This window comes from Zootermopsis nevadensis, unplaced genomic scaffold (genome assembly GCF_977971745.1).
Source record: "Zootermopsis nevadensis isolate Lab colony 2312 unplaced genomic scaffold, Znev_1.0 Znev_ptg000033l, whole genome shotgun sequence".
NCBI lineage: Eukaryota > Metazoa > Arthropoda > Insecta > Blattodea > Termopsidae > Zootermopsis > Zootermopsis nevadensis.
In genome coordinates, this window is record NW_028259165.1 from 229,145 (window position 1) to 486,021 (window position 256,877).

The window sequence follows — 256,877 nt, forward strand, 5'->3', positions numbered from 1 at the left end:
TAATAGAGTTAAGTCTGTCCAAGAAAATATGTGGCACCATTTATCATTACAGTGCCGCTTGTAACTTTGATGTTGTATTTGCTGGTGCTGAGATTTCGAATGTCACCATATTTGTGGAAAGGAGAAAGGCTTTAAAGCACAGTGAAAGTAAAATATGTGGCAACAGAAGTTGAATGGGGCTCATCTGATGTGTGTGTGGGAAGTAGTTGCAGAGTTTTTAGTGACAGTAGTGGCTGCTGTTAAATGGCCTGTAACACCTTGTTGCTATCCACCTGACACAAAATAGGATGTTGGGGACCAATATTTCTCCAAGACACAGCATATTAATTGGCCCACAAAATGCAGCTCGTAGTTAGATCCACATAACTGTGTGTTCATAAGAGGGAACAGTACAACAATGCAATAATACAGACTGGTGTAAAACAAAGTGCTCAAATGCCACAATAAAAATAGTACAGATTTGAAGCTCCATTGTCAATAGGCATAGGAAACAGAATGAGGATAGACATTCGTAGCCTTTGGAGAAAGATTCCTCGTCACTAATGTGCGATGTACAGGAATATCAGTATGTTCGTCTTGCAGCGTCAAGTAATACGTGTTTAGCAATGGTGTGCTCCCCAGACTGCAAGTAGGTGTTCGATCAACTGTGTAATAAGAGTGTTGTTTCTGTCTTTTTTGGGGTGGGGCGAACTTGATATGTTGAATGTGATAGCATTTTTTTTCTGGTGATAGCTGCGGAGAAGCAGCTTGATTGATCCATGGGACTTTACTGAGGTTGAAGGCTGCGTCACCTGACCTGACTACTGGTTGCCAGGAAAAGAGTGGAGTATGTGCAGAAACACTTTGCTGGCTCTCTGATATGACAACAGGAAATCGGCTGTTATCATGAAGGACCTCATGTCTGCGAGAGATTGATCTCTGTCTCAACTTGACATGCGTTGTGTAAGTATACGAGAAATATGTTTATCAGATGATTTACACAATCGAATTCTTTGGCAAGATGACTAAATATTCCACCAACATGCACTTTATTATTTAGTGCATTTAAGATTTTATGTGTAAAATTGAACCGCTTTATCAGTTGAGAGATTTTTTCTATCACCAAATTGTTCACCTGCAAGGACGTTGTTTGAGATTAAGTTTATACATGTCTTTTTAAAATATTTTAGAGAATGCCGTTTGTAATGTAATTTGTCTATAAGTAGACATTCATTATTTTCAAACATGTTTTTCTCTGTTCTGATGGGGAAACTTGCTTGAAAATATTTTAAGAAGATATTTGGGATTGTGCTGAATTTTGAATCTGACTCCCAGTTTTCGTTATTTACGTGTGTCGTAAATTCTTTAATAGTGTCTGTATTTATAAGACCGAATCGTTTCCTGTAATTATGATAATTAGATATCGGTTCTATTTTTTTTTATATATATATATATATAATTACAAGTTGAGCGTAATGCTCAGAGAGCACATTTTTTTTCTGGTTCAGTAGAAATATGATCTTTCCTGGAACTGTCTATAAAGGCATTATCAGTAGCAGTACTGGAGTAATTTTGAGATTAAAGGATGTTAGCAGGGAGTTGAGACATTGTTTGTGGTAGCTTTCGGCAAGACAAGTAACTTTAAAGTCACCAGAAGTGAAAAATTATTTTTATACTTTATTCTCATAACTTTGTAGTGAAAGTTTTTATTCCAGGTATGATATATCTATATATATTCATACAGGTTGTGACCAGTAGCTAAATTGTGAGTTTGTTAAGGATTTGAGATGATTTATTGTATATGTATACTTGCCACTCTGGTCAGATTTCTGAGTTATTCTTATAAACTTTCTGTGAAGCAAAGCAGCATCTTTCAAACACTTGCCCTCAATTTAGCAAGTGCCAGGATGAGGGAGTAACATTCATATGGCTACAAGAAAGAGTTTGGCTATTTATCTAACCTTATAAGCTTCAAGCATTATTCCCTTCCAGTATTTGAACTGAACTGCTGTTATGTTACTCCAGTTATGTAGAACATAATAAAATTACGTTGTATTCTGCTTGGAATTTTATTTGTGTTTGTGTCACACAGGCAGAGGTTATTAAACATGCAGTTTATGTACAAAAATTTGTGAAAGAGTATTGAAGGGGAAATCATTCCCTAGGGCGGCATGCACACGTCAGGAGCTCTTGTATGAGCCTGTGAGAGAGGGAGCTTGTTGTTTGAGTGTCAATACCCATATTTGAATTGGTAAGTTGTGTATCCGTTTGTTTGTAGTGATCATGACAAAATTTGCCTTGTGAAAGTGGAAGGAGTGTGTCCATTGGCTGAGGTAGAAATGTTAACTGTGTGAAGAAGTAAAACTTTTTGTTCTTAGAGGAGTGTGATGCATGTACGGAGGAATCTTGATTTGTATAATGTGAATGTATTTTGTCTTTCTAGGGGTAGCGGATTACAAGAAATAGAATGTTCCTCCAGATTCTACTGGGCGGCGTGCTGTGTGTCACCTGACCTGCGTACTGCTTGCCAGAGAAGCATTGGAGTATGTGCGGCAACAGTTGGCAGACTGAGTTGATTTCAGAACAGGAAACTTACTGCCATGACTGGCGTATGTAGTTCATGTGCAGCGAGTTGGTAGCGAGGATGTTTCCATGTGGGAGTTTCGGTTTCTAGTTTGTTCTGTGATGTCTCTGGTCTGTTCTTTCCGCGCATCACGTAGTTCATTTGGGTCGGCACTATAATTCTTTGTGGCCACGTTCTTAGAGATGTGAAAGAAGACTGGCATTGGGAATATTTGTCTCGGTTGGTAGTGAGGTCGTGCTTCGGTTTAGTTAATGTTTGAATGCTAAAATGATTTTGAGTTCATAATGGCAAATATTTAGTCTCTTCAAATGCCTTAATGCAAGAATCATTGCTGTAAGTTTCTGTGTGGGAACAGTGTGCCTCTTGGGTTGTAAGTGGGTTACGGAATTATCTGGTGTTCTCATTTGTCGGTAGGTGTACAATCAACTGCAGAATAAGAGTGCTGATTCTGTATGCATTTCTGTCTTTTGTGGGGGGGTGGGGTGGAACTAGTTGTGTTGAATCTCTTATAAAATTCCAAAGTCCAATTCCAAAGACCAAAGCCCAAAGGCGGTAGGCCGTAGGCCGAAACCTAAAGACGTAGGCCCGAGGCCGGAGGCCGGAAGCCTGTCGCTGGAAGCTGGAGGCCCGAAGCCGGAAGCCGGTAGGCCGTAGGCTGAAAGTGGAGTGCAGAATGCCTAAAGCCCAAAGCCGACAGGCAATAGCCAAAAGCCGAGAGCCGAAATCCCAGAACCCAAAGCCCGAAGTCCAAAACCGAAAGTCGTAAGTGGCATAGGTTGGTTAGTTTAGTGTGCGTCCAATGTAGGCGACCGGCTGACGTGATTAGGTGCTTTAGCCGAGGCTGCTTCAAGCAGCTGGGAGTCGTATGTTGGTCAAGGCTGCATGTGAAGTAGGTTAAGGGTATCTAGATGTGTTGAATCTCTTATCAAATTCCAAAGTCCAATTCCAAAGACCAAAGGCGGTAGGCCGTAGGCCGAAACCTAAAGACGTAGGCCCGAGGCCGGAGGCCGGAAGCCTGTCGCTGGAAGCTGGAGGCCCGAAGCCGGAAGCCGGTAGGCCGTAGGCTGAAAGTGGAGTGCAGAATGCCTAAAGCCCAAAGCCGACAGGCAATAGCCAAAAGCCGAGAGCCGAAATCCCAGAACCCAAAGCCCGAAGTCCAAAACCGAAAGTCGTAAGTGGCATAGGTTGGTTAGTTTAGTGTGCGTCCAATGTAGGCGACCGGCTGACGTGAATAGGTTCTCTAGCCCAGTCGGCATCAAGTAGCTGGGAGTCGTATGTTGGTTAAGGCTGCATGTGAAGTAGGTTAAGGGTATCTGTAATTTTTTTGAGGCAAGCGAGCTACATCGTAGAGTGTTTAATTTTCTGATAGTTGGCTGCGTTCTAAGCAGCATACACGCTTAAGTGCATAGATTGGTTGGAGTAGGCTACGTCCGTCGCTGGTTACGTGCTCAGTTCGAGACTTACGTTTGGCTATCCTTCGTCTGCAGCGGTCTGCTCTGTTATGGAGGCTTCTTGCTCGCGGTCTTAGGTAAGTCGGGTTAGGCTGCTTCAGTGGCTGGCTACCTGACGAGTGGCATAGGTTGGTTGTTTTATGCTGCGTCCTGAAAAGCAACGCCCGGCGACTGACAAGTCACGCTTCCTTGAATCGTAGGCCACATATCTCTGCTGACAAGCCACACATACTTCGTCACAGGCCACCAAACTTCACCGACCTCTTGGCAGATGATCCAGAAGTGGTTTGCCATTGCCTTCTTCTGTGTATGTGCGGCTGATTTCGTACCACTACAGGAAATTTGCTGTGATCATGAAGGGCTTTGTGTAAGTACATGAGCTGTATGATGTATTAGATGAGCTTGTCATGTAATAGAGTTAAGTCTGTCCAAGAAAATATGTGGCACCATTTATCATTACAGTGCCGCTTGTAACTTTGATGTTGTATTTGCTGGTGCTGAGATTTCGAATGTCACCATATTTGTGGAAAGGAGAAAGGCTTTAAAGCACAGTGAAAGTAAAATATGTGGCAACAGAAGTTGAATGGGGCTCATCTGATGTGTGTGTGGGAAGTAGTTGCAGAGTTTTTAGTGACAGTAGTGGCTGCTGTTAAATGGCCTGTAACACCTTGTTGCTATCCACCTGACACAAAATAGGATGTTGGGGACCAATATTTCTCCAAGACACAGCATATTAATTGGCCCACAAAATGCAGCTCGTAGTTAGATCCACATAACTGTGTGTTCATAAGAGGGAACAGTACAACAATGCAATAATACAGACTGGTGTAAAACAAAGTGCTCAAATGCCACAATAAAAATAGTACAGATTTGAAGCTCCATTGTCAATAGGCATAGGAAACAGAATGAGGATAGACATTCGTAGCCTTTGGAGAAAGATTCCTCGTCACTAATGTGCGATGTACAGGAATATCAGTATGTTCGTCTTGCAGCGTCAAGTAATACGTGTTTAGCAATGGTGTGCTCCCCAGACTGCAAGTAGGTGTTCGATCAACTGTGTAATAAGAGTGTTGTTTCTGTCTTTTTTGGGGTGGGGCGAACTTGATATGTTGAATGTGATAGCATTTTTTTTCTGGTGATAGCTGCGGAGAAGCAGCTTGATTGATCCATGGGACTTTACTGAGGTTGAAGGCTGCGTCACCTGACCTGACTACTGGTTGCCAGGAAAAGAGTGGAGTATGTGCAGAAACACTTTGCTGGCTCTCTGATATGACAACAGGAAATCGGCTGTTATCATGAAGGACCTCATGTCTGCGAGAGATTGATCTCTGTCTCAACTTGACATGCGTTGTGTAAGTATACGAGAAATATGTTTATCAGATGATTTACACAATCGAATTCTTTGGCAAGATGACTAAATATTCCACCAACATGCACTTTATTATTTAGTGCATTTAAGATTTTATGTGTAAAATTGAACCGCTTTATCAGTTGAGAGATTTTTTCTATCACCAAATTGTTCACCTGCAAGGACGTTGTTTGAGATTAAGTTTATACATGTCTTTTTAAAATATTTTAGAGAATGCCGTTTGTAATGTAATTTGTCTATAAGTAGACATTCATTATTTTCAAACATGTTTTTCTCTGTTCTGATGGGGAAACTTGCTTGAAAATATTTTAAGAAGATATTTGGGATTGTGCTGAATTTTGAATCTGACTCCCAGTTTTCGTTATTTACGTGTGTCGTAAATTCTTTAATAGTGTCTGTATTTATAAGACCGAATCGTTTCCTGTAATTATGATAATTAGATATCGGTTCTATTTTTTTTATATATATATATATATATAATTACAAGTTGAGCGTAATGCTCAGAGAGCACATTTTTTTTCTGGTTCAGTAGAAATATGATCTTTCCTGGAACTGTCTATAAAGGCATTATCAGTAGCAGTACTGGAGTAATTTTGAGATTAAAGGATGTTAGCAGGGAGTTGAGACATTGTTTGTGGTAGCTTTCGGCAAGACAAGTAACTTTAAAGTCACCAGAAGTGAAAAATTATTTTTATAGTTTATTCTCATAACTTTGTAGTGAAAGTTTTTATTCCAGGTATGATATATCTATATATATTCATACAGGTTGTGACCAGTAGCTAAATTGTGAGTTTGTTAAGGATTTGAGATGATTTATTGTATATGTATACTTGCCACTCTGGTCAGATTTCTGAGTTATTCTTATAAACTTTCTGTGAAGCAAAGCAGCATCTTTCAAACACTTGCCCTCAATTTAGCAAGTGCCAGGATGAGGGAGTAACATTCATATGGCTACAAGAAAGAGTTTGGCTATTTATCTAACCTTATAAGCTTCAAGCATTATTCCCTTCCAGTATTTGAACTGAACTGCTGTTATGTTACTCCAGTTATGTAGAACATAATAAAATTACGTTGTATTCTGCTTGGAATTTTATTTGTGTTTGTGTCACACAGGCAGAGGTTATTAAACATGCAGTTTATGTACAAAAATTTGTGAAAGAGTATTGAAGGGGAAATCATTCCCTAGGGCGGCATGCACACGTCAGGAGCTCTTGTATGAGCCTGTGAGAGAGGGAGCTTGTTGTTTGAGTGTCAATACCCATATTTGAATTGGTAAGTTGTGTATCCGTTTGTTTGTAGTGATCATGACAAAATTTGCCTTGTGAAAGTGGAAGGAGTGTGTCCATTGGCTGAGGTAGAAATGTTAACTGTGTGAAGAAGTAAAACTTTTTGTTCTTAGAGGAGTGTGATGCATGTACGGAGGAATCTTGATTTGTATAATGTGAATGTATTTTGTCTTTCTAGGGGTAGCGGATTACAAGAAATAGAATGTTCCTCCAGATTCTACTGGGCGGCGTGCTGTGTGTCACCTGACCTGCGTACTGCTTGCCAGAGAAGCATTGGAGTATGTGCGGCAACAGTTGGCAGACTGAGTTGATTTCAGAACAGGAAACTTACTGCCATGACTGGCGTATGTAGTTCATGTGCAGCGAGTTGGTAGCGAGGATGTTTCCATGTGGGAGTTTCGGTTTCTAGTTTGTTCTGTGATGTCTCTGGTCTGTTCTTTCCGCGCATCACGTAGTTCATTTGGGTCGGCACTATAATTCTTTGTGGCCACGTTCTTAGAGATGTGAAAGAAGACTGGCATTGGGAATATTTGTCTCGGTTGGTAGTGAGGTCGTGCTTCGGTTTAGTTAATGTTTGAATGCTAAAATGATTTTGAGTTCATAATGGCAAATATTTAGTCTCTTCAAATGCCTTAATGCAAGAATCATTGCTGTAAGTTTCTGTGTGGGAACAGTGTGCCTCTTGGGTTGTAAGTGGGTTACGGAATTATCTGGTGTTCTCATTTGTCGGTAGGTGTACAATCAACTGCAGAATAAGAGTGCTGATTCTGTATGCATTTCTGTCTTTTGTGGGGGGGTGGGGTGGAACTAGTTGTGTTGAATCTCTTATAAAATTCCAAAGTCCAATTCCAAAGACCAAAGCCCAAAGGCGGTAGGCCGTAGGCCGAAACCTAAAGACGTAGGCCCGAGGCCGGAGGCCGGAAGCCTGTCGCTGGAAGCTGGAGGCCCGAAGCCGGAAGCCGGTAGGCCGTAGGCTGAAAGTGGAGTGCAGAATGCCTAAAGCCCAAAGCCGACAGGCAATAGCCAAAAGCCGAGAGCCGAAATCCCAGAACCCAAAGCCCGAAGTCCAAAACCGAAAGTCGTAAGTGGCATAGGTTGGTTAGTTTAGTGTGCGTCCAATGTAGGCGACCGGCTGACGTGATTAGGTGCTTTAGCCGAGGCTGCTTCAAGCAGCTGGGAGTCGTATGTTGGTCAAGGCTGCATGTGAAGTAGGTTAAGGGTATCTAGATGTGTTGAATCTCTTATCAAATTCCAAAGTCCAATTCCAAAGACCAAAGCCCAAAGGCGGTAGGCCGTAGGCCGAAACCTAAAGACGTAGGCCCGAGGCCGGAGGCCGGAAGCCTGTCGCTGGAAGCTGGAGGCCCGAAGCCGGAAGCCGGTAGGCCGTAGGCTGAAAGTGGAGTGCAGAATGCCTAAAGCCCAAAGCCGACAGGCAATAGCCAAAAGCCGAGAGCCGAAATCCCAGAACCCAAAGCCCGAAGTCCAAAACCGAAAGTCGTAAGTGGCATAGGTTGGTTAGTTTAGTGTGCGTCCAATGTAGGCGACCGGCTGACGTGAATAGGTTCTCTAGCCCAGTCGGCATCAAGTAGCTGGGAGTCGTATGTTGGTTAAGGCTGCATGTGAAGTAGGTTAAGGGTATCTGTAATTTTTTTGAGGCAAGCGAGCTACATCGTAGCGTGTTTAATTTTCTGATAGTTGGCTGCGTTCTAAGCAGCATACACGCTTAAGTGCATAGATTGGTTGGAGTAGGCTACGTCCGTCGCTGGTTACGTGCTCAGTTCGAGACTTACGTTTGGCTATCCTTCGTCTGCAGCGGTCTGCTCTGTTATGGAGGCTTCTTGCTCGCGGTCTTAGGTAAGTCGGGTTAGGCTGCTTCAGTGGCTGGCTACCTGACGAGTGGCATAGGTTGGTTGTTTTATGCTGCGTCCTGAAAAGCAACGCCCGGCGACTGACAAGTCACGCTTCCTTGAATCGTAGGCCACATATCTCTGCTGACAAGCCACACATACTTCGTCACAGGCCACCAAACTTCACCGACCTCTTGGCAGATGATCCAGAAGTGGTTTGCCATTGCCTTCTTCTGTGTATGTGCGGCTGATTTCGTACCACTACAGGAAATTTGCTGTGATCATGAAGGGCTTTGTGTAAGTACATGAGCTGTATGATGTATTAGATGAGCTTGTCATGTAATAGAGTTAAGTCTGTCCAAGAAAATATGTGGCACCATTTATCATTACAGTGCCGCTTGTAACTTTGATGTTGTATTTGCTGGTGCTGAGATTTCGAATGTCACCATATTTGTGGAAAGGAGAAAGGCTTTAAAGCACAGTGAAAGTAAAATATGTGGCAACAGAAGTTGAATGGGGCTCATCTGATGTGTGTGTGGGAAGTAGTTGCAGAGTTTTTAGTGACAGTAGTGGCTGCTGTTAAATGGCCTGTAACACCTTGTTGCTATCCACCTGACACAAAATAGGATGTTGGGGACCAATATTTCTCCAAGACACAGCATATTAATTGGCCCACAAAATGCAGCTCGTAGTTAGATCCACATAACTGTGTGTTCATAAGAGGGAACAGTACAACAATGCAATAATACAGACTGGTGTAAAACAAAGTGCTCAAATGCCACAATAAAAATAGTACAGATTTGAAGCTCCATTGTCAATAGGCATAGGAAACAGAATGAGGATAGACATTCGTAGCCTTTGGAGAAAGATTCCTCGTCACTAATGTGCGATGTACAGGAATATCAGTATGTTCGTCTTGCAGCGTCAAGTAATACGTGTTTAGCAATGGTGTGCTCCCCAGACTGCAAGTAGGTGTTCGATCAACTGTGTAATAAGAGTGTTGTTTCTGTCTTTTTTGGGGTGGGGCGAACTTGATATGTTGAATGTGATAGCATTTTTTTTCTGGTGATAGCTGCGGAGAAGCAGCTTGATTGATCCATGGGACTTTACTGAGGTTGAAGGCTGCGTCACCTGACCTGACTACTGGTTGCCAGGAAAAGAGTGGAGTATGTGCAGAAACACTTTGCTGGCTCTCTGATATGACAACAGGAAATCGGCTGTTATCATGAAGGACCTCATGTCTGCGAGAGATTGATCTCTGTCTCAACTTGACATGCGTTGTGTAAGTATACGAGAAATATGTTTATCAGATGATTTACACAATCGAATTCTTTGGCAAGATGACTAAATATTCCACCAACATGCACTTTATTATTTAGTGCATTTAAGATTTTATGTGTAAAATTGAACCGCTTTATCAGTTGAGAGATTTTTTCTATCACCAAATTGTTCACCTGCAAGGACGTTGTTTGAGATTAAGTTTATACATGTCTTTTTAAAATATTTTAGAGAATGCCGTTTGTAATGTAATTTGTCTATAAGTAGACATTCATTATTTTCAAACATGTTTTTCTCTGTTCTGATGGGGAAACTTGCTTGAAAATATTTTAAGAAGATATTTGGGATTGTGCTGAATTTTGAATCTGACTCCCAGTTTTCGTTATTTACGTGTGTCGTAAATTCTTTAATAGTGTCTGTATTTATAAGACCGAATCGTTTCCTGTAATTATGATAATTAGATATCGGTTCTATTTTTTTTATATATATATATATATATAATTACAAGTTGAGCGTAATGCTCAGAGAGCACATTTTTTTTCTGGTTCAGTAGAAATATGATCTTTCCTGGAACTGTCTATAAAGGCATTATCAGTAGCAGTACTGGAGTAATTTTGAGATTAAAGGATGTTAGCAGGGAGTTGAGACATTGTTTGTGGTAGCTTTCGGCAAGACAAGTAACTTTAAAGTCACCAGAAGTGAAAAATTATTTTTATAGTTTATTCTCATAACTTTGTAGTGAAAGTTTTTATTCCAGGTATGATATATCTATATATATTCATACAGGTTGTGACCAGTAGCTAAATTGTGAGTTTGTTAAGGATTTGAGATGATTTATTGTATATGTATACTTGCCACTCTGGTCAGATTTCTGAGTTATTCTTATAAACTTTCTGTGAAGCAAAGCAGCATCTTTCAAACACTTGCCCTCAATTTAGCAAGTGCCAGGATGAGGGAGTAACATTCATATGGCTACAAGAAAGAGTTTGGCTATTTATCTAACCTTATAAGCTTCAAGCATTATTCCCTTCCAGTATTTGAACTGAACTGCTGTTATGTTACTCCAGTTATGTAGAACATAATAAAATTACGTTGTATTCTGCTTGGAATTTTATTTGTGTTTGTGTCACACAGGCAGAGGTTATTAAACATGCAGTTTATGTACAAAAATTTGTGAAAGAGTATTGAAGGGGAAATCATTCCCTAGGGCGGCATGCACACGTCAGGAGCTCTTGTATGAGCCTGTGAGAGAGGGAGCTTGTTGTTTGAGTGTCAATACCCATATTTGAATTGGTAAGTTGTGTATCCGTTTGTTTGTAGTGATCATGACAAAATTTGCCTTGTGAAAGTGGAAGGAGTGTGTCCATTGGCTGAGGTAGAAATGTTAACTGTGTGAAGAAGTAAAACTTTTTGTTCTTAGAGGAGTGTGATGCATGTACGGAGGAATCTTGATTTGTATAATGTGAATGTATTTTGTCTTTCTAGGGGTAGCGGATTACAAGAAATAGAATGTTCCTCCAGATTCTACTGGGCGGCGTGCTGTGTGTCACCTGACCTGCGTACTGCTTGCCAGAGAAGCATTGGAGTATGTGCGGCAACAGTTGGCAGACTGAGTTGATTTCAGAACAGGAAACTTACTGCCATGACTGGCGTATGTAGTTCATGTGCAGCGAGTTGGTAGCGAGGATGTTTCCATGTGGGAGTTTCGGTTTCTAGTTTGTTCTGTGATGTCTCTGGTCTGTTCTTTCCGCGCATCACGTAGTTCATTTGGGTCGGCACTATAATTCTTTGTGGCCACGTTCTTAGAGATGTGAAAGAAGACTGGCATTGGGAATATTTGTCTCGGTTGGTAGTGAGGTCGTGCTTCGGTTTAGTTAATGTTTGAATGCTAAAATGATTTTGAGTTCATAATGGCAAATATTTAGTCTCTTCAAATGCCTTAATGCAAGAATCATTGCTGTAAGTTTCTGTGTGGGAACAGTGTGCCTCTTGGGTTGTAAGTGGGTTACGGAATTATCTGGTGTTCTCATTTGTCGGTAGGTGTACAATCAACTGCAGAATAAGAGTGCTGATTCTGTATGCATTTCTGTCTTTTGTGGGGGGGTGGGGTGGAACTAGTTGTGTTGAATCTCTTATAAAATTCCAAAGTCCAATTCCAAAGACCAAAGCCCAAAGGCGGTAGGCCGTAGGCCGAAACCTAAAGACGTAGGCCCGAGGCCGGAGGCCGGAAGCCTGTCGCTGGAAGCTGGAGGCCCGAAGCCGGAAGCCGGTAGGCCGTAGGCTGAAAGTGGAGTGCAGAATGCCTAAAGCCCAAAGCCGACAGGCAATAGCCAAAAGCCGAGAGCCGAAATCCCAGAACCCAAAGCCCGAAGTCCAAAACCGAAAGTCGTAAGTGGCATAGGTTGGTTAGTTTAGTGTGCGTCCAATGTAGGCGACCGGCTGACGTGATTAGGTGCTTTAGCCGAGGCTGCTTCAAGCAGCTGGGAGTCGTATGTTGGTCAAGGCTGCATGTGAAGTAGGTTAAGGGTATCTAGATGTGTTGAATCTCTTATCAAATTCCAAAGTCCAATTCCAAAGACCAAAGGCGGTAGGCCGTAGGCCGAAACCTAAAGACGTAGGCCCGAGGCCGGAGGCCGGAAGCCTGTCGCTGGAAGCTGGAGGCCCGAAGCCGGAAGCCGGTAGGCCGTAGGCTGAAAGTGGAGTGCAGAATGCCTAAAGCCCAAAGCCGACAGGCAATAGCCAAAAGCCGAGAGCCGAAATCCCAGAACCCAAAGCCCGAAGTCCAAAACCGAAAGTCGTAAGTGGCATAGGTTGGTTAGTTTAGTGTGCGTCCAATGTAGGCGACCGGCTGACGTGAATAGGTTCTCTAGCCCAGTCGGCATCAAGTAGCTGGGAGTCGTATGTTGGTTAAGGCTGCATGTGAAGTAGGTTAAGGGTATCTGTAATTTTTTTGAGGCAAGCGAGCTACATCGTAGCGTGTTTAATTTTCTGATAGTTGGCTGCGTTCTAAGCAGCATACACGCTTAAGTGCATAGATTGGTTGGAGTAGGCTACGTCCGTCGCTGGTTACGTGCTCAGTTCGAGACTTACGTTTGGCTATCCTTCGTCTGCAGCGGTCTGCTCTGTTATGGAGGCTTCTTGCTCGCGGTCTTAGGTAAGTCGGGTTAGGCTGCTTCAGTGGCTGGCTACCTGACGAGTGGCATAGGTTGGTTGTTTTATGCTGCGTCCTGAAAAGCAACGCCCGGCGACTGACAAGTCACGCTTCCTTGAATCGTAGGCCACATATCTCTGCTGACAAGCCACACATACTTCATCACAGGATACTAAAATTCACCGGCCTCGCTACAAGCATATGTTGGTTAGGCAAGGTTTCGTTAAAGGAGACCAACTAAAGAGGGTCTTGAGTTATTTTCCGTAAACTGCTTTAGCAGAAGGCTGCAAGCTTTTGCGTATAGATTGCTGAGGGATTGCTGCGTCCGAAAGAGGTACTAGGTGTTAAGCATTATTTGTTCGGGCTAGGCTGCGTCCGCTGTTCTCTACATTCGTTCTGCTCTCCCGCATCAGCATATGTATGTCTCGTTCAAAGGAGCCCTCCAGAGAAGTGTTACGGGTTAGTTCGTGTATGGTGCATTTGTTGCAAACCGTTTCTTCGAGGATTTCAGTGTTTTGCGATATGTGTTGCATAGGTTGAAAGTTCTAGGCTGTGCTTTACGTACAAGAAATAGAGTGATCCTTGAGATTCTACTGAGCCGCATGCAGTGTGTCAACAAGACCTGTGTACTGTTTGCCTGAGAAGCAGTGGTGTATGTGCAGCTCATTTCATACTGCAACAGGAAATTGGCTGTGAACATGAAGGGCCCTCCTGTCTGCTACAGATGTATCTGTCTCAACTTGATGTGCATTGTACCGCTTGTAACTTTGTTGTTGTATTTCCTGGTGCTGAGATTTCAAATGTCACCATATTTGTGGAAAGGAGAAAGGCAATAATGCTCAGCAAAACTAAAATATGTATTTTGCTGAATGATATTGAGAATTTTGATTATCATAATTCCTCATAATTAGAGCATTTATTATGTTTATTATGGGTGAACATTGTATTTGCTGGTTTTATTTACCTGTGAGTGTTGAAAAACTGGATGGAACTGGTACAGGACTTGTGCTGCTTTAGTATATATATTTTGTGACCCTTGGACTGTGTGCATTTGAAGTTGGTGCTTGTGTTCATGCTATCTACTGTTATTGTGATGTAATGTGTACTGTAATCATGTTTCTTCCCCTTCATTTCCCTGTGATGTTACTGAATAAAATGGAAGCATTGTCACTGCCCATACCCTCTCCCCTAAGCTTACAGGTTATATGGCAGCCTTTGGATTCAGTAATATGATGGCAATGTTTGCCTCTGATTACTCAGGTAATGTACAATAAGTGTTAATTGGTTTTTTTTTGGGGGGGGGGGGGTTTGTTGCCTAGATGGCTAAGTACTGGAGGAATAGTAAGCTAGTTGATGTAGTAAGAAGGGTGTAGGTACGGAGGTTATTTACAGTTTAATTGTTGAGTTGTATTGAGATTTGTCAGCCATGTAGCATTTGGGTATAGATTCGTAAATACAATAGTTTGAGAAGTGGATCCATTAATATGCTGTTTGTTTTGTCAGTGGAAGGTATACGGGGTCACGAATCTGTTAAGGGAAGTTGCATTCCACTAACTAGGTTAGAGGGAAAGTGCGTATATACGTTTTTTTGTGTGTGCATTGAGGGGTTGTAAGAGAGTGGGAAGTAAAGATAAGTTATACAGAGAAAGTGTTATGAAGGTAGTTACGCAGGCATCCTTGTAAGGAGATAGGTACTTATGCAGGTGAGTGAACTGGAGACACTCACGACCACCTTCAGGAAAGACGGATACAGCAACCGTCAGATCCAGAAAGCTGTCAATCCGCCTGCGAGGCTGTCACCGCCCGCTGGAAAACCAGCCTCAGTTGCCTTCCTGCTCTACGTCGGGACGACCTTCAACTGCATAAGCAGGTTGCTGGCCAAGCACATCAAGTCTGTTGGTCTTCCGCCAAAGAAAATTCCCAGTTTTCTCCGGCCGGTAAAGGACGACCTAGGACTGAAGACGACTGGCGTATACAGCGTTCCCTGCGAGTGCGGTAAAGACTACATCGGCCAGACAGGCCGTTCTGTTGAGGCCAGGATCAAGGATCACGAACGCCACATTCGGCTCGGGCGGCCCGAGAAATCTGCGGTTGCTGAACACCATATACAGCTCGAGGACACTTCTATCCTCTCCTCAAAAACCAGCTACATGGATCGGATAATAAGGGAAGCCATCGAAATCGAACTACATCCCGATAAATTTAACAGGGAAGATGGACTTCACCTGGAAGCATCTTATTCACACACTTCGAGGACTCCGAGAGCGAGCAAGAATGCGCCGCCAGAACCAACCAGACCACTGAAATGCCCCCTTTTCAGGGCCGTGATCCATCCAACCAAACCCAACCTTGCTATCTCCACTTTCTTTCCCACTCTCACCCCCAGACCACTATCTTAGCCCTTTCCAGGGCGCAGATCCATCCAACCAAACTCAACCTTTCTCTCTCTACTTTCTCCCACGTGCTACCATTGGTCCACTCCCATTGCCTCGGGGCAGGCTACACCTTTCACTTTCCGGCCTATAAACCTAGCACCTCACACCCCATTGGCATGGATAGGTTAGAGTATTGGACGGCTGATTATTTGGGATAGTTGTCCACGGAGAGTTCATCAACACTCGGCGAGGCATGGAAGGAGGTGAGCTGGCCTTTCTGAAGGCCCACCTCCCTGAGCTGTTCCAGCAGGTCCGGAAGCAGCTCCTGGACGCCATCGCCGCGGAAAAGAAGAGAGCGGGCAGCAGCAACAGCCGTGGTCGGAGGGCCTACTCGAGCCAACGAGTTGCACTTGTCCAACTCGAGCGGTTCGTTGGAGCCCGGGCCACTGTCCGGAGCCGGCGAAAGTTCATCGGCCCGATGGCCAGGCGGTAGCAACAACCACCTCCACGAGCGAACAAGCCACCTCGCGTGGCCGGCAGCTATGCCGAGGTCAGCGCGGCGTACACCGGGGTAGTGGCTGGGCGACTGCTGGGTTGGATTCCTCGGCACCGCTCCCCACTAAAGCCGCGGCCTCGCAAGAAGTTAAAGGAGTGAGGGACGTGAAGTCGTCCCGCGGACCTCACCCCGCCAAGCGGGACAGTGAAGCTCTCAGCCGGGACCCGCTTCCTCGATGGAGGAGAGGCACTTGGGTGCAGGTCTCCCCGGGCCGCTCACTGGCGTGTCATCTGACGCCGCTTCTTCGCACGCTCAAGTGGATTCGCGCGGAGTCGGCCTGCGGGATCGTGGCGCAGATGAAGGGAGATCTCGTGATTCTTGTGCGTGAGACCGCCGACGGGTTCCGGGCCAAATATAAAAATTTTCGATAAATCTAAAAACGTGAGAAATCGTCCATAAAGAGCACAAAACTAAGAATTTTTGAAAATTTTCAACTTTTAATTTTTTTCGAATTTTACAAAAAATTTTGGTTTTGTGCGTATTTCATAAGGTTTGCAGCGTTTTTTTAATTTTTGGAAAAATTTGAAATTTTTTTCTTCTAAATTTGACACGGCCCATCCCTATCAGGACTAGACTCCGTCGGACTGTCTGGTTCACACAGTCTCAGCCGTACTCAGTTTTGTGAGGCAACCGGTATCTCCTGTACACGGATTGTGATTCAGCAGGTCTGTGCTTGAATCCGTCTCTGGTTAGCAAGGTCTCTGCGTCACTCGTCCTGTGCCTCACCGGTTTCTGCTTGATGCGGTGTTGCATCAGCCTGTACGTGCTTGACTCGGGCTCTGCCTCACCCGATCTCTGCTTCCCATTTTCTGTGACTCACCACGTCTTCGCCTCTCTCTGTCTCACACCTCTCTGCTTGTTTCGGGCTGTGCCTCACCCGGTCTCTGCTGAACCAGGTCTGTGCACAGACGGCCTGGCATATGTCGGGTGATACAGAGAACGTATCTTGCAGAGAGCGTGTCCGTTAGACACCGCGTCCGACAGAGAAAGGGATCGGCAGTGACGGGGTCGTCGAAGACCGGTCCTGGCCTGGATATTGTGGGAAAACGTTTGACGAAAAATATGAAAATTTTCGAAAAATCTGAAAACGTAGGACATCGTCCAAAAAGCGCACAACTCCAAAATTTTTTGAAAAATTCTGAATTCCAAATTTTTAGTTTTCTATGCGTTTCATGCCGTTTTTAATTTCTTTAAAATTTCGAAGATTTTTGAAAATTTTCAAAGGGAGAAATTTCAATTTTTTTGAAAAATCAAAAAAGTCGGAAATCGTCCAAAAAGCGCACAAAACTAAGAATATTTGAAAATTTTCAACTTTTAATTTTTTTTTCGAATTATCCGAAAATTTTGGTTTCTGTGCGTTTCATGCCATTTGCAGAAATTTTTAATTTTTTGAGAAATTTCAATTTTTTCGAAAAATCAAATAACGTGGGAAATCGTCCAAAAAGCGCAGTGAACCGAAATTAACCTGTCCCTCGGAGGTCGCCCAGGCCATCAAGGGACTCAAGGTTGGCAAGGCTCCGGGCCCCAACGGTATACCGAACAGGGTCCTGAGACATCTCCCACGTTTGGGCGGGGTTCTTCATAGCCGCAGCCTTGACGACGCGGCCACCACGGACTACGTGGTTCCACCCAGGGCCCAAGTTCTCCTGTTCGAGGGAAGGCTTAGCTGGCGCCGATGTGGGCGCGTGGAGATGCCGTCCTTTCGGCCGCGTTCCTCTTTCGCACGCTGTGCAGCGGCCGCCTTGGCTTCCTTCCACGTACTGCAACCTCTACAGTTCGCAGTGTGTTTGCCCCCGCAGCACTTAAGCTGCTGCTTCTGGGTGGCACACGACCCGGATGGGTGAGCGTCCCCGCACCTGGGTGCATAACCGCAGTTCCGCTGCGTGTGCCCGAAGCGTGGGCACCGCTTACACTGCATGGACCCCTTCGGTGCGACATACGTTTCCACCTTGACCCGCCACGTCGGTCCCCGTGCTACCGACACAATGAAGTGTGGCGTAAGGGGACGGTCACCGTCCTGGTCCATGGCCCGGCGCCTCGTTCGCAGTTGCAGGACTCCCTGCAGAGCAATGTGCATGGCGGCCAGCTCCTCGCGTCCTTCACCCCAGAGACGTACACCGGGGTTTTGTTACGGCGCTCCCCCGGAGCCGTTTTGTCCACTTGAGCGTGCGAAGAAGCGGCGTCAGATGACACGCCAGTGAGCGGCCCGGGGAGACCTGCACCCAAGTGCCTCTCCTCCATCGAGGAAGCGGGTCCCGGCTGGGAGCCTGGTCCCTTGGCTGAGAGCTTCACTGTCCCGCTTGGCGGGGTGAGGTCCGCGGGACGACTTCACGTCCCTCACTCCTTTAACTTCTTGCGAGGCCGCGGCTTTAGTGGGGAGCGGTGCCGAGGAATCCAACCCAGCAGTCGCCCGGCCACTACCCCGGTGTACGCCGCGCTGACCTCGGCATAGCTGCCGGCCACGCGAGGTGGCTTGTTCGCTCGTGGAGGTGGTTGTTGCTACCGCCTGGCCATCGGGCCGATGAACTTTCGCCGGCTCCGGACAGTGGCCCGGGCTCCAACGAACCGCTCGAGTTGGACAAGTGCAACTCGTTGGCTCGAGTAGGCCCTCCGACCACGGCTGTTGCTGCTGCCCGCTCTCTTCTTTTCCGCGGCGATGGCGTCCAGGAGCTGCTTCCGGACCTGCTGGAACAGCTCAGGGAGGTGGGCCTTCAGAAAGGCCAGCTCACCTCCTTCCATGCCTCGCCGAGTGTTGATGAACTCTCCGTGGACAACTATCCCAAATAATCAGCCGTCCAATACTCTAACCTATCCATGCCAATGGGGTGTGAGGTGCTAGGTTTATAGGCCGGAAAGTGAAAGGTGTAGCCTGCCCCGAGGCAATGGGAGTGGACCAATGGTAGCACGTGGGAGAAAGTAGAGAGAGAAAGGTTGAGTTTGGTTGGATGGATCTGCGCCCTGGAAAGGGCTAAGATAGTGGTCTGGGGGTGAGAGTGGGAAAGAAAGTGGAGATAGCAAGGTTGGGTTTGGTTGGATGGATCACGGCCCTGAAAAGGGGGCATTTCAGTGGTCTGGTTGGTTCTGGCGGCGCATTCTTGCTCGCTCTCGGAGTCCTCGAAGTGTGTGAATAAGATGCTTCCAGGTGAAGTCCATCTTCCCTGTTAAATTTATCGGGATGTAGTTCGATTTCGATGGCTTCCCTTATTATCCGATCCATGTAGCTGGTTTTTGAGGAGAGGATAGAAGTGTCCTCGAGCTGTATATGGTGTTCAGCAACCGCAGATTTCTCGGGCCGCCCGAGCCGAATGTGGCTTTCGTGATCCTTGATCCTGGCCTCAACAGAACGGCCTGTCTGGCCGATGTAGTCTTTACCGCACTCGCAGGGAACGCTGTATACGCCAGCCGTCTTCAGTCCTAGGTCGTCCTTTACCGGCCGGAGAAAACTGGGAATTTTCTTTGGCGGAAGACCAACAGACTTGATGTGCTTGGCCAGCAACCTGCTTATGCAGTTGAAGGTCGTCCCGACGTAGAGCAGGAAGGCAACTGAGGCTGGTTTTCCAGCGGGCGGTGACAGCCTCGCAGGCGGATTGACAGCTTTCTGGATCTGACGGTTGCTGTATCCGTCTTTCCTGAAGGTGGTCGTGAGTGTCTCCAGTTCACTCACCTGCATAAGTACCTATCTCCTTACAAGGATGCCTGCGTAACTACCTTCATAACACTTTCTCTGTATAACTTATCTTTACTTCCCACTCTCTTACAACCCCTCAATGCACACACAAAAAAACGTATATACGCACTTTCCCTCTAACCTAGTTAGTGGAATGCAACTTCCCTTAACAGATTCGTGACCCCGTATACCTTCCACTGACAAAACAAACAGCATATTAATGGATCCACTTCTCAAACTATTGTATTTACGAATCTATACAAAAAATGCTACATGGCTGACAAATCTCAATACAACTCAACAATTAAACTGTAAATAACCTCCGTACCTACACCCTTCTTACTACATCAACTAGCTTACTATTCCTCCAGTACTTAGCCATCTAGGCAACAAACCCCCCCCCCAAAAAAAACCAATTAACACTTATTGTACATTACCTGAGTAATCAGAGGCAAACATTGCCATCATATTACTGAATCCAAAGGCTGCCATATAACCTGTAAGCTTAGGGGAGAGGGTATGGGCAGTGACAATGCTTCCATTTTATTCAGTAACAGCACAGGGAAATGAAGGGGAAGAAACATGATTACAGTACACATTACATCACAATAACAGTAGATAGCATGAACACAAGCACCAACTTCAAATGCACACAGTCCAAGGGTCACAAAATATATATACTAAAGCAGCACAAGTCCTGTACCAGTTCCATCCAGTTTTTCAACACTCACAGGTAAATAAAACCAGCAAATACAATGTTCACCCATAATAAACATAATAAATGCTCTAATTATGAGGAATTATGATAATCAAAATTCTCAATATCATTCAGCAAAATACATATTTTAGTTTTGCTGAGCATTATTGCCTTTCTCCTTTCCACAAATATGGTGACATTTGAAATCTCAGCACCAGGAAATACAACAACAAAGTTACAAGCGGTACAATGCACATCAAGTTGAGACAGATACATCTGTAGCAGACAGGAGGGCCCTTCATGTTCACAGCCAATTTCCTGTTGCAGTATGAAATGAGCTGCACATACACCACTGCTTCTCTGGCAAACAGTACACAGGTCTTGTTGACACACTGCATGCGGCTCAGTAGAATCTCAAGGATCACTCTATTTCTTGTACGTAAAGCACAGCCTAGAAATTTCAACCTATGCAACACATATCGCAAAACACTGAAATCCTCGAAGAAACGGTTTGCAACAAATGCACCATACACGAACTAACCCGTAACACGTCTCTGGAGGGCTCCTTTGAACGAGACATACATATGCTGATGCGGGAGAGCAGAACGAATGTAGAGAACAGCGGACGCAGCCTAGCCCGAACAAATAATGCTTAACACCTAGTACCTCTTTCGGACGCAGCAATCCCTCAGCAATCTATACGCAAAAGCTTGCAGCCTCCTGCTAAAGCAGTTTACGGAAAATAACTCAAGACCCTCTTTAGTTGGTCTCCTTTAACGAAACCTTGCCTAACCAACATATGCTTGTAGCGAGGCCGGTGAATTTTAGTATCCTGTGATGAAGTATGTGTGGCTTGTCAGCAGAGATATGTGGCCTACGATTCAAGGAAGCGTGACTTGTCAGTCGCCGGGCGTTGCTATTGAGGACGCAGCATAAAACAACCAACCTATGCCACTCGTCACGTAGCCAGCCACTGAAGCAGCCTAACCCGACTTACCTAAGACCGCGAGCAAGAAGCCTCAATAACAGAACAGACCGCTGCAGACGAAGGATAGCCAAACGTAAGACTCGAACTGAGCACGTAACCAGCGACGGACGTAGCCTACTCCAACCAATCTATGCACTTAAGCGTGTATGCTGCTTAGAACGCAGCCAACTGTCAGAAAATTAAACACGCTAGGATGTAGCTCGCTTGCCTCCCAAAAATTACAGATACCCTTAACCTACTTCACATGCAGCCTTAACCAACATACGACTCCCAGCTACTTGATGCCTACTGGGCTAGAGAACCTATTCACGTCAGCCGGTCGCCTACATTGGACGCACACTAAACTAACCAACCTATGCCACTTACGACTTTCGGTTTTGGACTTCGGGCTTTGGGTTCTGGGATTTCGGCTCTCGGCTTTTGGCTATTGCCTGTCGGCTTTGGGCTTTAGGCATTCTGCACTCCACTTTCAGCCTACGGCCTACCGGCTTCCGGCTTCGGGCCTCCAGCTTCCAGCGACAGGCTTCCGGCCTCCGGCCTCGGGCCTACGTCTTTAGGTTTCGGCCTACGGCCTACCGCCTTTGGTCTTTGGAATTGGACTTTGGAATTTGATAAGAGATTCAACACATCTAGATACCCTTAACCTACTTCACATGCAGCCTTGACCAACATACGACTCCCAGCTGCTTGAAGCAGCCTCGGCTAAAGCACCTAATCACGTCAGCCGGTCGCCTACATTGGACGCACACTAAACTAACCAACCTATGCCACTTACGACTTTCGGTTTTGGACTTCGGGCTTTGGGTTCTGGGATTTCGGCTCTCGGCTTTTGGCTATTGCCTGTCGGCTTTGGGCTTTAGGCATTCTGCACTCCACTTTCAGCCTACGGCCTACCGGCTTCCGGCTTCGGGCCTCCAGCTTCCAGCGACAGGCTTCCGGCCTCCGGCCTCGGGCCTACGTCTTTAGGTTTCGGCCTACGGCCTACCGCATTTTGGCTTTGGTCTTTGGAATTGGACTTTGGAATTTTATAAGAGATTCAACACAACTAGTTCCACCCCACCCCCCCACAAAAGACAGAAATGCATACAGAATCAGCACTCTTATTCTGCAGTTGATTGTACACCTACCGACAAATGAGAACACCAGATAATTCCGTAACCCACTTACAACCCAAGAGGCACACTGTTCCCACACAGAAACTTACAGCAATGATTCTTGCATTAAGGCATTTGAAGAGACTAAATATTTGCCATTATGAACTCAAAATCATTTTAGCATTCAAACATTAACCAAACCGAAGCACGACATCACTACCAACCGAGACAAATATTCCCAATGCCAGTCTTCTTTCACATCTCTAAGAACGTGGCCACAAAGAATTATAGTGCCGACGCAAATGAACTACGTGATGCGCGGAAAGAACAGACCAGAGACATCACAGAACAAACTAGAAACCGAAACTCCCACATGGAAACATCCTCGCTACCAACTCGCTGCACATGAACTACATACGCCAGTCATGGCAGTAAGTTTCCTGTTCTGAAATCAACTCAGTCTGCCAACTGTTGCCGCACATACTCCAATGCTTCTCTGGCAAGCAGTACGCAGGTCAGGTGACACACAGCACGCCGCCCAGTAGAATCTGGAGGAACATTCTATTTCTTGTAATCTGCTACCCCTAGAAAGACAAAATACATTCACATTATACAAATCAAGATTCCTCCGTACATGCATCACACTCCTCTAAGAACAAAAAGTTTTACTTCTTCACACAGTTAACAATTCTACCTCAGCCAATGGACACACTCCTTCCACTTTCACAAGGCAAATTTTGTCATGATCACTACAAACAAACGGATACACAACTTACCAATTCAAATATGGGTATTGACACTCAAACAACAAGCTCCCTCTCTCACAGGCTCATACAAGAGCTCCTGACGTGTGCATGCCGCCCTAGGGAATGATTTCCCCTTCAATACTCTTTCACAAATTTTTGTACATAAACTGCATGTTTAATAACCTCTGCCTGTGTGACACAAACACAAATAAAATTCCAAGCAGAATACAACGTAATTTTATTATGTTCTACATAACTGGAGTAACATAACAGCAGTTCAGTTCAAATACTGGAAGGGAATAATGCTTGAAGCTTATAAGGTTAGATAAATAGCCAAACTCTTTCTTGTAGCCATATGAATGTTACTCCCTCATCCTGGCACTTGCTAAATTGAGGGCAAGTGTTTGAAAGATGCTGCTTTGCTTCACAGAAAGTTTATAAGAATAACTCAGAAATCTGACCAGAGTGGCAAGTATACATATACAATAAATCATCTCAAATCCTTAACAAACTCACAATTTAGCTACTGGTCACAACCTGTATGAATATATATAGATATATCATACCTGGAATAAAAACTTTCACTACAAAGTTATGAGAATAAAGTATAAAAATAATTTTTACTTTTCTTCTTCAAAAAATTCATTCTATCTATCAGAAAGGAGGTAGGAAGCATCAAATCTCAAACATGACCACTTCTATTCATGTGATCAGACGTGACTTCTTTCCCTGCTACTTACATAACTACTGCTAAGCCCAGCGCATGAACATAGGACTGAAATCTGACTGTCACATGTATTCAACCAGAATATTATTAATTTTTTTCCGAATTTTCGGAAAATTTTTGGTTTTGTGCGCATTTCAGAAGGTTTGCAGCGTTTTTTGATTTTTCGAAAAATTTGAAAATTTTTCCTTCTAAATTTGACCTGTCCCATCCCTATCAGGACTAGACACCCAAGTCTTGAGAAGTCACTTGTCCCAAGTCTTGAGAAGTCCTTGTCCCAAGTCTTGAGAAGTCCTTGTCCCAAGTCTTGAGAAGTTCTTGTCCCAAGTCTTGAGAAGTCACTTGTCCCAAGTCTTGAGAAGTCACTCGTCCCAAGTCTTGAGAAGTCACTCGTCCCAAGTCTTGAGAAGTCACTCGTCCCAAGTCTTGAGAAGTTCTTGTCCCAAGTTTTGAGAAGTCACTTGACCCAAGTCTTGAGAAGTCACTTGTCCCAAGTCTTGAGAAGTCCAAGTCCCAAGTCTTAAGAAGTCCTTGTCCCAAGTCTTGAGAAGTCACTCGTCCCAAGTCTTGAGAAGTCACTTGTCCCAAGTCTTGAGAAGTCACTCGTTCCAAGTCTTGAGAAGTTCTTGTCCCAAATCTTGAGAAGTTACTTGTCCTAAGTCTTGAGAAGTCACTCGTCCCAAGTCTTGAGAAGTTCTTGTCCCAAGTCTTGAGAAGTCACTCGTCCCAAGTCTTGAGAAGTCACTTGTCCCAAGTCTTGAGAAGTTCTTGTCCCAAGTCTTGAGAAGTTCTTGTCCCAAGTCTTGAGAAGTCACTTGTCCCAAGTCTTGAGAAGTCACTCGTTTTAAGTCTTGAGAAGTTCTTTTCCGAAGTCTTCAGAAGTAACTTGTCCCAAGTCTTGAGAAGTTCTTGTCCCAAGTCTTGTAAGCTTGTTTAGGGCTGTGCCTCACCCGTCTTAGCAGAATTCAATTTTTTTCGAAAATTCTTAGTTTTCTTCGCGTTTCACGCCATTTGCAGTCGTTTTTAATTTTTTTTAAATTTCGAAAAATTTTGAAAATTCTCAAAGGGGTACCCCTCTGAGAAATTTCAATTTTTTCGAAAAATTTCGAATAATCGAAAAACGTGGCAAATCGTCCAAAAAGCGCACAAAACTAAGAATTTTTAAAAAATTTCAACTTTTAATTTTTTTCCGAATTTTCGGAAAATTTTTGGTTTTGTGCGCATTTCAGAAGGTTTGTAGCGTTTTTTGATTTTTCGAAAAATTTGAAAATTTTTCCTTCTAAATTTGACCTGTCCCATCCCTATCAGGATTAGACTCCCAAGTCTTGAGAAGTCACTTGTCCCAAGTCTTCAGAAGTCACTCGTCCCAAGTTTTGAGAAGTTCTTGTCCCAAGTCTTGAGAAGTCACTTGTCCCAAGTCTTGTGAAGTCACTCGTCCCAAGTCTTGAGAAGTCACTCGTCCCAAGTCTTGTAAAGTTCTTGTCCCAAGTCTTGAGAAGTCACTTGTCCCAAGTCTTGAGAAGTTCTTGTCCCAAGTCTTGAGAAGTCACTCGTCCCAAGTCTTGAGAAGTTCTTGTCCCAAGTCTTGAGAAGTTCTTGTCCCAAGTCTTGAGAAGTCACTTGTCCCAAGTCATGAGAAGGTCTTGTCCCAAGTCTTGAGAAGTCACTCGTCCCAAGTTTTGAGAAGTTCTTGTCCCAAGTCTTGAGAAGTTCTTTTCCCAAGTCTTGTGAAGTTCTTGTCCCAAGTCTTGACAAGTCACTCGTCCCAAGTCTTGAGAAGTTATTGTCCCAAGTCTTGCCTGCTTGTTTAGGGCTGTGCCTCACCTGTCTTAGCTGAATTCAAATTTTTTCGAAAATTCTTAGTTTTCTTCGCGTTTCACGCCATTTACAGTCGTTTTTAAATTTCGAAAATTTTTGAAAATTCTCAAATTTGAGAAATTTCAATTTTTTCGAAAAATTTCGAAAAATCGAAAAACGTGGCAAATCGTCCAAAAAGCGCACAAAACTAAGAATTTTTGAAAACTTTCAACTTTTAATTTTTTTCCGAATTTTCCGAAAATTTTTGGTTTTGTGCGCATTTCAGAAGGTTTGCAGCGTTTTTTGATTTTTCGAAAAATTTCAAAAAATTTTCCTTCTAAATTTGACCTGTCCCATCCCTATCAAGACTAGACTCCCAAGTCTTGAGAAGTCACTCGTCCCAAGTCTTGAGAAGTTCTTGTCCCAAGTCTTGAGAAGTCACTTGTCCCAAGTCTTGAGAAGTCACTCGTTCCAAGTCTTAAGAAGTCACTTGTCCCAAGTCTTGAGAAGTTCTTGTCCCAAGTCTTGAGAAGGCACTTGTCCCAAGTCTTGAGAAGTTCTTGTCCCAAGTCTTGAGAAGTCACTTGTCCTAAGTCTTGAGAAGTCACTCGTCCCAAGTCTTGAGAAGTTCTTGTCCCAAGTCTTGAGAAGTCACTCGTCCCAAGTCTTGAGAAGTCACTCGTCCCAAGTCTTGAGAAGTTATTGTCCCAAGTCTTGTCTGCTTGTTTAGGGCTTTGCCTCACCTGTCTTAGCTGAAATCAATTTTTTTCGAAAATTCTTAGCTTTCTTCTCGTTTCACGCCATTTGCAGTCGTTTTTAATTTTTTTTAAATTTCGAAAATTTTTGAAAATTCTCAAAAAATTTTCAACTTTTAATTTTTTTCCGAATTTTCCGAAAATTTTTGTTTTTGTGCGCATTTCAGAAGGTTTGCAGCGTTTTTTGATTTTTCGAAAAATTTGAAAATTTTTCCTTCTAAATTTGACCTGTCCCATCCCTATCAGGACTAGACTCCCAAGTCTTGAGAAGTCCCAAGTCTTCAGTAGTCCTTGTCCCAAGTGTTGAGAAGTTCTTGTCCCAAGTCTTGAGAAGTCACTTGTCCCAAGTCTTGAGAAGTCACTCGTCCCAAGTCTTGAGAAGTTATTGTCCCAAGACTTGTCTGCTTGTTTAGGTCTGTGCCTCACCTGTCTTAGCTGAATTCAATTTTTTCGAAAATTCTTAGTTTTCTTCGCGTTTCACGCCATTTGCAGTCGTTTTTAATTTTTTTTAAATTTCGAAAAATTTTGAAAATTCTCAAATTTGAGAAATTTCAATTTTTTCGAAAAATTTCGAAAAATCGAAAAACGTGGCAAATCGTCCAAAAAGCGCACAAAACTAAGAATTTTTGAAAATTTTCAACTTTTAATTTTTTTTTGAATTTTCCGAAAATTTTTGGTTTTGTGTGCATTTCAGAAGGTTTGCAGCGTTTTTTGATTTTTTGAAGAATTTCAAAAAATTTTCCTTCTAAATTTGACCTGTCCCATCCCTATCAGGACTAGACACCCAAGTCTTGAGAAGTCACTTGTCCCAAGTCTTGAGAAGTCCTTCTCCCAAGTCTTGAGAAGTTCTTGTCCCAAGTCTTGAGAAGTCACTTGTCCCGAGTCTTGAGAAGTCCTTGTCCCAAGTCTTGAGAAGTCACTTGTCCCAAGTCTTGAGAAGTCACTCGTCCCAAGTCTTGAGAAGTCACTCGTCCCAAGTCTTGAGAAGTTATTGTCCCAAGACTTGTCTGCTTGTTTAGGGCTGTGCCTCACCTGTCTTAGCTGAATTCAATTTTTTCGAAAATTCTAGGTTTTCTTCGCGTTTCACGCCATTTGCAGTCGTTTTTAATTTTTTTTAAATTTCGAAAAATTTTGAAAATTCTCAAATTTGAGAAATTTCAATTTTTTCGAAAAATTTCGAAAAACGTGGCAAATCGTCCAAAAAGCGCACAAAACTAAGAATTTTTGAAAATTTTCAACTTTTAATTTTTTTCCGAATTTTCCGAAAATTTTTGGTTTTGTGTGCATTTCAGAAGGTTTGCAGCGTTTTTTGATTTTTTGCAGAATTTCAAAAAATTTTCCTTCTAAATTTGACCTGTCCCATCCCTATCAGGACTAGACTCCCAAGTCTTGAGAAGTCACTCGTCCCAAGTCTTGAGAAGTTCTTGTCCCAAGTCTTGAGAAGTCACTTATCCCAAGTCTTGAGAAGTCACTCGTTCCAAGTCTTGAGAAGTCACTCGTCCCAAGTCTTGAGAAGTTCTTGTCCCAAGTCTTGAGAAGGCACTTGTCCCAAGTCTTGAGAAGTTCTTGTCCCAAGTCTTGAGAAGTCACTTGTCCTAAGTCTTGAGAAGTCACTCGTCCCAAGTCTTGAGAAGTTCTTGTCCCAAGTCTTGAGAAGTCACTCGTCCCAAGTCTTGAGAATTCACTCGTCCCAAGTCTTGAGAAGTTATTGTCCCAAGTCTTGTCTGCTTGTTTAGGGCTTTGCCTCACCTGTCTTAGCTGAAATCAATTTTTTTCGAAAATTCTTAGCTTTCTTCTCGTTTCACGCCATTTGCAGTCGTTTTTAATTTTTTTTAAATTTCGAAAATTTTTGAAAATTCTCAAAAAATTTTCAACTTTTAATTTTTTTCCGAATTTTCCGAAAATTTTTGTTTTTGTGCGCATTTCAGAAGGTTTGCAGCGTTTTTTGATTTTTCGAAAAATTTGAAAATTTTTCCTTCTAAATTTGACCTGTCCCATCCCTATCAGGACTAGACTCCCAAGTCTTGAAAAGTCCCAAGTCTTCAGAAGTCCTTGTCCCAAGTGTTGAGAAGTTCTTGTCCCAAGTCTTGAGAAGTCACTTGTCCCAAGTCTTGAGAAGTCACTCGTCCCAAGTCTTGAGAAGTTATTGTCCCAAGACTTGTCTGCTTGTTTAGGTCTGTGCCTCACCTGTCTTAGCTGAATTCAATTTTTTCGAAAATTCTTAGTTTTCTTCGCGTTTCACGCCATTTGCAGTCGTTTTTAATTTTTTTAAATTTCGAAAAATTTTGAAAATTCTCAAATTTGAGAAATTTCAATTTTTTCGAAAAATTTCGAAAAATCGAAAAACGTGGCAAATCGTCCAAAAAGCGCACAAAACTAAGAATTTTTGAAAATTTTCAACTTTTAATTTTTTTCCGAATTTTCCGAAAATTTTTGGTTTTGTGCGCATTTCAGAAGGTTTGCAGCGTTTTTTGATTTTTCGAAAAATTTGAAAATTTTTCCTTCTAAATTTGACCTGTCCCATCCCTATCAGGACTAGACTGCCAAGTCTTGAGAAGTCCCAAGTCTTCAGAAGTCCTTGTCCCAAGTGTTGAGAAGTTCTTGTCCCAAGTCTTGAGAAGTCACTTGTCCCAAGTCTTGAGAAGTCACTCGTCCCAAGTCTTGAGAAGTTATTTTCCCAAGACTTGTCTGCTTGTTTAAGGCTGTGCCTCACCTGTCTTAGCTGAATTCAATTTTTTTCGAAAATTCTTAGTTTTCTTCGCGTTTCACGCCATTTGCAGTCGTTTTTAATTTTTTTTAAATTTCGAAAATTTTTGAAAATTCTCAAAGGGGTACCCCTTTGAGAAATTTCAATTTTTTCGAAAAATTTCGAAAAATCGAAAAACGTGGCAAATCGTCCAAAAAGCGCACAAAACTAAGAATTTTTGAAAATTTTCAACTTTTAATTTTTTTCCGAATTTTCCGAAAATTTTTGGTTTTGTGCGCATTTCAGAAGGTTTGCAGCGTTTTTTGATTTTTCGAAAAATTTGAAAATTTTTCCTTCTAAATTTGACCTGTCCCATCCCTATCAGGACTAGACTCCCAAGTCTTGAGAAGTCCCAAGTCTTCAGAAGTCCTTGTCCCAAGTGTTGAGAAGTTCTTGTCCCAAGTCTTGAGAAGTCACTTGTCCCAAGTCTTGAGAAGTCACTCGTCCCAAGTCTTGAGAAGTCCTTGTCCCAAGTCTTGAGAAGTTCTTGTCCCAAGTCTTGAGAAGTCACTTGTCCCGAGTCTTGAGAAGTCCTTGTCCCAAGTCTTGAGAAGTCACTTGTCCCAAGTCTTGAGAAGTCACTCGTCCCAAGTCTTGAGAAGTCACTCGTCCCAAGTCTTGAGAAGTTATTGTCCCAAGACTTGTCTGCTTGTTTAGGGCTGTGCCTCACCTGTCTTAGCTGAATTCAATTTTTTCGAAAATTCTTAGTTTTCTTCGCGTTTCACGCCATTTGCAGTCGTTTTTAATTTTTTTTAAATTTCGAAAAATTTTGAAAATTCTCAAATTTGAGAAATTTCAATTTTTTCGAAAAATTTCGAAAAACGTGGCAAATCGTCCAAAAAGCGCACAAAACTAAGAATTTTTGAAAATTTTCAACTTTGAATTTTTTTCCGAATTTTCCGAAAATTTTTGGTTTTGTGTGCATTTCAGAAGGTTTGCAGCGTTTTTTGATTTTTTGCAGAATTTCAAAAAATTTTCCTTCTAAATTTCACCTGTCCCATCCCTATCAGGACTAGACTCCCAAGTCTTGAGAAGTCACTCGTCCCAAGTCTTGAGAAGTTCTTGTCCCAAGTCTTGAGAAGTCACTTATCCCAAGTCTTGAGAAGTCACTCGTTCCAAGTCTTGAGAAGTCACTCGTCCCAAGTCTTGAGAAGTTCTTGTCCCAAGTCTTGAGAAGGCACTTGTCCCAAGTCTTGAGAAGTTCTTGTCCCAAGTCTTGAGAAGTCACTTGTCCTAAGTCTTGAGAAGTCACTCGTCCCAAGTCTTGAGAAGTTCTTGTCCCAAGTCTTGAGAAGTCACTCGTCCCAAGTCTTGAGAAGTCACTCGTCCCAAGTCTTGAGAAGTTATTGTCCCAAGTCTTGTCTGCTTGTTTAGGGCTTTGCCTCACCTGTCTTAGCTGAAATCAATTTTTTTCGAAAATTCTTAGCTTTCTTCTCGTTTCACGCCATTTGCAGTCGTTTTTAATTTTTTTTAAATTTCGAAAATTTTTGAAAATTCTCAAAAAATTTTCAACTTTTAATTTTTTTCCGAATTTTCCGAAAATTTTTGTTTTTGTGCGCATTTCAGAAGGTTTGCAGCGTTTTTTGATTTTTCGAAAAATTTGAAAATTTTTCCTTCTAAATTTGACCTGTCCCATCCCTATCAGGACTAGACTGCCAAGTCTTGAGAAGTCACTCGTCCCAAGTCTTGAGAAGTTCTTGTCCCAAGTCTTGAGAAGTCACTTATCCCAAGTCTTGAGAAGTCACTCGTTCCAAGTCTTGAGAAGTCACTCGTCCCAAGTCTTGAGAAGTTCTTGTCCCAAGTCTTGAGAAGGCACTTGTCCCAAGTCTTGAGAAGTTCTTGTCCCAAGTCTTGAGAAGTCACTTGTCCTAAGTCTTGAGAAGTCACTCGTCCCAAGTCTTGAGAAGTTCTTGTCCCAAGTCTTGAGAAGTCACTCGTCCCAAGTCTTGAGAAGTCACTCGTCCCAAGTCTTGAGAAGTTATTGTCCCAAGTCTTGTCTGCTTGTTTAGGTCTGTGCCTCACCTGTCTTAGCTGAATTCAATTTTTTCGAAAATTCTTAGTTTTCTTCGCGTTTCACGCCATTTGCAGTCGTTTTTAATTTTTTTTAAATTTCGAAAAATTTTGAAAATTCTCAAATTTGAGAAATTTCAATTTTTTCGAAAAATTTCGAAAAATCGAAAAACGTGGCAAATCGTCCAAAAAGCGCACAAAACTAAGAATTTTTGAAAATTTTCAACTTTTAATTTTTTTCCGAATTTTCCGAAAATTTTTGGTTTTGTGCGCATTTCAGAAGGTTTGCAGCGTTTTTTGATTTTTCGAAAAATTTGAAAATTTTTCCTTCTAAATTTGACCTGTCCCATCCCTATCAGGACTAGACTGCCAAGTCTTGAGAAGTCCCAAGTCTTCAGAAGTCCTTGTCCCAAGTGTTGAGAAGTTCTTGTCCCAAGTCTTGAGAAGTCACTTGTCCCAAGTCTTGAGAAGTCACTCGTCCCAAGTCTTGAGAAGTTATTTTCCCAAGACTTGTCTGCTTGTTTAAGGCTGTGCCTCACCTGTCTTAGCTGAATTCAATTTTTTTCGAAAATTCTTAGTTTTCTTCGCGTTTCACGCCATTTGCAGTCGTTTTTAATTTTTTTTAAATTTCGAAAATTTTTGAAAATTCTCAAAGGGGTACCCCTTTGAGAAATTTCAATTTTTTCGAAAAATTTCGAAAAATCGAAAAACGTGGCAAATCGTCCAAAAAGCGCACAAAACTAAGAATTTTTGAAAATTTTCAACTTTTAATTTTTTTCCGAATTTTCCGAAAATTTTTGGTTTTGTGCGCATTTCAGAAGGTTTGCAGCGTTTTTTGATTTTTCGAAAAATTTGAAAATTTTTCCTTCTAAATTTGACCTGTCCCATCCCTATCAGGACTAGACTCCCAAGTCTTGAGAAGTCCCAAGTCTTCAGAAGTCCTTGTCCCAAGTGTTGAGAAGTTCTTGTCCCAAGTCTTGAGAAGTCACTTGTCCCAAGTCTTGAGAAGTCACTCGTCCCAAGTCTTGAGAAGTTATTTTCCCAAGACTTGTCTGCTTGTTTAAGGCTGTGCCTCACCTGTCTTAGCTGAATTCAATTTTTTTCGAAAATTCTTAGTTTTCTTCGCGTTTCACGCCATTTGCAGTCGTTTTTAATTTTTTTTAAATTTCGAAAATTTTTGAAAATTCTCAAAGGGGTACCCCTTTGAGAAATTTCAATTTTTTCGAAAAATTTCGAAAAATCGAAAAACGTGGCAAATCGTCCAAAAAGCGCACAAAACTAAGAATTTTTGAAAATTTTCAACTTTTAATTTTTTTCCGAATTTTCCGAAAATTTTTGGTTTTGTGCGCATTTCAGAAGGTTTGCAGCGTTTTTTGATTTTTCGAAAAATTTGAAAATTTTTCCTTCTAAATTTGACCTGTCCCATCCCTATCAGGACTAGACTCCCAAGTCTTGAGAAGTCCCAAGTCTTCAGAAGTCCTTGTCCCAAGTGTTGAGAAGTTCTTGTCCCAAGTCTTGAGAAGTCACTTGTCCCAAGTCTTGAGAAGTCACTCGTCCCAAGTCTTGAGAAGTTATTGTCCCAAGACTTGTCTGCTTGTTTAGGGCTGTGCCTCACCTGTCTTAGCTGAATTCAATTTTTTCGAAAATTCTTAGTTTTCTTCGCGTTTCACGCCATTTGCAGTCGTTTTTAATTTTTTTTAAATTTCGAAAAATTTTGAAAATTCTCAAATTTGAGAAATTTCAATTTTTTCGAAAAATTTCGAAAAATCGAAAAACGTGGCAAATCGTCCAAAAAGCGCACAAAACTAAGAATTTTGAAAATTTTCAACTTTTAATTTTTTTCCGAATTTTCCGAAAATTTTTGGTTTTGTGTGCATTTCAGAAGGTTTGCAGCGTTTTTTGATTTTTTGAAGAATTTCAAAAAATTTTCCTTCTAAATTTGACCTGTCCCATCCCTATCAGGACTAGACACCCAAGTCTTGAGAAGTCACTTGTCCCAAGTCTTGAGAAGTCCTTGTCCCAAGTCTTGAGAAGTTCTTGTCCCAAGTCTTGAGAAGTCACTTGTCCCGAGTCTTGAGAAGTCCTTGTCCCAAGTCTTGAGAAGTCACTTGTCCCAAGTCTTGAGAAGTCACTCGTCCCAAGTCTTGAGAAGTCACTCGTCCCAAGTCTTGAGAAGTTATTGTCCCAAGACTTGTCTGCTTGTTTAGGGCTGTGCCTCACCTGTCTTAGCTGAATTCAATTTTTTCGAAAATTCTTAGTTTTCTTCGCGTTTCACGCCATTTGCAGTCGTTTTTAATTTTTTTTAAATTTCGAAAAATTTTGAAAATTCTCAAATTTGAGAAATTTCAATTTTTTCGAAAAATTTCGAAAAACGTGGCAAATCGTCCAAAAAGCGCACAAAACTAAGAATTTTTGAAAATTTTCAACTTTTAATTTTTTTCCGAATTTTCCGAAAATTTTTGGTTTTGTGTGCATTTCAGAAGGTTTGCAGCGTTTTTTGATTTTTTGCAGAATTTCAAAAAATTTTCCTTCTAAATTTGACCTGTCCCATCCCTATCAGGACTAGACTCCCAAGTCTTGAGAAGTCACTCGTCCCAAGTCTTGAGAAGTTCTTGTCCCAAGTCTTGAGAAGTCACTTATCCCAAGTCTTGAGAAGTCACTCGTTCCAAGTCTTGAGAAGTCACTCGTCCCAAGTCTTGAGAAGTTCTTGTCCCAAGTCTTGAGAAGGCACTTGTCCCAAGTCTTGAGAAGTTCTTGTCCCAAGTCTTGAGAAGTCACTTGTCCTAAGTCTTGAGAAGTCACTCGTCCCAAGTCTTGAGAAGTCACTCGTGCCAAGTCTTGAGAAGTCACTTGTCCCAAGTCTTGAGAAGTCCTACTCAGAATATATTTATTTTGTTTTCAGTTAATTTTCTTTGCTTTGATTGAAATTAATGTTTGTTTTTTGATTTTGTTCAGGTGATGATACTTTTTTCCAGTAGAGATTATGAAGATGAAATAAGTGAATGAATTATATTTTGTAAACTGATGTACAAACAGAATTTTTTTGCATAATAAAGACTTCTTTATTTTGAATAATGTTATCATTTAGGATTCCTGAATTCCTTCCATACACTCTAGGTAGAACTTAGAATTTTTTCGAACTTTGCCAAAAACTTAGTTTTTGGTACAAGTTCGGAAAATTCTAAGAAAAACTTGAGAAGTTCTTGTCGCAAGTCTTGAGAAGTCACTTGTCCCAAGTCTTGAGAATTTCTTGTCCCAAGTCTTGAGAAGTCACTTGTCCCAAGTCTTGAGAAGTCACTAGTCCCAAGTCTTGAGAAGTCACTCGTCCCAAGTCTTGAGAAGTCACTCGTCCCAAGTCTTGAGAAGTCACTCGTCCCAAGTCTTGAGAAGTCACTCATCCCAAGTCTTGAGAAGTTATTGTCCCAAGTCTTGTCTGCTTGTTTAGGGCTGTGCCTCACCTGTCTTAGCTGAATTCAATTTTTTTTCGAAAATTCTTAGTTTTCTTCGCGTTTCACGCCATTTGCAGTCGTTTTTAATTTTTTTAAAATTTCGAAAAATTTTGAAAATTCTCGAATTCTTTGAGAAATTTCAATTTTTTCGAAAAATTGCGAAAAATCGAAAAACGTGGCAAATCGTCCAAAAAGCGCACAAAACTAAGAATTTTTGAAAATTTTCAACTTTTAATTTTTTTCCGAATTTTCCGAAAATTTTTGGTTTTGTGCGCATTTCAGAAGGTTTGCAGCGTTTTTTGATTTTTCGAAAAATTTGAAAATTTTTCCTTCTAAATTTGACCTGTCCCATCCCTATCAGGACTAGACTCCCAAGTCTTGAGAAGTCCCAAGTCTTCAGAAGTCCTTGTCCCAAGTGTTGAGAAGTTCTTGTCCCAAGTCTTGAGAAGTCACTTGTCCCAAGTCTTGAGAAGTCACTCGTCCCAAGTCTTGAGAAGTTATTGTCCCAAGACTTGTCTGCTTGTTTAGGGCTGTGCCTCACCTGTCTTAGCTGAATTCAATTTTTTCGAAAATTCTTAGTTTTCTTCGCGTTTCACGCCATTTGCAGTCGTTTTTAATTTTTTTTAAATTTCGAAAAATTTTGAAAATTCTCAAATTTGAGAAATTTCAATTTTTTCGAAAAATTTCGAAAAATCGAAAAACGTGGCAAATCGTCCAAAAAGCGCACAAAACTAAGAATTTTTGAAAATTTTCAACTTTTAATTTTTTTCCGAATTTTCCGAAAATTTTTGGTTTTGTGTGCATTTCAGAAGGTTTGCAGCGTTTTTTGATTTTTTGAAGAATTTCAAAAAATTTTCCTTCTAAATTTGACCTGTCCCATCCCTATCAGGACTAGACACCCAAGTCTTGAGAAGTCACTTGTCCCAAGTCTTGAGAAGTCCTTGTCCCAAGTCTTGAGAAGTTCTTGTCCCAAGTCTTGAGAAGTCACTTGTCCCGAGTCTTGAGAAGTCCTTGTCCCAAGTCTTGAGAAGTCACTTGTCCCAAGTCTTGAGAAGTCACTCGTCCCAAGTCTTGAGAAGTCACTCGTCCCAAGTCTTGAGAAGTTATTGTCCCAAGACTTGTCTGCTTGTTTAGGGCTGTGCCTCACCTGTCTTAGCTGAATTCAATTTTTTCGAAAATTCTTAGTTTTCTTCGCGTTTCACGCCATTTGCAGTCGTTTTTAATTTTTTTTAAATTTCGAAAAATTTTGAAAATTCTCAAATTTGAGAAATTTCAATTTTTTCGAAAAATTTCGAAAAACGTGGCAAATCGTCCAAAAAGCGCACAAAACTAAGAATTTTTGAAAATTTTCAACTTTTAATTTTTTTCCGAATTTTCCGAAAATTTTTGGTTTTGTGTGCATTTCAGAAGGTTTGCAGCGTTTTTTGATTTTTTGCAGAATTTCAAAAAATTTTCCTTCTAAATTTGACCTGTCCCATCCCTATCAGGACTAGACTCCCAAGTCTTGAGAAGTCACTCGTCCCAAGTCTTGAGAAGTTCTTGTCCCAAGTCTTGAGAAGTCACTTATCCCAAGTCTTGAGAAGTCACTCGTTCCAAGTCTTGAGAAGTCACTCGTCCCAAGTCTTGAGAAGTTCTTGTCCCAAGTCTTGAGAAGGCACTTGTCCCAAGTCTTGAGAAGTTCTTGTCCCAAGTCTTGAGAAGTCACTTGTCCTAAGTCTTGAGAAGTCACTCGTCCCAAGTCTTGAGAAGTCACTCGTGCCAAGTCTTGAGAAGTCACTTGTCCCAAGTCTTGAGAAGTCCTACTCAGAATATATTTATTTTGTTTTCAGTTAATTTTCTTTGCTTTGATTGAAATTAATGTTTGTTTTTTGATTTTGTTCAGGTGATGATACTTTTTTCCAGTAGAGATTATGAAGATGAAATAAGTGAATGAATTATATTTTGTAAACTGATGTACAAACAGAATTTTTTTGCATAATAAAGACTTCTTTATTTTGAATAATGTTATCATTTAGGATTCCTGAATTCCTTCCATACACTCTAGGTACAACTTAGAATTTTTTCGAACTTTGCCAAAAACTTAGTTTTTGGTACAAGTTCGGAAAATTCTAAGAAGAACTTGAGAAGTTCTTGTCGCAAGTCTTGAGAAGTCACTTGTCCCAAGTCTTGAGAATTTCTTGTCCCAAGTCTTGAGAAGTCACTTGTCCCAAGTCTTGAGAAGTCACTAGTCCCAAGTCTTGAGAAGTCACTCGTCCCAAGTCTTGAGAAGTCACTCGTCCCAAGTCTTGAGAAGTCACTCGTCCCAAGTCTTGAGAAGTCACTCATCCCAAGTCTTGAGAAGTTATTGTCCCAAGTCTTGTCTGCTTGTTTAGGGCTGTGCCTCACCTGTCTTAGCTGAATTCAATTTTTTTTCGAAAATTCTTAGTTTTCTTCGCGTTTCACGCCATTTGCAGTCGTTTTTAATTTTTTTAAAATTTCGAAAAATTTTGAAAATTCTCGAATTCTTTGAGAAATTTCAATTTTTTCGAAAAATTGCGAAAAATCGAAAAACGTGGCAAATCGTCCAAAAAGCGCACAAAACTAAGAATTTTTGAAAATTTTCAACTTTTAATTTTTTTCCGAATTTTCCGAAAATTTTTGGTTTTGTGCGCATTTCAGAAGGTTTGCAGCGTTTTTTGATTTTTCGAAAAATTTGAAAATTTTTCCTTCTAAATTTGACCTGTCCCATCCCTATCAGGACTAGACTGCCAAGTCTTGAGAAGTCCCAAGTCTTCAGAAGTCCTTGTCCCAAGTGTTGAGAAGTTCTTGTCCCAAGTCTTGAGAAGTCACTTGTCCCAAGTCTTGAGAAGTCACTCGTCCCAAGTCTTGAGAAGTTATTTTCCCAAGACTTGTCTGCTTGTTTAAGGCTGTGCCTCACCTGTCTTAGCTGAATTCAATTTTTTTCGAAAATTCTTAGTTTTCTTCGCGTTTCACGCCATTTGCAGTCGTTTTTAATTTTTTTTAAATTTCGAAAATTTTTGAAAATTCTCAAAGGGGTACCCCTTTGAGAAATTTCAATTTTTTCGAAAAATTTCGAAAAATCGAAAAACGTGGCAAATCGTCCAAAAAGCGCACAAAACTAAGAATTTTTGAAAATTTTCAACTTTTAATTTTTTTCCGAATTTTCCGAAAATTTTTGGTTTTGTGCGCATTTCAGAAGGTTTGCAGCGTTTTTTGATTTTTCGAAAAATTTGAAAATTTTTCCTTCTAAATTTGACCTGTCCCATCCCTATCAGGACTAGACTCCCAAGTCTTGAGAAGTCCCAAGTCTTCAGAAGTCCTTGTCCCAAGTGTTGAGAAGTTCTTGTCCCAAGTCTTGAGAAGTCACTTGTCCCAAGTCTTGAGAAGTCACTCGTCCCAAGTCTTGAGAAGTTATTGTCCCAAGACTTGTCTGCTTGTTTAGGGCTGTGCCTCACCTGTCTTAGCTGAATTCAATTTTTTCGAAAATTCTTAGTTTTCTTCGCGTTTCACGCCATTTGCAGTCGTTTTTAATTTTTTTTAAATTTCGAAAAATTTTGAAAATTCTCAAATTTGAGAAATTTCAATTTTTTCGAAAAATTTCGAAAAATCGAAAAACGTGGCAAATCGTCCAAAAAGCGCACAAAACTAAGAATTTTTGAAAATTTTCAACTTTTAATTTTTTTCCGAATTTTCCGAAAATTTTTGGTTTTGTGTGCATTTCAGAAGGTTTGCAGCGTTTTTTGATTTTTTGAAGAATTTCAAAAAATTTTCCTTCTAAATTTGACCTGTCCCATCCCTATCAGGACTAGACACCCAAGTCTTGAGAAGTCACTTGTCCCAAGTCTTGAGAAGTCCTTGTCCCAAGTCTTGAGAAGTTCTTGTCCCAAGTCTTGAGAAGTCACTTGTCCCGAGTCTTGAGAAGTCCTTGTCCCAAGTCTTGAGAAGTCACTTGTCCCAAGTCTTGAGAAGTCACTCGTCCCAAGTCTTGAGAAGTCACTCGTCCCAAGTCTTGAGAAGTTATTGTCCCAAGACTTGTCTGCTTGTTTAGGGCTGTGCCTCACCTGTCTTAGCTGAATTCAATTTTTTCGAAAATTCTTAGTTTTCTTCGCGTTTCACGCCATTTGCAGTCGTTTTTAATTTTTTTTAAATTTCGAAAAATTTTGAAAATTCTCAAATTTGAGAAATTTCAATTTTTTCGAAAAATTTCGAAAAACGTGGCAAATCGTCCAAAAAGCGCACAAAACTAAGAATTTTTGAAAATTTTCAACTTTTAATTTTTTTCCGAATTTTCCGAAAATTTTTGGTTTTGTGTGCATTTCAGAAGGTTTGCAGCGTTTTTTGATTTTTTGCAGAATTTCAAAAAATTTTCCTTCTAAATTTGACCTGTCCCATCCCTATCAGGACTAGACTCCCAAGTCTTGAGAAGTCACTCGTCCCAAGTCTTGAGAAGTTCTTGTCCCAAGTCTTGAGAAGTCACTTATCCCAAGTCTTGAGAAGTCACTCGTTCCAAGTCTTGAGAAGTCACTCGTCCCAAGTCTTGAGAAGTTCTTGTCCCAAGTCTTGAGAAGGCACTTGTCCCAAGTCTTGAGAAGTTCTTGTCCCAAGTCTTGAGAAGTCACTTGTCCTAAGTCTTGAGAAGTCACTCGTCCCAAGTCTTGAGAAGTCACTCGTGCCAAGTCTTGAGAAGTCACTTGTCCCAAGTCTTGAGAAGTCCTACTCAGAATATATTTATTTTGTTTTCAGTTAATTTTCTTTGCTTTGATTGAAATTAATGTTTGTTTTTTGATTTTGTTCAGGTGATGATACTTTTTTCCAGTAGAGATTATGAAGATGAAATAAGTGAATGAATTATATTTTGTAAACTGATGTACAAACAGAATTTTTTTGCATAATAAAGACTTCTTTATTTTGAATAATGTTATCATTTAGGATTCCTGAATTCCTTCCATACACTCTAGGTAGAACTTAGAATTTTTTCGAACTTTGCCAAAAACTTAGTTTTTGGTACAAGTTCGGAAAATTCTAAGAAAAACTTGAGAAGTTCTTGTCGCAAGTCTTGAGAAGTCACTTGTCCCAAGTCTTGAGAATTTCTTGTCCCAAGTCTTGAGAAGTCACTTGTCCCAAGTCTTGAGAAGTCACTAGTCCCAAGTCTTGAGAAGTCACTCGTCCCAAGTCTTGAGAAGTCACTCGTCCCAAGTCTTGAGAAGTCACTTGTCCCAAGTCTTGAGAAGTTCTTGTCCCAAGTCTTGAGAAGTCCTTGTCCCAAGTCTTGAGAAGTTATTGTCCCAAGTCTTGTCTGCTTGTTTAGGGCTGTGCCTCACCTGTCTTAGCTGAATTCATTTTTTTTTCGAAAATCCTTAGTTTTCTTCGCGTTTCACGCCATTTGCAGTCGTTTTTAATTTTTTTAAAATTTCGAAAAATTTTGAAAATTCTCAAATTTGAGAAATTTCAATATTTTCGAAAAATTTCGAAAAACCGAAAAACGTGGCAAATCGTCCAAAAAGCGCACAAAACTAAGAATTTTTGAAAATTTTCAACTTTTAATTTTGTTCCCAATTTTCCGAAAATTTTTGGTTTTGTGCGCATTTCAGAAGGTTTGCAGCGTTTTTTGATTTTTCGAAAAATTTGAAAATTTTTCCTTCTAAATTTGACCTGTCCCATCCTTATCAGGACTAGAGTCCCAAGTCTTGAGAAGTCACTTGTCCCAAGTCTTGAGAAGTCCTTGTCCCAAGTCTTGAGAAGTTCTTGTCCCAAGTCTTGAGAAGTCACTTGTCCCAAGTCTTGAGAAGTCACTCGTCCCAAGTCTTGAGAAGTCACTCGTCCCAAGTCTTGAGAAGTTCTTGTCCCAAGTCTTGAGAAGTCACTTGTCCCAAGTCTTGAGAATTTCTTGTCCCAAGTCTTGAGAAGTCACTTGTCCCAAGTCTTGAGAAGGTCTTGTCCCAAGTCTTGAGATGTCAGTCGTCCCAAGTCTTGAGAAGTCCTTGTCTCAAGTCTTGAGAAGTTCTTGTCCCAATTCTTGAGAAGTCACTTGTCCCAAGTCTTGAGAAGTCACTCGTCCCAAGTCTTGAGAAGTCACTCGTCCCAAGTCTTGAGAAGTTCTTGTCCCAAGTCTTGAGAAGTCACTTGTCCCAAGTCTTGAGAATTTCTTGTCCCAAGTCTTGAGAAGTCACTTGTCCCAAGTCTTGAGAAGGTCTTGTCCCAAGTCTTGAGATGTCAGTCGTCCCAAGTCTTGAGAAGTCCTTGTCTCAAGTCTTGAGAAGTTCTTGTCCTAATTCTTGAGAAGTCACTTGTCCCAAGTCTTGAGAAGTTCTTGTCCCAAGTCTTGAGAAGCTGACGACAAATCAGCTTGCCATTCCATTATCATCGGACTAGCCCGCAAGGCGCAGGTGTTTGGGAGGTTGCCTACAAGTCAGATTTGACTTCTATGAGAACTTGTTATCAGCACGAAGGGAATAACGAGTCACAAACCAAATGTAAATCCAAATTTGAATAGAAATGCTACGTTTACGGAAATATTCTTCGCCAACAACCACTAGGGTCATGAAGTTTGACGTGGATGCTGGAATAAATGTGTGAACTTCTATAAAACATCATTCTGAACTTCGATGTCAAGATTTTGTATTTTAATTGAGCTGCGGGGCAATAACCCCTGGTATAGGGTGCCACAAAAGACAAGACAAACAGTATGAGCACAAGTGAAATTTATGAATTTAAGATGTGCTGGGAATGTGGGGAAGAACAGAAAGTGAAGAATGCATATAGAATTTTGGTTGGGAAAATATTTAAACGGTGGGGAAACATATCCTAATCACATATAATTAATTACGTTTCAATTTGGAAAATCTCTCGAGTTATAAAAATACAACATGAATATACAATCTGTATAATTACCTCTTTCTGCAGTAATATACAGAAGACTGACGGACAGACAGACAGACAGACATACATAGCGAGACCAACAGAAACACTTCTTCTACTTCGCAAATTAATTTCCATGATTTTTAGTAAATTAAAATAAAATGCGAATGAACCACAAAAGAAGTTTGTCTGCGTTATCAGGGCATCGAGAATTACGAAATGAGAATCTGCTTCCAACCTCAAAGAGAACACGACGCGCCACCGTAGGAAACTGTTGGTTAATGAACTGTTTCACCAGATCATGACCGATGTTTCGGATGTTATTACTGCCTCCATCATCAGGGCAATCGCCTCTGAAATATCAGTCAATATCTATCAGACTATATAGTTATCTTCATAAAACTTAAATTGATTATTTATCTCAAGTGCCTAATTCTTATCGTCCATAAAACAGTGCAGCAGCCACTATTCCGTAATGGACCCGATATTGGATCTCACTCAGATGACGTAACATCATTTGTAAACGAGCGAACAAGATGATTGGTTGTTCTGTTGAACATCCTACATTGCTGTAATTGGGAAGCAAATAATTTCGACATCCATGGCATTATTTAAATGCTATGGGGCATATTTCAGGGTAAATGAAGAACCAAACCCATGGGTAAAAGTCGATCCAGTGGGGTAAGTGAGGGCGTGACGGCTGATAAGATTTTTCAAGGTCATTCTAATATTTCGAAACAGAACTCGCGTATCACAAAATAATGTTTCTCATAACAGATTACGAGCATAATTAAATAAAATATTGGGCTATTTTGTATCGTGTCACTAAAAACAGGTAAAAACTGCTTCTAGAACATGAAAACTAAAACGAGTTCTATAGTTATATAAATAAAAGGATACAAAAATTATTAAATCAAAACAATGTTAACTCAGAATCACATTATCAAACCAATTTTGTCACAGAGGTAAAACCTCATTTGTCCAAACCATAAACCAACATGAAGATGGCCGTCTTTTTGGCTGCTACGCCGTGTATTGTGGCAGACACTGGCCGACGTTTCAGATGCGACTGCCTTGAAACAGCTCCGAAATTTCGGTAAACCATCAGAACCTGAAATATCAACAAATAACAACAACAAGAAATTTTGTAGTTAGCTAAACTATGTATGTCCTTCGCCCCGAGTTCTTCTTAAAATAATCTGTACTGAAATCATTAAATTACTCCATCGTTCAATATACTAAAACTAGACACCACGTTTCAGTAGCTGGATCTGCTCACATCTTCAGGTAAAAATACATATTTTCTTGGGTCGGGCAGAGGAGCCTAATTTCACTCCCTGGTCCAGGAATTGTAATGACATAATATTCGTTAATCGACCTTAGTACTTCTTAAAACGTAAGCGATTAAAAAATATATCAATTTCAGCTGCTAGTGTTCCATGACATGAGAAGAACCAAAATACTGTGAATCAATCCCAGAAAAAAAATTGTCTGTGGACATCTCTTTGAAGTGTCGATCGATATAGAAGTATTACATATCCCTGAAAGTTAAAGTTATGGTCGGTAAAATCCCGTCCTATTTGGAGTCTTTGAACAATTCCCCTTTCATCAGTGCAAGAAATTCCCTGTCTCATAGAAATCGAATGCTCAAAAATATCACGACAAAAGTTCACACCAGATCAAACCTAATATCATTGAAGTCTCCTTAACCTTATAATCAAAAATATAATTTAAGAATTCAGTCCGTACCGCGAAGAAAACACAACACTTGACCATTCCAAAGGCCAACTGGTTAACGATGTTCAAAGAAATAATTGCTGTTAACGGAGAGATTCATACAAAAACCCATAAATACAAGATCCAACTTTGCTGATTGTTAAAACAAATTACTTACCAGTCTTCAAGGTCAACATTCATGTCAAACATCACAACAAACACAATCTTGGCATCTAATTTTCCCAACAAACTTCTGTATTCCTTAAAAGTAAAAAGTTAGTTTAATAAACAAACTTAAAAATATAAATTATACCAGGGCAAATTACATTTTTCATGTAATTCCATTACGCAAACCTTCATTACAATGTATGAAGATCCTAATTACGTAATTTAATCTTCACAAGAATTTGTCAATTTAACATATAAATAAATATTTTACTCTGGTAATATTTACTATATATTTCCCGATCAGAATCCCTCTTGAGTAGCTAAGAGTCGCTCAGCTGGTGAAACCCCCCCCCCCGTCTTTTACATAAACCCGAACGTCCATTACCATGTTCTCAGGAAACCACCACTGGATACTACACTGAGCTAATTTAAATCTTCTGAAATTTTTAACGACATAATCATAGTACTACGTGGGTGAATCATAATTTGCATGAAAATGTAATAATGCCAAGTTATTTGTGAACTGCAGCCCCCTTACGTAAAACGTTCTCCTTAAAATTCAACTGCCAATAAAAAAAAGAATAAGATCGAATACATTTCAGTCTATGTTCCCTTAACTTACAAAGATTACAGCACGTCCAGGATGAAATTTTAAAGAGAGCTTTATTGTACACTAAATAACCAGCGCAGTCGATTAAACTTAGTTAAATATACAATCAATCAACGACAGTCGTTCCAAACAGGTAGCAATGATAGTACCTTTTTAAAAAAACAGGGTACGACAACTTGGAAATAAATCATTCATAAATAACCTTATCCATAATGCAGTTGATAAAGCGTCGCTAAAAAACGAAAATCAATAAACGAGTCAAGAATATTTAACTAAAATCACGCTCACAGCCACACGCCACTGGAGCGGCCGAACGCCACTGCACTATTAAGGTTCTAGGTTAGCTGGTAAAACAGCTTCCTTCGAAAATTTGATTTATGATATCTCTTATCAAGACGATGCCTTGTGATCAATATGTGAAGCAAAATTGTGGAAAACAGTTAGTAGGCGAGGATTAGTCTAATGAAACAGCTGCTACTACTATCGACTGTGAAAAAATGCTAATTACTAATTACACAACTCATCCTTAAAACTTCATGTCACGTTCATAAAAAGCAAATGCTAGATTCATTCACAAATAATTTACAATTTAAAGAATAAAACAAAGTCTAACTAACCAACAATTCTGCTTCCTTCAAAGGACTTGGGTTCAATTCTCGACAAAATCTGGCATCCTTTTCTCGTCATCACAGCTTTCAGAACAGCCCTGAAACCGCATGGAGCCATACCCACCATACGTCTTCATATCGCGATATATACTGACAAAACAGCTTTTGTTTTTCATCTGTTGCATATGAAGTTGTCCGGGGAGACCGTATGTCACTTCGTCGAGATTATTTTCCAATTCAGAGGAGAAACAGCTTTAATATTCAGCCCCAAACCTATTTTTCACAAATTTCATACACGTGCTCCTGAAACCTATGAATATTCGATTGCACAAAACGTTATCCTTACAATTCTACATACATAATCAAATAACAATCACACATAACTTACAAGAATTCCAGATAAAGTTCTAGCTATCTTCAATGCTTTCTTGTAAACGTGACTATTTCTATGTTCCTGCAATCCACACTGAACAATATCTGTATGTTGGTACTCTTGTAAATCTAAGCCACATGAATGTATAAACTTGTAGAACCGATGCGAGATGTTCATCCTCGAAAGATAACATCTTTTTATCTATTAAACTTGTTACCAGTTTTTCCCAGCTACCAAATATGACACTACGTCTCATTCAGTTCTTTGATTGGTAACTTAAAATACAAATGAAAAGGGAAACTGACATGCTTTAATTATCCAAGTTCCTCCAATAGTAATACAAGAGCCGAGAGGGTTTACGATGATCCGAGCTGTGCAATAAACAATCATACTGTCGTCTATACAGGGATTTTAATGCTGTTATTATAATCATCACTTTCCAATTTACATTTATTAAAACATCAAATTAAATACAATCGCAGTGCCAACTGTAAATGATGATAGGCTGAGACATCAGGATGAGGTGTGTTGCTTTCCTATTTCCATTAAGGAGTGTGACAACTTAATATATTTCACTAAAATAATTAACACTTAAAGTAATCATGATATGCTTCCATGATAAGAGAAATAATTCAATAAAAATAGCCAAGTGGCTGAGGTAGAGAAATGGTGCTTCGCAGCGGCAAAGATAAGCATGACAGAATGGCTTCAGGTGGCAATAAGAAAACTATACAGACTTTTAGACTTAAATCATTGAAGATTTTGTATCTACAAATGATCCAGTCATCAGGTATTTGGATAAGGAACAGACATCTAAAATCAAGTACACAACTGAAATAATAATAATAATATCAACTGCTTACATGGATATGAAATACATTTTAGTGCAAAACAAATTATGTCCCTTCAATTTATATTTCACAGAATTTATTACAAACTTTTCTTAACTTACTGCAAGCAGGCAACAATTTTTTTAATAGTGGCCAGGCTCATCACTGTGTAATATCAGTCGGACTACATTTTTCAGTCCCAAACTTTAGGGACAAACATAACCTTAGATACCCACAAATGCTCAGGTAGAATAGAAGAAATTTAATGAACAAATTAAAATTATTGTTCTCTGGCCAGAATACATCTGTAATTAATTAGTTTTATGGAAATATTATCTAAAATTATACTGCTTCAACTGATTTAATTACTGATTGCTGAATGAGTTATGAAAATAATTATCAATAGTAAAAAGAAAAATTGGAGAAAAAGCATGAAAGTCCATGTTTAAATAAGCAACTTCTATTTTTGTATTATTATCATTCTTATGTCCCACTACACACCATGTAGGCACTTGGTGTTAACCTCGACACTAGATAGGGGCAGGCGGCCCTCAGGAAAGGACAGGAGGAGGAAAAACCCTTTGTCCATGTTGGGGATCAAACCCCGGCTGTCAAGTCTATAATCACTCACTATACTGACTCAGATCCCCTTTCTATCAATGAAGATTATTAATTATAAACAAGTCTGTAGCGTATCGTCCCAGCGAATTATGTTGATTCTGTGTGTGAAAGTGATGGGTAGGAATAAACAATGTCACAGGTAAAGGAACTAAAAAAAAATTTAGGTACCATAATTTCTTCCTAGCGAGTCTCATTTCACATATGGTGGAAGAACAGACACTGAGGGGAGCGGGTACAGTTACTCAGGTATTTTTCACTCTATACATGTGGCAACATTTTCATGCTATCATGAAGAGTAACAAATTTCCTATGCTCATAACCTGTACGCCTGAAAGTTTCACACAATTAACCAAAGGGGACTGATGATGCCATTTGTGTAGGCATTGGAAAATGTGCCTGGAATTATAGGGTAGCATGCAGAATTTAAATCGAGTAACCAATGTGTAAATAAAAAAGTAAAACCACATTATATATACAGTACAGTTATATTTTTTCCTTAAAATCCATCTGCTAGGTGTGGAGCTGAATCCTACCTTCAATGTGTCTATTCCTCATATTCACGGCTATTCAGTTCAAACAGCAATTCAAATTCAGAGATTTAAGAATACACATGTAAAAGTGCCAGTGTAATTACAAACCTTCTTTTTCTTCATCTGACAGCTCACTTTTTAGGTAGTATAAAAGTAAGTCATGGATCCCATACACATAACTATCCAACAACTCATTCCACTTGGACACTGCAAGCGATTTCTTAATAAAATCACTCGTCATATCTTCTACTTCATATGTATTTCGTGACCAAAGAGTTCCCAGCACCTGCAATAATTAAATTTATAAAATGAACAAATCCACGTTTACGGATCACTAATTTGTGTCTGCAAGTGTATACTGTATTCAAATCAACCAAAATTCAAATTGATTTAATTATTATAATGCAATTTAAATTGTAGTTAATAAATAAACTACAATACTGTAACAAGAGGCAGCAGCAATTATTCATATATATATTTTAACTCTTAATGACAAGAAATGCAGTAGAACATAGTAAGAAAATCTTATGATCTGTCACACCTGATATACTTAAATATAAAACAGCTTTAAATCAAGTTCAAAATTCAGTCCTGCAAGCAAAGTCTGAAAATTACATGTTAATGACAATAAACAAAATGTATATAAATTAAAGAATAATGACTTAACCTCAATTTTGATATTCACATCCTCAACAAGGAGAGCAAAGTCCTGATAGTAGCATTTCATTTCATCTGGCAAGTTCTCTATACAAAGTCCAATTGCACCTGCTATGCCATTCTCTTGAGAAATACTACTTTTATTTAAATTTCTGGAACACGAAAATTTTAAATTGTCCCATACATGGGCACCTCTAGTGACAGGATACATATTCAAATGTCTGCCAAATACTACATATCTGTTCCTTCATTTCAGTAAATGCTGATGACAACTGTGAAATTGTAGACACATTTCTTGGAATACCCCCCAAAAGAAGTAAACAGGGTAAGCCTGAGAGACTTCAGAGACCAAGGACTAGTCCTGCTTGCCTAACCCACCCTTCTGGAGTAACAAAGGAACTGACCCAATGGCACATGGCAGAAGGGTAGAGATCTGACTTGTTGAAACCTCATTCCCTGCAGAATGTCCTGAAGAAGCTGTTGCCACAACCAGTTCTCCAAGATAAGAAGCACATATTCATCGCCCTGATGACGGAGGCAGTATGACCTCCGAAACGTTGGTTAACATCGACCAGACTACACAGTGCAACAACCCAGAAGACAGAAATCTTCATATTCATCGCCCTGATGACGGAGGCAGTATGACCTCCGAAACGTTGGTTAACATCGACCAGACTACACAGCGCAACAGCCCAGAAGACAGAAATCTTCATCGCCCTGATGATGGAGGAAGTAAGCCAGTATGACCTCTGAAACGTTGGTTAACATCGACCAGACTACACAGCGCAACAACCCAGAAGACAGAAATCTTCATACTCATCGCTCTGATGACGGAGGCAGTATGACCTCTGAAACGTTGGTTAACATCGACCAGACTACACAGCGCAACAGCCCAGAAGACAGAAATCTTCATCGCCCTGATGTTGGAGGCAGTATGACCTCTGAAACTTTGGTAAATATCGACCAGACTACACAGCGCAACAACCCAGAAGACAGAAATCTTCATCGCCCTGATGATGGAGGCAGTATGACCTCTGAAACTTTGGTAAATATCGACCAGACTACACAGCGCAACAACCCAGAAGACGGATATCCTCAACAGTAATACAATTTGCTTCAACAAAGAACAGATAACCTTCCTTAATTTGCTTTGAGTACAACTCCTTAATCCTTAGTAGAGTTATTTAGATGGTGAATCCTTTCAAATTTCATTCTGTATCATCTTCAAACAACTACCAGAAATAACACATCATATTTTCTTGTGGGGTAACGTTCCGTAACTTCGATATAATTGTCAATGGTGAAAGAAATGAAATATATTGTAACAAATGTATACTTTCACTGGTCTTATTAAAAGAAAAATGGTTTTCAGAGCATGTCATACAGTATTTATAAGGAACATATTCAATCCATAGCATAAAAACATTAAACAGTTGAAGGAAAATGATAATAATCTTGAAGAATTTAATTCTGTAAAAGAAGTTAATTTGAAGTAAGTTCATGGATTGAAAGGAATGTCAGAATGCTGTTAGCGAATGAATCCTTGAATGATATTTAAGAATCCAGTCCGTACCGCGAAGAAAACACAACTCTTCACCATTACAGAGATCAACTGGTTGACGCTGTTTAAGGAATTGTTCGCTGATTACAGCGAGAACCACACAAAACCCATAAACACAAAGTCTTACTGAATGTTGGGGCAGGTGGTACGAATACTTACCATTCCATTTAAAGGATATAAAAGTAAAGTTCGGAGGTCATACTGCCTCCATCATCAGGACGAGTTTTGAGTTTCTTTCATTTGCGAGTAAGAAGGTTCCTATATTCTGGGATGTTGAGCTGTGTAGCCAGGTAGATCTTTACTAACATTTCGGAAGTCATACTGCCTCCATCTTCAGGGCGATATTTCAAGTTTTCACAGCGGTGACAATGAAGATTCCTGTCTTCTGGGATGTAGCGCTGTGTAGTCTGGTCGGAGGTCGGAGGTCACACTGCCTCCATCTTCAGGGCGATATTTGAAGTTTTCTCAGCGCTGAGTATGAAGATTCCTGTCTTCTGATATGTTTCGCTGTGTAGTCTGGTAGATGTTTACTTAACGTTTCGGAGGTCACACTGCCTCCATCTTCAGGGCGATATTTGAAGTTTTCTCAGCGCTGAGTATGAAGATTTCTGTCTTCTGGAATGTAGCGCTGTGTAGTCTGGTAGTGTTTACTAACGTTTCGGAGGTCACACTGCCTCCATCTTCAGGGCGATATTTGAAGTTTTCTCAGCGCTGAGTATGAAGATTTCTGTCTTCTGGAATGTAGCGCTGTGTAGTCTGGTAGATGTTTACTAACGTTTCGGAGGTCACACTGCCTCCATCTTCAGGGCGATATTTGAAGTTTTCACAGCGCTGACAATGAAGATTCCTGTCTTCTGAGATGTAGCGCTGTGTAGTCTGGTAGTTGTTTCACAACGTTTCGGAGGTCACACTGCCTCCATCTTCAGGGCGATATTTGAAGCTTTCTAAGCGCTGAGTATGAAGATTTCTGTCTTCTGGAATGTAGCGCTGTGTAGTCTGGTAGTTGTTTAACAACGTTTCGGAGGTCACACTGCCTCCATCTTCAGGGCGATATTTGAAGTTTTCTCAGCGCTGAGAATGAAGATTCCTGTTTTCTGGGATGTTACGATGTGTAGTCTGGTAGATGTTTACTAACGTTTCGAAGGTCGTACTGCCTCCATCATCAGGACGAGTTTTGAGTTTCTTTCATTTGCGAGTAAGAAGGTTCCTATATTCTCGGATGTTGAGCTGTGTAGTCAGGTAGGTCTTTACTAACGTTTCGGAGGTCATACTGCCTCCATCTTCAGGGCGATATTTGAAGTTTTCTCTGCGTTGAGTTTGAAGATTTCTGTCTTCTGGGATGTTGAGCTGTGTAGTCAGGTAGGTCTTTACTAACGTTTCGGAGGTCACACTGCCTCCATCTTCAGGGCGATATTTGAAGTTTTCTCAGCGCTGAGTATGAAGATTTCTGTCTTCTGGAATGTAGCGCTGTGTAGTCTGGTAGTGTTTACTAACGTTTCGGCGGTCACACTGCCTCCATCCTCAGGGCGATATTTGAAGTTTTCTCAGCGCTGAGTATGAAGATTTCTGTCTTCTGGAATGTAGCGCTGTGTAGTCTGGTAGATGTTTACTAACGTTTCGGAGGTCACACTGCCTCCATCTTCAGGGCGATATTTGAAGTTTTCACAGCTATGAGTAAGAAGATTTCTGTCTTCTGGAATGTTTCGCTGTGTAGTCTGGTAGATGTTTACTAACGTTTCGGAGGTCACACTGCCTCCATCTTCAGGGCGATATTTGAAGTTTTCACAGCGGTGAGTATGAAGATTTCTGTCTTCTGGAATGTTTCGCTATGTAGTCGGTTAGATGTTTACTAACGTTTCGGAGGTCACACTGCCTCCATGTTCAGGTCGATATTTGAAGTTTTCACAGCGGTGAGTATGAAGATTCCTGTCTTCTGGAATGTAGAGCTGTGTAGTCTGGTAGTTGTTTAACAACGTTTCAGAGGTCACACTGCCTCCATCTTCAGGGCGATATTTGAAGTTTTCACAGCGGTGAGTATGAAGATTTCTGTCTTCTGGAATGTAGCGCTGTGTAGTCTGGTAGATGTTTACTAACGTTTCGGAGGTCACACTGCCTCCATCTTCAGGGCGATATTTGAAGTTTTCTCAGCGCTGAGTATGAAGATTTCTGTCTTCTGGAATGTAGCGCTGTGTAGTCTGGTAGATGTTTACTAACGTTTCGGAGGTCACACTGCCTCCATCTTCAGGGCGATATTTCAAGTTTTCACAGCGGTGACAATGAAGATTTCTGTCTTCTGGAATGTAGCGCTGTGTAGTCTGGTAGATGTTTACTAACGTTTCGGAGGTCACACTGCCTCCATCTTCAGGGCGATATTTCAAGTTTTCTCAGCGCTGAGTATGAAGATTTCTGTCTTCTGGGTTGTTGCGCTGTGTAGTCTGGTAGATGTTTACTAACGTTTCGGAGGTCACACTGCCTCCATCTTCAGGGCGATATTTGAAGTTTTCACAGCTATGAGTATGAAGATTTCTGTCTTCTGGAATGTAGCGCTGTGTAGTCTGGTAGATGTATACTAACGTTTCGGAGGTCACACTGCCTCCATCTTCAGGGCGATATTTCAAGTTTTCTCAGCGCTGAGTATGAAGATTTCTGTCTTCTGGGTTGTTGCGCTGTGTAGTCTGGTAGATGTTTACTAACGTTTCGGAGGTCACACTGCCTCCATCTTCAGGGCGATATTTGAAGTTTTCACAGCTATGAGTATGAAGATTTCTGTCTTCTGGAATGTAGCGCTGTGTAGTCTGGTAGATGTATACTAACGTTTCGGAGGCCACACTGCCTCCATCTTCAGGGCGATATTTGAAGTTTTCACAGGGATGAGTATGAAGATTCCTGTCTTCTGATATGTTTCGCTGTGTAGTCTGGTAGATGTTTACTAACGTTTCGGAGGTCACGCTGCCTCCATGTTCAGGGCGATATTTGAAGTTTTCTCAGCGCTGAGTATGAAGATTTCTGTCTTCTGGAATGTAGCGCTGTGTAGACTGGTGAATGTTAACCAACGTTTCTCAGGTCATAGCCCTGACGACGGAGGCAGTATGACCTCTGACACGTTGGTTAACATCGACCAGTCTACACAGCGCAACAACCCAGGAGCAGTAATGTTCATGATATGGATATTCAAATCTGCTCTTAAGGTGATACAGTACGATGTATATCGAGACAGTCCACGAAGACAAAGGCTGGGAGATTCTTGCCTACAGCTCTTCATGTTATGCGAACAGGTGCTCTGTTTGTCCTTGGAGCCTTACAATTACAGAGGTTCCTTCAGTCTTTCCGCCTTTGTATGTTCACCTGAACCAGCTGATACCGAATCATTTTCTCTAACCTTTCGTTTGCCTTCCTTTTCTGCAATATTAACAGAAACTCCTTCCTTGCTTGCCTCATCGAATTTCTCCACTAGCTCTGGAACCTCATCATTCTCTTCGATACTCGCTCTCACACCAGCAGCACTATTTGTCACATTAGACGCAAGACGTTTTAGCTGTGTTAAACCTTCTGGTTCTAGCTGGCTCAAAATTCCTGACAACATTTTGGTAATTTGTTTGTTCTCCCCATGACCAGTAATGGTAAAAGTGTTTGCTGCTAATGATGCTTGGGATTTTGGGTTATTAAAATGTATGACAGTGCCATCATCTTAAAGTCGTGAGTTCGATCCTCCGCTGCGGTAAGTCTGGTGTTTTACTTTGTTTTGAGCTCACAGTGGACGCCTCAGCTCGTTTATATTTTTTTGTATTTGTGTTTATTGTGATAATATATCTTCATTTTGGGTTTGTGTTCTATGTGGCTATTTTTTATTTTTACCGATCCACGCGGATCATATTTTACGATCTGTTTAATGGCCCATAGAAAATGATAGCAGAGCATGGTTCAGTTTAAGGCTTCGACCGGGATGTTCTTTTGTTAAATCTTACGTGGTACCGCCTGATTCGACTTCTAATGGTTAAGTGAAGTGTTTTCTTCGCGGTACGGTCTGGATTCGTAAATATTATGAAGACGAGCTTCGGCTTCAAAGGGTTAACCAGCTGATTTTCGTAATGGTGAGGTGTAGTGTTTTCTTCGCGGTACGGACTGAATTACTTTGTGGACGAGCCTCGTATATCACGCGGAAAGTTCAACAATCCTGTCGGCATTGACACGAAAGCTTTGCCTTTAATCACCGCGAGATTCGGGTAATTAGAGAATCTTTCAGCAGCTCAGATAATACAGCGTCGGATTATCAATAATTAACCGGAAAGAATGTGTAATGAAGCGGTCATAGCCTGATTAACGTACTATCTAGACATTTGCGTAAAGAAACTGAGAAAAACGAAAACCTGACAAGAGGGACCACCTTCTGGCCGATTTTTGAATCTGAGAACACCCCCCCACCCCACACACGCGAAGGGAAAATAAGTGCTAAGCACTCGGCCACGACATTCGGTAAAATTAGACAGTAATTTCTCTCTATGTCACCAACATTTGCATCAGAAAATCAGAAATCAAAATAAACGAAGATTTCAGTAAGTACATAAGCGGGAAGTGGGTTTAATGTACGGTATGCGAAATACATAAATGTATTAAGTCTATAGTTGCAACAGTAAACAAAGTCCCTACAACGTATTTAGAATAAAACATCGGCATGATCTCGTTACCTGCTTCCAATTTCACCCATAAATTTGATTTCTTGGACCGCTCTTCTGGAGTACAGCAGAATAAACAGGCATCAATAAAGACTTGACATCGGAATTACGAAGCAGTAAGGCAAACACATTCCAGGCTTCTTGGTTAGTTAGTTAGTATAGGTACAATTAAGCTTATAAACACGAGAAGAAAGCAGAATTAGGGGCAGATTTAAAACGTGTGAAAGTGTAAAAATGATTGTAAAAGGGGTGGACTACCCTCGATCTGCTTTTCAACTCCTGTGTTCCGATGCTTCAGTGTTTACTAAGGCAGGCTTTGCTTTGTGGGCTTCGTTAACAGTCATTTGTTTTCATTACATTTGTCCCCAAGTGTAACTGGTACAGAGTCACACAGAACACGTGCTAAACCTCGGATTCTGCAGTTAATCATAAAAGTCACTTAGCTTTAAGGACACGATACTTCAGGAAATTAAGTTAGTACAGTGATCAGACTCTGGCTGGACGACCAGGGTTTGAGATTTTTGCATTTCCCTTTGGTGCAATTTCAAGTTTCATTTCAATATGAACGACCAAAGAAAATTATAATTTGCAATTTCCCCCCAGAGGTTCAACTAAATTCAAGTCAGTCTACTTGTTTAATACTGATTATCTTAACTGGGGAGTCGAGAATGCAGATTGCGTAACACCCGTTACAAATTATAACATTTAACAAAACGAGACTGACCTGAACTTCAGCACGCGAAACAAACTCCGTTCAAATAAATTCCAAACATTGACCCCAGGTAATTAATGTTCTGTGTACAGCCTCAAGATAATCGCGATCTGTCGTGTGTACAGTTGCATTAAAATCAGCAGTTGATTGAAATCTGTTCTGTACGTAATTTGGTGCGTTCCATGTAAACGCACCTCAGGTCTGATTTCTCCCTATTGTGTTCACAGTTGTGGTCAGCGCCAGATCAAATTACGCAGCATCTGAACCTTCTGCTGCTTTATATGAATCGCCTGGAAATATTAAGGTCTGAAGGCCGCGAGGTGGCCACCAGCCTTAATGACGTCAGCCTGCATGGAGGAACACCGGAAAATGTCCCTGTTACTCAGTTTTACATTAGCGTTCTTCGGTTTACACACAGCAATTGCATGAGCAGAATTGTCATCAAAGCAGAAATAACAATTAACTACGACTTTCTATGCACCGCTTGGATGACCCATGATTCCAAATTTTAGGTCTTGAAGGATTTTCGTTCTTTCATTACTGAACATACGGTGGCATGTTTGAATTAGAAATATTCCGACATTTTTAACAAGACGTTCTTTTAAACCTTAGTTTGCATCCAAATACATAATTAAAAAAGTACATTCTTTGTCGTACCAGGACTAACTCAAGCAAGTAGCAGGCGTTATAATCGGGAACAATTAACTTGAAATCTTATCTGTTCACAATGGGACTGGTAGCCAGTCCTTAGTACGACGGACATCATACCAGGGAAGGAAGAGCCTCGAGGAAAACACCGAATAGAACTCGCCATCTGAAAATACACTTATTAAAGCTTTGGCATTTCCTTTGGCCGTTGTCGAGATTCGAGAGAGAGAGAGAGAGAGAGAGAGAGAGAGAGAGAGAGAGAGAGATTATTGTGCGAGCTTCTTCAAGATTTGCAATCGTATTCTGGTTGGAGGAATTAATATTCCGTTTCTATTTTTTTATCATTCTGAGACCAGTTTCTTTTAATACATTATCAATGGCTGTTAACGCGGCTAACAATTTGAAAAGCGAAGAACAAAATGTCTTATTTTCGCGGTTAAGTTTCACTCCACACGCCGGAATGCAGGAGAAACGACTGTTAGCCAGCTCAAACCAACCCATCAGAGGCGCTGTTAGCCAGCTCGGTCAGGCTTACGCTGGTCGTTTGCGAGCGCACGCGAAATTAGAAGAGACGTAAAAGGCTTGAGGAGGCGAGGGACTGAATGACATTCCGAACGGTCGCGTTAGCCAGACGTCGAATGTTAACACATTACATTACCTTGCACGCTCGCGTTTGGCGCAGAGGATGGATCACGTCTCTTGCGTAACTTCTGTCTCACGCGTGTGCCGTGTTGTCATCGTGCGTCATAAAAGACGAAATTGTGGGGGACTTACTAAAATTTTATTTTATTACAGAGACTTCGTTTCCAAGGAAAAAATGACTGAACTCGGCAGACCATACACAAAAATGGAGAAACGTTCAAGGAACAGGTTAGGCAATTTCTTGGTTCTCGATACGAAACTGATCCTTGGTTGTGTGACAGTAAGGTCTGGTCTTCGGTCCTATTTTCCGAGAGATATTCTGACAGCAAACGGCGTTAGTGACGTCACACCTTTCTTTGAACAGAGAAGGCCGAGTTGTAAATCAATCACGCAAATTCTGAACAGTCTGAAGAGGGCCGTCTTGTTGTTTGGAAGAAGTTTACAGGAGTATCAGAGGCTCCGTTGCACGACCATAATAATGGAGGCAGCAGGAACATCTTGTACGTTGCCAATCTATCACATTACACAGTGCAACAACGCAAAGACTGCGATTTTAATATCTGCCTGAAATACCTCTACATAGAGGATATCGTAAACGCTCAGAATAGGAGGACATTTTGAGTTTTCCTTCATCGCAGAACTCAGTACGATAAGAAACTTCGTGTTCAGTTAGAAACTTCAACAGTGTCTATTGGCTCTTCTCATGACGCCCAGAACGACGCCATTGATTTCATCTCAACTGTGACGACAAAAAGAAATCAAATAAGAGCGTAGAGAACAGTTATTATGTCTATAATTGAAGATGAGGTTGTCGAAGTAGCTGGAAAATGCCAAGTATCATCTTTTTTTGTTACGTGACTCCTGACAGAATTGTGCAGGGACGATTTATCAGATTTTCAGACGTCGGCGATGACTGCTCTGCTAATTCCTTGTCCAGGAACGTATTTAACGTAATAAATTAACTTCAGCGTGGTGAACAATTAGTATTCATTGTCGACTGTTTATGTTAAGGTGTTAGCTTGGCTAACACCTCGAAGAAAGAAAAATAGATGTCTTCTGTCTCATTTTCGTGGTTCAGTGGTACTTTATCCACTGAGACGCTGCGGATTACTTAAGATACTGCGTTAGCCACGTGCTCGCCACGTCCGTCAGCCCCAAATAAGCGGGTAGGAACGCACAGCTCGTGATGCGTAACAGTCCTTTCTTTTCACCTGGTCGGTTCTTCTCTGTCCCAGTGGATGGCGTGCCGATGAACGACTGAAGACAGAAGGAAGAAGGAAGACCTCGCTCCTCAGTTTCTAAAAGTGTTATCCGGGCTAACACGGTTTCCACTTATCTGTCCTCATCAGCGTTAGATAACGATTTGATTTTTTTAGTTCCTGTATCTCAAAAGTTGTTTCAAGACTATACAAAGAATAGAGAATCGCGGACAGACGATAAGGGGTGTTCCTCCAGCATGCTACAAAATTCCGCACAGTATCTAGGACTTCGCGTGTTATTTTGAACAAGATAATCGTTTCTATTTTTCAAAAATTGGAGGGAGTCGTAGATCAGCCAAATATCTCTCAAACTCCAAGAAGGACTCTACGCCATGAACTTGGTTAAGTGCCCAAACGCACCTTCCAGTTTTTTGCATAATTTTGGACGATCGTGCTACCACGAGCGCGGGTGAGACCATCTGTGCCCCTGAGCTTGGGGCTGCGGAGTTTAATGCCATACAGATGTGTGTTGCGGGTTGCTGCTAGTCGATCGAGGCGCGGCGGAGCAGCCGTTACGACTCCACCGCATTCAAATGCAAACTGCTGCCGCCATTTGCATGGCACGTTTAATAGTTACACGAGTTCTTCTTTCCCCGACTACGCAGCAGTAATTTCCGGTGTTCGCTCTCCTGAAACTCGACCGAATGAGCAGGGGAAGTTCAGTAATACATAAACTTACCCTGAAGGAATTTATGTGCGTACAGGCAGACGGACGAAAATGATTTGTCCCCATTACGGCATTCGCGCAAGGAACACATTAACACTCGAAACATTTTTTGAAATTATTATTCGCTCACTCGTCCCTGAGAGCAAAAACGTGAAAGCTGTTTGATTCCGAGTAACGACGTTTGATTTCAATGTGACCACTTATTTTCCTTTTTCAGAGAACGAAAGATTTTCTTTTTCATGTTCTTCCCAGCATTGGCAATACATATACAAGTTTCTGAGTAACTGTTTCCCAACAAATTACTTGCAATCACATGCCGAGGGATGTACAGCGTGGGCCGAAAGTACTGCCACATTACCTGCCATACATTTGTAGAACAAACGTAAATCGAGAATGCCTGAGAACAGGGATCACTTTGACCTCCCCAAGGAACTACAAGAAACCCGGAAAATACTCGAGTGATGAGGGGCTTCATAATCTGTAAGACACAAATGAGAGAAAATAATTCCAATAGATTTTGAAGAAGAAAAGTGGGGGTACGGACTCATGTGATTCGGAATTTTAACACGGAAAACCTTTCCTTGTTCCATAAAGCAGGCTCCACACGTACAGGTATGTCTGCACGTGTGTAGCCGGCTTAATAATAGGAAAATTTGTTCACTAGCTTAACTACGACTAGATTCTTAAAAAAGCTCTGCTCGGCGCCGTTAAACAACCGAAACATTCATTCACCTAACACTCAGCATTTAATTACAGCAAAATGTTTCTATTCGTACATAATCGTTCTAAAAATCTGTAATCAATATCTTATACCATAGATCTCCAGCATTTTATATATATTATGTTCATTGTTTTCTGTAGGTTAGTTGGTTTATTAAGCAGAGCTCTATCGACTGACACAGTTCGAATTCACAGAACATAAGACGGCAATGACTGGTAATGACGGTTTTGCAATCATTTATGGGGAAGCTTTCGAAGCACTCCCATTGGTCCCATTCCGTCGTTTGCAAGACACAACTGAGAAGAAGCACGATTATCGAGAGACAAGCGAACCTGCAGACAGGCCGTGAGAAGACGTAGGAGCTGCAATTACGTCACTAGAGCCCTAATTATGGACAATGCTAATGCCAAATCCCGTCTCTGGATAGGATGCAGGCCCTAACACGAGGCAAGAGAAACCCTCAGTCAGTATGGCACGTCCCTGACCGAGATTAGAACCCAGTATCTGGTGAATACAAATATCACAGAAATCAGAAACCATTGGCTTTGTTGTAAGAGTTCAGACAAGCGACGAGGACGACGCTTGGCTCCTCAGAAGCTACACCCTGAAAGCGCTGCACAAATGAGATTATAAACTGCCTTTGTCGGGACGCTTACAAGGAACGTAATGGCACGTTGCTATGGCGACGCTCACGTTCTGATTGCTTCTTTTGTCTGTTGTCGGAACATAAGTTCAATTGTGGCTGAATCTGGTCCCTTCGTCCGTGCTGCTCCGAATAGCGGAGGAGAGGCGCGTGCCCCCACCTTCTCTTGTTTGTTAACTCGCCTTTAACCAGAGATTTTCTAACTGAATCCCCCCCCCCCCGATCGAAATGTCATCATTCTCATCTTCTTACAACGCAGAATAATGTCTGTTCGTTGCATTCGCCCAGTCGCCTGGAGAGGGGTGGGGGGATCGAGTCTAGAATTGGTTCTCTCTCTAAACGTCATTAACAAAACACAATCCCTGAGCGCCTCTTACAATTGATTCTTTGTTCACAGTAGGCTGGCCGACGTTTTAACCGAAACCGTCGGTTTCGCGACGTTTATACTACGCCCGTCATTTTGAAAAATTCTTAATAACTTCCATTTAAAACTTACCGCAGAAAAAATTATCTTAACATTATCATAGTCTCCTCTTCGGTCCCTTAAATACCTCTTCTTGAAGTCTCCTCACCAAATTTGTTTTGCAGTCTTTGTTTCCCACCCGATCTACGTGTCAAGCCCAGCTTAACCTCTCATTGAAATCATGCGAACTTTATAGACTGAAGAGATTGTCCTTCTGCATTATTAATATACATAATTAAATATCCAGAACATTTCAGATATCTTAGGTCTGAGTATATTCACTGTAACAAACGTAGAAACAATCAAACAGTTTATAAAAACTAAATTTAATATAAGAATAAGATTTCTCAGTTCCTTAATTTTCTTTGTGCCAGACACAACAGTAACTAGGCCAAAGGGGCGCTTTCTAATTTAGGCTTACTATTAAAAAAAATAGATATTTGTTTGTTTCTTTCGCGGGTTGAACATCCTTCATCAAAGCTTCAGTTGCTGACCAGACGTTGGAAGTAAGAACAATTCAACGGATGCGAAGTCTGAACGACATTAAATAACCTTAAGTCAGTCCAAACTGCACACACACACACACACATTTACAAAACATGAACAAATAATAAATGTCCATTATCCCCTGATAAAGATAAAACAAAGAATAATGGTACAATAATTCTTGGTTTCAGTCTTCGTACATCGACCTCTAACGCTGTATATCGTAATTGAATGAACTTTGCTTTGTGCAGCAACCAGCCGTGGACAACATTTCCGCTGTCAAGCGACGTGGTTTATTTTAAAAACGAGAGGCACTTTTGATAAATGAACCAAGAGATAAATTTTGTTTTAGAAATGCCGCGTGCTGAGGGAGGCTTGCTTCAAGCATTGTTTGTGTACGCGAATTACAGAGGGCGTTATTGTGTTGTTTGTGCTCTTGTGCACACACCAAAACACGGGCGCCGAACCTTTCAGGTACGGAAATTAGATTAAAAAAAGCTTCATCGCGTAATAAATAACATCCCCTGGTGACTTGCGACGTGTGCGGGACCACTTATGGCATTCTGACTCTCAATTGTCACTCCACTCCTTCTTATCAACTGCTACAGCTATTTGGGCCACACGTTGTATATAATTATTCATGCCCATAACAACTATTTCATTTTATACAAGTAAATTTTAAACCTTCTTCCATTTTAATCACACGATTTGGAATTTTGCCCTTCCTTCAAATTCTCTCTGGTTGTTAACCCTCTCGAGTGGCAATCCAGTACTTTTTTATTTCATGCAATTTCGTATCCCACATCAAACAATTCTATGTCTAAGTTCATGTCGTCCGAAATGTATCCTGCTATGAATTTATAAATTATGTGTTACATCCTAGTTAATTATCTTTGCTGAAAGTACGCGCACATTCCTACAGTAAATGATGAAAAAATAAAACCAATACTTTTCCCATTGAAGTTTAGTATTTAAATTAATATTTTATTACCTAAACAGATCCGTATGAAGTAATAACGCCACGTGCCTCTGTGTTTTTTCTGTGGATTACATTTTTTCTGAAATATGCGGATTCTCCGCAAAGAAGTCCTTCATCACTGTTCAGAATGGAAGTGCCTCTCCCCCACAATGTTAATTCGGTCTTCCTCAGTTGCACGCAGAACGAATTTTCGCAGAGGCAATGCGTTATAACCATTAAATTCGGTGTGGAGGAAATGCCCCTTTCAAAATTACATCGGTAAGATTCAATTACGAGTGGATTAAAATGTTTAAAACCGGCCAAACCGGTGTTGTTGAAACAGACGCACGTGAACACGAACAAACCGAAGGGAAACTTTAAGAATTGGCTACAAGACTGGGAATTAATGTGATCGTCCTTGGCGCAAACCCGCAGTGAAGCAACCATCTTCACACGACATAAGCAGACCACAAGAAGGTTCATTATCGCTCACATCTACGGCTTTCGGAGTTGAGTCGCGTCGAACGCCGAAAATTATCTTTGGAACTGGCAAGATGGCTTACCGAACCCAAAGGTTCATCACCGAATTAACCAAAGACCTCCACCGGACCCTGTCCTGGGCCAACAAAATCCTTATTGTGCTGACTGGTTGACGGAAGCAGAACTTTCCCCTTGAACTAGAGCCGCGAAAAACTTAAGGAAAAGTTTCCTTATAACCTTCACAAGCGCCCGGCAACCTTCGCTGCCTTTATCCAGATGATCCACTCCGGAACCTCTTATCCCGTTTAAGATAAGTTGTGATAGGCCTGTATCCACCATTCTTTTTCCACTGTCGACGCATCTCCGCAGTTATCTGTGCACAAAACGTCACCTGGTTTAAGAGTCCTGGTGCCACAAGGGTTTCATTTCATCACAGAATTAACCAGTTCAGAGCCACAGAAATTTGCAACGAATTACATGGTCCAAGTATAAATACGGTCCAATGAGCTCATTATGTGGTCAATCACATGGGCTGTAGTAATTACGCATGCGATCTGCTCAAATAATGCTACAAGCTGATCTGCTTCTATTACATGGATTTTGCATCCATCCTGACAGGGAAGAGGATTTTAAATTTGGCAGTAATGGATGTACCTTTATCGGCTTAGGTTAGGTTCTGCGACAAACGAGGGTTAATTTGGCGATCGGTGAAATTCAATTCCATTTTTGAGCTCTGGATTTTGTGTCTCGTTCTAGGGGCTAATTTGTTTAGTGACTGACGTGCGAAATTCAATTGCGCCACCCGACGGACGGAGTCTCTAAACTGTGACTCGTAATTGCGACGCGAATAGCAGAAATGAACTACACACAGCCACAGAAAATCCTAAGGTAATTTCACTACCCACAAATTAGTTCCAGCTTTATTACCGAATGTTGGCGCTCGTGTTAGAGAAAAGGGCGGACACGTAGGGCCTTAGTGTTCCTCGCAACCCTCAAGATGTTTCTATTACTAAATATAAAGAGATATTTTCTTTGTGACTTGTAGAAATAGGTTAGAAGAAAAGCTTGCTACATTTTGCTCGGAAATCTACGAGCGACGTGTCTATTTGCAAGACCCAGTCGCCCATGCGAAGCTGATGACAGAATAAAACCCACGTAAATTGGAATTGGTGGCATGGATTGAATTGAACTGACTTTAGGGGCCAGTTTCTGAGTTTAACGTACGTGGTAATGAACCTTCATGCTCTATACAAGGCGGTGGATTACTTCACTGCTGAACATTGTTCCAGTTGTTACAATGGCGTCGTCTCTCTAACTTCAACCGGAGCAAACAAATGAAGTAAGGATCTCGCTCCGTAAAGGTCACTGCCATTGTCCCGGCGTGAAGCAAACATTCGCTGATATTTCTCGTGCTTCTACTCAGTACCTCGAGGCACTTCTTAAAGAGGTCGTTGATCTCCCGTTCGATATTGCATGAAGTATACTGAAGGATTCTCTGAAGTTTTTGGCACAGAGGTTGATCCAGAGCGTACATTGTCCGTTCTTCGAGCTCTAGTATTTGATATCGTCTTCATGGCGTTTCGAGACTTGGTCACAGGCCTCTTCCAGCTCTCAGATGATTTGTTGTCATTACAGATCAATTTCAAAATACAAAATGTCAAAAAATGTCAGTCTTTGGTTAACAGATTAACAAAAGACTACAGCTGATCCAAGGCTGGAGACGTTGTGTACTGTGTCGCATGTGTGTATCAGATAATGTGCAGTACACGACATAAATATTATGCTATCATAATGTAATAAAGTATATAAGGCAGGAGAAACGACAAGAAATTGTACTAAAAATTAAACAAAAAAACTGCTGCAACCCACAGCTTCTTAGTGATCTTGCGACTAACGAATGCAGCAACTACTACGCTACGCAAGGTATCAGATGCCGGGAGACGTCCTCAGGGAAGACACAGGAATCCTAGAAGCTGTTATCTGTGACGTACACTGCGTATTGCATTGCTCTCTTTTCTGTGCTGGGTACGAATAACCAACATTTTTCATATTGAGACAATAATCTAGAAACTGACTTCAGTAAGCTAGCAATGGCTGGGGGTTCGTCGTGCTGACCACACGTCACCCTGTTTCTGGTTGGATGATCGTCCACCTCTGCTTAGGCATGTGAACGTGAGGCTTTGGCTCTCTGGAGCTGTTACGCCACGGATTTAATTTTTATTTTGACTTCAGTAAGATATTTTAACATTCAAGCTACTTCGCGGCATTGTTTCCTATCCGCATTTTGTTGTATTTTGCATTACTCTGTATAAAATTCCATAAATTATCCTAGATGACAATATAACCTGACGCCATTTTGCAATTTGCACAAGAGCTGATTGTCCTGCTATGCTAAGTTTACAGTTTAAATCATTTGAATTCTATCGTAATTAATGTCGCTTGTGTACATTTGTACGAATGTAACTAATAAGAGAAATAACAAGGTCGGAAATGTAAGCAGTGAGTAAAAATTATGGCATATTTGCTCCGTGATTGCCTCCAGATTTTCATTTCGTGTGTCCTAACTTCTGATACACCCTCATAAACGGAGAGGCAAGGATTTCCAATATCAAACTGGAATAAATCATTCAAATCTTTCTGAAGTTAAAAAGAAAAACTTCAGACGACCGAAAATCGTGTCTGCTATCGTTGTCTACAAGTAATACACGAGATGGACCCTTCCAAATCAAAAGTAATTTAATACTTTTAATACTCCCTGCATGAATTACAACTGATAAACATAATTCTAAGAATACGAACAGGTTAGAACAAAGTACATGAAATGTTTATTTAAATGTAAGAATAAAAAGTTTAGAGCCTGACCAACTTAAAAAGCAGAGCCTGTCTGTAACACATTTTACACATTACATTCATAAAGAATTATACGCCTAACAACCAATAAAGTCCACCAAATCGGCCTACATTTTGCTGTCGTAATACGTACACACGCCTAATAAGTGTCCCTTTGCTTTAAACTGTAGGACTCACATTAGACAACTCGCGAGTACGATATTATTAAATGGTCTGCGTTGAAATCGTCCAGGTACCTTTATTAAAGAAAATTCTAATATTCTGAAATTTTATGGCGGCGATCGGCGTCGTGAAAAGCAAGAAAGCACCTCGAAAACGTCGGTAAATTTCCTCACGAAACAACTTTTCGTAAGAGAGTCGTCTCAAGAAAATAAGAATCTTCCAAATATTGAAAAGGATCCACACACCACGATAATCGCTGACCTCACACATTCACAACTAAATATTATCTCGTCCATTCACAGGATGGAAAAAGGAAAACAAGACTTCGCGTCGTCCATTGTCTACTACGCACTGTTCTCGTGCTTCTACGCAACGCAGCACAACAGATCTTTGTGCTAGCCCCCAAATGTGATTACTCGAGACAGCGTAGTTCACAGCTTTCCTAAGTTCCTTTCCCAAAATCAGGACGAATCGAGTTTTCGAAAGAGCGGTCGTACACCCCCGTAGGCTCACAGCTTCAAGATGTCAGTCCTCTGATGACGAACGTTGAAAACAAATACGTTTTATTGTTGAACATCTGTTGCCCCCAGCAAGAAGATTATTCAAGAATATCACTGTCAAAATAATGTCAATGCAGGCACGAAAGTTTTATGGCGAAACTACGTCAATGCCTATTTTCACACACTGGCGACAATCAAACTAAATAATGATATTAAATTATGACGTCATGCCCCATGTACTACGATTTAGTGGAAAAAAATCACAATTCAGCTTAAAACCAAGGCACGAAATCAGGCGTTGTCAACCACAGTAGGAGCACTCTTCTAGGCCAATCAGGTTGACCAAATTTTGTCCAGACGACTGAGGCGATACGATCTCCGAATCGTTGGTCACGGCGTCAAAACTCACAAGACAACGAGCGAAACATGTATCCCAAGTCTCATACATTCTACTGACAATGAAGCCTCCTTCGGAATCTTAAAATGCAGAGCGCTGGCAAATGTCTTGCGGAATTAAACCCTATTAACGCTCTTAAATCTAATATCACTGCAGCTCGTTGATTTCTGTTTGGCAGCCTCAGAACTGGAGGCCAACGTGATGACTATTTATTTGCATTTAACTGCTTGTTCGACTGCTCTAATCTTCAGGAGAGGAACTCATATTCATTTGCTGCTGAAGGAAGGTTTCGGAGTAGCAAAGCCAAAAAGGTCAAGTTCCACGGCGCTAAAATCACTGCGACGCTTTGACTTTCCGTAATAAATGCAAGCACTTTGTTTAAAACCGGAGCGAAAGTACTTCTAGAGAAACACATATAAAAAAGAAAGTTATAGTCACAACTTGGAACGCATTTCAGTTCACTGTGATCTTGACTACTTTTGTTTACATACACTAATGAGCTGAAGCGATCCTTTCTCGTCTAACCGAACAATTTCTCTTCCGGAGGAAACCGTAGTCTACCGCACTGAAGCCTAAAAACACTTCAAGACCTGGGAGGAACAGTGGGCTAATTTACACTTTATTAAAACTGAAAAGAACGAAGACAGGACTTAGAAATAGTTGCTCAAACTCCGGTTTTTAAGATCCTGAAAGGCGCAAATTTAAACCCAAAGAATCGCATGTTCTTGGAAACGGGCAGCGCCTTCTCAGTTCGATGGAGCATAAAAGCAAATAGAGACGAGACTAGGGCCATCTGCTTCTACAGATCGTTCGAGGCTTGTCTTAACGTACCGAACACCAGTTTTGTAAATCACGTGACGTACCTCGATTTTATTGTTTTTCAAAATGCGTCTAGAAATGATTGAAGCCAAGGCCTTCAGAACATCTTTCGAGAGTAAGCGACGTTTAACTGATCTTAAGGAAACACTCAGTAGGTGTTTTATGACTTACGGCTTTTCGCCCTAGAAATCTGTAGCAGACATAGCAGGACCTGGAAACAGCGTAGCAACTTCGCATCATCGGAAATTTGCGAGGCGCTCACTGTTCTGCGATTCGCAAGTAGCCTTAGAAATTTCGTACGTTTATTAATTCATTACAAAATTATGAAAGCGGCGAACGCAAGCGACAGAATATCTTGAAAAATCCATATTTTCGCAGGAGCGAAAAAGCCTAGTTCGTAGCATGCGATGTGTTAATTAAGCAAATACTAGAATAACGCTGAGAATGCTTTCGATGTGTCATCAAAACTAGGCAATTTGGAACGTCCCGACGTCTGAGAAGAGCATTTCACGTGTCCAGCGCCACAACGCAATTCCCCAAAACTGCGTCCGCACGCACCAAAACGAATTAACGAGCTCTCCATTCAGATATTTTATGAAAACATTTCTGGTCGCCCGACATGTAATAGGCATCCTCGTTTCAATTACGGAGACCAAAGGGCCACAACATTTTCATAGCAATGTGTCGTCGAGTTCGGAAACAAAAGCTTCCAACAATATCGGCTAAATCGCGTTACCACTAATAGGCAGAGACTCCGAATTTTACGTCCAGCCCCGAAATGTTCTCTTTTATAAGGTAGTATATTTGCGTCATATTCTGAATTAGGTTAATATTTTAATATTTTCCGTCAAATCACAATTTTAATAAGATAATAAAATATGAAATATTTAAAATATCATTTCACGTTCCGCATCGAATGATCGATTTACAAATTGGAACGTCTCTTACGACATGTTTCGGTTATATTTAACCGTCCTCAGGTATAAATTAGATTGGTAAATCTAAAACTCGAATTACAATCATTTACAATGTTATGCAGTTTATTTGTTCGTCAATTTTCACACACTCATATCACTGTCCACACACCGAAACAACATGTTTCGGTCCAATGTGACCATCGTCAGGATCGTATTATTCTCCTCCAGATGCCAAGAAATATTACTAAAATATTTATTAACACGTTTTTAATTAGTTAAATTATTCTAAACAGTAAATGCAAAAAAGTTTTTAATGAATGTTTTACAGTCTGGTGAGTGTCGGTGTGGTTTTGATATGTAAACAGAACGTTTTACATTACAAAATGGATACGCGTATATGCGGTATTGCATTACCCGAGGCGTATGTCGTGTGGTGTTTCGTCGCAGAATGACGCGGGTTGCTGTGTCTTTGTACGTTTTATCAGGCGTCACGGAGGTCAGTGTTCTGCTGTCTGTGAAGATGTGTTCTGAGTTTTCTGTGCATAAATTTTTAAAAAAATATGGTTATTGTGGCCGATATTAAATCCAAATCGCAAACAACAGGGAAGTCGTCCACACACACCTAAAACATCCCATAACTTCATATTTTGTTGGTAAATTATATACTTGATTATTTTTCAAACTTTGTACCCTTTTTTTGTAGTAGTCGAAGTAATTTTGTTGCTGTATGATTTTCAGAATACTTTGCATACCTTTGACCGTGTTTCTGTCGTATTTCAAAACCACGTAGTGAATTATGTGCACTGCATATTGTTAGGATACATTTTATACACATGTTCACATCAAATGAGCACATTCCAGTGTTCTTGTAAACTGGCGTGTTATTTGGTTAATTAATTAGTTGGATCAAATTTTTTATATCGTATGTATAAGGAATTTGTTTATATAATGCGAAAGGAGACCCGACAATCATGAATGTATTCCGGGTTGCAGCGCAAAAGTGTACCGACGTTTCACTGGCATTTGCCACGATGATCGTCCTGGTAACGGAGGCAGCAAGGACCTCCGAAACGTCGATAAAATCCTACCACACTACGCGGCGCTACAACTCAGAAGACATCAGTCTTGATACTCGCCGCTCTGCAATATGTAGAAACGTTTGACCGTGTAGTCTGGTAGACGACTAACGACATGCAAACTGCCTCCATCATCAGGGCGGTTACCAGTATTAATCACATTTATAATTGGAGAAATTGACACCTGTTTCAGAGGCACACACTAAGAAGGAGAAGGCCTCCACACATTCTTAATCTCGTAATTGACGCTCTCTGATCCGGCTGTCACTTCATTGACTGAACTGTCCGGCCTATGAATGTGAGTGTTGGAACATTCCGTCCTGAGTACGCGCACAGCCACTCCGCCTAAGATGAACTTCGCTGCTTGACTCGACAAGTGAATAATTAACAAACTTGGGGAACAACATGACGACGTAAGCTTCCTGTAACAAGTTATATCAGAAATACAAGAAGCTTAATCGGATTCATAATGAGATTTCAAACATTTTGAGAATATATGTTGCAGGTTTCCCTGTTTTAAACGCTCGGAGCTTAATGAAGAACCAGACAACCCCATCTGTCTGGCAACGCCCACATTAATAATGAATAAAGTGGATAAACACCGTGTTCAGAGTCAGTGGACTGCATTAATATCTGATTACCTTCATCTCATTTGCTATCTAACTCCCCAAACTCGTGTTATTTTTCCCTGTATTTTAGTCACAATGTTGCCATAGCAACACGCCTCTCGAAATTTATTGGCGTGTATTCCAATGTATGCTGCAACTCACACCAAATACCAGACCGCACATCAGATGTGCTATCACGTGTTATCTGCAAAATGCACCCAAAATAAACGCATATGTTTTGGTCGTGTCTGTCCGTCTGACCGCATGTTTCAACCCGAGAACGTTTCGACACATTTTTTATGAAATTTGATTTAAGGCCAAACCAAACTCGTTTTAAACATGTTGCAGTAGGTACTAACAGCATTGAGGTGCGTACAACACTAACGCTGATTAAAATAAATTAAGGTTTTCTAGGTCACTTGTTTTGTTAAATGCGAACCATGGCGGCCGTATGAAGTCTGTATAATTTTAGGCTTGATTACCAATAAACCGTTGTACCTAATAATTTCAAATCTGGTATTAAATATTGCTTATAAGGAAAGAAAACACGGCGATAATGCGAATCTTCGAAATTGCGACAAATCTGTACTTAAGCAACAGAAATAACCAATTCCTAATAAGGATATAGAAGACAGCGACAGTTGTAACAACTTGTAAAACGCTTAGAATTTCAGATAATACATTTTATCTTTTTGTACTAGTCCAGAATTCTAGCCCGTGGACTAAACTGCATCTCGTATTACCTAAGTATGACGTTCGTAAAACAAGATTTGCAAAGCTCGAAACAAAGTTGTGTAGATATATATCTTATAAATTACGTACACCAAGTAATTCGCGATATAAATACAAAATAAAGAACTTTAAACTATTCTACCCTCTCTCTAATAAATTTGCGATAAGAACAGCTACGAGCATTAAGAACGCAATGGCGCAATGGACGTATGTAGGAACTGCGTGTACTCCCCAAAGGAGTGCACCCTTCCAACTTTCTTATGTATCTTAAAAACATCTATCCCGAAATGTCGCTGATAAGAAGACAAATGCTTATCCGCCTTGAGCCCTTCTAGCGTACAGCTTACAGAATATGATAATCACGAAGACAGACGACATTTTTGTCGTGAATCGACCCCTAGATCGCGTAATACCAATCACTCAGCGGCAGTATTCGGCCGTATTTCTCATCCACAGCGAACGACGTGAGTCTGACAAGGTAGCTGACGTCAAAGTGACAGACTTCAACAACTACGAGGACTCACAGCCACGAAGAGAGCCAAGGGCAACCAACCAATGGACAGATTTTTACGAAATACTGCACGACCTCAAAATCGTAATTTTTAATATCCTACGAGTGGCGATAACAAAAGGGACGAATGAGGAAACTCACGAGGTGTGTATTGAGATGCTGCAATCTGGTCGCCATATTTCAAATTTATTTGTTTCCATGGTCACTATTAGCAAACAGAGTTACGTGTTCTTTAAACGTTTACCGCGGCTACTGTTGACGTAATTGCGAATCAGCCGAAGGGTTAGTGCATTTTAAGATTTCTTTTGAGGCAGGTTAGGTTAGGTTAAAACATATTATTTTTGATTAGGTTATGTTAGAATTTACAGTGGTTGAATTATGTAATTTTTAATTAAGGATTTTTAAAAAAATTAAATTGGAAACTTAGAAAGAATTAAACAATTTTTAAATTTCGAATCTTTAAAGGAGATGAGACTGCTACTCGGGATATCTAGCAGGAAAGGAGAGGATAACACAGAAATTAACTTTAAGTGAATATCCTATGACGATGTGGACTGGACTCAAGGTCTTAGGGTAGTGTCCAGTGACGCAATTTTCTGACGTGGCGATCAGAAGCGAGGCGACCATCTTCACCAACTGAGCCAGCTTATGCAGAAACGTGGTTACTTAGATTTTAGCTTCATGCAATGTACGAATTATATTTGCGTGATGCGAACAGGCCTTCTCCCGACAACGTTTAGCGTAGACACCAATAAGAAATATAAACAAAATAAGTTGATTCCTTTCGGAGATGAAACATGCAAATGCACGGAGGCAACCTCCGCATATTTTGTTCGTATTACAGTAGAGCCTCGTCCATTGAGTGTTTGTCCACCGCGGATTTGCTTATACACACAAGGACAAGCGAGAGGTATCAATCGACGAATTCGGAAAATTTAAATATATGCAAATATATATAAAGCTCGACATGTTTGTACTCTTACGTATCTCACAGGGCCCTTCCCTTGGAACAGTGAGTCGCCACACTTAAATATCCCTATTTGAGGCACGGGTTTCGTCCACCGCCGCGGATCTACCCGTCGCAAATTCTAGTGTACGAGGGTTTACCGTACGCAGCGAAATGCGTGTGATACGACAAGTACTTAATTCCATCACTAAAGCTGTTGGAACGTACAGTTGCATTGCAGCAATTCAAAGAATCTTCGCTCTGATTTCGTATTTATCATTTCATCCTGACAATTACGATAAACTGCATTTCAGATTTTTCTTTTTTTTTTGAAATTCGATATATGGGGATGTTTCGCGGTTTGGAATAAGTGTCATAAAAAGAAAAGTAAGGCAGAGGATCCTCTCAACTTCACGCAATAAAATGGGGCAGTGGCAGAAGAGACGACGAGGATTTGCTACGTGTGGGTTTGCAACCGCGAAACCTTCGTCTGTTTCTCGAATTATTCAAGACTGAGGTCTCCCGGGCATTATCACGCTTACGTGTCCGTGGGCCTTGCGCTCATAACTCAGCAAGTCGAAGGAAGTTAAACTGACATCACGCCCTTGTTTCTCTCGTAAGTACACAAGCAGCCAGAAGCACTCAGCATTCATTTGACCGCGGTGCAAACCAACGACACGTGCTGGAGGCTCGCGGACGGGATGTTTCGAGTTCGATTTCCGTTCCGAAGGCCAGCCACGGCAACAGAAAATTCCCGTGGTTTTCTCAGTCCCTTCAGGATAATGCAAACAGAGTACTTTCAAGTACCCCGCGACTAATTCCACATCCTTTCGATATTCGGGACACACACGACGTCGACATTTTCCTGCTGCGTCTTCATGGAGTTACTCACAAAATCCTTCTACTTCCGGCGTGGCTCTCCACGATCTAATGAATGACACTGTTGGCCATCGTTCACACTATGACGCCGTATACGGCAGGGGTAGCGGCGCTGTCTGCCGAACACCACGAAACATTTATTGTTTATGGTTCCGTTTGAACCAGAAACAACAACATTGGCGACATTACAATTAAACTCCGTAACTAAATATGCTGTAATAACAGAGCAAAAACACGCTTATCAGGCTAGAAAAATCGTTAAAACAAATTAAACTGACTTATGAGCCAAATGCCCTCAGAAGATATCACGTGCGATATTTGAGAACTGAATTTACCTTCTGGAGACGTCGCTAGAAAATCCTGTTTCCCTCAGATCGCTACGACGTTGAGGAAGTGAGAACATTCTGTCCCTTCCCTGGGGAGTGCGCAAAGAACGCCACATCTCGGTTTGAGAGGGGGAATCACCAAGGTGTAGCCCAAAGAACAGCAGTGTTCCCGTGCAGAACGCTTTGGGAGAAACTGGTACAGGCCCTTCATAAAGCAATTTCTTCCCGTCGCTGCATCGGAGTCTCTCAGCAGCGTCGAATCGCCTGTGCTCTTCAGTTCGCAGCAGGAACTCATTTAAAAAGCAACTGTCACCTGTACTAAATGCCCAATTAAAAAAGTAATTCAGCGATAAGCTAAAGACAAAGCACAACTACCTTAAAAGAAGGCGTTCAATGAGATTCAGAAGAGATTAAGTAAATGAAGAACTATATCGACTTATATAACATCACGACAAACTTTGCAACGAGGTTGCCCCTCGTGTGGTTGGACATCGAAATCGAAGAACCTACGAAAGGCGGAGAACGTAGCCCGAATGCTGTAGACAAATTTATGATTGCAGAATTTTGTGGGAAAGCATTTTTAAAAGCTGGCTACGTCGAGATGACTCTTTGAAAAACGCAGCTCGGAACGACGTTTCGTGGCAAGCTCTGGTACAACAGATTTACCGACTTCGTCAGAAGAAGAAATATTTCGATGGAAATTACAGACGGAACTCAGTTCTCCACGGGACTGTGCCACGTGTAGCCTCTGTGCTGTTCAGTTGCTCCCAATGCCTTGATCCTCCAACGCGAAGATAAAAGTCCAATGTTCTATTTTAATATCTAGAGAACAAAAACCGTCTCCTTTAATTAAAAATACACAGAATTCAGGGTTACTATCTATAACGTTAATCTTATTATTATTATTTATATTTTATTTAGTGTTCTGTCTGACGACAGGTCCATATGAACAGGATACTTCCATTCTTTTCTCGGACTGGGACCTGTTCATATACGTTCTTGGCAGATGATCCAGAAGTGGTTTGCCATTGCCTTCTTCTGTGTGTGAATGGAGTAATTGTTGGGATGCCACGGAGGAAAACTCCGTGTTGCCTAGACCACGGCCTTGCCCAACACAAGTTATAAATTCGGGCACCGCCGGGAATCGAACCCGAGACCCCCAGGATTACAAGACCAGCGTTCTAACCGCTAGACCTCATAAAAATTTCTCGCCTCCCTTTAATTAAAAATGTAATCACAAAGATATTCTTTGGTCCCTGAAAAGTGGTAAATCCGTCAACTGTGGATTCTGTACCTCAGACAGCGTCCAGAAATCGTGTTGTCTGCCACCACGTACGAAGTCCTCCTTCACGAGCAAAGGGTGCCCCGTGTGTTCGCTGGTTCCCGATTTGTCGCAGCAGTAGTTTTCACACTTAATGCTACTTAGCATACATTCTTCGACCTGTTTTGTCAGGAACTCACGGGGTTAAAACTAAATTTTGATCGACTTCACAAACGTAAACATCGATCTAGGAATAATCTGATTCAAGCGACGCAAGTGAATGAACTATCGACAAGAGTATACAATCGGAACATGACATGGTCTGCATTGTGACCAAAGTACATATTACGCTGTGCAGAGATGTTGAATTGCACAGCGCAAAATGCGTGGTCTTACTTACAGTTGTAAAGTCACCTTGGAAACGTCCAGTTACATACGACACCTCCCGCCTCCCCCCTGCCAATGTTAAATCGCGAATCGAGCAGCTAGCCCGAGCAAGCGTATCCACAGACTGGCGAAGTTATTGGGGGTCAACGCAAGCCGATTGCGACTTAAGACATTTCCTATAAATTCGTTTTAACCTAACCCGAAGCCACACAACGCAGTAAATGACTATTATTAAACCAGTAAAGAAATTAAATTCCGCCAAACTTATTCCTTCTTCTTCATTACGTGCGTAAACGTACGGCACCGCTCAGATTTCTATCTAATGTGTACGAGGCTTACCAAAAATATCTTCTCCATTGACTGCTTTCATAACTTTTCCCCGATAATCTGTCTACAAGTTCTGCCCACTTCTGTCACTGTCGTGTATACGCACCATCTTTTTTCGTCCGTGAGCATCATTTTACATTTTTCCAAAAATAAATTGTTCCTTGCTTCTTCGGAATCTCTCCACCAGAACGTAAGCCTCACTCTACAAAGTTGAGTAACACCTCTGTACTTTTCAAGTGCTTTGTAAAACTGAAATTGTGCCTTCTTCCTTGCTGTACGCTTTGCTTTCTCCAACATTTCTAAGAAATAACCGATTAGCAGTGCATTCTACTGTGTATAATTCGTCGAACCAATAAATTACGAAGACAATAAGATACACCTAATTATTTATTCTACCCAAAACCCCATAATATTTTAAACGGGCGATGTTTAATAATTAAACGAAATTTATTAATATAATCACGGAATATTCAGACAATAAAAAGTAGACCTAATATTGAGTGACTCTGATTTTGGTTATTCTTCGATAATTTGACAAATACATTTAAATACAGACGACACGTGTATTAATTTTTACGTTGTTTAACGACGCTTAAAAGTGCCGGTATTATACCGTCGTTGCCGTGGACGCTCTGAGCAAAACCACAAAAAATATCAGCAACTTTCTTTCCCAGAAAATATTCAGGAAGTGTAGGAATCAGAGTTCAATCAAATCATTTCATATTTTCTATTTAATTTTAGAAATCAGCCAAATTCTAATAAGCAGACATAAGACAATTTCCAGCCATAGAAAATAATATCAGAACACAGTTACATCCTAAGAAATGCAAATATTTGTAACCCAGAGACAATAAATTTGTTCCCAGACGTTAATAAAACGATTATCTTGCGCTGCGTGCGTGTCTGGATACGAACCGCGTGCTCTATTGCGAGATGCAGGTTGCTTTTTTACACTTTGTCTGTCTAGTGTACTAAACCGTTGCTTAAGATTATTTCACTGTTTCACTACGACACATCACGTGATGAAACCTATAAAACCAGAAAATATCTGACAGGGTGCGTATGAAGGGGGAATCATTCGCCGACTATAAATCGACGTCTTCCAGGAGGAACTAAGAACATCCAGAGACAACATCGGGCAAGACAGCTGGACTACAGGTGGCATTCGAAGCAGGCAGGCGAACGCCTTACCGCTGAGCGAACCTGCTATGAGATTTGGATTTTACGCCCAGCTACGTGACGTACGGAAACATTCTGAACGCTAAGAAGTGAACGCAAAGTCTGGAAACATTTGGATCTACGAACAGAAATGAGAAAACACTAATTTCATCGAAGACCATCGCCTCGCATGGCGAAACTGGAGGAACCGGAAGTTGCATTAACTGTTGCCGCGTTTCATTCCGTTGCATAATATTCAACAGTTTCCATTCCGATGACCTGTCATTCATGACATCAGAGATTCGCAAATTATAACATATGGAAAAAGTTCCACAAATGATTTGTATGTATGATTACGATCTGCCTCTTTGCAAATTATCGCACATGTCAAGCTCAAATGGTTCACAATCGACCGTCATCAGACACAGACAGACATACAGAGCTACACTTGTTAATTCTCACCTAAGGGCGCGCGACATAGTAGCAGCATTGCCACGTCATGTTCTTGCCACTGCTCCGTAGTTAAGTCAGCATAAAACATTTTTAAGTACTGAAAAGAATAACACAGGAACACGATGATTTTATCAAGACGCCTCGCTGTTCCGGTCTCACAATTACAAGAATCACTGTACTCAATTTTTGTTCTGAGCTGCAGTGGCCTCCTTCGGAATAGTTCGCTCCTGCGGCTATAGATGATTTACGACGTTGTTTCCGACTGTCGAAGCTTTTCCGGAAGTAATTCTGCTGTAAGAACTCCAAACCGGTCGTCGTAATCTTCCGAATCTCTTCCGCGGGTTTAAAATATTAGCCCTTCATATAATTCTTCGTGATAGGGAAGAGGGAGAGGTCGCACGGAGTGAGATGTGGTGTTTCAGGACCTCGATTGATTTTTCGCCAAAAACTCCTTGACGGAAATCACTGTGTGCGCGACGCGTGTTATCATGGTGGTGAATCCGCCTGTCAGGGAACATTTATAGTCTCACGCACTGAACTCGCCGTCTCAGATGCTCCAAAATTTGGAAACGAAACTTCTGGTTGGCAATCTGGTCAGGTGGAACAAAGTCCAAAAAAAAAAAAATTATGACTTTTGATTTTGACAACTGCGCCTTCGTGGGGGGTGAACCTACAGATTCACATTTCCGCTTATTCTCAGGGTCATATAAAAACAGAATTTCCATCCCCAGTTTCATGTTGATTCTTTGTTCAAAATACTTACGATATCTCCCACTTTTCATGACACTACTGAGACTGAAGACTAATTTTCTAATACGCAGAGTTCGGACGTTTACCTGTAGCGCCCGCCATCGACCACAGAGTGACTCATGCAACTCACTTTAGTCTGTTTTGCGCGCATCGAGTCACTTCGGCATAAAATCCGGTTACACACATTCGTACGACGGGCAGAATGTTTATCGCAACACAACTCAGAAACACGCAAACCTTCTGGTCCGACTGGGATTCGCACCCAATACGCAAGTCTTCCAAGTCTCTTATGCCACACGCGTCTTCGATAAAGCGGCCACTGAGATCGACATATCTCGTTTCTTTCGATGTACTGTTGATTTATTTATAGAAGCAGCTTCCAGTTGCTAGGGGAGACTCTATTTAGCATAAAACAGTGGAGCAGTGTTCTACAAACATTCTACATAGGCGGTGGGTGGGCCCCAATTTGTCAAAGACACATGACGGCACACCGCAAAACTTCACTTGAAAAAAGGGGGGTTATGAAACTCTACATGACCATAAATATATATCTACATATAAATCCCTGCTCTTTAAAACGCAGGCTTACGAAAACAACACATATCACAAGCGGAATAAAACTATTGATGATGAACCAGCGATTACGAATTCTTGTAACGTGTATATATATATATATATATATATATATATATATATATATATAAAACGAAAGATAAGATATTGTCTTTATCTGTAACGTGCGAATATATAATTTATTAGAAAAATTCGCGACACGCCAGTTGAGGAGCACTGGGAAAGAAGGAATTAGTGAAAATGTATTTTTGTTTGTGGAAAGAGGCGATCACCGCCAAAGTTCACGACGCACAGTAAAGATGCGCCTATTTATACCACCTAATTCCAAACCCATAATTCAGTAAGCCCATCACAAAGTCTATTGGTTAGGTTTCCAGAATAAGATGCTTAATTTTCCTCACGATTATTAATACAGGCAGGCTATTTACATTTCTAACATCACCTGGTGATCAACCAAGGCAGCCCTTTGCCCTGCCAGTGAACAGGCGCCAGCGCATTTGATTTGCAAGACACTTTGCTCATCCCAACATTTCCGACGTCAACAGCATCCATTCATTATCCATCTCAACAAAATTTATGTTTTGTGGTATAAGAAGAAAAGAGCGGCAGATGTTCCCAAGGCGTTGCAAGATGATTGAGACAGCATCTAAGGGCCAACGGAGCTGGCCACAGACAACATGATTCTGCATTCCGATGATGACTGTCTTCTGGGTTGCAGCGCCGTGTAGTATGGTAGAAGTTTACCAACGTTTCAGAGGTACTTCCTACCTCCATCATCAGGGCGATTAACCTCTAAAACGTAGGTAAACGTTAACCAGGCTACACGGCGCTGCAACCCACAAGACAACCATCACAGGTCTCACCGGCCTAAAATCTAAGATCTTACCTGTACTCCGAATAAAAAGGAGAAAAAATTGAATATTGTAATAGAATTTACATTTTATGGTTTGCTGAAGACCTTGACACAAATGCTGAAGAGAAACGGGTCTAGTTATTCATTTATAATAATATTATTAAATTTGGCAGAATTCAAAAGGCTAATCTTAAACAGCGCCTTTATTCCATGTGTGATTGGACAGACAACATAAAGACGATAAAACGGAAATTGCCTCATTTTTAAGCCGCTGTTATAGAATGAGATGAATTTATATAACCCGAAAGCGAAGACCAACCAAATGTACACAGAAATAAGAATGTTAATTAGCCGAAGACGGATTGAACGCGACATGAAAGCCGTTCATCTTCCTTAATGAAATCAAAGGAATCCTTGAATGAGTTCGTGGAATTTACGAACATCAGCAGAAGCAGAAGCAGAATAAGAAGAAGTGTGACGTAATTTGGCTACAAGAGACGGCTCATTACTTCTTCAAAGACGAGAGACACGTCGAACTCTCATTCAGACCACCAGTTAACCGTAGTTCGTCGTAACTTCTGTGAAACAGGCAGCAACATGGCGGTCTAAAGCGTTTGTTCACGAAGAGCGGGTTTGAAAACGAAGATTAAGTTTTGTATGACTGACAGCTTAAGTAGACATTCTGCTGTTTGACTTCTAATTATGCCGTGTAATCAAATTACCTTTATGTTCTAACCTAACCTTCACTCAAATTACCTCGTATGTTTCAGGGGAAAGGTTAACCGAGAACAGATTTTTTTTCCAGAAATAATACAACTTACACTGTTAATCCGTCAAAATGATGTTTATCTTTGTTATTACACTGCATAACAAAAATAGAATGACATCAATCACTTTCAACTACACGCGAGGAATCGGACGTAAATTTGAGAGCAGTTGTCTTGAACAGCTACAAGTCTATTAACTCACACGTTACGGATAACGTTGATTATAAGACTGCCTGAATATAATTTTGGGATTAGCCAGTGATCACAGCCTGATATAATCTCATATGCGCGACGTTTCGGGAATTTCAACTTCTCACAACTTTAAGTAATTAAATGCTTGCCTACATTTGAGCATTTTCATTAACTCTTATTCTGATATGAGTGGCACCGGTTGAACACAAAAGCGTGTCTTCTTAAATATTATGATAATATTAAAAACGAACTGGCTACGATAAGAAGTCCGTCGGGAGGCCTATAATGACGTGACAGGGATAGGACAAACACCTGAAACGTTTTGTAGGCATAAATGGGCATTGTGCAACATAACTTCTGTAGACGACTGTCTTCTGGGTAGTAAGTACCTCCGAAACGTCGGTAAACTTCTACAAGACAACACGGCGATACAACCCTGAAGACAGCCATCTTCGGACTCAGCGACGTGAAAGCGTCTGATTTGGTATTGAGTCACTGCCATCAAATATTAGAGAATGATTTTTTTAATTCTGAAATTCTTAACTGTGGAGCAAGGAATCGAGACACGTGAGATCCTTGTTGATTGCGTGTTTAATTTTTGACTTGCAACAATATCATTCAACGGTTCAGATATTTGTTACAGAGTTCAAAGAGTCGATATTCCACAGTTTCGTTTGTTATATTGCAGATGCTTATACGTGAATTGTTGAATAATTGTAGGCTATAAGTACAATTAGCAGTGAGTACAAAGACTTAATTAACTTTGTGTCATCATGTATGGATACAGAACTGTAACATTACAACAAAATATCCATTAGGATTGGAAAATGAATTAACAAATCCTAGCCTCTATTAAGTTAATTGTGTAATCAGAGAAAGAAGACATTGTTGAGGGGGGTGGAATAATTGTTTGAAATTACAGTTAATAATTAATTAATTTACGTATTAAGGATTATTGGAATTTCATAAAGTATTACGCGATGAGACACAGAGAATGAAAATGTTGCTTAATAGCAAATCGAGTGTTAAATCCGCATTAGAAAGCTGGTGTGAACCATTTTACTAGCCAAAATACTGAATCCAGTAATAACTCAAAATTGAATCCGGAATGAATTTAAGAACGGACTGAATTCGGCGAAAGTGTCAATTAATAACATTCAGCCTCTCTTTCTGTCGAAAAACTTCAGCGATAAGATATGCAAATTTATAATGTTGCCTGTCGTTCTGCAAGGTTCCCTCCACAATGAACCCATTTTCACAATTTCATAAATATCTGGACTTTCATCTGCATTCGTCCTTATTTTGCGACAGGAACACTTTCTCCATACACAGACAGGAGACGCAAATTTAATAAAGGCCCGTGTTATCAAAACAACAACCGAATAGTTCGTTCCGCCGGTCTGCGGTCTGCCGACCTCTGGGGGGCAGTGCATGTATGTCTCTGAGGTCTGAGGCCTCCACGGTCTTCCGGTTCGTGACTCAGTCTCTTCAACCGTGAACACATTCGTATTGTACGCGAAGGAACATACGAAACTCGTAGGAGGCACTGCGTACAGAAGAACTCTAGCTGGCATTAGACAAAAATTGTTTTCGCTGTTTTGAACGCCACGAACTGAAAGAAATGTGCAAAATTCACGCTGTCCGCTCATTACAATTTTGTAGCTCACAGATTTTTGTTGTCCTTTTGCGGTGCATAATGACGTTCAGATCTTTACGGGAATTTATATTTCTTTGGGATTGCAGGTGTTTGAGAATCGGGTGTTGAGGAGGATATTTGGGCCTAAGAGGGAAGACGATGGGGCGTGGAGAAAACTGCACAATGACGAGCTTAAAAATCTGTACTGCTCCCCCAGTATTGTGAGGGTGATTAAGTCGAGAAGAGTGAAATGTGACATGTAGCGCGCATGGATGGGACAAGGTGTGCACCGGGTATTGGTTGGGAAGCCTGAGGGGAAGAGACCTCTGGGGAGACCTAGACGTAGATGGGAGGATAATCTCAGGCGGGATCTATGGGAGATAGGAGTTGAAGGCGACTGGATTTTGTTGGCCCAGGACAGGGTCCGGTGGAGGGCTTTGGTTAATTCGGTGATGAACCTTCGGGTTCGGTAAGCCATCTAGTTGGTTAGTTAGTTAGTTGGAAAATGTCATCGTTAATCATTATCTCCCGCAAAGCTTATAGTTTTAGACGGAGGTTATGCTGAGGTCAGAAAAGGGCCTAATCTTCGAATGAGGTTCCAATCCGAATCCTAGAACACGGGGAAAGAACAAATCCCAAAAACGCCAATAGCAGGCCTAGAATGTCATCGCCAGAATCTTGGAGAACTGAAATGAACCTTTCAATTTCCTGAAGTTTTATTATGAAACCTACGAGACGGGCTCGTCACAAATGCGATGATCCAATGACTAGCTCAGTTGTACCAAATCTTCGTATTGAATTCTCCGGGTTTACGTACCGGCTGAGGGACTGGAGCCTTCGACTGTTTTTCTCAAGTTTCGCCAGGTAAGATCCATAGGCCACAAAATCCCTTATCTACGTATTTATCCTATTTGTATTCATCATTTAAAATAATCCGTGGTGTGACTGGTTTTACTTAAGCGGCTGAAAGTGAACTCAAATATGCTAATAATTAATTTACGATGGAACAATATTTGGCCTGCTCTATAATTGCGCCGAAGACATACAAAGCATCTCTGACGAATCCATACTCATACTTTAATTTCTAAGCAATTTTGAGTCTTCTCACAGGGAATTCCCTCATCAGATGAAAACTGCCTAGTGGTCCAGGTGTGTGTGGAATTATTTACTTTGTTTGCTGGCTGTTAGCTACACAAAGGAAACATATTGGTGTAATGCATAAAGCGATCTACTTGATCATATAACGATGTGGTTAGTAATAAATATTATGCGAAATGTCAAACCCTCCACAATCTGAATTTAACGACAGGCTTTAGGAAGATGGCTTATTGTTTGTTTCTTGCCGTTCGCTAAGTTTCATCTTCTAAGTCTTCCTGCCATTTAACATCGTTTAGAAGTTTATTTAAGAATAATCGGTACAATATGCACACATTCATTAGAATTAAGTTATAATTTCTTAATTAAGTACGCTTGATTTAGGACGAAGAATGGGCACTTTGAGTGCGTTAATTATGTTTGCACGACGGTGAGCGGATGAACAGGCCCAGAATAATTCGTGGTATTTTCTTGTATTGTTTATTTTCTTCCGTGCTACAAAGCCACAGCGCCGTGAAAAGGACTTCCTGGTTTCAGAGATAGAAAAAGACCTCGTAAAACGGCTATCCTGGTATATTAGGAGCCCACCGTAATCCACTCCTCCAACAAAGAGAGGAAATTGGAAACATATGAGGAGCGGTAAGTCATCGCCCACAAAAGGCTAATGACAAGCCCCGTCCATCGATACGAATTAGAACCAGAGAGAATCATAATGGAGTATCCATCGATTTAGCTTACTGTTAAGCCCGGAAGCGCGGAACAAGGCATAAACTAATTTACAGGACTCAGCAGAACCGGCTGAGCTACGGTCGTCGTAACTGTACGGCGGGCCTTCGACACGAGGAGGATTAGGGGCTCGGACACGGGTAAGTGGTCAACGAAAGAAGTAATTAATAAGCCCGCCCGCAAAGACGTGGAGGGGGGGGTTGGAGGTATGGTTCCATGTATTCTTAACCTCGTCACAGGTACTACATGCGTTTATTCGGCATTGTCTCAAGAAACATTTATGGATTAAGGTTTAAATGCGTCATGTTTGTGTTTTATAAACAAAATATATAATTTAATTCAGGTCTATACACAAACTTTATTTACAGATGTTAAAATTTAAAATTTGCGCTATTCATCGTTACAACGATGTTACAATACTGCGCCTTCATTTACTACATGTTTCGATGCGAAGCATCATCTTCAGACAGTCAACCTGCTCAGACGTAGATACACCGTACATCACGATTCATGGTATGTTATTGTGTTCTTACTTTTACAAATATAGAACAATATTCCAAACTTATTTACATATAAATAAATAACTCATATGTTTATTAATTTTATTCACAGAATAATGAAAAACAAACATAAGATACATAAAATAAGAAGATCAACAGAGCACATACTATAATAATGTACAAAACGGATGAATAAATTGAAAGACTTGCATTGTAATATAAAGTAGTTTTAAAGGAAAAAACCTGAAGATGATGCTTCGCATCGAAACATGTAGTAAATGAAGGCGCAGTATTGTAACATCGTTGTAACGATGAATAGCGCAAATTTTAAATTTTAACATCTGTAAATAAAGTTTGTGTATAGACCTGAATTAAATTATATATTTTATTTATGGATTAATCAGTTTTCGAAGGAGAATCGAAGGGGAAAACCAAAATTCCTAACCACTGTCCTGTGTTGCCTGAAGAATTAATGCCATTAGACTGGGAGGAAGGGACGAAATGGGTTGACGAAAGAGCCCACGCCTCGCTATTCTATCGCGACTCAGAGCGAACGCCCACGAAACTGCAGTAAATTTTGGTGGAGGTTCTCAACGTTCCTTGTCAGACATCTCTTCGCAGCTTTTACAAATTTTTTCGTACGTAGCCTTATCAAAGTGTTATGGACGTCTGCGCTTTCGAGAATGAACGAACTTTACAAGCTGTAATACTCCTGCACTAGATGTGGATTTCAACCACAGCGCCTTAAAACTCTCTTCTCGAAGGCGAAGCAACACGTGGAATTTGACAAGACGTGACGTTTCCATTATCAAAATAAGAACTTCGACGGTACAAAAGTCGTTTTAATTCATCTGACACTCGATAAATGGAAGACCATTCTTCGGACGTCATGTTTAACAAAATTTAATTGATTAACTGAGCTCTGACAAAGAGAAGTCTTAAGTCTTCATCTGAAGCTGCTGTTGACTTCATGCGACTCACACGAGAGAAAATTATGCAAATAACTGCACAATTAAATGAAAACAGTAGATGTTAATCCTTCATTGTGAATATTCACGAAATTTGAGTTTTAATAAAATAGGTCGTCGACACGTATCGATTCTGGCTAAAATCGGACAACAATAATCAGCACTTCACATGCTTTGCTTGAGGGCACATATCACTGAATGGGCTAAACACGAGCTGCCTTCATTACCATGGTTACTATCGTTATCACAACTAAAAGTCAAAGGTCGAATCCTCTCGAATGCTCCAGAACTGTTACGCTGTGCGAAGGCAACATTCCTAACTTGTTTAATGACGGTGTTACATGTTCAATTCCATCAATATTAAGTCTTATACGAAGTATAGTATTGCAGATATTTGCGGTATAGTTTATTGGCAAAATAATTATTTATAAATGGGGCATATTCCAGTCGAACGGCATAAGATTGCAATCGAAGGTGGGGAATGAACCGACGACCTTCTGAATGACTGGCCAATACGCAATTGTACAGTGGTCAGGAAACTAAACTCCGTAAAATCTGAATTCGTTAATTTTTCCAAGAAATAGTTTCTGCTGAAGAAACAGAACACGATTAAACGCGGAAGCCTCCACTCAGGTGTCGCTCTTCTACACTAATTCCATGCGGCAGAGACGTTCTTAAGAAGCAGCTAACCAAACATTTCCCTTATTTTATGAAACCCGCAGTTTCATTACCGTGTTCACAAAAGAGCGCCACCGGTCCCTATTTTCAGCCACATAAATTTAACCCAGAACCACAAACCCTATTTCCTCAAACACATCTTCAAATTATTATCCCTTCTACACCCAGGTCTTCAGGGTTATCTCTTTCTTCCAAGTTCTCCAATCAAAATTTTATAAGCACTGTCAGCCTCGCCCATCTTCTCCTTCTTGGTTCGATTATCCTAATAATAATTAGCGAAGAGCAAAATGTATGAAGTTCTTAAATTACGGAATCGTCCTTTTACTATACAACTTACAATTTAAAATATTCCCCAAAGCCCCAAGCCCCCCCCCCAAAAAAAACCCCGCAATATCCGCTCCTCCCCGCTGACCAATTACGTGTTTCCTTTTTTAGGGGGGGCTAGGGTTCTACTCAATTAATACCTTCAATCGAGCAAAATAATATAAATCTCATTAAATTCATATTACAAACTAAACACGAAAACTTCACACAATCGAACAACGACCATTAGGGAAACATTTTCCACAAAAATATGAAGTAAATCCTTATTCATAAAAAACACGCCTGATTCATATCTGTCCAACAATTCCAACAACGTGTGAACTGAAGGGGAGATACCTGACGACGGGCAAAGCAGCCCCGAAACATGTAATGTTACATTAAGGACACAAGGAAAGAACACTTGCGTTTTGTGTAAAGGCAATGACAAACACTTGAATCCACGGTTTACGTGTGACGTCTTCAATTGACTGCTTCCTCTTTGTCAAGTTGGCCGTCGCGTACGAAATCTGAAATTCCGGACCAGAACGTGCCTGAGGAGGACACAGAGTCCCTTTCCAGTACTAATCAGTCCGAACTTCCACTACGCCGGAGAGATGAAAAATCTTGATTCAGCATTGAACATCTGCGGTGATCCTGAAGTTTAATGAGTTTGAGTTAAGAGCACGAACGCAAAAGAACGAAGATTCGTCATAAACGAGAGTAGACAGCAAATGTTAAACAAGCAAGTGACTGCCTAATTAAACTAAATACATGGAGCAAAGATCTTCGTGAAGAGAAACCGACAGTCGCCCAACTAGCGAAGAAATCCTCCTCAGCCTCTCATGGAACGGAATGTTCATTACAGTGTCGACATGAATCTGGCGCCGTTCCCTACATTAAACCAAGATACATCCCTCATCCCATTTTAATATTATCTTCCCATTTACACGTAGGCCTGAATAGTCGTCGTCGTCGGGCACCTCAGTCAGTATACTGAGTCACTACGGACTGGCCGACCGAGGTTCGATCCCCGACGGGACAGAGGATTTTTCTTCTAGCCTCTGCGTCCAGACTGGCTGTAGGGACCTCTAAGCCTCCTGCACAATGGGTACCGGAGGTCATTTCTGTCTGGTTTTCCGCGTTGTGTTCGCTGTTATAAGCCGTTTAGAAAAGCAAACAACGATAGGCACTGGTAACCTGATTACTCTTCCGCGCCTGAGCAAACATTCAGACGAAGGGGTGGGGCTTCAGCAAGGAAGGCAGAGGTAACTGAGATGTCCAGAACGACGAGCAGGGCACGCATATAATCTCATCCTCACCCCCACCCCGGAGTTCCCATTAATCTCGAGACCTTGCTCCCTCGCCTTGCCAGCGCGAAATTCCCTGCACCTGTCTCAGACCGGCCGGTAATAAAGGGAGCTGCCACGCTGTCACGTTCTCGTGACCCCCAGGAAGAGCTGCAGCCACGCACGACACCGCAACCGAGAAGTTAACTGCATACCACAAATCCGAAAGAAACATAAGATGAAATTTCGTCAACCAAGCATAAGGACGAAAGTGGACGAGCGTCAGTGAAAGTCGGAATTAACCCAGAAGCATCTGATTTACTTTGAGTTGAGTAGCCTCCGTGCTTCAAACTTCCTTGATAAATGGAACCCCCAGTTTTATGGAACGAAAGCCACGATCTTGTTGGCAAAAGCACGTCATTAAACCTTATTATGAGCTACGTGAATCCGCTCCTCACCATCGTACGACATTTCTCCAGGATCCATTTCAACATTTTCGCCTATTCCCTCCAATCTAGGTCACGGTCTCTCAACTGGTACGTCCCCCTTCACGATCTCCGAATTGCATTAATGTGCTTCGAATAGCAGATGCAACACGTTCTGTAAGCACGCAATTTCATCTCTTTATCTTATTAAGCCGCGAAATTCTCAGATAACGGATTGTATTTCTGTAGTAGGTACAGAATACGCCAATCGACAAATCTTGCAACTGATTCCACTGTTCTGTACTCAGAGCCTGTGTACCAGTTTCATAGTCGACCTCAGCTAGTGTTGGGGTCTTACGAGAACGGCAATGAAGGCGATAAACTTCATTATTATATGCAATTGATTGTAGTATCACAAGAAAGATTCTGCAAATGTGATTAGTTAGTTAATTACAATTAAATGAGTTCACTCAGAAACAAAGAAGCATCTGTACCTTAGGGACGAAACACTTGCAAGAAGAATTCATGAAGAGCAGAGCACTCCCGGGTTATTGATTTCAAACTGCTCTATGCTAGTGGTTACTGGGGTAGAACTTCTGAAATGATTGGCGCCAATTTGACCTCTGGCCAGAATAAAAGTAAATAAAATAAACATAGGAAATGACAGATACAAGATGGAACTACCGTAGTACGGTGTCTGACCCAGAGGGACGTGGCAAATGTCTATTGATTGTCCACGCTCAGGCCAGTTCAGTGCCCTCGGGAACACCACACGCTTGTCACTTCAACTTCTTCGAGGAAAACTTATTACTCCAGATTTTTTCCATCTCTCTACACTTATGTTTATTTTGATCTCGTGCTGGAAACGAAAACTTATCAAAACGAATGAAATTTATTTTAAGTAATCTCCTGCTTGAGGCTGAAACAACCAAGAACTTGGTTAACAGGTGTAACAAATGAAGTCTGATATAAGCCGGACCACGTCCTTTTATCATCTGAAAATTAGATTGTCTGACGTAAAACAGGATTACTTCAAAGGAAATGTCTCCTTTCCCCACCCCCCCCCCCGAGTTCCAGACATGCCTAACTGAATGGAACGGAGCACATCTTGAAAAATTGATATTTTCACGGCTCACCAAATACTTCCTTGCAGTTTATGGGATCAGGTTCATTGCCTTGCTCAACAGCAGTCCTTATCCCGTGCCATATAAACATATTGCACACCCTCGTATCACATTCCTTTAAGATGCATTCAACATTATCCTCCTAACTATGACCGGATTTCCTCAAAGGTTTCTGCATGCATAACTCACGTCTCTTATGCGTGCTACGTGTCCCGTCAATCTCACTCTTATTTAGGTTAGGTTAGTCGTTCCTGAAATTCGTATAGACGCAGTTCGCATTTCTCTCAAATGTTGTGTTCAAAAATGAAGAGAGGTCTTGAACAGAAATGTTTGATTTACGACGTATTTGTACGGTGTTCTTCGTGGAGAGAATTGCCGTGTACAGGGACGATATAACAAAAATACGTTCTACGGGATCAGGGCAGCAGAACGCACAACTCACATTGGTACAATTTTCTTAAGGGCCAACCTTACAGAACCACAGTTACATACACAGGCTTTTGCCTCCAGATTGCGAAGTGAGATTACGATATTCTAGGTGGTTTCAGAAATCCAAATTCAAAAGACTCTTCGACCTTAAATTACTTAACGTGTGTATGGACACGCTGAAAAAAATAAGTGTAATGCAGAATTCGCTCCCTTTCGAACAACTTCAAGCAAATATCAAACACGAAATTTCGTATTTCACCACAGCAACTTTTAAGCGCGTATAGAAATATATTCTCACTACGTGAGGCATGTTTAGAGGCAAAGGATCGTCACTTCGAGACTCTTATATTAAATTAGGGAAGTTAAACCATTAGACAGCAGAATAGCGGGCTGCTGTGTGAGAATGCTTTTGTGTCAACTGTGGGATTCAGCATAACCATCAAATGTTTCCGCGTTTCGATGTGGTATCTCGCTACTGTGTTCTTTGTCCAAACAGGAAATTAGCGGCTACATCCGGAGCCAGTTGAAGCTCGGCTTTCAGTAAGTAACTCACGTTCACTGTCAATACAAACGCAGGGCCAGAAACAATACACTTCGCCGCCTTCAAGGGCTTTAAGGACCAAAGGATTCGACCTAAATGTTTACACTCCCATTAAATGCAAGCCCCCGAGCACAAAGTTACAATTTAAATTTCAAACGTCCTACGTTAAAGACGGGCGGTTTCCGTGCTGTCCTCAAGCTCTGATACATGTTTCAATATTTCAAGCGTACTTCAGGCTCCTGAGTTTCTTGAAGCTGTTCACAGGAAAACCACTTCATGAAGTTATGATGCCTATATTTGTCACACTGCTTCAGTAGCAATGGCAAGGCTATAAAGATTGAAATCAGTAATTATAAAATGTAATTACTCACTTATAAATGTAATTTAATTGAATAAAAATTTACTTGGATATTATCCATCGTCTAGTAATAAAACGTAAAACGACGTTTCGGAGATGGGGATTAGCTCTATCTAGTGGGCCCAACTGAGTAGGAACCTGAAGACGGAAATAGAACCCCATCTCCGAAACGTCGTTTTACGTTTTTTACGTTTTATTACTAGACGATGGATAATATCCAAGTAAATTTTTATTCAATTGACTCTTCACCATCGTCAAGAAGTTTTAGATTTGATATATAAATGTAATTTACTCGTATCTTAGGAAACAGGCTATTCAGACTTCATTAAACGTGCTCGCCAAGATACTGAAATCCCCCAACACAGACATTTTTATTACTAAGAGCAATTTACTTTTTATTTATTTAACAGGTTTTACGATGTCATGGAAATCTTTCTGCGTTAACTTCGAACAGACCGAACAGAATGTACAAACACAATTTTTCTGTCCTCCTATTGTCTTCCTAGTCACCTTCTTCCAACTCATTCTCCCGCATCATTCTTGATACTTCTTGCATAATAATGCACAGAATTTAGAGGTCCTATTTTCGTAAAGCCCCCCCCCCCACACAAAACTTTACTCGCGATTTTCTGTATAGCCCTAAAGCGAAGGGGGAGAAACGATTTATGATGGAAGACATTTTGAAAAATAAGTTGAAACTTCATAACTACGAACTGGACATGAAGCGTTGTTAACGCTAAATACAGTACTTACGTAAGATCGCTTTAACAATTTAACAGTAGAAATCGTAAGTAATCTCTGGCAATCGATCTTTGTTTGTAGTGAAATGCTGCTTACTGGCAGGAATTGTGTTTAAATACCCCAGAACAATTAGAACAGAGGATCGGAGAAATAAAGTACCTACGGAGGAGGAAGGAGACTCCGAGGACCTTCCTGTGTCCTGTTTTCTGTACACTGCACCAATTCTTACAGAAATTTTGGCACATTTATATCATCGCTAAATGGTTTTGCAATTCTAATTTCATTTCTTAATTCCTCCCAAACTTTTCCCTCGCAGCTTCAGATCATCCATGAGGAGCAAATGGCTCGTGTTCCTTCCGGTCCCACGAAATCGGCATTCACATTTGGACCACTTTAACTCATGAATTAAGCGAATAAGCGCTGTGCGACAGACAGTCGCCCTGAAATATTGCTCTATTTATCTTTATGCGCCCTGATTGCATCAATTCCTCGTTTGCTTTCGACTGTATTTTTTCTGAATTTCTCCATAAACAACTTGCAGAATTTAACAATTTTACTGTTCACTCCTGTCAATTCCATTGACTTTGCTATCCAGCTGTGAGGAACACTACAAAGTGTCTTTTGATATTCAATCCATGCAATGTTTAGATAATTTCTTCTCTTATTGCAGTCTTCCAATTTTGATTTTGATATCAACAGTTGATTCTTCAAACCTTTATTTCCTAAATGGAACCCTTCTGCCTCACCTGGTAATAAAGTACCTTCTTTCATTGTCAAAATACTTCTGGGTTCAGTCTGAAAGAACCTTGTCGAAGACAGACATTTTCGGATTCACCGCCGTAAAAACCAAAATTCTACAAAAAAAACCCCTTAGCATTATTATTATTATTTAGCGTTCTGTCTGACGACAGGTCCATATGAACAGGATCCTTCCATCCTTTTCTCGGACTGGGACCTGTTCATATACGTTCTTGGCAGATGATCCAGAAGTGGTTTGCCATTGCCTTCTTCTGTGTGTGAATGGAGTAATTGTTGGGATGCCACGGAGGAAAACTCCGTGTTGCCTAGACCACGGCCTTGCCCAACAGAAGTTATAAATTCGGGCACCGCCGGGAATCGAACCCGAGACCCCAGGACTACAAGGCCAGCGATCTAACCGCTAGACCACCGTGGCGGTGTTCCCCTTAGCATTATTGAACTATTATTGGGGTTATTTAATAATACTGCATTTTGGCGCGACCTGACATCTAAATAGCGCAAATTCTCTACTCCGGGCAGTGCGTAGTCCACCCATATGTTACACATATTTTAATTAAATTCAGTTACATAATTTACACACTCGGGACTCCATTTCTACAGAGAGTCTGCACACAGTCGCGTGTGAAATTGCTGCACTGGGGCGGACTGCCCTTTTCATTCAATCAGAAATTCAACCATACGTGAGTATAGTCTATTAGCTTTGCTCACACTCTTATATTACACCAAGTTCTGATACGTCTGATGTTTTGAATGAAAGGATCTTAAAATAAAATATAGAATTTGAAATATATTTTTAAATACAGTCATATATGCAAATCTGTGTCCCATTTCGTATATAAATATTTCTGCCTTGATTGAAGGCAAGAATAATAATAATACTTTGAGTAACTAAATTTTCTTCCGTCGTCCTAACGCAGTCTATGACTCGGATATCCGCAACAAAATACGACTGTGAAGGGAGAACATACGTAATGTTATCTTATATTAAATTTATAAAATCGGTCTCAGTGGGAGTCTTTGAGGTTATATTTGGAAAATTTAAAATAGCTAGTATTTGTACTAGTGAAAATTATACATTGGAAATTTATAATTAAGCTTCAATAATTGTTCTGTGTATTAAGCATCTGAAAAATTTTGGCGTCGTGATTTATTCCTAGAACTTATTTCCCTCAAAATCTATTCAGAGCATTTCAGTTTTGCCTTGTCTGTATTTATTTTGACCCAGGGCTCAGTTTAATTTAGAAGGTGGCTGAAATCGACTCACAATCGTGTTGAGTGACTTAATTTGGGATAAGGGATGTCGAATCTTCTGGTTACGGGATTACAAATGAAGATGTAAGCCTGTAACATTTTAATCATCTGCTGTTATTCTTGCGTTGGTTGCAGATAAAACACAATGGCCTATTTACAGAAGGCAGCTCAGACAGTAGATCGATTTAGAGTAAACGTTTGAGCTGAATGTCAGAATTACCTCATTTCTGTCTTCTGCCGAGGAACTACATTTTGCATCAAGAACAAAGGACAATTGAGATCTGATGGAGCGCAATGCGACTAAGCAGACTGGCATCAAGATAAAGCAGGCCACGTTCAATCAGCGCGACCCATGAACTCCTGTTATTTGGTGAAGTGATGTGATTCGATTACTGGAAGGAAATCTTTCAGATCCTATTGATATATCCACTACTTCGGAAGGAAACTGGAGTCAATGCTCAAGTTCCTCCTTTATCTTCGATGTCTTCCACTGCTCTGCATGAAGTTCCAGCGAGAACCCATCAGGCAAGATATTTGGAAAGAGCGCACGAATCGAGCAGAGGACGAGGCTTGGTGAGAGGGTTCATTCAGTAGCGACAACAAGAAAAATCATTTTGAATATTCAGCTAAGAGCGGTTTGTCCTTCACTTTGTGATCCGAATCTTCCGGTAAAGATTTCTGAATTCAAAGAGAACGAAGCCCTCCTTATCTTACGAGTGACAAGGCTCTATTTTATCCATTTTCTTCTGCTCTTGTCAATACGCATTGAAGTCTGCACACTGCTCGCTGGCTGATGGCGTCCCTGAACACCTTCCATGGTTTCCCATCCACATTAAAATATAAAGCACTATTAACTGGTGTTTTGTGTGGGTATGAAACTGATTCGCTCGCCTTGAACATAAACTCTGTTTGACGGCGTATGAGAGGAGATTGCTGACGACAATTTCTGGACCGAAGTAAGAGGAAGACGGAAGAATGTTTCACAATCTATACCTTTTACCTAATACTTATACTGAAACAGAACGAGTGCAAGGTTGGCGTAGTACACTTCTGGCATGGGAGACATAAGAAATGCGTGTAAAATATGAGTTGAAAACCTAAAAGTAAGACATAACTTGGGAGATCTAAGCCATGATGGAAGGATATTAAAAAAAAGGATCTTGAAGAACAGGGCGTTTTTTGATACAGACGTTTATCTCAAGAAACGAGACCTTTTAAACAATATATTTAAATTCTGAATTTTGTACAAAGCGGGAAAGTTATTAACCAGATGAAAGACTACCAGTTTATGAAGAAGGGCTCCCATCTTATTCTTTTTGGTTTGATAACTCAGTGTTAATAAGGTTAGGTTCCAGAGCTCTGAATTCCACACTTTCATTTGTTTTGTTGCTTACCAGTTCCTTCCCGCCTTAGATCCAAATATTTTCGAGATCAGGCTATTTCGAAACATCTTAAATCCGTGCTTTCATCAGCTTTACCTGCACGAAACAAACTCCGTGGGGCTGAGTCCTTCTCGAAATCCGAATGGTCGCTCAGCTAGCCAGGAACTACGAACGTTTATTTATTACCGTGTTCACAAGAGCCAGCCACCGGCTCCTGTTTTGAGTCAAGATGAATCTAGCCGACATCCTCACACCATATTTACTGAGACCGATCTTAATATTTCAAATTTTTGCCTTTCGGTTCTGGATTTGGATACATTTCGGCAACCATCAATAGAGCACGGCGACCGGCTCGATGCAACGTACACAGACAGCGCCGATCTGTCGCTTCAGCGTTATTAAAATGAACAAAAATAAAAAATCTTCCTCCACGTAGTCGGAAATTATGACTCGATTAAACGCATCATGTTTCGAGAGGCCTCTGCAATATTCTGGCAGTGCCCGTAGGCCGGATGAACTGACGCAGAAACTGTTTCTACGCTAAAACCTAAGCGCACGCCTATCTTCACTCGCGGTCTCAAAAGCCTTATTTAACGTGCATTCCGTCATCGGAATTACAAACACTTTGAAATCCCTCCATAATGACATCAAAGAACCACTTACATTACAACAGACGTAAGAGCAGGAGAGGCGAGGTACAGGTAGCGATCTTCAGCACTAAATTCAGGTAATGTGGCCTTATTTGGACGTCACCAGATGGCCAATGGCCACAGTTTAACTTCATGTCTTAACCGATATGTTGTGAAATACATGCAATGAGACTCTCTGTGCAATTTAAATTACACTGTTAAATGGTCTACGAAATAAAGTTAAAGGGGCCCGGGAGGGGGGGATACCAATGGCAGCTTCAGAGCCCTTGCGAACCACAAGCCTGAGTGCGCAGAAGTTACCACTAAGTTTCAAATGTCGTGGGTGCAGGGAACATAAGTTCTTGTAACACGTGTAAAATAAATATGGCGTCAGTCTGTCCGCCCCCAACTCACCCTGGGGCAGTTACTTTGGCCCTACAATGCGCATGACAGACTTCAAAATATACCCACGCCTCTTTGAGTGACAATCTGTTAAGGTCAATTGTACCGACACATTTGCTTAATAACCTCAAACACGTCTTATTTTAAGATAGATCCGCAGTGAAACATGTTTAAGAGATATATAATGCCAAAACGAAACATTTTTTTTAAGATTCGTTATTTTGAAATTATCGAAGATATTTTATTTTTGTAAATAGAACTCTACAGAATTTGTGTGCGAGGATTAAAATGAAATTCGAGAAGAGCTCAATTTTCCTATCACTTTCATTCCGATAAACCTCTAGTAAGACGTCTCCTTTTAAAGCACTATTTTGTGAACTAGAAATTGGGAAGCACTTTCAAAAGTGCTGTTAAAATAATGTCTTGTACTTTTGTTGCCAAGTCTTGACAAAGAAGTTTTAATAAACACCTCCCACACCCAAAAAGATTTAGAGACCCTAATCAACTGATGAGCATAAAATCTAATTTAATCCCTGTTTCTTGAGCCATATTGGAGATAAAACACGCGAACCGACACGTCCTGTTCATTGCCTTGAGCAGTTCTTGTGAATAACACGTGTCTGCTGATGCAAATGATTTTGAAATATAAAAACCACAAATTCTCACGTGCTTTCCAATTATAACAGAAGGAAGGCACACAGACATAAAACCCATTATGAACGTACAGTAGCGCGTAATAAAAGTTACCAAATCAACAATTCGCCTCATCAAATATTCAACATTCACAATGTCTGGTTCAGATACACAAACCTCTCAGTCAACAAAACCACATCGTTGACACCTCAAAATTGTGAATGTGTCACCTCTAATAATGGTCTGGAAGGACCGAAACTCGTTTGGCTAAGTGAATACACGCCTAAAAGAGCAGGTAAAAGTTGCTGATTTGATAATTTGTTGCTGTTATCACTGACAGTTCGCGCCTCGAAATCCTGCGGCAAAAACTGGAAACATTCTTTTAAAGTGTCCACTTTGCAATTCAAAGCTTCTTGTCTCTGAAATGTAAGGATTAATTAGCGCACGCAAACAGAAATCAACACGTGTACATGAATCGCGTAAAAACTGGAGGGATTTACTAATTTTGCGACGCTGTATCATGTGCAGAGATGTGGTGTTCAGTCAGACATATGAAGATGTAGAAACAGCGGCCTCTTCAGGAGGATTCGTGCCAGAACGGACTGACGAAAGGCGAGAAGTACAGCCGGCCATTGCTCGGATATTCCCATTCGATGTCTTGGTTTGAACAGTAAATGAATTTGTTTTCTTTTACCCGCGAACTAGTGACGTACTCGAAACGCACAGTTTCGTCCCGGCTACTGTAGAGTCCACGTTAAGCGCTTGAATTGGTTCCCATCTGGTACGAAGCCCCACAGCGCACAGATGCGCGTATTTAACGTGTTTCAACTTAACCGCAGTTATTAACACGAGCAGAAATATTACGTTCGGTTTGAAAACCATATTTGGTGAGTAAACAATAATACACGATTTGATAACACATCTGCCATATTTCATAGCTCTTTGTGGGGGGTAGGGGGTAGGAAGGGTAATTATTAAACACGAATTGCATGGGGTAGGCTGAAACACCACAACGCACCCCAATTATGTCGGATTAGCCACGTCACGTGTTTTAAACTCGCATACAGCGTATTGTAGCAAGCGATAGGAGCGTTTAAACATGTTTCCCCAGTTAATCCGTCGTTTGCTTATAAGATACAACTCCCTGAATTATTTGATTGTACAGCCCTCGTTAAAATAGTTTACTTGAAAACGAACCTACGGCAGACAAGAGTTAGCTGATACACGGGCGGTCTTTTTGAAGTACAAGACAAACAGCCAGGAAATACATACAAGCCCACGATGTGGATCATCAGCTTTACTGCAAATTCCATTTCTCCCCTCTCCCGTAGTCAGAGATGAGGCAGCGGGGGCTAAATCTGCCTCGCCGTCTTCCAGCACGCGAACAGTAAAATGGATTCTTCTTAATTGGTTCCTTGTCACCGTGGTTGAGGATGGCAGTGGTTTTCTTCAGTGCGACCGGAATCAAGCCACAAAAGAGGAGAGGCAAGGACTACATTAGAAATAATTACTTATCGGATGTGATAATTGTATAACCGGACTGGTTCCGCATAAACCCCCATGGATGTTGTGTCCTTTTTAAAGAGAAAACACTCACTCAGATAGTAAACAAGTCTTCCGCAGATTTTGTAGCCAGAACTTTCATTATCGTGCTCACAACCTCCCACGCTGCACCCTTGAGATTCATTTTAATATTATCCTCCCACCTGTGACTAGGTTTTGAAAGCCGTTTCCCACCTTCAGATTTTCCGATCAAAATCTTTTAAGGATTTGCCTGCTCCTTTCTGTATGCCCAGCCCACCGTGTTTCTTCCTGATATCAATATCCTAATAGTATGAATACAGGCCTACTATTTGTCACGCGTCTGGTTTCTGCTTGCAGAAACAAAAGCCCGCGTTCATCCCGCATTGAAACTGCTCTGTAATGCGACTGAAAGACATCCAGATTCACTCGTGAGCTCCCCCGCAAACTGTTTGAGAGAAAATCAGGTTAACGACGCATTTACAGAAACAAACGCATCGTAATCCAGCAAAGTGCTTCAGTCTAAAGCGGGGATCATCAACCTGCGGTCCGCGGGCAGGATTCGGTCCACAGCACCTCTCCACGTGGCCTCTCCAAAGTACAATACAAGGCACAATGTAATGTACTGCGTTTTACAGAGGGCGCAGGTCACGTCAGAATGTCTTCAGGAAAGAATCCGATCAGCGTTCCTATGCACTGTGGACAAGTTAACGTGTTACTCACTTGTTGGTGTATGTCGCTGTGAGCTCGACAAATCAAATTTTGATTTTCGAAACATTTGGACAACCTTTGTACAGCTATCAAATAATTTCCACAGATTATCTTTCCTTATGAATACTTAAACATTTTATCACTCAGTCCAATACAGGTCTCAGGTTATTCATAGAACTGACATTCAAATAACTACTAATCCGTTCCGACATTCAACTCCTTGACAATTGTGGACGTGAGGTTATTTTAAACCTGTCAGAAAAATTGACACTTCCCAAAATCAGTACAGAACTTTCTAAACAGGAAAAGTAATTTTTAACTCTGCTGGAATCAGGTGTTATATAAAAATATGGCCGTGTCATGGCCTGCGGCATGTCTGTACAGGTCAGAGTATGGCACATCACTCAGTGTAACGTCAGAGAAATTACATGCTTTCCACGTACGAGGTGCGTCCTCAAAGTAAGTTTCCCACTCGTCCCACAGCTAGCAAACCTTATATTGCGCGAAGCGACTGTGCGTACGTGATAGAGCAATGACGTAGCATGGCGCATGCACTAACGGCACTTCCCGCGTTCTCACATTAGCATCGTTGCAGCTGTTGAAGATGGAGGTTCTTATTCCAGCTCCCGCCGACTGTGAAGTGCCGTCAGTGATAACGCTAGGCCGCACACGGCTCGACGGACAGCAAGTCTCCTGCAGGAGTTCAGCTGGGAGGTGTTTAATCATTCACCCTAAAGCCCGGACCTCGCTCCCAGTGATTTCCATCTTTTCCTACACCTCAAGAAATTCCTGTCCGGTCAGCGTCAGCGTTTTGAGAATGACAGAGAGGCGGAGATGGTTGTCACACAGTGGTTCCAATCCCAGGCGGCAGACTTCTACGACACAGGTATTCAAAAGTTGGTCCCACGGTATGACAAATGTCTCAATTCCGGTGGCGAATATGTTGAAAAATAGCTGGACACTTGCTGTATCTGTTGCAATAAATATTTCCATGAAATTGTGTCTTGTTTCTGTAAACAGCCCCAGGGAAACTTACTTTGAGGACGCGCCTCGTATTAAAACAAAACAAACCGACGTCCCGTCTAAGAATCACGGATGTGCATTTACTTGATATGACGCGAATTGGAATTTGAAAAGCGAACCCAGATTGTAATATTAGGTTTTGTTTCGGTTACGTTGAGATAATTGTATGATCCGTCTGTAGTAGCAAATATTTCAATATGGCCCACTTCCCGTTCAGGCTGGACCAGCCGAAAACATAAAGGGCCGCCATTGTCGCAAATGACGTGTCATGTTGCGATTTCACTGGCATGATGGAATAATGTAATCAAATTCCGTTTTTGGGAAAACTCCATCATATTTAGCCCCAGTTATATTAAAATAATTTAACCCGAAATTTGATAGTCCTTGCCAAAATCTGTCCCAACCAATATCAAGCGGCATGACCCAAACGTAACAAACTGGCGAAAGATGCAGATTCACGCAGAATGAAATTCGCAGGAGGAAGTGGACCGTCAGAACAACGAAGCTTCACCAACGCAAACGCGTGTCTTAAACACCACGCATTACAGCAGAATGAAGAAGCTTTATGCGTCTTCTGGGTTGTAGCCAAGTGCAGTCTGGTAGCCGAGACAGGCGAGTTCATTAGTAGCGGAGGGGGGGTCTCAGCTGCGGTGACTCACCGATCTGTACACGGCTAGAGCTACAAACCAACTGAAGCTGACACCCCTCTAGCGCGTGATTCGGACGAGTCCATCTCATACGACGCATGCGCATAGCTTCTAAACAGGCAGAACCAACTTCGTTGCTAATCTTGCTCGCTTGTTTTTATGAACGACAAACCTCAACTCTGCTACTGTTGTCTTCCATAACACTTGGTGTCATATAAGTCTTTTTGGCAAGAAAAGTATCAAACTCCAGATGGCCCTAATGCACTTTGTTTACGTCAAATTTAAAGACGACTGGTGTCCATAGTAATAAAAGTTTTTTGTTAGTCGTGATGAATAATTGGTTGTCAGCTTACTGGCTTGTACTAATACGCTATTGTAGAAACGGAAATTTTCGCTACGTGTTGTGGTTCAGAACAGCAGTTGTCAGGAAAATGTTGGGAAGGGACGAAGCCTAACTTCCGCACCTTTTATAGCCCCAAACGTCGTTGTGCAGGCTTCAAACCCAGTCTGCTGAAAAGTCACTTGTAACTGTAATATAGAAACAAACATAATTCTGTGTCATGAGTTGGACGCTACAAATATCTTCCTGGTAACCATTTCAACACTCGCCTATTTTTCGCATTGTTGGGTTTGTGTTGCAATAATCGCGTTACCTTGAAGAACATATCAGTTATTCGTTTTTATTCCTTAAATAGAATGGTTCATTTTAAAGGAAAATCATATGTTGGCCGAGATTGTTTGAAGATAATATTTTAATGTAAGAGACGGATTGAGAAGTAAGGACCTTCATAATCTTTACTCTTCACTTCATATTATTATAATGGTTATGTACCTGGAGATTTAGGCGAAGGTAGAAGGATAATATTAAAATGTAATCTCAAATAAACTTGGTGTGATCGCGTTGATTGTTTGAAATACCCAGATACTGTCCAGTGGTGGGTCTTTTTGAAGTCGGTTAGGTTAGGTTAGGTTCACGAAAAATTAAGATATTTCGATAAACGTTCCTAAAAGATCCTACGCCGTTGGAGTTTCTCAGTTTTGTTACTGATAACGTCTGATAAATCCAGTCATTTACCCTGTCTACGAATATTGTGTGACGTGTTCATTGTCTGATAGTTCATGAAATGAAAGCCACGTTTCATCTTCAAAACTTAATTTATTCATGCTCTATTTTCTTTGTAAACGAGAAAATATGTGATATATTCAATTTTTAGTGTTTAGACTAAAAAATTATTTCTACTCTGATTTTGCAGATGATGTAACGTTTTCGTTGAATATGTAAACATAACCTAAATTTATTTACAGTTAGTTACGTATTTACGAAACATGAGTTGAAAACGTGCTAATGACGGGGGCAAAGCCCCTCCCCCTTCCCTGACCACCTGTTCCCTGAATAACACTGAACTCAGGCACATTAAACAGTTGAAGGAAAATGTTAATAATCTTGAAGAATTTAATTCTGTAAAAGAAGCTAATTTGAAGTACATTGATGAACTGATAATGTCAGAATGCTGTTAGCGAATGAATCCTTGAATGATATTTAAGAATCCAGTCCGTACCGCGAAGAAAACACTTCACTTCACCATTACAAAGATCAACTGGCTAACGCTGTTTAAGAAATTGATCGCTGATTACGGCGAGAACCACACAAAACCCATAAAGACAAGTGTTACTGATTGTTGGAGTAGGTGGTACGTATAGTTACCATTCCATTTAAAGGGTATAAAAGTAAAGTTTGGTGGTATTACTGCATCCATCTTCAGGCCGATATTTAAAGATTTCACAGCGGTGAGTATGAAGATTTCTGTCTTCTTTTGATGTTGAGCTGTGTAGTCAGGTAGATGTTTACTAACGTTTCGGAGGTCATACTGACTCCATCTTCAGGGCGATATTTGAGATTTTCACAGCGTTGAGTTTGAAGATTTCTGTCTTTTGGGATGTTGAGCTGTGTAGTCTGGTAGGTATTTACTAATGTTTCGGTGGTCATACTTTCTTCCATCTTCAGGGCGATATTTGAGATCTTCACAGCGGTGAGTTTGAAGATTTCTGTCTTTTGGGATGTTCAGCTGTGTAGTCTGGTAGGTATTTACTAATGCTTCGGAGGTCATACTGCCTCCATCTTCAGGGCGATATTTGAGATTTTCACAGCGTTGAGTTTGAAGATTTCTGTCTTTTGGGATGTTGAGCTGTGTAGCCAGATAGATTTTTACTAACGTTTCGGTGGTATTACTGCCTCAATCTTCAGGGCGAGATTTGGAGTTTTCTCAGCGGTGAGTATGAAGATTCCTGCCTTCTGATATGATGCGCTGTGTAGTCTGGTAGATGTTTTTCTAACGTTTCGGAGGTATTACTGCCTCCATCTTCAGGGCGATATTTGAAGTTTTCACAGCGGTTAGTATGAAGATTTCCGTCTTCTGGGATGTTGAGCTGTGTAGTCTGGTAGGTATTTACTAATGTTTCGGTGGTCATACTTTCTTCCATCTTCAGGGCGATATCTGAGATCTTCACAACGGTGTGTATGAAGATTTATATTTTCTCGGTTCTTGCGCTGTGTAGTCTGGTAAATGTTTTCTAACGTTTCGGAGGTCTTACTGCCTGTCATACAGAGTCAGTTCCGTGCAGAGCTCGAGTCAGCCAAAGACCGCATTCCACAACCAGACTCATGCATAGGAACGAACTACATCTCCTGCAATATAGGCATCCCTTCCTTACCACCCCTAAACAATGTACGTGACTGTAGTGATCAATGGCGCCCGACGACTAAACCGCCTATATATATCACACCAGTCTTCCCTCCGCCACATACAAACAGACGTGACGGAATTTGTTATTTTTCGAAACCAGAAACAATTGTCAAGATCCGAGTTTCTTTCGACACTGCGCGTAGAAAATAAGTTTAAATATTGCAGAGCCGAGTGAGAATTCCATATGTCAGTAATGTTGAATTGTTCCTTGTCCCTTGAAGCGAGATCTCGTCTGAATCGTATTTAAGAATTCGGTCCGTACCGCGAAGAAAACACTTCACTTCACCATTACGAAGATCAACTGGTTAACGCTGTTTAAGGAAATAATCGCTGTTCGTAATGAGATTTGTACAAAACCAGACAAGGCTGTCGGTGTGCTTAAAAACCGCGCTGAACGAGTGTGGTCCACACTTTCTAGCTCAGATGGATGTGGGTGGTTAACTTGCCGCTGCCGGGAGCTTCATACTCGAGTAAAAGAATCTCTTGTAAACTTAACAACTGGAATGCAGAATGACAAATGCATGGATGATGTAGCTAAGAGAGAAATCTCTGTCCATTACGCATGTGCAGTTGGGTCACTGAATGAACTGTCCTTGTACACTGCGAGGTGTAAGCAGTAGCGACCGCGATGTACAGCCATGCACAAAACTACCGCATCCAACCGCTTGTCTGCAGGTTAGCCTAGCTTCAGGGACTAGCTAAAGGATCGGCATAAAAGATAGGTGAAAAGGAAAAGATTGACAGTGGAACCACGGTTCCGGAGAATCTGACGTAAATACGTCTTTGTATTTGAGTTATATTTAGGCAATGAATACAATGAAAGGAAGTTTATATATTGGCTTTATTCTAAATACTCCCTTTATAAATGCTTTTCAATTGAGTATCTCTGCATAGTATGACGGAACTGCGCAGACGCAGAAGTAGCGTGCAGTGCGATGCGCCTTTGTTCGTTTAAATAAATGTTTGTAGAACCTAAACCATTCGAGATATGTAAAATCTGAAAACAGATTTGGAAAGCTCATGACGTAATACGTATTTCGTACGCAATATGTCCAGATCCATCTCTTACGGTTTTCGAGAGGCGAGCGCTTAACGCGGCAGATACATCGAAAATTGTACGCGTTGGTTCATTAAATTTACAATAAATGTATAAACAATTATAATTACAACAAAATACGTTACAGATTCTTAAAGGTCTTCATTTACTGATCATTTTACATATAAGTTACATTACCCTTACTCTCAGCATTCAGGAGGAATGAACGTTTAAATGTGTCTCGGCGCTGGATCATACAAACGCTGATTTGCCGAATCACCCTTCCGTATGGACGTATTTACGTCATTAAAGTACACGCTCCTTCTCAACATGGCAACGCTGGAGACTGAAGGCCAAGCAGAGTAGCGAAGCGATTCCCCCCCCCCCCTGCCGGTCAGCTGACTTAGTGATTCATGTGCGCAGAGCAGTTTACCTTGACACGTGTTGCAACAAATCTGGGCTTTGCCGGCCGTGAGATAAAATCTGGTTGAAAAATAAGAAACACGTACACGGCCCAACAAAGCAGAGGACCACCATCTGTAATTTTAACACTTTACGAAAATTATTGTATAATATACCTCGTGCGCCTGACTGCTGCGATCGTGGGATCGAGTCCCACTCAAGGCCGATCACTCATGCAAGGAGATCACAAAGAGATCAGTCATAAAATTAACGAAGAAGGAAGAAAGAAAGGCCTAAAGAGAGAGAGAGAGCGGAACAAAGAAGCAACGAGGAATCCTAGGAGGGAGCGTAGCTTCGTCAATGTAGAAAGGCGAGAGAGAAAGAGAGAGCCACACTTGGCCCAGCCGATCAAGGCCACAGAATTGTACTCCTACACGGAACTATCAGCGTCACAACGCACTGCAGGTCAGGGCTGAAGAAACCCAATCATACACGATGGGAGATTGGCTTCGATTCCCGGCACCATTGCTACTTGGAAAAATGTCTTCGCAAAGACCGATTGTGGACAGTGACACTGAGAACCAGATGCGTCGTCAGAATTTGCAATCAGACGAAAAAAAAACACTTTCAAAATTCACAGCCGTAGTTCGGCGAGTTGCCACAGAATCGCTGTGACCCAGACAGTAATATACGAAGCAACGCAAAATCTCTTATCAACCCCGATCGTTATCATGGAGACGACTTGCGTTTTCTCTGAGATTATGAACTGAATTTGTACACAGACGAACTTCGGTCTTCAAGAAACGTATCGCCTCCATCTTCAGTGTAGAGTTTTCTACAACAGCGTAATTCATATTGGTAAGTCCCGAAAACAAGTCACGCTTAGGCCTATCTGCTCGTACCGAGAATGAGACTTCGCGTCCCTGACGAAAGCTGCGTCGTTAGCCTGAACCTCCGACCGATTTACCCCGTTCGAGACAGCAAGACGTAAACTCAAACAACGGACGCGAGAGCTTTGCAAGGAGCCACGTACCTTATCAAACGCACGGACGCAAATACTTTCCTATTGATGGAGTATTTCAATAATTCAGAACACGCTCCGTCCATTTTGTTGAGGAGAGAAGAAGGCACGACGTTTTAAAACGCGCCAAAGCTCGGCATCGACGTTCGACTTTTATATTTTTGACATAAATACGTCTATATTTTCGGGTCAGTTCATTCGGCAAAAAGTGAAACGAAAACAAAACGAAAAAGTGAAACGAAAACGTGTAACTGCATTGTTATGTTACCTTGGAAACGTCAATTGTTTATCAACAAATTGACAATAATGGTCTTAATCAAACTTTACTGAATTGTAAAGCATGTATAAAGGTAAATATTTAGAATAAAGCCAATATATAAACTTCCTTTCCGTATAGACGTATTTACGTCAAGTTCTCCGGAACCGTGGTTCCACTGACAACTTTCTCCTCGCAACTAAAGCAGATGGCGTGAGAGAGAGTTTAAAGCAGAGAATTCAACGTAGAGGCGGGACAGAGACCGGTCTACGGTCCACTGCCTGCAGCGAGCGATACCACGTTCTGTCCCGCTGATATTAACGTGCGAACTCTGGGGATTGCCACAATAAATTTTGACCTGGGACGCTCAATCAGATGTTCCAGGGGCGCTGTCATCACTTTGCGTGCGTGGAGAGGGCTGATAAGGGACCTGTTTCGGGATGTTGTGAACACGGTAATGAACATTGAAATGCCGTAAAATATGAGTATTTTGTGGAGTCATTGTCAAATTCCACTAAGTACTTTACTCAGAATCACACTAGATCTTTTTTTTCTTTAGGGGTTAAATACCAAGTTTCACACTCCTATAAAGTAATTTGCTTTTGCATTTTGAATGAGAGAAATTCAGATGGAAGATTCCGAACTGCGGGTGTTCTCCGAATTTAAATGCCTTTAAGGAATAATTTTATTAACACTGTCCTTCGTCAGATGCTTTTGATTTCGAAATATCTGTCGTCTCTTTGTGTGACGGGTACTTAAATGGGATTTTAAATAGTGTTAAGTTGGCTTAATCGTATTGATGGAGTGGCCTAAGACATGAATGTGGTTGCACGCGGTCCGAATCACTGAAGCGAGAATCGAACTCAGGACAGGGACCCCAAGTCTAGCCCGAGATCCCAGGAACGTCACCGACCTTGCAAAAGCGATCGTGGAACAGGTTTTCGTTGTGGCAAGCGATAGATGGGCGAGCATCGAACTCAGGACAGTCTCAAGTAGTCGCAGATGGAAATACAAATTATAATTCGAATCTTTAGGATGCTTAAAGTTTAGATTAAATATTATAGTAAAAGGTAGACGTAATAAAATCATGTGGATGTGCGTTCGGAGTATTGGTGACACGCAGTCTGCGTCGGGGACAAGACTACCTGTCAGGGGCGTGGCTTTCCTTCCTCTCTCGTGATTGGCCGGCTTCAGTTTGTAGTTGCTAGCCGCCATGATGGGTCGTCCTTGTGAAGCTCTAGTCTTTCAGATTGTGTGGTGGTGCTCGTGTGTTTAAACTGTGAACAAGTGTGCGTAATTATGCAGTGATACATCATAACAGAATACATAAATCGAGAGTTTTACCTTCTTTTAATTCTTGAAGATCACCCAGCTCGCTTTGTAGCAGACCTGCAGCTATATCAGCAGTTAAGGCTGGTTATTACATACAAGTGTTTCTTACTGTCTGACTGTACAGCATTAATTTCGTTCTCTCGTTATATGATTTATTTGTTCTGGTTACGATTCCTTTCATAGTTCGTGCTTCTCGATTAAACGTGTAAAAGAGGTCCATAGATCTGCGTGTTTGAATTAGCTGTAGATGAATCATAAGACGGATTTCGCGGCCCTCCTTTTGTTGTTCAGTCTTTGGATCCTTACCAGAGTAAAGAAAGCCGTGATTTTAAGTGGAAATTTTATGAAAAGGCTCGCCTGAAACACGGCTGCCCACGAAACCTGAAGAATTATCGAAGTGCTTCAATTAAAAAACCCATTAAACTACTGGGTGATGTGTTTGAAAATTATCATTTCGTGTTACCTCGTACGAAGCGTGTGTATGCCTCCTCGCCCTGATGATGGAAGGAGTAAGCTCATGTGAAAAGTCTGTCATCTTCAGTGCATGTGGTTCTTGTGGTGGATGAGGTGGCACTGGGGCATGTTTATTCTTTGATCATTTCGGTGTTCCTCCGTCTGTATAATTCCGCTGCCGCCTCATTCCATCGCAAGTACCAAGAATATGTCTCTTTCGAGTTGGTGCCGCGTAGCTGTTAAATATCGCCGCTCGACTGTACTTTTGTAACTATTACACACGATCAAGTTCACTGGCGTAGGTTCGTAGAACGTAAATTATCGCATAAATAAATTCGTCTGCGCTACAAATGGCTTGCTTATGCCCCCCCCCCCCCCGATGCAGAGTTTTTCCTTTATCATGCTGAGCAGATACCCTGACGAAGTATTGTGGAATGGATGCTAATAATTTTCTTCTCACTTCGTATTATTCTGTGTTTCTTTCAGAGATGTCCTTATCGTCAACAGTGCGGCCGATAACGCGTCTCTTAAGTGATATCTGGATACCAGGCAACAGCAGTGAGTGTTTATTTAACAGTAGTTGAACCTATAACGAATAGTTACGTCATTGATCACAAAGCATTTTCGTTTGTATAGGACAGCGACAATCCTGATAGGTTTTCGTGGTTTTCCACAGTCCTTCGAGGAGCGTTCCGTAATTTTTCCTTGAATTAGACCACGACCGTTTTCTCTCAAATTCCTTCCAGCTTATTAATCGTAATATAATTCGATGTTGTGCATCTCGAGCTACGATTAGCGTCGTTAAATAAACCACAAGTAATAATAATCCGCGGTATGATTTACGGAAAGTAATGTTGTCAGTTCATGCATTGCACATAAAATTAAATTTTACAACCACGAAATTTCTATTGAATTACAACTTCGATCTTTCAGCTTTTCTGCACTGGGATGACAAAGATATGGATATTTAGCTGGCAACGATGAGTCTAAGGCTTATTGTAGCTCTGTGCTAGTCTCTTGTTTTAGAAGATTGTACCATAAAATCAAAGTTAGCGAATGTTTACTCCATAAATGCGATTGTGTGTGTTGTACATCGTGGCGTCACAGAAACCCGTATAATTACAAGTACGGAGGAGTTGTGTGTGACTTTCGACTTTCGATCGGCATCTTCCAGAGGCACAAATTCTAACAATCGTCGCCCGAAGGCTACGTGCATATTTCAGTCTACTGATAATTCGTATTCTGTAAGCAAATGCGCAGACGTCAAATCGAGGTGACTAGACACAAAGATGAATGCGTGGACAATCTATTTAGGTGTTCTGTACTTTGCAGGTAATGTGGAAATGCGACTAGAACGTGTTTGTCGGAGGGTTTTTTTTAATTATTAGCTGGTTTTTCTGAGTGCTTCCAAGCAAATACCAGGAATGTGCAGTGGTGTACAACGATTTGCTTAGAACGACATTTTACATTAGTCTATCAGTTCTTCTAAATAATATTTAAATATACAGTTAGTACCTAAATAAAAACGTCTTTATAGCAACAATCCATTTGTTAATGTTGTTTATTTTGAGCACATAAATTCATTGTGTGGGGGAAATGTAGATTTTTTTACCGTTAAAGTATATGGTGCATATAATTACCACTGAGACTTAAGGGTTATTAAAAACGGTCGCATACTCTTGAATAAAATAAGGTAATTTATTTCAAGTAACTCTCCGGAGAAAGAGCGCTGGCATATGTGATTTTGAGACGACTATTAGGCGTAGCTGGATAAGATCGTCATAAGAATTTTTGCCAACAAAGAAAGCCTGGAATGAAAATCGGAAAAATCGTTTCGAAATGTAAGCAGACCAACTTTGGCAGGACCGAAGGGACTTAGGCCACGATCTTGCGATTCATGGAAAATAATGTTAACAAATTGACCCTAGTGAGTTTTCAGCGAACCCACTGAAACACGAAGTAGATTTGTAGATATTTAAGAATCCAGTTAATACTTCAAAGAAAATACCAAACATCACAACTAGTTCAAGCCTCCCCAACTACCAAAATAAATTCACAGAAATAACAGCTACTTTAATGTTCTTGACGAATACATACGTACAAATACAAAGCGAGAGAGAAAATCGCCCAGGAGTGAACAGAATGTCTCCCATTTAATTATCCGTCAGGCTGCCTGTTAAAGGACATGATGCAGCTACTAACCAGTGAAATGTAAATGGCTACTGATATAACTGTTATTGTCAGTTACCAGTTCCTGTTATTTAAATAACAGCAGCAAACTGGTTACTGGTAATTCAGCTTGCCGACCTCAGCTACTGTTCAGTGAAACGTGATCGGTACCTCCACTAACAGCTACATGGCAGATACCAGTTCCACTAATTCAGAGAGTTGCTACAAATAACCAGTTATTGGAAAGTGCAGCTACTAACCAGTGAAATGTAAATGGCTACTGATATAACTGTTATTGTCAGTTACCAGTTCCTGTTATTTAAATAACAGCAGCAAACTGGTTACTGGTAATTCAGCTTGCCGACCTCAGCTACTGTTCAGTGAAACGTGATCACGATCTCCACTAACAGCGACATGGCAGTTATCAGTTCCACTAATTCAAACAGTTGCTGCAAATAACAGTTATTGGAAAGTGCAGCTACTAACCAGTGAAATGTAAATGGCTACTGATATAACTGTTATTGTCAGTTACCAGTTCCTGTTATTTAAATAACAGCAGGAAACTGGTTACTGGTAATTCAGCTGCCGACCTCAGCTACTGTTCATTGAAAAGTGATCGGTATCTCCACTAACAGCGACATTGCAGATACCAGTTCCACTAATTCAAACAGTTGCTGCAAATAACAGTTATTGGAAAGTGCAGCTACTAACCAGTGAAATGTAAATGGCTACTGATATAACTGTTAATGTCAGTTACCAGTTCCTGTTATTTAAATAACAGCAGGAAACTGGTTACTGGTAATTCAGCTGCCGACCTCAGCTACTGTTCAGTGAAAAGTGATCGGGACCTCCACTAACAGCGACATGGCAGTTATCAGTTCCACTAATTCAAACAGTTGCTGCAAATAACAGTTATTGGAAAGTGCAGCTACTAACCAGTGAAATGTAAATGGCTACTGATATAACTGTTAATGTCAGTTACCAGTTCCTGTTATTTAAATAACAGCAGGAAACTGGTTACTTGTAATTCAGCTGCCGACCTCAGCTACTGTTCAGTGAAACGTGATCGGGATCTCCACTAACAGCGACATGGCAGTTATCAGTTCCACTAATTCAAACAGTTGCTGCAAATAACAGTTATTGGAAAGTGCAGCTACTAACCAGTGAAATGTAAATGGCTACTGATATAACTGTTATTGTCAGTTACCAGTTCCTGTTATTTAAATAACAGCAGGAAACTGGTTACTGGTAATTCAGCTTGCCGACCTCAGCTACTGTTCAGTGAAAAGTGATCGGGACCTCCACTAACAGCGACATGGCAGATATCAGTTCCACTAATTCAAACAGTTGCTGCAAATAACCAGTTATTGGAAAGTGCAGCTACTAACCAGTGAAATGTAAATGGCTACTGATATAACTGTTATTGTCAGTTACCAGTTCCTGTTATTTAAATAACTGCAGCAAACTGGTTACTGGTAATTCAGCTGCCGACCTCAGCTACTGTTCAGTGAAAAGTGATCGGTATCTCCACTAACAGCGACATGGCAGATACCAGTTCCACTAATTCAAACAGTTGCTGCAAATAACAGTTATTGGAAAGTGCAGCTACTAACCAGTGAAATGTAAATGGCTACTGATATAACTGTTATTGTCAGTTACCAGTTCCTGTTATTTAAATAACTGCAGCAAACTGGTTACTGGTAATTCAGCTGCCGACCTCAGCTACTGTTCAGTGAAACGTTATCAGGATCTCCATTAACAGCGACATGGAAGTTATCAGTTCCACTAATTCAAACAGTTGCTGCAAATAACAGTTATTGGAAAGTGCAGCTACTAACCAGTGAAATGTAAATGGCTGCTGATATAACTGTTATTGTCAGTTACCAGTTCCTATTATTTAAATAACAGCAGGAAACTCGTTACTGGTAATTCAGCTGCCGACCTCAGCTACTGTTCAGTGAAACGTGATCGGGATCTCCACTAACAGCGACATGGCAGTTATCAGTTCCACTAATTCAAACAGTTGCTGCAAATAACAGTTATTGGAAAGTGCAGCTACTAACCAGTGAAATGTAAATGGCTACTGATATAACTGTTATTGTCAGTTACCAGTTCCTGTTATTTAAATAACAGCAGCAAACTGGTTACTGGTAATTCAGCTTGCCGACCTCAGCTACTCTTCAGTGAAACGTGATCAGGATCTCCACTAACAGCGACATGGCAGTTATCAGTTCCAATAATTCAAACAGTTGCTGCAATAACGAGTTATTGGAAAGTGCGGCTACTAACCAGTGAAATGTAAATGGCTACTGATATAACTGTTATTGTCAGTTACCAGTTCCTGCTATTTAAATAACAGCAGGAAACTGGTTACTGGTAATTCAGCTGCCGACCTCAGCTACTGTTCAGTGAAACGTGATCGGGATCTCCACTAACAGCGACATGGCAGTTATCAGTTCCACTAATTCAAACAGTTGCTGCAAATAACAGTTATTGGAAAGTGCAGCTACTAACCAGTGAAATGTAAATGGCTACTGATATAACTGTTATTGTCAGTTACCAGTTCCTGTTATTTAAATAACAGCAGCAAACTGGTTACTGGTAATTCAGCTTGCCGACCTCAGCTACTCTTCAGTGAAACGTGATCAGGATCTCCACTAACAGCGACATGGCAGTTATCAGTTCCACTAATTCAAACAGTTGCTGCAAATAACCAGTTATTGGAAAGTGCGGCTACTAACCAGTGAAATGTAAATGGCTACTGATATAACTGTTATTGTTAGTTACCAGTTCCTGGTATTTAAATAACAGCAGGAAACTGGTTACTGGTAATTCAGCTGCCGACCTCAGCTACTGTTCAGTGAAACGTGATCGGGATCTCCACTAACAGCGACATGGCAGTTATCAGTTCCACTAATTCAAACAGTTGCTGCAAATAACAGTTATTGGAAAGTGCAGCTACTAACCAGTGAAATGTAAATGGCTGCTGATATAACTGTTATTGTCAGTTACCAGTTCCTATTATTTAAATAACAGCAGGAAACTCGTTACTGGTAATTCAGCTGCCGACCTCAGCTACTGTTCAGTGAAAAGTGATCGGGATATCCACTAACAGCGACATGGCAGTTATCAGTTCCACTAATTCAAACAGTTGCTGCAAATAACAGTTATTGGAAAGTGCAGCTACTAACCAGTGAAATGTAAATGGCTACTGATATAACTGTTATTGTCAGTTACCAGTTCCTGTTATTTAAATAACAGCAGGAAACTGGTTACTGGTAATTCAGCTGCCGACCTCAGCTACTGTTCAGTGAAACGTGATCGGGATCTCCACTAACAGCGACATGGCAGTTATCAGTTCCACTAATTCAAACAGTTGCTGCAAATAACAGTTATTGGAAAGTGCAGCTACTAACCAGTGAAATGTAAATGGCTACTGATATAACTGTTATTGTCAGTTACCAGTTCCTGTTATTTAAATAACAGCAGGAAACTGGTTACTGGTAATTCAGCTGCCGACCTCAGCTACTGTTCAGTGAAACGTGATCGGGATCTCCACTAACAGCGACATGGCAGTTATCAGTTCCACTAATTCAAACAGTTGCTGCAAATAACAGTTATTGGAAAGTGCAGCTACTAACCAGTGAAATGTAAATGGCTACTGATATAACTGTTATTGTCAGTTACCAGTTCCTGTTATTTAAATAACAGCAGGAAACTGGTTACTGGTAATTCAGCTGCCGACCTCAGCTACTGTTCAGTGAAACGTGATCACGATCTCCACTAACAGCGACATGGCAGTTATCAGTTCCACTAATTCAAACAGTTGCTGCAAATAACAGTTATTGGAAAGTGCAGCTACTAACCAGTGAAATGTAAATGGCTGCTGATATAACTGTTATTGTCAGTTACCAGTTCCTGTTATTTAAATAACAGCAGGAAACTGGTTACTGGTAATTCAGCTGCCGACCTTAGCTACTGTTCAGTGAAAAGTGATCGGGATCTCCACAAACAACGACATGGCAGTTATCAGTTCCACTAATTCAAACAGTTGCTGCAAATAACCAGTTATTGGAAAGTGCGGCTACTAACCAGTGAAATGTAAATGGCTACTGATATAACTGTTATTGTCAGTTACCAGTTCCTGTTATTTAAATATCAGCAGGAAACTGGTTACTGGTAATTCAGCTGCCGACCTCAGCTACTGTTCAGTGAAACGTGATCACGATCTCCACTAACAGCGACATGGCAGTTATCAGTTCCACTAATTCAAACAGTTGCTGCAAATAACAGTTATTGGAAAGTGCAGCTACTAACCAGTGAAATGTAAATGGCTACTGATATAACTGTTATTGTCAGTTACCAGTTCCTGTTATTTAAATAACAGCAGGAAACTGGTTACTGGTAATTCAGCTGCCGACCTCAGCTACTGTTCAGTGAAACGTGATCGGGATCTCCACTAACAGCGACATGGCAGTTATCAGTTCCACTAATTCAAACAGTTGCTGCAAATAACAGTTATTGGAAAGTGCAGCTACTAACCAGTGAAATGTAAATGGCTACTGATATAACTGTTATTGTCAGTTACCAGTTCCTGTTATTTAAATAACAGCAGCAAACTGGTTACTGGTAATTCAGCTTGCCGACCTCAGCTACTCTTCAGTGAAACGTGATCAGGATCTCCACTAACAGCGACATGGCAGTTATCAGTTCCACTAATTCAAACAGTTGCTGCAATAACGAGTTATTGGAAAGTGCGGCTACTAACCAGTGAAATGTAAATGGCTACTGATATAACTGTTATTGTCAGTTACCAGTTCCTGCTATTTAAATAACAGCAGGAAACTGGTTACTGGTAATTCAGCTGCCGACCTCAGCTACTGTTCAGTGAAACGTGATCGGGATCTCCACTAACAGCGACATGGCAGTTATCAGTTCCACTAATTCAAACAGTTGCTGCAAATAACAGTTATTGGAAAGTGCAGCTACTAACCAGTGAAATGTAAATGGCTACTGATATAACTGTTATTGTCAGTTACCAGTTCCTGTTATTTAAATAACAGCAGCAAACTGGTTACTGGTAATTCAGCTTGCCGACCTCAGCTACTCTTCAGTGAAACGTGATCAGGATCTCCACTAACAGCGACATGGCAGTTATCAGTTCCACTAATTCAAACAGTTGCTGCAAATAACCAGTTATTGGAAAGTGCGGCTACTAACCAGTGAAATGTAAATGGCTACTGATATAACTGTTATTGTTAGTTACCAGTTCCTGGTATTTAAATAACAGCAGGAAACTGGTTACTGGTAATTCAGCTGCCGACCTCAGCTACTGTTCAGTGAAACGTGATCGGGATCTCCACTAACAGCGACATGGCAGTTATCAGTTCCACTAATTCAAACAGTTGCTGCAAATAACAGTTATTGGAAAGTGCAGCTACTAACCAGTGAAATGTAAATGGCTGCTGATATAACTGTTATTGTCAGTTACCAGTTCCTATTATTTAAATAACAGCAGGAAACTCGTTACTGGTAATTCAGCTGCCGACCTCAGCTACTCTTCAGTGAAACGTGATCGGGATCTCCACTAACAGCGACATGGCAGTTATCAGTTCCACTAATTCAAACAGTTGCTGCAAATAACAGTTATTGGAAAGTGCAGCTACTAACCAGTGAAATGTAAATGGCTACTGATATAACTGTTATTGTCAGTTACCAGTTCCTGTTATTTAAATAACAGCAGCAAACTGGTTACTGGTAATTCAGCTTGCCGACCTCAGCTACTCTTCAGTGAAACGTGATCAGGATCTCCACTAACAGCGACATGGCAGTTATCAGTTCCAATAATTCAAACAGTTGCTGCAATAACGAGTTATTGGAAAGTGCGGCTACTAACCAGTGAAATGTAAATGGCTACTGATATAACTGTTATTGTCAGTTACCAGTTCCTGCTATTTAAATAACAGCAGGAAACTGGTTACTGGTAATTCAGCTGCCGACCTCAGCTACTGTTCAGTGAAACGTGATCGGGATCTCCACTAACAGCGACATGGCAGTTATCAGTTCCACTAATTCAAACAGTTGCTGCAAATAACAGTTATTGGAAAGTGCAGCTACTAACCAGTGAAATGTAAATGGCTACTGATATAACTGTTATTGTCAGTTACCAGTTCCTGTTATTTAAATAACAGCAGCAAACTGGTTACTGGTAATTCAGCTTGCCGACCTCAGCTACTCTTCAGTGAAACGTGATCAGGATCTCCACTAACAGCGACATGGCAGTTATCAGTTCCACTAATTCAAACAGTTGCTGCAAATAACCAGTTATTGGAAAGTGCGGCTACTAACCAGTGAAATGTAAATGGCTACTGATATAACTGTTATTGTTAGTTACCAGTTCCTGGTATTTAAATAACAGCAGGAAACTGGTTACTGGTAATTCAGCTGCCGACCTCAGCTACTGTTCAGTGAAACGTGATCGGGATCTCCACTAACAGCGACATGGCAGTTATCAGTTCCACTAATTCAAACAGTTGCTGCAAATAACAGTTATTGGAAAGTGCAGCTACTAACCAGTGAAATGTAAATGGCTGCTGATATAACTGTTATTGTCAGTTACCAGTTCCTATTATTTAAATAACAGCAGGAAACTCGTTACTGGTAATTCAGCTGCCGACCTCAGCTACTGTTCAGTGAAAAGTGATCGGGATATCCACTAACAGCGACATGGCAGTTATCAGTTCCACTAATTCAAACAGTTGCTGCAAATAACAGTTATTGGAAAGTGCAGCTACTAACCAGTGAAATGTAAATGGCTACTGATATAACTGTTATTGTCAGTTACCAGTTCCTGTTATTTAAATAACAGCAGGAAACTGGTTACTGGTAATTCAGCTGCCGACCTCAGCTACTGTTCAGTGAAACGTGATCGGGATCTCCACTAACAGCGACATGGCAGTTATCAGTTCCACTAATTCAAACAGTTGCTGCAAATAACAGTTATTGGAAAGTGCAGCTACTAACCAGTGAAATGTAAATGGCTACTGATATAACTGTTATTGTCAGTTACCAGTTCCTGTTATTTAAATAACAGCAGGAAACTGGTTACTGGTAATTCAGCTGCCGACCTCAGCTACTGTTCAGTGAAACGTGATCGGGATCTCCACTAACAGCGACATGGCAGTTATCAGTTCCACTAATTCAAACAGTTGCTGCAAATAACAGTTATTGGAAAGTGCAGCTACTAACCAGTGAAATGTAAATGGCTACTGATATAACTGTTATTGTCAGTTACCAGTTCCTGTTATTTAAATAACAGCAGGAAACTGGTTACTGGTAATTCAGCTTGCCGACCTCAGCTACTGTTCAGTGAAAAGTGATCGGGACCTCCACTAACAGCGACATGGCAGTTATCAGTTCCACTAATTCAAACAGTTGCTGCAAATAACCAGTTATTGGAAAGTGCAGCTACTAACCAGTGAAATGTAAATGGCTACTGATATAACTGTTATTGTCAGTTACCAGTTCCTGTTATTTAAATAACAGCAGCAAAGTGGTTACTGGTAATTCAGCTGCCGACCTCAGCTACTGTTCAGTGTACGTGATCGGGATCTCCACTAACAGCGACATGGCAGTTATCAGTTCCACTAATTCAAACAGTTGCTGCAAATAACAGTTAATGGAAAGTGCAGCTACTAACCAGTGAAATGTAAATGGCTACTGATATAACTGTTATTGTCAGTTACCAGTTCCTGTTATTTAAATAACAGCAGCAAACTGGTTACTGGTAATTCAGCTTGCCGACCTAGCTACTGTTCAGTGAAACGTGATCAGGATCTCCACTAACAGCGACATGGCAGTTATCAGTTCCACTAATTCAAACAGTTGCTTCAAATAACCAGTTATTGGAAAGAGCAGCTACTAACCAGTGAAATGTAAATGGCTACTGATATAACTGTTATTGTCAGTTACCAGTTCCTGTTATTTAAATAACAGCAGCAAACTGGTTACTGGTAATTCAGCTTGCCGACCTCAGCTACTGTTCAGTGAAACGTGATCAGGATCTCCACTAACAGCGACATGGCAGTTATCAGTTCCACTAATTCAAACAGTTGCTTCAAATAACCAGTTATTGGAAAGTGCAGCTACTAACCAGTGAAATGTAAATGGCTACTGATATAACTGTTATTGTCAGTTACCAGTTCCTGTTATTTAAATAACAGCAGGAAACTGGTTACTGGTAATTCAGCTGCCGACCTCAGCTACTGTTCAGTGAAACGTGATCGGGATCTCCACTAACAGCGACATGGCAGTTATCAGTTCCACTAATTCAAACAGTTGCTGCAAATAACAGTTATTGGAAAGTGCAGCTACTAACCAGTGAAATGTAAATGGCTGCTGATATAACTGTTATTGTCAGTTACCAGTTCCTATTATTTAAATAACAGCAGGAAACTCGTTACTGGTAATTCAGCTGCCGACCTCAGCTACTGTTCAGTGAAAAGTGATCGGGATATCCACTAACAGCGACATGGCAGTTATCAGTTCCACTAATTCAAACAGTTGCTGCAAATAACAGTTATTGGAAAGTGCAGCTACTAACCAGTGAAATGTAAATGGCTACTGATATAACTGTTATTGTCAGTTACCAGTTCCTGTTATTTAAATAACAGCAGGAAACTGGTTACTGGTAATTCAGCTGCCGACCTCAGCTACTGTTCAGTGAAACGTGATCGGGATCTCCACTAACAGCGACATGGCAGTTATCAGTTCCACTAATTCAAACAGTTGCTGCAAATAACAGTTATTGGAAAGTGCAGCTACTAACCAGTGAAATGTAAATGGCTACTGATATAACTGTTATTGTCAGTTACCAGTTCCTGTTATTTAAATAACAGCAGGAAACTGGTTACTGGTAATTCAGCTGCCGACCTCAGCTACTGTTCAGTGAAACGTGATCGGGATCTCCACTAACAGCGACATGGCAGTTATCAGTTCCACTAATTCAAACAGTTGCTGCAAATAACAGTTATTGGAAAGTGCAGCTACTAACCAGTGAAATGTAAATGGCTACTGATATAACTGTTATTGTCAGTTACCAGTTCCTGTTATTTAAATAACAGCAGGAAACTGGTTACTGGTAATTCAGCTTGCCGACCTCAGCTACTGTTCAGTGAAAAGTGATCGGGACCTCCACTAACAGCGATATGGCAGTTATCAGTTCCACTAATTCAAACAGTTGCTGCAAATAACCAGTTATTGGAAAGTGCAGCTACTAACCAGTGAAATGTAAATGGCTACTGATATAACTGTTATTGTCAGTTACCAGTTCCTGTTATTTAAATAACAGCAGCAAAGTGGTTACTGGTAATTCAGCTGCCGACCTCAGCTACTGTTCAGTGAAAAGTGATCGGGATCTCCACTAACAGCGACATGGCAGTTATCAGTTCCACTAATTCAAACAGTTGCTGCTAATAACAGTTATTGGAAAGTGCAGCTACTAACCAGTGAAATGTAAATGGCTACTGATATCACTGTTATTGTCAGTTACCAGTTCCTGTTATTTAAATAACTGCAGCAAACTGGTTACTGGTAATTCAGCTGCCGACCTCAGCTACTGTTCATTGAAAAGTGATCGGTATCTCCACTAACAGCGACATTGCAGATACCAGTTCCACTAATTCAAACAGTTGCTGCAAATAACAGTTATTGGAAAGTGCAGCTACTAACCAGTGAAATGTAAATGGCTACTGATATAACTGTTAATGTCAGTTACCAGTTCCTGTTATTTAAATAACAGCAGGAAACTGGTTACTTGTAATTCAGCTGCCGACCTCAGCTACTGTTCAGTGTACGTGATCGGGATCTCCACTAACAGCGACATGGCAGTTATCAGTTCCACTAATTCAAACAGTTGCTGCAAATAACAGTTAATGGAAAGTGCAGCTACTAACCAGTGAAATGTAAATGGCTACTGATATAACTGTTATTGTCAGTTACCAGTTCCTGTTATTTAAATAACAGCAGCAAACTGGTTACTGGTAATTCAGCTTGCCGACCTAGCTACTGTTCAGTGAAACGTGATCAGGATCTCCACTAACAGCGACATGGCAGTTATCAGTTCCACTAATTCAAACAGTTGCTTCAAATAACCAGTTATTGGAAAGAGCAGCTACTAACCAGTGAAATGTAAATGGCTACTGATATAACTGTTATTGTCAGTTACCAGTTCCTGTTATTTAAATAACAGCAGCAAACTGGTTACTGGTAATTCAGCTTGCCGACCTCAGCTACTGTTCAGTGAAACGTGATCAGGATCTCCACTAACAGCGACATGGCAGTTATCAGTTCCACTAATTCAAACAGTTGCTTCAAATAACCAGTTATTGGAAAGTGCAGCTACTAACCAGTGAAATGTAAATGGCTACTGATATAACTGTTATTGTCAGTTACCAGTTCCTGTTATTTAAATAACAGCAGGAAACTGGTTACTGGTAATTCAGCTGCCGACCTCAGCTACTGTTCATTGAAAAGTGATCGGTATCTCCACTAACAGCGACATTGCAGATACCAGTTCCACTAATTCAAACAGTTGCTGCAAATAACAGTTATTGGAAAGTGCAGCTACTAACCAGTGAAATGTAAATGGCTACTGATATAACTGTTAATGTCAGTTACCAGTTCCTGTTATTTAAATAACAGCAGGAAACTGGTTACTGGTAATTCAGCTGCCGACCTCAGCTACTGTTCAGTGAAAAGTGATCGGGATCTCCACTAACAGCGACATGGCAGTTATCAGTTCCACTAATTCAAACAGTTGCTGCAAATAACAGTTATTGGAAAGTGCAGCTACTAACCAGTGAAATGTAAATGGCTACTGATATAACTGTTAATGTCAGTTACCAGTTCCTGTTATTTAAATAACAGCAGGAAACTGGTTACTTGTAATTCAGCTGCCGACCTCAGCTACTGTTCAGTGAAACGTGATCGGGATCTCCACTAACAGCGACATGGCATTTATCAGTTCCACTAATTCAAACAGTTGCTGCAAATAACAGTTATTGGAAAGTGCAGCTACTAACCAGTGAAATGTAAATGGCTACTGATATAACTGTTATTGTCAGTTACCAGTTCCTGTTATTTAAATAACAGCAGCAAACTGGTTACTGGTAATTCAGCTTGCCGACCTCAGCTACTGTTCAGTGAAACGTGATCAGGATCTCCACTAACAGCGACATGGCAGTTATCAGTTCCACTAATTCAAACAGTTGCTTCAAATAACCAGTTATTGGAAAGTGCAGCTACTAACCAGTGAAATGTAAATGGCTACTGATATAACTGTTATTGTCAGTTACCAGTTCCTGTTATTTAAATAACAGCAGCAAACTGGTTACTGGTAATTCAGCTTGCCGACCTCAGCTACTGTTCAGTGAAACGTGATCAGGATCTCCACTAACAGCGACATGGCAGTTATCAGTTCCACTAATTCAAACAGTTGCTTCAAATAACCAGTTATTGGAAAGTGCAGCTACTAACCAGTGAAATGTAAATGGCTACTGATATAACTGTTATTGTCAGTTACCAGTTCCTGTTATTTAAATAACAGCAGGAAACTGGTTACTGGTAATTCAGCTGCCGACCTCAGCTACTGTTCAGTGAAACGTGATCGGGATCTCCACTAACAGCGACATGGCAGTTATCAGTTCCACTAATTCAAACAGTTGCTGCAAATAACAGTTATTGGAAAGTGCAGCTACTAACCAGTGAAATGTAAATGGCTACTGATATAACTGTTATTGTCAGTTACCAGTTCCTGTTATTTAAATAACAGCAGGAAACTGGTTACTGGTAATTCAGCTGCCGACCTCAGCTACTGTTCAGTGAAACGTGATCGGGATCTCCACTAACAGCGACATGGCAGTTATCAGTTCCACTAATTCAAACAGTTGCTGCAAATAACAGTTATTGGAAAGTGCAGCTACTAACCAGTGAAATGTAAATGGCTACTGATATAACTGTTATTGTCAGTTACCAGTTCCTGTTATTTAAATAACAGCAGCAAACTGGTTACTGGTAATTCAGCTTGCCGACCTCAGCTACTCTTCAGTGAAACGTGATCAGGATCTCCACTAACAGCGACATGGCAGTTATCAGTTCCACTAATTCAAACAGTTGCTGCAAATAACCAGTTATTGGAAAGTGCGGCTACTAACCAGTGAAATGTAAATGGCTACTGATATAACTGTTATTGTTAGTTACCAGTTCCTGGTATTTAAATAACAGCAGGAAACTGGTTACTGGTAATTCAGCTGCCGACCTCAGCTACTGTTCAGTGAAACGTGATCGGGATCTCCACTAACAGCGACATGGCAGTTATCAGTTCCACTAATTCAAACAGTTGCTGCAAATAACAGTTATTGGAAAGTGCAGCTACTAACCAGTGAAATGTAAATGGCTGCTGATATAACTGTTATTGTCAGTTACCAGTTCCTATTATTTAAATAACAGCAGGAAACTCGTTACTGGTAATTCAGCTGCCGACCTCAGCTACTGTTCAGTGAAAAGTGATCGGGATATCCACTAACAGCGACATGGCAGTTATCAGTTCCACTAATTCAAACAGTTGCTGCAAATAACAGTTATTGGAAAGTGCAGCTACTAACCAGTGAAATGTAAATGGCTACTGATATAACTGTTATTGTCAGTTACCAGTTCCTGTTATTTAAATAACAGCAGGAAACTGGTTACTGGTAATTCAGCTGCCGACCTCAGCTACTGTTCAGTGAAACGTGATCGGGATCTCCACTAACAGCGACATGGCAGTTATCAGTTCCACTAATTCAAACAGTTGCTGCAAATAACAGTTATTGGAAAGTGCAGCTACTAACCAGTGAAATGTAAATGGCTACTGATATAACTGTTATTGTCAGTTACCAGTTCCTGTTATTTAAATAACAGCAGGAAACTGGTTACTGGTAATTCAGCTGCCGACCTCAGCTACTGTTCAGTGAAACGTGATCGGGATCTCCACTAACAGCGACATGGCAGTTATCAGTTCCACTAATTCAAACAGTTGCTGCAAATAACAGTTATTGGAAAGTGCAGCTACTAACCAGTGAAATGTAAATGGCTACTGATATAACTGTTATTGTCAGTTACCAGTTCCTGTTATTTAAATAACAGCAGGAAACTGGTTACTGGTAATTCAGCTTGCCGACCTCAGCTACTGTTCAGTGAAAAGTGATCGGGACCTCCACTAACAGCGACATGGCAGTTATCAGTTCCACTAATTCAAACAGTTGCTGCAAATAACCAGTTATTGGAAAGTGCAGCTACTAACCAGTGAAATGTAAATGGCTACTGATATAACTGTTATTGTCAGTTACCAGTTCCTGTTATTTAAATAACAGCAGCAAAGTGGTTACTGGTAATTCAGCTGCCGACCTCAGCTACTGTTCAGTGTACGTGATCGGGATCTCCACTAACAGCGACATGGCAGTTATCAGTTCCACTAATTCAAACAGTTGCTGCAAATAACAGTTAATGGAAAGTGCAGCTACTAACCAGTGAAATGTAAATGGCTACTGATATAACTGTTATTGTCAGTTACCAGTTCCTGTTATTTAAATAACAGCAGCAAACTGGTTACTGGTAATTCAGCTTGCCGACCTAGCTACTGTTCAGTGAAACGTGATCAGGATCTCCACTAACAGCGACATGGCAGTTATCAGTTCCACTAATTCAAACAGTTGCTTCAAATAACCAGTTATTGGAAAGAGCAGCTACTAACCAGTGAAATGTAAATGGCTACTGATATAACTGTTATTGTCAGTTACCAGTTCCTGTTATTTAAATAACAGCAGCAAACTGGTTACTGGTAATTCAGCTTGCCGACCTCAGCTACTGTTCAGTGAAACGTGATCAGGATCTCCACTAACAGCGACATGGCAGTTATCAGTTCCACTAATTCAAACAGTTGCTTCAAATAACCAGTTATTGGAAAGTGCAGCTACTAACCAGTGAAATGTAAATGGCTACTGATATAACTGTTATTGTCAGTTACCAGTTCCTGTTATTTAAATAACAGCAGGAAACTGGTTACTGGTAATTCAGCTGCCGACCTCAGCTACTGTTCAGTGAAACGTGATCGGGATCTCCACTAACAGCGACATGGCAGTTATCAGTTCCACTAATTCAAACAGTTGCTGCAAATAACAGTTATTGGAAAGTGCAGCTACTAACCAGTGAAATGTAAATGGCTGCTGATATAACTGTTATTGTCAGTTACCAGTTCCTATTATTTAAATAACAGCAGGAAACTCGTTACTGGTAATTCAGCTGCCGACCTCAGCTACTGTTCAGTGAAAAGTGATCGGGATATCCACTAACAGCGACATGGCAGTTATCAGTTCCACTAATTCAAACAGTTGCTGCAAATAACAGTTATTGGAAAGTGCAGCTACTAACCAGTGAAATGTAAATGGCTACTGATATAACTGTTATTGTCAGTTACCAGTTCCTGTTATTTAAATAACAGCAGGAAACTGGTTACTGGTAATTCAGCTGCCGACCTCAGCTACTGTTCAGTGAAACGTGATCGGGATCTCCACTAACAGCGACATGGCAGTTATCAGTTCCACTAATTCAAACAGTTGCTGCAAATAACAGTTATTGGAAAGTGCAGCTACTAACCAGTGAAATGTAAATGGCTACTGATATAACTGTTATTGTCAGTTACCAGTTCCTGTTATTTAAATAACAGCAGGAAACTGGTTACTGGTAATTCAGCTGCCGACCTCAGCTACTGTTCAGTGAAACGTGATCGGGATCTCCACTAACAGCGACATGGCAGTTATCAGTTCCACTAATTCAAACAGTTGCTGCAAATAACAGTTATTGGAAAGTGCAGCTACTAACCAGTGAAATGTAAATGGCTACTGATATAACTGTTATTGTCAGTTACCAGTTCCTGTTATTTAAATAACAGCAGGAAACTGGTTACTGGTAATTCAGCTTGCCGACCTCAGCTACTGTTCAGTGAAAAGTGATCGGGACCTCCACTAACAGCGATATGGCAGTTATCAGTTCCACTAATTCAAACAGTTGCTGCAAATAACCAGTTATTGGAAAGTGCAGCTACTAACCAGTGAAATGTAAATGGCTACTGATATAACTGTTATTGTCAGTTACCAGTTCCTGTTATTTAAATAACAGCAGCAAAGTGGTTACTGGTAATTCAGCTGCCGACCTCAGCTACTGTTCAGTGAAAAGTGATCGGGATCTCCACTAACAGCGACATGGCAGTTATCAGTTCCACTAATTCAAACAGTTGCTGCTAATAACAGTTATTGGAAAGTGCAGCTACTAACCAGTGAAATGTAAATGGCTACTGATATCACTGTTATTGTCAGTTACCAGTTCCTGTTATTTAAATAACTGCAGCAAACTGGTTACTGGTAATTCAGCTGCCGACCTCAGCTACTGTTCATTGAAAAGTGATCGGTATCTCCACTAACAGCGACATTGCAGATACCAGTTCCACTAATTCAAACAGTTGCTGCAAATAACAGTTATTGGAAAGTGCAGCTACTAACCAGTGAAATGTAAATGGCTACTGATATAACTGTTAATGTCAGTTACCAGTTCCTGTTATTTAAATAACAGCAGGAAACTGGTTACTTGTAATTCAGCTGCCGACCTCAGCTACTGTTCAGTGTACGTGATCGGGATCTCCACTAACAGCGACATGGCAGTTATCAGTTCCACTAATTCAAACAGTTGCTGCAAATAACAGTTAATGGAAAGTGCAGCTACTAACCAGTGAAATGTAAATGGCTACTGATATAACTGTTATTGTCAGTTACCAGTTCCTGTTATTTAAATAACAGCAGCAAACTGGTTACTGGTAATTCAGCTTGCCGACCTAGCTACTGTTCAGTGAAACGTGATCAGGATCTCCACTAACAGCGACATGGCAGTTATCAGTTCCACTAATTCAAACAGTTGCTTCAAATAACCAGTTATTGGAAAGAGCAGCTACTAACCAGTGAAATGTAAATGGCTACTGATATAACTGTTATTGTCAGTTACCAGTTCCTGTTATTTAAATAACAGCAGCAAACTGGTTACTGGTAATTCAGCTTGCCGACCTCAGCTACTGTTCAGTGAAACGTGATCAGGATCTCCACTAACAGCGACATGGCAGTTATCAGTTCCACTAATTCAAACAGTTGCTTCAAATAACCAGTTATTGGAAAGTGCAGCTACTAACCAGTGAAATGTAAATGGCTACTGATATAACTGTTATTGTCAGTTACCAGTTCCTGTTATTTAAATAACAGCAGGAAACTGGTTACTGGTAATTCAGCTGCCGACCTCAGCTACTGTTCATTGAAAAGTGATCGGTATCTCCACTAACAGCGACATTGCAGATACCAGTTCCACTAATTCAAACAGTTGCTGCAAATAACAGTTATTGGAAAGTGCAGCTACTAACCAGTGAAATGTAAATGGCTACTGATATAACTGTTAATGTCAGTTACCAGTTCCTGTTATTTAAATAACAGCAGGAAACTGGTTACTGGTAATTCAGCTGCCGACCTCAGCTACTGTTCAGTGAAAAGTGATCGGGATCTCCACTAACAGCGACATGGCAGTTATCAGTTCCACTAATTCAAACAGTTGCTGCAAATAACAGTTATTGGAAAGTGCAGCTACTAACCAGTGAAATGTAAATGGCTACTGATATAACTGTTAATGTCAGTTACCAGTTCCTGTTATTTAAATAACAGCAGGAAACTGGTTACTTGTAATTCAGCTGCCGACCTCAGCTACTGTTCAGTGAAACGTGATCGGGATCTCCACTAACAGCGACATGGCAGTTATCAGTTCCACTAATTCAAACAGTTGCTGCAAATAACAGTTATTGGAAAGTGCAGCTACTAACCAGTGAAATGTAAATGGCTACTGATATAACTGTTATTGTCAGTTACCAGTTCCTGTTATTTAAATAACAGCAGCAAACTGGTTACTGGTAATTCAGCTTGCCGACCTCAGCTACTGTTCAGTGAAACGTGATCAGGATCTCCACTAACAGCGACATGGCAGTTATCAGTTCCACTAATTCAAACAGTTGCTTCAAATAACCAGTTATTGGAAAGTGCAGCTACTAACCAGTGAAATGTAAATGGCTACTGATATAACTGTTATTGTCAGTTACCAGTTCCTGTTATTTAAATAACAGCAGCAAACTGGTTACTGGTAATTCAGCTTGCCGACCTCAGCTACTGTTCAGTGAAACGTGATCAGGATCTCCACTAACAGCGACATGGCAGTTATCAGTTCCACTAATTCAAACAGTTGCTTCAAATAACCAGTTATTGGAAAGTGCAGCTACTAACCAGTGAAATGTAAATGGCTACTGATATAACTGTTATTGTCAGTTACCAGTTCCTGTTATTTAAATAACAGCAGGAAACTGGTTACTGGTAATTCAGCTGCCGACCTCAGCTACTGTTCAGTGAAACGTGATCGGGATCTCCACTAACAGCGACATGGCAGTTATCAGTTCCACTAATTCAAACAGTTGCTGCAAATAACAGTTATTGGAAAGTGCAGCTACTAACCAGTGAAATGTAAATGGCTACTGATATAACTGTTATTGTCAGTTACCAGTTCCTGTTATTTAAATAACAGCAGGAAACTGGTTACTGGTAATTCAGCTGCCGACCTCAGCTACTGTTCAGTGAAACGTGATCGGGATCTCCACTAACAGCGACATGGCAGTTATCAGTTCCACTAATTCAAACAGTTGCTGCAAATAACAGTTATTGGAAAGTGCAGCTACTAACCAGTGAAATGTAAATGGCTACTGATATAACTGTTATTGTCAGTTACCAGTTCCTGTTATTTAAATAACAGCAGGAAACTGGTTACTGGTAATTCAGCTTGCCGACCTCAGCTACTGTTCAGTGAAAAGTGATCGGGACCTCCACTAACAGCGACATGGCAGATATCAGTTCCACTAATTCAAACAGTTGCTGCAAATAACCAGTTATTGGAAAGTGCAGCTACTAACCAGTGAAATGTAAATGGCTACTGATATAACTGTTATTGTCAGTTACCAGTTCCTGTTATTTAAATAACTGCAGCAAACTGGTTACTGGTAATTCAGCTGCCGACCTCAGCTACTGTTCAGTGAAAAGTGATCGGTATCTCCACTAACAGCGACATGGCAGATACCAGTTCCACTAATTCAAACAGTTGCTGCAAATAACAGTTATTGGAAAGTGCAGCTACTAACCAGTGAAATGTAAATGGCTACTGATATAACTGTTATTGTCAGTTACCAGTTCCTGTTATTTAAATAACTGCAGCAAACTGGTTACTGGTAATTCAGCTGCCGACCTCAGCTACTGTTCAGTGAAACGTTATCAGGATCTCCATTAACAGCGACATGGAAGTTATCAGTTCCACTAATTCAAACAGTTGCTGCAAATATCCAGTTATTGGAAAGTGCAGGTACTAACCAGTTAAATGTAAATGGCTACTGATATAACTGTTATTGTCAGTTACCAGTTCCAGTGATTTAAAGTAAACAAGAAAAAACATAATCAAAATGAACACAGTAGAGCGAGAGGCAATGTACAGAAAGTTCAAATGAAAGCTTATGCATATGCAAGTATTATGAAATGGATTACTGACGAGAGAAAGGAACTACATCTGAAATGGCAGATATAATACCTCAATCAACTCGTTACTATTTAAAGTAGACACAACGTAGAATGGGACTTTCACACTGGAAAACGTGACGTACTTCCTTAAATCTTAGCAGCCCAGGAATTATATTCCAGATATCAGTGTGTCTAAAACTATCCGACAAAGATTATTCATGCCCATAGAATGATATAAATTTTCATACAGAGATAATGGTCTTATAGAATACTTAGGGCCACAATTATGAAACTTCATTCGAACCATCTTAATTTTTTTTTTAAAATTCCAGACTGCGCATACAATTTTAGAAATACTAATCTCTGAACTTGTGTTGGACTTCTAGGCAGGAACACTGTGTTTACTTTGAAGACAGATACACAGATACCAGCAGTCTGGAGAAAAACAATGCCACGCAACTTAAGATGGCTGTCGTCTCGGTTGCAGTGCAATGCGTTGTCTGGTACAAGTTTACAGACGTTTCAGAGGAACTTGCTGCCTCAGACATCAAGGCGATGATCAAGGCAACATGTATCTCCGAAACGCTGGTAAATTTCAACCTGACTTCACAGCGCTACGACCCGGAAGACGGCCATCTTGTTACTCGCTGCCATACAATTATTTTATTAATATAATTTGTAGTCTTCAGATACTGCTTTAATTAGTTACGAGTTATCGGAATAGAAAAAATCACCACTTACCGCATCTAATATCTGAACTTTACTCTTCTGACGAGACGATTTCATTCTTAATCGTGTAACGCTCGCAGTAAGTCCCTCTGGAATATGACATTAGTAGTTCTTATTTCTATGCCCCATTTATTTTAACATTTCTCTAGTTAATTTCATTTGTAAAAAAAATATTAAACATCCTTCAATTAACTTCAATGTGTTAATAAAACGTAGCAATGAGAAAATATAAAAATTTCAAATTTTTCATAATAATACAAATTTTGACTGGAGTAGAATTTGATCACGATCTCTCTTTGTATCTGCCGACATATTTCGATCTGTGATTCAGATAATTTCTATTAATTATGTTGCCTTCATATATAAATCTGTATATGTATAAAATATAATATACCTTGCACACAAACATTCGATCGATTCGGCTCACATTCGACGAAACACGTCCCGATCACTTTGAGACACCGTAACATACTCCCGCTTTACCATATCAGGCTTCTAAATCACAAGTGAACGAGTATTTCTGCACAAATTGTTATCACGGGCCAAAAAGTTATATAAAATTATAAATTATATTCATCACGATATGGAGGACGAAAATTCAGTAGAAGTTTACTTGTAGGATATAAATATAACTTCTTAAAATTGTTATACGAGGTGCGATCGGAAAGTTTAAAGACTGTGTCAATAGAGGGCGAACCGGATGTAGTACGAGCTTCTGCCGCTAGGGGGTGCGGCCTACAATCATAGTGAATCAGTGTGCCAGCCGGCATCATCGAATTAGCATTTGTTTCTTAGTTACGGGCGTTTTGGTAGTGCATTACACCGACCCTCCTGCGATTTCGGAATGGCATGTGCATCAAATTTTGCCAAAGACTCGCCAAAACGGCTACGGAAACCTATGAAATGCTAAAGCAAGCATTTGGGGAGTCCGCAATGGGTCGTGCACAAACTTTTGTGTGGCATTCACGTTTTAAAAATGGCCGAACCTCTGTCGATGATGACGAGCGTTCTGGACGACCATCTTCGAGCACAACGCCCGAAAATGTTATGAAGATCGACGTCGTACCATCAACGACTTGTGCGACATTGTTGGGATAGGCTATGGGACCTGTCAGCTGATTCTAAAGGAAGAACTCCACATGCGACGCATCCTGTCTGAGGACCAGAAGCAGAATCGACTTCTCGTTTGTCAGGAGCTCAAAGATCTTGCAAGAACCGACCCCAACTTCCTTTCTAAGCTCCGTGTGACTTCTTCCTCTTCCCAAAGATGAAAAATCAGCTAAAGGGAAGGAGATTTGAGACGATAGAAGAGATTCAGGCAGTATCGCAGATGGTGCTTGACAGGCTGACAAAGAAAGATTTCCAGGGATGCTTCCAGACTTGGCAGCGGCGCTGGGATCGTTGTGTTCACTCCCAGGGGAACTACTTCGAGGGTGATGGATGAATTTAATACCTGAGATAAGTGTACGGGTTTTTATACGCGCAGTCTTGAAACCTTTCGATCGCACCTCGTATCTCTTAAAGATAGAAGATTAATTAATGAATATAGCTGATTAAATTAATAATTACAATTTAAAATTAAACATTAGATCTGCGTATTTTATTCAGGTCGGCATTTTATCGAATTACTTTAGTGATATTTTAAAAATGTGCCTACCTGAACACAAGAAATATGTTACGTCTAGATAATATTCCCTATATTTACTAATATTATAAACATATAAGAAATTGTATATATAATAATACCATAATCATGACTCACTTTTGACATTGCAAGCTTGGAGTAAAGATAATGTTGCCATGACATTTCATCTGCTGGACCAATCTTATCAGGGAAAGCGAGCTGTATCTTGGCAAAATTCCATTATGTCAGTCTCCGGCAGTTTCTGAAATACAGTCGCAAGTAGTTTATTTTATCACAAGAATTAAAATGTCCCCTGCACATGTCAAGAATTTGAGAAATACAAATTAAAAATGAAAACAAAAACTGACGAGAAAATGCATAGCCACTAGAGTTTCTGGCATGCTGTCACAGGCTTACGTAAAAGCATATTCACATTAATCGCATTGCTGTCAATCTTCATTCTAATTACAATCATCCCCCCTTCCCCCCAAAACCCCAATTTACAGCTCCGCAATGAGCTGATAAGCAGTTAATGCGCTACGCAAACCACGTGACCAGAAATCGAGAAAAGAATCCCTGAAACGAGACAAAATTTTCCTCTACATGGCTTTTCATAACCTAAAGATTCATTACTGTATTCACAAAAGCCCACGACTGTATGATGTCCTCCGACAGGTAAATATGATTTAATTCCAAAAAATTCTATTTCTGTAAGATGATAATCGACTTAAAAAAAAAATATTTTAATATTTTCCGTCAAATCACAATTTTTAATAAGATAATAAAATATAAAATATTTAAAATATCATTTCACGTTCCGCATCGAATGATCGACTTACAAATTGGAACGTCTCTTACGACATTTATAATTTATACCTGAGGACGGTTAAATATAACCGAAACATCCTCAAAATTATAATTTGGGTAGTAATTTTGAAAACAAAGTCACAGTGCATTCCTGTTGGATATTTCTGATTCTTAGTTTATTTCTCAGCTGTACAGGTTATGGGATAATGAGTACCAATAATGAGTTTAGGAGGAGGAGGATATGGAAGAAAGCGAATGTGGCCGATTTTAAGGCAACTGTCACAGGATTCAACTGGAAGGACTACAGAACTTCAAGAAAATATAAATACGTAAGAACAGTCTGACCTCAGGCAATTAAACCCAGAATCTTCAAACACAAATATAGAATAAAAGTACCAAATACTTAATAGTATTTGATTTATGATTTACGGAGTAAGATATTAAATATATAACATTTAATACTGCGACAGTTAGTAAATAAAATAAAATAAATAAAAGAGACAACTACAGTTCTGAGTTTGAAAAAAGTTAACGAAATACTAAGATTTCCATGTATCTGTGTCAAATTCAGAAAAAATAATATCAAGTTATGGTAGGCGACATACAGAAAATTACATTCTTTTAAGTCCAAGAAGAACAAATTTTTAATAAAAATAAGGAAATGAGATGATAATGTTGCGTCATATTGTGTTGAAATATATACTTGTTCAATTTTATCAGTCTAAACACAATAAAATATTATTACAATTAACATTTAAATATTTAAAATATATTAAAATGACGCTCTCCATCGAAATGCTCGATTTAGATGGAGAGCACCATTTTAATATATTTTAAATATTTAAATGTTAATTGTAATAATATTTTATTGTGTTTAGACTGATAAAATTGAACAAGTAAAAATAAGGAACTCAAGTTTATCAATGTTTCAAGCCATTAAATTCCAGCCACCACTTTACTGTCCACATCTTTCTCTGACATACTGGTATCTCAAATAATTATATCTTCGTAAACCGCCTGTGAATACGATGGCTCTTGGTGGTCGGGAGTTTAAATTCATGAAGCCTCGTGGACCAAATTCAAATTTATTCTGGCATCACAGAAAAGATTTCTGCTGCACTGAGGATAACAATATCCAGGCAGATAAGACGTAAAATATTACCAAGCTTATTATCCCAGATTGAGAAGAAACATAGGAGTAATATTCCTATTAATCAGATATTAACAAACCTTAAATGGAACCTAACGAGGTGAATATATATTTAGAGACAGAATCATTTCACAGTAGAGTAAGAGTGTGATGATGAATTGTAAGTATATTGTTTACCATATGCGTGCAAGCTGTCAGAGCTGAGTAAATGAGATATAAAAATTAATTTTTTTTTTGCAATATTACAAAATTACATTTTATTTCACCTCAGTTATCTGAATACTGCCTGAAGCTGCAATTTCAATATTAGTACCGTTGATAGTCCCCCCGTAAGTTGTGCATTTCCTTCCCTGTCATCCTGTACCTTCGCTTCTTTTCTTTATGTCAACCCGTTCCCAACCTTCATTATTTTCCCATCTTCTGTTGTTTTCTTAGGTCATATAGGGGCCAGTCTCTGCCCAGTGGTCGTACGCTTCATGCTGCTTTCATTTATTTCAGAGAAAATTGGGGTTTTATTCCTGGATTAGAAACTGCGGCTGACAACCGGCACAGGTCACAGGGACTTCACGTTCATTCATTCTTTGTTACTTGCCTGTATTTGTCTATAAGCATGTGTACTCTTGTTCAATAACATAGTTTGTAAATAAACAATTTTGTTATAAAGGGTTCTGGACCTGTGTACGTATCAATGTGATAATGTGTGTAGAGATTCATACTTCCACGTGTTAATATTTATTTCTGGCTATGTCATGAAAATGATGTAATTTAGAGATAAGGTACAATTACAATACATACTCTCACTGGCAATCAACACCAATCAAATAAATGTTCCCTGAAAGTGTTCTCATAGATTTAAAATTTTTAGGGTAAAATAATGTGAAAGAAACCAAAAATTCCAAAGTCATTACCACGTTAACTCGGTGGAAAGAGCATGCGTGACATTTTTCTTTTTTGCACAATTCCTGAAAATTGTTAATGCATGTGAAATGGTAATATCAGAGAAGCTCAACGCTCGTGTGCTACTTCATAAGGTATCACGCATTAAGACTGGCAAGTGTCATTGAAGTCCGTGTACATCCATTTCTTGACTTGACGTGGAATGACCAACACTGACCTCAGTTGGGAGAACGCTCAAATGTTACTGTTCAACTGTTAACAGGCCTCATCCTGTATTCCAGGAGCGTTGCAATCATTTCTAAACAAATCTCATAATTAATTGAAATAATCACGTTTTAATAACTAAAGGAGACACAAAATGAGACATTTAATTCCACGTAGGTAACTTAATGTGGGACATTTAAACTTAGTATATCAGGCAAGTTAAAGGTTAAACAGAGATTGACGAAAAAGTGAATTTCTTGTGACGTTCAACAATCTACAAACGGCAGAGGATGCGCTTTTGAAATCTGGGTAATACGGTTTCATAAATCAGGCTATCCAACCTCACAATGGCTTGTCAGTTCTTACCACAAGTTGTCAGCTCCTCTTTTTCCTTCTTTGCCCAGATGTCATGAGCATTTTCCGCCAGCCTCTCAGCCATGTTCTGCATTTCTCTGCTTAGTGTCAGATTAGTCATATCCACTGGGTGTGGGTGGTAGTTAAATGGTGTAGCTTTATCAACCTCAAAGAAACAAAGTTGTATGTTCAGTGGAAGATTATTAATTATTATTATTATTATTAAAGCTCTGAATGGACCTTGTATTGCCCATGGCAAATCATCATTGCTGCGCTATCTGTTGGGTTTTTGTTATACTGTTTGCCCCATTCGACACTGAAGCATTGCACTTTCCATTTCTTCCATCGCTTTGTTCATAGAAATGACTTTACACGAGGTATTTTCTTTGCTTTCTCGACACTCCTGCTGTTTAAACCAGGAAGCAACTTGGCCTTTCGCCCCGCCTCAATTTGGAAATGACGGAAGTGTTATAGGAACCCGTTAACAGAAACATTGGAATTTGTGGTAGTGGGAGCGAATTCGACAGCGCTGAAGATGAGAAGAGTGTTGTGGTTGAAAAACCATCAGACAGCGAAGCAGATATTGTGAGGGACGCAAAAGACAAGTTAGTGAGCAATTTTCTATTGAAACAACTGCAGGGCGATTGGAAGAGGGAAAAACTTGACACTTTGTATGTCACGAATCTGTTACTGACAGGCCATTTAAATACTGTCACAGTGTTAGCTTAGTGGATATATAAATATTAGCATGAAGGGTTAAAACAAGTGCTGAATTCTGTGGGCACTGGAAGAGGTGAAATAAGAGCGCATACTGTATCATAAATGAATTAATACTTACTGGGCTCGTTTTGGAAGATATTCTTGTGGAATTTCTATTGTTTGACGGTACTTCAACATCTGAGTGTTCCACAGTCCAACCAATAGCAAGCAGGGCTTTCAAGGACTCTCTCACTGGCTCCTTATAACGCTCTTTCTCCTGAATATAAGACGACAGCTTTATTTTAGAAAATATTTTCCACGTCATACACAGATTCATGTGTGTTCAGAAGTTTCCATGACATCAAATGTACAAGTAGTTTAGAATTAATACAATGATTTATACTCGTCACCTCGCATTATAAAAGTGAATTCTGGGCAGCTGGCGGGGCAAAGAATGGATGCGGAACATTTGTACGGACATCTCTTCGAAAATGGCCTTTAGGAGAACTGATAAGTTGACGGAATGGAAGGTAACGGAACCGACCGATTGGGCTGAGCTCCCAGTGTAGGAGTTCTTTGTTGTTAGAAGCTGAAATATAATCTTGCATGTCATAGCGAAGCGTCCATTACAGTTTTACTTACATAGTCATTCAGCATGCTGTATGGTTCCAAGCGAGGGTGAGCTTTATAAGCATCAGACCACTGTTCTCCATTATACCCAACCATTATCCAATTTCTTACTGCCCCATGAATCATGATAATGTTCTGAGAACTGTTGGACAATATTGTTGAGATCGTTGTTCAAAACCACACTGAAACAAAGTTATAACATGAGAGAATTCAATCTATGCCATCAAATTGTGAGAATGCATATAAAATAATCATATTCTCAGTTTTCTGTAATGTATTATAAGAGAGAATCAAACTGATTATAAGAAAAAGTCATATAAACTAATAACATATAAGGTATTGCATGTGCGTCATATTGTGATTTATTTAAATAGTATTAAAAATATATTAAAATTGGCCATCAATCACAATATAAGATAATTAAAAGATTAAAATATCATTTTTACGTTCCGTATCGAGTACTCGATTTACATGTGGAACATTTACGACATGTTTCGGCTATATATAGCCATCATCAGAGTCGGTAACCAGCCACGATCCGATACAGTATAACTCCAATCTCTCCTAATACTGCTACGATATTACTTCTTGGTCCAGTATACACAACATTGGCATCACTACGAAATACAATCATATTAGTGACATGTGACACAACAACGGATGAAGATACAATATGAAGGACGTGAACATCATAAGAAAAATGAAAACTAAAAATCAGTAAAAATCAGTAATTCAGTTAAAAAGTTTATAACATAACACCTGATGATGGCTATATATAGCCGAAACATGTCGTAAATGTTCCACATGTAAATCGAGTACTCGATACGGAACGTAAAATGATATTTTAATCTTTTAATTATCTTATATTGTGATTGACGGCCAATTTTAATATATTTTTAATACTATTTAAACTAATAACAGTATCTAAATCTGTGGTTCCTGCCCAAGCCATCTGATCATGAACACACTGTGATGAAACCACTGATTATAATCACAATCAATTATTCTTGTTTTCTGCACCAGAAAATACTAAAACAGAACCACTGGAAATATTTGTCCTTCTGTTCATTTTCCCTTCTTGTCATCCAGTCTACCTCTGCGTCGCACATGGCTATTAACGGGTGAAACATGGCACTGTGCCACTACTAGTTACACTGCAGCTTGTATGGCTGTCGTCTGTACTGGCTAAGAACCACTGATTCAAGACATTACACTAAATGTTCATGATCTTATTTGGCACTAACTTAACAAATATTACTCTGCTCATGCCACCGCAAGATAACTTTTCATCAACTCGAAATGTTTCTCAGAATTAGACGGTGTTACTCGCACGGTCTACTTACTTCTCCCTACTCTGCAAATGGCCTTACTACAAATTTCGAGAAAGCAGAAGGGGGTACAGAAGCCTAGACCTAAGCAAACGCATTTCTCTGCCAGCTGGCAGAATGTCACTCAAGATGTGTTGTGGACAGAGAGAGAAGGAGACCTTGCGGCACTCGTATTACGTGGAAAATTCTCGTCACAATATTTTGCAACATCACAGCCGATTACCTTAAGATCAGTTTTAATATTGTTGTCTCATATGTTACTTGGTCTCTGAGATTTTCTGACCATAGTTTTGTTTATATTTATTTTTTGGCCAAGTATGCAACTTTAATAAAAAAAAGTTATTTTTTTATACATTGACCACTTGAGGAAACAAAGATGTTGGAAACATAACTTACTTTGTTCCACTTCCACACCTTCTATGGAGCCTTAAGGTTCATTACCATGTTCATACCAGTCAACAGTCTGCCACTGAACCCTCTCCTTAGCCAGATGGATCCAGTCCATGTCCTGAAACCCTGTTTCTTTAAGATTCATTTTCAAAAAAATCTTCCTACCTTTCCCTAGGTCTCCTAAGTGGTCTATGAATTTTAGATTTTCAACAAAAATGTTGTAAGCATATGGTATTGACATAATGCAAGCTACATGCCTTACCAATCACATTCTTTTTTTATTTACTCTCTCTATAGTAATGTTTTATAAGATTTTTCACTTATTTATGGCATTCGTTAGCTCGTCTTCCGAAATCCCCAAGATACAGAACTATTTGTCACATTGCCCTTGCATGTGTTGAAAGAATGTAATGGGTCGTAGAAATGTATAAAATTAAGGTTAAAAAATTATGTCTAATAATTTACAATGGTGTCCAAACATGTAACTTTTGCAGTTGTTACTGTGGAACAGAAACTTGCAAAAACAATAGATACCTGCTGGTATTTACAGGCTGTGGGTTGTACGGACCATCAGGATCTGTCCCTGTCTTTGAGCTGTACCATTCATCATCATAATTTTTGGAAAGAGAATAGTCTGGTGGTAAGGCACAACCAATGGCAGTCAAGCATGGAAGCGCTTTTCCAAACAGCTCTGGATCATAATCCTAAGATAAACAAACACTTTGTCTATTTTCTATTGATACAGCTGAGTAACATCTTCACAGCATGTAAGTACTGTCAAACAAATACTAATAAATACTAGTGGATGCAGTCTAGACTACAAGCTCCCTTTTAATGTCAGATGAGCTGAACCCATCACAGTTGGCCTTCTGAATTAGCTCCCAACCAGTAGCTATTCTATTCCTCAAAATTTGCTCGAATATGGGAAGAAGAAAACTGTGTTTTGTTGAGAGAAATGCAGTGTTATGCTACTTCCCACTAGCATAACTGGAACACATACGAGGCGCGTCCACAAAGTAAGTTTCCCTGGGGCCGTTTACAGAAACAAAACACAATTTCATGGAAATATTTATTGCAACAGATACAGCAAGTGTCCAGCTATTTTTCAACATATTCGCCACTGGAATTGAGACATTTGTCATACCGTGGGACCAACTTTTGAATACCTGTGTCGTAGAAGTCTGCCGCCTGGGATTGGAACCACTGTGTGACAACCATCTCCGCCTCTCTGTCATTCTCAAAACGCTGACGCTGACCGGACAGGAATTTCTTGAGGTGTAGGAAAAGATGGAAATCACTGGGAGCGAGGTCCGGGCTGTAGGGTGGATGATTAAACACCTCCCACCTGAACTCCTGCAGGAGACTTGCTGTCCGTCGAGCCGTGTGCGGCCTAGCGTTATCACTGACCGCACTTCACAGTCGGCGGGAGCTGGAATAAGAACCTCCATCTTCAACAGCTGCAACGATGCTACTGTGAGAACGCGGGAAGTGCCGTTAGTGCATGCGCCATGCTACGTCATTGCTCTATCACGTACGCACAGTCGCTTCGCGCAATATAAGGTTTGCTAGCTGTGGGACGAGTGGGAAACTTACGTTGTGGACGCGCCTCGTATATCAGATTATGGGTCTACTACCCTCAAAATATACTGATCACCTCATTCCCTCACCACCAAGCGGATTACAGACACTAGATATGGTAAACTACAAACATATCACATAGGTCAGTTCCTGTATTCAAAATTTCCAATAGCATTCTCACTCCCACCCCTCAAATTCACCCACTGCCTCATCTCCTCACGTAAACTTTACATGCAGCAAACTACAAATGCATAATATAGGTCAGACTCTACATTAAAGAATTATAATGTTCTGGTTTAACCCACCTCAAACTCACCAACCAATGGTAAACTACAAACACATGAGTGGATTATTATTTGTTCTGGCATCTTTTAATATTCTTTGTGGCTTACATTCACATACCACTGACAAGATTTTGAATGCCTGATACAACTTCTCAGTGTATAGGGTTGATAACTACAAAACAAAAAACAGCCATAAAACATGAAGGAATAACGCACAAGACTGTGAATAAAATAACTTTTATAAAGTGGCTCCAAGTAAAGGCCTCTGTAGGGTGACACACACATCCTACTGGAATCCACTGAACAGTATGATGGACAGATGATAAATTTTGAAACTATAAATTACCATTTTGGACAGAGAATCAAAGATGTTGCTGAACAGCATCATGGTCAACCTCTTCTCTTCATCACTGGATGCGCCGTACATCCCTTGCCCTGAAGTAGAACCGTAATACTTGGCACATCGGTCATAATGCAGCATCAGCAACTGGAAAACACAAGTTAGTTGAAAATGATAAGAAATAACTAAGAGTCTAAATTTTGTTTAATACTGTGATAAATATAATTTATAAAATTTTGAAGAAAATTGTTTAAATATGTTGCAGAAATTACTTATTACTTTGATATCCAAATCCATTTCCACTGTATATTCATTATAAATTATTTTATTATAACAACGAAAGACAACAAAGATTAGTTTTGGTGGTTGTATTAAAATAATGTATATTCTATTTTATTTTATTTCATTATACTTGACTTTACTTCAGTTTACATAAAAAAATATTTCTCTTCAAAAATAAATTTTTCGTGAATTTACACTCTGGAATTTTTATGTAGTAGTAATATAAATGGTCAAGAATCTGCATATAACTAACAAGTTCTTCCCCAAAATATGATGATGAAGAAAAAACATTTCACACTATGTATACATACTCTGAGGGCTACAGTGGTGTACTCTGACAGCTTGGAAACGTCAATGGTAAGCTTCCTCAGTAACTTTAGTAACATGCTTGGTTGCATTTGGCTGTAACAGAAATTATATCATAAGAAATAGGTGTTTTAAACACGAAATGGAGTGTTCACTGTCTGATAAAGAAAACAGTGTTTAAAAATTTCAGCATACTTCCAGCAACAAATGTTAATCCACGACTGACATTTCTACAGCAGTATAAAATTCAGGTTCCATACCTATCGACCTTTGAACCTGGTAACCCAAGAGCATACTTGCAGCTAGAATCCTCTTTATCAGTGACACTGAGAATGTATTTGCTGTTGGCCAGCATCAAGACAAATTGTCATCGCCGCACCATCTTTGTAACATTGTGCTTCCCATTTCAAAAAATCTGTTCATTCATATGTATGACTGCACGAGTTATTTGCCTTGCTATCAACATCAACACTGTATCAGCCACTAAGCAAAATCCAAAATCACAAGTTTGTTCATTTCATATTTTGTACAATAACATTAAAATTAAAATCTTCCTAAAACTTTGGAAATGGTACACCAAATATCTTTGAAATGAACGTTTAATACCGCTAAAATACTAAAGGAATACTGTGTTAGACATTGGTCATGCCTGAGGTACACTCAATACACGTGATTTTTTCAGTAGTTGGGCTCTACTCCCACCTTCAGCTGATTATGCAGACAGATCTTCAATAACTTTTTTAATTCTTAGTGACAGTGGTTGGGAATGAACCCAGGACTATTTAAATACTATGCCAGTGCTAACTACTAGAACACCTCTAAAACATATTTGCCTGTGAACAGGTTGCCCTTATACAAAATTAAATTCTCTCCAGCATTGACAGCGTCTTTCTCTGTATGCTCTTGCTGTGTTACAAGTAGGTTGCATAAGAGAGGCTCAACCAACAAAGCGAGGCAACAGAAACATGCCGTGCATCATTCTTACAAATTCTTCACCCAATTTTAATTAAATCTGACTGTCATAAGCGTACTTAATTATGATACTTACCTGGTAAGAGCCACAAGGAAGTCTGACACGGCTTCTCTCTGGCCCTTGGTAAGCATTCTGTTTTTGGACAGTCTGTACACTGTATGCAGAGTGGCATCCAGCAAATTGGCATAATCATCAGCTTCATTGTAGAACGAGGAGTGTTTGATGAGGAGTGGCAAGATGGAATTACCAATGTAACGATTCATTGCCAGTGCCATGTCAGATTCATAGCCATCATTCTGAAATCAAGCAGGACTTAATGAATATGGTTTAACAGCTGAAAATCTTTGAAATCAGTTAAGGTGTATAATGTAACAGCAACTCAGCCATAATTACAAATATTCTTTTCATTACAGAATTATCATAATACACTTCATAAGAAATGCTACTGTTTCCGCACCCATAATTCCAATTATATGTTTCTGTTCTTCAAGGACAAGGATCAGTGTTGATGTTAGACGATATGAGAATTGGCGCTTTTTAGTACAGAGAACAGGAATATATATGACAAACTTATTAATTACAAATAATGGTTTTAAGATTTTAGTATTGAAAGAGCTATGGGAACAAAATTTTCCATAATCATTTCTAAAATTATAATACTTACAACTTCATTAACAAATAAAAATGCTATCATTTGCGATTTCAAAAATAAAATGTATTAATTAACTGTACGGCAAACAGCTTACTCTGTCCAACATAGTCGCCGCACGGAGATCAGGAAGGAACGCATCTTCCAGGAGTTTGTAGAACAGTTCTTGGGTCTCAATACCATAAACTCTCTCGAGGAAGAGTACTATGCTTTGTTTATTGCCAGGAATGAGACCAGATGGCATATCACTCTTAGGCCGTTCCTCTCCTGCTGCAGGATTTGTAAGGGTGAACCTCAGACTCAGCACCCCCTGTAGGTCTTCCAGAGGCACCAGCGACCGCAGAATGGCTCTTGCTCGAAGAGACTCATTTTTGCCCTGGGAATTAACAAGCAAAGACCTGATTAAGCGACATACACACTTTTTTATCACACCAAAACATCTACTGTCTATATTAAATTCTAAGTCGTGTCTGCTAGGCATAATTTTCACTGTCATCTTATCACTGCAAGCAGTGGAATTTCACTCATTGATCCTGATACTCCAGAAATAAGATTTCTTCAACCTGACAGACAGGAAGGGATAAGGAAGGCTAACATGACCAAGACTGAAGAGATGCGTCATAAATGAAGAAAACAGCGTATGTCCTATTGTATTTTGATTTTCATTATTAATCAAAAACAGCAATATCTCTGAAACAAAACAAAACTTTCAACATCCTGTAATCACTCAGCAATTACTATCAGTTTCTGAGCAAAATTATATATAAGATATAAAAAATTGTCTTATAGCTTTATTTTGTTTGTTTCAAAGGTTTCACATTTTAACTCTAAGACCGAAGTAATTGGTGTTTCTATTTCTTTGCATCCGTCACTTCTCATACCGCAAAATGCGCATGACACGTGGTACCAACTGCGACAATGTAAATAAGTCACGGCATGTTTTTTACAGAGATGTCACTGTATTTGTTACACTCATGCAAAGCTTTCTAGTGTGTTCTAATACAAAATGCAGTTTCATGTTACATGTGAAGAAAAATTAGCATTTTGGTGCGTGTGAGTGCTCACTACATATATATATATATATATCTCACAAATAATTTTTACGTGTTGTATGTGTATGTTAAATGGACTAGACAAAAAATGTAACAGTTATGCCTATTTGCAGTCCCAGGCATGGAATACTGCTTTGTCAGAAAATATAACTTTCATCAGACAGACATTTTAATCTCCTGTCCTCATAGGTATCAACCTAAAACATTCAAAACAAGAGTGTCTGGTCTTACAGTTTATAACGTGTGATTAAAAAAATTTCCAGATTGGCTGTAAGGTGACACTACTAGTCTGTAAAAATTTCTCCTTAATGAAGGCATAATACAATCTGTTGAATCGTTTTCCATTTTTAAAAATATAAGATGCATAATTTAAAAATAATGTGTTACGTGCTATCAGCCACCTGGTAAGTCACAGGTTTAACATTACTCTGTTAAGAGAAAAATTGTGTAGCTGAAAGCACAGGAGTTTCACGGATGCTTACAACAAAGGCAGAAACACTGGATTTTCTGTAACAGGACACCATGAAATGAGCATTTAATGTATTTTATAAAAAGAGCATAAATTTTGTTAAATAACCTGTGCAATAACAGAAACATCTGGAGCACAGCGCCCCAGCAAATCCACCAAAGTACAGTAGAAGTTCAGAATGGCAGATCCAGTGTCAATGTAGTCTTCATCTTCATCGCTCTCAGGCAGTGGATGTTCAAACTGTAATATGGACATCGTTCCTTCTGCTTCATCCATCAGCTTCCTCCTATCAGCAATGCGCTCTGACATCTGGAATGACAGAAACTCGCCGATTACCAAAAGAACCACAATACCAACAAAATATAAAACAAATCTGATACTTCTCTTTCATAAACATTCTCAATGTAAACATATTGATTCACTCAAGGGGAGTGATATTTCAAGCATGTACACACACACAAAACAGTCGTCATTATATTTAATAGGCCCTATTAACTCCTGGATATTCATGTTTAAAAACTGTGTAAATTCTGGTTTGTAACATCCAAAATGTGATAATTGTATAATTTCATAATTAGCATCTTGGAATACTGGTCTTACAACAAACAGCCCTGCACAGAACATTTGTGCTCTCTATGATACAAATTTTCAATGAACTACAGATTTTCAAGTAAGCGTTCTGCTCCCTCTTTCTTTTCTTTTCTTCACTTTGAAACCTGATCATTACTCTCTGCTGTAATCTATTAAATCATATCATCCCATTTATGATGTTCATAAGCCTTCAACATCAAAAGATTGATAGCTATAGCAGGTTCTGGGAACATAATGAGAGGGAGACTAGAACTACTGTGAAAATTTCTACATTTTTGGACAATAACAGCTAGAACACCCACCAACAAACACCAAAGTTACTCAAAATTTTTCCTGTCACTTCCTACCCCCACAATAAATTTCAGACTGTAGCTTCAGTTCTTACACAGGTTGGGTTGAGGGTAATGCCCTTTGTTAACAACAATTTCTGTTGAAAAGAATTATTATAAATTGTGCCCCTAAAAAAATATATCCCAAGTATGCCGCAAGCACCAAGACGTAGAGAACCCCTGCAGTAGATCATGTCCGTGGCTGCATGTAACACTATAACAGTATATAAAGTAATTTGAATCAAATGTCAAGTATCATCAGAATACAACAGATTTAAGCAGTTACTAGTTAATGCATTAACACTGACTGCTGTATATGTGCTTGATATGATGAACTTATGAGCAAACCTTATTTGCTTCCATGACAGCTCTCAGCAAGCCTTCTCCTTCTCCTCTTAGTGCCGGACCTAAGCACTCTGGGCGACGTATAAGAAGACGGATCACAAGGTTAGCATTTTCTTCTACACTCTCACCTACAAATAAAATACATTATTCATATAATTTTGACCTTTGTATTGTGGGTTTGTGAATGATTGAATATTACAGTAAGTTATTTTATGTACAGCTAGCAGGATTCCACATTGTAATAGCTGGATGCAGGAAAACTTATTCTTAACAACATATTTTGAACGTCTGTTCATATTAATTTGGTCATATGTAATAAAGAAGTTTTATGAAATGAAACTGTAGAAACTAACTAACCAGATGGCTTACCGAACCCGAAGGTTCATCACCGAATTAACCAAAGCCCTTCACCGGACCCTGTCCTGGGCCAACAAAATCCAGTCTCCTTCAACTCCTATCTCCCATAGATCCCGCTTGAGATTATCCTCCCATCTACGTCTAGGTTTCCCCAGGGGTCTCTTCCCCTCAGGCTTCCCAAACAGTGGACCCAACCAACCAGATGGCTTACCGAACCCGAAGGTTCATCACCGAATTAACCAAAGCCCTCCACCGGACCCTGTCCTGGGCCAACAAAATCCAGTCTCCTTCAACTCCTATCTCCCATAGATCCCGCCTGAGATTATCCTCCCATCTACGTCTAGGTCTCCCCAGCGGTTTCTTCCCCTCAGACTTCCCAAATAGTGGACCCAACCAACCAGATGGCTTACCGAACCCGAAGGTTCATCACCGAATTAACCAAAGCCCTCCACCGGACCCTGTCCTGGGCCCACAAAATCCAGTCTCCTTCAACTCCTATCTCCCACAGATCCCGCCTGAGATTATCCTCCCATCTACGTCTAGGTCTCCCCAGAGGTCTCTTCCCCTCAGGCTTCCACACCTCTTGTCCCATCCATGCTCGCTACATGTCCCGCCCATCTCACTCTTCTCGACTTAATCACCCTCACAAAACTGGGGGAGCAGTACAGATTTTTAAACTGTAGAAAACATCCATAAATTATAATAAATTCTTCTAGGGTCTAAGAAGAATTCATTAAACAAACTCACCGTGAAAGCTTCAGATCATACGTTGGTATAATTAATCAAAATTAAATAGAATCATGCTCTTTTAATATTTGCAATAAATGCGTTCACAGTATGCAATTAAATAAATCTGTACGTAAAGAGAAGCCAAAAACCGAATTCGCATACAAATGGAAGAGAAGATAATGTTAACTAAGGTCATTAGAGTTGACTTTTTTTATCTATGAATAGGGCTCTTCATATGTTTCTCATACAGAAAAGATATAAGAATTTTAATTACCACTGACCCAGACACAGAATCTCAAGAAATCTAGATATCTCTCTCCTTCCACTGGATCCCATCCCAAGTCTGGATATTCTTTCTCAACAAGCTCAGAGTTTGATTGCAAACCACAACGGGAAAGATAGATGGCAATTTTCTCCAAGTAATGTTCTCTGAAAAACAAGTATATGCTTCACATAGAATCATATGAATGGCAAATTTTCAAATAATTATATTCAAATAACTGTCGCAGTATGCTGTCTATAGAATCCAAACAATCTAAGTCATCCACTAAGCAATACATTAATCTGTATCTGCACGATCTGTATCATGAAAGCGAACTTAAGATTAAGGCAGAAGGCTAATCAAGAGTACTGACCTAAGTGCAAGAGCCAATTTAGTATTTTCCATGAGTGAGGAATAAGCCACATCCAGAGGCGTACTGCCACGCAGAGATGGTCGCGAGAGAAGAATGTTACTATTCTCCAGAAGAAATGCAAAATGGTCAAACATAGCCTTCTGGTTCTGACGAGAAGTCCTGCAGAAGTGGCACAGGAATCGGCAACAAGCTACGACCATCTCGTGAGAGGTGTCCTGATTTGAACAATACAAAAATGCGAAGATAGAAATAAAATAAAACTTACATTAAATTAAAGTAGTGTCCTTAACTAATTTGTACAGAGAAAAAAGACCAGTAAATATTTTACAATTCCATTACTAAGTGAGATTTGAGGTTCTCATGGCAGCAAGCATGATGATGGCTGTCTTATCGGTTGTTGCACCATGTAGTCTGGCATAAGTTCATTGACGTTTGAGAGGTGGTGCCGCCTCGATCATCAGGGCAATGATTACTCAGCAACCCAGAAGATGACCACCGTCAATTCCATTAGTGTTATAATTCATTTTTGTATGACATTTTGATAATTAAATGGGGAAAACATGCAATTGTCTTAACAACTGTTACATGTAATAAGTAGATATGAACAAATAAGTCAATTATGAAAGTAAATGCAGTATTTTCAACATGACATGGAACAGTGTAATGAACAACATCATACCCATGCAGTTCTAGTAGGCAGACACTAGTATTTCATAAGAAACGTTTAGATGTGTTTACATGTCATCATACAAACTTCAAACATTTAGATGAAATAAAACATCAAATCAAAACATTCTGTTGGCCGCCATATTGTTATATTATTTTATTTTTATTTGTAGTGTTCTGTGTGACGACAGGTCCATACGAACAGGATCCTTCCATCCTTTTCTCGGACTGGGACCTGTTCATATACGTTCTTCGCAGATGATCCAGAAGTGGTTTGCCATTGCCTTCTTCTGTGTGTGAATGGAGTAATTGTTGGGATGCCACGGAGGAAAACTCCGTGTTGCCTAGACCACGGCCTTGCCCAACACAAGTTATAAATTCGAACCCGAGACCCCAGGATTACAAGGCCAGCGTTCTAACCGCTAGACCACCTCATCTTATTATTATTTAGTGTTCTGTGTGACGACAGGTCCATATGAACAGGATCCTTTTCTCGGACTGGGACCTGTTCATATACGTTCTTGGCAGATGATCCAGAAGTGGTTTGCCATTGCCTTCTTCTGTGTGTGAATGGAGTAATTGTTGGGATGCCACGGAGGAAAACTCCGTGTTGCCTAGACCACGGCCTTGCCCAACACAAGTTATAAATTCGGGCCCATAAGTTTTCATGGTAGCACTCTTTGTTCTGTTCAGTGCAGATTCCAGTGGTATACAACAGCAGTGGTCACACTGAATAATAGGATATGTAGACAGACGTGAGAAGCTTGATAACAGGGTTAAAAGAAGGATGAAATACGTTCCCTCTGCATGCTAAACAAATACTGAGAAGTGGTACTGAATTTCAACCTTCTCCTTTTGAGGCAATTCTCCTTCTTGTTCCGTGACTTGAGTTTGTGTCTGGGTGTCTGACTGGGCCTGAGCTCGTCTGCCAAGAGTATTCATCATCACTGCCATCACATTTTCATGGACACGCAGGATTCTAATCAGGTCAGGATGCTGGAAGAATATATAGTTGTTCACCAGTTTCCTAAAAAATAATATATATTAAGTGCATTTAGAACAATGTACAGCAGTTAACATAATAATGGATTCAGTATTATGAATGTTCAAATAGTAGCCTGGAAAGAACATACGACCCCCAGTGGCATCTTTTATAACTGATAATAAACTTTTCATTATAATTTTTACACTCCACCTCAAGTGCGTCATTGCTGCACGCATTCAAATAACGGCATTATGTCATCATTGCACTAACGTAACCCAGTGTCACTGTTGTGCAAAAATGTGTTCTGACAATGATCTCTACTCCCAGTGTGGGACAACATAAAAGTAAAAACACAATTTACTATCTAACATAACTCCAAAATCTTTTATACAGTCAAAATGGAAAATTGAAACATCATTTACATAGTAATTAAAATTATACTTTTAGTCTCAAGTGTGAAAGATATAATTTTAGTTTTCTAAATATTAATTCCATACAGTTTACACTACATTACTTTTGTACAAAATCAATCATATCTCTTTTTAACCCTTGAAATTATTTGGAAACTGCCAGGTCCACTAGTTGTGTATAATTACGTGAGAAAAAATAAACAACAATAAGAATAATCACCATAATTACTGGTGAAACCAACTTACCATAGTCGTTCTCTCATCAGGCCCTCCTCCTCTTGCGACATCTGCACAGGCAACAGAGATCTTATCTGACTCAAACCAACCCACATTTGAGCGACATCATCCTTTGTCTTACTGTTAATTATGTATGTCTTCTGTAATGATCTAATGAGCTCACCAATGCTGTCATACTGTCGCACCAACAAGCTGAAATATTAAACAATGCTTAACATATATAATTTTTTACATCTGTAAAAAATTATATATGTTGAGAAGCCTCTAGAGGAGGCTAGGGCTCGATTTTGGGCTGTTACGCCATAGTAGTAGTAGTAGTAGTAATTCATAGCTTAGACTTTTTCCAAAAAATGTCTATGTGTACATGAAAGTACAATGTTACGTATCTTGCAAATAATAAGAACTTTAGTGAGAATGAGTGTTATGTAACACCACATATGACAGTTACCATAACTGATTCTGGGGGGGGGGGGATCAGAAACCTTTAGTCATTGTCGTCAACATTAATCTCTACTGTCTGTATGTCTCAGCTTATGTACAATTCAGATGCCATTATGCCAATGTCATTGCTATACTGCAATACCGTGAATAGGTTAAAATCATTTTTTGAAGTTTGCTTGGACATCCACTCAGTTTATGAATTATGAATTGACACTAAGTGTTATCAACCATGGACTATTAAGACAGCGTCAGTAAGTAGAATATTCACCTAGAGTATTATAAGTCTCATTATTTCGCGTGACAATAACTTGATTCACGGAACCAAAGGACTGGTCTAAGGAATAAAAATATTTATAGAATTTTTTGACTTCAATTTAAACACTTTCCAATGGAACACATTTGCAGAACCAAGAGCATAAATTGCCTAGTTATACTTGTAGGTTAAAATTTTTTCACAGAACTTCAAGTTACTAAGCATAATTGCATTATAAGCCAACAATTCTTGGAATAAAGAAAGACAATAAAACAGAGGAAACAAATGAAATGAAAATGAAATATTCATGAACAAGAGGGACGCGCGGAAGAGGGTTTGTGTCACCGAGGCAACCGGCAACAGGAAAAGTGTCTGAAGAAACAATCACTGTCAACTTACCTGAACATTTCTCGTACAAGCTTAGATGTTTCAATCTGAGACTCTTCAGCCCACCTTACAATTGTACTAATTAATATTTTTCTGAAAACCTCTGTAACAGTTACATAAGATGGTTAAACAAGATATAATAAAACTAGTAAAAAGCCCATTTAAATTCAATGGGGAATCTTTCATATCCAAATCCCTCACTCTCTCTTCTTCTCCTTTATCCTTTTGTATCTTCTTCAAACCTTTCTCCCATCTCTCTTTCTTACTTTCTTTAATCCATTTCATACCTTCTTTCCTTCTTTTACTTGTATTCATTTCCAATCCCTTTCACATATCAGTATTCTTGAACCTTCCCATCCTTCGTAATAACCATATTTGATATGGAAAAATTTAATCTCAAGATGCTACATAATGTGGAAATTATCAAATTTAATCAAAATTCACTTATTCCGTTCTTGAGTTGTTTCATGAATATGGGCAAATGGACTGAAATGATTTTAGAAGGTGTTCCTCAAAGTTGCAAACACACCTAAACACGATAATAAATAATGATAAATACCAAAACAATCACAGCTCATGATAAGCAGTAAAACTGTCCCTAACACATTGCTGGGATTATGTAATAAGACTTAGGACTAACAGCTTACCTTCTGGTGATTTCTTTAAAGGTTCTTCTACTTCTATTCTTCTACTTCTATTTCCAGTTCTTTCACAGCGTTGATAAAATTAAATAAACGCTTGAATGGGTGAGACTTCGCCACATCTGCTGCGGGTTCCTGAAGAAAACATGAAAATTCTTAACTGTTGACCACTCTTGACAGCTTATCACAGCAATATGGACTTCCCTTACAGCAAAACAATACACCATCTTCACCTCACCTCAGTTTCTTCAGGCTCCTGCAGAGCACTTAGTGAAACGTAGGACATAAGCCTGTCGTGGAACTTAGCCAGACGCTCGGCCTTGCTCTTCTCCACAGGGGCAATTCTCCCTCTCTTCTCCCTCCAAGTTCTTAAAGCCAAGAATTGCATTCATCTGCAAAATATCAATATAAAACAATTATTCTGCAATTTTTCCACAAATTTAGAATTCTGTCAAATGAAGAATCTTTTTAACAATGATTTTTGTACAAGTTATGTTCTCCAGTTTTATGATTAACCTTCAAAGGTTGAAAGGGATATGTGTGAGTGGATGAATGGCACTATATTGTAATCATATATTTTATTTATTAATATGAGCTCAGATGTTGAAACATGTCCTATACGCTGTTTAGCGTCACGTATAAATGTTTTACGTAGCAATTATAATTCACAGACTTCAGCTATGTATATTCAACTGAAGTTCATACCTTTCCATCAGTAATGGATGTAAAATTAAAACAAGGCATGAATTAAAACAAACCTTCAGAATAATGTCAGAGTCCTGAAAAAAAAAGTATACTGCAAGACGAGATTTGTTTAACTTCCGAACAGCATCCATAGTGACCAACAGTTCTAGCTTGTTTTATACAATTCATGCTGAATTGTTAGAGAGAAAGAAATCCAGCAAAAACTGAAAGTACAAAAGCACTTACTTGCTCTCGAGGTGGGCATCTGAATTCTCTGGTCTTCTTAGCTGCAACAGCTGATGGCATGTCAGACTGCTTGATTTCAACGTTTCTTCTCAGTTGATCCTATAATAAAAAACATTATAGGAAACAATAACATGAAACTAGCACATTACTCATAAGATTTGCTATGACCAATCTTATGTAAGAACCACAGTAACATCCCTTCTTAGAGTGAGCTATATGATGAAATAGACAGTTAGGTTTCTTATTATAATTCTAATATTTGATTCTCTTAAAGAATTTCTTGAAGGCTCACTCACTTACGTCAAACAAGTTGCATCTTATTCTGTTTAACTACGAAACTTCAATATCATTCTAAAGCTTAACGACAACAGGATAATATTAAAAACTATACAATGAACAAACTAGTAATGAAGAAATAATTATTTCAGTATTTTTCTTCCCACTGAAAAATATATTTAACGTTCTGTGACATTTTCACGAAAGGCCCCCTTAAAAACTACACGGTTTCAGTAATCTTGATAACTTGTAAGCAGTTACTTAATCAGTCGGAAAGATAAATTACTTCAGTTTAGTTAGTGTGTAATGTAAGTCAGTGTTTCTATGATAATTTTAAAACTTAATTTCAATATAAACTTGAAACATTCTTTCACTCTAAATTCCAAGTACTAATAACAATATTTTGTGTACAAAGTTTAGACAATTATTTAGAAAATGTAGTAGTTTGTAATTTATACCCTAGGTTCATAAAAGACTTGACAAATCTTGCAAATTTCTTGCTTTAAATAGAAATTTGAACCTGCAAACTATGGCATGTAATTAGAATAAATTATAGTTTTCTGGCTATTACTGTCTAGAAGTAGAACTTACAGTCTGAAGATCACTAATAAAATCGTGACTGAAGGCGATGGTGGATTCCACTCTGTGCCGAAGCTGAATATCACAAAGGTGATGAAGCAAGTAACACATCTGAAGTTTAGCTCCTTCAGCCATCTTCATTTGTAACAAGCCCTTCTTATGCTCATCCTTACCATCTGCAAGGCACAGTTTATATATGAGCATATTTTTTACTGAAATTTGGGACAGGCAGGTAAATACAGACAATTAAATTTTGTCAAAATTCTTACAAGCAATCCATCCAGATAAATTCTGGCCTAGTGTACCGCTGAAGTAGGTTTTCTTTTATTTATTTAATACCATATTAAACAGTCGTGACACAGTAATTCTGTTTACTGTTATGCTTCGCAGTGACTTACTTATCATGTAGACAATTTTTACCAATAAATTGTCAAGGTGCAGTCATATGGTCAGCAGCAGGACAACAAACTCTGAATGTAAGAAGAAGTAATAAATTTAATTTCACTCCCTCCAATGTGATAAGAGTTCATTTCAGATATCAAATCATCATGGAAAATGTGGGCAATTTTGTATCGTGAATTGACAGGAAAAGATTAAAAGTTATTCATACAGCTAACTCAGTCTAGAAATAACTTCACAGACCCTGTGTCGAGGCAAGAACAGTCGGGTCGTACGACACGACTACAAAACTGAGGGTTCGGGCCTAAAGAAACCTGAAATAACTGAAAATAAATGTAAAGTAGTTACGTATATAAAGACAGATTTTTACAAAAACTTTACGTTCAGGTAAATGGGTTCATTCTCAAGAACAGAGCTTTCATTTGACATTCTAAGCTTAAAAATGCAATAAATACACTGTATTTTGTAACAAGGACCACTTTATATACATGTGCGTAGACCACGGGAATTTAGATGTCGTACCTAAAACATTAATGGTTTAGTTGTATGCTAGTGGCCAGCTTGAATGCACATAAGCCATAATGCAAGGCCAAGAAAGGTTAATATTTAAATGCTCTCTCTTCCCAGCTTTTATCTCAAATTATTATACACGTACAAAAATTACCTTTCTGAAATGATTCATCCCAAGTCCCTGGATCAATCATGATCAGCGACTTAACAACATCTTCAACCAGGAACGAACGGTCCACCAATTTCAGCGAGGGCCTGAAAAAACATCGAACATTTTCATCAGTACACGCACAGCTCTTTATAAAGAATAAATCAAACCAAACCATTCCACAAATGCCCAAGTTTATACAATTTATACGCAGTAGTCTCTTGTAACTGGACCCACAAAAACTATCTTTAATCGCCCTGATGACGGAGGCAGTATGACCTCCGAAACGTTGGTTAACATCGACCAGACTATGTAGTGCAACAACCCAGAAGATGGCAATCTTCATACTCATCGCCCTGATGACGGAGGCAGTCTGACCTCCGAAACGTTGGTTAACATCGACCAGACTACACGGCGCAACAACCCAGAAGACGGAAATCTTTATCTTTAATTGAATTTATTGAATACGTAAATATTCGACTTAGAAGCAATCTGACTGGCCATATGATACAAACATATCATTTATTAAATTTTTTATCATTAATATAAAAATGGGACCCTGTGGAACCAAGGGATCACTGTACTTGTATTCAAACATGCAGTTTAAGAAATATTTAATCCAATTTGTTGCTTTAATCCAAACAGGATTGAACTGTAACTGCAAGAATAAGAACCAATCACATCACAGACTTCAATAAATTTGAATCAGGAAGGTAGCCTACAGGTTCCCAATATCAAAAAAAATGTAATCCTGATTCAGCATTATAAAGTTTTTACGTGCACGTGTGTGTACATATTTTCTCCTTTTTCACAGAGTACAACAAGTTTAACAACATTTTATTAGCAAAACAGAATTCTAATAATATTTTCTATTCTTCTTACAATAATTTAAAAATGTACGTCTGTCATATTCATCTGTGGTCTTACTGATTCTGTTTTTAGGCAGCGCAGACTATGGTCCATTGCAGGATCTTCATATAATTCCTTTAACTCTGGACCCAACGGAACGATATATTCAACCTCCCTGAAAGACAAAATCATTACTTCAGATGATTACCTAAAACTCAAAATTTAATTAACATATACTACAGTAACTTATGAATATACAATCAAATTAGGTCAAACACATGAACACAAAATTTTTAAGACTCGTCGTCTTTTAGTGAATCCTGGTTATTAACCATTCCCTGTACACCATTATATCGATTTAAGTCTGCATCACTTGTGGACCGATGCATTTTACCTACAACGGAGACTGTAGACGAGATAAACGTTGAATAGATATTGATTAATTTTCAAATGTATTTTTTACTTTTTATAAAAATCATAAAAAGGAAAGCTTCTACTGAAAACACAGTACTTTCAAAAGATTTGACACACACAAAAACAAACAGCAGTAGCGTTGAATACGCTTACACAGATATGTACTTAATGTTTTGTATTATAATACTGAATTGTAAGTAACAGATGTTAGTATCCTTCGCATTCTAAAATCTGAGTGATTGGTGAGGAAAACCCTACTATAATCTTGTTGGATTAATTTACTATATTCATAATAATAAAGTTCTGTTGTAGTGAAATGCAATGAATAAATTAATAACATCACATTTTAATACACAAAGGTCAATGAGTTTTGTTCAAATGAGTGGCACATCATGTATTTGTAACAATATCCGCAAATGGAAAAATAATTGTTCATCTTGCGTAGGGAATGACCAATATTTTCATTATACTGATATTTTGTTACAGTGGAGTTCATTATACTGAAAATTTAATGTAGTAATAAACACTTCCCTTGGCATGCTGCATCCCATTCTGTACCGATAAACCACATAAACAGAACCTATCAAAATCATGTAAATATACATTTTGTCTGTTGTGACTAAATTACATAATACGACAATTTATACAAGATATATAAAAAGTACTCAAACCAATTATTTTTTACTTGACAAGATGTTTCACGATTGACAGATGCCACAAGATACTTTTCATTAACTTTCCTTACAGTCACAAATCAGAGTAAATACATCAAGTTTAAGGTTTACATGCGTCATGTTTGTGTTTTTTGATTAAAATATATAATAAAATTCAGGTCAATACACAAAACTTGATTTAGATGTTAAAATTTAAAATTTAAATGTTAAAATTTAAAATTTAAATTTGCGCCATTCATCACTATAAGGATGTTGAATGAAAGCGCTCTAATGTAACATCCTTAGTGATGAATGGCGCAAATTTAAATTTTAAATTTTAACATCTAAATCAAGTTTTGTGTATTGACCTGAATTTTATTATATATTTTACATCAATTTATATTTCTGATCAGTATTTTTGTCCTACGACCAAGCTGTCCTAGTCCATGTCCCATCCATGAGACTACTTACAACGAGTATCCGCACTAAATAAAAACTCACACGAGAACTACAACTGCTAAATAAGCTTCAGCCTGGAATTGTCATGGACTGTCCATGTTATTCATACACATTATTTTGTGTATATGTACTGCATATATGTGCACATGCATTACATATACCATCCACTTTATTTGCGATGAAACAGTGGGTAAGGAAATTCTACATTTTCAGAGACACCTTCATTTGAATATACTTCAGAACAGTAGACTGCAGGCTGCATGGATACTTGCTTCAAGAATATACAAGTAATTATAAGACAATTTTTACCTCTTCTCAGAAAAAATGCAATTAACAAGTTGTACCGAGAGCAGAACCATTGAACGTTGTAATTGGAAACCAACCGCTGGAGAATGTGGAGCATTTCAAGTACTTGGGAAGCATAGTCACGACGGACGCCCTATGCACCAAGGAAGTAAAAGCAAGGATAGCCATGGCCAAGGCAGCTTTCGTCAAGAAGAGGATACTTCTCACTAGCAAGTTGGGCTTGGAGATGAAGAAGAAACTAGTGAAGTGTTACGTATGGAGCAGAGACTTGGACACTCAGGAAGAAGGAACAGAAATACCTGGAGAGTTTCGAAATGTGGTGTTGGAGAAGAATAGAGAAGATCAGGTGGACGGATCGAGTGACCAACGAAGAAGTATTGAGGAGAGTCAACGAGCAAAGAAACATTCTGCAGGCGATTACACGAAGGAAAGCTAACTGGCTGGGACATATTATGAGAAGGAATGGGTTACTGAGTGATATCATCGAAGGCCAGGTTGAAGGAAAGCGAGGACTGGGAAGAAGATTGATACAGCTAACCGACGACCTTAAACAAGGAAAGAAGATGACGTTCCAGGAGTTAAAACGAGAAGCTGAGAATAGGGAAAACTGGAGAGCTCTTTTTGGGCAGAGCAATGGACCTGTCGTAAGACAGAACACTTAATAATAATAATAACTCAGATTCTCCCTAAACCAGTCTGGATTTAGTGGTCAATAGCTGCATAATTCATGCATGAGAACCAGTTAAAGAGGTGGTGATATAGGCAAATAAATTTTTAATTTTAAGTGTGTGCTATAAACAAGTGTCGCTAAATCCAAGTAAATACTAACAAAGCAGACACTTTGGTTTTTCTTTTAAATAAAAATTCTAAAAAATGGAAGTCAAGTGTAAAGTTTTGTAAAACAGATACATTTTTATGTTTTATATTTAGGAGGGTCTCATATTATAACACAATAGTATAATAGCTCAAATTTTAACATCAAACCAGTGCCTTCATATCACTACTTCTTAAATGGGATTGTGATCCAGAAATTAATATTTTGCAGATGCTCTACGTAATGGTGTTATTCAGCTGCGTACTTTCTACAGTTAACTACCTTCAAAACAGATAGAAATTAATGTGTCTAGAATAGCTAATTAATTCAACTCTACAAAAATGAGCAGATCACATAATCTCTAGTATAGCACTATATGCTTTTTTTACTCCTTTACTGACGAGGGCAGTATCTTCAGTCAACCATGTACTTTCACACAAAAGCGTGTGCATTTGACAAATTGTGGGTTGCTGAGTGCAGTGGTGACAGCCTTTTCCCTGCCAGGGCACAGTCACGCCTTCTACAGACCATGCGATGGAAGTAATATATGTGTATCATGAGAAGGTGCCAAAGCTGATTCAAAAATAGGGAACTTTAACTATGCAAGTAAATCGAGGACTGCCCACACGTCCACCAGTTTAATGCATCCATATGCCATTGACATGGCTACATCTATAGCAGAAAAACTGCACCAGAAAGTATATATTTACTTCCAAGAACATGAAAGTTTAGAAGAGATCATCCAGAGAAAAACACTGATCATATGACCCATGAATCCAGCTTAAAAATATTTTTATCAAAGCCAGCGCAAGCTATTAAATGACAAAAAGTCATTTGCAACAATTTTATGAACGCATCTGCGGAGAAAATATTGATGAAAGAGCCTTGATTACACTTGTTTCCTGGACTGGTCACAGAGATCCAAAGACAGTGAAACTCGCTCTGCCAAGTAAATATTTTGCTGTGTTAATCATTGCTGACAGAACAACAAAATATGTTCATCTTCTTCCTTCATAATAATAATAATAATCCGTGGAGTAACAGCTCCAGAGAGCCAAAGCCGACTAACTTGACTGCTGGTCTCACGTCCACATGCCTAAGCAGAGGTGAACGATCATCCGACCAGATATAGGGTGACGTGTGGTCAGCACGACGAACCCCCAGCCATTGCTAGCTTTCCTGACTGGAGTACGCTACTCATTGTAGCTCCCCAATTTCCTCAGGATGCTGGGTTGGCACCGGTCCCATACGCTGGCCGAAAGCTCACGAGAAAATTTCTTCTCCCCCGAGACTCGAACCAGCACGCGTTCTGTATCACCAGTCCGAAGCATGATGCCTCGGACTGCGCGGCTACGACGCGGGACATCATCTTCCTTCAGCAGTATAAAAATTACATAAGGCAGGCTGGATATCATGTAAGAGTCTGCTTGTATGTTTCTCTGCATGGAAGAAACCTGGTTATGCTATCCACAAAACATGCGACGCATTTGTAAATACAAAGTAAAATTCAACTTTGGGTTGGAGCCATGTCTCACTGTTGCTTTTATTAAATGCTCTTAAAGGATTTGCTTTAACTGTTTTCAGCATTTTATTCCCAATCTACACTTGCACTTTGGTGCTGACCATGGCAGTAACTTGTAATACCATGTTATTCTCATGTGTAGCATGACCTTCGCAACTGTGTTGACAACTTTCAATAAATATTTCTGACACTTCAATTGATCTCAATCCAACACCTCTATCCAGTTGACCGTACATCCATTGGTGGGCTGCACCAGGAGCAAGTGTGACCTGCACTACTGCATTCATCAGCCCACAATTTACAAACTGCGTCCACCTTCATGAGCAAATGCATGGTCAACCAAAGATAGCATTCCTGTGAGTGCAAATTATAAGTTTTCAGATATTAAAACCCTAATAAACTCAAATAATTTGTACTCAAATGAACTGAATTACTACTTGACGACGGCACACGTGGCAAATTATTTTATTTTCCTGACTTACTTATCGTACGATCAATTAAGTCGAGGAATACTCCGACCACATCTCCCACTTGCCATTGTTTGCCAAATGACTCAGCTGCCCCACAACAAATCTTTTCTTCCTTTAAATCAAAGAGAATATCAAATCACGTCTAAACTAACATCTTCTAATTATCATACTGAAATTTGCCTTTATGTGCAGTAAAGGAAGCCATTCTTATAAGTTGCTATTATATTCACTAATGGCCACAGATAATTTTATAGTGACCTGAACAATTAACACAGCATTACTCTTACGCCGCAATGCTCCGACATTCAGAATGCACAGTAGTGTAATCAGGACCAGCCTTAAGAAAACCTGCATCCTCAGTTAACAAACTTTGTACTCCCACTGCACCCCCCCCCCCAAACCCCATGACCATTTGTAATTTGTGTGTAAAATGATCAATCGTTGAAGGCATTGCATGATACTGATGATGATGTTTCATGTCATTTTTCTAAGATTTTGGGGCCTTTTAAGTTTTTTATATGATCTGGCACTTAAGGGATGACAGAACTGATAATAGTGAACAAGAATTGGAAATATATGAATCGTACTAAAGAACCAACCTGGCATTCAATTACAATATGTCAATATTCTGTTTGATATACTCATTTTAGAAAGTTAAACAATGAGAAAACTGTCAGAAATATCAATTTTAAAATGTTTTCATTTCATTCAATTTCGCTTTTATGTAAATGAAAAAAGTTGTTACATGTTCTGGGTTAAACTTATAATCCTTTTTCGCATACCTTCTCAGTAAGAAAGGAATTTCATAATAAAAATAAATACTTTTGCCTGTACGAAATATTTGCTGAATGTTACAGCCAAGTGGATAACAATCCTGATTTGTATTTTGGAGGTTCCAGGTTTAAATCTCAGCCCGGTGACCAAACAATCACGAGCGAGGTCCTTCCAGGAATTGCGAGGATAGTAACTTAAATTAGACCAGGATCACTTCCATATCATTTCCAATTCATTATTCATTAATCATCCAATCACTCAATGCTACGTAGTCAGAGCCAATGACAGCATGTTTAAATAAATCATTTGCAGAATATCAGCAATCATCTGCCATGTTTCAAAATCAATCTTTTGTATGTTTCTAGACTTAAATGTTAAATAACTGTGCTTAAATGTTTGCTATTTTATTTATAATTGTTCTTAATCATTCAACTACTTAATATTTAACTGCGGTGATATTAAAATAAAATATCCCTTTAGAAAGGCCACAACAAACAGATTTGATTACAACAAATTCACAAGGACATGGAGGGATAAACGTCTTAAAATATGCATCCATATAGGCAAACAAATTCTATAACAAATGGCGGAAGAAAAACTGTGACACATATGCAGGTAATCCTTGAGGTGCATAGTTGATTACATGTACTGGGGCTACTCAAAACTGCTATGGGTGGTGGGCTGCACGAGCTTTCTCTTACAGGGACTTCACGACTGTTTACATTGTTTCACAATAAGATAACTGTTGTGGTGTTAAACACATCACTCAAACAGTGGATGTATAAACATAAATTAGGTCATGCGCTCGTGTGCCTGAACTGAATGCCACTGACCTACACTTTAAAACTGAATAACCACAAAATAAAATCATTAAGAAAGATGTTTAAGAATGAGGTTCATAATTTTGTGACATTACTTGTGAAACTCTACAGTTTCTCAGAAATCATAATTTTTTGTCTGCAATCTAAGATTTACTTCTAAATAAATCAAAGATAGACAACTGTAAAAATAAAGAAATAATGTCAAAATAAATGAACTACACACAAGTTGAAAGGCTCATTTACTTAGGTTCAAGGTGGCAGCAATGCATTTTATTATTTATTTAGTGTTCTGTCTGACGACAGGTCCATATGAACAGGATCCTTCCATCCTTTTCTCGGACTGGGACCTGTTCATATACGTTCTTGGCAGATGATCCAGAAGTGGTTTGCCATTGCCTTCTTCTGTGTGTATGGAGTATGGAGTAATTGTTGGGATGCCACGGAGAAACCGGGGAAGCCCCCGGAGGAAAACTCCGTGTTGCCTAGACCACGGCCTTGCCCAACACAAATTATAAATTCGGGCACCGTCGGGAATCGAACCCGGGACCCCAGGATTACAAGGCCAGCGTTCTATCCGCTAGACCACCGTGGCGAACAGCAATGCATACTAAAATAGAAATTATAATATAAACTAAAACATGAAACAAGGCATATTCAAAACTCAGGCACCGTTTAGCTCAATTACGCAGATACTTACGTTTGTTATTATAATAACAAAAAATTCACATTGCAAGCATACATATTTATATCCATACGGATCACCTCTAATATACCTTGAATTATCCATGAAAGTCACATTCTATTAGAAATGCAGTTACCTAGTTAATAATGTTAAATGATTCATATGGGCTGCGTGCAACCCACACACCACATCGGGTCCCTAACACAAGACATTTATTTACTTACTGATAGTTCTATCGAACAAGTCTAGGAAACAGCCCACTACATCTCCTACTTGATATTGCCTGCCAAATGGATCACTAGCACCAAAGTGTATCTTGATGGCCTACATAATCACCAAGTGACGCCAAGAAACAAAAAAAACAAAAAAAAACATAGACACTGCATGTGAAAAATTGTCACCACAGTTTAAGTGATGTCAAATTAAAGTTTCACTGTCATTCAATACTTTCATCATACATCGTAACATTGGAATATAATATTGATTTTTCAGCGCAGATTTATAAATCTGAATATGAATAACTGATCCTCCGTGCTTGAACACTTGAAAATTTTTGTATATAGTCATTTTGTTGCCCAGTGAATGAAACATTTTGGTACTTTATAGAAAACGTGAATTGAAAAGTATAATAGTGAAGATGATTGTCTACTAAGATATTGCATCACCAGGTAATGCAATGGATGGTGATGATAACAGTTTGCAGTCAGTACCTTTGAAACATCAGTCAAGTTCTACACGTTATAACATCCCAGAAGACAGTCATCTTCATAAAATCCACTGCCATGCAAACTTAATCTGATCACATTTAACAGTTGTAATGAATGCATAACTCTTTATCCTCATGGTACTTAAGTACAGGCATACAACTTCAGCCTTTTTATCAATATAAGTGCACTGGTACTTAATACTTAAATCCTGCTTCAAGGCTTAAATTAGGTTTAATAAACACTAAACTCCCAAATATCCATGTGTTGATTACTTGTTCATGACTTCATACAAGAATTTCTTTTTGCATAAATATGGACACATGTAAATTAGGCTTTCGACATCTTTCTGCGTCACACTATTCAATTCAGGGTGGAGGTTGGTTTTAGGAGGGTCTACAGAAGATATGAACGAACAATCTTGCTTATGGTTACTTATAGTTGGTATCAGCGGCGGGAAGAGGAGGTTTGTTCCAATGGCCACAACTGATTGACTGTTTCTCATCAAATATCATTGACAGTTCCGTCAAAATGAGAGTTAACACTTGTGAATCCTACGTATAATGGCTGAAGTAAATTGTACTGACAGTAAAACAAAGCTTGAGTTACCTGACAAATTTTAGACTAGAAAATCAGCGATAAAATTAGCCATAGATTTTGGGATAGCGATACAAACCATACGTGACATAACGAACAATAAAATTAACTTAATGGAATTTGTAAGGAACTTTGATAGTGGTGTTTCTATCATATCAGTAGGTGAATGTTGCATTCCTTCAGTGGTTAAACCAGTAATGAGCAGAAGGAACATCAGATTTTGGCCACATCAGCGCATAGAACACCAAGTTTTTTTTTTATGAAGCTTCGGGATTGGACGAGTTCAATGCATCCACCAGTTGGCTGACCAGATACAAGCAACAATACTTTGTTCATAAAACTGCAGTACAGGGAGAGAGATATAGTGTCAATGATGCCACATCTCAGGTATGGTCTTCTGTGAATTGGTTTGATCACAGAGGAAACTTCTTTCAGGTCTAGAAGAAGATAATATTCAAGGCTTTCCTAATAATGACATTAGCAAGTCTGAAATTCTTGACATGGTGTGTGCTATAAGGAGTTTTGAAAATGTTTACAATACAACAAAGAACGGCTATGAAGTCAAGCATGTGAACTGACCTTCAAGCACATGTCAGAAATGGGCATCTGTCAACACTGCCATGAAACAAAAGGGAGAAGATGAGAAGGAAAATAAGAGTGAAGAGGGAGAAAGTAATGAATGTGACAGTCGTAACATGGTGCTACAGTGCGTGGACACTTTGCTAGACTACGTGGGTCAGAGAGCGTTCACATACGGTGATACTACAGCTGCCAGGAAAATCCAAACTGCTGGCTGTGAGGAGGAGTCTAACCGTTCACAGTAACAGGCAGCCATTACAAACCATTTCTCAAAATTAATATCACTTGTGTAATATATATATATATATATATATATATATATATATATATATATGAAAGTAAATAGTGAAGCTTAGTGAACGCAACAAACAAAATATTTTGCATTACCTGTCTTTCTCAATTATTTGTGTTTCTCCCTTTTATTAGCCTGGATAAGTGGGAGCTTATTGTACATACAACCAGACTTTATTAAGCATTCTATCCATGAAACAGATTATCTCCAATTTAAAGGCATCTTTTTAAGAAGCCTATCACAGACAATATTTAGAATGCTGAAGATAATTTTACCAATTAAATGTTAAGTAATTGATACCACCATATTTTTATATGAATAAAAGAATGAGTATCCTAAAAATTGATTTACATAGACATATGATAAGGACACTAATAATTCCAACTGTTTATCCAAAAGAATAGTCAAACTAATTAGAACAACAGTATTATGCCAGAATTTAGTGCGCAAAGTGCACCTTTGTGTTGCCGCTACGAGTATTTTATTTTTGCAAGACATCTGTCTGCTGGATAATTATGTGCAATGCATCATAAACTGAGCACATATAAGCTACATGGCAGAGTGATAGCAGAAAGTTGGACAATGCTTTTGACATTGTACACTTAACAGGTACAACTGTTATATTACTGATATTTTTTAGATCAGTGACTTTTATGCAATATTGTATGTGACACGTTATTTTTCTATTACACTGAATGCAGCTTCACTAAAATGAGTCCAGATTTATAGATCAGATGTCACTGATTACTGTGGTATCAGTAACAGATCTAGCAACACAATGATTATTGATAGTGTAGTTCTTCTGGGTTGTCACATTATGTCGGATCTTAGATAAATACCAATGTTTCAAAGCTGTGAGAATCTTGGGGTCTCAAAATAATTATTAATGTAACTTGAGAAAAATTGGACAACGAGGTACTTACATTATAGCCATCAAATGCCCAAGTGTATTCATCACTGCCAAGCTGACATCCAGGGCTGCAATCAGCATGTGCCCAACCAACGCGCATTGGGCCTGCAGTCATAATCTCAAATTCAAAGTACCTGCCGGATTAACGACCACACAAAAGTAATGGATTATGTGTAAAATACAACTACAGGAACACAGTGGAACTGAGAATGAATTTCCATATTGGGAAAGCTAAAATGTTGAACAGCACTGAAGAGTTGGTATTTAATTCTGATTCTGAAAAACAATGTCTCTGATATAGAATGCAAGCAACCTCAGAACAAAGTGATGATACTGTTGTGACACAAAGCATGACACAACACAAAAGGGGAAACAGGGGTAGAGTAATTCAGATTATGACGAGCCATTTGAGGCCACCACCCTACACAAAATTTGGCCATGAATAATTTATAATTTATAGTAGAACATCCCAAAAAAGCAAGAACTATTTGGAATAAAACTATAACAGCTGTGCAGCAGATATTAGATTTTGTAATAATTTATAAAATCGGGATAAACACATATGATAACAGAGCACAGTGTGCCCACTGATAGAACTAGCATACGTATAATTTGTATTGGATATTTTATTGCCAAATCATATAAAAATGTACTGAATACACCAATGTGAATGAAACATACTGTGAATTTTACAGGACAAAACTACATGTAAAAATTGTGTAGAAAGGGTAATAATATTTAGTACCAATTCTTATAAATCAAAAAAAATTTCTATAGGGAACAAGAAATGCCATTTAAAAAGTTACCACTTTTTTTTCATTCCATCAACAGCAGCAGTTTTTTGCGACTAAACAATATTATCAAAAAAGAAAACTTCTGTGTGTTGATAACCATTTTAGAATCATCTACTTTTACTGTCATCATGAATATATTGTATAAAATTGACATGAGTCAAAATTGTCTATACATGTTATTTTGATATCCTCAAAAATATAACATGTTATATTTTGATTCACTCATGCTTTTCAGTTGCTATACAGTAACTTACCATTTTCCTGTACTGACTGCATAATTCTTCTGTACTCTGTATGTTCTGAATGCCATATGCTTACTTTTTGCTGCTTCAGCAAGTAAGGCTGATACAGAATGATGCTGTTACATTTTCTGTTCTCCTAACTCGCAAATTAAACTTTTCTAAACCTCCTTCCTCTGCCTATATTTCTAATTCGAAACATCACACACTCCATGGTGCAGGATAATCTTTGAACATTTGACTGTTACAAAGCATAATTAGAACATTTTAATGTCAAGGCTTTAAGGCGTTAAATTCAGTGCCACTTAGCCGTTGTTCCAAAGCTATATGAAAAAAAATCTTGCATAATTAAGAACAGAGAATAAACCAAATATAAAGTCTGTTGAACAGTGCACATGTTGGAAATCAACACAGAATTAAAATTTTTGTTTCCAACACACCTCTGAACGACCAATTCCTTAAAACATACCTTCAAGTTGCTCTCCAGTTGGAGGATCAAGGTTGTATCCGTAGGCCAGCAATGTTCGAACAGTCTCACTTGCTGTGTCCCTGATAATACAAAATAGCGAAGTTATGTACACCCACAACATTCAGGAAATTTTCTGAGCTTCATAGCTTACCTTCTAACACGTTCACTGGTGGGAATATAAATATCAGTTCAATCTTTTGCCGCCATATCGAAACTTCTACCAACCAAATTAAGACACACTGTAACCTCATATTATGACAACATAGACAGAAATTTAGAAAGTATTATGCAAGGCAAATGTTTCCAAAGGACGAACAGAGAGAATGAAAAAAACCCAATAATAAATGTAAAAACCGTGGTCAAGAATGCCAATAGATTTGAAAGTTTCCAAACATCCTTTTGCTAAAAAATTATTGTTTCAATGCTTTCCTAAAACAATGTAATTTTAAGATAAAATCTGAAAATCTTTAGGTGGTTTAGGTTACAGCCATGTGACATGCACAATTTGAAATTTCTCAAATTAGATGGCATGTCTATGCACACCAACAAAAATGCATTTTTATAACTCAAGGAGCAAAGTAAAATATCACGGTACTGAGAGAAAATTATTATTTGTAGTCTTTCACAGATTATGGTAATTCACAGACATCAACTATAGTCGAATGCTGCGGCATTAAGGTTAAGTGGCTAAGATTACAATCAAAATTCAATGATTCACTGTAATGGTGGTTCATTTCTGGCCTCTTCATATGAGATGTAAGGCTTAGTATTAGAATACAATGGGCTACAGCCATACTACATACACAGAAAACACAAATGCCACAGCTACAATTTAATACATACCGATTTGCTTTCTTGATAGCATCATCCACTTTACTGTAAGGAACCAAATGTGGACTCCTCTTCATATCAGAATCCTGAAAGGTATTACATTTTTTTTAAAAAAAATTTATGGTCACATACGCAAAAAACTAGCTGCCATTTACACTGTATCAGTCATGTAATGTAGGCAGAATGATTATACTTTATGTATTGGTATAATTTTCACATTTATATATTTTAATGAACAAAGCAGATAAGACTTGAGGTTCTCACAGCGGTGAGTATGAAGATATCCGTCTTCTGGGTTGTTGCGCTGTGTAGTCTGGTCGATGTTAACCAACGTTTCAGAGGTCATACTGCCTCCGTCATCAGAGTATGAAGATTTCTGTCTTCTGGGTTATTGCGCTGTGTAGTCTGGTCGATGTTAACCAACGTTTCAGAGGTCATACTGCCTCCGTCATCAGAGTATGAAGATTTCTGTCTTCTGGGTTATTGCGCTGTGTAGTCTGGTCGATGTTAACCAACGTTTCAGAGGTCATACTGCTTCCGTCATCAGGGCGATGAAGATTTCTGTCTTCTGGGTTATTGCGCTGTGTAGTCTGGTCGATTTTAACCAACGTTTCAGATGTTGGTTAACATCGACCAGACTACACAGCGCAATAACCCAGAAGACGGATATCTTCAAAGCAGATAAACTTTGTTTTATTTAAACTGTACAAAGAAAATACTTTGGATCACACTGTATGCTAAATATTGATCTACACTGAAATTACAAGTCAATTTTAAAGGGTACTGACGATGGTGTTTTACAATCGAGAACAATGAATTCTCGGACTATGTCCATCATGTTTTTTTTTTTTTAAAAAAAAAAACTCACTACATTTCAGAAGCTGAATCTTCTGTCCTCAGGTTAAAAAGTGGGGAGGGACACTTACTCAGTTGGATCCAATAGAAACAGTTGTTGAGGTTAGCTCTTTCAGTGAGACCCAACTGAGTAGGTGTTCTTTTTAAAAACACAGGTGATGGACATAGTCCAAGAATTTAGTGACCCCGACTGAAATTACACTTATAAAAATTCAATACCTTCAAACTAAAATTACTCTTTATGTCTCAGTCCAGTCAGTCTTATAAATACGAAGGAGCAATTTAAGGTAACATTAAAAAGATACTTAATTACACACTCCTTTTACTCTGTCGATGAATTTCTAATGTTTACAAATAAGTGATAAATTTTATTCTGTGTGTGATGGGTAGATCTATTTGTAACTTATCATTTCTTTAGGTGAATACTTTGTTGTGTATTATGTGACATTTATATAATAGTATGAATTGTACTTTATAATATGTATTGTATTATTATTATGACCTTTTCCACATCCTATTGTCATCTGACTATCTTATGGATCCATGGAATGTAATAAAATATGTACGTACGTCAGTGCAGCATCTTACATAAGTGTGTCGCTCTGAATTCAAAATTAGATTTAATGAGAGAATCATGTTTTCAGAAAACACAACAAAATAAAAATTCATAAACCCACTGCAATAAGTAGGCAAACTTAACCTCTGAAGTCCGAATGGGACATGTGGCCCAGTAGGAATATCCAAATGGGAAAATGGGACACTGCTGCCCCATTTCATCATGACATTATTAAATGCTTTATATACATATAAAATAAGATACTCTTTTGTCTGAAATGCTTTTATGAGCTTCTAAGACTGTCAGAGATTTATTTGTAATTGAATAATCAACTTTGAGGCATGGGTTTCTTTCAGTGACATCGCAAAAAATACAAATATTTAAAACACCTAAATGTGGGGGGGGGGGATTTAAATAGCTGTATTTTAAAGGTTAAGATGCATAATTACCTCATTCAAGCCATACGTCCACCCCTGCAGAATTCGTTCCTTTGCCCACAGATTACGGGTATTTTCTGCCAGTTGATCCACCAATTCCTCCATCTTAGGAGTGAGAGCTATAGCACTAAGATCCAATGGAGCTGGCTTGTAGCCATTTGACTGTAGAAATGGTTCATTTGGAAGACGAACAGACTTGATGCGAGATGGAGGCTTATCCATCGTTAAGTAGTAGCCCAAAGCCATTACAGTTCTAAAATAATAATAGTGTTTACACATTCATATGTATTTGTTGCAAATACACTTCAACTTTCATTAAGTACATTGCCATAAATTATCATATTTATGTTCACAGAAACCCTTCTCAAAAATTAAATGTGTGAGAATCAGAAAAAGGAGTTATATGTTTGTGGATGAAGATTGCCGTCCATCATCGGGGCAATCACCCTGATCTGCCACATGTCGGGGTGATCACCCTGATGATGGAGGTGGCAAGGACTTCTGAAACGTCGGTAATCTTCTACCAGACTACACAATGCTACAACCCAGAAGACAGGCATCTTCAAGGTTCTATCTATGGATAAGAAACATGCAACATTTTGACCTGGCCATTCCCTCTTCTTGTTCGCCACTCCTAAAGTTCTGGAACCTCCTCCACCTCTCCATCGATCAAACAACTCTGACTGCCCAAAAAGTACTTTTCTCTCTGGCCTAATCCTGCACTTAACTAACTAACTAACTAGATGGCTTACCGAACCCGAAGGTTCATCACCGAATTAACCAAAGCCCTCCACCGGACCCTGTCCTGGGCCAACAAAATCCAGTTTCCTTCAACTCCTATCTCCCATAGATCCCGCCTGAGATTATCCTCCCATCTACGTCTAGGTCTCCCCAGCGGTCTCTTCCCTTCAGGTTTCCCAACCAGTACCCGGTGCACACCTCTTGTCCCATCCATGCGCGCTACATGTCCCGCCCATCTCACTCTTCTCGACTTAATCACCCTCACAATACTGGGGGAGCAGTACAGATTTTTAAGCTCGTCATTGTGCAGTTTTCTCCACGCCCCATCGTCTTCCCTCTTAGGCCCAAATATCCTCCTCAACACCCGATTCTCAAACACCTGCAATCTGTGTTCCTCCCTCTGAGTGAGAGACCATGTTTCGCACCCATACAAAACAACAGGCAAGATTATTGTTTTGTATACTTTAATTTTCAGGTTCTTAGAAATCAGACGGGAAGACAAAATATTTTGGACTGAGAAGTAGCAAGCATTTCCGGAATTTAGTCTCCTCCTAACTTCCTCACAAGTATCATTTTGATTTGTTATTGTTGTTCCCAAATATTTGAACTTTGTAACCCTTTCAAAGGATTTATTAGCCACCCTAAGATAATTTTGCCCGCCTGTCTTCTGATGACGAGATACTAACATGTACTTAGTTTTTTCTGAATTTACTTCCAGCCCCACTTGTCTACCAGCCTCTAGTAAAACTTCTGCGTTCCTCTTTATTGTATTTATATCGTCCCCCAATAAATTAACATCATCAGCATATGCCAATAGCTGATGTGTCCCATTCAATTGCAAACCCTCCTGCCTACCTTGGACCTTCCTGATGGCGTATTCTAGCGCAAAGTTAAAGAGCAAGGGAGACAAAGCATCTCCTTGTTTTAGACCGTTCTTGATGAGGAATGTCTCAGATACATATTTACCTACTCGAATTTTGCTACAGGTTTCATTTAAGCACATTTTTATTAGACCCACTAGCTTCTTTGGTATACCAAATTCAATAAGAATATTATATAGCACTTCTCTCTTCACAGAGTCATAGGCTTTTTTGAAATCTATAAATAACTGATGTACGGTCCCACCGAACTCCCATTTTTTCTCTAGTATCTGACGGATGCAAAAGATCTGATCAATCGTTGATCTGTTTCGTCTGAACCCACACTGATGATCCCCAATAATTTCATTCGCATATGGGGTTAATCTTGCCAAAAGAATGTTGGATAGAATTTTGTATGAGGTTGATAGCAGCGATATTCCTCGGTAATTACCACACTCAGTCTTGTCCCCCTTCTTATGAATAGGAATAATTATGGATTCCTTCCACTGTTGTGGCATCTCTTCCTTATCCCAAATTAACTGAATAAGCTTATGGATCCTCATATGCAACCCTTTGCCACCTGCTTTAATTAATTCGGCCGGAATCTTGTCAATTCCTGGAGATTTATAACTTTTCAACTTCCCAATGGCTAGTTCCACTTCATCTAAGCTAGGTTCTGGCACCAACAGTTCAGCTGTATGCATTTTAATCTGTCTAATATCACCAGTATCATGAACATTTAAGAGCTCGCTAAAGAAATTTTTCCACCTATTCACAATTTTTATTGGATCTGCAAGCAAATTGCCACTATCATCCTTTACCAAATTGGTCTGGGGTTGATATCCTTTCTTAAAGTTATTAATGCCTCTGTACAGGTCTCTGATGTTTTTTTCCTTATTATTTGTCTCAAGTTCAGCAATTTTGCCCTTCAGGTATTCCCTTTTCTTAGTCCTAAAGGTTCTACTAGCCTCACACCTCAATATAACACAATGACTTCCTTATATTTTAACCCTAAAGATGGAGGCAGCAGCATGTTCTCCTGGTATATGACCACAAAACTCAATAATCTCATGAATGTTTTGTTACGCACATATTCCAGTATCCCTTATTAGGTTGCTGAATGTATTCATTATGAGAGCAAATCATAATAAACAGGATTGACTTATTTTACAAACTTGCTTAGTTTTAAATTACAGGCCTGAATGGAAAATTTAACTCCTAAATTTTAAACTAGCTAAATTGTACTGTATAATGTAAAATCAATATAAGTTTTTGATAACTTACTTCAGTGTCTGTACAGCAAGTTGGGAGTCATAACGTTTCTCAGCTGGTGGCAACCTCTCAAACTGAATGAGACACGGATGGATCTTTCTCACGCCATCTCGTCTTTCGCCATATTGCCAGCCAGCTTCAATGTTGTTCGTAGCCCACATTTCATGAATGTTTTCTGCTAGACGGTCTCTTATACTCTCCACGTAAGTTGGAAGTGTTACCTAAAACAGAAAGGAAATTGTTTTACAAAAAGACAACCAGAAAAAGATGCATAAAATTGTATCTAATAAAATTTAATCGCTATAACAAATCGTCATGCAAATTACCATCACATGTAGCTGTATAAACACTTCAAGCTTTCTGCACAGTACAAAGAGCTTTATTTTATTTGACGGATGAATAGGGGAAGTAGTTTCTTGTGTATACTGCAACACAGAGTTCACTTACAATCTGTTCTAGCCTGCGTCCACACCTTAGCTATATAATGTAATGTTTTAGAATACTAAATTTATCTACAGAATAAAAATTCCCAGCACAGTGTGTGTCGTCTTATATGACAGAAAAGCAGGACATAACGGATGATGCTATGTCCCGCAGAAGAATCTACTCTTATGGGTATTTAAATATTCTTCTAAAATGCAGCCTATTGTAACGTTTTTAAATGTTCCTGTAATATTTCTCTGTACAAAGAAAATAAAGCTTCCTTCACAGCATTTGAAAAACCAGACAAAATATATCCTTTTCTTCTTATCAGAAGGTAAAACACATGCCGGCGCAGTGGCCACGCGGTCTGAGGCATGGACCTCGTGCGCCTGGCCGCTGCAACCATGAGTTCAAGTCCCACTCAAGGCATCGATGTTTGTCTGCGTCTTAAAAATATAATTATGAGAATGGCCAATAGAATATTTTACTACTTTTAACTGCAATCTTACATTATTAATAATTATTACATACAAGACATGTGAAGTAACAGATTGAGAAATGTACTAACAACAACCTCTTCTAATACACAAATAATTAAGCACTGTTGATAGCTCATGTACCAAAATGTGTATATTGTAAATCATATATGTTAAAGTACTAATAGTTCAAAATAAAATACACCTGAAATCAGAAAATGTACCACAGAAATATTTGAATATCTAGTAATTAACTAGCAGTTCACTTACAGCTGTAGTGTCAACGGGTGTTGGTACAAAGGCAGTATCATCTTCCACAGGCCAAGGTCCAGAAAGAACAACCTTATTAAGGTTTCCAAAGTAAAAGCATGGATCAATTGACAACACTTGCTGGGGCAGTAAACTTTCAACCAGTGGCGAGAATTCCTCAGGAGGAAAGTACTTCGAGCGGCCGTGGTCACCACCGAGAAGAAATCGGCAGCTAAAAATTGAGAAAAAATGGTGCAACTACCAAGATCTGTTCTTGAAGACAAATATCTTTAACAATGGGTAATAAAGATACGCTGTTCTGCATTATTGTTACATAAAAGGTATGAATCCATCTTACAAATGGAAGGAAAATGATATAATTCCTATATTTATTGTGTGGTATGCCCTAAAAACACAACAATACTTACAATACAGTATGTACATTTTCCTATTTTCTGGCGTATGGGACTTGGGGCTTGTGTTAATCTTTGTTCTTCACATAATGGATTACTTTTATTTCAAGAATAAACCCAATTTAAAAGATGAATTTACAGTTCTGATAGAGTCTATCACATTAATAGTAATAAATGTGCGTATCTCTTTCTGTAAAACACAAATTTAAAATTTAGTATGTAACAGAAACACAGATTAAAATTCCATTGAAGTTAAATTAGACATTAAAAATATGGAAAGGTAAATTGCATGGAAAATTCACAGTAACATAAAAACTACAATGATTAATATGTAAATAATTTCTATAAACATATTTATAAATACTGAATACTGTACAGCACAGACATGGTATTAAATAGACAAGTCACAAATGAAAGATCATTAAGACTAATGTGAAGATATGGGCAAATACTTTTCTCTGTATAAAGAGCAGAAAGATTTCCTATTACAGAAATGAGAATACAGTAAAATCCCAAATATCCACGTGCAGATTATCTACGCATTACTCTGCACTTTTTCCGTAAACGAAGACACACGTCAACTAGGCTCTCAACCTTCTCCTGGACTGCACTACAAAAACATTGCACTTCTAAAAGAACTGGGGTAGCTTAGTCAGTGTAGTGACTGACTACGAGCTGAATGAACAGGGTTCAATTTCCAGCAGGGGAAAAAGATATTTTCTCTTAGTCTCCATTTCCAGACAAGACTCTGGTACCTGCAGCCCTTTCCCTAGGGGTAAAGTCACCAGAGCGCGAAGCTGACCGCTCCCCTCCATCTAGTGCTGAAGGCAAGAAAAGAGTGGAGTTAAGTAAGTACCAAGGAGACTGTGAATGTTTGAAATACACCAGTGACAGAGTAATGTCCAACACTTTGAGATTAAATATACCTAAGTTTGGATAGAGCAGCTAATTACTGGAAAGAACATGCCATCATCCAAGTTAAAATTCCCGAATGACCCTTTCACAACGCGTCCATTGAATGTGAATGTTATGACTGGAACTGTCAAATCCAGTGCACAGCCAATCACATCATCACCTTTCCTGATGTAAGGTTCTGTTGCTTCTGGTATCACAACAGTATTTCGGCCACCTGTACAGAACAAATATTTGTTAGAATTGTTGGTATACAATTATGAATATTTTATAGTGACAATAATAAATGGTCTTTGTCTGTAAGAGAGTAAAGGTGCGTATGCAATCCCAGAGAACGTTAATTGCACATTCTGGCCATATGCCAGACAGCTGTTAACATAGGTTTGAAATATGATGTAAAAATTAACTGTCAACCAGTACTGTACATTTCAGGTTTATAGAAGGATATAGTTCAGTTGCAAGAATTTGAAATTTGATTACAGAAAGGAAATTGAAATCTTTGGGGGGGGGGGGGGGCACATGCACGCACGCATGCGCACACACACACAACATTCATTTTGAGTGTTTCTAAATTTCAAAATAACATGTTTCTGCTGTCAGAATTTACTATCATATTAGGAGTTTCATGACTAACAAAATATGCACATTCTTTTATGTGAGATGGTTAATACAGCATCCTAGTCTATCATGAGTTCAAGTTCATAATGTTATGGCAAGTTCTCCATATATTGGAGCACGAGAAGCTGATTATTTACCATCAATCTTCCGCGTATATTTCAGATTAGAGTCCTGAAGAGCTGCTTCTATGCAGCTATGTAGGCCATAGTGCTGTCCTACATAACATACCTATACATTTTATTTTGTTTTCAGTCAATTGATCAAAAAATGGTGTCAGTATTAATGTAACGTAACAGTCAGAATAACTGCTTCATTAAAATAAAATGCAAGTTCTAGGTCATGAAGACGATTCCTGAAACAACCTGCAGTATCAAATTTTTGCTTCGTAGTCTGGAAGCAGAATGTGTGTAGTTGTTGTTCTGTGGGGTCCAAAGTTTAACAGATCTGTTGCCACACGGAGCGTACTTCTTGACATTTCACATTTAAAAGCCAAGAGATAAGACATTTCTGGGCTTGCTCATAATTCAGCACAATATTATCAAGAGTTTCTTTGGTTGTTACATGTCTTTTTGAGGTTTTTGTTTTGTCCAACACTGATCCTATTACATGAAACTTTGCCATTATCATGCAAATTATAGGTGTGGAAGGCACTGTACCTCCAAAGAAATTTCTATGAAACCTTCTTTAACATTCTGGCTCATGCTTTAAAAAAGGTACTCTATATGAATACAGTTTGTTCAACATTGTATTTCATCACACTACATTCTTATCATATGCACAGACGAATCCATATTTCAAAAAACGGTAGTACATCGTTCTCAATTTGTGGTAATTTTTCTGGGAAGAAACAGATAGCCTATCAAAGCTCTTGGTCTCATGATAAACTGAAGTCCCTGAATGAGTCTACCTCCTCTCAGGATTCTCTGAACAAAGAAAATGTTTCAATGCTGTTTTCAATTTCCCTTTAACTACATGCGAGAAATCCTTTCGAGAACTTACATTTTGGCCTTTTCATATTAATTTTTATCAAAACCAAGCCATTAATCCATCTCACCTACATGCACATTACTTTACGTATGTGGACCTCATGTAACATGATGTATGAAATCTGGAATATGATTTATGTGTTCTTACCCATCCAAAGGCTTCCTCCATCAAATCCATAGGAATACAAGTCATCACCAGTACCATTGCCACCCCATTTCTCACCGCCACCTGGGTAGGGTATATACCTGTATATAAAAAAAATCCACAGTCGTAATTAAATATTTAAAGAACCAAAATGCATCTGAGACCTTCAAATTGTTGTAGATACAATGGAATTTAGTTTCAATTATTTATTAACATGTACAAAACGCATAACCGCTGTCACATAATAAGTTCAAATACAAAGCAAGTGTAGTGAAAATAAGTAAGTAATAACTTTATATTTATATTTCTACGTATCATTTGAACTTATAATATATTATCAGCAAAAATAATGAGCCTCATTACAGGAAATGTGACTTCTAACAGACCTGGTACTGCTCCAAGTGTTCTGAACAGAGTTATGATAATGAACAATAAATGTAATGTAATGTGGTCCGCAACCCAAATGTCAAGTCCGAAACTGCAAGAAACTCTTATCACCCAGGGAGCAGCTTGCTAGAGATGAAGGCGATGCTGCGCGCGTCTACGTATCTACGATGGTTTTTCATCAATACCATATGCGGACATATTCTCTACTGTCTGTAGCAACCATCCACCACGAACACCCCCACGTTGGAATCTGGGAACTACTGCCTCACAATAACATCGGACCAATTCATCAGTCTGCCTTCATATGGAGTTTCTGAACATTTTCTTTTTTCTTTTTCCATAACATCATTATTCTCCAGATCTAGTCCCTGCAAGTTACTGTTTTCAAGAATGAAACCCTCTTGAAGACATGTAAGTTCTATCAAGCACAGGAGGTGGCACATCAGGTCACAGGAATTCTTCCAGCAGTGACACAGTCACTCACTATTTTGAATGTGTGACCATGATAACTAGGAAGCTCACATGGGAAACAGTATATGAATGTTCTGACCATCTCCCACACACATATAAATACGCAGAAGGAAACGTACATTAAGGCACAAACATCACACAGATGAACGTCAATTCATGGACTAATACACGATATCTATATTTTCAATGTGTATTAAGAATGCACAGAACACGTACAGTAATATTCACTCTTACCCGGCAGAGTTTGCACAGCCAATCCTAAGACGTGGCATCATATGGGTTGTCTGTTCAACATGGTCCACTGTTACTTCAAAATACCACTTCTGGTACATTGAAGATCCTTTCACTCTTCCCACAAAGATGTTTGGTCTCCTCACACTGGAGGTACAAAAGGTTTCAATTATGTATCATAACCTTAACATAAAATTATCAATTATTAAACATTTTATAAGGAATTACATTTTATGTGGAATCATAAGTCTAACTTTTTGATCCATGGGATGTTGTTATTTTTTTATTTAGTGTTCTGTCTGACGACAGGTCCATATGAACAGGATCCTTCAATCCTTTTCTCGGACTGGGACCTGTTCATATACGTTCTTGGCAGATGATCCAGAAGTGGTTTGCCATTGCCTTCTTCTGTGTGTGATTGTTGGGATGCCACGGAGGAAAACTCCGTGTTGCCTAGACCACGGCCTTGCCCAACACAAGTTATAAATTCGAACCCGAGACCCCAGGATTACAAGGCCAGCTTTCTAACCGCTAGACCACCGTGGCGGAGTTGTGAATGCAGTAAGAAATATTTTTGAGTATCCATGTATTTTAATTATTCATGCATCTTATCTTCATTAGCCTGGATAATCAGAAGTTTACCACAGCAAATTAATGCTTGTACATTTTTAAATTTCCTTTCAAATTTTTATAAATAATTATTGATCGAATAAAGATGACATTAATTCAGACATTTACGTACAATATAAGTTCAGACTATCCTATAAAAATTAAATATGAAATACGGCCCTTTGGTCTCATTTTAATTAAGTTCTTTATTATTAGTGTGCTGCTTCAACATCCAAAAGGCCTATTACAGATACAGCACAATAATAAATACAAGAAGGTAACAACATATAGATTATACGATTAAATATAATTTTAAAGCTATCTCAAAGCTACAATTAACTTTTATCATACACGAATACAGAATTTAAATGTTGCATTATCAGATTACTGGCTTGATGATTCAGCAATGATCGTACTACTGCAATGCACGGCCAAATGAATTGTGCGTAAGCCATGATGCAAGGACAATAAAGGTTAAGACTCTCCCTCACTCATTCATTTTCCTTGTTGCAGTACATCAGAAGACACATACGTGATGAAGTCGGTGAAGAGAGAACCGCACTTCCGAATCACACGGGCCATTCTAGACTCTTCTTCTTGACTACGGCTGAAGTCTAAACCATCATCCATCTTTCCTTCCTCATGGAGTACAGCTTGCTTTTCCTCAACTTTACCAACTCCTTTCTTTTTTTGTCTCGTATGACTGAAAGAAAGAAAGTGCAGTATTGGAATAAATATTTTATAAAAATTAATTTATCTTAGTGTGAATGCTAGGCTGTGACAGAATCTGCTATAAATATTTTACAGCTTATTTTATTAAACTTCATATTAGTGCAATGATTCTATGGTGTCCTTAACAAGATTTTTTCTTTGAAGAAACATTTTAAATTTTGCTTCTGAACAGTTTCAGTAAGATAGTATTTGGTTTCTCCATAACTGCATGTTACAATGCCACATTATTATTCATTGTGCAATGACTGTCAGGTAAAACTACAACTCTCTTTGTCAACACTTATTTAATATAATATAATAATTTCAAATTCTTATGTTACAAATCTGGTAACTTGAAAAGTAAACACCTTATGACCCAATTTAGTTGACGGACGATACGTATACAGACCTTGTACAAGAGCCACAGCCCTGAATCTGAGTGCTGCACAATGACAGTACTGTCACCATATTTGATGATGGGAGCTCCGATCACTTCTAGATCCTTTTCTTCCAGGACCACTTTTAGGTCATCCTTCTCTTGTCGCAAGCAGAAAGTGGACGTGGCAAGTGTAGCATCATCTCTGCGTGCAAAAATGTTACATGCATTTTTCCAAAACAGAGATGAATATACTCTCATCCTAACTTTCAAAGCAAAAGCTATTTAACACCAGTTGCCCAGCTGTTCTGTTCAAGAGCGTATGATATTACAATACGTGTAAACTCATTAAAATCATTTGTTTTCTAATTGAGAGAAATTGGAGAAAAAACTGTAAGTCATAAACCTATAATACGAGTAGTAAGGATATTTTATACTTGAGTTGTAGTAAATCTTTGCAAGACTGTATACTCTTGGGGTCCTTCTAGTTAAATGTTATAAGGTTTATAATTACTGATGGGTCAGGCGTTGTATATAATGCATGTAGGCCTCAATCTCATGTAATGCAGAAATGAAACTGCTTCAGATTCTGAGGAACAAAAACTAAAACATCATTACCACCTCTGCCCAAGTTCTGTTTATATGAGCATATGCACAGAACGACTGTAAAGTCATGCAACCCATTCCTGACACACATTCTATTCTAAAAAAAAATAAATTAAGCTGAAATCAGAAAACAAAGAAAAATATATTTTATATTATATGTTGCTAATGTCCATTGTGTTCGGTGATGCACGCACTCAGGCTTTCGCTCAAATTTAATGAACTACAGTGTAGAGTTCCTGTTACAGAAAAAACAGTTCACCAAAAACAAGAAATTGTCAATTTCTTCGGCACAGGAGAATCTGGAAATCTAATCATAAACTCATGCTGGCCATGTTAAGTAAGAACGAAATGGTCGAACACTTTCTGCACTTCTGAAGAAATTATCCTTGCACTTCAACTGCTGTAAGGCATTAAAAATATATTAAAATTAGCCATCAATCACAAATATAATATTATTAAAAGATTAAAATATCATTTTAAGTTCCCTATCGAGTACTCGATTTACATGTGGAACTTACACGACATGTTTCGGCCATATATAGCCATCATCAGGTGTTATGTATTTAAACTTATCACTGAATTACTGATTTTTTTACTGATTTTAATGATTTTTAGTCTTTATTTTCTTATGATGTTCTTGTCCTTTATATTGTTTCTTCATTCGTTGTAGTATCACAGGTCACTAATATGTTTGTAGTTTTTCGTATTTCGGTAACCAGCCATGATCCAATACAGTACAGTACATCTCCGATCTCTCATAATACTGATACGATATTACTTCTTGGTCCATATACAAAACATTGACATCACTACGAAATACGAAATACAAACATATTAGTGACCTGTGATACTACAACGAATGAAGAAACAATATAAAGGACAAGAACATCATAAGAAAAATCATTAAAAATCAGTAATTCAGTGAAAAGTTTATATACATAACACATGATGATGGCTATATATAGCCGAAACATGTCGTGTAAGTTCCACATGTAAATCGAGTACTCGATAGGGAACTTAAAATGATATTTTAATCTTTTAATAATATTATATTTGTGATTGACGGCTAATTTTAATATATTTTTAATACTATATAAATCACAATGACGCATCTACAATATCTTATGCTGTAAGGCAACTGACGGACTAGTGCGAGGAGGTTAAAACATGACGTGCCATGTGTGGGCCTTGTACACCCACAGCAGTATTGTGTTTTTATTAATCCAGTTAAATTGTATTGAACTGCAACCATCAGCAAATATTTTAATATGGGTTATGTGACTTCTCAGTTGCCAGCCATCTCTACTGGCAGTAGAATCCAATGGTTCAACACTGCTAATGCAAATGTCAACCACTGGATACAACCCTGAGCCAGTTCCAACTTCACAACCTATTTCTGTAAAATCCATACTTCTCTTATTCTATGGTTATGCTATTTATCTTCCATAGTTAACATACTTTCTTACTAGGTAGAGCTCATTGTTCTCATTAACTCCCAAGTATCGAACAGTAGTGAGGTGGCGGATCCTCATCGGATGATACCAGTTGATGAAGCCGCCTGCCCATTTGGTTCTTGCCAATTCCAGTCGCCACAGCGATCTAGCTTGACTCATTACACTGCCGCCCCCATGAACAACAATGCTGAAAAAAATTAACAATTAATTGCATACAACAGATCGCCATGGCTGTGCGTTCTATGATATGTGTGGTTTTGGACCATTCAGACTGGAATCACAGGTTTCAATTCAGGTTGAAGCATGTTTCTAAGTACATAACACACAAAAAAAAACAATTTCTGTGTTCATTTCCACGTGCGTCTGCCAACGGAGTGACTATCACGTGGCCACTCTTTGTCTTCATACCCCAGGTTTCTGTTACAGACTTGTACTGGCTACACAGAATTACCATACCAGCTGTTTAAAAATTTAAATTGACCATCACAAACCTAACACTTTGGACATGAAGGGTAAATCCCGTTTTCCTAAATAATCAATTTCTAACACAATTATTTATTATTAAGTGTTCTGTCTTACGACAGGTCCATTGCTCTGCTCAAAAAGAGCTCTCCAGTTGTCCCTATTCTCGGCTTCTCGTTTTAATTCCTGGAACGTCATCTTCTTTCCTTGTTTCAGATCGTCGGTTAGCTGTATCAGTCTTCTTCCCAGTCCTCGCTTTCCTTCAACCTGGCCTTCGATGATATCACTCAGTAATCCATTCCTTCTCATAATATGTCCCAGCCAGTTAGCTTTCCTTCGTGTAATCGCCTGCAGAATGTTTCTTTGCTCGTTGACTCTCCTCAATACTTCTTCGTTGGTCACTCGATCCGTCCACCTGATCTTCTCTATTCTTCTCCAACACCACATTTCAAAACTCTCCAGGTATTTCTGTTCCTTCTTCCTGAGTGTCCAAGTCTCTGCTCCATACGTAACACTTCACTAGTTTCTTCTTCATCTCCGAGCCCAACTTGCTAGTGAGAAGTATCCTCTTCTTGACGAAAGCTGCCTTGGCCATGGCTATCCTTCCTTTTACTTCCTTGGTGCATACGGCGTCCGTCGTGACTATGCTTCCCAAGTACTTGAAATGTTCCACATTCTCAATCTGTTGGTTTCCAATTACAACGTTCAATGGTTCTGCTCTCGGTGCTATCCTCATTACCTTTGATTTTTCAATGTTGATTTCCATTCCATACTCTCTACCTGTTGCTGCATGTACAGGTTTTCGATTAGTCTTCTATCTCTCCAATCAATTCCAATTCTCTGTAGGATCCTCATTAATTTCTTCCATTTTACTCGATCGAAAGCCTTCTTCCAGTCGATGAAGCAGGCACATACTTCTTCCTTCCTTCTTCCTTGACATCGAGCTAACACAATTAGAATGAAAAAATTTAATTATAAAAATTAAAAATATTCCAGTGAGATCTGATAATTTCAAGATGAGTATGAAGATGGTTGTTTCTTGGATATAGCACCATGTAATATGGTATATATCAACCAACATTTCAGAGGAGCTTATTGCCTGCATCATCACTCTGATGACGGAGATGGTAAGCTCCTCCGAAACAAACGTCTATATCTGCAAGACTACACGACGCCACATCCCAGCAGATAGCCATCTTCTTTAAAAACAATCCCTTTCTAAACATATAAAGGACCATACCTCATAACTGTATTTCATCCCTTCCAATAACACAAATCTTACTTTTGTCCAGGTTGGATCAGTCCAAGTAGATGGAATGGTGAGGCATTCATCGCCCCCATGGAAGAAACTTAACACATCACCACCAAAGACATAACCTCAAATATGAATGTGCATTGTCTCAGTTACGCATCTTGCTTCAGATAGCACTAAACCATTCAGTTTCCGTTAACAAATACAACCTATAATAATATCATCTAAATGTATATGCTGAGCAGTCAGTTTTGTGTAACTACATGCATGCATCCCCCCCCCCCACACACACACATACATATATAACAGTTGTCATGTCCACAATATAATACAACTATATTTTAATGGTGGTTCATAATATCATAAAGCAGAATCTCTTCAAGTTAAGAATCAGACTTCAAAGTTATTTTTGGCATTGATCTACTGAGGTAACAACTTCTATATTGTCATTGAAATCACATTTACCAACTTAAATGAAGCGATCAATTTGAAGTATAAAATTTAAAACTGCCAGTAAAATGAAGCATTTGTTGCAACTATAGATTTGAAAGTGACAATGTGTTTTTTTTTGGGTTGTGACATCAAGAAGACTCATAGGAAGACACCAAATTTCAAAGACAGTATGTTTCTCCAAATCCACAGAGCACCACAACTTGGAAGAACAACACCATCATCTTCTATCTATACTTTATAGTATGCCTGATTATAATTACTCTCTAGTGAGCTGAAGTGCTGTATACATACCTACATACTTCATCCTGCTGATACCAGTTCCATACGGTTGCACAGACCAGTGAGACACGTGAAAAGATGCGTTCACCACAGACAGGTCATTTTCTTTAGCTGTTCGCTTTAAAATGGCAAGAATGAGACAATTACAGGTTTTATTCCAACATTACGGCCAGGTTTTAAACCAGGTGTGGGAATATCCAACTTACCATCTTACTTCCCTCTAAAAGCATCTTTCAAACAAATGTTTTGCTCCTTCTACCAACTTCTTCCACTTCCCAACCAGTATCTCAACTTGTAATTGTAGCTCTGCTGCAAAGTTTCGGTCAGCATTGTTCAGCAGTTTCTGTGTTGTTATCATTTGGCTGCAGTGTTTCAATATCATCTTGGAGAGCCTGTATAAAATTTATACAGACTCCACTGTATTTTCTGTTTTTGTCTTACTATTCTGTTATAAAATTCACAGCTACAATAATTAATTTATAAGGGTGTAGGATAGAAATCACCAACATTCTTCTCTCTGTAATTCAGCCTCTTCCTTCAGAAACAGAAACTTGTTCAACTGATCGTAAATTTGATTATTCTTATGAGAGTTGAAGACTCATCACTGTGATCACAAAATCCTGTTATATATTCTGAGTCACTTCAAAACAGAAGTCATTTAAAGAAATAAATATCAATATAATTACTCCTTTATGCCACCACATGTTCTTGTACTTGTGTCAAAAGTTTTGAAGTGCATGTATATTGCATGAAATGACATGTTCGAAATAGTTCTTACTTTAAGTCCTCCACACAAGGGAAAGATAACACACATAAATTCAACAAATGCTCAAATAACGTCACATTAACTTGCACGACCTCGCAATATATGACAGAAGAAATGCAGTGGACAGAAACGATACAGAATAGTTACGCCATTTTCTCGTACGCAGGGATGGCAACATCTGAAAAGCAGCGGACACATCCCGCCATCGCGGGAGAATGAGGGATATTCGATTATCATTCTTTGCGCACTGTAACAGACTCTGCTGCCATCTACCGACCACGGATCTGAAGTAGATCTACGTCGAAGCACACTCCGTTGACCTGCTGTGTGAAATGCTGCCTGCAATACCTCACGTACTGTAATATATGTATGCCAGTAGTTTCTTAATAGGTTTCCCAAACTGTCTCCTTCCTTTACATTTCTGGATCAGAACTTTGTATTTCTCATATGCCGCATATATGTTCCATGATCGCCTATCACATCCTTCTTAATTCAACTGCACTAAAAGTTTTAATTAAAAAATAAATTAAGAAGCTTCTTATTATGTAATTGTTCCCAGTATTCTGTTACCGGATCTCTTCTAAAATCTCAAACATATTCCAAGACCTGTACTCTCAAACTCTCTTCTCTTTTATGAGAGACTAAGTTTCACACCCCAAAAAACAACAGGCAGAAAGACTCTTGCATACATACATACATCTTTATTACATTCCATGGATCCATAACTTAGTCAGATGACAATAGGATGTGGAATAAGTCGTAATAATAATACAATACATGTTATACAAATACAAGTCATATAAATGTCACAAAAATACAAACAAAGGATAAATTACGACTTACTTTTAGACATTAGGGATTCATCGACAGAGTAAAAGGATTGTGTAATTAAGTATCTTTTCAATGCTGATTTAAATTGTGCCTTTTTATTTACAAGACTTGTGAGATTTGATGATAGACTGTTGAAAATTGGTCTATGAAGCAGATTTTTATTCCTTGTGTTGACGTGGTGTATAGTTTGAAAGAGTTCTTGGTTATTTACAATAAAATTCATTAACAAGAATATGTATTCACATGGAAGAGCTAAGATCTCTAATCTCTTAAATAGACTTCTACATGAATTCCTAGGTCTTACACCAGCCAATAACCTAACAATTTTCTTTTGTAAAGTGAATATCTTTTTGATGTTTGATGAATTTCCCCCCAAAATTATTCCATATTTCATTAAATAGTTAAAATAGGCAAAATATTCAGATCTGAGTGTGTCAGAGTTGCTGACATGCAACAGAGATCTAACTTAGGTATCAGTTTATCAATATGATTAGTCCAATTTAGGTGATTATCAATTTGCAAACCCAAGAATTTTGTGTTTATTGACTCTTGTATATACTTCCCACTATAACCAATACTTAAAGCAAATTGTGGAGAGTTATTTGTTATAAATTTTATTAGATTTAGGGCCAGTTTGTTAGCAGTAAACCATCTACTCATTATGAGACAGAACTGTTTGATGTTGAACAGAAATCATCAAAATTTTTATTTGAAATTATGACGCTTGTGACATCAGCAAATAGTTTAATAGTATGTACTCTTTGCACAGAGAAAATAAAGTTAATTTACAAAAGGGAGGTGTGTATGTCTGTCCTAGCCACTTATTTGTATATTTGAAGTCTATAAAAAGTGGATGTATTTTGACAAACTATTATATTTGAAGTTTCATTAGATCCATCTACTAATTCTAATTTTCATTACCAGCTGACAATAATAACAACCATTTCATATAAACACCAATATACATTATGAAACATAATTGACAAGAATCTCACTAATTATTCCTCTGAACAAAAAACATTCTGGAAAAGACTTGTAAGAAATAATTGGATACACATTTTTATGTAAATTTAATTTTCTGGTAAATTATCAAATACATAAAAACATAAGACGCGTAACTTGAAAATGTCTATAGAAGTTGCTTACACTATCACGTGTTCTTTGTCATGTATCTTTTTTGATTCATAAAATAAATATGTCATGTGGAGATTATGTTATCTGTCAATATGTCCATTCAAATGCTTTATGTCAAAAACTGCTTGGAAGATTCTGATGGCTGAATTCCAATGTTTGGAGTTTCCAGCAAAAGTTGTCTTCAGAATGTAATTCTGGTTATCAATCATTTTAATATTATTTCTACTTTACACAAAACAAAAATTAAATTTTCCTAGTAGCTTATCATATAAGAAGTTTATGCACGATGTAATACGTACTTTCCACTAAGTTCTACACCTCTTATTAGAACTATTTTATATAGTATACATTTTATTAAAAAAGCACAGGTAATAATTGATGTCACTAGTAGAATAAGTGTATTATATCTAGTGCACAGGAAACTCAACTACCATACTTTAGGTCCAGTTAAAGTTTAGTTTTAAATTTTTGATTTCAATAGCTGAAAATTACCAACACAGTTCAGTTGACTATGAATCCATTAATGAAACATTATCACTGCTCAGTCAGAGACTTGAGGTGAGTAATGAAAGGGCAATGGCTGCAAATGAGGCACATAAATTAATGGATGTCAAGCATGGATGAAGTACAAACTGTCTCACCTAAGTCTATAAGGATGGCATGCTGATGGGAGGTGAGTTGTCGTAGCAGGTTCTCGTACGGGACGTGATAGTTAGGGAACTTGCTTGTATCTATTGGAGCAACTTTCAGACAGTACTGCTCTGCCAGGAAGTGCCAAACATCCCCACGCTTGCTGCGTGGAACTCCTGCAAAAACATCCAACAATCTTGTGAAATTAAACACTTTAGTAAGAAAGCCCCTAACAAATTTATTATGCAGAGGTGATACAAAGAGTGATTATGAATTATCTTTGCACTTCTAGACATTTTATTCTAAGAAAATCTATGCTCAATAATAACATTTTCAGGATGTAGACCTTAAGTATGAACTGTATGTTGTGGTTTCATGAAATCCCATCAATGAAGGCAATGCAGAGATGGTTTTGAAGAGAGTCTGGGCTAACCTCACCTGCCAAACCATCCACTTATGCTTCATACAAGCCTGTTTCTAAACAAACTGTGAACAGAATGTGAAATGCATTCATATATTGCCCATGATAACACATTTCATTTTCATTGCAGTGTGACAATTTCTGAACAGCTGTTTGCCCCTAGGTCCCTGCAATTTCTTTTTGTGTCGGAAGGGGGGTTGTTTGACAGACTGTCTACCCCTGCACCAATAATTCAAAACCAAAATGACATCAAAATTCACATCTGAGATGATGATGTATGTGCAAATGTGCAATCTTTGGAATGAGAATGACAATCATTTTGACACATGTAGAATCACCAGCTGGGCTCACATTGAAATTAGGTAACTGACTTCAAAACGAGTTTTTATTCATGCCCTACAAATTTCATTATCGTGCATAGCTTACCTTTTTAAAAACATTTTTTAAAAGTGAAAAGAATATTTATAATCATCTTGTATTGTGAAATAAGGTGATTACGAATGGTATGTTACATGAACGAATTGGTCATGGCTTATTTTAAAACACCAATGTGATGTCTCCTTCAACAGTACAAGGAAAAAAACATTAAAAAATAACAGGCTGGTATTGAAACCAGTAACTCCTCAAATACAAAGCAGCAGTATTAAGAAATACAACACAATATAATGTTAAGTCTACAGATGCTTAAGTATAAAATGATGAAATTTGGCTTTATTAGTGTACTTTACCAAATGCCACATATTTGTCAGTGAAGTTCCCTCTCTGTTCATAGTTATGTAAGGGGTAGGATAACAATCCTTCCCAACCCTCTTCAAATGAGTATAACCCCAGATTTAACTTTATTATTTCTGAGATTAAATTATTTTAATCCTGTCACTGAACTATTTCTCCATTATCTGCTATTATCTCATGTCTTCACCTTGCCTGATGGCTTGGAGCAGCATTTTGGAGTCACACTGAGTTGAGACGTGACTCTCCTTGCTCACCAAGAGATCCCACACCTCCATTACTTCTTGCACACATGAACCTATCTCATCATATTCCAACTTGATGCGCTTCACTGTCGCTTCCTCCTGTCGGGCTGCCAAAACAATGGGTTACTTTACAGTGTCTGATGATGTAACCAATCCTGTGGTTGTTAATTATTATTCATAATTCAATAAAATACAAAATTAGTAAACTACAGCACAGCTCTGATTATCTGGGGCCCAATTTATCCATGGTCTCAGACTGCGTAATTACATTTTCCTTATCTTCACTTTACTTCATGGGAAATGAAAATGACTTTGATTACGATGACCTTTTTACAAATTTGTGAGTATATAAAAAAAAGGCCAACAGAAATATCAAAACAAAATCTATGGACTTGCTTACAAAATGACTTCAAAAAAGAATGTTTAGTATGTTTTGCAATAGGAATATGTATGTTAATATGTACAAATTTGTGAAAGTTCCTATTTTGCTTACACGGATGATGATGATAATGCTAATTAAATATAATCTGCATTAACTGTGTTTTAGATTATCTGGGCCCTTGCCTCCCACAACTACCATGAACAATCAGCGCTCTACTCTAATTTCAATATCAACATAATAATTGCACATTTATTCCAACTTAAAAATATACTGTGCAAAGGAGAAATGTTATTTCCTGGCCTCGTACTGGAACATTACAGGATAAAATGGTGGAATTTTTGTTAGCAGTATTAAACCTCTAGGTTCTGCTACCTGAGAGTGAACGCATTAAATACGGACTTCATTGGATTCCGGACGTAGTGGGAGCACTTCCTAATCACTAGGTCCTATTATCAGAGTTTAAATTTGTTGTTAGAGGTGGATTGGATTGAGGACAGATTCTAAAATCATATTTTAGTGTTACCTTTCGATTCTAATACCAGAGAGTTTGGTGTTCAGAAGAAGAAATTAGATTAATCAATAGCTGTTTCTTTGTGTATGCTGGTATACCTTCATATTCACAAGGTGATTAGATCATTGCAAATAAGGTTATAAACTCTGATAAACAAAAACTATGTATTACTTTCCACTTTTCACAACTTTTACACTTAAACTACTAACATTACTTATCTTTCTTTATAAAAGCACGAGTGTGTGGAAGATACGAAAAAAATTATGGAAACAAATGCCTGCAAACCAAAATTTCAGAATAACAAAAATAATGTTCATCTCCTGCAAAAGAATTGAAAAATATTTTATAATAATGAATAATGATATAATAAAATATCAGTGTAATGCAGCCAAACCCCATTGCTCTTTGAAAATGTGTTAAAATGTCCAAGTAGCAGCAACGACAAATGGCATTACAGGATTAGAAACACTGCTGTTTATTTTAAATAGCATGTAAAATATTCACCAGATGTCACAAGCATACAAATCTCTGTACATACCATAATCTGGACATCAATACAAGATTAAAATAGTCTGATGACAATTTTTACACATTGCAAAACAGATTTCCACATCTAATTTTGAAACACAAACCAATAGGAAGAAGAAATAAAGGACGCCCTTTAAAGAATTCCTGGACGATTGAGGCCAGAATGGGTCATTAGGCCCAAACTCCTTGATAGTTAGATGATGATGATGATGATGAAATTTTTTTTTTTAATTTCCCTTGTAGCAAATGCACAATATGGTGCAAAATGATGATGCAAGTGATGATATTGTGCCAATTCTGGATTGTGCATGTGACAATATTTCAGAAGTAGAATCTGGTTATACTCAAAATGAAATTGGTGATAATCATGAATTTGATCACAAAAGTGACTCATCAGACAGAGAAAAAAAGTGATGAGCAAGCAGAATCAGTTGTCGCAGCAAGATGTGATATGAAACAGCAAATGGAAATATCTGATTCATCTCCCCAAATGGCATGATGTTCAAAACATCACCAAAATACTTTGTGTATACGCATGTGTGCAAAGAATGCATAATAACCTTTATCACAGGGGATTTAAACTCCCATCATGTGGGGCTGTAAGCTGGATTTTAACTTTAGCGTGAAATAGTTTACCACTATGCTACTGCAACACATGATCAGCTAGACCAAGCATAAAACTTGGTGCACAGATGATAAAAGATAATATACATAATCATGTAAATGCTAGATCACTCTTGTTTATGTTTGGATTGCAGAATGAATGATTGAGAATATAATTACAAACACACAATGTGCCACTTCCTCCATCCATCCAATGGCTCTAGAGCCCATATTGGGCCTTGGCCTCCTAGTGCCAATTATTTGGCAAAATGCATTGATGTCTGTAGAAACAATTAATCCGAAGTTATTAATATGTTTATATTGCCTTACACCATCATTAAATTTAATTATTATAAATATAATTTGTCAGTTCATAAAAAATTTGTTTTAACCAAGATTTTAAAAAAAATAAATAAAGCATCACAATAAATTTTTCAAGTAATGTTGATGATAATACAGCGTGTTTCAAAAGTAGCTTTACAACTTGAGGGTGAGATATTGGTGAACTGATAGGAGAAACATATAATTTCAGAACATAGAAATGTAGTCAAACACTTCAAGTTTTATGTCCATCAGATTTTTATGGTTCAATGTGACTTCCATTTGTTATGTAGTCAATTTCTTGCCACACGCGGTGTAGCATCTCTGGTGTCACTTCAGCAACTGCGGTGGTAATTCGAGTTCGGAGTTCGGCCACATCTGCAGGTAAGGGTGGCACGTACACTCGATCTTTAACAAATCCCCACAAAAAAAAATCTAAAGGTGTTAGATCCGGGGAACGAGGTGGCCATGCTATTGGTGCGGCCTGACCAATCCACTGACCTGGGAAACGGTTGTTGAGGTACTCGCGCACTTCTCCGAGGTAATGAGGGGGTGCACCATCTTGCTGGAAGTGAATGCGTCCTTCCTGGTCATCTTCATCAAGTTGAGGAATGAGGAACTATTGGAGCATGTCCAGATACACAATGCCGGTAATAGTCTTCTCCATGAAAAAGAAGGGGCTGTACACTTTATCTTTGCTGAGGGCCCAAAACATTAACTTTTGGACTGTCATGAACATGTTCCAGGAAGGTACGTGGATTTTCACTACCCCAAATCCTGCAGTTGTGGGCGTTGACCTTACCAGTGACATGGAACGTGCTTTCGTCACTGAAAATTACCGAGTCCAGAAATCCTTCGTCGTCTTCAAACCCGCCGCAACATTTCCGTACTACAGTTTACGTGCGTGAAACTCGATGTGTTTGGCTAAATTTGTGCATTTAAAAATATTGCGCACGTCCTTTAAATAAATTTATATTCTCCTGCGAAGTTGTAAAGCTACTTTTGAAACACGGTGTATACTGCATGAAGCTCAATTACAAACAGGCAGAAGAACAAATTTGTGAATATTGACAGCTGACCACATTTCCTGTTTCCTTTGTGACTGTTTATTATACAGTTCTGTTCTAAAACAAGCATTATAATATTTCTGACAGATACCTCGCAGCCTCGCATTCTCCTTCTCCATCCGTATAAGAGCAGCAGTTGCTGGTTGATAGCTTTTTTCCACAGAGCACGCAGTTCTTCTCTGTCTCGCTTCAGTGGGTGCTGCTTTATACTGATTAACCCCAGGCCCCTCTCTGCTTGAACACAACAAACGGATGAGAGAATCACAACAGATAATCACAGAGCCTCTTAGTCTAATACATTTCCTGGGCGTGATGCTGACAAGAGAGAGAGGAGCTATATGGCGTGCAGTGGGATGGCTTTACTTTACTGTATTATATTTATATTTATTCCATATAACCACTGCATCTTTAGTGAAGGAAATGTCTAATTTCAGGAGACTGAATCATTCTGAGCCTCATACAGTACTCCACTACTAGCAACAACTACTCAAGAAATAAGAGGACAAAATCACTTGTTGAAACTGATAACAAATCTGTCTGGTCCTGACAAAATCCAGCAGTTAATCTTCATTAAAAGTTATGAAGCAAATTATACTTTAAGCCATAAAAATTTGTCAGTGCTGGTTCCAAACGAAAGTAAACTAAAGTTTACCAGACAGGTTCTTGTTAGGCGTCAGCATCCGATTGAAGATGGCTTGGCACCATGATCCAGATTGCCTTGCCACATCCTGATTCAGCTCCTGTGTTGGTGATGTCTTTGAGGTGTGACCAACTTTCAGGAATCTGTTCACAAAATCAATGTTTTGTTTCAATGCTTGGTGTAAAAGTAATCTGGAGAAATTACAGTTTTCAGTTGAATACACTGTGAAAATTCTCTCCTATCTCCCATGTTTCAGCTTGTTAAATACTGCAAAATTTTTGAAGGTATAACAGAATTTAAAACCCTAAACATGTGTCTGTCTCTAAAATGTTAAACTACTGCCCTACATTTATGTGGGCGATTGCTCTACGAAATAACAGTTATGCAATTCCTGAATCAACAAATCAAACGCACTGACAAGCTTATTTTCAGACAGTGTACACCCACAATGTTATTACCTAGATATTTCACATTCTTTTAGATTCATTTATTATTTAATTTTTCAATACTATTAACAAAAATATTTCAACAGACGTGATCTATTTTGTTTTCGTATGATATTCTGGGGGTATAGCTGGACCACCTTGCTTCCAGGTGATGTAAATACGGAGGCCTGGTCTTCCGGGTTGGGGGGGTTGGGCATGGGGCTAACACCCCCACCCTGGTTTGTAGCGTCCATGATGAAGATGATACTCCACATTTTGCTGTATTTATAAGATCTTCAGGTGACCTACAGTTATGTATTTTACTTAAGTAATGGTACAGAGTTAGTAAACATACAACTGTAACTTCTTCATCTGTTATTACTTCTCATTATGTACACATTAATTACAAAATATGTTACAATTTCCTTCTTTAAAAGTGTCATAAAAATATAGAATATACGAATTCTTAAAACTTTATACTAGCCAGACTGTTTTTCATGGCTTTATACTCATAATTTTTATTCACATATTATAGTTTAGTTCTGTTTTCATCATTAAGTACTCTTCCATCCCCAACCTGAAACTCTTTATTACAGTTTTTGCTTAAGATAGTTTGGTCCTGAAGAACATTTGAGGTTAAATTTATGTCTCTCGAAGCATCTGATATACTGATGTTTGAGTGAACTCCAGCATTGAATGATTGGGGTTAGTGCACGTTTGTTTCTATGTCGATTTAGTTGACAGTTTCTGGATTCTTAGAATATAAAAATCACGTAAGTTACTACTATCAATGTGCTGTCTGTTCAGTATGCTTGAGATTTTCCCACAGTTAATTCTGCAAAAATTTTGGAATATTTCAAACAGTCCTCTGAAAGAAGCTGTTCTTCTCTTATTTTACCACAGAATGCCAAAACTAGATAAAAATATCTAAATATGCTTAAAAAAACATGAAGTTTCTGGTGATAGATAATCAAAGGAACAAATTTTAATTTCCAGCTTTGCTTAAAATATCCACTAACTTATGAAACTGTTGTATTTTTTACTGAGAAAGAATCTAACCCCTTTCAGAATTTGCAAATGTTTTATCATAACGCAAACCTATAGACCACGCAACAGTTAATTTCTCTTTCCAGACATGTGTTACAACCCCTTGCAATCTTATTCTCATACATACATACATACATACACTTCAATCAGATCACCCCTCACCCCGTCAAAATGTAACTCTGTTTTAGTCAGTTCCTGCAGCATTCTCGTCCTCACAGGACAAGAGCAATGTATTCTCATAATATGCAAATTGTCTCATAAATCAGAGGAAGACATTATACTACACCAGGGGTCGTCAACCTGGTCCGTACCGCCCACTAGTGGGCGATTCAAGCTTTCATGGTGGGCGGTGTGGGTTTTTGTCCGTTGTTACAAATTTGGTTCTTCCTTCATATAACGAATACACTGCTAACAACTTCGCGAGTTTGACTTTTTAAAATATGCTTTTGCAATTTACTTTTGAATTCCATCTCTAAAATTTTGAATATAGATAATAATTCACCGGGCACTTCTCGAAGTAAACTCGTGGATGAAGGAGCAACAAATGAGCTCCGTATCAAAGGCATGAGTTTAGTGCGCATAACGGCCATCATTCAGTCTTCGAGCTGTACCTCTTTCATGGTGGTGGGCAGTATGTGCGGCACCGGTGGGCGGTAAGGAAATTTTACCATCAACAAAGATACAAAAGTGGGCTGTAGGTATAAAAAGGTTGACGACCCCTGTACTACACAAATCATGTCCATCACTGCATTTGTAATTGTCATATCACACAAATATCCATTTCAGTCACACACTTTGTAGATCTGTATCCCAAATTGTTTACTGATCCTTTCATATTTATTATCTGAAAATGAGACTTTAATATTTAGCATGAGAATCACCGACATAATTACTCTCATTTTCCAAACTGTGTTACAGTTTTCATCTTGTGTATTATAAGGTTAATATTTGTCACTGAAATGGAGAGATCTCAGAATACAAAAATCTGTCTTGTATATGAGGGTTCAGAAAGATGTTATAGTACGGACTGTATCTTTGCTGATGCTCCATCTGTACAAATATTACATATAAATAACTGTATTTCCTGCATAGTGACATCAGTAAACATTTAAGATTAGGGAGGAAGTGGCGATGAAACAATCCTTCAAAGAAAAGGTTTTATCCAATTTTCACAGAAGAGGCTCTTGCAAACAGGTCATGAGAGTACAATCATTACATTTGTAACAAAGTAAATGTCCATCTCTAATTCTAGAAGAATACTAACATGACGGTATACACATTAATGATAACGTGGAAGAAATTTTATTAACAAAATGTAGATTTATGTAGTTTAAATTCATCAGGCATTAGGTTTGACTGTTTATAAGCTAAGAGTTCCATATAAACATAACACTTGAGAACAGACTTAAAAAAGAAATTCTATCAACCAACTGACAACACCACAAAAGGAACTCACATATTCATCATGGGACTGGTCTTCTGCTGTCCATTGGGAGGAGTGACGGAATTCAACTGTTGCTGGGAGTTGCTGGCAGAAAGGCTGCCATTTGACTGCTTTTTTTGTAGTTCCCGTTTCATTGTCTCGCCTTCTGCAGCGCCCACTGTAGAAGAACGTGGTCGCAGACCACTGGTACCACTGTCTGTTATGTTGTTCTCAGGTACTTCCAGTGTTGGAGCTGGTGATGAACGGGTAGTTGGGCTAGCGTGCCCTGAAGAGGATGGGGGATCCTGGGAAAACAATATGTTTTCTGTATATGAGTAAAATGCACTATCCTTCAGACAAGATATCTGAACCTTGGGAAGATTATGTAAGAGTGTTCTAAAGAAATGCATAATAAAGAGCTTCAGAACTTAGTACTGTTTGGGTGATTAAATCAAGGAGGATAAAATGGGTCAGACACGTAATGTGCACAAAGGATATGAGAAATTCACATTAGAATTGTGCTCAGAAAACATGAAGGGCATGTAATGGATTCAATGACTCAGGTTAGGCTCCAGTGGTTGGATTTATGAACGTAACAGAGATCCTTTGCACTACGTAAAAGCAGGAAATGTACTGGATAGCTGATTATAAACTTTTGAAAATCCTTGCAGGGTGGAGTTTGTTCATGATCTTATCTTGGGAATGTTGTTTCACATATATATGTACATAGAAATGGAAGTAGCTTCTTCACAGCTACACTTGGAATTTGTGGACAATCTTCCTTCAAACTGACACAAAAGTTACCAAGAGGAATGTTTATTAATGTATCTTTCAAAACCACGGCCTGCTGAAGTGTCATATTTCTTATATCTGTTTCTAATAACAAACCTTTCTCTGTGACAGAGAACGTACAAAGGTTTCATAACCACTGAAAACGTTCACTGCAACTTGTAGGTCTCATACACGTTCAATTGTATCTGAAAGAAAATCATCACTTATCCAGCTCTCAAGTTCATTGGAAAAGTCATCCAATGGTTGAAAACAGCCAGAAACATTTTTTTTCAACCAGTACACGTCCTCCAAAATTCTATTTTATTTATATATAAATTTGTTCACATGCCAAGATAACTGTGATAGTCACACCTTAAAATTTTGTTCACGTATCTTCGTAAGAACGTCCGCTAGGTACGCTACCCTCTGGAGTCACACAGCATCACACAGACTGTTTGTTGTTGGTCATCCAAATAATGTTACACATATACTGACACTCAGATTTCATGTCACTATGAATGACAGTCATCACCACTCTTCTGCCAGTCCTAACTTTATAAAAACTGGTAAAATGTATTGGGAGATGTGAAGTTCATCTCTAATTTGCACCGTTTTCAATAAAGTACTGCTGCACACATCCTAAATATGCATGCTGAGGGCATTAAAAATGCACACAACAATGACTGATAACCTTGTTTCCCTAAATTGTTACAGTGTGACTTAAAAGTGTAATGACGCAGTGTATCAAGTTAACTATATTGCCATAACAGCAAAGGTATTTGACAACTGAGTCAGTCCACCATTTGACAAAATTCTCTCTTAGAACCCTTGAGATTACTCGATATATTGCCAGTGTTCTGTAAAGTACAGTCTGAGTAACACTAGACTAACCCATTAAAGGCTGCAATACAGAATTACAATTCAGTGATTTGCTAATTCCGTGGTGCAGGAGTTGACAGTTATTCAGCCAATCCCACGTGCGCAGAACTTGTAGGTTCATCAAAAAAAACCACCACTGGACACAATCCATAATTAGTTCAGTACAATTTATATGCTCACATGCTAGTTTCTTAAGATCCATTTCGAAAATACTATTCATGTCTGATTCTACCATGAAGTGTTTGAAACGAAGTCATCTGTTTTACTGTTTAAATCATGATGACCATATTATTATCCTTCATTAATCATACTACTACATTAAATGTACATCTTATGGAGTTCAATGTAATTCTCTTAAATTCTGCATTCATTTCTCTTAGTCACAAATATTCTCTTCAATTCTTTGCTGCTGAACACCCTTAAAGATTTTTTATTCTTTCAAAATGAAAAACCACTTTTCCTGTTCACATAATTATTTTATTTTATTTATTTAGTGTTCTGTGTGACGACAGGTCCATATGAACAGGATCATTCCCTCCTTTTCTCGGACTGGGACCTGTTCATATACGTTCTTGGCAGATGATCCACAAGTGGTTTGCCATTGCCTTCTTCTGTGTGTGAATGGAGTAATTGTTGGGATGCCACGGAGGAAAACTCCGTGTTGCCTAGACCACGGCCTTGCCCAACACAAGTTATAAATTCGAACCCGAGACCCCAGGATTACAAGGCCAGCGTTCTAACCGCTAGACCACCGTGGCTGTTCACATAATAACAACAACAAATAAAGTCAATATACAATGTACACCAACTACTCAATTTATAGAAGAGAAATATTCATTGGAAGTCCCTTTAAAGTGAACACAAAAATAAACTTATTAGTATTAACTTACATTCAAAGAAAGTTATATATATCTCTCTCTGTCTCACGTGCGCACTCACACACGAGAGTCAAGGAAGATAAGTATACAGTTCACAAATGTTTATAATAACGAACAGCAATTAATTATAAATTAATGGAGATACAAATAATAAGATAATGTGAGATAAGACTCTCAATAACACAGAACAAAGCACAAAGGAGGAACTTGGCTACATGCAAGGTGGGAGTAATGGTGATCAGGGGTGGAAATTATGTTGTATGTTACTTCTTGTCATGTGCTTCTGTGTAATAAAAAATCATTACACAAACTGAAAAAGTGATACTGATTTTTAATTGCGTAAAAATAGAATTTCATTCATTAACATTTGTAAAATGGGACGTCAGTTTGTTCTCAACACAGAGTGCAGCTCTCATTTCTAACTGTAGTTTTTTATTGCAACAGCATCTCACCTTGGATGCCTTGGGTTATGTCAGGGCAGTCCGTGTGGAATTTGTGGTGCACAAAGTGGCACTGAGACAAGTTTCCGTCTAAGTCCTTCACTTTAATCAAGTTCCATATTCACTCATGTATCATCTGGGGGATGGAGAATGGGCCCATTAGCAGCCACAGTTCCACAGAGACAAAGTCTCACCCCATCATAAGAAGAGACTACGATAGTGGCAGCATGACGAAACATGAGCAAAATTATTTTGAAGTACTTGAAAGAAGCAATACGGCAGAATTTTAAGTTTCAGGTACTGATCCAGTAACATGCTATTTTACCTTACACAGTGCAGCATTCATTGGCAGACTCAATTCCTTCACAACTGGTCCAAAATCATCTCGTGAGCCCTTGCGCTTCAGCAGCTGAGGGAACGTTTGGCCTTCATGAAGATGGTACTCCCTCCCAGGTACTGATTAAGGAACTCGCTGAGTGTGGCGAGCTTGCTTTCCTTCATAGTGTGCTCTTAGCAGCATCATGAGAAACTCATTCTGCTCACGGAGACTTGAGGTCTCTACTCCTCGGAATTTAGTTAATATCACAGACTGCTCTTCTTCTGGTAACAACTCCAGGCGACGGAAGATGGCGGCTTGTGTGCGCTTGTCATTCAAACCTGAAAGAGAATCAACAAATTGTTTCTCAGAAGTTGTGCGCTCACTAAAATAAAGTGTGCATGTGTTAGATACAAGCGTAATATGGCGAAGACAAAGTAAATCAACTGTAAAGAATTTTTATGACTACTTTAGGTCTGATGATCTAGGAAGAATTCAAAATATCTTTGATCCAGCAAAGAAAACTGCAGATACTTCAGGAGTATTGCTTACATCAGTTCATGATACAGGCTGTCCCAAAAAGATATATACAGACAATCAATGAATTTTCATTGCTTGAAACTCAATCAACCCTCCACCATTTGTGTATATGAATCATGGTATCATCTGTTAAGTGTAGACCACACTAGACTCCCCTCATAAACATAACACATGAAGATGAATAACAAGGCTAATAATCCATATTATAATGTGCATACATATTTTTGGGATACTCTATATTTTACAGGACACTAAACAAGATGTAGAGAGGACAATTCTCTTTTCTACTCCAAGATAATATTAAAGGCAGTACTATTGATGTCAATGAGCCGGGATAGCTCAGTCAGTATAGTGACTAGCTACGGGCTGGACGGCCGGGGTTCGATCCCCGACGGGGGCAGAGGATTTTTCCTCTAGCCTCTGCGTCCAGACCGGCTCTGGGGCCCACCCAGCTTCCTCTACAATGGGTACCGGGGTCCTTTCCCGGGGGTAAAGCCGGCCGGGGCGTGATGCTGACCACTCACCCCCATCTAGTGCCGAGGTCAAGGAAGAGAGGAGCTATACCTCCTCTCCCCCCAAACGCCTACATGGCGTATAGTGGGACAGCTTTACTTTTACCTTTTACTATTGATGTCAATTAGCGCACCTTAAGATACACAAAGCTAATCAAGAAAGAGACAATGTATGCTGTCTTATCACATTCACTATTGGGAATTTAAATGCAGGCTTATATTAAATGCCTGGGCTCATGCAAGAAGTTCTGCACTGTCTGAAGACAAAAAAAATATATTTTGCAAATTAAAAAGGAGACAAATGTTATATAATATCATTAGTAGACTTAGAGAGTGTGATACCACGTGTAGCAACAGATTTTAGTGTCACTGATTAAGTCACCACACAACAGCGTGACTTGAATTAAAATTATTTAAAATCCAGCAACAAAAACCTCACTGACAGTGAGAAATATGTTATTCTGGAAATTTTTAAATTTATAAATAAAGTTGTTTGTACTATTGTTACAGTTTCTAATTTTTATTGCTACTTATAATGTACTATGTGTACAAAATAATAATATATGTTATTAAAAAATGTTACTGGGGGGGGGGGGGGGCACATGGTGTGATCACATGACAAGCTTTTATTGTACATTTTTAGAATTTATGGCACTCAGTCTCAAAGAGGTTTCGTGTCCTTGCCTAAATTAAAATAGAAAAAGATAGAACTGTACTAGTAACTGGTCCTTCTAGGAAACAACTGCTATGTCTGCAAGTCTGGAACCACTGAAGAGACAGGAATATAAGAAATATGTCTGGAGCGACATTCAATGTAATGATGTTCATACCTAGTTTCAAAACAATCTGTTCAGTAGAAACATTTCTGACAGTACATCATTGATCGATAAAGGAACAGACACTGGACTCATAAAAATAACCCTCACATTAGGCAGTCAACATTTTTGTTTCAAGTAAAAAATATTACGATATATATTACGAACATTATCTCATTACACACTCACCTTCTGCTTTGGCACAGAGCTTGTGGTACCACACCATTGGACAGTGTTCACAGGATAGCACTGGCAGCTTCTCACGTTGCTGAAAGTACACAACATACAGCATTCTCATCACAAAATTCTATAATTTTTATATCAGATGTTTAACACATTCACTCCCAGGTACTTGGCTGCTGGTTTACCTCTCAGTCATCTTCAGTAGTATTTCATGTTCTACAGATATGAATGACAAATGACCTACAAATTTCAATGAATTCCATTAAGGTAACTGCATGCAGTGACAGAATAAAACTACATGCTCAAAGTGTGTTCTGAAAGCGTTATGTTTTGACTTCTAAAGGCATGCTGCTCTTTGACCAGGATCATACAGCGACGATAGGAATATGCCCTGATAAGACAAAAAGCGCCTTTCTCAGAAAACTGAGAACACAGTTTCACATCCTGTAACTAGATAGTGTATGCAGGTACCTTTCGAAAGTCCTTGAATCACTGATCGACTGCCAATCACTTCTCAAATGTAATACTTCAAAATGTTAGAATTTTGTTAAAAATGGCTTAGCTGTGTGAGCATGTTAAGAACACAGAAAAAAGTCAGATTATAATTAATTCTAGGCTGTGACAGAATCTGCTATAAATATTTTACAGCTTATTTCCATTTATTTTATTAAACTTCATATTAGTGCAATGATTCTATGGTGTCCTTAACAAGATTTCTTCTTTGAAGAAACATTTTAAATTTTGCTTCTGAACAGTTTCAGTAAGATAGTATTTGGTTTCTCCATAACTGCATGTTACAATGCCACATTATTATTCATTGTGCAATGACTGTCAGGTAAAACTACAACTCTCTTTGTCAACACTTATTTAATATAATATAATAATTTCAAATTCTTACGTTACAAATCTGGTAACTTGAAAAGTAAACACCTTACTTTCCACCACATCTATTATGACCCAATTTAGTTGACGGACAATACGTATACAGACCTTGTACGAGAGCCACAGCCCTGATTCTGAGTGCTGCACAATGACAGTACTGTCACCATATTTGATGATGGGAGCTCCGATCACTTCTAGATCCCTTTCTTCCAGGACAACTTTTAGGTCATCCTTCTGTTGTCGCAAGCAGAAAGTGGACGAGGCAAGTGTAGCATCATCTCTGCGTGCAAAAATGTAAAATGTTACATGCATTTTTCCAATACAGAGATGAATATACTCTCATCCTAACTTTCAAAGCAAAAGCTATTAACACCAGTTGCCCAGCTGTTCTGTTCAAGAGCGTACGATATTACAATACGTGTCAACTCATTAAAATCATTTGTTTTCTAACTGAGAGAAATTGAAGAAAAAACTGTAAGTCATAAACCTATAATAGTAAAGACATTTTATACTTGGGTTGTAGTAAATCTTTGCAAGACTGTTTACTCTTGGGGTCCTTCTAGTTAAATGTTATAAGGTTTATAATTACTGATGGGTCAGGCATTGTATATAATGCATGTAGGCCTCAATCTCATGTAATGCAGAAATGAAACTGCTTCAGATTCTGAGGAACAAAAACTAAAACATCATTACCACCTCTGCCCAAGTTCTGTTTATATGAGCATATGCACAGAACGACTGTAAAGTCATGCAACCCATTCCTGACACACATTCTATTCTAAAAAAAAATAAATCAAGCTGAAATCAGAAAACAAACAAAAATACATTTTATATTATATGTTGCTAATGTCCACTGTGTTCGGTGATGCACGCACTCAAGCTTTCGCTCAAATTTAATGACCTGCAGTGTAGAGTTCCTGTTACAGAAAAAACAGTTCACCAAACAAGAAATTGTCAATTTCTTCGGCACAGGAGAATCTGGAAATCTAATCATAAACAAATGCTGGCCACGTTAAGTAAGAATGAAATGGTCGAACACTTTTTTGCACTTCTGAAGAAATTATCCTTGCACTTCAACTGCTGTAAGGCGACTGACGGACTAGTGCGAGGAGGTTAAAACATGACGTGTCATGTGTGGGCCTTGTACACTCACAGCAGTATTGTGTTTTTATTAATCCAGTTAAATTGTATTGAACTGCAACCATCAGCAAATATTTTAATATGGGTTATGTGACTTCTCAGTTGCCAGCCATCTCTACTGGCAGTAGAATCCAATGGTTCAACACTGCTAATGCAAATGTCAACCACTGGATACAACCCTGAGCCAGTTCCAACTTCACAACGTATTTCTGTAAAATCCATACTTCTCTTATTCTACGGTTATGCTATTTATCTTCCATAGTTAACATACTTTCTTACTAGGTAGAGCTCATTGTTCTCATTAACTCCCAAGTATCGAACAGTAGTAAGGTGGCGGATCCTCATCGGATGATACCAGTTCATGAAGCCGCCTGCCCATTTGGTTCTTGCCAATTCCAGTCGCCACAGCGATCTAGCTTGACTCATTACACTGCCACCCCCATGAACAACAATGCTGAAAAAGTTAACAATTAATTGCATACAACAGATCGCCATGGCTGTGCGTTCTATGATATGGACCATTCAGACTGGAATCACAGGTTTCAATTCAGGTTGAAGCATGTTTCTAAGTACATAACACAAAAAAACAAAACAATTTCTGTGTTCATTTCCACGTGCGTCTGCCAACGGAGTGACTATCACGTGGCCACTCTCTGTCTTCATACCCCAGGTTTCTGTTACAGACTTGTACCATGACTGGCTACACAGAATTACCATACCAGCTGTTTAAAAATTTAAATTGACCATCACACACCTAACACTTTAGACATGAAGGGTAAATCCCGTTTTCCTAAATAATCAATTTCTAACACAATTATTTATTATTAAGTGTTCTGTCTTACGACAGGTCCATTGCTCTGCCCAAAAAGAGCTCTCCAGTTGTCCCTATTCTCGGCTTCTCGCTTTAATTCCTGGAACGTCACCTTCTTTCCTTGTTTAAGGTCGTTGGTTAGCTGTATCAATCTTATTCCCAGTCCTCGCTTTCCCTCAACCTGGCCTTCGATGATATCACTCAGTAACCCATTCCTTCTCATAATATGTCCCATCCAGTTAGCTTTCCTTCGTGTAATCGCCTGCAGAATGTTTCTTTGCTCGTTGACTCTCCTCAATACTTCTTCGTTGGTCACTCGATCCGTCCACCTGATCTCTATTCTTCTCCATCACCACATTTCAAAACTCTCCAGGTATTTCTGTTCCTTCTTCCTGAGTGTCCAAGTCTCTGCTCCATACGTAACACTTCACTAGTTTCTTCTTCATCTCCAAGCCCAACTTGCTAGTGAGAAGTATCCTCTTCTTGACGAAAGCTGCCTTGGCCATGGCTATCCTTGCTTTTACTTCCTTGGTGCATAGGGTGTCCGTCGTCCCAAGTACTTGAAATGCTCCACATTCTCCATCTGTTGGTTTCCAATTACAACGTTCAATGGTTCTGCTCTCGGTGCTGTCCTCATTACCTTTGATTTTTCAATGTTGATTTCCATTCCATACTCTCTACCTGTTTCCACTAACTTGTCCATCATGTTCTGTAATTCCTCCTCTTACTTCGCCAATATTTCTAAGTCGTCTGCGTACTTTACAGTTTACAGTTACTTTACAGTTTTGAAGTCTCCAGAGCTTCCTTGGCTAGCCATTCCCCGTACAGGTTAAAAAGAATTGGTGATAAGCAGCATCCCTGTCTTACACCTCTACCTATCTCAACGCTGTTGGTGTCTCCTGAGTCCAGTCTCACTTTGACTTTTTGCTGCATATACAGGTTTTTGATTAGTCTTCTATCTCTCCAATCAATTCCAATTCTTTGTAGGATCCTCATTAATTTCTTCCATTTTACTCGATCGAAAGCCTTCTTCCAGTCGATGAAGCAGGCACATACTTCTTCCTTCCTTCTTCCTTGACATCGAGCTAACACAATTAGAATGAAAAAATTTAATTATAAAAATTAAAAATATTCCAGTGAGATCTGATACTTTCAAGATGAGTATGAAGATGGTTGTTTCTTGGATATAGCACCATGTAATATGGTATATATCAACCAAACATTTCAGAGGAGCTTATTGCCTGTATCATCACTCTGATGACGGAGATGGTAAGCTCCTCCGAAACAAACGTCTATATCTGCAAGACTACACGACGCCACATCCCAGCAGATAGCCATCTTCTTTAAAAACAATCCCTTTCTAAACATATAAAGGACCATACCTCATAACTGTATTTCATCCCTTCCAATAACACAAATCTTACTTTTGTCCAGGTTGGATCAGTCCAAGTAGATGGAATGGTGAGGCATTCATCGCCCCCATGGAAGAAACTTAACACATCACCACCAAAGACATAACCTGAAATATGAATGTGCATTGTTTCAGTTACGCATCTTGCTTCAGATAGCACTAAACCATTCAGTTTCCGTTAACAAATACAACCTATAATAATATCATCTAAATGTATATGCTGAGCAGTCAGTTTTGTGTAACTACATGCATGCATCCCCCCCCCCCACACACACACACACATACATATATAACAGTTGTCATGTCCACAATATAATACAACTATATTTTAATGGAGGTTCATAATATCATAAAGCAGAATCTCTTCAAGTTAAGAATCAGACTTCAAAGTTATTTTTGGCATTGATCTACTGAGGTAACAACTTCTATATTGTCATTGAAATCACATTTACCAACTTAAATGAAGCGATCAATTTGAAGTATAAAATTTAAAACTGGCAGTAAAATGAAGCATTTGTTGCAACTATAGATTTGAAAGTGACAATGTTGTTGTTTTTGGGTTGTGACATCAAGAAGACTCATAGGAAGACACCAAATTTCAAAGACAGTATGTTTCTCCAAATCCACAGAGCACCACAACTTGGAAGAACAACACCATCATCTTCTATCTATACTTTATAGTATGCCTGATTATAATTACTCTCTAGTGAGCTGAAGTGCTGTATACATACCTACATACTTCATCCTGCTGATACCAGTTCCATACGGTTGCACAGACCAGTGAGACACGTGAAAAGATGCGTTCACCACAGACAGGTCATTTTCTTTAGCTGTTCGCTTTAAAATGGCAAGAATGAGACAATTACAGGTTTTATTCCAACATTACGGCCAGGTTTTAAACCAGGTGTGGGAATATCCAACTTACCATCTTACTTCCCTCTAAAAGCATCTTTCAAACAAATGTTTTGCTCCTTCTACCAACTTCTTCCACTTCCCAACCAGTATCTCAACTTGTAATTGTAGCTCTGCTGCAAAGTTTCGGTCAGCATTGTTCAGCAGTTTCTGTGTTGTTATCATTTGGCTGCAGTGTTTCAATATCATCTTGGAGAGCCTGTATAAAATTTATACAGACTCCACTGTATTTTCTGTTTTTGTCTTACTATTCTGTTATAAAATTCACAGCTACAATAATTAATTTATAAGGGTGTAGGATAGAAATCACCAACATTCTTCTCTCTGTAATTCAGCCTCTTCCTTCAGAAACAGAAACTTGTTCAACTGATCGTAAATTTGATTATTCTTATGAGAGTTGAAGACTCATCACTGTGATCACAAAATCCTGTTATATATTCTGAGTCACTTCAAAACAGAAGTCATTTAAAGAAATAAATATCAATATAATTACTCCTTTATGCCACCACATGTTCTTGTACTTGTGTCGAAAGTTTTGAAGTGCATGTATATTGCATGAAATGACATGTTCGAAATAGTTCTTACTTTAAGTCCTCCACACAAGGGAAAGATAACACACATAAATTCAACAAATGCTCAAATAACGTCACATTAACTTGCACGACCTCGCAATATATGACAGAAGAAATGCAGTGGACAGAAACGATACAGAATAGTTACGCCATTTTCTCGTACGCAGGGATGGCAACATCTGAAAAGCAGCGGACACATCCCGCCATCGCGGGAGAATGAGGGATATTCGATTTTCATTCTTTGCGCACTGTAACAGACTCTGCTGCCATCTACCGACCACGGATCTGAAGTAGATCTACGTCGAAGCACACTCCGTTGACCTGCTGTGTGAAATGCTGCCTGCAATACCTCACGTACTGTAATATATGTATGCCAGTAGTTTCTTAATAGGTTTCCCAAACTGTCTCCTTCCTTTACATTTCTGGATCAGAACTTTGTATTTCTCATATGCCGCATATATGTTCCATGATCGCCTATCACATCCTTCTTAATTCAACTGCACTAAAAGTTTTAATTATAAAATAAATTAAGAAGCTTCTTATTATGTAATTGTTCCCAGTATTCTGTTACCGGATCTCTTCTAAAATCTCAAACATATTCCAAGACCTGTACTCTCAAACTCTCTTCTCTTTTATGAGAGACCAAGTTTCACACCCCAAAAAACAACAGGCAGAAAGACTCTTGCATACATACATACATCTTTATTACATTCCATGGATCCATAACTTAGTCAGATGACAATAGGATGTAGCATAAGTAATAATAATAATACAATACATGTTATACAAATACAAGTCATATAAATGTCACAAAAATACAAACAAAGGATAAATTACGACTTACTTTTAGACATTAGGGATTCATCGACAGAGTAAAAGGATTGTGTAATTAAGTATCTTTTCAATGCTGATTTAAATTGTGCCTTTTTATTTACAAGACTTGTGAGATTTGATGATAGACTGTTGAAAATTGGTCTATGAAGCAGATTTTTATTCCTTGTGTTGACGTGGTGTATAGTTTGAAAGAGTTCTTGGTTATTCACAATAAAGTTCATTAACAAGAATATGGTTTCACATGGAAGAGCTAAGATCTCTAATCTCTTAAATAGACTTCTACATGAATTCCTAGGTCTTACACCAGCCAATAACCTAACAATTTTCTTTTGTAAAGTGAATATCTTTTTGATGTTTGATGAATTTCCGCCCAAAATTATTCCATATTTCATTAAATAGTTAAAATAGGCAAAATATTCAGATCTGAGTGTGTCAGAGTTGCTGACATGCAACAGAGATCTAACTTAGGTATCAGTTTATCAATATGATTAGTCCAATTTAGGTGATTATCAATTTGCAAACCCAAGAATTTTGTGTTTATTGACTCTTGTATATACTTCCCACTATAACCAATACTTAAAGCAAATTGTGGAGAGTTATTTGTTATAAATATTATTAGATTTAGGGCCAGTTTGTTAGCAGTAAACCATCTACTCATTATGAGACAGAACTGTTTAATGTTGAACAGAAATCATCAAAATTTTTATTTGAAATTATGACGCTTGTGACATCAGCAAATAGTTTAATAGTATGTACTCTTTGCACAGAGAAAATAAAGTTAATTTACAAAAGGGAGGTGTGTATGTCTGTCCTAGCCACTTATTTGTATATTTGAAGTCTATAAAAAGTGGATGTATTTTGACAAACTATTATATTTGAAGTTTCATTAGATCCATCTACTAATTCTAATTTTCATTACCAGCTGACAATAATAACAACCATTTCATATAAACACCAATATACATTATGAAACATAATTGACAAGAATCTCACTAATTATTCCTCTGAACAAAAAACATTCTGGAAAAGACTTGTAAGAAATAATTGGATACACATTTTTATGTAAATTTAATTTTCTGGTAAATTATCAAATACATAAAAACATAAGACGCGTAACTTGAAAATGTCTATAGAAGTTGCTTACACTATCACGTGTTCTTTGTCATGTATCTTTTTTGATTCATAAAATAAATATGTCATGTGGAGATTATGTTATCTGTCAATATGTCCATTCAAATGCTTTATGTCAAAAACTGCTTGGAAGATTCTGATGGCTGAATTCCAATGTTTTTGGAGTTTCCAGCAAAAGTTGTCTTCAGAATGTAATTCTGGTTATCAATCATTTTAATATTATTTCTACTTTACACAAAACAAAAATTAAATTTTCCTAGTAGCTTATCATATAAGAAGTTTATGCACGATGTAATACGTACTTTCCACTAAGTTCTACACCTCTTATTAGAACTATTTTATATAGTATACATTTTATTAAAAAAGCACAGGTAATAATTGATGTCACTAGTAGAATAAGTGTATTATATCTAGTGCACAGGAAACTCAACTACCATACTTTAGGTCCAGTTAAAGTTTAGTTTTAAATTTTTGATTTCAATAGCTGAAAATTACCAACACAGTTCAGTTGACTATGAATCCATTAATGAAACATTATCACTGCTCAGTCAGAGACTTGAGGTGAGTAATGAAAGGGCAATGGCTGCAAATGAGGCACATAAATTAATGGATGTCAAGCATGGATGAAGTACAAACTGTCTCACCTAAGTCTATAAGGATGGCATGCTGATGGGAGGTGAGTTGTCGTAGCAGGTTCTCGTACGGGACGTGATAGTTAGGGAACTTGCTTGTATCTATTGGAGCAACTTTCAGACAGTACTGCTCTGCCAGGAAGTGCCAAACATCCCCACGCTTGCTGCGTGGAACTCCTGCAAAAACATCCAACAATCTTGTGAAATTAAACACTTTAGTAAGAAAGCCCCTAACAAATTTATTATGCAGAGGTGATACAAAGAATGATTATGAATTATCTTTGCACTTCTAGACATTTTATTCTAAGAAAATCTATGCTCAATAATAACATTTTCAGGATGTAGACCTTAAGTATGAACTGTATGTTGTGGTTTCATGAAATCCCATCAATGAAGGCAATGCAGAGATGGTTTTGAAGAGAGTCTGGGCTAACCTCACCTGCCAAACCATCCACTTATGCTTCATACAAGCCTGTTTCTAAACAAACTGTGAACAGAATGTGAAATGCATTCATATATTGCCCATGATAACACATTTCATTTTCATTGCAGTGTGACAATTTCTGAACAGCTGTTTGCCCCTAGGTCCCTGCAATTTCTTTTTGTGTCGGAAGGGGGGTTGTTTGACAGACTGTCTACCCCTGCACCAATAATTCAAAACCAAAATGACATCAAAATTCACATCTGAGATGATGATGTATGTGCAAATGTGCAATCTTTGGAATGAGAATGACAATCATTTTGACACATGTAGAATCACCAGCTGGGCTCACATTGAAATTAGGTAACTGACTTCAAAACGAGTTTTTATTCATGCCCTACAAATTTCATTATCGTGCATAGCTTACCTTTTTAAAAGCATTTTTTAAAAGTGAAAAGAATATTTATAATCATCTTGTATTGTGAAATAAGGTGATTACGAATGGTATGTTACATGAACGAATTGGTCATGGCTTATTTTAAAACACCAATGTGATGTCTCCTTCAACAGTACAAGGAAAAAAACATTAAAAAATAACAGGCTGGTATTGAAACCAGTAACTCCTCAAATACAAAGCAGCAGTATTAAGAAATACAACACAATATAATGTTAAGTCTACAGATGCTTAAGTATAAAATGATGAAATTTGGCTTTATTAGTGTACTTTACCAAATGCCACATATTTGTCAGTGAAGTTCCCTCTCTGTTCATAGTTATGTAAGGGGTAGGATAACAATCCTTCCCAACCCTCTTCAAATGCGTATAACCCCAGATTTAACTTTATTATTTCTGAGATTAAATTATTTTAATCCTGTCACTGAACTATTTCTCCATTATCTGCTATTATCTCATGTCTTCACCTTGCCTGATGGCTTGGAGCAGCATTTTGGAGTCACACTGAGTTGAGACGCGACTCTCCTTGCTCACCAAGAGATCCCACACCTCCATTACTTCTCGCACACATGAACCTATCTCATCATATTCCAACTTGATGCGCTTCACTGTCGCTTCCTCCTGTCGGGCTGCCAAAACAATGGGTTACTTTACAGTGTCTGATGATGTAACCAATCCTGTGGTTGTTAATTATTATTCGTAATTCAATAAAATACAAAATTAGTAAACTACAGCACAGCTCTGATTATCTGGGGCCCAATTTATCCATGGTCTCAGACTGCGTAATTACATTTTCCTTATCTTCACTTTACTTCATGGGAAATGAAAATGACTTTGATTACGATGACCTTTTTACAAATTTGTGAAAGTTCCTATTTTGCTTACACGGATGATGATGATAATGCTAATTAAATATAATCTGCATTAACTGTGTTTTAGATTATCTGGGCCCTTGCCTCCCACAACTACCATGAACAATCAGCGCTCTACTCTAATTTCAATATCAACATAATAATTGCACATTTATTCCAACTTAAAAATATACTGTGCAAAGGAAAAATGTTATTTCCTGGCCTCGTACTGGAACATAACAGGATAAAATGGTGGAATTTTTGTTAGCAGTATTAAACCTCTAGGTTCTGCTACCTGAGAGTGAACGCATTAAATACGGACTTCATTGGATTCCGGACGTAGTGGGAGCACTTCCTAATCACTAGGTCCTATTATCAGAGTTTAAATTTGTTGTTAGAGGTGGATTGGATTGAGGACAGATTCTAAAATCATATTTTAGTGTTACCTTTCGATTCTAATACCAGAGAGTTTGGTGTTCAGAAGAAGAAATTAGATTAATCAATAGCTGTTTCTTTGTGTATGCTGGTATACCTTCATATTCACAAGGTGATTAGATCATTGCAAATAAGGTTATAAACTCTGATAAACAAAAACTATATATTACTTTCCACTTTTCACAACTTTTACACTTAAACTGCTAACATTACTTATCTTTCTTTATAAAAGCACGAGTGTGTGGAAGATACGAAAAAAATTATGGAAACAAATGCCTGCAAACCAAAATTTCAGAATAACAAAAATAATGTTCATCTCCTGCAAAAGAATTGAAAAATATTTTATAATAATGAATAATGATATAATAAAATATCAGTGTAATGCAGCCAAACCCCATTGCTCTTTGAAAATGTGTTAAAATGTCCAAGTAGCAGCAACGACAAATGGCATTACAGGATTAGAAACACTGCTGTTTATTTTAAATAGCATGTAAAATATTCACCAGATGTCACAAGCATACAAATCTCTGTACATACCATAATCTGGACATCAATACAAGATTAAAATAGTCTGATGACAATTTTTACACATTGCAAAACAGATTTCCACATCTAATTTTGAAACACAAACCAATAGGAAGAAGAAATAAAGGACGCCCTTTAAAGAATTCCTGGACGATTGAGGCCAGAATGGGTCATTAGGCCCAAACTCCTTGATAGTTAGATGATGATGATGATGATGAAATTTTTTTTTTTAATTTCCCTTGTAGCAAATGCACAATATGGTGCAAAATGATGATGCAAGTGATGATATTGTGCCAATTCTGGATTGTGCATGTGACAATATTTCAGAAGTAGAATCTGGTTATACTCAAAATGAAATTGGTGATAATCATGAATTTGATCACAAAAGTGACTCATCAGACAGAGAAAAAAAGTGATGAGCAAGCAGAATCAGTTGTCGCAGCAAGATGTGATATGAAACAGCAAATGGAAATATCTGATTCATCTCCCCAAATGGCATGATGTTCAAAACATCACCAAAATACTTTGTGTATACGCATGTGTGCAAAGAATGCATAATAACCTTTATCACAGGGGATTTAAACTCCCATCATGTGGGGCTGTAAGCTGGATTTTAACTTTAGCGTGAAATAGTTTACCACTACGCTACTGCAACACATGATCAGCTAGACCAAGCATAAAACTTGGTGCACAGATGATAAAAGATAATATACATAATCATGTAAATGCTAGATCACTCTTGTTTATGTTTGGATTGCAGAATGAATGATTGAGAATATAATTACAAACACACAATGTGCCACTTCCTCCATCCATCCAATGGCTCTAGAGCCCATATTGGGCCTTGGCCTCCTAGTGCCAATTATTTGGCAAAATGCATTGATGTCTGTAGAAACAATTAATCCGAAGTTATTAATATGTTTATATTGCCTTACACCATCATTAAATTTAATTATTATAAATATAATTTGTCAGTTCATAAAAAATTTGTTTTAACCAAGATTTTAAAAAAAATAAATAAAGCATGACAATAAATTTTTCAAGTAATGTTGATGATAATACAGCGTGTTTCAAAAGTAGCTTTACAACTTGAGGGTGAGACATTGGTAAACTGATAGAAGAAACATATAATTTCAGAACATAGAAATGTAGTCAAACACTTCAAGTTTTATGTCCATCAGATATTTATGGTTCAATGTGACTTCCATTTGTTATGTAGTCAATTTCTTGCCACACGCGGTGTAGCATCTCTGGTGTCACTTCAGCAACTGCGGTGGTAATTCGAGTTCGGAGTTCGGCCACATCTGCAGGTAAGGGTGGCACGTACACTCGATCTTTAACAAATCCCCACAAGAAAAAATCTAAAAGTGTTAGATCCGGGGAACGAGGTGGCCATGCTATTGGTGCGGCCTGACCAATCCACTGACCTGGGAAACGGTTGTTGAGGTACTCGCGCACTTCTCCGAGGTAATGAGGGGGTGCACCATCTTGCTGGAAGTGAATGCGTCCTTCCTGGTCATCTTCGTCAAGTTGAGGAATGAGGAACTATTGGAGCATGTCCAGATACACAATGCCGGTAATAGTCTTCTCCATGAAAAAGAAGGGGCTGTACACTTTATCTTTGCTGAGGGCCCAAAACATTAACTTTTGGACTGTCATGAACATGTTCCAGGAAGGTACGTGGATTTTCACTACCCCAAATCCTGCAGTTGTGGGCGTTGACCTTACCAGTGACATGGAACGTGCTTTCGTCACTGAAAATTACCGAGTCCAGAAATCCTTCGTCGTCTTCAAACCCGCCGCAACATTTCCGTACTACAGTTTACGTGCGTGAAACTCGATGTGTTTGGCTAAATTTGTGCATTTAAAAATATTGCGCACGTCCTTTAAATAAATTTATATTCTCCTGCGAAGTTGTAAAGCTACTTTTGAAACACGGTGTATACTGCATGAAGCTCAATTACAAACAGGCAGAAGAACAAATTTGTGAATATTGACAGCTGACCACATTTCCTGTTTCCTTTGTGACTGTTTATTATACAGTTCTGTTCTAAAACAAGCATTATAATATTTCTGACAGATACCTCGCAGCCTCGCATTCTCCTTCTCCATCCGTATAAGAGCAGCAGTTGCTGGTTGATAGCTTTTTTCCACAGAGCACGCAGTTCTTCTCTGTCTCGCTTCAGTGGGTGCTGCTTTATACTGATTAACCCCAGGCCCCTCTCTGCTTGAACACAACAAACGGATGAGAGAATCACAACAGATAATCACAGAGCCTCTTAGTCTAATACATTTCCTGGGCGTGATGCTGACAAGAGAGAGAGGAGCTATATGGCGTGCAGTGGGATGGCTTTACTTTACTGTATTATATTTATATTTATTCCATATAACCACTGCATCTTTAGTGAAGGAAATGTCTAATTTCAGGAGACTGAATCATTCTGAGCCTCATACAGTACTCCACTACTAGCAACAACTACTCAAGAAATAAGAGGACAAAATCACTTGTTGAAACTGATAACAAATCTGTCTGGTCCTGACAAAATCCAGCAGTTAATCTTCATTAAAAGTTATGAAGCAAATTATACTTTAAGCCATAAAAATTTGTCAGTGCTGGTTCCAAACGAAAGTAAACTAAAGTTTACCAGACAGGTTCTTGTTAGGCGTCAGCATCCGATTGAAGATGGCTTGGCGCCATGATCCAGATTGCCTTGCCACATCCTGATTCAGCTCCTGTGTTGGTGATGTCTTTGAGGTGTGACCAACTTTCAGGAATCTGTTCACAAAATCAATGTTTTGTTTCAATGCTTGGTGTAAAAGTAATCTGGAGAAATTACAGTTTTCAGTTGAATACACTGTGAAAATTCTCTCCTATCTCCCATGTTTCAGCTTGTTAAATACTGCAAAATTTTTGAAGGTATAACAGAATTTAAAACCCTAAACATGTGTCTGTCTCTAAAATGTTAAACTACTGCCCTACATTTATGTGGGCGATTGCTCTACGAAATAACAGTTATGCAATTCCTGAATCAACAAATCAAACGACACTGACAAGCTTATTTTCAGACAGTGTACACCCACAATGTTATTACCTAGATATTTCACATTCTTTTAGATTCATTTATTATTTAATTTTTCAATACTATTAACAAAAATATTTCAACAGACGTGATCTATTTTGTTTTTGTATGATATTCTGGGGGTATAGCTGGACCACCTTGCTTCCAGGTGATGTAAATACGGAGGCCTGGTCTTCCAGGTTGGGGGGGTTGGGCATGGGGCTAACACCCCCACCCTGGTTTGTAGCGTCCATGATGAAGATGATACTCCACATTTTGCTGTATTTATAAGATCTTCAGGTGACCTACAGTTATGTATTTTACTTAAGTAATGGTACAGAGTTAGTAAACATACAACTGTAACTTCTTCATCTGTTATTACTTCTCATTATGTACACATTAATTACAAAATATGTTACAATTTCCTTCTTTAAAAGTGTCATAAAAATATAGAATATACGAATTCTTAAAACTTTATACTAGCCAGACTGTTTTTCATGGCTTTATACTCATAATTTTTATTCACATATTATAGTTTAGTTCTGTTTTCATCATTAAGTACTCTTCCATCCCCAACCTGAAACTCTTTATTACAGTTTTTGCTTAAGATAGTTTGGTCCTGAAGAACATTTGAGGTTAAATTTATGTCTCTCGAAGCATCTGATATACTGATGTTTGAGTGAACTCCAGCATTGAATGATTGGGGTTAGTGCACGTTTGTTTCTATGTCGATTTAGTTGACAGTTTCTGGATTCTTAGAATATAAAAATCACGTAAGTTACTACTATCAATGTGCTGTCTGTTCAGTATGCTTGAGATTTTCCCACAGTTAATTCTGCAAAAATTTTGGAATATTTCAAACAGTCCTCTGAAAGAAGCTGTTCTTCTCTTATTCTACCACAGAATGCCAAAACTAGATAAAAATATCTAAATATGCTTAAAAAAACATGAAGTTTCTGGTGATAGATAATCAAAGGAACAAATTTTAATTTCCAGCTTTGCTTAAAATATCCACTAACTTATGAAACTGTTGTATTTTTTACTGAGAAAGAATCTAACCCCTTTCAGAATTTGCAAATGTTTTATCATAACGCAAACCTATAGACCACGCAACAGTTAATTTCTCTTTCCAGACATGTGTTACAACCCCTTGCAATCTTATTCTCATACATACATACATACACTTCAATCAGATCACCCCTCACCCCGTCAAAATGTAACTCTGTTTTAGTCAGTTCCTGCAGCATTCTCGTCCTCACAGGACAAGAGCAATGTATTCTCATAATATGCAAATTGTCTCATAAATCAGAGGAAGACATTATACTACACCAGGGGTCGTCAACCTGGTCCGTACCGCCCACTAGTGGGCGATTCAAGCTTTCATGGTGGGCAGTGTGGGTTTTTGTCCGTTGTTACAAATTTGGTTCTTCCTTCATATAACGAATACACTGCTAACAACTTCGCGAGTTTGACTTTTTAAAATATGCTTTTGCAATTTACTTTTGAATTCCATCTCTAAAATTTTGAATATAGATAATAATTCACCGGGCACTTCTCGAAGTAAACTCGTGGATGAAGGAGCAACAAATGAGCTCCGTATCAAAGGCATGAGTTTAGTGCGCATAACGGCCATCATTCAGTCTTCGAGCTGTACCTCTTTCATGGTGGTGGGCAGTATGTGCGGCACCGGTGGGCGGTAAGGAAATTTTACCATCAACAAAGATACAAAAGTGGGCTGTAGGTATAAAAAGGTTGACGACCCCTGTACTACACAAATCATGTCCATCACTGCATTTGTAATTGTCATATCACACAAATATCCATTTCAGTCACACACTTTGTAGATCTGTATCCCAAATTGTTTACTGATCCTTTCATATTTATTATCTGAAAATGAGACTTTAATATTTAGCATGAGAATCACCGACATAATTACTCTCATTTTCCAAACTGTGTTACAGTTTTCATCTTGTGTATTATAAGGTTAATATTTGTCACTGAAATGGAGAGATCTCAGAATACAAAAATCTGTCTTGTATATGAGGGTTCAGAAAGATGTTATAGTACGGACTGTATCTTTGCTGATGCTCCATCTGTACAAATATTACATATAAATAACTGTATTTCCTGCATAGTGACATCAGTAAACATTTAAGATTAGGGAGGAAGTGGCGATGAAACAATCCTTCAAAGAAAAGGTTTTATCCAATTTTCACAGAAGAGGCTCTTGCAAACAGGTCATGAGAGTACAATCATTACATTTGTAACAAAGTAAATGTCCATCTCTAATTCTAGAAGAATACTAACATGACGGTATACACATTAATGATAACGTGGAAGAAATTTTATTAACAAAATGTAGATTTATGTAGTTTAAATTCATCAGGCATTAGGTTTGACTGTTTATAAGCTAAGAGTTCCATATAAACATAACACTTGAGAACAGACTTAAAAAAGAAATTCTATCAACCAACTGACAACACCACAAAAGGAACTCACATATTCATCATGGGACTGGTCTTCTGCTGTCCATTGGGAGGAGTGACGGAATTCAACTGTTGCTGGGAGTTGCTGGCAGAAAGGCTGCCATTTGACTGCTTTTCTTGTAGTTCCCGTTTCATTGTCTCGCCTTCTGCAGCGCCCACTGTAGAAGAACGCGGTCGCAGACCACTGGTACCACTGTCTGTTATGTTGTTCTCAGGTACTTCCAGTGTTGGAGCTGGTGATGAACGGGTAGTTGGGCTAGCGTGCCCTGAAGAGGATGGGGGATCCTGGGAAAACAATATGTTTTCTGTATATGAGTAAAATGCACTATCTTTCAGACAAGATATCTGAACCTTGGGAAGATTATGTAAGAGTGGTCTAAAGAAATGCATAATAAAGAGCTTCAGAACTTAGTACTGTTTGGGTTATTAAATCAAGGAGGATAAAATGGGTCAGACACGTAATGTGCACAAAGGATATGAGAAATTCACATTAGAATTGTGCTCAGAAAACATGAAGGGCATGTAATGGATTCAATGACTCAGGTTAGGCTCCAGTGGTTGGATTTATGAACGTAACAGAGATCCTTTGCACTACGTAAAAGCAGGAAATGTACTGGATAGCTGATTATAAACTTTTGAAAATAATCCTTGCAGGGTGGAGTTTGTTCATGATCTTATCTTGGGAATGTTGTTTCACATATATATGTACATAGAAATGGAAGTAGCTTCTTCACAGCTACACTTGGAATTTGTGGACAATCTTCCTTCAAACTGACACAAAAGTTACCAAGAGGAATGTTTATTAATGTATCTTTCAAAACCACGGCCTGCTGAAGTGTCATATTTCTTATATCTGTTTCTAATAACAAACCTTTCTCTGTGACAGAGAACGTACAAAGGTTTCATAACCACTGAAAACGTTCACTGCAACTTGTAGGTCTCATACACGTTCAATTGTATCTGAAAGAAAATCATCACTTATCCAGCTCTCAAGTTCATTGGAAAAGTCATCCAATGGTTGAAAACAGCCAGAAACATTTTTTTCAACCAGTACACGTCCTCCAAAATTCTATTTTATTTATATATAAATTTGTTCACATGCCAAGATAACTGTGATAGTCACACCTTAAAATTTTGTTCACGTATCTTCGTAAGAACGTCCGCTAGGTACGCTACCCTCTGGAGTCACACAGCATCACACAGACTGTTTGTTGTTGGTCATCCAAATAATGTTACACATATACTGACACTCAGATTTCATGTCACTATGAATGACAGTCATCACCACTCTTCTGCCAGTCCTAACTTTATAAAAACTGGTAAAATGTATTGGGAGATGTGAAGTTCATCTCTAATTTGCACCGTTTTCAATAAAGTACTGCTGCACACATCCTAAATATGCATGCTGAGGGCATTAAAAATGCACACAACAATGACTGATAACCTTGTTTCCCTAAATTGTTACAGTGTGACTTAAAAGTGTAATGACGCAGTGTATCAAGTTAACTATATTGCCATAACAGCAAAGGTATATGACAACTGAGTCAGTCCACCATTTGACAAAATTCTCTCTTAGAACCCTTGAGATTACTCGATATATTGCCAGTGTTCTGTAAAGTACAGTCTGAGTAACACTAGACTAACCCATTAAAGGCTGCAATACAGAATTACAATTCAGTGATTTGCTAATTCCGTGGTGCAGGAGTTGACAGTTATTCAGCCAATCCCACGTGCACAGAACTTGTAGGTTCATCAAAAAAAAAACCACCACTGGACACAATCCATAATTAGTTCAGTACAATTTATATGCTCACATGCTAGTTTCTTAAGATCCATTTCGAAAATACTATTCATGTCTGATTCTACCATGAAGTGTTTGAAACGAAGTCATCTGTTTTACTGTTTAAATCATGATGACCATATTATAATCCTTCATTAATCATACTACTACATTAAATGTACATCTTATGGAGTTCAATGTAATTCTCTTCAATTCTGCATTCATTTCTCTTAGTCACAAATATTCTCTTCAATTCTTTGCTGCTGAACACCCTTAAAGATTTTTTATTCTTTCAAAATGAAAAACCACTTTTCCTGTTCACATACTTATTTTATTTTATTTATTAAGTGTTCTGTGTGACGACAGGTCCATATGAACAGGATCATTCCCTCCTTTTCTCGGACTGGGACCTGTTCATATACGTTCTTGCCAGATGATCCAGAAGTGGTTTGCCATTGCCTGCTTCTGTGTGTGAATGGAGTAATTGTTGGGATGCCACGGAGGAAAACTCCGTGTTGGCTATACCACGGCCTTGCCCAACACAAGTTATAAATTCGAGCACCGCCGGGAATCGAACCCGAGACCCCAGGATTACAAGGCCAGCGTTCTAACCGCTAGACCACCGTGGCTGTTCACATAATAACAACAAATAAAGTCAATATACAATGTACACCAACTACTCAATTTATAGAAGAGAAATATTCATTGGAAGTCCCTTTAAAGTGAACACAAAAATAAACTTATTAGTATTAACTTACATTCAAAGAAAGTTATATATATCTCTCTCTGTCTCACGTGCGCACTCACACACGAGAGTCAAGGAAGATAAGTATACAGTTCACAAATGTTTATAATAACGAACAGCAATTAATTATAAATTAATGGAGATGCAAATAATAAGATCATGTGAGATGAGACTCTCAAAAATGACTAAGCACAAAGGAGGAACTTGGCTACATGCAAGGTGGGAGTAATGGTGATCAGGGGTGGAAATTATGTTGTATGTTACTTCTTGTCATGTGCTTCTGTGTAATAAAAAATCATTACACAAACTGAAAAAGTGATACTGATTTTTAATTGCGTAAAAATAGAATTTCATTCATTAACATTTGTAAAATGGGACGTTAGTTTGTTCTCAACACAGAGTGCAGCTCTCATTTCTAACTGTAGTTTTTTATTGCAACAGCATCTCACCTTGGATGCCTTGGGTTATGTCAGGGCAGTCCGTGTGGAATTTGTGGTGCACAAAGTGGCACTGAGACAAGTTTCCGTCTAAGTCCTTCACTTTAATCAAGTTCCATATTCACTCATGTATCATCTGGGGGATGGAGAATGGGCCCATTAGCAGCCACAGTTCCACAGAGACAAAGTCTCACCCCATCATAAGAAGAGACTACGATAGTAACAGCATGACGAAACATGAGCAAAATTATTTTGAAGTACTTGAAAGAAGCAATACGGCAGAATTTTAAGTTTCAGGTACTGATCCAGTAACATGCTATTTTACCTTACACAGTGCAGCATTCATTGGCAGACTCAATTCCTTCACAACTGGTCCAAAATCATCTCGTGAGCCCTTGCGCTTCAGCAGCTGAGGGAACGTTTGGCCTTCATGAAGATGGTACTCCCTCCCAGGTACTGATTAAGGAACTCGCTGAGTGTGGCGAGCTTGCTTTCCTTCATAGTGTGCTCTTAGCAGCATCATGAGAAACTCATTCTGCTCACGGAGACTTGAGGTCTCTACTCCTCGGAATTTAGTTAATATCACAGACTGCTCTTCTTCTGGTAACAAATCCAGGCGACGGAAGATGGCGGCTTGTGTGCGCTTGTCATTCAAACCTGAAAGAGAATCAACAAATTGTTTCTCAGAAGTTGTGCGCTCACTAAAATAAAGTGTGCATGTGTTAGATACAAGCGTAATATGGCGAAGACAAAGTAAATCAACTGTAAAGAATTTTTATGACTACTTTAGGTCTGATGATCTAGGAAGAATTCAAAATATCTTTGATCCAGCAAAGAAAACTGCAGATACTTCAGGAGTATTGCTTACATCAGTTCATGATACAGGCTGTCCCAAAAAGATATATACAGACAATCAATGAATTTTCATTGCTTGAAACTCAATCAACCCTCCACCATTTGTGTATATGAATCATGGTATCATCTGTTAAGTGTCGACCACACTAGACTCCCCTCATAAACATAACACATGAAGATGAATAACAAGGCTAATAATCCATATTATAATGTGCATACATATTTTTGGGATACTCTGTATTTTACAGGACACTAAACAAGATGTAGAGAGGACAATTCTCTTTTCTACTCCAAGATAATATTAAAGGCAGTACTATTGATGTCAATGAGCCGGGATAGCTCAGTCAGTATAGTGACTAGCTACGGGCTGGACGGCCGGGGTTCGATCCCCGACGGGGGCAGAGGATTTTTCCTCTAGCCTCTGCGTCCAGACCGGCTCTGGGGCCCACCCAGCCTCCTCTACAATGGGTACCGGGGTCCTTTCCCGGGGGTAAAGCCGGCCGGGGCGTGATGCTGACCACTCACCCCCATCTAGTGCCGAGGTCAAGGAAGCGAGGAGCTATACCTCCTCTCCCCCCAAACGCCTACATGGCGTATAGTGGGACAAACTTTACCTTTACATTTTACAATTGATGTCAATTGGCGCACCTTAAGATACACAAAGCTAATCAAGAAAGAGACAATGTATGCTGTCTTATCACATTCACTATTGGGAATTTAAATGCAGGCTTATATTAAATGCCTGGGCTCATGGAAGAAGTTCTGCACTGTCTGAAGACAAAAAAAATACATTTTGCAAATTACAAAGGAGACAAATGTTATATAATATCATTAGTAGACTTAGAGAGTGTGATACCACGTGTAGCAACAGATTTTAGTGTCACTGACTAAGTCACCACACAACGGCGTGACTTGAATTAAAATTATTTAAAATCCAGCAACAAAAATCTCACTGACAGTGAGAAATATGTTATTCTGGAAATTTTTAAATTTATAAATAAAGTTGTTTGTACTATTGTTACAGTTTCTAATTTTTATTGCTACTTATAATGTACTATGTGTACAAAATAATAATATTTGTTATTAAAAAATGTTACTGGGGGGGGGGGGGGGGCATGGTGTGATCACATTACAAGCTTTTATTGTACATTTTTAGAATTTATGGCACTCAGTCTCAAAGAGGTTTCGTGTCCTTGGATTAGGCCATTCCTCATGCCTAAAGTAAAATACAAAAAGATAGAACTGTACTAGTAACTGGTCCTTCTAGGAAACAACTGCTATGGCTGCAAGTTTGGAACCACTGAAGAGACAGGAATATAAGAAATATGTCTGGAGCGACATTCAATGTAATGATGTTCATACCTAGTTTAAAAACAATCTGTTCAGTAGAAACATTGCTGACAGTACGTCATTGATCGATAAAGGAACAGACACTGGACTCATAAAAATAACCCTCACATGAGGCAGTCGACATTTTTGTTTCAAGTAAAAAATATTACGATATATATTACGAACATTATCTCATTACACACTCACCTTCTGCTTCGGCACAGAGCTTGTGGTACCACACCTTTGGACAGTGTTCACAAGATAGCACTGGCAGCTTCTCACGTAGCTGTGCCTCTGTCGTGGCAAGAAATGCTTGTCTTGTTGCTGTGGAAGCATACCAACAGACATTTAAACAAAGGATTGGCAACATTCAAAGTAATGGTATGAGTCAATTATGAGACAGCCTCAGAAAGTACACAACATACAGCATTCTCATCACAAAATTCTATAATTTTTATGTCAGATGTTTAACACATTCACTCCCAGGTACTTGGCTGCTGGTTTACCTCTCAGTCATCTTCAGTAGTACTTCATGTTCTACAGATATGAATGACAAATGACCTACAAATTTCAATGAATTCCATTAAGGTAACTGCATGCAGTGACAGAATAAAACTACATGCTCAAAGTGTGTTCTGAAAGCGTTATGTTTTGACTTCTAAAGGCATGCTGCTCTTTGACCAGGATCATACAGCGACGATAGGAATATGCCCTGATAAGACAAAAAGCGCCTTTCTCAGAAAACTGAGAACACAGTTTCACATCCTGTAACTAGATAGTGTATGCAGGTACCTTTCGAAAGTCCTTGAATCACTGATCGACTGCCAATCACTTCTCAAATGTAATACTTCAAAATATTTGGAATTTTGTTAAAAATGGCTTAGCTGTGTGAGCATGTTAAGAACACAGAAAAAAAAGTCAGATTATAATTAATTCAATTCCAATGCCACATAATCATTGTTCACAAAAAGAATATTATTAAATATCCTTGAAGCCGTTTATTTTTTAAATTATTGTTCCTTACAACTTATTATATTTTTTAAATAATGATATTTATGAAAGCAAGTTACATCAAAATTCATTATCTGAAAAACTGGACAGAACGCAAAACATTTATCACATAAATTCAATAATATCGGAATAATAGGTGAATTTGATAGAGAAATGGCGCAAAGAACACTTTGTGGCCAAGGGCTGTCCATCACATCTTTCAGATTAAAAGATCACACTGCCATCTACCAGTTGCCATATGAACTATATGTGCTGTCATCTGTCAGCTGCCATATAAACTATTTGATATCCCACCCATAGGATGTACTTTAGGATGATGATGACAGACTGTTTCCTTTGCCGCAAGGATTGAACTTTCCTGAAACCACAAGAGTCCACTGTCTTTAGAGATATGTTGCATACATGCCACATCCGCTCAATGTGATGTAGAGAATGTCACTGGAACTTACAGCAAACAAATAATGCTTCTAACAGGCATACAAATAAACTATCAGCAAGATCAAAATCTTATCTACATAGTTACAGCAGTGGTATGCAAGTAAGAATGGATTACCTGAGGTGCTGCATGGGTTAGTACATCTTAACTGATGCTGGCAGCATATGGAGGGCAAAAGAGTTTTTATGGCTTACTAAAACCGGCAAAAGAATAATGTCGAAAAAGACCTGTACTGGTTGAATCTCCCAAGGTCCTTTTATTTTATTAGGAACAGTAATAGATACTGAGCCAAATTTAGTAGAATAGTTCAGTGGTTGGAACCCCCTCCCCCCTTCCGCCCCAAATTAAGTAGGATTTGAGGTTCTCGTGGTGGCAAGTATGAAGATGGCCGACTTCTGGGTTGTTGCGCTGTGTAGTCTGGTAGAAGTCATCAGCACAATAATGATGGAGGCAGCAAGTATCTCTGAAACATCAGTAAACTTCTACCAGACTACATGGTGCTACAATCAGCCATCTTCAACTCTCCGAAATGTTTCATACTACATTAAGAATAGGTTCTTCCGATAAAATGAAGTTATAAAATACAGAGATAAACTTATACTTACTCCAGTGGTAATGCTAATTCATTAATCTATGTAATGAGAAATGGTTTCTATCAATTCATCTTCCAGAACATATTCAAAAATAAATTCCCAGTCAAGATGCTACAAGATGTGGCTCACATTCTTTTGTACCAATGAACATTGGAAATAAAGATGTCCATCTCACCTGCTACCAAATCATCAGCTACAGATTCTGACCGGCACTTGAATACATATCCAATGTACGACTCCACATTCAACTCTCGACAGATGAACCCAAAGTGGTCTGCATTCTTGATTCCCTGCACATAAAGTTTGCACCCATCACAGCAAGTTTTTCTGACTTAGTCCCTTAAAGATATTTAAAAAAACAACACTGAAATATGTCAAACGGAATCTTAAGGCTACACGAGAGGCTAAAATGTAGATAAGAAGACATTATTAACAATTTGCTATGCTACTTAAATTCAGTGTTTGCTTATGCTAACAAAGCAATTTAAAACCAGCAAATTTTTATGCTGTGGCAATATGAATTTAAATATAAAGAAGATGGCTGTATTTTGGTTTGTTGTGCCATGTACACTGGTAGACAGTCTTTTTCATATCTGGTGCCACGAGTACCTAAAATATTGTTTTAAATAAAGTGTTTATAATGCCAAGACATCTATAATGACAAAGTTCTTTAAATCTAGTGCTGCTTTACGCCACCACACCATATGGACTTTAAATTCAGCATCAAAAAAATTCTCACACCATGTCAGATGTTAATACTAGTACAAAAATGACTTAAAAATTCACAGAAAATAACTATGCACAATACTAAAGATGACTGGATGTTGCGCCACGTAGTCTGGTAGAAATTGACTGATGTTTCAGAGGCGTTTACTGCCTCCATTATCAAAGACATTTTCCAGGATGATATGACATATAGTCTGGTAGAAACTGACCAACAGTGCAAAGGTGCTTACCACCTCTATGCCTGCTGATAGAGGCTGTAAACACCTCTGAAATGTTGGTAAACTTGTACCAGACTATATGACATATCATCTCAGAAAAACAGTCATTTCATTTTCATGCTTGACACAATAAGAATCTGAATCTCATGTATGTATAATAATGTATTCAAACTTTCACAGTGAGACACACACACTGAATGTAGTTCTAGTGCTGAAACTAGTGTTGACTTGTTAGGCAGTACAAAAAGATTACACCACAAGATAGGAAAAAAAAATGCAGTGTGAACATAGATTATGTATTGGGACGGAGAGATGAAATCGATTCAGTAATGAATTTAAATTTTTCTGGAGTGTAAGGAAAAAGTTAATATCTTCCCATTCATGTGCATGAGCCAAACATTAGGTTTCATGTTACTCTGTTCTAGTGCAACTGTTTCGAAATTGTCCATGTGCACGTTCCCTATTACTGATGACAACGGAAAGCCCATTGTCATTCTATATGTTAGTAAAACTCTTCACTGACTTGGAAGTGCATAGCCAGATCTGCTTCCAGGACATCTTGTGTAAGCACACTGTATTCACTTGATCAATTAAAAATGTACACAAAAGACTCAAATGAGGAGAGGTTATGTGAACGTTACCAGACTTAACATTTATCATATGGAAACAGGGTATCCCCCATCCCCCCATCATGGAGAAGCCAGCTGGACAGAGCTGTGATCCATGTTCAATAACATTAAAATATAAAATTATGTGGATGGCCTGAAAAGTATTGCCTCCTCTTAATTAAAACATGAATGGGAAGGAATTTTTCAACGGAACAAAAACATAGGAAAAATTTAGAGTTTACTCTTCAAAATTATACATTATTTTTCTACAGTCACCTTCTATTTCAATGTACTTATGCCAATTATAAACTAAATTTTTTAAATAAATTTTTGTAGAGCTATGAGTTTTCACAAAGAAATTATCTCACAGCGGACTTCACTTCTTCATCTCACCTAAGGGAAGAGATGAAAATCACTTTGCTGGATCTGGGCTGTATGCGGAATAATGCGAGAGGGAAAAACCCAGACATTCAATCGCTTCTCGTGTTCAAGTACTGGTGTGAGATCTAGCGTTATGTTGAAGGATTGTGTGGTTTTTGTTATCAACTCTTTTGAATCTTTTTGTCAACTTATTTAAGGATTCGATACAATGTTCAGATTTAATGGTTGTCCCTCATTACATAAAATCAGCAACATCCCAAAATGCAGTCGCCACACTGAGAGCTCAAACACGAGAAGAGATTAAATGCCTGGCTTTTTCCCTCTTACCTCGTCCCCCATATAGCCCAGACTTTGCACTGAGCGATTTTAATCTCTTCCCTAAGCTCAAGGAACATTTAAGGGGCAAGCCCACTGTGAGACAACTTTTTGCACAAACAAAACTCAGAGCTCTATAAGAATAGATTTAAAAAAAATATTAATTTATCGTTGGCATCAGTGCATTGAAGCAGAAGGTAACTGCAGGAAAATAATGTACGATTTTGAAGAATAAACTCTAAATTTTGTATACGTTTTTGTTTCATAAAAAGATTCCTTCCAATTCACGTGTTATTTAAGAGGAGGCATTACTTTTCAACCCACTTTCACGTACATATTCCAGGTCATAACCTCCAGCCCATCAGTACCTGGATGCAGCTAGCAACATCTTTCAGGTGCTTGTGCAGTAGAATTTGCTTTCTGTCTGGACTGATGAGCCTCAAATCGATGCGACCAACTTGAAATAGCATCGTGCGGTTGTGATCAGTCTGAAACAATCAGATGTCATGTACAGTTCCTCATTTTGAGTCTGTGAAAACATTATTATACATGAATATCACTGAGTGAACTCAATAGTGCTCTGCAAAGTCTCATTTGCAGACCAGTAAATTAAGAGCGGGCAATCTGACAACTAGTACCCCATTTGCCTCATACTGCGCAGTTGGTACAAATACCAGAAGTATAAAAATCTAATTAATAAACATATATCAGCTAAGAGTAATCAATTTAAAGTGGAATTAAAAATAATTTCTTTCGACACACACCTTCCACTCTAATGATGAATTTTTAATTTTGTAATTTATACTATTGCAATCATGTATGTAAATTTCAAGTATGGTCATGAGTATAAACTTTTAGGCATATGGAAAATAACATATATGCATGTATTCTTATGTGGATGTGTTGTTATTTACTTGGTATATTAATTTAATAGTAATGTATTTTGAAATTAGTGTCATGTTATCTATGCTACTTATAAACATACTGTATGGAATTATTAAAAGTGTATTCCCAAACCTGCAGCTCATAAAAATACACTCTTCTCCTACCCAAATAGTCATTGAAACCCTTTCATCATCACATTTCCTGAGTCACATAACTAACTAACTAACTAGATGGCTTACCGAACCCGAAGGTTCATCACCGAATTAACCAAAGCCCTCCACTGGACCCTGACCTCGGCCAACAAAATCCAGTCTCCTTCAACTCCTATCTCCCATAGATCCCACCTGACATTATCCTCCCATCTACGTCTAGGTCTCCCCAGCGGTCTCTTCCCTTCAGGTTTCCCAACCAGTACCCGGTGCACACCTCTTGTCCCATCCATGCGCGCTACATGTCCCGCCCATCTCACTCTTCTCGACTTAATCACCCACACAATACTGCAGTTTTCTCCACGCCCCATCATCTTCCCTCTTAGGCCCAAATATCCTCCTCAACACCCGATTCTCAAACACCTGCAATCTGTGTTCCTCCCTGAGTGAGAGACCATGTTTCGCACCCATACAAAACAGCGGGCAAGATTATTGTTTCGTATACTTTAATTTTCAAGTTCTTAGAAATCAGACGGGAAGACAAAATATCTTGGACTGAGAAGTAGCAAGCATTTCCGGAATTTAGTCTCATGGTCACCAAAATTGCTTGTATCGCTTTTTCTCATTACCACGTGTCTTTATATAACTTTTCATCACCTCTTTTCCTCAATCATGTGCTCATCACCAATTGGATAACAGCCTACTCTTCTGTTCTGCCTATCAGATTCATCACATTCAACTTGTCACGTACCGCCTGTTCTATATAAGGCTTCAAAACACCCAACCACGTGTTGTTCACACCGAAGACAACAACTGAAATTTTTGCCAAAATACGGAATAACTTTCAAGATTCAACATAGATCATTCTCGGAGTCTGAAGACGTTCATCATGTATGTGGTTAGTCTAACTATAGTGAATTTTTCTCCTGAAAAATGTTTAAGAGATATAAATGGATTTAAGAAGTGTTACAAACCTAGAAGTAACTTGATAAAGGATGAGAATAGTGATCTGCTTGCAGATTCCCACAACATTTTGAACACGTGGAAGAATTACTTCTCTCAGTTATTAAACATACATAGGGCCAATCATGTTGGCAGACAGAAACACACAGAGCTGATCCATTAGTACCTTTCTTGAGGTTGAAATTGCTATTGGAAAGTTAAAAGATAAAAACTGCCATGTAGCGATCAAATTCTGGCAGAACTGATTCAAGGAAGAGATGAAACATTATATTCTGAGATCCAGAAACTCTTTAACTGTATTTGGAATAAGGAAGAATTGCATAAGCTGTGGAAGAAGTCTACCAATTTACAAGAAGGGCAATAAAATTGACTGTAGTAATTATCAAGTTATATCATTGTTAACTACTTCATTTTTTTTTGTTTGGTGTTCTGTCTGACGACAGGTCCATATGAACAGGATCCTTCCATCCTTTTCTCGGACTGGGACCTGTTCATATACGTTCTTGGCAGATGATCCAGAAGTGGTTTGCCATTGCCTTCTTCTGTGTGTGAATGGAGTAATTGTTGGGATGCCACGGAGGAAAACTCCGTGTTGCCTAGACCACGGCCTTGCCCAACACAAGTTATAAATTCGGGCACCGCCGGGAATCGAACCCGAGACCCCAGGATTACAAGGCCAGCTTTCTAACCGCTAGACCACCGTGGCGGATTTGTGAATGCAGTAAGAAATATTTTTGAGTATCCATGTATTTTGATTATTCATGCATCTTTTCTTCATTAGCCTGGATAATCAGGAGTTTACCACAGCAAATTAATGCTTGTACATTTTTAAATTTCCTTTCAAATTTTTATAAATAATTATTGATCGAATAAAGATGACATTAATTCAGACATTTATGTACAATATAAGTTCAGACTATCCTATAAAAATTAAATATGAAATACGGCCCTTTGGTCTCATTTTAATTAAGTTCTTTATTATTAGTGTGCTGCATCAACATCCAAAAGGCCTATTACAGATACAGCACAATAATAAATACAAGAAGGTAACAACAAATAGATTATACGATTAAATATAATGTTAAAGCTATCTCAAAGCTACAATTAACTTTTATCATACACGAATACAGAATTTAAATGTTGCATTATCAGATTACTGGCTTGATGATTCAGCAATGATCGTACTACTGCAATGCACGGCCAAATGAATTGTGCGTAAGCCATGATGCAAGGACAATAAAGGTTAAGACTCTCCCTCACTCATTCATTTTCCTTGTTGCAGTACATCAGAAGACACATACGTGATGAAGTCAGTGAAGAGAGAACCGCACTTCCGAATCACACGGGCCATTCTAGACTCTTCTTCTTGACTACGGCTGAAGTCTAAACCATCATCCATCTTTCCTTCCTCATGGAGTACAGCTTGCTTTTCCTCAACTTTACCAACTCCTTTCTTTTTTTGTCTCGTATGACTGAAAGAAAGAAACTGCAGTATTGGAATAAATATTTTATAAAAATTAATTTATCTTAGTGTGAATGCTAGGCTGTGACAGAATCTGCTATAAATATTTTACAGCTTATTTTATTAAACTTCATATTAGTGCAATGATTCTATGGTGTCCTTAACAAGATTTTTTCTTTGAAGAAACATTTTAAATTTTGCTTCTGAACAGTTTCAGTAAGACAGTATTTAGTTTCTCCATAACTGCATGTTACAATGCCACATTATTATTCATTGTGCAATGACTGTCAGGTAAAACTACAACTCTCTTTGTCAACACTTATTTAATATAATATAATAATTTCAAATTCTTATGTTACAAATCTGGTAACTTGAAAAGTAAACACCTTACTTTCCACCACATCTATTATGACCCAATTTAGTTGACGGACGATACGTATACAGACCTTGTACAAGAGCCACAGCCCTGAATCTGAGTGCTGCACAATGACAGTACTGTCACCATATTTGATGATGGGAGCTCCGATCACTTCTAGATCCTTTTCTTCCAGGACCACTTTTAGGTCATCCTTCTCTTGTCGCAAGCAGAAAGTGGACGTGGCAAGTGTAGCATCATCTCTGCGTGCAAAAATGTTACATGCATTTTTCCAAAACAGAGATGAATATACTCTCATCCTAACTTTCAAAGCAAAAGCTATTTAACACCAGTTGCCCAGCTGTTCTGTTCAAGAGCGTATGATATTACAATACGTGTAAACTCATTAAAATCATTTGTTTTCTAATTGAGAGAAATTGGAGAAAAAACTGTAAGTCATAAACCTATAATACGAGTAGTAAGGATATTTTATACTTGAGTTGTAGTAAATCTTTGCAAGACTGTATACTCTTGGGGTCCTTCTAGTTAAATGTTATAAGGTTTATAATTACTGATGGGTCAGGCGTTGTATATAATGCATGTAGGCCTCAATCTCATGTAATGTAGAAATGAAACTGCTTCAGATTCTGAGGAACAAAAACTAAAACATCATTACCACCTCTGCCCAAGTTCTGTTTATATGAGCATATGCACAGAACGACTGTAAAGTCATGCAACCCATTCCTGACACACATTCTATTCTAAAAAAAAAAAATTAAGCTGAAATCAGAAAACAAAGAAAAATATATTTTATATTATATGTTGCTAATGTCCATTGTGTTCGGTGATGCACGCACTCAGGCTTTCGCTCAAATTTAATGAACTACAGTGTAGAGTTCCTGTTACAGAAAAAACAGTTCACCAAAAACAAGAAATTGTCAATTTCTTCGGCACAGGAGAATCTGGAAATCTAATCATAAACTCATGCTGGCCATGTTAAGTAAGAACGAAATGGTCGAACACTTTCTGCACTTCTGAAGAAATTATCCTTGCACTTCAACTGCTGTAAGGCATTAAAAATATATTAAAATTAGCCATCAATCACAAATATAATATTATTAAAAGATTAAAATATCATTTTAAGTTCCCTATCGAGTACTCGATTTACATGTGGAACTTACACGACATGTTTCGGCCATATATAGCCATCATCAGGTGTTATGTATTTAAACTTATCACTGAATTACTGATTTTTTTACTGATTTTAATGATTTTTAGTCTTTATTTTCTTATGATGTTCTTGTCCTTTATATTGTTTCTTCATTCGTTGTAGTATCACAGGTCACTAATATGTTTGTAGTTTTTCGTATTTCGGTAACCAGCCATGATCCAATACAGTACAGTACATCTCCGATCTCTCATAATACTGATACGATATTACTTCTTGGTCCATATACAAAACATTGACATCACTACGAAATACGAAATACAAACATATTAGTGACCTGTGATACTACAACGAATGAAGAAACAATATAAAGGACAAGAACATCATAAGAAAAATCATTAAAAATCAGTAATTCAGTGAAAAGTTTATATACATAACACATGATGATGGCTATATATAGCCGAAACATGTCGTGTAAGTTCCACATGTAAATCGAGTACTCGATAGGGAACTTAAAATGATATTTTAATCTTTTAATAATATTATATTTGTGATTGACGGCTAATTTTAATATATTTTTAATACTATATAAATCACAATGACGCATCTACAATATCTTATGCTGTAAGGCAACTGACGGACTAGTGCGAGGAGGTTAAAACATGACGTGCCATGTGTGGGCCTTGTACACCCACAGCAGTATTGTGTTTTTATTAATCCAGTTAAATTGTATTGAACTGCAACCATCAGCAAATATTTTAATATGGGTTATGTGACTTCTCAGTTGCCAGCCATCTCTACTGGCAGTAGAATCCAATGGTTCAACACTGCTAATGCAAATGTCAACCACTGGATACAACCCTGAGCCAGTTCCAACTTCACAACCTATTTCTGTAAAATCCATACTTCTCTTATTCTATGGTTATGCTATTTATCTTCCATAGTTAACATACTTTCTTACTAGGTAGAGCTCATTGTTCTCATTAACTCCCAAGTATCGAACAGTAGTGAGGTGGCGGATCCTCATCGGATGATACCAGTTGATGAAGCCGCCTGCCCATTTGGTTCTTGCCAATTCCAGTCGCCACAGCGATCTAGCTTGACTCATTACACTGCCGCCCCCATGAACAACAATGCTGAAAAAAATTAACAATTAATTGCATACAACAGATCGCCATGGCTGTGCGTTCTATGATATGTGTGGTTTTGGACCATTCAGACTGGAATCACAGGTTTCAATTCAGGTTGAAGCATGTTTCTAAGTACATAACACACAAAAAAAAACAATTTCTGTGTTCATTTCCACGTGTGTCTGCCAACGGAGTGACTATCACGTGGCCACTCTTTGTCTTCATACCCCAGGTTTCTGTTACAGACTTGTACTGGCTACACAGAATTACCATACCAGCTGTTTAAAAATTTAAATTGACCATCACAAACCTAACACTTTGGACATGAAGGGTAAATCCCGTTTTCCTAAATAATCAATTTCTAACACAATTATTTATTATTAAGTGTTCTGTCTTACGACAGGTCCATTGCTCTGCTCAAAAAGAGCTCTCCAGTTGTCCCTATTCTCGGCTTCTCGCTTTAATTCCTGGAACGTCATCTTCTTTCCTTGTTTAAGGTCGTCGGTTAGCTGTATCAGTCTTCTTCCCAGTCCTCGCTTTCCTTCAACCTGGCCTTCGATGATATCACTCAGTAATCCATTCCTTCTCATAATATGTCCCAGCCAGTTAGCTTTCCTTCGTGTAATCGCCTGCAGAATGTTTCTTTGCTCGTTGACTCTCCTCAATACTTCTTCGTTGGTCACTCGATCCGTCCACCTGATCTTCTCTATTCTTCTCCAACACCACATTTCAAAACTCTCCAGGTATTTCTGTTCCTTCTTCCTGAGTGTCCAAGTCTCTGCTCCATACGTAACACTTCACTAGTTTCTTCTTCATCTCCAAGCCCAACTTGCTAGTGAGAAGTATCCTCTTCTTGACGAAAGCTGCCTTGGCCATGGCTATCCTTCCTTTTACTTCCTTGGTGCATACGGCGTCCGTCGTGACTATGCTTCCCAAGTACTTGAAATGTTCCACATTCTCAATCTGTTGGTTTCCAATTACAACGTTCAATGGTTCTGCTCTCGGTGCTATCCTCATTACCTTTGATTTTTCAATGTTGATTTCCATTCCATACTCTCTACCTGTTGCTGCATGTACAGGTTTTCGATTAGTCTTCTATCTCTCCAATCAATTCCAATTCTCTGTAGGATCCTCATTAATTTCTTCCATTTTACTCGATCGAAAGCCTTCTTCCAGTCGATGAAGCAGGCACATACTTCTTCCTTCCTTCTTCCTTGACATCGAGCTAACACAATTAGAATGAAAAAATTTAATTATAAAAATTAAAAATATTCCAGTGAGATCTGATAATTTCAAGATGAGTATGAAGATGGTTGTTTCTTGGATATAGCACCATGTAATATGGTATATATCAACCAACATTTCAGAGGAGCTTATTGCCTGCATCATCACTCTGATGACGGAGATGGTAAGCTCCTCCGAAACAAACGTCTATATCTGCAAGACTACACGACGCCACATCCCAGCAGAGAGCCATCTTCTTTAAAAACAATCCCTTTCTAAACATATAAAGGACCATACCTCATAACTGTATTTCATCCCTTCCAATAACACAAATCTTACTTTTGTCCAGGTTGGATCAGTCCAAGTAGATGGAATGGTGAGGCATTCATCGCCCCCATGGAAGAAACTTAACACATCACCACCAAAGACATAACCTCAAATATGAATGTGCATTGTCTCAGTTACGCATCTTGCTTCAGATAGCACTAAACCATTCAGTTTCCGTTAACAAATACAACCTATAATAATATCATCTAAATGTATATGCTGAGCAGTCAGTTTTGTGTAACTACATGCATGCATCCCCCCCCCCCACACACACACACACATACATATATAACAGTTGTCATGTCCACAATATAATACAACTATATTTTAATGGTGGTTCATAATATCATAAAGCAGAATCTCTTCAAGTTAAGAATCAGACTTCAAAGTTATTTTTGGCATTGATCTACTGAGGTAACAACTTCTATATTGTCATTGAAATCACATTTACCAACTTAAATGAAGCGATCAATTTGAAGTATAAAATTTAAAACTGCCAGTAAAATGAAGCATTTGTTGCAACTATAGATTTGAAAGTGACAATGTTTTTTTTTTTGGGTTGTGACATCAAGAAGACTCATAGGAAGACACCAAATTTCAAAGACAGTATGTTTCTCCAAATCCACAGAGCACCACAACTTGGAAGAACAACACCATCATCTTCTATCTATACTTTATAGTATGCCTGATTATAATTACTCTCTAGTGAGCTGAAGTGCTGTATACATACCTACATACTTCATCCTGCTGATACCAGTTCCATACGGTTGCACAGACCAGTGAGACACGTGAAAAGATGCGTTCACCACAGACAGGTCATTTTCTTTAGCTGTTCGCTTTAAAATGGCAAGAATGAGACAATTACAGGTTTTATTCCAACATTACGGCCAGGTTTTAAACCAGGTGTGGGAATATCCAACTTACCATCTTACTTCCCTCTAAAAGCATCTTTCAAATAAATGTTTTGCTCCTTCTACCAACTTCTTCCACTTCCCAACCAGTATCTCAACTTGTAATTGTAGCTCTGCTGCAAAGTTTCGGTCAGCATTGTTCAGCAGTTTCTGTGTTGTTATCATTTGGCTGCAGTGTTTCAATATCATCTTGGAGAGCCTGTATAAAATTTATACAGACTCCACTGTATTTTCTGTTTTTGTCTTACTATTCTGTTATAAAATTCACAGCTACAATAATTAATTTATAAGGGTGTAGGATAGAAATCACCAACATTCTTCTCTCTGTAATTCAGCCTCTTCCTTCAGAAACAGAAACTTGTTCAACTGATCGTAAATTTGATTATTCTTATGAGAGTTGAAGACTCATCACTGTGATCACAAAATCCTGTTATATATTCTGAGTCACTTCAAAACAGAAGTCATTTAAAGAAATAAATATCAATATAATTACTCCTTTATGCCACCACATGTTCTTGTACTTGTGTCGAAAGTTTTGAAGTGCATGTATATTGCATGAAATGACATGTTCGAAATAGTTGTTACTTTAAGTCCTCCACACAAGGGAAAGATAACACACATAAATTCAACAAATGCTCAAATAACGTCACATTAACTTGCACGACCTCGCAATATATGACAGAAGAAATGCAGTGGACAGAAACGATACAGAATAGTTACGCCATTTTCTCGTACGCAGGGATGGCAACATCTGAAAAGCAGCGAACACATCCCGCCATCGCGGGAGAATGAGGGATATTCGATTATCATTCTTTGCGCACTGTAACAGACTCTGCTGCCATCTACCGACCACGGATCTGAAGTAGATCTACGTCGAAGCACACTCCGTTGACCTGCTGTGTGAAATGCTGCCTGCAATACCTCACGTACTGTAATATATGTATGTCAGTAGTTTCTTAATAGGTTTCCCAAACTGTCTCCTTCCTTTACATTTCTGGATCAGAACTTTGTATTTCTCATATGCCGCATATATGTTCCATGATCGCCTATCACATCCTTCTTAATTCAACTGCACTAAAAGTTTTAATTAAAAAATAAATTAAGAAGCTTCTTATTATGTAATTGTTCCCAGTATTCTGTTACCGGATCTCTTCTAAAATCTCAAACATATTCCAAGACCTGTACTCTCAAACTCTCTTCTCTTTTATGAGAGACCAAGTTTCACACCCCAAAAAACAACAGGCAGAAAGACTCTTGCATACATACATACATCTTTATTACATTCCATGGATCCATAAGTTAGTCAGATGACAATAGGATGTGGAATAAGTCGTAATAATAATACAATACATGTTATACAAATACAAGTCATATAAATGTCACAAAAATACAAAGGATAAATTACGACTTACTTGTAGACATTATGAATTCATCGACAGAGTAAAAGGAGTGTGTAATTAAGTATCTCTTCAATGCTGGTTTAAATTGTGCCTTTTTATTTACAAGACTTGAGATATTTGATGGTAGACTGTTGAAAATTTTGATCCTGCATAATATGCACTCTTCTGAAAACATGAGAGACTGGCAATTGGTCTATGAAGCTGATTTTTATTTCTTGTGTTGACACTGTGTATAGCAGAATTAGTTTGAAAGAGTTCTTGGTTATTTAAAATAAAATTCATTAATGAGAATATGTATTCACATTAGAAGAGCTAAGATCTCTAATCTCTTAAATAGACTTCTACATGAATTCCTAGGTCTTACACCAGCCAATAACCTAACAATTTTCTTTTGTAAAGTGAATATCTTTTTGATTTTTGATGAATTTCCCCCCCAAAATTATTCCATATTTCATTAAAGCGTGGAAATATGCAAAATATACTGATCTGAGTGTGTCAGTGTTGCTGACATGCAACAGAGATCTAACTTAGGTATCAGTTTATCAATATGATTAGTCCAATTTAGGTGATTATCAATTTGCAAACCCAAGAATTTTGTGTTTATTGACTCTTGTATATACTTCCCACTATAACCAATACTTAAAGCAAATTGTGGAGAGTTATTTGTTATAAATTTTATTAGATTTAGGGCCAGTTTGTTAGCAGTAAACCATCTACTCATTATGAGACAGAACTGTTTGATGTTGAACAGAAATCATCAAAATTTTTATTTGAAATTATGACGCTTGTGACATCAGCAAATAGTTTAATAGTATGTACTCTTTGCACAGAGAAAATAAAGTTAATTTACAAAAGGGAGGTGTGTATGTCTGTCCTAGCCACTTATTTGTATATTTGAAGTCTATAAAAAGTGGATGTATTTTGACAAACTATTATATTTGAAGTTTCATTAGATCCATCTACTAATTCTAATTTTCATTACCAGCTGACAATAATAACAACCATTTCATATAAACACCAATATACATTATGAAACATAATTGACAAGAATCTCACTAATTATTCCTCTGAACAAAAAACATTCTGGAAAAGACTTGTAAGAAATAATTGGATACACATTTTTATGTAAATTTAATTTTCTGGTAAATTATCAAATACATAAAAACATAAGACGCGTAACTTGAAAATGTCTATAGAAGTTGCTTACACTATCACGTGTTCTTTGTCATGTATCTTTTTTGATTCATAAAATAAATATGTCATGTGGAGATTATGTTATCTGTCAATATGTCCATTCAAATGCTTTATGTCAAAAACTGCTTGGAAGATTCTGATGGCTGAATTCCAATGTTTGGAGTTTCCAGCAAAAGTTGTCTTCAGAATGTAATTCTGGTTATCAATCATTTGAATATTATTTCTACTTTACACAAAACAAAAATTAAATTTTCCTAGTAGCTTATCATATAAGAAGTTTATGCACGATGTAATACGTACTTTCCACTAAGTTCTACACCTCTTATTAGAACTATTTTATATAGTATACATTTTATTAAAAAAGCACAGGTAATAATTGATGTCACTAGTGGAATAAGTGTATTATATCTAGTGCACAGGAAACTCAACTACCATACTTTAGGTCCAGTTAAAGTTTAGTTTTAAATTTTTGATTTCAATAGCTGAAAATTACCAACACAGTTCAGTTGACTATGAATCCATTAATGAAACATTATCACTGCTCAGTCAGAGACTTGAGGTGAGTAATGAAAGGGCAATGGCTGCAAATGAGGCACATAAATTAATGGATGTCAAGCATGGATGAAGTACAAACTGTCTCACCTAAGTCTATAAGGATGGCATGCTGATGGGAGGTGAGTTGTCGTAGCAGGTTCTCGTACGGGACGTGATAGTTAGGGAACTTGCTTGTATCTATTGGAGCAACTTTCAGACAGTACTGCTCTGCCAGGAAGTGCCAAACATCCCCACGCTTGCTGCGTGGAACTCCTGCAAAAACATCCAACAATCTTGTGAAATTAAACACTTTAGTAAGAAAGCCCCTAACAAATTTATTATGCAGAGGTGATACAAAGAATGATTATGAATTATCTTTGCACTTCTAGACATTTTATTCTAAGAAAATCTATGCTCAATAATAACATTTTCAGGATGTAGACCTTAAGTATGAACTGTATGTTGTGGTTTCATGAAATCCCATCAATGAAGGCAATGCAGAGATGGTTTTGAAGAGAGTCTGGGCTAACCTCACCTGCCAAACCATCCACTTATGCTTCATACAAGCCTGTTTCTAAACAAACTGTGAACAGAATGTGAAATGCATTCATATATTGCCCATGATAACACATTTCATTTTCATTGCAGTGTGACAATTTCTGAACAGCTGTTTGCCCCTAGGTCCCTGCAATTTCTTTTTGTGTCGGAAGGGGGGTTGTTTGACAGACTGTCTACCCCTGCACCAATAATTCAAAACCAAAATGACATCAAAATTCACATCTGAGATGATGATGTATGTGCAAATGTGCAATCTTTGGAATGAGAATGACAATCATTTTGACACATGTAGAATCACCAGCTGGGCTCACATTGAAATTAGGTAACTGACTTCAAAACGAGTTTTTATTCATGCCCTACAAATTTCATTATCGTGCATAGCTTACCTTTTTAAAAACATTTTTTAAAAGTGAAAAGAATATTTATAATCATCTTGTATTGTGAAATAAGGTGATTACGAATGGTATGTTACATGAACGAATTGGTCATGGCTTATTTTAAAACACCAATGTGATGTCTCCTTCAACAGTACAAGGAAAAAAACATTAAAAAATAACAGGCTGGTATTGAAACCAGTAACTCCTCAAATACAAAGCAGCAGTATTAAGAAATACAACACAATATAATGTTAAGTCTACAGATGCTTAAGTATAAAATGATGAAATTTGGCTTTATTAGTGTACTTTACCAAATGCCACATATTTGTCAGTGAAGTTCCCTCTCTGTTCATAGTTATGTAAGGGGTAGGATAACAATCCTTCCCAACCCTCTTCAAATGCGTATAACCCCAGATTTAACTTTATTATTTCTGAGATTAAATTATTTTAATCCTGTCACTGAACTATTTCTCCATTATCTGCTATTATCTCATGTCTTCACCTTGCCTGATGGCTTGGAGCAGCATTTTGGAGTCACACTGAGTTGAGACGCGACTCTCCTTGCTCACCAAGAGATCCCACACCTCCATTACTTCTCGCACACATGAACCTATCTCATCATATTCCAACTTGATGCGCTTCACTGTCGCTTCCTCCTGTCGGGCTGCCAAAACAATGGGTTACTTTACAGTGTCTGATGATGTAACCAATCCTGTGGTTGTTAATTATTATTCGTAATTCAATAAAATACAAAATTAGTAAACTACAGCACAGCTCTGATTATCTGGGGCCCAATTTATCCAAGGTCTCAGACTGCGTAATTACATTTTCCTTATCTTCACTTTACTTCATGGGAAATGAAAATGACTTTGATTACGATAACCTTTTTACAAATTTGTGAGTATATAAAAAAAAGGCCAACAGAAATATCAAAACAAAATCTATGGACTTGCTTACAAAATGACTTCAAAAAAGAATGTTTAGTATGTTTTGCAATAGGAATATGTATGTTAATATGTACAAATTTGTGAAAGTTCCTATTTTGCTTACACGGATGATGATGATGATAATGCTAATTAAATATAATCTGCATTAACTGTGTTTTAGATTATCTGGGCCCTTGCCTCCCACAACTACCATGAACAATCAGCGCTCTACTCTAATTTCAATATCAACATAATAATTGCACATTTATTCCAACTTAAAAATATACTGTGCAAAGGAAAAATGTTATTTCCTGGCCTCGTACTGGAACATAACAGGATAAAATGGTGGAATTTTTGTTAGCAGTATTAAACCTCTAGGTTCTGCTACCTGAGAGTGAACGCATTAAATACGGACTTCATTGGATTCCGGACGTAGTGGGAGCACTTCCTAATCACTAGGTCCTATTATCAGAGTTTAAATTTGTTGTTAGAGGTGGATTGGATTGAGGACAGATTCTAAAATCATATTTTAGTGTTACCTTTCGATTCTAATACCAGAGAGTTTGGTGTTCAGAAGAAGAAATTAGATTAATCAATAGCTGTTTCTTTGTGTATGCTGGTATACCTTCATATTCACAAGGTGATTAGATCATTGCAAATAAGGTTATAAACTCTGATAAACAAAAACTATATATTACTTTCCACTTTTCACAACTTTTACACTTAAACTGCTAACATTACTTATCTTTCTTTATAAAAGCACGAGTGTGTGGAAGATACGAAAAAAAATTATGGAAACAAATGCCTGCAAACCAAAATTTCAGAATAACAAAAATAATGTTCATCTCCTGCAAAAGAATTGAAAAATATTTTATAATAATGAATAATGATATAATAAAATATCAGTGTAATGCAGCCAAACCCCATTGCTGTTTGAAAATGTGTTAAAATGTCCAAGTAGCAGCAACGACAAATGGCATTACAGGATTAGAAACACTGCTGTTTATTTTAAATAGCATGTAAAATATTCACCAGATGTCACAAGCATACAAATCTCTGTACATACCATAATCTGGACATCAATACAAGATTAAAATAGTCTGATGACAATTTTTACACATTGCAAAACAGATTTCCACATCTAATTTTGAAACACAAACCAATAGGAAGAAGAAATAAAGGACGCCCTTTAAAGAATTCCTGGACGATTGAGGCCAGAATGGGTCATTAGGCCCAAACTCCTTGATAGTTAGATGATGATGATGATGATGAAATTTTTTTTTTTAATTTCCCTTGTAGCAAATGCACAATATGGTGCAAAATGATGATGCAAGTGATGATATTGTGCCAATTCTGGATTGTGCATGTGACAATATTTCAGAAGTAGAATCTGGTTATACTCAAAATGAAATTGGTGATAATCATGAATTTGATCACAAAAGTGACTCATCAGACAGAGAAAAAAAGTGATGAGCAAGCAGAATCAGTTGTCGCAGCAAGATGTGATATGAAACAGCAAATGGAAATATCTGATTCATCTCCCCAAATGGCATGATGTTCAAAACATCACCAAAATACTTTGTGTATACGCATGTGTGCAAAGAATGCATAATAACCTTTATCACAGGGGATTTAAACTCCCATCATGTGGGGCTGTAAGCTGGATTTTAACTTTAGCGTGAAATAGTTTACCACTACGCTACTGCAACACATGATCAGCTAGACCAAGCATAAAACTTGGTGCACAGATGATAAAAGATAATATACATAATCATGTAAATGCTAGATCACTCTTGTTTATGTTTGGATTGCAGAATGAATGATTGAGAATATAATTACAAACACACAATGTGCCACTTCCTCCATCCATCCAATGGCTCTAGAGCCCATATTGGGCCTTGGCCTCCTAGTGCCAATTATTTGGCAAAATGCATTGATGTCTGTAGAAACAATTAATCCGAAGTTATTAATATGTTTATATTGCCTTACACCATCATTAAATTTAATTATTATAAATATAATTTGTCAGTTCATAAAAAATTTGTTTTAACCAAGATTTTAAAAAAAATAAATAAAGCATGACAATAAATTTTTCAAGTAATGTTGATGATAATACAGCGTGTTTCAAAAGTAGCTTTACAACTTGAGGGTGAGACATTGGTAAACTGATAGAAGAAACATATAATTTCAGAACATAGAAATGTAGTCAAACACTTCAAGTTTTATGTCCATCAGATATTTATGGTTCAATGTGACTTCCATTTGTTATGTAGTCAATTTCTTGCCACACGCGGTGTAGCATCTCTGGTGTCACTTCAGCAACTGCGGTGGTAATTCGAGTTCGGAGTTCGGCCACATCTGCAGGTAAGGGTGGCACGTACACTCGATCTTTAACAAATCCCCACAAGAAAAAATCTAAAAGTGTTAGATCCGGGGAACGAGGTGGCCATGCTATTGGTGCGGCCTGACCAATCCACTGACCTGGGAAACGGTTGTTGAGGTACTCGCGCACTTCTCCGAGGTAATGAGGGGGTGCACCATCTTGCTGGAAGTGAATGCGTCCTTCCTGGTCATCTTCGTCAAGTTGAGGAATGAGGAACTATTGGAGCATGTCCAGATACACAATGCCGGTAATAGTCTTCTCCATGAAAAAGAAGGGGCTGTACACTTTATCTTTGCTGAGGGCCCAAAACATTAACTTTTGGACTGTCATGAACATGTTCCAGGAAGGTACGTGGATTTTCACTACCCCAAATCCTGCAGTTGTGGGCGTTGACCTTACCAGTGACATGGAACGTGCTTTCGTCACTGAAAATTACCGAGTCCAGAAATCCTTCGTCGTCTTCAAACCCGCCGCAACATTTCCGTACTACAGTTTACGTGCGTGAAACTCGATGTGTTTGGCTAAATTTGTGCATTTAAAAATATTGCGCACGTCCTTTAAATAAATTTATATTCTCCTGCGAAGTTGTAAAGCTACTTTTGAAACACGGTGTATACTGCATGAAGCTCAATTACAAACAGGCAGAAGAACAAATTTGTGAATATTGACAGCTGACCACATTTCCTGTTTCCTTTGTGACTGTTTATTATACAGTTCTGTTCTAAAACAAGCATTATAATATTTCTGACAGATACCTCGCAGCCTCGCATTCTCCTTCTCCATCCGTATAAGAGCAGCAGTTGCTGGTTGATAGCTTTTTTCCACAGAGCACGCAGTTCTTCTCTGTCTCGCTTCAGTGGGTGCTGCTTTATACTGATTAACCCCAGGCCCCTCTCTGCTTGAACACAACAAACGGATGAGAGAATCACAACAGATAATCACAGAGCCTCTTAGTCTAATACATTTCCTGGGCGTGATGCTGACAAGAGAGAGAGGAGCTATATGGCGTGCAGTGGGATGGCTTTACTTTACTGTATTATATTTATATTTATTCCATATAACCACTGCATCTTTAGTGAAGGAAATGTCTAATTTCAGGAGACTGAATCATTCTGAGCCTCATACAGTACTCCACTACTAGCAACAACTACTCAAGAAATAAGAGGACAAAATCACTTGTTGAAACTGATAACAAATCTGTCTGGTCCTGACAAAATCCAGCAGTTAATCTTCATTAAAAGTTATGAAGCAAATTATACTTTAAGCCATAAAAATTTGTCAGTGCTGGTTCCAAACGAAAGTAAACTAAAGTTTACCAGACAGGTTCTTGTTAGGCGTCAGCATCCGATTGAAGATGGCTTGGCGCCATGATCCAGATTGCCTTGCCACATCCTGATTCAGCTCCTGTGTTGGTGATGTCTTTGAGGTGTGACCAACTTTCAGGAATCTGTTCACAAAATCAATGTTTTGTTTCAATGCTTGGTGTAAAAGTAATCTGGAGAAATTACAGTTTTCAGTTGAATACACTGTGAAAATTCTCTCCTATCTCCCATGTTTCAGCTTGTTAAATACTGCAAAATTTTTGAAGGTATAACAGAATTTAAAACCCTAAACATGTGTCTGTCTCTAAAATGTTAAACTACTGCCCTACATTTATGTGGGCGATTGCTCTACGAAATAACAGTTATGCAATTCCTGAATCAACAAATCAAACGACACTGACAAGCTTATTTTCAGACAGTGTACACCCACAATGTTATTACCTAGATATTTCACATTCTTTTAGATTCATTTATTATTTAATTTTTCAATACTATTAACAAAAATATTTCAACAGACGTGATCTATTTTGTTTTTGTATGATATTCTGGGGGTATAGCTGGACCACCTTGCTTCCAGGTGATGTAAATACGGAGGCCTGGTCTTCCAGGTTGGGGGGGTTGGGCATGGGGCTAACACCCCCACCCTGGTTTGTAGCGTCCATGATGAAGATGATACTCCACATTTTGCTGTATTTATAAGATCTTCAGGTGACCTACAGTTATGTATTTTACTTAAGTAATGGTACAGAGTTAGTAAACATACAACTGTAACTTCTTCATCTGTTATTACTTCTCATTATGTACACATTAATTACAAAATATGTTACAATTTCCTTCTTTAAAAGTGTCATAAAAATATAGAATATACGAATTCTTAAAACTTTATACTAGCCAGACTGTTTTTCATGGCTTTATACTCATAATTTTTATTCACATATTATAGTTTAGTTCTGTTTTCATCATTAAGTACTCTTCCATCCCCAACCTGAAACTCTTTATTACAGTTTTTGCTTAAGATAGTTTGGTCCTGAAGAACATTTGAGGTTAAATTTATGTCTCTCGAAGCATCTGATATACTGATGTTTGAGTGAACTCCAGCATTGAATGATTGGGGTTAGTGCACGTTTGTTTCTATGTCGATTTAGTTGACAGTTTCTGGATTCTTAGAATATAAAAATCACGTAAGTTACTACTATCAATGTGCTGTCTGTTCAGTATGCTTGAGATTTTCCCACAGTTAATTCTGCAAAAATTTTGGAATATTTCAAACAGTCCTCTGAAAGAAGCTGTTCTTCTCTTATTCTACCACAGAATGCCAAAACTAGATAAAAATATCTAAATATGCTTAAAAAAACATGAAGTTTCTGGTGATAGATAATCAAAGGAACAAATTTTAATTTCCAGCTTTGCTTAAAATATCCACTAACTTATGAAACTGTTGTATTTTTTACTGAGAAAGAATCTAACCCCTTTCAGAATTTGCAAATGTTTTATCATAACGCAAACCTATAGACCACGCAACAGTTAATTTCTCTTTCCAGACATGTGTTACAACCCCTTGCAATCTTATTCTCATACATACATACATACACTTCAATCAGATCACCCCTCACCCCGTCAAAATGTAACTCTGTTTTAGTCAGTTCCTGCAGCATTCTCGTCCTCACAGGACAAGAGCAATGTATTCTCATAATATGCAAATTGTCTCATAAATCAGAGGAAGACATTATACTACACCAGGGGTCGTCAACCTGGTCCATACCGCCCACTAGTGGGCGATTCAAGCTTTCATGGTGGGCAGTGTGGGTTTTTGTCCGTTGTTACAAATTTGGTTCTTCCTTCATATAACGAATACACTGCTAACAACTTCGCGAGTTTGACTTTTTAAAATATGCTTTTGCAATTTACTTTTGAATTCCATCTCTAAAATTTTGAATATAGATAATAATTCACCGGGCACTTCTCGAAGTAAACTCGTGGATGAAGGAGCAACAAATGAGCTCCGTATCAAAGGCATGAGTTTAGTGCGCATAACGGCCATCATTCAGTCTTCGAGCTGTACCTCTTTCATGGTGGTGGGCAGTATGTGCGGCACCGGTGGGCGGTAAGGAAATTTTACCATCAACAAAGATACAAAAGTGGGCTGTAGGTATAAAAAGGTTGACGACCCCTGTACTACACAAATCATGTCCATCACTGCATTTGTAATTGTCATATCACACAAATATCCATTTCAGTCACACACTTTGTAGATCTGTATCCCAAATTGTTTACTGATCCTTTCATATTTATTATCTGAAAATGAGACTTTAATATTTAGCATGAGAATCACCGACATAATTACTCTCATTTTCCAAACTGTGTTACAGTTTTCATCTTGTGTATTATAAGGTTAATATTTGTCACTGAAATGGAGAGATCTCAGAATACAAAAATCTGTCTTGTATATGAGGGTTCAGAAAGATGTTATAGTACGGACTGTATCTTTGCTGATGCTCCATCTGTACAAATATTACATATAAATAACTGTATTTCCTGCATAGTGACATCAGTAAACATTTAAGATTAGGGAGGAAGTGGCGATGAAACAATCCTTCAAAGAAAAGGTTTTATCCAATTTTCACAGAAGAGGCTCTTGCAAACAGGTCATGAGAGTACAATCATTACATTTGTAACAAAGTAAATGTCCATCTCTAATTCTAGAAGAATACTAACATGACGGTATACACATTAATGATAACGTGGAAGAAATTTTATTAACAAAATGTAGATTTATGTAGTTTAAATTCATCAGGCATTAGGTTTGACTGTTTATAAGCTAAGAGTTCCATATAAACATAACACTTGAGAACAGACTTAAAAAAGAAATTCTATCAACCAACTGACAACACCACAAAAGGAACTCACATATTCATCATGGGACTGGTCTTCTGCTGTCCATTGGGAGGAGTGACGGAATTCAACTGTTGCTGGGAGTTGCTGGCAGAAAGGCTGCCATTTGACTGCTTTTCTTGTAGTTCCCGTTTCATTGTCTCGCCTTCTGCAGCGCCCACTGTAGAAGAACGCGGTCGCAGACCACTGGTACCACTGTCTGTTATGTTGTTCTCAGGTACTTCCAGTGTTGGAGCTGGTGATGAACGGGTAGTTGGGCTAGCGTGCCCTGAAGAGGATGGGGGATCCTGGGAAAACAATATGTTTTCTGTATATGAGTAAAATGCACTATCTTTCAGACAAGATATCTGAACCTTGGGAAGATTATGTAAGAGTGGTCTAAAGAAATGCATAATAAAGAGCTTCAGAACTTAGTACTGTTTGGGTTATTAAATCAAGGAGGATAAAATGGGTCAGACACGTAATGTGCACAAAGGATATGAGAAATTCACATTAGAATTGTGCTCAGAAAACATGAAGGGCATGTAATGGATTCAATGACTCAGGTTAGGCTCCAGTGGTTGGATTTATGAACGTAACAGAGATCCTTTGCACTACGTAAAAGCAGGAAATGTACTGGATAGCTGATTATAAACTTTTGAAAATAATCCTTGCAGGGTGGAGTTTGTTCATGATCTTATCTTGGGAATGTTGTTTCACATATATATGTACATAGAAATGGAAGTAGCTTCTTCACAGCTACACTTGGAATTTGTGGACAATCTTCCTTCAAACTGACACAAAAGTTACCAAGAGGAATGTTTATTAATGTATCTTTCAAAACCACGGCCTGCTGAAGTGTCATATTTCTTATATCTGTTTCTAATAACAAACCTTTCTCTGTGACAGAGAACGTACAAAGGTTTCATAACCACTGAAAACGTTCACTGCAACTTGTAGGTCTCATACACGTTCAATTGTATCTGAAAGAAAATCATCACTTATCCAGCTCTCAAGTTCATTGGAAAAGTCATCCAATGGTTGAAAACAGCCAGAAACATTTTTTTCAACCAGTACACGTCCTCCAAAATTCTATTTTATTTATATATAAATTTGTTCACATGCCAAGATAACTGTGATAGTCACACCTTAAAATTTTGTTCACGTATCTTCGTAAGAACGTCCGCTAGGTACGCTACCCTCTGGAGTCACACAGCATCACACAGACTGTTTGTTGTTGGTCATCCAAATAATGTTACACATATACTGACACTCAGATTTCATGTCACTATGAATGACAGTCATCACCACTCTTCTGCCAGTCCTAACTTTATAAAAACTGGTAAAATGTATTGGGAGATGTGAAGTTCATCTCTAATTTGCACCGTTTTCAATAAAGTACTGCTGCACACATCCTAAATATGCATGCTGAGGGCATTAAAAATGCACACAACAATGACTGATAACCTTGTTTCCCTAAATTGTTACAGTGTGACTTAAAAGTGTAATGACGCAGTGTATCAAGTTAACTATATTGCCATAACAGCAAAGGTATTTGACAACTGAGTCAGTCCACCATTTGACAAAATTCTTTCTTAGAACCCTTGAGATTACTCAATATATTGCCAGTGTTCTGTAAAGTACAGTCTGAGTAACACTAGACTAACCCATTAAAGGCTGCAATACAGAATTACAATTCAGTGATTTGCTAATTCCGTGGTGCAGGAGTTGACAGTTATTCAGCCAATCCCACGTGCGCAGAACTTGTAGGTTCATCAAAAAAAACCACCACTGGACACAATCCATAATTAGTTCAGTACAATTTATATGCTCACATGCTAGTTTCTTAAGATCCATTTCGAAAATACTATTCATGTCTGATTCTACCATGAAGTGTTTGAAACGAAGTCATCTGTTTTACTGTTTAAATCATGATGACCATATTATAATCCTTCATTAATCATACTACTACATTAAATGTACATCTTATGGAGTTCAATGTAATTCTCTTAAATTCTGCATTCATTTCTCTTAGTCACAAATATTCTCTTCAATTCTTTGCTGCTGAACACCCTTAAAGATTTTTTATTCTTTCAAAATGAAAAACCACTTTTCCTGTTCACATAATTATTTTATTTTATTTATTTAGTGTTCTGTGTGACGACAGGTCCATATGAACAGGATCATTCCCTCCTTTTCTCGGACTGGGACCTGTTCATATACGTTCTTGGCAGATGATCCACAAGTGGTTTGCCATTGCCTTCTTCTGTGTGTGAATGGAGTAATTGTTGGGATGCCACGGAGGAAAACTCCGTGTTGCCTAGACCACGGCCTTGCCCAACACAAGTTATAAATTCGAACCCGAGACCCCAGGATTACAAGGCCAGCGTTCTAACCGCTAGACCACCGTGGCTGTTCACATAATAACAACAACAAATAAAGTCAATATACAATGTACACCAACTACTCAATTTATAGAAGAGAAATATTCATTGGAAGTCCCTTTAAAGTGAACACAAAAATAAACTTATTAGTATTAACTTACATTCAAAGAAAGTTATATATATCTCTCTCTGTCTCACGTGCGCACTCACACACGAGAGTCAAGGAAGATAAGTATACAGTTCACAAATGTTTATAATAACGAACAGCAATTAATTATAAATTAATGGAGATGCAAATAATAAGATCATGTGAGATGAGACTCTCAAAAATGACTAAGCACAAAGGAGGAACTTGGCTACATGCAAGGTGGGAGTAATGGTGATCAGGGGTGGAAATTATGTTGTATGTTACTTCTTGTCATGTGCTTCTGTGTAATAAAAAATCATTACACAAACTGAAAAAGTGATACTGATTTTTAATTGCGTAAAAATAGAATTTCATTCATTAACATTTGTAAAATGGGACGTTAGTTTGTTCTCAACACAGAGTGCAGCTCTCATTTCTAACTGTAGTTTTTTATTGCAACAGCATCTCACCTTGGATGCCTTGGGTTATGTCAGGGCAGTCCGTGTGGAATTTGTGGTGCACAAAGTGGCACTGAGACAAGTTTCCGTCTAAGTCCTTCACTTTAATCAAGTTCCATATTCACTCATGTATCATCTGGGGGATGGAGAATGGGCCCATTAGCAGCCACAGTTCCACAGAGACAAAGTCTCACCCCATCATAAGAAGAGACTACGATAGTAACAGCATGACGAAACATGAGCAAAATTATTTTGAAGTACTTGAAAGAAGCAATACGGCAGAATTTTAAGTTTCAGGTACTGATCCAGTAACATGCTATTTTACCTTACACAGTGCAGCATTCATTGGCAGACTCAATTCCTTCACAACTGGTCCAAAATCATCTCGTGAGCCCTTGCGCTTCAGCAGCTGAAAGAACGTTTGGCCTTCATGAAGATGGTACTCCCTCCCAGGTACTGATTAAGGAACTCGCTGAGTGTGGCGAGCTTGCTTTCCTTCATAGTGTGCTCTTAGCAGCATCATGAGAAACTCATTCTGCTCACGGAGACTTGAGGTCTCTACTCCTCGGAATTTAGTTAATATCACAGACTGCTCTTCTTCTGGTAACAAATCCAGGCGACGGAAGATGGCGGCTTGTGTGCGCTTGTCATTCAAACCTGAAAGAGAATCAACAAATTGTTTCTCAGAAGTTGTGCGCTCACTAAAATAAAGTGTGCATGTGTTAGATACAAGCGTAATATGGCGAAGACAAAGTAAATCAACTGTAAAGAATTTTTATGACTACTTTAGGTCTGATGATCTAGGAAGAATTCAAAATATCTTTGATCCAGCAAAGAAAACTGCAGATACTTCAGGAGTATTGCTTACATCAGTTCATGATACAGACTGTCCCAAAAAGATATATACAGACATTCAATGAATTTGCATTGCTTGAAACTCAATCAACCCTCCACCATTTGTGTATATGAATCATGGTATCATCTGTTAAGTGTAGACCACACTAGACTCCCCTCATAAACATAACACATGAAGATGAATAACAAGGCTAATAATCCATATTATAATGTGCATACATATTTTTGGGATACTCTATATTTTACAGGACACTAAACAAGATGTAGAGAGGACAATTCTCTTTTCTACTCCAAGATAATATTAAAGGCAGTACTATTGATGTCAATGAGCCGGGATAGCTCAGTCAGTATAGTGACTAGCTACGGGCTGGACGGCCGGGGTTCGATCCCCGACGGGGGCAGAGGATTTTTCCTCTAGCCTCTGCGTCCAGACCGGCTCTGGGGCCCACCCAGCTTCCTCTACAATGGGTACCGGGGTCCTTTCCCGGGGGTAAAGCCGGCCGGGGCGTGATGCTGACCACTCACCCCCATCTAGTGCCGAGGTCAAGGAAGAGAGGAGCTATACCTCCTCTCCCCCCAAACGCCTACATGGCGTATAGTGGGACAGCTTTACTTTTACCTTTTACTATTGATGTCAATTAGCGCACCTTAAGATACACAAAGCTAATCAAGAAAGAGACAATGTATGCTGTCTTATCACATTCACTATTGGGAATTTAAATGCAGGCTTATATTAAATGCCTGGGCTCATGCAAGAAGTTCTGCACTGTCTGAAGACAAAAAAAATATATTTTGCAAATTAAAAAGGAGACAAATGTTATATAATATCATTAGTAGACTTAGAGAGTGTGATACCACGTGTAGCAACAGATTTTAGTGTCACTGATTAAGTCACCACACAACAGCGTGACTTGAATTAAAATTATTTAAAATCCAGCAACAAAAACCTCACTGACAGTGAGAAATATGTTATTCTGGAAATTTTTAAATTTATAAATAAAGTTGTTTGTACTATTGTTACAGTTTCTAATTTTTATTGCTACTTATAATGTACTATGTGTACAAAATAATAATATATGTTATTAAAAAATGTTACTGGGGGGGGGGGGCACATGGTGTGATCACATGACAAGCTTTTATTGTACATTTTTAGAATTTATGGCACTCAGTCTCAAAGAGGTTTCGTGTCCTTGCCTAAATTAAAATAGAAAAAGATAGAACTGTACTAGTAACTGGTCCTTCTAGGAAACAACTGCTATGTCTGCAAGTCTGGAACCACTGAAGAGACAGGAATATAAGAAATATGTCTGGAGCGACATTCAATGTAATGATGTTCATACCTAGTTTCAAAACAATCTGTTCAGTAGAAACATTTCTGACAGTACATCATTGATCGATAAAGGAACAGACACTGGACTCATAAAAATAACCCTCACATGAGGCAGTCAACATTTTTGTTTCAAGTAAAAAATATTACGATATATATTACGAACATTATCTCATTACACACTCACCTTCTGCTTTGGCACAGAGCTTGTGGTACCACACCATTGGACAGTGTTCACAGGATAGCACTGGCAGCTTCTCACGTTGCTGAAAGTACACAACATACAGCATTCTCATCACAAAATTCTATAATTTTTATATCAGATGTTTAACACATTCACTCCCAGGTACTTGGCTGCTGGTTTACCTCTCAGTCATCTTCAGTAGTATTTCATGTTCTACAGATATGAATGACAAATGACCTACAAATTTCAATGAATTCCATTAAGGTAACTGCATGCAGTGACAGAATAAAACTACATGCTCAAAGTGTGTTCTGAAAGCGTTATGTTTTGACTTCTAAAGGCATGCTGCTCTTTGACCAGGATCATACAGCGACGATAGGAATATGCCCTGATAAGACAAAAAGCGCCTTTCTCAGAAAACTGAGAACACAGTTTCACATCCTGTAACTAGATAGTGTATGCAGGTACCTTTCGAAAGTCCTTGAATCACTGATCGACTGCCAATCACTTCTCAAATGTAATACTTCAAAATGTTAGAATTTTGTTAAAAATGGCTTAGCTGTGTGAGCATGTTAAGAACACAGAAAAAAGTCAGATTATAATTAATTCTAGGCTGTGACAGAATCTGCTATAAATATTTTACAGCTTATTTCCATTTATTTTATTAAACTTCATATTAGTGCAATGATTCTATGGTGTCCTTAACAAGATTTCTTCTTTGAAGAAACATTTTAAATTTTGCTTCTGAACAGTTTCAGTAAGATAGTATTTGGTTTCTCCATAACTGCATGTTACAATGCCACATTATTATTCATTGTGCAATGACTGTCAGGTAAAACTACAACTCTCTTTGTCAACACTTATTTAATATAATATAATAATTTCAAATTCTTACGTTACAAATCTGGTAACTTGAAAAGTAAACACCTTACTTTCCACCACATCTATTATGACCCAATTTAGTTGACGGACAATACGTATACAGACCTTGTACGAGAGCCACAGCCCTGATTCTGAGTGCTGCACAATGACAGTACTGTCACCATATTTGATGATGGGAGCTCCGATCACTTCTAGATCCCTTTCTTCCAGGACAACTTTTAGGTCATCCTTCTGTTGTCGCAAGCAGAAAGTGGACGAGGCAAGTGTAGCATCATCTCTGCGTGCAAAAATGTAAAATGTTACATGCATTTTTCCAATACAGAGATGAATATACTCTCATCCTAACTTTCAAAGCAAAAGCTATTAACACCAGTTGCCCAGCTGTTCTGTTCAAGAGCGTACGATATTACAATACGTGTCAACTCATTAAAATCATTTGTTTTCTAACTGAGAGAAATTGAAGAAAAAACTGTAAGTCATAAACCTATAATAGTAAAGACATTTTATACTTGGGTTGTAGTAAATCTTTGCAAGACTGTTTACTCTTGGGGTCCTTCTAGTTAAATGTTATAAGGTTTATAATTACTGATGGGTCAGGCATTGTATATAATGCATGTAGGCCTCAATCTCATGTAATGCAGAAATGAAACTGCTTCAGATTCTGAGGAACAAAAACTAAAACATCATTACCACCTCTGCCCAAGTTCTGTTTATATGAGCATATGCACAGAACGACTGTAAAGTCATGCAACCCATTCCTGACACACATTCTATTCTAAAAAAAAATAAATCAAGCTGAAATCAGAAAACAAACAAAAATACATTTTATATTATATGTTGCTAATGTCCACTGTGTTCGGTGATGCACGCACTCAAGCTTTCGCTCAAATTTAATGACCTGCAGTGTAGAGTTCCTGTTACAGAAAAAACAGTTCACCAAACAAGAAATTGTCAATTTCTTCGGCACAGGAGAATCTGGAAATCTAATCATAAACAAATGCTGGCCACGTTAAGTAAGAATGAAATGGTCGAACACTTTTTTGCACTTCTGAAGAAATTATCCTTGCACTTCAACTGCTGTAAGGCGACTGACGGACTAGTGCGAGGAGGTTAAAACATGACGTGTCATGTGTGGGCCTTGTACACTCACAGCAGTATTGTGTTTTTATTAATCCAGTTAAATTGTATTGAACTGCAACCATCAGCAAATATTTTAATATGGGTTATGTGACTTCTCAGTTGCCAGCCATCTCTACTGGCAGTAGAATCCAATGGTTCAACACTGCTAATGCAAATGTCAACCACTGGATACAACCCTGAGCCAGTTCCAACTTCACAACGTATTTCTGTAAAATCCATACTTCTCTTATTCTACGGTTATGCTATTTATCTTCCATAGTTAACATACTTTCTTACTAGGTAGAGCTCATTGTTCTCATTAACTCCCAAGTATCGAACAGTAGTAAGGTGGCGGATCCTCATCGGATGATACCAGTTCATGAAGCCGCCTGCCCATTTGGTTCTTGCCAATTCCAGTCGCCACAGCGATCTAGCTTGACTCATTACACTGCCACCCCCATGAACAACAATGCTGAAAAAGTTAACAATTAATTGCATACAACAGATCGCCATGGCTGTGCGTTCTATGATATGGACCATTCAGACTGGAATCACAGGTTTCAATTCAGGTTGAAGCATGTTTCTAAGTACATAACACAAAAAAACAAAACAATTTCTGTGTTCATTTCCACGTGCGTCTGCCAACGGAGTGACTATCACGTGGCCACTCTCTGTCTTCATACCCCAGGTTTCTGTTACAGACTTGTACCATGACTGGCTACACAGAATTACCATACCAGCTGTTTAAAAATTTAAATTGACCATCACACACCTAACACTTTAGACATGAAGGGTAAATCCCGTTTTCCTAAATAATCAATTTCTAACACAATTATTTATTATTAAGTGTTCTGTCTTACGACAGGTCCATTGCTCTGCCCAAAAAGAGCTCTCCAGTTGTCCCTATTCTCGGCTTCTCGCTTTAATTCCTGGAACGTCACCTTCTTTCCTTGTTTAAGGTCGTTGGTTAGCTGTATCAATCTTATTCCCAGTCCTCGCTTTCCCTCAACCTGGCCTTCGATGATATCACTCAGTAACCCATTCCTTCTCATAATATGTCCCATCCAGTTAGCTTTCCTTCGTGTAATCGCCTGCAGAATGTTTCTTTGCTCGTTGACTCTCCTCAATACTTCTTCGTTGGTCACTCGATCCGTCCACCTGATCTCTATTCTTCTCCATCACCACATTTCAAAACTCTCCAGGTATTTCTGTTCCTTCTTCCTGAGTGTCCAAGTCTCTGCTCCATACGTAACACTTCACTAGTTTCTTCTTCATCTCCAAGCCCAACTTGCTAGTGAGAAGTATCCTCTTCTTGACGAAAGCTGCCTTGGCCATGGCTATCCTTGCTTTTACTTCCTTGGTGCATAGGGTGTCCGTCGTCCCAAGTACTTGAAATGCTCCACATTCTCCATCTGTTGGTTTCCAATTACAACGTTCAATGGTTCTGCTCTCGGTGCTGTCCTCATTACCTTTGATTTTTCAATGTTGATTTCCATTCCATACTCTCTACCTGTTTCCACTAACTTGTCCATCATGTTCTGTAATTCCTCCTCTTACTTCGCCAATATTTCTAAGTCGTCTGCGTACTTTACAGTCGTTATGACTCTTCCTCCAGTTTTGAAGTCTCCAGAGCTTCCTTGGCTAGCCATTCCCCGTACAGGTTAAAAAGAATTGGTGATAAGCAGCATCCCTGTCTTACACCTCTACCTATCTCAACGCTGTTGGTGTCTCCTGAGTCCAGTCTCACTTTGACTTTTTGCTGCATATACAGGTTTTTGATTAGTCTTCTATCTCTCCAATCAATTCCAATTCTTTGTAGGATCCTCATTAATTTCTTCCATTTTACTCGATCGAAAGCCTTCTTCCAGTCGATGAAGCAGGCACATACTTCTTCCTTCCTTCTTCCTTGACATCGAGCTAACACAATTAGAATGAAAAAATTTAATTATAAAAATTAAAAATATTCCAGTGAGATCTGATACTTTCAAGATGAGTATGAAGATGGTTGTTTCTTGGATATAGCACCATGTAATATGGTATATATCAACCAAACATTTCAGAGGAGCTTATTGCCTGTATCATCACTCTGATGACGGAGATGGTAAGCTCCTCCGAAACGCACGTCCATATCTGCAAGACTACACGACGCCACATCCCAGCAGATAGCCATCTTCTTTAAAAACAATCCCTTTCTAAACATATAAAGGACCATACCTCATAACTGTATTTCATCCCTTCCAATAAAACAAATCTTACTTTTGTCCAGGTTGATCGGTCCAAGTAGATGGAATGGTGAGGCATTCATCACCCCTATGGAAGAACCTTAACACATGACCACCAAAGACATAACCTGAAATATGAATGTGCATTGTTTCAGTTACGCATCTTGCTTCAGATAGCACTAAACCATTCAGTTTCCGTTAACAAATACAACCTATAATAATATCATCTAAATGTATATGCATGCAAGTAGTAAATTATAGACCATTCAGACTGAGCAGTCAGTTTTGTGTAACTACATGCATGCATCCCCCCCCCCCACACACACACACACACATACATATATAACAGTTGTCATGTCCACAATATAATACAACTATATTTTAATGGAGGTTCATAATATCATAAAGCAGAATCTCTTCAAGTTAAGAATCAGACTTCAAAGTTATTTTTGGCATTGATCTACTGAGGTAACAACTTCTATATTGTCATTGAAATCACATTTACCAACTTAAATGAAGCGATCAATTTGAAGTATAAAATTTAAAACTGGCAGTAAAATGAAGCATTTGTTGCAACTATAGATTTGAAAGTGACAATGTTTTTTTTTTGGGTTGTGACATCAAGAAGACTCATAGGAAGATACCAAATTTCAAAGACAGTATGTTTCTCCAAATCCACAGAGCACCACAACTTGGAAGAACAACACCATCATCTTCTATCTATACTTTATAGTATGCCTGATTATAATTACTCTCTAGTGAGCTGAAGTGCTGTATACATACCTACATACTTCATCCTGCTGATACCAGTTCCATACGGTTGCACAGACCAGTGAGACACGTGAAAAGATGCGTTCACCACAGACAGGTCATTTTCTTTAGCTGTGCGCTTTAAAATGGCAAGAATGAGACAATTACAGGTTGTATTCCAATATTATGGCCAGGTTTTAAACTAGGTGTGGGAATATCCAACTTACCATCTTACTTCCCTCTAAAAGCATCTTTCAAACAAATGTTTTGCTCCTTCTACCAACTTCTTCCACTTCCCAACCAGTATCTCAACTTGTAATTGTAGCTCTGCTGCAAAGTTTCGGTCAGCATTGTTCAGCAGTTTCTGTGTTGTTATCATTTGGCTGCAGTGTTTCAATATCATCTTGGAGAGCCTGTATAAAATTTATACAGACTCCACTGTATTTTCTGTTTTTGTCTTACTATTCTGTTATAAAATTAACAGCTACAATAATTAATTTATAAGGGTCTAGGATAGAAATCACCAACATTCTTCTTTCTGTAATACAGCCTCTTCCTTCAGAAACAGAAACTTGTTCAACTGATCGTAAATTTGATTATTCTTATGAGAGTTGAATACTCATCACTGTGATCACAAAATCCTGTTATTTATTCTGAGTCACTTCAAAGCAGAAGTCATGTATAATGTATGAAGTCCTGAAGATTATATAAATTGTATGAAATGACACGTTCGAAATTGTTCTTACTTTACGTCCTCCACACAAGGGAAAGATGACACACATAAATTCAACACACGCTCAAATAACGTCACATTAACTTGCACGACCTCGCAATATATGACAGAAGAAATGCAGTGGACAGAAACGACACGCAACAGTTACGCCATTTTCTCGTACGCAGGGATGGCAACATCTGAAAAGCAGCGAACACATCCCGCCATCGCGGGAGAATGAGGGATATTCGATTATCATTCTTTGCGCACTGTAACAGACTCTGCTGCCATCTACCGACCACGGGTCTGAAGTAGATCTACGTCGAAGCACACTCCGTTGACCTGCTGTGTGAAATGCTGCCTGCAATACCTCACATACTGTAATATATGTATGTCAGTAGTTCCTCAGAAATGTTAGATGTGCTATTATCATTCTATTTCTTAATAGGTTTCCCAAACTGTCTCCTTCCTTTACATTTCTGGATCAGAACTTTGTATTTCTCATATGCCGCATATATGTTCCATGATCGCCTATCACATCCTTCTTAATTCAACTGCACTAAAAGTTTTAATTAAAAAATAAATTAAGAAGCTTCTTATTATGTAATTGTTCCCAGTATTCTGTTACCGGATCTCTTCTAAAATCTCAAACATATTCCAAGACCTGTACTCTCAAACTCTCTTCTCTTTTATGAGAGACCAAGTTTCACACCCCAAAAAACAACAGGCAGAAAGACTCTTGCATACATACATACATCTTTATTACATTCCATGGATCCATAAGTTAGTCAGATGACAATAGGATGTAGCATAAGTAATAATAATAATACAATACATGTTATACAAATACAAGTCATATAAATGTCACAAAAATACAAAGGATAAATTACGACTTACTTGTAGACATTATGAATTCATCGACAGAGTAAAAGGAGTGTGTAATTAAGTATCTCTTCAATGCTGGTTTAAATTGTGCCTTTTTATTTACAAGACTTGAGATATTTGATGGTAGACTGTTGAAAATTTTGATCCTGCATAATATGCACTCTTCTGAAAACATGAGAGACTGGCAATTGGTCTATGAAGCTGATTTTTATTCCTTGTGTTGACGTGGTGTACGGCAGAATTATTTTGAAAGAGTTCTTGGTTATTTAAAATAAAATTCATTAATGAGAATATGTATTCACATTAGAAGAGGTAAGATCTCTAATCTCTTAAATAGACTTCTACATGAATTCCTAGGTTTTACACCAGCCAATAACCTAACAATTTTCTTTTGTAAAGTGAATATCTTTTTGATGTTTGATGAATTTCCCCCCAAAAATTATTCCATATTTCATTAAATAGTGAAAATATGCAAAATATACTGATCTGAGTGTGTCGGTGTTGCTGACATGCAACAGAGATCTAACTGCGTAACATGCGCCACTTAACTTAGGTATCAGTTTATCAATATGATTAGTCCAATTTAGGTGATTATCAATTTTCAAACCCAAGAATTTTGTGTTTATTGACTCTTGTATATACTTCCCATTATAACCAATACTTAAAGCAAATTGTGGAGAGTTATTTGTTATAAATTTTATTAGATTTAGGGCCAGTTTGTTAGCAGTAAAATATTTACTCATATGAGACAGAACTATGTTTGATGTTGAACAGAAATCATCAAAATTTTTATTTGAAATTATGACGCTTGTGTCATCAGCAAATATTATGGGTTCTGTTAAAGTATTTATTGTTTTTATTGTTGGAGGAAGGTCATTTACATATATTATAAAAAGCAAGGGCCCTAAAATTGACCCTTGGGGAACTCCATGTTTTGTTCCCCAGTTTGTGAAAATATTTCGTTTGTTTTTAGGTGCTTTTACTTCGACCTTTTCTATCTGTTAAATAGGATCCAAACCATTGCGCTGCTATTCCTTGAATGCCATAAAATGTAATTTATCCGATAAAATTT

General features: G+C 38.8%; 7 protein-coding genes, 2 long non-coding RNA genes and 1 pseudogene across 23 annotated transcripts; 1 reads left to right on the forward strand and 9 right to left on the reverse strand.

The window, feature by feature from the left end:
* Positions 1-45,274: 45,274 nt before the first annotated feature.
* LOC147871984 (uncharacterized) lies at positions 45,275-105,381 on the reverse strand. 3 transcript variants are annotated; one of them, XR_015538113.1, is made up of 3 exons: positions 105,250-105,375; positions 96,016-96,190; positions 45,275-47,149 (listed from the first exon to the last, which is right to left on the reverse strand). It is a non-coding gene; the product is annotated as an uncharacterized LOC147871984 (long non-coding RNA). The 3 variants fall into 3 exon arrangements; XR_015538114.1 differs by lacking the exon at positions 96,016-96,190 and having other exon boundaries at positions 105,250-105,378; XR_015538115.1 differs by lacking the exons at positions 45,275-47,149; positions 96,016-96,190 and adding an exon at positions 99,782-101,887 and having other exon boundaries at positions 105,250-105,381.
* Positions 105,375-189,356, forward strand: LOC147871985 (uncharacterized). 2 transcript variants are annotated; one of them, XR_015538112.1, is made up of 3 exons: positions 105,375-105,516; positions 106,376-106,447; positions 189,338-189,356. It is a non-coding gene; the product is annotated as an uncharacterized LOC147871985 (long non-coding RNA). The 2 variants fall into 2 exon arrangements; XR_015538111.1 differs by lacking the exon at positions 189,338-189,356 and adding an exon at positions 107,222-107,432.
* Positions 126,604-181,639, reverse strand: LOC110838096 (ryanodine receptor). Its single transcript, XM_087359810.1, is given in 46 exon segments — positions 126,604-127,547; positions 129,221-129,344; positions 132,507-132,660; positions 133,333-133,470; positions 133,836-133,907; positions 133,909-134,005; positions 136,076-136,245; positions 137,750-137,890; positions 138,337-138,427; positions 139,380-139,600; positions 140,051-140,329; positions 141,583-141,783; positions 142,743-142,867; positions 144,100-144,254; positions 144,461-144,675; positions 145,973-146,153; positions 146,768-146,950; positions 147,852-147,942; positions 148,487-148,520; positions 148,523-148,615; positions 148,719-148,802; positions 148,804-148,872; positions 149,411-149,509; positions 150,278-150,441; positions 151,329-151,429; positions 156,642-156,693; positions 156,822-156,921; positions 162,182-162,302; positions 163,217-163,304; positions 163,671-163,750; positions 164,514-164,587; positions 166,362-166,602; positions 169,235-169,443; positions 170,392-170,602; positions 171,710-171,720; positions 171,722-171,912; positions 173,448-173,545; positions 174,537-174,680; positions 175,675-175,832; positions 175,834-175,845; positions 176,263-176,434; positions 178,294-178,476; positions 180,034-180,041; positions 180,043-180,128; positions 180,748-180,853; positions 180,942-181,639. Coding segments are annotated over 45 exon segments (5,544 nt in total). The 5' UTR covers positions 180,966-181,639; the 3' UTR covers positions 126,604-127,547; positions 129,221-129,327.
* Positions 182,178-185,568, reverse strand: LOC147871986 (TBC1 domain family member 1-like). Its single transcript, XM_087359783.1, has 2 exons — positions 185,437-185,568; positions 182,178-184,272 (listed from the first exon to the last, which is right to left on the reverse strand). Exons 1-2 carry the CDS (start codon positions 185,522-185,524, stop codon positions 184,067-184,069), a joined length of 294 nt encoding a protein of 97 aa, XP_087215909.1. The 5' UTR covers positions 185,525-185,568; the 3' UTR covers positions 182,178-184,066.
* On the reverse strand, positions 185,464-195,891 carry LOC147871987 (uncharacterized). 3 transcript variants are annotated; one of them, XR_015538108.1, is made up of 6 exons: positions 195,732-195,891; positions 192,472-192,743; positions 189,556-189,686; positions 188,995-189,134; positions 188,338-188,494; positions 185,545-185,598 (listed from the first exon to the last, which is right to left on the reverse strand). XR_015538108.1 is itself a non-coding variant. In XM_087359778.1 (5 exons), exons 1-5 carry the CDS (start codon positions 195,750-195,752, stop codon positions 185,575-185,577), a joined length of 588 nt encoding a protein of 195 aa, XP_087215904.1. In that variant the 5' UTR covers positions 195,753-195,891; the 3' UTR covers positions 185,464-185,574. The 3 variants fall into 3 exon arrangements, 1 of the variants encoding a protein (XP_087215904.1); XR_015538107.1 differs by lacking the exon at positions 185,545-185,598 and adding an exon at positions 186,844-188,244; XM_087359778.1 differs by lacking the exon at positions 188,338-188,494 and having other exon boundaries at positions 185,464-185,598.
* Positions 195,867-203,673, reverse strand: LOC147871988 (ryanodine receptor-like). Of its 4 annotated transcripts, none has more exons than XM_087359773.1 (8): positions 203,422-203,673; positions 202,942-203,127; positions 202,748-202,853; positions 202,030-202,124; positions 200,066-200,248; positions 198,763-198,934; positions 197,779-197,857; positions 195,867-196,063 (listed from the first exon to the last, which is right to left on the reverse strand). In XM_087359773.1, exons 4-8 carry the CDS (start codon positions 202,086-202,088, stop codon positions 195,867-195,869), a joined length of 690 nt encoding a protein of 229 aa, XP_087215899.1. In that variant the 5' UTR covers positions 202,089-202,124; positions 202,748-202,853; positions 202,942-203,127; positions 203,422-203,673. The 4 variants fall into 4 exon arrangements, with proteins under 4 accessions (XP_087215899.1, XP_087215900.1, XP_087215898.1 ...); XM_087359774.1 differs by having other exon boundaries at positions 203,514-203,672; XM_087359772.1 differs by lacking the exons at positions 202,748-202,853; positions 203,422-203,673 and having other exon boundaries at positions 202,942-203,415.
* Positions 203,674-205,385: 1,712 nt separating this feature from the next.
* Positions 205,386-227,068, reverse strand: LOC147871989 (TBC1 domain family member 4-like; annotated as a pseudogene). The gene is made up of 10 exons (XR_015538103.1): positions 227,060-227,068; positions 224,130-224,249; positions 221,689-221,803; positions 219,681-219,797; positions 217,615-217,946; positions 214,341-214,612; positions 211,428-211,558; positions 210,867-211,006; positions 207,439-207,600; positions 205,386-206,274 (listed from the first exon to the last, which is right to left on the reverse strand). The product of XR_015538103.1 is annotated as a TBC1 domain family member 4-like (transcript).
* Positions 226,716-235,534, reverse strand: LOC147871990 (ryanodine receptor-like). 4 transcript variants are annotated; one of them, XM_087359781.1, is made up of 6 exons: positions 232,921-235,534; positions 232,155-232,534; positions 231,437-231,531; positions 229,697-229,879; positions 227,667-227,838; positions 226,716-227,230 (listed from the first exon to the last, which is right to left on the reverse strand). In XM_087359781.1, exons 3-6 carry the CDS (start codon positions 231,493-231,495, stop codon positions 227,198-227,200), a joined length of 447 nt encoding a protein of 148 aa, XP_087215907.1. In that variant the 5' UTR covers positions 231,496-231,531; positions 232,155-232,534; positions 232,921-235,534; the 3' UTR covers positions 226,716-227,197. The 4 variants fall into 4 exon arrangements, with proteins under 4 accessions (XP_087215907.1, XP_087215906.1, XP_087215905.1 ...); XM_087359780.1 differs by lacking the exon at positions 232,921-235,534 and adding an exon at positions 232,829-232,913; XM_087359779.1 differs by lacking the exon at positions 232,921-235,534 and having other exon boundaries at positions 232,155-232,260; positions 232,349-232,822.
* Positions 235,535-236,900: 1,366 nt separating this feature from the next.
* Positions 236,901-247,347, reverse strand: LOC147871991 (uncharacterized). 3 transcript variants are annotated; one of them, XR_015538106.1, is made up of 6 exons: positions 247,195-247,347; positions 243,937-244,208; positions 241,024-241,154; positions 240,463-240,602; positions 239,806-239,962; positions 238,312-239,712 (listed from the first exon to the last, which is right to left on the reverse strand). XR_015538106.1 is itself a non-coding variant. In XM_087359777.1 (5 exons), the coding sequence occupies exons 1-5, from the start codon at positions 247,213-247,215 to the stop codon at positions 237,039-237,041; spliced, it is 588 nt and encodes a 195-aa protein (XP_087215903.1). In that variant the 5' UTR covers positions 247,216-247,347; the 3' UTR covers positions 236,901-237,038. The 3 variants fall into 3 exon arrangements, 2 of the variants coding, with proteins under 2 accessions (XP_087215903.1, XP_087215902.1); XM_087359777.1 differs by lacking the exons at positions 238,312-239,712; positions 239,806-239,962 and adding an exon at positions 236,901-237,062; XM_087359776.1 differs by having other exon boundaries at positions 238,312-239,962.
* On the reverse strand, positions 247,330-255,158 carry LOC147871992 (ryanodine receptor-like). Its single transcript, XM_087359771.1, has 7 exons — positions 254,436-255,158; positions 254,242-254,347; positions 253,493-253,586; positions 251,526-251,708; positions 250,223-250,394; positions 249,239-249,317; positions 247,330-247,526 (listed from the first exon to the last, which is right to left on the reverse strand). Exons 1-7 carry the CDS (start codon positions 254,457-254,459, stop codon positions 247,330-247,332), a joined length of 855 nt encoding a protein of 284 aa, XP_087215897.1. The 5' UTR covers positions 254,460-255,158.
* Between the last annotated feature and the right edge of the window lie 1,719 nt (positions 255,159-256,877).

Coding starts and splice junctions, on each gene's coding strand:
- LOC147871986 (XM_087359783.1), bottom strand. CDS start 185,524: ATGGAGGTGTGGGATCTCTTGGTGAGCAAGGAGAGTCACGTCTCAACT. Junction 184,273..185,436: donor GCTCCAAGCCATCAGGCAAG/GTGAAGACATGA, acceptor ATGTTTTTGCAG/GAGTTCCACGCAGCAAGCGT.
- LOC147871987 (XM_087359778.1), bottom strand. CDS start 195,752: ATGAATGCTGCACTGTGTAAG. Junction 192,744..195,731: donor TGAATGCTGCACTGTGTAAG/GTAAAATAGCAT, acceptor TTGTTTTCCCAG/GATCCCCCATCCTCTTCAGG. Junction 189,687..192,471: donor ACCAGTCCCATGATGAATAT/GTGAGTTCCTTT, acceptor TTTTGTGAACAG/ATTCCTGAAAGTTGGTCACA.
- LOC147871988 (XM_087359773.1), bottom strand. CDS start 202,088: ATGGGGGCGATGAATGCCTCACCATTCCATCTACTTGGACTGATCCAA. Junction 200,249..202,029: donor CTGATCCAACCTGGACAAAA/GTAAGATTTGTG, acceptor TAACTTTTTCAG/CATTGTTGTTCATGGGGGTG. Junction 198,935..200,065: donor GAGCTCTACCTAGTAAGAAA/GTATGTTAACTA, acceptor TTTTGCACGCAG/AGATGATGCTACACTTGCCT.
- LOC147871990 (XM_087359781.1), bottom strand. CDS start 231,495: ATGGGGGCGATGAATGCCTCACCATTCCATCTACTTGGACTGATCCAA. Junction 227,839..229,696: donor GAGCTCTACCTAGTAAGAAA/GTATGTTAACTA, acceptor TTTTGCACGCAG/AGATGATGCTACACTTGCCA. Junction 227,231..227,666: donor GGCTGTGGCTCTTGTACAAG/GTCTGTATACGT, acceptor TCTTTCTTTCAG/TCATACGAGACAAAAAAAGA.
- LOC147871991 (XM_087359776.1), bottom strand. CDS start 247,215: ATGAATGCTGCACTGTGTAAG. Junction 241,155..243,936: donor ACCAGTCCCATGATGAATAT/GTGAGTTCCTTT, acceptor TTTTGTGAACAG/ATTCCTGAAAGTTGGTCACA. Junction 239,963..240,462: donor GGAGAATGCGAGGCTGCGAG/GTATCTGTCAGA, acceptor TTCATGGAGAAG/ACTATTACCGGCATTGTGTA.
- LOC147871992 (XM_087359771.1), bottom strand. CDS start 254,459: ATGCTTTTAGAGGGAAGTAAGATG. Junction 253,587..254,241: donor CAGCAGGATGAAGTATGTAG/GTATGTATACAG, acceptor TTCATATTTCAG/GTTATGTCTTTGGTGGTCAT. Junction 251,709..253,492: donor ACCGATCAACCTGGACAAAA/GTAAGATTTGTT, acceptor TAACTTTTTCAG/CATTGTTGTTCATGGGGGTG.